This window comes from Lepidochelys kempii, chromosome 1 (assembly GCF_965140285.1).
Source record: "Lepidochelys kempii isolate rLepKem1 chromosome 1, rLepKem1.hap1, whole genome shotgun sequence".
NCBI lineage: Eukaryota > Metazoa > Chordata > Testudines > Cheloniidae > Lepidochelys > Lepidochelys kempii.
This window is the reverse complement of record NC_136380.1, coordinates 243,312,534-243,600,891: the sequence shown is the minus strand read 5'-3', so window position 1 is coordinate 243,600,891 and position 288,358 is coordinate 243,312,534. Positions and strand designations below refer to the sequence as shown.

The 288,358-nt window shown below is 45.3% G+C and overlaps 4 protein-coding genes across 20 annotated transcripts in view; 2 read left to right on the top strand and 2 right to left on the bottom strand.

Annotated features, from left to right (window-relative positions):
• Positions 1 to 72,201, bottom strand: part of KDM5A (lysine demethylase 5A) — a 95,288-nt gene extending 23,087 nt beyond the window's left edge. For 2 of the 8 annotated variants that reach the window (XR_012155918.2, XM_073320852.2), the window contains exons 1-25: positions 71,427 to 72,201; positions 69,134 to 69,211; positions 67,379 to 67,501; positions 64,782 to 64,952; positions 64,160 to 64,294; positions 57,443 to 57,548; positions 55,722 to 55,810; positions 52,069 to 52,227; positions 50,836 to 50,955; positions 46,838 to 46,996; positions 44,717 to 44,898; positions 41,782 to 41,944; positions 40,085 to 40,204; positions 39,069 to 39,263; positions 38,758 to 38,939; positions 38,371 to 38,495; positions 37,903 to 38,053; positions 28,909 to 29,026; positions 13,480 to 13,835; positions 12,788 to 12,926; positions 11,612 to 11,791; positions 11,082 to 11,237; positions 5,740 to 6,291; positions 4,864 to 5,007; positions 47 to 206 (exon numbers count right to left, since the gene is read on the bottom strand). Coding sequence is in view for 7 of the 8 variants with exons in the window: in XM_073320852.2 (XP_073176953.1) it covers positions 47 to 206; positions 4,864 to 5,007; positions 5,740 to 6,291; positions 11,082 to 11,237; positions 11,612 to 11,791; positions 12,788 to 12,926; positions 13,480 to 13,835; positions 28,909 to 29,026; positions 37,903 to 38,053; positions 38,371 to 38,495; positions 38,758 to 38,939; positions 39,069 to 39,263; positions 40,085 to 40,204; positions 41,782 to 41,944; positions 44,717 to 44,898; positions 46,838 to 46,996; positions 50,836 to 50,955; positions 52,069 to 52,227; positions 55,722 to 55,810; positions 57,443 to 57,548; positions 64,160 to 64,294; positions 64,782 to 64,952; positions 67,379 to 67,501; positions 69,134 to 69,211; positions 71,427 to 71,597 (4,234 nt within the window). In the remaining variant the exon portion in view is untranslated. Of the gene's footprint in view, positions 1 to 46; positions 207 to 4,863; positions 5,008 to 5,739; positions 6,292 to 11,081; positions 11,238 to 11,611; positions 11,792 to 12,787; positions 12,927 to 13,479; positions 13,836 to 28,908; positions 29,027 to 37,902; positions 38,054 to 38,370; positions 38,496 to 38,757; positions 38,940 to 39,068; positions 39,264 to 40,084; positions 40,205 to 41,781; positions 41,945 to 44,716; positions 44,899 to 46,837; positions 46,997 to 50,835; positions 50,956 to 52,068; positions 52,228 to 55,721; positions 55,811 to 57,442; positions 57,549 to 64,159; positions 64,295 to 64,781; positions 64,953 to 67,378; positions 67,502 to 69,133; positions 69,212 to 70,803; positions 71,059 to 71,426 lie in introns of those variants that run through there. The other 6 variants (XM_073320910.2, XM_073320861.2, XM_073320889.2 and 3 more) reach the window with 6 other exon arrangements.
• Positions 72,202 to 85,103: 12,902 nt separating this feature from the next.
• Positions 85,104 to 102,963, top strand: CCDC77 (coiled-coil domain containing 77). 8 transcript variants are annotated; one of them, XM_073320823.2, is made up of 12 exons: positions 85,104 to 85,221; positions 85,753 to 85,807; positions 88,141 to 88,330; positions 90,091 to 90,233; positions 91,754 to 91,850; positions 94,189 to 94,261; positions 94,560 to 94,657; positions 96,287 to 96,435; positions 97,032 to 97,281; positions 98,410 to 98,535; positions 98,667 to 98,819; positions 101,237 to 102,963. In XM_073320823.2, exons 2-12 carry the CDS (start codon positions 85,770 to 85,772, stop codon positions 101,381 to 101,383), a joined length of 1,464 nt encoding a protein of 487 aa, XP_073176924.1. In that variant the 5' UTR covers positions 85,104 to 85,221; positions 85,753 to 85,769; the 3' UTR covers positions 101,384 to 102,963. The 8 variants fall into 8 exon arrangements, with proteins under 8 accessions (XP_073176924.1, XP_073176916.1, XP_073176890.1 ...); XM_073320815.2 differs by having other exon boundaries at positions 88,114 to 88,330; positions 94,563 to 94,657; XM_073320789.2 differs by having other exon boundaries at positions 88,114 to 88,330.
• A 12,229-nt stretch (positions 102,964 to 115,192) lies between these two features.
• B4GALNT3 (beta-1,4-N-acetyl-galactosaminyltransferase 3) lies at positions 115,193 to 213,719 on the top strand. 3 transcript variants are annotated; one of them, XM_073320751.2, is made up of 20 exons: positions 115,193 to 115,464; positions 170,715 to 170,818; positions 177,649 to 177,726; positions 190,690 to 190,785; positions 191,207 to 191,297; positions 192,350 to 192,450; positions 192,824 to 192,891; positions 194,889 to 194,967; positions 195,417 to 195,483; positions 196,930 to 197,073; positions 197,493 to 197,602; positions 198,183 to 198,283; positions 199,899 to 199,978; positions 200,996 to 202,025; positions 202,871 to 203,169; positions 203,685 to 203,838; positions 206,728 to 206,800; positions 207,976 to 208,129; positions 209,195 to 209,321; positions 210,074 to 213,719. In XM_073320751.2, exons 1-20 carry the CDS (start codon positions 115,323 to 115,325, stop codon positions 210,180 to 210,182), a joined length of 3,207 nt encoding a protein of 1,068 aa, XP_073176852.2. In that variant the 5' UTR covers positions 115,193 to 115,322; the 3' UTR covers positions 210,183 to 213,719. The 3 variants fall into 3 exon arrangements, 2 of the variants coding, with proteins under 2 accessions (XP_073176852.2, XP_073176862.2); XR_012155903.2 differs by lacking the exons at positions 206,728 to 206,800; positions 207,976 to 208,129 and having other exon boundaries at positions 210,074 to 210,161; XM_073320761.2 differs by lacking the exons at positions 115,193 to 115,464; positions 170,715 to 170,818; positions 177,649 to 177,726 and adding an exon at positions 190,189 to 190,308.
• Positions 213,720 to 213,965: 246 nt separating this feature from the next.
• On the bottom strand, positions 213,966 to 288,052 carry NINJ2 (ninjurin 2). Its single transcript, XM_073329944.2, has 4 exons — positions 287,961 to 288,052; positions 221,881 to 222,112; positions 219,976 to 220,156; positions 213,966 to 216,475 (listed from the first exon to the last, which is right to left on the bottom strand). The coding sequence occupies exons 1-3, from the start codon at positions 287,991 to 287,993 to the stop codon at positions 219,999 to 220,001; spliced, it is 423 nt and encodes a 140-aa protein (XP_073186045.1). The 5' UTR covers positions 287,994 to 288,052; the 3' UTR covers positions 213,966 to 216,475; positions 219,976 to 219,998.
• Between the last annotated feature and the right edge of the window lie 306 nt (positions 288,053 to 288,358).

Below are 288,358 nucleotides of genomic sequence, written 5' to 3'. Positions count from 1 at the left end.
CCTGCTCAGACCCCTCTCAATGGCTAATGCATAGAAAAGGCAATACCTTGAGGACAGCTTTTGGAAGCAGATGAATATGCATGTTCAGCACAGAATGAGGGAGCTGTCCACATGTGTGTCACCACTTCCTCTGATTTGATGGGGATCTCCTCATCACAGAACAGGTTGGGTTCCAGGCTGCTTGAAGATTTCACACTGGCGTTATCCTGAAGTCACATAGTGAGAAAAACACACACACAGGCTGTTAAAGCTGGAATTTATCTACTTCGGAGCAGATCCTAACAGAATCCTCAAAAGCCCACTGCTTCTAGAACCTGCTCAGAACTACCCTGCCACAGAAATTGATAGTGCCAGCGTATTGTGCAATTAACGTACCTATTTAAGTAATGAGATGGCAGCAGCTCTAGAGAGAGATCAGTGTGTTCCATATACACTGGTTGAGTGCAGTGGAAGAATGAGTGATTTCCCAACTTTCCCCACAGATTAGTCCCCAGGTGTGAACTCCACTGTCAACAGAATGATATACCATGGAGGTCCCTGCTTTTGAGGTCTAGGAACAAGGGGTTTATAGGCATATGTACATGTACTCTTCACACTTCTGGAAGAATTTCAGGTCAGGATATGTCCCTGGCAAGGACTGTCAAATTTGGCATCTGACTATGGACAGAGAGAAATTCATTACAGAATAGGCTCCTAAGGCAAATTTTAAATTGGAAATGCCATGATTTCCTTGTCATGAGGCCCAAGATTTTGAAAAACATTCAGTGGCTAAATTAGGGCCATTACGCCTATTGGTGAGGAACCAAGGACTTCTATTTGCAGTTAACATCTTTTGTACAAAGTTAGACTCCAGATTAAATGACAAATTAGTGGACTGTTTTGTTCATGCTTTTAATTGGGGCTCATTAGGCATTCATGAACAGTATATTCATGACTCCACATAATGTGTGAAGAAACCAACATGCAACAGGTGACAGAGAATCAGCTACTATCTACCTACTTAGACACTAGTAGTTTGTGCAGTAGCAGCTAAGGGCTTCGGTCTACTAGGCTCTACATACACAAACAAAAATCCATGGTCTCAGCCCCAAAATGCTTACAGTTTAAAAAGAGGATGAGAAACAATTAATGGATACAAAGATGTGGGGAGCGCAAGGTAACTATGAGACAATTATGATCAGTGCAATAAGCAGGGGTCACAAAACACCAGCTGCCTGGCTAATATCAAGCATTTTATTAGAATCACGGCATAAGTGAATTTTAAGGAGCTATTCAGAGAATAATGTAGTGACTGCAGATTTTTAACAGGGAGTAAATCCCATGCCGTCCTTTATGCAAGGAGATGCTTGTGGGAAAATACAACTAGTGAACAACAAAAGCTGGCATCTTTGGCAGAGCAGAGGTGTACAGTTCTATATGAGAGAATGGATAAAAGGTACTGCACAGAGAAGCCATGAAGGAATTTAGAAATGAAGAAAAAATAGGTTTGTGCTTGCGGCGGTGAAAAAGGGGGAACACTGGCAGGAGGATGTAAACAGGAGGGGGTGACATGGTCTAAGAAATAATTTAAGATGATATTTACAATAGCTTTTTTAACAGATTTTAAGGTGGCAGGATGGCATTTATTAAGACCAAAGAGGAGAAAGCGGAGACATGATATACTGAGGGTTAGCAGCCTGGACACAGGAAAGACCAGATTTTAGAGAGACGTTATGCAGGAGTTAGTGGCAAGATTTAGGTATGCGTTGGTTGTGAGAGTCTAGAAGGGACAGAATTGAAGAGGACACAGATTATAGTGCTGCGTGACAAAGAACTGTGTTGCCCACAGTGGCTGGGGGAAAAAAGAGGGGATCAAGAGCTCAAATATTAGTCTTAAAACTGAGTTTCATTCCATGTAAGCATTTAAGAAGGAGTAAGCTACACAGTAATGCAACCTGCAGAAAACTCTAGAGTTGAAGCAGGAACATCGGAAGAAAAATACAAATAGCCCTAGAGAAGTGAGAAATATGGGAAGAAGTAGTGACCTTCAGCTTGGGGAAAACATTAATATATCTGGGCAAAAACTCTGAAACGTTCAATGGGAGAGAGAAAACTGGAAAACTAATGCTCAAAGAGGTGACAGTGGAGATTAAATCAAATATGAGTTTGCATTTCAGGACAAACAAGTCAAAGCAATTTTGGTTCCATCAAAGCTGAAGGCAAGAGTCCACCCTCATCTACAAATCTGGTGAAACGCATCAGGAATACTGTGTCCTGTCCTGGACACCACCTTATCAAGCTTGCAGGGAGTCCAGAAAAGAATAATTAAGAGCCTCTTATGATTACAGTAATCAAGTATTTATGGAGTTAACAACCAAAGATGCAGGGGAAAGTGTAAAACTAGATGTTATGGGATGAACCACAATTGGGTGGAAAACTGTAATCGAAGAGAAGTTATCAATATTTGCTATCAAACTGGGAGGAAGTATCTGGAGGGGTGCTGTAAAGGTCTGTGATGGGTCCAGTACCATTCAACATTTCACTAATGATTTAGGATTATGGAGTAAAGAGTATGCCTATAAAATTAATGATGACCCCAAGGTGACAGAGGTTTGAAGAACAGGATTAAAGTTCAAAATGACCTTAATAAAGTGGAGAATTGATCTGAAATCAACAAGATGAAATTCAAAAAAGACAATCACCTGGTAAGGAAAAAAATCAAATGTACAAATACAAAATGTGGAATAACTAGCTAAGCAGCAGTACTGCAGAAAAGGATCTGGTGGTTATAGTGGATCACAAAGTGAATATAAGTCAATAACGTGATGCATCTTTAAAAAAGCTAATATTATGGGTTTCGTTAACAGGAACATCATATGTAAGACACAAGAGGTAACTGTCCCACTTCTACTCAGCACTGCTGAGGCCTCAGCTAGAGCACTGTGTCCAGTTCTGGGTGCCACAACTTTCTAACTATTCAGATAGTTATGCACTGGAATAGGTTTCCAAGGGAGGCTGTGGAATCCAATCGCTGCAGATTTTTAAGAACAGGGATAGTATAGGTTTCCTTGGACCTGCTTCACTGCAGGGGGTTGCACTAGATGACCTCTGGTCTCCAGCCCTACTTTTCTATGAGTCTGTGAGCCTATGAAATTAAGGAGATTTACAGTTGAAAACTCAGCCAATTTCATTGTCAAAAAAAATTTATCTAGCTATGAAATAGTCTCAGTCCCATTGCCTGGGGCATGCAGAACAAAGACTGGTTACAGTACAAGTTAAGCATTTTCAAGGCAATAATCCTGCATTAACCAGGGGAAGTACCAGATTATTTAACAGGCCTTTCCATCTCTCATTTTATGACTCTACAAAGATTTCAGAATTATAGGATTAAATAATAGATTTTGAAACCCCATGACTGCAGATTGCATTCCCTAAAATCCAAGCAGCAGCCCTGCAAAAAACTCACAAGCATTTTCATCTTTCCCAGCATGTCCTTTCTTATTACAGCCCAGTGAACCTCCACATCTTTCAGAAAAACCTCATCACTGTGCAAGGAAAAGCTTTAAAATGTTTGGAATTTTTTTTTAAATGATAGTTTAATTAAATGCCAAACTAACTGCAACCCCTAATTTCTAAATTTCCCTCACTGACATCTCACACGGGATTACAGAAAAATTATGTTGCATTTTTTCTTGACTGCTGCGGGCAGTTATATAGAGAGTAAGTTGTTTAAAAAGTTGAAGAGTCTGACGAGTGCTAAAAGTAATAACTAAAAAAAGTGAGGCAGATCAGGACTGAAAAAAATGAGGTCCCTTCAACAATTATAGAATTTATCTTTAAAACAAAACCCTCAAAATCAAGATGTTTCATTGCCTTTTAAGGTAATCTCTACAGTATCTAATGGAACCTCAAATTTTCTCAGCATTATGCCTCATGAAGGAAATACAATGCTGCATCACTAAGGTGACCACCTGCACTAAGAGAACACTGTTTCACATTCTTCACTGAAAACAGTGAGCAGCATCTCAGAGAACAGTTTTACTTTTCATTTTAATATAGTCTCACTGAAAACACACTTAACTACCTAAGGCGGTATGACTAATCTCTGCAGTTTTCTCATGAAAATTCTTCTGCAGCAAAACCATTTCTGAAGCCTATGGATAAGTGCAGTTTTAGTTTCTGAATCAGTTCCAGGAGCTTAGTTTACATATAGATCCAAAGCTGTAGTCCGGACCTCCTCCACATGGTGGGAGTGAACAGCTCCACCTCCTCTGCATGCACAAGTGGGGAAGGGAACAGATGGATAGCGAAATGCCAAAGGAGATGGATCACCAGAAAACTTCTTATAGAACGTGGAGTTTTCAAATCCCACTTTCTGCTACACTGTAGCTTGGTGAAGAGCTCCTGTTTTGGGTACTAATTTAATCTGTGACAAGTATACAACATCTGTGAAAAGGTACAAAATCAAAACATGGCTCCCATCCTGATCTGCATAGCATAAAATACAATTCCTCCAGTCTACTTGTGGCTCCAAATCCCCAAGAAGTGCAAGTATCTAGAATTTAGTAGCACTAGAAAAGTGTTGTTTTAAATCTAGTCACACAATACGTTATGGAGTTTTGACTACGAATGTTACGACCAAAAATGTTCAGCACTCCAAATCTATAATGTACAGATGAAACCCATCAAAAACCTCTCCTAACAGGCACATGGCCACACTATGTATCTTATGTCTTACATCTTGTCTACAAATAGAAATACAAAGTGGATTAAACTAACTTGGAAAAGGTACCCTTATTCCAGAAAGGCAATGTTCACACATGAAGTTATTCCAGAATAACTCCATATACAGAAAAGCCCTTAGCACCCATGCAACGTTATTACCTTTATATCATAGCCATATGTCTCCCTGATGTCTTCATCAGAATCTGTTTCTTCATCATCATAGTCCATCGTCTGCCGTGGGGATGATGACACACTCCCTATCACACGGTTAAAAGCGGATTGCTGGAAACTAGTCAGATGACCCTAAGTGACAAAGGGAAAATATGAATGGAGCAACAAACAAATGGATACAGTATGAAGCTGCAGCAAAAATCACTGCTGGGGAGAATGATTATACGAAGGCTAGTTGCCCTCCTTTCAGAAATACAGTCTGTACATGCATAGCAGAACCCAAGCAAAACTGTCACCATATCTTAAGGTCTGGGCAAAAACCTGGGATGATGTCAAGGAATAAACCACAGAGGATTAATTTTTTTTATCTTCTCCAATCCTTTTGAGAAATACTGGCTGACAGTCCTACTGACTCCTCATTTTATCCAGAACTGTCAGAACACGGTCAGTGGTAGCACAAACTTCTTTCTCACCACTGCATCATCTCAGTATGCCCCAGTCTTGATATGGAGGAAACATTTTTAGCAGCTGTAGAAAATCTGCAGTCCTCCCTGAAACTGCCAAAAAGGTATCAACTGCTTTATGGACAGCTATCTACTGGGAACAGTACTGAGGCCAACAACATTTCTTACAGGCCACTCAGCTTGCCAGACAGTACTGGCATTTAGATGCCTCAAGTGTCTTATAAATACCTAAGCCTACTGATGACTTCTTGTCATTACCTGGGAGCTACATTCAAATCAATGACCTAAACGACTGACGCATCTAATGCTCAACACAACTGCTTCTTTCCCAAAGTGCCCCTAGAAAGACTGACAAATCACAGTGAAGAGGTAAAGAGTAGGATACCCCTGCACACCCTACCTGTAGGTCAGGGTTAGCTGCTGCTTTCTGTAGCTCTGCACTGATTATCTTCTCTGTTTTCTCCCTGGCTGCTTGCTCCACCATGCGCTGGCTGAGAACAGAAAGCTTGGCCAAAGCAGAGGACAGTTCATCAGTGGCCAGAGCCTGCCGTGCTCGATCCTGCCAGCTCATGGCACGTTCTGTCAGGCACTGCAATGCCTCCCCCTCAGGCAACCGTACAGGTAGCTTCTGCAGGGACACCAGCAGAGACAAGATGGTTTCAAGTCGAGGCCTTCGAGAACGCATGCAGAGTGGGCACAAGAATTTGACTTCTTTGGCCTGCCAGCTGGAGCCCTTCTTTTGGGAACTGGTTTTGGGGAGGGGCACACAACTGCTATGAAACCAGTCCTTGCAGAGCTCACACTGTAGCATGAACCCACTAGCCGTTTTGCGACAGATGCAGAACTTGACTTCCTCTATGTGGTCCACCATGGTCATCTTGGCCAGGTTAGCTGCCCTTAGGGCATGCATGGCTTCGATCTCCTTCTGCTCCCGGTCCTTGAATACAGCCACCTGCACAGCACAGAGAGTGATAGCCGATAACCCTTCACAGCAAATGGACACAAGGTTTTGCTACCAGAGTAAACAACACTGAAAGGCAAGGACATATCAAGAATCTCCTAAGCACAGTGACTCAAAAACCAGAAGAAAATGCAATTCTAATTACAATTTCCTCCCCAGAACCCTACTATTCCCCGACTTTCTGACATATCATCAGCACCTAACATTTATACAGTACCTGTCTTCCCAAAAGCTTCCAAAGCACTCTGCAAACATAAACAGAGACCCATGCTGTACCAGGCAACACTTTCCACTGAAATGCAGCCACCTCTCAAGTGAAGCACTGGCCTAAGAATTACTGCAATGCCGCATTTTCCAATTTAAATTGCAGGGGGAAATTAGAGGACAAAATGTACTTAAACTGGAATTTGGATTTTCCCCTCATAAAAAACATTTTGCCTCAGAAGTGCTGCAGTTCTGCCTTTTGCCCACCAGAGCCTGCTGTGGCTCCAGAACAGCCAGCTGCACTAATAGGACCGTTCTAGCACCACAGTGGCCTCTAGTGTTCAAAAGGCAGAACTGCAGCATCTCTTAGGCAAAAAGAAAAGGAGGACTTGTGGCACCTTAGAGACTAACCAATTTATTTGAGCCTAAGCTTTCGTGAGCTGTGAGCTGTAGCTCAAATAAATAAACTCTAAGGTGCCACAAGTCCTCCTTTTCTTTTTGCGAATACAGACTAACACGGCTGTTACTCTGAAACCTGTCTTAGGCAAAATGTATTTTATGCAGGGAAATACAAAATTCTATGCCCAGTGCTGCAGAATTCCCCCAGGAGTAGAATTCATCACAGCATCCTGCCTGTGGAGCCAGGTAAGGACAGAGTGGGGAACACAGGGCTGCTAGGGGGTCTCAGACTAGGGTTCAGAAAGGCATGGGGGGGACAGACTGGAGCTAGTGAGGTGACAGCGTTGAGCCTGGGACGGTGGCTGCAGAGACCCATGGGGATGAGGGGTGTGGGGACAGGGGCAGATGTGCCTGACTGAATGGGAGAGGCTTGGGGTCAGCCAGGGTCTGAATGCGGGAAGCTTCTCAATACCCATACAATCCCCCTCCCCCCGACACATCCCCGCAAAGAAAAACCTCCCACCTACACCCAACAGGTTCACTCCTAGGGTCCTTCCCTCTCCCTTCAGCTCCTCTGTTACTGCTGACTCCCTGAAGCCTTTGCACGGCTTCTGACAGGTGCAGGAAACAGTCTGTCTGGTAATTTAAATTAATTACACAAATTAATTTAAATTACACAAATTAATTTAAATTAATTACACAAAGTTCTATATTAATATGCCTCATAAGGAATCTATTTGTCAAAAAAAATTAGCAGAATCTTTTTTGGTATTTTTGGTCTGTACTGTTACAGACATACACAGATATTTTGAAATAAGTTACCAAAATAATTGTAACTGGCATGATTATATTGTGTTATTTTAACAAATAAAATATACAGAATTTTGAAATATTGTGTGCAGAACTTTAATTTTTTGGCGCAGAATTCCGCCAGGAGTATTCCACATGAAAGACAATGGGCTCTTTAATGACCACAAGGAGACAGGGGCTTGGATCTAAGACAAGTCACCAACAGCACAGTGCCCCACCTCACCCTCCCTATGCAATATAATTAGGCATAGGTTTAAAACCAATTCAGAGAGAAGATTTCAGAGTAGCAGCCGTGTTAGTCTGTATTCGCAAAAAGAAAAGGAGTACTTGTGGCACCTTAGAGACTAACCAATTTATTTGAGCATAAGCTTTCGTGAGCTACAGCTCACTTCATGGGATGCATTCAGTGGAAAATACAGTGAGGAGATTTATATACACAAAACATGAAAAAATGGATGTTTATCATGCACACTGTAAGGAGAGTGATCACTTAAGATGAGCTATTACTGGGGGGGGGGGGAGGGAGAGGAGAAAACCCTTTGTAGTGATCATCAAGGTGGGCCATTTCCAGCAGTTAACAAGAAGGTCTGAGGAACTGTGTGTGTGGGGGGGGTGGGAGAAATAAACAAAGAGAAATAGTTTTACTTTGTGTAATGACAGCCCCCCAACCTAAAGAAGAGTACCCAGAACTCACCTACTACAGGACAGGCCCAACAAAGAAAATAACAGAACGCCACTAGCTGTCACCTTCAGCCCCCAACTAAAACTTCTCCAATGCATCATCAAGGATCTACAACCTATCCTGAAGGACGACCCATCGCTCTCACAAATCTTGGGAGACAGGCCAGTCCTTGCCTACAGACAGCCCCCCAAACTGAAGCAAATACTCACCAGCAACCACACACCACACAACAGAACCACTAACCCAGGAACCTATCCTTGCAACAAAGCCTGTTGCCAACTGTGTCCACATATCTATTCAGGGGACACCATCATAGGGCCTAATCATATCAGCCACACAATCAGAGGCTCGTTCACCTGCACATCTACCAATGTGATATATGCCATCATGTGCCAGCAATGCCCCTCTGCCATGTACATTGGTCAAACTGGACAGTCTCTACGTAAAAGAATAAATGGACACAAATCAGATGTCAAGAATTATAACATTCATAAACCAGTCGGAGAACACTTCAATCTCTCTGGTCACTAGATTTCTGACCTAAAAGTGACAATTCTTCAACAAAAAGACTTCAGAAACAGACTCCAACGAGAGATTGCCGAATTGGAATTAATTTGCAGATTGGATACAATTAATTTAGGCTTGAAGAGAGACTGGGAGTGGTTGAGTCATTACACAAAGTAAAACTATTTCCCCTTGTTTATCCCCTCCCCCACCCCCAGTGTTCCTCAGACGTGCTTCAGAGTAACAGCCGTGTTAGTCTGTCTTCGCAAAAAGAAAAGGAGTACTTGTGGCACCTTAGAGACTAACCAATTTATTTGAGCATGAGCTTTCGTGAGCTATAGCTCACTAAGGTGCCACAAGTACTCCTTTTCTTCAGACGTGCTTGTTAACTGCTGGAAATGGCCCACCTTGATTATCACTACAAAGGGTCCCCCCCCACACACTCTCCTGCTGGTAATAGCTCATCTTAAGTGATCACTCTCCTTACAGTGTGCATAATAAACACCCATTTTTTCATGTTCTGTGTGTATATAAATCTCACTGTATTTTCCACTGAATGCATCCGATGAAGTGAGCTGTAGCTCACGAAAGCTTATGCTCAAATAAATTGGTTAGTCTAAGGTGCCACAAGTACTCCTTCTCTTTCAGAGACGAGAGCATCACCTACTGAAATCACCACCATCCTTCCCTATAGCACCAGGGTGTTCCTTAGCGTCTCTCATCCAAGTAAAGACATGGTCTAACCATGCTGAACTTGAGATTTGATGGATGATCACAAAGGCTGCGAGTATGTCACAGAGCCACAGATTCTGTGACCTCCATGACTTCTGCAGCCAGCAGGTGCGACTGACCCGAGGGCTGCCAGAGCAGCCCCGGGGCCAGCTACAACAGCCCTGCCCCCAGCAGCAGTGGCAACCCTGGGCCACTCCACCCCCCACAGCACCAGTGGGCACCCCAGAGCCCTCCCTCCAGAGCAGCAGCTGCACCCCCAGAACACTCAAGATTTAGTCTGGGGAATAGTACAAGTCATGGACAGGTCACATGGCTGTGAATTTGTTTCTTGCCCATGACCTGTCAATGACTTTCACTAAAATTACCCATGATTAAATCTTAGCCTTAATGATCACGCATACGAAGCGGCATAACTGCAGGCTCTCAGCCTGTGCCAATTTTCCTCACTCCTTTAGGAAGGAAATCTAGATGATGTTTATTGGGCCCTCACTTTAATTTCTGGTATCATCCACTCACTATGGATTTGTCTTGCATAACATTTTTCTCAATTGAAAAAAACCAAACCAAAAAAATACCCCACCAACTCTCCTCTCCCTTCCCCACTCCCTCCCAAAGAAGACTAGTACCAGGCAACAAGTGATTCAACCCTATTTTTGAAGTTTGTGTGGGAGGAGAACGGAATAGCTTCATACATACGTAAGAGGGTTTTTAGAACATAACGGCTGCCATCTGCATTAAAGATCTGAGAGAAACCATAACGGTCTCCTTATATCAATAATGTGACGACCTCATCTACTGGTAAGTGGCTATACAGCCCTTAGTGAGGAAAATTCTGCACATCCCTACCAAATGGGGGGAAAAAAACTTCTCAAATACTTCATCTACTTGCACCAACATTTTGCTTTAAACAGGTCTGCTTCTTTAACTGTAGTTTCTGAAGGCGACATTGTTTGGGTAGAACTTAGTTCAGTTTGGCGCATGGCAGGGTCAAATCGAATGACGTCTTTTTCACGTTGCTTTTTGTGGGTGGTGGGAGCTCATTCTTTTCAGGTTTCAAAAAGGTTTCAGTTTATGTACATGAAAGGTGAATGGAACCCCACCATTCAACATAAATGGTGAATTTATTAACCCTTGTTCAATTGAAGCTTTCCTTAGCAAACCCCCATTCTACCCCAACATATTTTCTCTGAATTGTACTTCCCTCTTCTCCCACTGTCCAAATGTGTTTAAAACATCCCTAACACACATGAACTGCTTTTATCAGGCCTAATACTAAGATATTCATTTTAGTGGGATTCATGTAATGGTCCTCAAAATTTCCACAAGGACAAGAACACTTAGCAGGCTGGACTTTAAATTCAAGTGAGCTAGTAGTGGTTAAAATACAGACAGGATCTCTCAAAAGCCCCCAAGCTGCAGAAGACACCAGCCCTTCTACACAGCTCCTTACCACAGATGCAGTGTCCCTGGCTTCCTCCAGACCATCCTCCAGTTCACTCAGGGATTCCAGATCAAGGTCTTTGTCCTTCTCCATTAACTCCTTCACCCTCTTCCGTCTATTCTTACTACTTCCATAAATCCCAATATCATTCCGGGGGCTCAGAACCTGTAAACACAAAGGAAGCAATGTAAAACCCAAGGACACTAGTCAGATGAACCGATAGAAGGCACTGGAGCACAGATGAGAACAATATACTATGGAATGATTATACATCATAGAATAAACTCTTTTTCCTTCTTGCCACAAAGCACGAGTTCTACTCCACCTCCTTAACAGTAATAGCAGAAACCCTCAGTACACAAACTCACCCAAAGGAGACTGTACGTGACCATGTCCCTCCTTCATGTGGAACTGAAATTTCTGTTTGACCCTACCTTCATACGGAAGGGTAACCTATAACTCATACGCCCACTTCCAAGGTTGCAGAGGGACGTCAAAGCCAATTTCCCGCCTCTGATATATAACTGACTGTTGCTCACCTGTAACAGGGTGTAGCTTGAGTTCTTCTTCAAGAAAGTCCTTGCCGTGCGTTCCCTCCAGGCACGGGCTGCTGCTACCTGTGACTCCACCTGTGGCAAGGCATCAAGACGTACGGGTATCGGACGGCCTTTTGCAGACAAGCTCTCCAGCTGCTCCAGATAGGCATAGTTGCTACAGTTCTGGGGTAGAACACAATACTCTGAACCACAGAACTCCAGCACTAAACTTAGTCATTGACCAAACTTTGCCCTGAAACCCACCCCACATCTGATTAATATTTTGATAGCTATTCCTGTGTAATATAAACTTCCCATTTAATGGATAATCTCTGATGGAACTGGCTGGCTCAGGGAACTAGTAATCAGACGCCATTTCATCTCAGTTGCTTGTTCAAAGCCAACCAGGTTAATAGTAACCCAAAGTTACTAGCTGATCGTTGCTCAGTAGCCCATGTGAAATGAGTTGATAGTTCTCAGTCTACCTCCCAGTAAACATGTGACTGCATCAAAAACACAGCACCACCACCAATGGCAGTCTCAGCCCAGAGGTCAAGAACTGCATGGACCATGGAGACAACTCCCTTCTCTTCCCTAAAGGTGACCCCTCTTAGCCAAGGCTGAGGCACATAGGTAGGGTAGTGCCAAAGGGACACTTAGACTTCTGTTGCTCATGTTGTACCTATTCTGTAGACAGAAGACTTCAGTCTCCAGGGCTGTCAAATCTGGCACCTTATGAAAACACTAAATACATGTGGAATAATCAAAATTTTAAAAAAATCCTTTGCACAGTCAGGCTCAATGACTTGGACACCAGGATATACTAAGTCTTGCATCACAGCTATACCATCTCCTGTGGCAATTTGTAGACCAAACAATATTAAAACCAAATAAGGGCCTTGTACAGAGATGCATTTGGGGCAATTGAGAAAACTAATGGCCTTTGTGGTTCATAGTGGGATGCCTATAGGAAAGCGGAAAAGAAAGGAACAGGTTTCCCATGCGGGAACAGATGGCAGCCCAGAACGAAGAGCAAAGAGTTAAAACATGGAAAGAACAAGGTAAGCAAGTTTAAAAGTTCAAATAAGCTTCCCTTCCTCTCTGACCTCCTTCAAGGACAGAGTCGTTAAGAGAAAGGAGCACAGTCCAACAGATTCCACTGCCTGCTATTAGCCCTACCTGAATGGCCTCCACTTTGGCTGTCCAGTCTCTAGCTCGTTGCAGGGCTTCTCTCAGTGCCAATACATTGGGCAGGTAAGCTGGGATGTTCTTTGCTTCATTCACAATGCTTTCCAGGGCCATCATACTTTGTCGTGGTCTAGCATAAGGAAAAACCTGATTCCAGCCTTATATCTCAACAAAGTGTCAGTGAAGCGAGGTCAGGTGGCAGGGCCGCTGTATCACTACACGAGTGCAAGATACCACAGCGCTGGTCTTGGAGGGGGCTGTTCACTACTAAATGCCAGCAGAGATGAGAAAGTTGATGGCCTATTCACCACTAAGGTCAGAGAACACTGCATCAGCAACTGACCTCAAATTCTATCTTATGACCTTGACAGGAAGCTGGTGGTGGTGACAATCTCACGACCGTAAAGAAACAGCAGCAAAGTCATTCTGGGAATGCTTAGGTCACCTCCCTGGGCCACTGCCAACCCCAAGAGGTCATCATCTCTACTACAACAGTTCACTACCTTCAGTTTAAAAACTTAGTGAGACAGACAGTATCAAACAGTGAAGAAACTGGCTAGATTTTCACAGCCCCGCTCATCACTACGTTCCTAAGACAGACAGGATATTCACTTAAGGGGACATTCTCCTTCGAACTAAAGAGGACTTTTATCACACAGTATAGCTACCAAGTGAATGCTCACCTTGCCTGCAGGCAGACCTTGGCCTTCTCTTCCCATCTCTCGGACACTGTAAGCAGCTCCTGCAGCTCAGCCATGGCCTTTTCTACAGCATGATGTGGTGCCAGCCCCACACCTGAGTCAATCAGCTTCTTCATCACATCCAGAGTGACCCTCTGAGGGTCCGAGAGAGTCAACCTCACCTCATCCAGCCAACGTGCCTGCTGCAGCTCTTGCTTTAGCCGGGGCAGTTCCGGAAGTTCCACATAGAGGCCAGAGCCCATGTCTATCAACATTTGCAGCTTGGAAGAGTCTGGGATCTCATCCATCATGGCTTCTTGAGCACGCTCGTGAAACTCCTCCACATCATCCAAAAGGTTCTGAAACAGATGTACAGCAAGCATAGGCAGCCATTCAGCTACAAATATGCACAGTAGAATCAAAGCAAGAGCTGTCTAGCTGGTCAACCAGCTGTGTCAACTTAAAATGACCAGTCATGTAAAGGTTCATAGCTATCTGGACTATTAAACCATCAACACTCATAGCTACAGGCAACAGATTATCTAAACTAAACACGTACCAGTGTTTGCTAACCAACTCAGGATGGTAGAAAAATGCATAATAAGAACCAATAGCTGGAAGCTGAAGTCAGACAAAAGCAAACTAGAAAGTTAGAAATCAGGCACATTTTTAACAATGAAGATGATTTACCATTGTAACAAAATAGCAAGGGAAGTGGTGGATTCTCGATCTCTTGGACTCTTTATATTAAGACTGGATGCCTTTAAGGAAGATATGCTTTAGCCAAACACTAGCACAAGTTATTGGCTTCAGCACAGGAGTGACTGGGTGAAATGTAAGGGCTGGTGATACGCAGGAGGTCTGACTTGATGATCTAATATAGTCTCCTCCAACCTTAAACTATGTATCTAGTGGAAAACAGCGGGGGGGGGGGGGCGAGGGAAAGAACAGGTTTGTTTATTTTGCAAATCCATTGATGGTGGAATTGCGTGGATGGGTGACCACTGTCCCTTTCATCCAATACATAAAAATGAGTAACATTAGTGCCCATGTCCACCACCTACTTAAGAGGAACACCTGCAGTTGCAAATAATCTCATTGTTTCAGAGCCCTCTAATCTTCAGAGAGCCAACAAGCTTCTGCTATGTGACACCCCAAATTTGCAAGTTAATGACTTTACATCATGTTCTTTATTGAATGGGACACTTAGGCCTGGCCTATACACAGTTTTTGTACGGTTACAATTATTTTGATGAAAAATTAACCCTCTAACTGAGATAGCTACTCCGGAACAACCCTGGAGGTGGACATAGTTATGCATGCTTATTTTGGTATAGCTTACTCCTCTACTCATTACAGGTGGAAGCTCTACCAGTCAAGCCCATTTATACTGGTATAACTATATCTATTCTAGGGAAGTTCATAGATTCATAAAGTCCATGGCCAGAAGGACCATTGTGATCTAGTCTGACTCCTGTATAACAGGCCATGGTATTTCCCCAAAACATTTCATAGAGCATCTATCTTTTAGAAAACATCCAATCTTGATTTAAAATTTGCCAGTAATGGTAGAATCCACAACAATTCCCAGTAAACTGTTCCAATGGTTAATTACCCTCATTGTTAAAAATTTATGGCAATCTCCTGGTTGTCATCTGGCAAGGCTTTTTCTCAATGAAACTGTCATAGATGCAATCAAATACCTAGATATGAAAGTACCAAGAAATATTAAGAACTAGTAAAGGTACATTTAAATCCTGTACTCTCTCAAGTATCTAATGATACAAATCGGTGGCATCCTCTTTCCCTGAGCCTGTGAAGAAGGGTACATACAATAAAAAAGATTCTGCCAAGGCTTCCCTGTATTCTAAGTGGCCCACTTGTATATACTCCCCTCCCCCACATCTTATTTTAGAGAAGTTAACAACAACATTATTAGAGCCTCTCTCTGGAGTCCTGGTCAATGCCCGCTACTAACACTTAAATTCCAACTCCCTATAGCTAAGTGGATAAGGGGGATTGAGTTCCCAGACACCCCAAATTATTACTATGCTTTTATCGTGTTACAGGTGAAAACTGGTTCCAAAATGCAGACACACTTATACCCACATGGGTGGGTACCGATGCATCCAATTCCCCTTGCAGGTCTGCTGGGTTCCTCTTTTCATCTGATGGAGAAAAATAAGGTGCCTACAGTAGCAACCATGAGAAGTCTGGGCTATCCTAACTAAGTAGTACCAATTTCATCCTCACCATCATACAACAGCATATATCTAGGGTAACCCAGACTTGCAAATTTGGGGAAAAAAAATATAATTTGGAAGAACTAGCTGAGCAAGAGAATTATATGCATTTCCCAATTCCTCAAGGATGAGGGCTCTCTCTTTTCTAACACTAAAACAACTATCTCATTTGCCACCTTCAGCAGAGTGACAGTACTTACAACACTTACTAATGTATCAATTTGGTCTGGATGTCCTAAGACTGCCAGAGGCCCCAGAGCTACTGGGTACAGCTTCATAAACTTCCAGGCCCACGTCCACAATGCATGCTTTACTAACAAAGAGGAACTCTATTGGTCTGGAGTTTTGTGAAAGCATTGCAAGGGAAGTTATCACAGCCTTTAAAAGAACCCCAATGGCAGAACATGTTACGGAGTGTTAAAAATGCTCCCGTGGATCTCAGGCTCTGATTGATATAGCAAAAGATTCTATTCCAAATCTACGGGGTGCCACAAAGGTTGTGCAAGATGGGGGCCTTGTCCTTGCATATTTGTTGGTGCTTTAATAAAGAAAAAGGAACTCTGATGCATGTGTTGTGAGACTGTCCAACAGTCAGCTGCAAAAAGAGGGGGACACAAGAGTGAAAATAGGGCTCTGCTTCAGCAACCTAGCCTCAGCTGAAAATTATATCCTAGGTAATTGTACCTAGTATGCTGGGTTTAACTCCACCACACTGACATTGACTCAAGGGCAACAATTATTATCATGTGCATGATTTTACAAAAATAGAGGAGTAGGCTTCTGCCCAGAACAGAGGAGTGGTATTTGAACCTGGTCTGAATTAGCAGCAAAAGAAATAGCTTATCAACATGGAAAATGATTATTTGAATTCAAAGAAATCTGGACCTCGTTTCTTGATGCATTTGGATAAAGAATGCTCTGAGCACTCAACTAATGCCAGACTTCCATTCCACAGGAACCCTTAACGTTCTCTTTGTTAAGCTAGAACAAATTGAGCTCCTTAAGTCTAATCACGATAAGGCAGGTTTTCTAATCCTTTAGTCATTTTTGTGTCTCTTCTTTGAGCCTGCTCCCATTTTTCAACCTTCTTCTTCCATTGTCAACACCAGAAGTGGACACAGTATTCCAGCAGTGCCATAGAGAGGTAAAACAGGTAAAATAAAAAGTAAAATAGAGAGGTAAAATAGCCCCTCTACTCCTACTCAAGATTCCCCAATTTTTGCACCCCAGGATCACATTAGCCCTTTTGCCCACCTCATCATACTGGAAGCTCCTGATCAAAATCAGAGTCACTGTTTCCCAGGATAGAGTCCCTCCTCCTGTACATATGGCCTACATTCTTTGCTGCTACATGTACACGTTTACATTTAACCATATTAAAAAACACAATTAGCTTGTGTCCTGTCTACCAAGCCATCCAGATTGCTCTATCAGTGACCTGTAATCTTCATTATTTACCACTCACCAAATTTTTGCAACATCTGTAAACTTTATCAGTAATGATGTTGTGGTTTCTTCCAGATAATTAATAAAAACGTTAGACTAGGCCCAAGAACAGATTCCTGCGACCTCACTAAAAACACCCATTCAATGATTCCCCTTTACAATTACTTTTTGAGATTTATCAGTTAGCTATCTTTTAATCTATTTCATGTGTGTTCATTTTATGTAGTTCTGGGGTTGCTTTTTTTTTTTTTTTTTTTTTAATCGAAACATGTGATACTAAGTCCAATGCCTTACAGAAATATAAACCTATTACATCAACACTTATTTTTATCTAACTTGTAATCTTATCAAAAAAAGTATCAAGTTAGTCTGAAAGAATCTATTTTCTGTAAGTCCATGTTGATTGGCACTAATTACATTACTCTGCTTTAATTCTTTATTAATAGAGTCCCATATTCGCTGCTTTATTATCTTTCCCTGGATAAATGTCAGACTGACAAGCCTATAATTATCCAGATCATCCCATTTACCCTTTTCAATATTTTAAACATTTAAAAATTACCCTTTTTAAAGTGGTACAATTTGTGTATGTAGACAAGGCCTTCGTATTTTCAGATGCACTTGCAAATGAGCAGGACACATATTAGCAGATTGTTCATTTGAGGTACAGTTTCTAGTATGTGTCAGGCAAAACTGCATTTAAAACAACGCAGATAATCTGGTAAGGTGAGGGAAAACAGTTACTACCTTTTTGTAACTCTTGTTCTTTGAGAGGTGTTGCTCATGTCCATTCCATTCTACGTGAGCACATGCCCATGTGCATGGTCATCAAATTTTTTTGCCTTAGCAGTATCTGTAGGGCCAGCTGGGGCGCCCGTGAGTGCCGCACTCACGTGTTGGTATATCAGGTGCCACTAGCCCTACGCCCTCTCAGATCCTTCTTGCTGTTCCAATTCCAACAGAGGGGCAGGAAGGCGAATAATGGAATGGACATGAGCAACACATTTTGAAGAACAGTTACGAAAAGGTACGTAACCGTTTTTTCTTCTTCGAGTGCTTGCTCATGTTGATTCCATTCTAGGTGACCACAAGCCAGTGTCCATGAAGGTAGGCTTGGAGTGCAGTCTTGCAGCTTGCAGCACTGATCTGCCAAAGCCAGCGTCATCTCGAGCTTGCTAGGTAAGTGCATCATGAGAGATGAACGTGTGGACAGACGACCAGGTGGCAGCTCTACAGATCTCTTGGATTGGTACCTGTGCCAGGAAGGCCACTGACTATGCTTGTGCCCTGAGTGTGCTATCACGACTGCCAGCAGAGGCACCTTTCACAGCTCATCACTCTGGTGAATGCAGGCCTTAATCCAGGACGAAATCCTCTGAGCAGACACTGGGCGACCTTTCCTTCTGCCTGCCACTGCAACTAACAGCCCCCATGAGTCTCAACAGCACAAGATTCAGGTCCCAGGGAGGGATGGGATCCCAGACATGTAATAGTGATGCTCCAGGCCTTTCAAAAAACAGGCCGTCATGTTGTGAGGCCTGGTCTACACTACAAGTTTATGTCGGATTTAGCAGCATTAAATCTGAATTAACCCTGCACACATCCACCCAATGAAGCCATTTTTTCGACATAAAGGGCTCTTAAAACAGATTTCTGTACTCCTCCCCAACAAGGGGATTAGCGCTGAAAGAGACATCGCCGTTTTGAATTAGGGTTAGTGTGGACACAATTCGAAGGTAATGGTCTCCGGGAGCTATCCCACAGTGCACAATTGTGACCACTCTGGACAGCACTCTGAACTCTGATGCACTGGCCAGGTGTACAGGAAAAGCCCCGGGAACTTTTGAATCTCATTTCCTGTTTGGCCAGGCGAGCTCATCAGCACAGGTGACCAGGCAGTCCCAGAATCGAAAACGAGCTCCAGCATGGACCAAACGGGAGGTACTGGATCTGATCGCTGTACGGGGAGAGGAATCCGTGCTATCAGAACTAGGTTCCAAAAGACGAAATGCCAAAACATTTCAAAAAAATCTCAGAGGCTATGAGGGACCGAGGCTACATCAGGGACGCAACACAGTGCCATGTGAAACTTAAGGAGCTCAGGCAAGCATACCAAAGAATCAAACAGACAATCCGGGACAGAGCCCCAGACATGCCGCTTCTACGCTGAGCTGCATGCAATTCTAGGGGGGGCCGCCACCACCACCCCACCTCTGTCTGTGGACTCCGAGGATGGGAAACTCTGCCATGGCTGAGGATTTTGCAGATGGGGAAGATGAGGACGACGATGAGCTTGGGGAGAGCACACAGCACATCGTTCTCCCCGACAGCCAGGATCTTTTTATCACCCTGATTGAAATACCCTCTCAACCCAACGACGCCGGAGAAGGAACCTCTGGTGAGTGTACCTTTTTAAATATAATACACGTTATAAAAGCAAGCGTTTAATGATTAAGTAGCCCTGAGGACTTGGGATGCATTTGTGGCCAGTACTGCTACTGGAAAAGTCTGTTAACGTGTCTGGGGATGGAGCGGAAATCTTCCAGGGACATCTCCATGAAGCTCTCCTGGAGGTACTCTAAAAGCCTTTGCAGAAGGTTTCTGGGGAAAGCAGCCTTATTCCGTCCTCCATGATAGGACACTTTACCACGCCATGCTAGTAGCAAGTAATCTGGTATCACTGCATGACAAAGCCTGGCAATCTGGTCCCAATGTTTGTCTGGCAATCTGGTCCCAATGTTTGCTGGCATTCAAGCAACATCCGTTTTTTAATCTCTGTGTTATCCTCAGGAGAGTGATATCGTTCATGGTAACCTGGTTGAAATAGGGGAATTTGATTAAGGGGACATTCAGAGGTGGACGTTCCTACTGGGCTGTTTGCCTGTAGCAGTTAGCCACGTGGGGGGGGGGCGCACTGGTGCTGAGCTGTTTGCGTTTGGCTAGCAGGGATCTTCCCTGATACCAGCCAGGCGGTGGGGGGAGGGGAAAAGCGATCATCCCAGAGAATTGGATGGAGGGAGTGGGTTAGTTTGGTTTCTGCTGCTGCACATTAACAGGAAAAGTGCAGCAGTAAATGGCCAACTCAACAGGCTTTGCTTGGTATGGGAAAGGAGGGGGCTGCTGTTATGAAGGTTGCAGAAGGCAAAAGACTATGGCTTACCATGGCCACCTGCAAGCCGAATTCTGTTGCCCAGCCCTGCATGTGTGATCTTTAACACCAAAGCCGCAGACACTCAACATAAGATGCAAAATGCGACCTTGTACCAAAATCTCATGTGCTCCGAAAGGTGAATAGTGTTGTTCACCGAGAAAGAGTACAGCCATTGTTCTGTAAAATGTATCTTTTTAAACACTTCATTCCCTTTTTTTCCTCCAGCAGCTGCAAATGTTTCAAGCCTCCCTCCTCCATCCCAGAGGCTCTCTCAGATAAGGCGATGAAAAAAAACGCACGCGCAATGACATGTTCTCTGAGCTCACGCAGTCATCCGGTACTGACAGAACTGTGTGGAGGGACACAATACCAGAGTACAGGACGGTGGCCGATGAATGTGAGGAGAGGTGGCGGCAGGAAGATCAGAGGAGGCAACGCTGGGGCTACTGTGGGATCAAACGGACATGCTCCAGCATCTGGTGGAGGTTCATGAACGGCAGCAGGATCACAGACCACTGCTGCAGCCCCTCCTTACCTGCCTTCCCTCCTCCCCAAGTTCCATAGCCTCCTCACCCAGACGCCCAAGAACGCAGGGTTGGGGAGGCTCCGGGCACCCAACCACTCCACCCCAGTGGACAGCCCAAGCAACATAAGGCTGGCATTCAACAAGTTTTAAAGTGGCCTTTTCCTTCCCTCCTACCCTCCTCCCACACCCTATCCAGGCTACCTTGTGAGTTATCTCCCTTTTTTTATAATCAATTAATAAAGAATACATGTTTTTTAAATGATAGTTACTATTTGCTTTGCAAGCAAGCTTGTGATAGAAGCCGGGGGGATGGGGGGGGTGGCTTACAGGGAATTAGAGTCAACCAAGGGGCGGGTTTTCAAGAAACAGAATGGCCCCCTCAAGGATAGAATTCAAAACCGGGTTTAGCAGGCCGTTGATTTCACGGAGGGAGGGAGGAGAAAATGAATACAAAACAAATCTGGTCTATTTCTTGTTTTGATCCACTTCATCTATCTTTATACACCTTGCTGGCGGCAGACTGGGCAGTACTACCGCTAGCCATCGTCATCACCTGGGTGCTCGGCAGAAGACGGTGCAGTATGACTGCTGGCCATAGTCTTCTGCTGGCTGCAGATTAAAAGACAGTGCACTGCCAGTAGGACTGAATCACCATGAGACGAAACTTAAAAGGGAAATGACCTGGCTGAGTCACTCCCATGTTTGCCCAGGCACCCCTGACCTCATCGAGGTCGGTTAAAAGAACACCCTGGACTACGTCAACGACGGCTACCAGTCATACTGCACTGTCTGCTGCCAAAAGGCAATAAACTGTTGCTGTGTAGCAATGCAGTACCGCGTCTGCCAGCACCCAGGAGACATACAGTGACGGTTAGCTGAGCGGGCTCCATGCTTGCCGTGGTATGGCGTCTGCACAGGTAACTCAAGAAAAAAGGCGCAAAACGATTGTTTGCCCTTGCTTTCACGGAGGGAGGGAAGGGGGGCCTGACAATATATACCAGAACCAACTGTGACAATGTTTTAGCCCCATCAGGCACTGGGATTTCTACCCAGAATTCAAATAGGCAGCAGAGACTGTGGTAAATTCATGGTAAATAGGCCTAATGGCCTGTGATGGGATGTTAGACAGGGTGGGATCTGAGTTACGCAGGAAAGAATTTTCTGCAGTATCTGGCTGGTGAATCTTGCCCATATGCTCAGGGTTTAGCTAATCGCCATATTTGGGGTCGGGAAGGAATTTTCCTCCAGAGCAGATTGGAAGAGGCCCTGGAGGTTTTTCGCCTTCCTCTGTAGCATGGGGCACGGGTCACTTGCTGGAGGATTCTCTGCTCCTTGAAGTCTTTAAACCACGATTTGAGGCCTTCAATAGCTCAAACATAGGTGAGGTTTTTCAGGAGTGGCTGGGTGAGATTCTGTGGCCTGCGCTGTGCACAAGGTCAGACTAGATGATCATAATGGTCCCTTCTGACCTTAGTATCTATGAATCTATAAACTGTGAGATAGCTACCCACAGTGCAACACGCTGGAAGCTGACGGTTGCCTCGGTACTGTGGACACACTCCACCAACTACATGCATTTAGAGCATTTTTGTGGGGACACACACAATCAACTGTATAAAAACGATTTCTACAAAACCAACTTCTATAAATTCGACCTAATTTCGTAGCGTAGACAAGGCCTGAGTGAAAAATCAACCTGCCTTGGAATGAGGAGTGGGAAAGCAGAGATAGCGGCCAGGTGGACCATAATTGACGACAGGGACAAACCTTGGGCATTTGAGGTGCAGCAGATAATACTGTATCTCCTGCAGTGGGGCCTGCTTGGCTTGTACACGCCACTCCAAAGCCCACCATGTAAACCTTTTCCATTTGGCCAGGTAAGTCGCTCTGGTGGAGGCTTTCCTGTTTTCCAGCAAGACCTGCTGAACTTGGGCCGAGCATCCGCACTTAAGACATGCAGCAGCCAAGCCATCAAGTGCAGCACTGCCAGGTTCAGGTGCAAAACGCTGCTGTGGTTCAAGGCCAGAGGGCTAGCTGCAGCGGGGCAGCTACCAAAAGGTTTGGCAACATGCTGAACCCGTGCTGGCAAGGCCACACAGGGGCTATTAGGATAATCTTTGCTCTGTCCTGCTTGATCTTCACAAGGACCTTGAGAATCAACTGCATTGGCGCGAAGGCATACATCAGTGCCCCCGACCACAGAATGAGAAAGGTGTCTGATAGGGAGCCCCTGTCCATCCGGCAGACTGAACAGAACATGTGGCATTTCCTGTTCTGCCTGGACACAAACAGGTCCACCTGGGGAGTTCCCCCACCTCTGGAAGATTATGCTGACCACCTCCAGATGGAGCAACCACTCATGGCAAGGCGAGAAGGTCCTGCTGAGGTTATCTGCTAAAACGCTCCTGGTTCCGGGCAGGTGCAAGGCAACCAGATGAATGGCATGTCACACACAACATCCCAAAGGCGCAGAGCTTCTTGGCAAAGGGCCGATGACCTCACTCCACCCAGCCTGTTGATGGAATACATTGTGGTGGTATTGTCCATCAGGATCTGCACCACCTTTCCCTTCAGGTGGGTCAAGAAAGTCTGGCAGGCCAGGCAAACCGCTCTGAGCTCCCTGATGTTAATATGGAGAGCCAGATCATCCCACAACCAGCAGCCCTGAGTGCTTATCTCACTCAGGTGGGCTCCCCTGCCCAGGTCCAAAGCATTGGAGACCAGGGTCAACAATGGGGACGCAAAGGGAACTCCCTCCAATACCGACCCAGGGTTCAAAAACCAATCCAGGGATAACCTAATGTGATCTGGCACTCTCACTACCTGTTCTAGGTCAGGGGTCTTAAACATGCAGCCCATGGAGTTATTTGCTGCGGCCCGCCAAGCTCCCCACACACCACTTGCGCCCTCGAGTTATTTCCTGCAGCCGCCAGGCTCCCCTCACTCGCCACCCCTTCTCCCGCCAGTGCGCCAGATCCCCGCTCCTCTGCCTACCTCCAGGTGCTTCCCGCCACCAAACAGCTGTTTGACAGCACTTAGCGCTTTGCAGGAGGGAGTGGGGAGGACCGGGGAGCCGCGTGCTCAGCGGAAGAGGCGGAGAAAAGGCGGGGCAGGGATTTGGGGAAGGGGTTGGAATGGGGTGGGAAGAGGCGGGGCCAGGGGCCGCAAAGTGGGAAGGGTCAGTGATGCAGCCCTCAGGCTGATGTACTAGTCCTCATGTGGCTCTCGTGGTGATTTGAGTTTGAGACCCCTGGTCTAGGTCATGCCTGTTGAGGATGTGGACTGATGCCAATCATGCTTGTAGGGGCTGGAGATGGAGCCAAGCATGACTGACCACCTAAGTTCATGCGGCCATGTGGCCCAACAACCGCAGATAGGTGTGAGCCGTGGTGAGTGGGTGATTCTTGACATGGGAGATCACATCCAACACAGCCTGAAAAGATGCTTTCAGAAGAAAGGCTTTGGCTCAGGTGGAGTCGAGAACTGCCCCAATGAACTCTATTTGCTGGACTGGCATTAAGGTGGATGTCCTGGTCCTTCACATATGATTCCCTCAGGCACCTGAGGCAGCTGCTGTGGGGGTCACTTACAAGCATAGGCCGGTTAGAATCCATGCAGGGATTAAACCCCAGAGACTTAAGGCATGCCCCACCTGGAGCGAAGTCCCCGCTGGAATTAACTTCTAACTACTTAACACTAACTACTATAAGAACAAACTATTTACAAGGCCCTAAGGCTCGAAGTTAGAAGAAATGAAACTGTTAGCCCTTGCTATGCAAGGAAAGGCACTCTGACTAATGACCACAGGCAGCAAGAAGGAACTGGGAGGGTGTAGGGGCACAGCACCCAATATACCGACACACGAGATGGCCCTACGGATAGTGCTAAGGCAAAAACTCCGATGACCGTGCATGTGCCACACCTGGAAGAACTTCTACTACAAATGCTGAAGTTGCTCTTGTGGAATGTGCTGTCAGGACAGGTGGAGCAGGATCCTTTGCCGGGTTGTAATATGCGGGGATGCAGGAGGTGATCCATGATAAAATTATCTGGGATGAGACGGGAAGACCTTTCATCCTGTCTGCAATGGCCATGAATTGTTGATTAGTTTTCTGAAATGGCTTAGCCCTTTCTGTGTAGCAGGCCAGTGCACCTCTAACGTTTAGCGAGTGGAGCCTTTGCTCTTCCCTGGTTGGCATGTGATTTTGGATAGAAGACCATTAGAGGAAGATGGCCTCATTGCTATAGAACTGTGAAACCACTTTTGGAAGGAAAGCTGGATGAAGACTCAATTGGACCTTGTCCTTGAAGTATACAGTGTATGTTGGTTCTAATCTGAGAAGACGGATCTCCAAGACTCTTCTGGAAGAAGAACTGGCCACTAAGGTAGTCACCGTCCAGGACAGGTAAAGCAAGGAGCAAGTCGCCAGTGGCTCAAATGGGGGTCCTGTCAGTTTTAATAATACCAGGTTGAGGTCCCAGGGAGAGATTAGTTGTTGGAGTACCTGGGGTACAACCTCTCAAGGCCCTTAAGAAATAGATTAGAGATGTTGTTTGAGAACGCAGATTGGCCATTTACCCAGGGATGAAAGGCTGAGATCACGTCAAGATAGACTAATAGACGCCATGGTTAGACCTTGTCGTTTCAAGGGCAGTAAGTATCCCAGAATGAAAGGTACCGATGATTGTGTAGATGAGACACCCTTCTGTGCATATCAGATAGGGAATGTCTTCCACTTTGCCAGATAAGTGGCTCTGGTAGATGGCTTCCTGCTCCCTATTAGGGCTTCGCGGACATGCTCAGAGCATGCTAGATCTGAAGAGCTCAGCCATGGAGCTTCCAGACTGAAGTTGGAGTGACCCAAGGTTCGGGTGATGCAGGTGGCTGAGGTCCTGAGAGATCCATCCTTCTATCGCTGTACCCAGACCTGGTGTCCCCACCAAGAGATCGAGGACAATGGTGAACCAATGCTAGGGGGCCACCAAGGTGACTTACGCTCTGTCTTGTTTGATCCTCAGCAGAACCTTGTGCATGAGAGGAATAGAAGGAAACGTGTAGAAGAGATAAGTTGTCCAAGGAAGGAGACTGCAAGAGATCCGGGGCTGTGCCTAGGAGAGAGAAGAACTGGAGATACTTCCTGTTGTGCTTTGTGGTGAACATCCAATGAAGTGAACTGTAGCTCACGAAAGCTTATGCTCAAATAAATTGGTTAGTCTCTAAGGTGCCACAAGTACTCCTTTTCTTTTTGCGAATACAGACTAACACAGCTGCTACTCTGAAACAGATCTATCTGGGGCGTTCTCTACCTCTGGAAAATGGCTTTCACGACATCTGGGAGAATGGACCACTCGTGGTGGTTGGAGAAGGATCTGCTGAGGTGATCCAATAGTTCATTCTGTGACCCCAGAAGATAGGAGGTCCTGAGGTGGATCAAGTGTGCTATGAAAAATTCCCACACGTGAAGCACTTCCTGGCACAGGGGAAAGGAGCGAGCACCTTCCTGCCTGTTGATATAAAACAACACCATTGTGTGGTCTGTGAGAACTGACACTTTCTTGCTGGAACATCTGGCAAGCCAAGAAAACTGCCTGAGCTCCCCAACGTGGATGTGTAGAGCGCGCTCTTCTGGAGACCAGAAGCCCTGAGTTCTGAGGGAACCCAAGTGAGCACTCCAGCCCATCAGTGAAGCATCCGTAACGACAGATATAGATGGTTGGGATCTTGAGAATGGGACTCCCAAGTGCACCGTCAATAGGTCTAGCCATATGATGAAAGCCAAGGAGACTAGTGTAACTTTAGCTTATTCATGTATCTATTGAGCTTTTGCAGGTCCAGAATTAGTCTGAGATCACTGTTGGCTCTTGGGATTAGGAAATAGCGGTTGTAGAACCCTTTGGCCCCTTAACTCCAGAGGAATGTCTTCCATGGCTCCCACCCGAAGGAGCCACTGCACCTCTTAGGCTAGAAGTTGCTCATGAGCATAGTGCCTGAAGAGGGACAGGGAAGAACTGAACTGAAGGGTATTTTCCATTTCTATCTTGCTTAGCACCCAGGAGGTCTGTCTTGAAATGGGCCCATGCCCAACAGAAATGGGATAAATGATCCGCAAATAAGGGGGAGCTTGGATCCAAGTTCTGCGCTGGTACGTCGTCCCTGAGCGGCCCATCAAAAGGCCTGCTTGGAACCCCCACAGAGTTGGGGAGGAGCAGCATGGACTCAGGCAAAGATTGGGGAGGCCTTCATCTAAAGTCCCTGCTCCTCTTCCTGTGAGAGTCCTGTCAGACAGGTGGCAGAAAGATTCGAGAGGCTGGGATGAGGCTTATAATGCTTCCTCATGGGTACCAGGGTATAAAGACCTAGGAACTTCAAGTTAGCCCTGGAGTCATTTAGGCCATGTTGCTTGGAAAAGACTCGAAACCAACAGACTGAAGTGCCCTCAAGGGGAAGGTCCTGCAGAGTCCATTGGACCTCATGAGGCAGGCCCAAAGATTGAAGCCATGAGCTCATTAATGTTGAGGTACTTGGTGCAGAGTCTCAATCTCCCAGTGCCAAGGGAGGTCTTAGCGCTGCTTCCATTAAGATGGACTTCAGCCTAACGTCTCAATCTTTTTTTGGCGGAGAGCTTAAAGCCCTACAGATCTTACAGTACTCCCACACATGAGCTTCCCCCAGGCACTAAAGGTGGCTGGAATGAAGGATTGCTCAAAGGCATAGCCTTGTTACAAGAGGCACAAGTCTTGAAGCCCAGTGACCGAGGCATGCCCTGGGGTAAAGAATAAAATGGAGAAATTCTAACTTTAACTACTAACAGAAACGTAACTATATACAAAAATAGACAGAAAAGCCCACTGAGAAAAGTACTTGTAATGCAAGGACAGTAGTTCCAGCAACCATCATGGGTGGTAAGAAGGAACCAACAGGGCGCAGGTCTGCAGGGGGCTTTATACCGGTGCTCTGAGCATGCAACATCGGAGCATATAAGAGCTGACCCGACAGATGCCACTGAGGGAAAAAGTTTCCAGAAGCTGTGCACCCTATACTGGAATGGACATGTGTAAGCACTCGAAGAAGAATCCCAAGTTTGAGTCAGCACTTTTGAGTCTACTCCTCAGGCCCAGAAGAGTCATGGCAAATATCTACTTGTCTTAAATAAGAAATTAAAAGATGAAAAATCCCGTTCAGTCCATCACTCCGCCATTGAAGAACTGTTAATGCACTTTACTGTTTTGTCTGATCTAGTTTTAAATCCCAGATGATGAGATTTCCATCATTTCTGTGGAGAGACTATTCCACAGCCTTCTCGGAGTAAGTTTTCACTGCAATTCAGTTTAAGTTTCCCTTTAATATCTTCTCTTTACTCTTAGCTAGGTCCCCTCAAAGTATTCTAAATAGTTCCCCACCTTTTCTTGCTGTTTACACCCTTCAAATATTTGTAGATTTTTGTTCAGCTCTACCTTTTAACCAAGCTCGGCACACTTGGCAGTTTCAACATTTCCTCAAATCAATGCTCTCTAGCCATTCACATTTTTCTCTCTCTCAACCTCTTCCACTTTGAGTTTTCCTGGTAATGTGGTGCCGACACATGTGAAAACACAGTACAGGCAAGCACTGTAACTTTATTTGTACTCTATACCAAGTGATGCATACAAAAGCTAAAGTGCCAGACAGCTTCCTATCTATCCCCTTGGGACTAAATAGGGTGAGATCACATTCCAAGTGATAAAAGAGGAGATAGCAAAAACTTTTCCTTTTGCATTTTTTTTCCATCTGAGTTAAGATCATTTTTCATGACCTTTGTCACCCAAAGCACCGTAACAATGCCCATACTCTGCTCAATTGCACCACAGCAGAATGATGGAAGTCAGAAAACCTTCTTATTAGCTAAGAAAGAAGAAGCCTGGAGAATAGTATACTGCTGGGGCAGAAGTGGGGTGGAAAAGGACAGCAAAGAAAAATCAGAAAGGGCAAAACTACAGGAGGAGCAAAATTACCTTGCACTTTATACTGGGAAACTTCATCAGGTGTCACAAAACCCAATACACCAAACAATGGATGCAAAACCTACCTTTACTTGTCGGGCCTGGCTAATGACACATGGAAGGCTGAATAGCTGTTGGACAAATGCTTTCAGCTCCTCCACCGTCAGCTTGGTCCGAGTCCTCCCGCTATCTGGGCTCAGCCTGCTGTATGAGCAAAGAGATGCAAAGTTACAAACAAGATTAGATGAAAACAGTGGACAACACTCACTTGAGTGAGCTCCCACCAGTAGAGAGTATCACGACTATCAAGTAGTTTAAAAGTCTCATCACTTCAGTGTTCATGGGACCATAAATTTAATCTCCAGTCAATTCTATTCACAGGCACCATAGAGCTCCCAAGTGTTATTAACAAAGAGCCAGTAAAATCTCCATCATCTCCTCAACATTCGCACCGTAAATCAATGGCAAACAGTTTCTACCGAAGTGAACACAATGTACCATTACACCAGGAACATACCCAGGAGGAGCCACAACTGGCAATAGGTTAGGAGTGGCGGATGTGGCAAACGGAAGTTACTTACCTTATAGAAATTGGAGCTCTTTGAGATGCTTTTGTTCACACAGATCCCACTGTCTGTGTGTGCAAGCCTAGCAACTTTTAGCTAGAAGTGTGTCCTTTGGGGCTGCATGTGTGTCCTGTGCCCCCACAGTGAGAGGTTAAGAGGGAGCTGCCCCAAACACCACTCAATTCCTTCACTAATACAGGAGGGAGGGTCCTAGGATGTGTTTGGACAAAAGCATCTTGAAGAACTTCAGTAACTGTAAGGTAAATAACCACTTTTCTCTACAAGGTAGGTGATTGGAGTCCTTTCTAAATAATGCAAAAAGGAGTACTTGTGACACCTTAGAGACTAACACATTTGAGCATAAGCTTTCGTGAGCTACAGCTCACTTCATCGGATGCACTTCATCGGAGCTGTAGCTCACGAAAGCTTATGGTCAAATGTGTTAGTCTCTAAGGTGCCACAAGTACTCCTTTTCTTTTTGCAAATACAGACTAATATGGCCGCTACGCTGAAACCTATCTAAATGATGACTCTAGAACTGCCCTGCCAAGCTGCACATCTGGTCTAGACCCTATCACAGTGGAGTAGTGATTGATAACTGTATTAACTGAACTCCAAGTAGCTCCTCTATACATTTCAGAAATAAGGACCCCCTCTGAAACAAGGCATAGATGTCAACTTGGTCTTCGAAGAGCAGATCCTAATTCATGAAGGAACAGGTAGTTTATTCAACTAGTGAATTTTCATGTAGTCTGCATCCTATTTAGAAAGTCAGAGGATATAGCCTGCCCTTTATACTTATGACCAAAAGGTACAAGAAGTCTAGCTGATTTACAAAAAAAGCTTTGTTCTGGAAAGTTAAAAGATCGTAGTCCTGAGACCGTCCAGTGTGTGGAGCTTAGTTTCTGCAGGAGACTCATGAAGCTTAGGTAAAAATACCAGTAAGCCATTACATTGGTTTAAAATAAAGTCAAACTAGTTCTGCCCTTATGAATTACAGTATACGGAGGGCCAGCCAAATCATGAATTTTGTTCAACCCTGTTGACTTGCTGCCACGTGTGGCAAGACAGAACAGAGTGGCGGTTGGGACTGCTCTGCCTTTCATACCCCCTCTATAGGGAGTATGAGGGTGCACAGGGAGCACATGCAGCCTCAATGGACACTGCCGGCTAAAAGATTCTGGGCTTGCATGCATGCACCTAAAGTGGGATCTGTGTAGATAAATGTTTGAAGAACTCTACTTTATGTTAGTTCCAGCCTCTCACTGCCCCATGGTCCCAGCGAAGATTGGGCTGCCTCTATGTCAGATGCTATACAAACACACGATAGTCCCTGCCCTAAGAACTTAGTCTTTTATTTAAAAAAAGGACACCTTACAAGAAAATGAACAGAGCATGGGCACACATCTGGTTAGTAGTTCATTTGTTTTTAAAGAACCTGATTCCTCTCCATCTGTTCAAACAGATGCCATTAAGTCAGACAAACTTTGGCACTGTGATTCCATGTGCTCTGGGAATGCTTCTAAACCTGTATGCTTTGAGCAGAACTTAATTGCAGAGTTACTTTTTCTTATCAAATAAAATTGTGCTACAAGCTAAACATGTAATCTTAAATCTAATGGATGTTAACAGGAAGCTGAATAAATCTGAAGACTTTGGCTAAGCAGAGCACTAATAATTACTAAAAGATTGGAACTACAAAAATGGAAATCCAAAAAGCAATCAATAATTGAAGACTGGAGCACTGACTCTGTAAGCCTGACCACCATGGGAAAGAGGAAGTTACTCTCCTTGTGCAATAAAGATGGTTCTTTGATGTTTGTCCCCCTATGGGTCCTCCACTATAGATGTATGTGTGTGCCTGCAACTCGGATTGGAGATTTTAGATAGCAGGGGCCGTTTGGCCCACACATGCGCTCTCCCTCCTTTGTGCTCTACCTCGAGGCTAACTAGCGCTGCATGGGCGAACCACCTTCAGTTCCTTCTTCACTGCAGAACCCCTACTGAGCATCCAAAGTAGAGGGGAGAAGGGTGGGTTGCAGACCACTCATTGGGACACACATCTCAAAGGCGAGGGAGGAAAATAGCGGGGCTATGTTTGGAATTACACCAGATCTGGAATCATCTCCATTTTTGCAGGTAAGTGCGATGGGTAGCCAATCTTCTACTGTGTAATAATACTTCTTTCACCTCCTCAGAGAAGCAGCTCTACATGTTGGAACCATGAAAAAGCCAGGCCTTGAGCCAGAAGATCCATAGGTTGGGACAGAGGGTTTGCCCATCGTTCTGGGAGAGGAAGAGGAGTGGGTTGGAGAGGGATTGGTAGATAAACTGCTAGCTGTGCCAGATACAGGTACTCACGATTGTCTCCGCCAGGTGGGAACAATCAGTATAACTTTTGCTTTTTCTCTCCATTTTTATCAGGACCTTTGTCAGCAGAAGGAATGGAGGAAAGGTGCATAGAAGGACTTAATCCCATGGGAGAAGGAGAACATCTCCTAAGGAGCATTTCCCTAAACTGGCTCTGGAGAAATAGAGTGGGCATTTCCTGTTCAGCTAAATGGCAAGCCAGTCGATTGCTGGGGCTCCCCAGTGAGAGAATATGCAGTGGAGCACAATTGGGTTCATTTCCCATTCATGGTCCTGTAAGAACTTGCAGCTGAGACTGATAGCTGTTATCCTCCTAGCAGGTAAGCAGCTGATATGACAACATGGCAAATGCACCAATTCCATAGTTACAGTGCTTCCATGCACAGGGAGAATGATCTGGCACCCCACTGTCAATTTATATAGAACACGCACGTTATGTTGTCTGTTGTGATTTTTGTATGGTGTCTTTGATTAGTGGAAAAAAGTGTTCGCAAGTATTTCTAACCGCTCTTAGTTGTAAGCAGCTGATATGGAGAGTCAATTTTGGGGGGGACCATTTGCCCTCAACCTTGCGGTTGTTCAGGTGGCTCCCCAACGTATTAAGAATGCATCCACTTTTAGAAGAAATGTTGGGGGTTGTGTGAATGGGATCTCTGCAAAGACATTCACTGGGTCTTTCCACTATTCCAGGGAGTGCTTGACCCTGGAGGGTATTGACATTGGTTTGTCTAGCCTATCTTTGATTGGTATGCAGACAGGCCTGAGCCATGCCTGTAGATAGGTCATGTGCAGTCTGGCATGAGAGATCAAAATGTGCATGCTGCCATGTTTCCGAGAAGCTGGAGGTAATGTCTGGCTGTCATTTGTGGGCTGGTTTTATCGGTCTCTATTAGAGTAGGCAGGGTGTGGAATCTGTGTCACAGGAGGAACACTCTCGCTGCATCAAGATTGACTCCTACAAACTTCAAGCACTGTACTGGACTCAAGGTCAATTTTTGAGTGTTGGTTTGTAAGCCCAGTTATGTGAATATGTTTATCGTCCTGTGGGAGGCCTTAGGGCATCGCTGAAGGAGCAGGCTCTCTATCCATATTCAAATATGGATAAATCATGCTCCCCAAGGTGCACAGATGGACCGCTACTATGGAGAGAACCTTGGAGAATACTTTGGGTGCGGATAAGAGGCCAAAGTGAAGCACGCTGTATTGGCAATGATCCAGACTGAAGATAAACCTGAGGAATCATCTGTGGGGTGGTTGGATTGCTATATGGAAGTAGACATCCTGTAGGTCGATGGCCAAGAACCAATCTCCCTGTTCCAGAGATGGTATAATCACTGCTGGTGCAACCATCTTGAATCTTTGTGCCTTTATGTATTTGTTTAGTGCTCTTAGATCGAGTATGGGTCACCAATCTCCATTTTTCTTGGGAATCAGGAAATATTGGGAATAAAAGCATTTGCCCCTGAGGTTCACAGGAACTGGTTCTATGGCTGCTAGTCAGAGCAAGTGATCTACAGTAGAACCTCAGAGTTATGAACACCTCAGGAATGGAGGTTGTTTTGTAACTCTAAAATATTCATAACTCTGAACAAAATGCTTTGGTTTAAACTGAACATTGACTTAATACACCTTTGAAACTTTACTATGCAGAAGAAAAATGCTGCTTTTGACCATCTTAATTTAAATGAAACAAGCACAGAAACAGTTTCCTTACCTTGTCAAATGTTTTATTTAAACTTTCCATTTGTATTTTTTAGTAGTTTACTTTTAACACAGTACCGTACTTGCTTCAGTGTCTGCCGCTGTTCGATTATGTACTTCTGATTCCAGATGAGGTATGCGGTTGACCGGTCAGTACGTAACTCTGAGGTTCTACTGGATTTCCTGTCTTAACAGTTTCTTAGTGAGAAGGGTCCCTGAAAGAGGACAGGGAGGGAGGCAAAGTGAACAGAGTACCCCTTGGAAATCTCCAAGACCCATCTTTCACAAGTTAAATCTTCCCAGTTTCAGAGGAAAAGAGAAAGGCAACATCCAAAAGAACATAGGTCGCAGCTGATATTGCGGGGAGTGGTCTCCCAAGGCCTTGACCAAGGCGTCAAAACTGGTGTTTTGAGATTGAGGGCTGGGCTCTTGAGGATTGAAGAGCGGATGGTTTACACTTCTGAATCCCAAGGCCTCTTTCTCTGTGGCTCATAGCCGCATTCTGGTGTTGGGCACTGAAGTGATCGGGATGGCTGGGAACTGAATTTCCTCTTCTGTCCCAGTGTGTAGATCCCTAATGAGCATAGGGTGGCTCTGGAATCTGTTAGAGTATGGAGTGATATATCAGGCTCGTCCACAAAAAGTTTAGAGTCCTCAAAAAGCAGGTCCTCAACTCTCGTCTGTACCTCCTTCAGCAGTCCTGAGAGGTGTAACCGTGACACCTGTAGCATCACTACCGTGGTCAACACTGAGCGGGCTGCTGTATCCGCAGCATCTAGCACAGTATGGAGGCCATTCTCAGTATCAACTGCCCCTCATTTTTGATGGCCTGAAACTGGTCCCACTGTGCTTCGGCAGCTGGTCAATAAATGCATTCAGTTTAGCAAAATTCATGTGGTCATACTTCACCATTAAGGTTTGGTAATTTGCAATTCTGAATTGCAAAGTCGCTGAGGAATATTCATTCCTACCAAATAAATCAAATATTTTCCAGTTTCGGTCATAAGAGGTGGATTTATTGTGGTATGGGCCACAGGAATTTACCGTGACCACAACCAAGTTGGATGAAGGGTGAGAAAAAAGGAACTCCGCATCCTTGGAGGGCACGTAGTACTTTTTATTGGCCCTTTTGCATGTTGGTGTAATAGAGGCTGGCATGTGCCAAATGACCTTAACAGGATCTAAAAGCACTTTGTTGACTGGGAGTGTGATTCTCAAGGAGGAAGAGGAGGTATGCAATATGCCTGGTAGCTTATGATGGGTTTCTTTCACCTCCTCAAGCAGAATTTGAAGTGTGTCTGCCAACCTTTTTGTTAGATCCAGAAATAGCTTTAAACCATCCACCATGGATGGCAGAGAACGCATCACTGCCTCATCTGGGGCAAGAGAAGGAGCTATTCGTCACTGGTGTAACCTCCTCTTCTAGTCTGGCCTTTTGCTCCTCAAAAGTCACCTCCTGAGGTTCTGGTGCTCTGGATACAGAGGCTGAGGGAGACCGTCTCGATTTCTGGTGGGAGACGTTAGACATCTTAGAAGTATGATGCCTGTAGGCTGCCCATGGATCCCAGTATGGGCCACCTGGGAAAAGGGCTTGGGTGTTGATACAAAAGGTGGTCACACCAAGGGTGCTGAAGCTCTGACCGAGGGTGCAATTGGGAGGGCCCTGGTGTGAGGCTAGTGAGTGGATATCCTCCTCATCACTGTCTGAGTCCTCGCTGGATAGCAGTGGAGCCAACAAAGAGGAGGTGAATGACCCGATACCAGTGGTGATTCCAGGGATCGAGATGTGCTTGTTACCGGAGCCCTGGTATCAAGGAGCAGGACTCTGTGGTACCAAGGAGGGGACTCTAGAGATCCAAGAGATCTCTGGAAAATCAAAACTCCTGCGGTACCATGGTGATTGGTACAGAGTTTGTCAGTGCTGACTCGGCGGTACCGAGGAAACTGGCAGAGATCTTGCATGAGATCGGTCTGACGAGGATTGTTAGGAGATGGTCATGTTGGTACCAATTTCATGGAGACGGTACAGTCTCTGCTCTTGCATTTGGCAGGCGGTACCAACACGTCAGTGCCTATGCCCTGCACGGTTGTTTCTTTTAAACAGGAAAGGCTAATAGAAACCCTATAAAGCTAAGGAAAAATGAGCAATAACTCTAACAAGAGCTAAACACTCTAAAACTGGGTAAAGAGAAAAGGACTGCTATTCGCTCAGTCTCAGGCCAGGGATGGTAGAAAAGGAACTGAGGGTGATTTGCCTGAGCAGCGCTGGTTAGCCTCATGGCAGAGCACAAGGGAGGGAGAGCGGATGTGCAGGCTGAATGGACACTAACTAAAATCTCTGATCAGAGGCGCAGGGATGCAGATATACCTACAGTGGATCACCCATAAGGAAATATTCAAAGAAAAACAATTATATAGTGTAACAGATATATCCAAGAAAAATTCTCAGAGCTAGGGGATCCTTTCCTGGAAGTATCTGAATGATCCATGCTCTGTCCCTCACTTCCCCCTTCTCTCTACACACTTTGTTCCCTTCCCCACTCTATCACCCTCCTCTAAAATTAAAATAAAGAGTAGAACCAAACTTAACAGTTTCTTTAACTAGTTGGATTTTTATAAACAAATTTTGATTCATTGTAAATTGGGTAATACAAATAATTGATTTATATTTTAACCATTATTTTTATATAATTAAATGTTTCAAGCTGAGGCTATGCAAGAAATGGTTAATATATTGAGACGTTTATCTATAGTTTGTTTTTTCTGTAGATACTTTTAAAAAAATTAATAAAAATTATTAAAACAGCAGATTTGCTCTGCTTTAGCTATTTTTAATCTCTTACTTTTTTAAAAGTATTTTGAAGTGTGTGCATGTGTATATTTGTATATATGTATTAAAAGAGAGAACTGGTAGTGATCACTATGTTTAGATTGCCATGAGAAAGGATTCTTGAGACTTTTCTCACATGGGGTAGAAGCTGTGAGAGTTGGAACAAGCTTCCTGGACTGCACCTCTGGACACAGCAGACCAACCCCACTGTTACATAATAGCCTGCTGCTGCTGCCAGATGCTATAGTTATTCCTGTAGCTCAAGTGATAGTCTGGCTACAATTCTGAAGGTTAAGGGTTCAAACCCCGATGATGATGATCATATAGTGTTCCAGATGCACATAGCTTTTGATTTTATCTTCTTTGAAAAAGAAAAGTTACACACAGACAACTACATTAAAAAAAACATTTAGGTTGTGAAAGTCAAGCCACTCAAGAGTTTGAAAGTGCCAGAATTCAGGTTGCCCAGGCAACCTTAATTCAGCCCCTTGTGTGCATGCATAATGATAGAGTCTTTAATTCCATGATCACATACTTTTTTTTCCCCACAAGCCTGGTGCACAATGGAGCAGGATTAAGGCTGCATTAGCAGCCATACATCTGGCATTTCTTAACTTCTGAGTGCTTGACTTTGCAACCTAAATAACATAGTACTTTTAAGCTATTTCCCATTTCTACTGGCGTACTTGACCCACACTAATTTGCACTTACACTTCTATTTTGTTTAATCCCAAATTTTCATTACTTTTACATTTTTGTTGATCTGTCTCTTTCCCTGCAACCCCTTCCTTGGTTAAGGCTGCAAATCATTCACGGAAGCCATGGTTTCCGTGACTTCCCATGACCTCCATGAATTTTGCAGTGCTGGTGCAGCTGACCTCAGGACGACCCCATCAGCTGGGGAAGCCCAGGGGACAGGCACACCATCCACTGCTCTGGCAGCCCCAGGTAGCTAATCCCTGGCACTGCCCTGGAGCAGCAGTCTAGGACCAGTGTTGGCCAGGCCATTCCCCGCCTGGACCAGCCACAGCGGTGGGATCACAGGCCACCCCCTCAGAGAGGCAGCGGGACCACAGGCCGCCCCCTGCCCAGCAGCAGCAGGGGGCCCTGGGCTGCTTCCCCCCTGCACGTGCCCATCCCCCCCTTGCAAAGGTCTTCAGGAGTGTCCCCTCCCAGCAGGTGAGATTTAGTCACAGGTATTTTTAGTAAATGTCATGGACAAGTCACGGGGCCATGACTTTTTGTTTATTGCTCGAGGCCTGTCCATGACATTTACTAAAAATACCCGTGACTAAAACATAGCCTTATCCATCATCATTGAATCCCTAATCAGCACCCAAAACCCCTCTACCTCCCATATGCTTTCATAATTCAGTTCAGAGTTCTGCTGAGAAACAAGATGCTGAACACATCTCAGATCTGTGAAAGTATGGTCCCCTACCGCAGCATTCCTGCCACTACCCTGCCACCCTACTACTGGAAAAAAAAGATGGTGAGCTTCTACCTAGCCATGCTGGAAGCCTCAGGGGCCTTCCACTTCAGCATCCAAGTGGGAGGAGGAAGAGGGTATAAGAAGACATACACAAAAAAGATTGAAAAGCTACTGGCCTTACCTGTGTTTTTGCTTTTTGCTCAGAAGCAGCTGTGCCACCGAAGCACAGGTCTCTGCCTCTTTCACAGCATCTCTGAGCCTGCGGAAGAGATCATTCTCTGGATACTTCCTGTCTTCAGCATCCTCCAACATCACTCTCAATTCAATCACATCTGCAATAATAGGATACAAGTAGTCCGGGCGCAAAAAATAATGCCATCTAAGTCTGTTTCACTAGTCCCCAAACAAGTTCTCAACATGCTAGCTAGATCTGAAATGCACAGCAGCAATGAAAAGCATTAATCTAGTATTAGTGTCACTTTCAATTAGATCCATCTCTCCACTTCCACAAAGAACATCCCTCCTTTCAAATAGCTGCAATACCCCAACTCAATCCAATACTTGGGTCGCTCACTGGAAAAAATGGGCTGAACAAAGGCGGGGATTCCCCCAAACAAACTGTTACAGTGCACAACAACTGAAGTCTGACCTTTCTTGTGGTTGAGGTTGGCAGCCAATGCCTCTGTAACTCTACTGACCCAAGTGTCATAGGATTGTGCTCTAACTTTCACTCCATACAGAAGAGAAGGGAGGTCCTCTAACGGATACCGGTACCTGTAGATAAACAGGGGAAAAGAGCAAGAGCATTAAACCTCCTGTAATACAAAGGACATCCGTTTCTGTTCACACAGACCAACAGATGAGGGTTAAAGAAGCTCTGTATTACACCCAGAGTCCTTGGCCACATTGGAAATGAGGAGGCTATCCCTGCTGGTTAGAAAGAGGTAGATGAAAACAACTGCTATATTTCGCCCTAAGTCTCTAGGTAACAGGACAGACTGCACATGGGAAAGGAGAGATGGGGAAGCTTGTGTACCTGAGACACTTTTTCTGCATGGGACAAGGACACAAGTCAGTCGGATGATACAGGCATACGAGCCGCTCAGGATTACAAGAGCAAGTAAGAGCAGACAAGAAGCATGTGGTTCTGCAGGCTGCACACTGACGCTCATCATCTGGAACCAGTTCAAACACCTCCTCTTCTGACATCAGCACTCCCTGACAAAAATTTGACACTTGATAAGGACATGAGTCAGAAAAACAGCACACTTCCTTTCAAAAAGTCTTGTATTAACCCTGTACCACACCAACAGGATGAAAAGCAGGAGCTGCGCTCACAGTACTCACCAGCTGCACAACTGATTCCCTTAAGCGCGTTTCCTCCTCTGTCATGAGAGTCATTTCCTTGCAGACCATGGCGGCAAGCCCCACATCCAAACACTCTGGATCTGCCGCCATCTTGAAAATCAGCTCCTCGTGGGAGAAGACGCAGTGACGCCTTAGCCGTCTGTAATGATTCACACACTGACGCCCAATGGGAAGCTATGAAATGCCAGACAACAAAGTCATTATTTGGGGGCATGTTCCAAGGGGCTGTCCCACATCTCCCCATTTTGCCTCCCTCAACAAGAGTTGGGAAAAGGCAGACTTAGAAATACATCAACTAAAGAACAGTGTTTTTATGGAGGTAACCAATTATAATGGATAAACTGTGCCAGTTATCAAAGGCAAAGTCTCCAGAGCCTACATGAAGAGAGCCATGTTTTGCATCTTTTTTTAGTATACAAAAAGCTAACGGAGTTAAGTATATGGATTTCTGGAGCCCAATGGGTTCATATTTTAGAGTAAGCAAAAGGAAACTTATAACTAGTTACCAAAGTGAGCTCTGCATCTGTTTCTAGCTATGCAGTGTCCTGGTACAATAGGGATCTTGAGCTAATGCTTATACCACTAAAAACTGCCGTAACTGGCAGCAGCAAAGGGAAATGGAGAACACAGCAGCAAGCATTTCTCTTTGGGGTTTAGACCAGTGGGTTATCTATTCTACACAAGTGCAGAAAGGACAACTGCATCGGGGAGCACCTCTGCAGCTCTAGCAATTAACTGAAGTGTTAATTGTCCGGATTAGCTCAGGCATGCTTAAAAGAAAGCCAGTATTCATAAATGTCAACTAGAAGCTATTTAGAATTGATTTATAAGCCCCTCAAAATGCATTTTTTGTGATGGAAACTCAAATGACATGTTACAGCAGTACCTGGCACTTCTATAGTTAAATGTGATTACTATCCAGAACAAGTTACTAACATTCTCTTAATAAAGGCCAGCTAGCAGAGACATGGACAAACATGTGCAACATAACGCACCCAGTCTGCAGTGCAGAAGTTCACAGCCTCAGCAAAGTTGTAGCCCTGGTTAAATCCGGAGTGATATGCACGAGGAAAAGTCACAACAAACTCACCAGCGCACTGATTGGTCCTGTACACCTAAATACAAATCAGGGTGGGGGAAAGGAAGGAGAAAACTGAGATTGGCAGCAGACAGAAAGTTAAAATAATTCATAAAAAAGGACACTGTGAAACCATCTTCCTTCACCTGTAGGACACAGTAAGGAATTTAGCTAGGGCAGGATAGAATAGGAGGGCATTTAACCTTTTGAAAATTAAATTCTCTTTGACAACATTACTGCAAAAGGTTGAATAAATGAATCAGCAGTTAAAGGCCTAACACAGGGTTTATCCCTTTTGGGATTCAGGCAGGAAGTTTCTCTACTATCAGTTAGTGGACCATCACTTAACCCTTCACACTACAAAGTTTAAAAGCCTCTGGGAGAGTATATTTTGCTTTTTTGGGACATCTGCCAGAGATGCAATTTAGCCTACTGAAAGTGAATGGTCGTGACTTCTGCTTAAAGGGACACAATTCATATTTTACAAAAATGTAGATTTTACTAAACCTGAGAAATAGAAATGTTTTCATGATTTTTTTTTTTTTTTTACAGTCCAAAGGAATTTAACTACCTTGCAGCCATTGCTACAATGTTGCATTGTAGAGAACCTGAAAATGAAAATATTTAAAACAAAAGTGACTCTGAATCCGACTTCACTGATTTTCACTGGCCAAGCTAACTAAAAAACAAACCAACAGCAAAAGCAGTGTACATGACTTTTTAAAGATTTTAGTTTTAATAAGCTACAATGTCAATAGTAACAAGGGAAACAATCTGTTTACACAAGATTTTAAATTGACAGCGTTCCATTAATTTGGTTCATATTATGATATTCTCTTAATTCCAGTTTCGAAAAAGGAACGGACATATATATTGCTAACAAGAATATCCACAGTTATAATTCATGCCAACAAAAATTTTCGAAGAGATACTAAACCTCATGCTTCAGGGCTTAAATCAACCTCAAACTGTTAAACATCATAAGATAAGACCTAATGTGGGGGCAGATTGCCTCACATCTGCCTAGAACAGGATTTTTTTTATTACACTTTCCTCCAAAGCATCTGTTGCTGGCCACCCTCAGATACTGGACTATGTTAATGGTGACATTTAACCAAAGCCCAGTGGTTAATTACTATTTAATTAACATATTGAATTCAGATATCTGGTTCTTTAACAGCTGATAAATACAGAAACAAAAATCAAATAATTATGATATGCAGTGAATATATTTGTTCTATATCATATTTTATTTTATTTACAGCTTTTTGGGGTCTTTTTGCAAGGTTTCTCTCTTGATCAGGTGAGCCACTTAAGATCATTTGATAGTGAGAACACACTAGTGGCAACCTAATTGAATTCTGCTACATCTACACAGACTTCAATTTCACACTGAAGTCCTTCATCAGAACATTACCTCCTTCTACTGAAGCATGCTAGAGAATTAGATGAAAGACCACCCCTTAACTGATTAACCGGATCCAAGAGATCACCATCGGAGTTCTTAAATGCTATTCCAACACATCATAAGGAAAATCTGTCAAAAAGCAAAAGGTATATAAAAATAAGCAGTGGGTTACAGAGGTATGGAAGAAATTCTCCTGTACTACTCACAGGCACACCATGCTCCATCAGCACATTGGGGTTCATGATGGTGACAAGCTGATGCAGGAGATCAGGCTGTGACTCAAACAGTTCAGGGGCCAACTCTCTCATCACCTCCTCCAGTTGTTCTGCTGCATGAGAGGGCACTCCATACCATGTCTTCGGCTCTCCCCTGGCAGAAAACATAGCCCACAATACACATTACCTAAAGGAAAATGAGGATGTCATCCTAACGCAAGGTGTGTCAGTTCAGGACAACTGCACTGGTATTTCCCCTCAGCAATGACACTCACTCTCAGGCTTCCAACTCCCCAGACGTTGCCTTTCTTGGGTGTTGACGTGTGTCTCACTCTGTTTTGATCAGGGTATTTCCAGGTAGTACAGTTCCCTGCCGCACTTCCCTGTGTTATTCCAAGCCAAGGCAGGCTATTCAAGCACACCTGCTCACTTTCTCTTCAGAGATTTATAACAGTGATTGTCAACACTTACAAGTTACTACAGTTCTTTCTATGCAAACCTATTTTATTCTTAAGGTAGAAGCACTACAGAGAACACATTAAAAACAACAAAAAAGAGCCTATACACATGTTAAGAAGCTTACCAGAGATCACCCCAACCCTAAAATGGGCTCTGGCTGGAGCAGTCCTTCCAAACTCCACTCAAGAGGTTTCTTTTGTGGTCACAAATTCATCACAGCTTCAGCTCAGAACAAGCACATTCATAATGTTTAGTCCACCCTCTATACATCTCAGGGGGTCTCAGATCTGGAGTTGCCAGGAGCAGGTAATTAGAAGACAATGGGTTTTCTTCCCCAGAGCATAGCTTCAAAAGGATGGATTCAAGTGGGTCACATTTGCATCCCCCTCCCCCCAGGTACTTCCTAGGCAATCCACTTCACAGGGATTGTTCCCAAAAGCCTTCTGAAGTTCCTAATACCTTCCAGAGATTTCATTAGTCAGTCTCCTAGAGAAGTTATATACATACAATTCCATAACACACACAATTGCATTTTTAATGCAATGGAACCCAAAAGGTATTAAACCAAATTTAATAAACTTCATTCATGATACTGTCAGTGTCACACAAGATATACTCCAGTGATTTCACAGAGCCTCCCACCACTCTTCCTGAGACACTCTGCACGTGGCAAGAAACAACATTCTCAAACTTACTTTCTTCTTGGGCTAAAATGAACATAGTGTTCTAACTTGACAATTAAGTGAATTACTCCAGAACACAATCCACAGCTGCATTTTCTACCATTATCTGACAAAGTACCACTTTGCCACAAGAGGCCTACGTGAGAAGACAGATGCCTAATATTTTCTCCAAGGAAAGGGTTCCTATTTTTCCTCCAGTCAACTGACCAGGTTTTATCAGACTAAGATCTTGACTGCAACAGCCACTTCCTAACACAATGCACTTACCCAGAACAGAGTTTAGGATGGGTGTGGAACAGTCGAAACTCTGACACCAGCAGAAGAGTGCACAACTGCATCAGAAATTATGACAACAGCACACAAACTCAGCATTCCAGCACGGAAATGCAGCCTACAGCCACCACTTTGCTACACGTAACCAATTACTGGAAACCACTGTTCTGAACCACAGGAGAAGGACAGCTGACTGGGATTCCTAAGGTGAGATTTATACACTTAGTGACAGGTCATGTGCCTAATATGTTAAATATGAAGGGGGATTGGGACAAACAAGAGTGAAATCAACCGATAAAAAATGAGTGACTGCCAAACAAATTACTGCAGTCTTTCCAGTTAAGTCTTAGCACCACAATGCTCTGTACTGGCCTATGAGCCCAAGAATTTGTCAATAATATTTTGAGTAGCAGAAAACTATCTACTAATTCAGAATTGCAAGCAACTCTGCCTAAATACCTCAATGTCTGTCTAGCGTTCACTGTCTAAATACACTGCAAAATTATTCAGAAGTCAGCCAGAAAGCTAAGAAGAATATTGCACTCAAGAGTCTAATTTTGTTCACACCAACACCCCATCTGATTCCTGAAGTCTTCAGTGACACCTGCTGGTAGGACACAACCAGTCAAATCCCACTAAGCAAACCTTCCCCTCACACCTGTCTGGACTCTTGAAAACCACCAGCTGGCACCAAAGCCCAGCAACAATGATCTGGCTCATGGCATGCTGAAGCCAGTAACTGAACTCTAAAACTATACTCTGGGCTCTTGGTTACTAGCAAACATATTTCTCCAGAAAATTACCATCACAGTTCAAAGGCAAGTTGACCGTTACAAGGTGTACACACAAGCATACACTTTTCATGTTGAATAGGGGTGCTTCCCACAGCTTATCTCCAAACACGGCTCCATTATTACTGAGCCTGGACTTGGGGAAATTGCAGCATGAGTGGTTTGTTTGCAATGAATTTGGTGGTGGTTGTTTTTTTAAATAAAAATACAACCACCAAAATATTTTGGGAGAGCCTAACATTAAGTTAACATCACTGTGAGATTCCTAACTGGCAGTAGTGTGAGCACCACTACATCAAGATAGAGCTGCTCAGCTATTTGCTCTGATGTAACATACTACTTCTAAACTGCATTATAAAGCAGCTTATCATCCAGCCAACAGGATTGCTTGATTAAATGAGTGCACCAAGACTTGCTCAGAAAGGATGTCTGTAGAACAGAATTTTCCATTGTCACTGGTGATGGTGTTTAAACATCTACATGTAACCAAAGGGCTAACACCGAGGTGCTTTATACAATGATATCTTCATCCATCTCTCCTATTAGTGTCAGTCTCATTCTAAGGAAATGAACCGCTTCTCTCTCTTACGGGCCTTTGGTCTCGAACAAACAATAATAAGAATGGATAGCACCAGGCACAGGTATTAAATGAAGAATTGCATCAGTTAAGAGCAATCAAGGCAATGTAAGGAAAGAGGGTGACAAGAAGAGAGACCATACCAGTGCAGGTAATTGATGGAATAGCTCCAGTGGTCCTCAATGTGCCAGCAGAAAGAGGAGAAGCACATCCCTACGTACAGCCAGGGCACCTTCATGCCAGAGATATCTGCATTGATATGAGCGAGGACTGACTGTTCCAACACTGGCATGTTATTCAGGTTCCAACCAGAAAGTGCATATTCCTGCCAAAGAAAGGGAGAAAGCTGTGAAGTCAGAAAACCATTCAAATACTCTAACAAGCCTAAGGAAAAGGTAGCCCTCAGGATAAATGGAGCAGCCTATTAATTTACATATTAGCCTTTGATTGGTATTCTGCCATGCTGATGCTTCAGAAGTGGGAAGTATTTCTTGATATCAAGCACTTAATCAAGTCTTCCAACTACTCCTTAGACCTTAATTAGCAGCCAATCCTGTTAGGCCTGCATTGAAGTAATTCTCTCACTAGATATTGGTTTAGATAGAAACCTAAACATGCTTAAGACTTTCACTCTTCCCTGTTCTTTCGCTGCAAGTAAAGCACTGGTCCCTACAAAGTGGGTAGCAAATGACATCAGCATGATATCCTGAAGGCAAAATTCAAGCCTTGAACACACTTCAAAGAAATCATGAAACTCAAGTCTTACTACATCTTTGTGAACCATATTCTGGGAAATCAGTTACTCAAAGGCCCATTTTACTGCAGAATGACTGATCTTAACCTTTTTTTATAAAAACTGCTTGAAGGGTACATACTTAAAAACAGGAGAACTCCTTTACTGTACTTGCTAAAAACATAAAAACTGCCATACCCAGTCAGATCAATGGTCCATCTAGCCCAGTATCCTGTCTCCGACATTGGCCAATGCCAGAGCTACAGAGGGACTGTACAGAATAGGGCAGTTGGAGTGATCCAACCGTCATTCCCTTCCAGCTTCTGGCAGCCAGAGGTTTAGTCACCCCGAGCTTGGGGTTGCATCCCTGACCATCTTGGCTAACAGTCATTGACGGTCCTATCCTCCATGAACTTATCTAGTTGGTTTTTGAACCCAGTTATACTTTTGGTCATCACAATATCCCATGGCAATGAGTTCCACAGGTTAACTGTACATTGTGTGGAAAAATTATTTCCTGTGGCTTGAATTAAACCTGCTGCCTATTAATTTTATCAGGCGACTCTAGTTTTTGTATTATGGTTAGAGTAAATAACACTTGTGATGGTAAAAAAGTATGGAGGCAAAAGAATAGCAGCAAGTCACTGCTCAGATGATCCCAAATTCACCTCTAACTTCAGATACCTCAACATGCTACCACCAGAAAGACAAAAAGTTAAGAACTGTATTCATATATAACATGTCTCAAATGCTCATCATAGTTCTTTCACACCAGCCCACATTCCAGGATGGCAGATGTATTGCAGGCTATCAGCAACTCATATTAGCTAAATTAAACAGAGCAGAAGCCATGAAAGGGTACTGAGATAACTTGAGTCCTAGTAATAGTTACTGTAGGCATGTCTGGAGAAGATGGACAAGATTATTTAGTGGTTCTTTTCCCTTTCTACTGCTTATGATAGTATGGCATATGCTGTATGTTGGGAATATGAGAAGATACAGGTAAGGAGAACAATTGAAAACCAATCCTTTTAACTTATCCTCAATAGATTCTAAATATAGAACATCTGGATAAGAAGGCTGATGTTCTGGTAGTTAATAGAAAGTTGAAGAGTTCAGGAAAAAATCCTGTCAGTCTCCTTATGCTGAGAACGGTTCAGAAATGCATGCTGAGTACTGCCTTAATACCTTGCATTTCTATCACAACCTTCACCTGAAGAGCACTTTACAAAGATTAACCCTTGGAACAGCCATGCAAAACAGGTGAGAACTGCAGCAAGAAAAATAATTGGTCAGTCATAGTAAATCAATGACTGCGCCAGGAATGAAACCTAGGTGTCTTGACTCTGATCCCCCTCCCTTAGCCTCCAGATCACATTTGCCCGAAAAATGTTGGCACATGTAAAAGCTATCACCATTTTTCTTCACAAAACTGCAAAAATCCACATCAATTTCAGTCCTAAATGCTTAAATGAAGTGCAACTTCCTGTTCTGCAAGATTTGGGGTCAGTTAACATTTCCCCATTCACACCTCCTCTTCTGGCATCATCTTTCGACGGCCATCCTTCACAGGGAAGCCACTTCCAAAGTCCTTGGATGAGATATCAGCCCCATACTCCACAATGACATCCTCCTCAATGCTGCTCACCAGTCGCCAGAACTCCTTCTCCACCAGCTCAGTAGGAACCATCTGTAAAGACAAAGGCATTCCAAGGCATGCAGCATTATCCCAGGGTAAAAAAAACCCACCCAAAACTGATAATACATCTTTCCCAACACCTCACAGATCAGACATTAAATCCAGTCTCCTCCCACACCACACACAAGAATCAAGTTCCACAGAAATCATAAATTTTTTTTTGCCATTCCTCACACCTTATCTACACTACACTTATCTACACTACAAAATTACACACTTATCTACACTACAAAATTAAGTCGACCTAAGTTAGGTTGACGTACAGCCACCGCAGTAATTATGGGCGTTTTACATATCCACACTACCCTCCTTCTGCAGGTGGTGTGTGCTTGCACTGACTTAAGTGGGGCAGTGTGGGGGCTGACAGTTGTCACCCCAGGGGGGCAAGGAGGGCTCCAGCTGTCAGCCCGGCGGGCTGACAGCCAACGTAAGTAATGCAGTGTCTACATAGACACTGCGTCACCCTAATTACATCGACTTAAGCACTATTCCTCTTGCTGAGGTGGAGTTGTTAGGTCGGTGTAGTGTGCAACTTATATTGACATTGTAGTGATGCTTACAGAGTTAGGACAAGGTAAGCAGCCTTATGATGACCTCTGTAGTGTAGACCAGGCTTTAGAAGCAGGATGTCACATTGTGTGGGAAGGAGTGGGTGGAAAAGAAAGCTAGGATGATTAGAGACAAACTGCCCAGAGATAGTTCTAGTAAGAAAAACTAATAAAAAACAAATAGCCCCATAATTCTAGAAGAATAAAAAAAAATGAGCAAATGTTCTGCACTCCAAATGTGTCCATTAAGGACTACTACATCATGGACTATGGGGTAGTTTTTCACACAACACAGTCAACCCGTGGAACTCCTTGCCAGAGGATGTTGTGAAGGCCAAGACTATAACAGGGTTCAAAAAAGAACTAGATAAGTTCATGGAGGATAGGTCCAACAACGGCTATTAGCCAGGATGGACGGGGATAGTGTCCTTAGTCTCTGTTTGCCAGAAGCTAGGAGTGGGTGACCGGGGATGGATCACTTGATGATTACCCGCTCTGTTCATTCCCTCTGGGACACCTGGCACTGGCCACTGTCGGAAGACAGGATCCTGGGCTAGATGGACCTTTGGTCTGACCCAATATGGCCATTCTTATGTAATTTCATCACCAGACCAGGTTATCCACATACCCATCAGAAAGGAAGACAGCAACCATGACATATGCAATAATTCAATCGGATCTTCAGAACAGACTGATACTCACTGAACAAAGAACCAGACTGTGCATCTATCACAACAAATTGGATAACAGCTGTCCATTTGGGTCAAGCAGACCAGTGTCCTCTTCCCCGAGCCCCTAAACTCTCAGCCACTCACAGATTTATAAGAAATACAAGAGGCAGAAAGATTCTTTTGTTTCTACTTGAGCAAGGTGCTCCTTTCCAAAAAGGAAACTATTCACTAATTCTGGAGTGTTAATTGGACAACAAACTTAACCACATTTGCCTGAAACTTTTTTTAATCTATCATTGCTACAAGTAACACTAAAGTTATTTTTTTATATTGGCTTTTCTATGGTGCTTATCACCACAGTATTTCACAAACATTAATGCAGCGGCACATACCCTATCAGCTAAGGAAGTATTATCTCCATTTTACAGATGGAAGAAACAAAGCAGAGAGATTATGTGTCTTGTTCAAGGTGCCACGCTATGGGAAATCTACAGCAGAAATAGTAACAGAACCTAGAGCTTCCATTTCAGTCCTGTGACTGAATCACAAATCCATCCCTAGATTATTACAGCAAAAAAGATTACTGGGGAAACTTCTCTCTCATTTGAGGGCTTATATATTGTATATTACACATCTGACAGCTCTTTCTGTATAACTAGACCATAGTCTGTTTCTCCAGTTTGTATGGTTCTCACACACATCATAGACATTTTTATAAATAAGAAAAAGTAGTTTTTAAAAATAAAACTTGGTATGGAGCGGAGAGCAGTGGTATCTGAAACTTGTTAAACCAGCTAGGGTAACAGAGTATACTAGGCCCTTTAAAAGAAAGTGCCACTAATCCAAATCTTATAGAACTCCGCCCTTTAAAGAAGAACATGCTGGGAGATAGTCCCCAGGAGGGACTGATGAGCAATATAGTCCCAGTGGTTCATGTGATCATGAGGGAGGGGAGTCAAATGACTGAACTATACAAAAAGCCTAAGGCTCAGTTAAGAAAAGGGAGGGTAGGACTTGGAGGAAGGCTATCCAGAGTCCAAATATATGCAAGGAGCAGAAGGTGACTGCAGAGACCAGGAAGTGAAAACTAAAGGGCTCTCCATGAAGAGAACACTAAGTCCGGAAAGTGGGTTGTAGACAAGAACAGAGTTCACAGAATGGTCTCAAGATGGGGTGAAATAAGGACAAAAGGCCTGAGGCAGCACATCACTAGTACGAACTCAAGACCTGGGGGGACTGGTTTTGCTTGCGGGCTTCCAGCGAGGGACAAAGTCCTCCTTTCAACCCTGCATTAGCTGGTTAATCCTAGTGAAGACCACTGACTGAACTCAAGAAAGGTGTGAATTCCATTTGATTTTATGAACTCTATTTATGACTAATCTGTTCCATTTTATGGCAGAAGACAGACCAGGTCTGAGAATCTGAAACAGGATCATCAGCAACTGAAGAGCCGTTCCCAGATGGTACCATGAGGGCAACAGTCTGAGTCACCGACTTTTACTGACCCTCTTTCAGCAACCCTACTTGAAAGCAGGGAGAAGGGAAAATCTCAGTATGAGAAAAGAAGCAGGAAGAAACATCAGACTTGCTTTTAAAATGGGACACACTCTCTGACAAGAGGAGGGAAGTCCTTCAACATAACCAGAAGACTGTGCAGAAAGAGTGGAAGGTCAGAGGGACCTGGGTGCCCTGAAGGAGGGAAACTAAACCTAAAAGCGTCTCAGGAATAGAGGACTGAAGGAGGGAAATACATTCAGCTGTTTGTTGTTTATGCATAGAGATGTATATTCCCTATACTGTCTAAGAGTAAAGTTGTGTGTATGCGATTAAAAAGTTCCTTTACAAAACTTGTGTACCTTACTTTATCAGCCACACATCACCAAAGAGCTGAACTGAATACCAGAATGTCCATCGCTAGGGAAAATGTGCATTAGCTGGTGGGGCGACTTAAGAGGGAGGACAGAGAAGGGGGTGGGTAAACACTTGACTTTGAGCCCAAGGCAGCTGGACTGCAGGATCCCACATCCCAAGGAGGGAGTGCCAGACAGGGAGTCTGCACCCCAGGAGTGTGCATGAGAGGTAAGAACTAGCATGAGTGTCTGGATGCTGCTCAAACCCAGTGGATATGGAAACATGTGCAATTCAAACATTGGTTCCAATACAGCAGTCTGGTGACCATCCATGGAGGAGGTGAGGAGGACACTCGTCCAGGTGTGTAACAGGGGTCAAAAGACTTGAAGCATGCCTGAGTCAAAAGGATTAAATACAAGGTGAAGCTTGGGGAAGGGCTAGAGGAAGAATACATACATTACTTGGACTGTCTGGTTTGCTGAACCCTGAAAAAGGAAGGAATTTAATAGTTTGGCCAGAGTACTGTGCAGGGGTATAGGCCTAAGTCACCCATCCATCAGAAGGAAATAGCAGACGACCAGCAGAAAGAGGGGAAACTGAAGGAGACGTGACCAGATGCCAGAAAGCGAAACCATTTGTTCACATATTTCAAACTGACATTGCCCCTTTAAGTCAATCATGAGATGCCCATCAAAAACTTTGTCAGCTGATACTTCAGTGCCTTCCCCAGTAACAAATCCTGACAAATAGGGATACTTACGTGGACTGGCATGTTGAAGTAATCAGATTTGAAGTTATCCGCCATCTCTCCAAAGCTCTGGAGGGTGTACTCCCTGACAGCCTGCTCAAATCCAAAGGCCTCACGCGGTTTGTTACATTCCTAGGAGAGGCAATACAAATATTACTCCTACAGCTGATGACGAGCAGCCAGGCTCCTACTGGAGATCAGGGTCTAGGTCAGTATTCTTGGCTAATACAAAAGCAAAATACTGGTTTCAATTGCTTTCTGCATATGGGGCAGCTCCTACCACACAACTAACAGTTGGGCAGCCAAACTAACATGTTCAAGCTGACTGCTTCACCTGCGCTCCAAAAGGCAGAACAACAAGGGACAGCAAAGATACTTAGGCAGTCTTAAGCGAAAAGGGGATTATGTGAGATTCGGGCACGAAGACAAGCAGCTGTAGCAGAACTGCACTAGAGCAAAACTTAAGTCTTAGTAACGCAGTGTAACTGTAGCCACACCAGTCCCAGGATATTAGAGAGACAAGGTGGGTGAGGTAACCAACAGAAGCTGGTCCAATAAAAGATGTTACCTCACCCACCGTGTTTTAGTAAGTCAGTAGCTGGTTTAGCGGTGGAGAAGATAAGCATATGTGGAGGGCGGGAGGAAGGGGTAAGAGGGTTTATTCGGATAACTGCTTTGGTATAATGGTCTTATGCTAATTGGTTAGTAACTTGAGTCATCTGACATGCACAGATTCAGAGGAGTTTCTTTCACTGTCTTATCCACAGAGAGGGGGCAAACAGCAGCCTTGGTCACATCCCAGGCTAGTCCACCTTGCCTATTTCCGCGATGCCCCTTTCAACACCAATAGAGCCCTCTGACAGCATTTATGTACACAGAGGTATATCTGAACATGCAAACATGTCACACAGCTGATGGCTAGTTACTTTTTATTAACACCCTCTGGTAACTCAAATTCAATCCCAGCTCTTACTATGCAGAGTTCAGCTGCCCAGAGAATTTTAAGCTTCCCCGGCAGACGCTCTTCCTTCTTATGCTACCCAGCAGCTGTGTCTGCGGAACAAGGGGCCTCTGGAGACACAGTCACAGGTCACATCCTGACAATATCCCAAACGAAATATAAACCTACACATTCTGCTCCAAGGACAAGAGGAAGAAGACAGCGCCCAAAGGGCTGAGCTACCATTGCAAATGGCTCTTCCTAACAACATGATTAGATGCAGAGAGCTTGAGTAGTTCTTGTACCTCAGCAACGCATTTCGGGCATCTCCAGTCACCCTTGGGCACATCAGGCAAAGGGGGAATCAAGCAAAAAGTGTGGTAGCTATCATCACATCCATCACACAATAGCAGTTTGTCCTCATTGTTTCCGCGGCCACAAAACAAGCAAACATACAGATCAACCTGTGGAGAAAAAAAAGTCAGTGTAATGTTATGATCAGTCTCCATTACCCAGATGCTGCCTTCCATAAGCTGCCTTGCTAGAGAGTCTTACTAGCTATGCAACAGTACACAGTGCTGAAATCTGATACTTCGACATCAGGGAATCCTCTCCCTCCCACCACCTTACCCCACAAGAGAAGCACTGATAAACCTCCACTGAGCTCCTGCCTTCCAAGGCAGCCATACATCTGAGAATCTGAAAAGACACAAGATGGTAGGGAGCTAGGGAATATCCATCTAGCTGAGCTACAGGGGGAGGAAGGGCATTATCAAGTATCTTCCAAATAGATAACTTGAAGAACTCATTTACTTTAACTAGAAGAACTATTTTACATTAATTTTGAGAAGATGAGGATCCATCCTTGCCACATCCTCAGTATGAATGCTTTCCCACTCTCTGAACCCCAATGACGGTTAATTCAAATTAGATCTCTGCACAGTGCACTCTGCAAGAGCCCCTGTGGCTAGATCAAAAATAGGCACCACATCAGTATCCACAATATGAGTGAAATTATATCTGAAGCTGTTCTCAAACGCAGAGACAAAAAATAGACCAGCCCAGGAACAGAGAAACATTGCAAATTACAAGCTGAGAATCCAAAGGCAAAAGCTACATGCACCAGTGCTAACAATCCTTCCCCTTCATCTTTATTCTTCTTTGATTACATGAAGGTAAGGACTCCAAGTAGCAAAGTAAAAGTGTAAGAACTCATGCTCCCGCAAACCACTTCCTCATTTACTGTCTGACCTGAAGAACTGTCTCAAAAACCAAGGAAATTACTGCACAATCAAGGTCACAAAGTCCCTCCTGCTAGAGCTTGTCACAGAAATATAGCTCCAGGATCCGTAAAGATGGGTATATTTTAGGGAGAAAAATAGCTGAAGTCCCTAAAATGTTTGTTTTATAAATCTGAGCTGTGATACAATCGAAATACATTAGTCCATTACTCACCTGCTGTATCTGAAGAATAATTTTACGTTTAATCAGTTACTAGAACACTCAAATGTAATACATTACTTGATCCAAATTCCCCCATTATTCCCAACAGATGAAAGACAACCCAGATTGTATCTTTTTATTATGTAGCCTAAAAAGCAAGACAGGATGACAGTAGTTTTAACTAAGTCAGGCTGTCACTACAACATCAAGTCTTTTAAGTGACTGAAACACAACAGGAATGTATCATGTAAGGCAAAGCCCTACTGATATTCCATCCTGTTTAGGAGAGGATGCACACCCTAGGTGTGCAAGCATGCAATGCTCCTTAAAATCTCATAGTTTTCAATTACATATGCTTGATGGGAAATTTTCAAATGGTCAGAATTCTGCAAAAGTCCACCATTTTCCAGATTTAGTGAAAACACTAGTCTTCATGGAAGATCACATCCAGGCCAAGTTTCAAACTTAAGCTATTTGTGTCCTAACAATGTCTAAAAGTGTGATGGGTTTTTTGTTGTGGTGTTTTATTTATTTTTTAAACACAGAGAAGGAGGGGAGGAAAAATACACCATCTCAAACAAACTCAAGAAAACTGATATGGCAGAGGCTCTTGATGGAAGGCATCAGCCAAACAGGTTACTTTCAGAAACAAAGTGTGTAGAAATAGGGGATTACAATTGAAACTGTTTTGCAACATTTAGTATAGCAACTCCCACCAAGCAATACTATGATCCTACAGCACTGCCCTTTTTCCATCATCTTCAATACACACGTGCAACATTTTGTATTACAGCACAGTTAACGTGTGATTAAATATCAAAGCCATACTGTAAAGCAAACACACAAAAGCATATTTATGGTTGCTGTGGGACTCTCAAATCTTGTGACTTTTGTGCAATTAAATCCTCAATGTTTTTGCATTTATGCATTTTTTGCACAGAATTACCATTTTACACAAAGGTAAAATAATAAATGGGTAGGGAAGGAGGACAACCAAAACTATAGTAGTATATTCTTCAGACGACAACTATAGACTGACGTACAGGACATGTACATTTCAGAGACTTACCTCCTTGAAGGTCTCTCATTCAACTACTATCCATACCCAAACAGCATTCATTTATATTGGTTTTACAAGACCACAGCCAAGGCAATATAGCTGCAAGCTTCTGCTTTTATTGCTACCTTATTTGAACCCCACCCACAAGTGTGAGATAACACAAACAGGAATCAAAAATCAGGTGTCCTTATAAGTGAAAACTGACTAGATAAGATTTTATTGTAAAAATTTTCTTATGTAAAAAATGAAAATCACTAATAGCAGCCATTCCTGTCATGGAGAAACAGCAAGCCTAGAAATATCATGTACTCTCAGCAAGTAACTCATCTAAGTACTAAATGGATCCAGTTCTTTTAGTTTTGAAAGTGAGACAAGCTCAGGCCTATTCACACTGGTAACACCATCTGCTTCCAAGCACCTAGCTGCTGCTGCTTTAAATTGCAATTTATGACCCCCATAAATTAACTCAGAAGCCATTTCTTCATCTAAAAGATTTCATTTGAGTTTTTGTTAAAGGTCCCACAGCCCTTCCTTGAACTGGGAATAACTAATGTTTCAAATAACCACAACAAGCTTTGGGAAGACTTTCTGAAGCTAAGGAAAAATAATGCATTCTGCATGCTCAGTATGCTGTTTTTGAAGTGTGCAGAACTTAATTTAGACATGTTAGAAGTACTAATCCTTATTCAGGATTGTGTACACATACCAAGTATGACAGTTTAAATAACGCCATTTGAGTTATCCAATAAAATAAAAGAAACTATACGCTGTTTTTCCATGCTCAAGTATCAAACAGCTACACAGATTTTATTTCTTCCCTTTATTTTTCTCCCTGTAGACTAACAAAAATGAGACGTTTCATCTCAAAAAAGCAGTTTTCAGTCCTGTTTTCAGTAATTTAAACCAGTGTTTCTCAACGACCAGCCTGTGGACTGGCGCTGGTTCCAGATATTTCCCTGACATAGCTTAGGACAGCAGCAAGCCAGTCCCTTGTATCAAAAAGGTTGAGAAGCACTGGTTTAGACTATCTTAGATACTCATATGGTATCCATTACTGTGGTATATTCACAATCTAATGTATTTTTTCTTATAATATCACTGAGGAAGGAGAGTACGGCTATTTCCATTTTACAGTTGGAGAACTGAAGCACAGAGACACAAACCAATTTGCCCAAGATCATACAGAACATCTGTGGCAGAGGAGAGAATTTAAGTTAGATCTCCTGAGTCTCGGGCCAGCCTCTTCAGGATAGAATACCCTTCTTTTCTGACAAACTAAGGTAGAATCGCAACCTAAAATGGAATGTTTTTCCTGTGATTAATTCAAATTCTCACCATACAGCAGATAATCTAATATCTGTTACAGTGCCCTATTTTCCCAACGGCACAAATAAATCAGAAAGTAACCCAAGCTTCATTTCCTCATGTGCTCCAGAGCAAAGAAATCACACTTACGAAGTTGACAGAAATTGTCCCTTTGCGCTGCCTCATCTGCATGCCAAACGCTTCTGACTTGGTACCTTTGCGTCTTCGAGAGACCTCGTCTTGAAGTAAAATAAAGTCACATACATTTCATTAATACAGCGTAAAGAAAGAGCCAACATACAAGGATCATGTCAAGTCCAGCCTGGTACCCTGCCTTTGGCAGCAATACTACTTAGTGCTGTAGAGAAAGCCAGAACTCTTTGGTGTACCTGACCAGTGTACTCCTGGGAGAATTCTGCACCCCTGCAAACTGCAGAATTTCACAGAATTGTTTCCCAAACAGAACTTCTGGCCGCCACTAGGGGTCGTTGGATCCTGCAGAGCCCAACTCGCAGTGAGCGGAGTGCCCAGCCTGGCAGGGCTTGAGGCTACACGCTCTTGGATCCTGGGACAGGAGAGGACCTGAGAGACTCAGCCAACTCTGGCAAAGGGCAAGGAAGGGCAGGGCTGCACCACACCATGTCCCCCGGCAGGACAGTAAAGAAGTTGGGAGGAGTAAAGAGGGTGCTGGTGTGTGAGCTGGGGGCTGCCCCACAGCTGAGCTCTGTGGGGTGTGGGGGGAAGAGGAGGAGAGGGGACCTGGTGTCCAGAGGCTGCCCCATGGCTGAGATCTGTGGGGAATGGCGGACTGGTGTCTGGGCCAGGGGCTGCCCCAGGGGGAGGGGTGTATGGGTGTCTGAGCCAGAGGGTGCCCTGTGGCTGGGCTCTGAGGGGGAGTGAGATGCCCTGTGACTCAGCTCTGGGTAGAAGAGGGTGTGGGTGTCTGGGCCAGAGGGTGCCCCGCAGCTGGGCTCTGGGACTCCAGGTGTCTGGGCTCTGGAGGCCCCAAACAGCCCGTCTCCAGCACCTACCAACTGGAACTGGGTTGTTGTAGGGGTTTTTTTAACTCTCTACTCCTGGGAGAGTCTTTTTTGCTGTTGTCTGTATTGACGACATACTTGTTGACAGGTATTTTGAAACAAGTTACCAAAATAATTGAAACTGGAGTGATTATATTGTGTTATTTTGACAAATAAAATATGCAGAATTTTAAAATGTTGTGTGCACAATTTTTAGGCACAGAATTCCCCCAGAAGTAAACTGCCAGTTGTATCAAGCTGTATATGACTGGGGAAGGGCAAACCCTCCCTTGCTGATCTTTACAGGAGATCCAGGTACATCATGAAACAAAGTGGATTACCCTTATAATTTGCAAAAAGAAAAGGAGTACTTGTGGCACCTTAGAGACTAACAAAATTATCTGAGCATAAGCTTTCGTGAGTTACAGCTCACTTCATCGGATGCAGCTCACGAAAGCTTATGCTCAAATAAATTGGTTAGTCTCTAAGGTGCCACAAGTACTCCTTTTCTTTTTGCGAATATGGACTAACACGACTGCTACTTTGAAACCTTACAATTTGTGCGCTTATCTAGCGTGACTGGTGTTTTTTCAAGTCCAGTAATTCTCAACTGGTACAGTATGGTTCCTAAATAAAGAAATATGACGATCAAATTAAGAGTCCAGCCAATGTGGTTAGCCACCATGAGTTCTGTCAACCTCCCCATGAATTAAATCCCAAAATGTTTAACTTTTTCCCGTCATAGTGGCTCATTTTGACCTCTTCCCACTTGTCTCCAGAGAGAGCAGCAAGGTTTGGTTCAAAAGACTGTTTCAGAGTCCTTCCCACAGGATAAACCAGAGGCTTATTTACCTTCTTTATCCTTTGCTCCCAATGCCAGTCCCACCATCTTGGGTCCAGCTCCAAAGATCTGCAGCTTCTTCAGCTCGGTATTTCTACTCATCTCTCCTGCCTCTGCCTGAAAACAAGACCAGATCAGCACAACACCATCAGCATTTACCTTCCAGGTCTCCACTACTCACTGTACACTTGTATCTCTACTCTCTTCCTCTCATTGCCCCATTCACGCTCACAATATCTGCTTTACCCATAGAAGATGGAAGGCCTGACTTTTCATCCCCAAACCCAGTATCCAAACGCAAGAATGGGAATGCAATGAAACACAGACTGGAACTTCCCTTCCAATTCTCCAAACAGATGTCTCCACGTTTAGCATTAAAAAGTTTTGTTACAAAGGTCAATCTATACAACAAGTTATCACGGAGGACTAGGTTTGACTTCTGGCAAAAACAATCAAACATCAATGCAACACTTTCCAAGTTACTATGGAACAGGAAAAGTTTGATATTAATAAATACATTATTTATGTGGCACCTTTCATCTGCTCCCTAGAGTGAGTGGATATATCCACAAACTATTGATGATGTTCACACTTCATAGGTCTTCTTGAATCCTTGTCTGGGCTTGGATTTTCAGATGCAGTGGCAGATTTACTGTTCCCCACAGCCCCTACCTACACATGGTGCGCTTCAAATCATATGAATTAAGCAATGGAAAATACTTATTAGGTCATCCAGGCCATCCCCCTGACAATGCAGGGATGTTCTCTTCTAATGTTTTGTCCCTTCCTGTCCATTCATTCACAGTCCTCCATAACTAACGGAGCCTCATTATTTTTGTATTACCATAGTCCCTAGGAGTCCAAGTCATGAGCCCAGATTCCATTGTAATAGGTAATATAGGTTTATCCAACCTTGTTTTATTCCATCATTACCTCCACTCCACCAGAGATGAGAACCTCAATACATCTTCTGTCCACTTACTTCTCAAAAACTCTCTCACTTTATCCACAAACTTTCTTTTATACTACTGCCTACCCTTGGAATGTCCTTCCTGAGCTGGTACACCAGGCAACTACCTTTTCTTCATTCAAGTCCTTCCTAAAGACCTGCTGCTCCTACAAAGCCTTCAAGCCAGTCAACTAAAACATTTTTAAACCATCATGCTGCCCACTAATGCTCACTGAGAAACTGCACCAACTGATGTTAGCCTGCCCTTCCTTCTCCTGCTCCCCTTTACAAACTTTTTACTCTTCTTGTATTACGTCTGAGATAAGTTTGTTAGCTCCTTGGGGGCATGAATCAGGTCTCTGCTGGTACTGCAAGGCACCTATCACAATCCTTGGTGACGTCAAAAAAAAAAAAAAAGCTTTCTGGTGAGCTGTGCTCAAAACTGAACGAGAAACCCCATGTGCAATGACAATAATGCTATAAACAGAGAATATAATTTCCAAGTATTCATGTCAAATTTTCATGTTTGTTCTTTTAGTTGGCTGCCAAAATGGACTGAAACACAAGTCTCATTTGCTAGTCACCATAGGGGTTTTTTTTTGGTTTTTGTTTAGCACTAGTGCTGTCCAGATTTTCCCTCCAACTGGATTCTGTGTTTGGTCTCGTTTTGTCAGCCAGTATATTAACTTGCAACTTTCCATTCTGAATATCAGTTATTTTCTATTCATGTTCAAATATCCGGTAGATCATCTGTGTTATGCCTCTGTTCCCACTGGTAATGGTAATGTTCCCACTCATAATTTAAAGGGACACTATCAACCTGTATTTTTAAAAACTGACTTTAAAATACAGTTTGATACAGCAGTCCAATATGTCCTGATTTTTTTAATTACTTACATTTTAAAGGGTATTTCTGTTCACCTCTTTATGTTCATAGAAATCTTTCTAGCAAGTGAAAAACTGACTGACATTGGACAATGGTGTAACTGATCTTGATGTCCATGAGAATGTACAAAGCATATAAACCAAAACATAGCAATAAAATATTTTAGTATATAGGTACACCATTCAGACAAATGTGATTTTTCAAGTCAGCGTCCCTTTAATTTTATGGGAACACTTTTTTCCCACTACTCCATATGATTAATGAAAACAGATAAAATGCGATTTATGAGAGATCCCAGTGGTATCAGATTACCTCCTTCCCCCAAACACAATGTTCTCATTAAATCTTCACTATTTACAGATTTTCACGCAATTTTTAGTCCATTTGCCTGTCGTAATCCCAATCCTTACTTTCCTTTGAAAAAGTAACTTGACTATCATTCTTTACTAAAATCCAGACATTACATCTATCAAGTTCTCTTCTCACATTGCTTTTTGATAGAATTATAAAAATTAAATCAAGCTTTCCTGCCTTTTTTTTTTTTAAATATAAAAACCATGTTTCTCAATTCTTAGTCCTTCTAATTCCATTATACTTCTAAGTAAACATATTTTAAAAGGTAATGATTGGTAATGATTTAAAAGGTAATGATTGCGTCACAATCTATAACCACTAATTCCTCTCATCAGGTAAATGGAACACCACATGTATCAAAAGCACAAGTTATGTAACCAGAAGGGAACCAACCAAAAAAATTCTATCTAATAAATGCCTATAAAACAAATAGCACTTGTTCACAAACAGACTAACCTATGAATATCAAAAACATTCAAGATTATTAAAACCCACACTTCATTTAGTGACACTTAAGGTTGCATCAAGACACCTCCCAACTCAAAATTGTGAAAGCATGGAATTAAAGGGATAGGATGGGAAAAGTCTCATGCCACTTTTACAGTGCAACGCGCTCCAACTTTCCATGAGGCTTTCACTTCCATCTCCAACAGATACCAAAAAGCCATATATATTGCAACTTCAAACTTGCACTCTAGCAAAAAAAAAAAAAAAAAATTAACAACCTCAGACACACTTGTATCAGTCACACAGTATACGTGCTTTTGAAGTTATTCTGCCTTAACAATGTGGTTTAATAAGCACACAATGTTATTATTCCTAACTAGGGTTTGTGACTGAGCATGCAACGAAGTAGACTTGTCATCACCATATTTTTCTCTAATATTTTAACAGATTTCTTTATTTACTCCATCGTCCCACAACTGCTAAACTGAAAAATCAAGAACACACTGTAACAGGATCCAATTATGGGTTTAAGTACCTCATCCTTTCAAGGGACACCATCAACTTGAAAAGTCACTTCTATGAGATATTTTTAACCTTCTATTATTATTATAACAAGTAGCACCTAAGATTATTATAACTGAGAACAAAACTTATTTTATTGCTTTGTGCATTCCCAACACTTTTTATATAGCAAGTTAAATTGTTTCTTTGAACAGTTTCCACCACAATTATCTCCCACACTAACACAAAAATGTTTTCAAAATAGTGAAGTGTGATTGTCAAACCACAAAAATTGGTAAGGGAACTCAGGGCAGATGTGTTGCCAGGAACTTTTAACTCTTCTAAAAACTTCTCTAGATTTGAAGTTGTTGGTATCACTTTAATATAACATCTTTTAAAAGATTAGAGCAACATTGGCTTCTCTTTCCTTCCAGTACAATGATTTTTTTAGAAATAAATTATCAGCAGTTCAGTAAGCTCATTAGTCTAATCCCTTAACAGCCAAGGATGCATCCTTATGTCTTATTTGTCTTTACTCCATATTTTCCAGTATTCCTAATCTGCTCTTTATTTTTAAACAATATTTCCCTTAAAATTATTAAATTAAGTAGTAAAAGAAAAATGTATCTAAGCCATTTTTCAGTTATTAATATCACTCCTGTTCTAAAAGAAAAGGAGTACTTGGGGCACCTTAGAGACTAACCAATTTATTTGAGCATAAGCTTTCGTGAGCTACAGCTCACTTCATCGGATGCATGTAGCTCACGAAAGCTTATGCTCAAATAAATTGGTTAGTCTCTAAGGTGCCACAAGTACTCCTTTTCTTTTTGCGAATACAGACTAACACGGTTACTACTCTGAAACTCATTTAATAAGTGACCTGCTGTCCAACATTTGTAAAGTCATCCTTATTTTCTAGTGTTCATCTTTTTTTTTTTTTTTTTTTTTTACTTTTCTTCCTTTCCTGGCAACCCTTTACTAAGTTATTGCTTGCCTTCCCCACCATTCCCATTTACAAGAGTTTTATTTTGCGGTAATGGGAAAAAGAATAGGACTGGTTAAAACAGATCTTTGGTTTTGGAAAGACTTCTCAATATTCCTCTTCTTGTTCTTTCAGTTATTTTTCAGAGGGTTTGTAGCCAGTTGTGGTTTAATTATAGAATCTAAAGATTCCCGACCTTCTTTTACAATGGAGAATTTTAATATATCCTTCTCTCGCATCTCTATTACATTTCTTAAAATCTGGCTTTCCTGAAATCTAGTACCTTTGTTTCACAAATGCAGCAGTACCATACTTAATTCAAGTAACTTGCAGTCACTAGTTCCAAACTGTTGCTATTCTCATTCTTAGCTAATTGATCTGTAAGTAATAGGTCCACAGTACTTTCTCTGCTTTTTAAAATGTAATATTGCCTCCCACTTAGAAACTCTTCTCAGATACAGAGATCACCACAGTTAGCCATAACTGTTACCTTCAGTTGGATTACTGGCAACATACTCTACATAGGTAATCTTCATCTGATGCAGAATACAGGAGCATGTTTATCTGATGGATATTCACATCTGAGGCATATTAAACATGTGGGTTCTAGGGGCTCCACAGCTGGTTTAGATACAAATCAAGGTGTTCACTTTAATCTAAAAAGGGCTAGGTGGTTTGGATTCCTGTCTCCATAAGCACCTGCCCTGCAACTGAACCTGGAACATTTTGCAAACCGTCCCTAGATTTGCAGTCATGCTATTTGCGGGTAGCAGCAGGGCATTCTCAACAGGAGAATAAGGGACACGTCTCTGCTTTGAATTCAGTTCCCCAGTAAGTCCAACAAGTTTATTAGACCTTCTGAATGTATCAAAAATATTTAGGCTTTTCCTGATTAAGTGAAGTGAGTGAGCTGAGTTTCTCAGGGGTTGGAGAATTCATTTCTTTTGTTAAGTGCTAAAATAATTGAAAGCATGCTTAGATTTTATAAGACATTTTTGTATATGTCAACAATAATGAGCTTTGCAGACTACATGTGTGAAGATAACTCACCCACCAATGAAATGCAGCAGCTGTTCTGTACCAGGAACACTATGAACAGTTTTTAGAAGGGAGAGTGAGGAATACCATTGTTTTACTGAAACTACTGAAAGCAGTCTTGTAAAAAGAACGATGAGATCTTAATGATGTAGGGTCTCCTATATCTCATCTGAAAAAGACACAATAGCACAGTGCCCCCTAGACAATGGCTCAATACCAGCTCAGAAGAGTTCCACACACATAGTGAGGAGCAGCAGTTTCTGTAGCATGCTGGATTTTTCTTGGGTGGGTATCTCCCATCCATGTACTGACCATACCCAAGACAACACAGTTTGAGAGATCTCACATGATCACAGCCTAGTACTACTGATATGATGTTTTTGTATATGGTTACATTATACAAATAAATGTAGTAAGTCTGCCAAAAAGTGATATCAGATAAAAGACAACCCTGTCTAAATGAACCATAATCTAAGAGAAACAAAACATACTATTTACTAAAGCTGAGGGATACTCAGCAAAAGTGAAGGGAAGCCCGAGTGGCATGAGATGTGCACTTTGGAAAAAGACACGTTTTTGATAGCATTAGATATGGAAAAGAAATTTCAGTGTGCTTAAAATACGTCCAGAATGGCATGGTGCAAATAGTAAAAAAAGATTAAATTAAAACCCAGCTTTCAGCCACGTCCCACTGACTGGCCAGCAAGAAGCCACTAGTTCGTGCCACATGGACCCAGTCCAAAAACTTTCAGAGATTCTCTTTTTATAATGAGCATGTTATTTTATCAGAAACAGAGATGGCCTGCTTAAACAAGACTGCAGGGAAAGAAACAAAGAGAGGGAAAATCAGGCCAAGACTTCAAGGTCTTTTTTGATGTACCGACATGTAAAATGATGCTGTTTCAGTTTGAAGGGAAAGTTACTGGTGGTCCTTGTGGAATTTCAATATTGCCTAGTAAAATATCAGATGTTGCTGTAGCAATAATAGCCTTAACCCACACAAAAGAGACTGCTTATTTTCAGGAGAAAAAGCTGTGGAACTGGAACAGATTTCCCAGGCATCACTCTGCATTTTCCCTCCCCACTGCAAGCTCTTCACAAAAAACTGTCAGTCAATCTTGTGATAATTGGTCCCATTTCCACAGTTTTCCACTGCCTGTAATGCCTTGTCTGCACACAAGCTTACATCTGCTTAAATAAAGGTGAATCTAAAAACAAAGTTTAGTTAAATGGATGCAAGCTCCACTTCGACACACTTTTACATCAGTTTACAACTAGCTTATATCCATTTAGTTTGCATTGGTGCATTCACTGATGCAAACAAACACAATATAAGCCAGTTGAAAATATGAAAATAGTTTAACTATATCTGTTTACAAAACCAAACTTTAGTTAAGTTGATATGATTTCTGCGAATAGACCAGGCCTAAGAGATACATATCTCTGGAGTTTAAAAAAAGGACTGCTTCCTTGTGGCACATTTGCGTGGGCTCCCACGGCCAGACAAAGGCTATTGCACTGGTGCAAAGAATAAATGCACTCTGTCTGTAGTGGCCAAGTAATGTGGGTACCTGGGATTTGATGCGTCTGGTTCTCTTCAGCACAACGTTCATTCTTGTGCCCTGCTTTGGGGAAGCCTGGGCATCAGAGCCGAGGTCCTCTGCCTCCACTTTTTCCTTAAGGTCCAAGTTTGGCTTTTGGATGCCCTAAAGGATCAGAGCACAGAAGGACACTGGGTTGATTGATCAGGGGATCAGACTCTCTACGGTCTGTGAATCATCCTGTTTGTTGAGGAATAGGGCTACTGGTGAAGTCATACTGCAGTGGACATGCCATTTGGACAAGAGATAAATCACTGCATGCACCCTGAAATAAGAAGATTGAATCTTGACAGCTTCCTAACAAAGAGTAATAAAGACACCTTCCCAAACAGGTACATCACTCTTTGCCCTGTATCCCATTCCTGACAAAACTGATCTCTCACCTATCGAAGAAACCTAAAAGTATAATCACTACTCCAGATCACAATGCAACTTTTCATTCTATTTTTCCAAATGTGAACAGGTGCTGGTTTGATGAAAGTACTTTCTGCTTTCAGGAGCACAGAGCCACATGTGACAGTTTAGTATACAGCAATAAACTGACGCAGTTTGGGTCCCATCTTTCTGCCATGGAAGGGAACAAGTCTCTCACCATAAGGGTAACCCCAGACTGGAAGAGTTCATAGGGGTACAGTATCCGTTCATAGTGAGACTTCAGCAGTGATCCAGTGCCTTTTCCTGGCAGGTAGCCTAGTCGACTAGCCACTTTGGACCATTTCTTCTCTTTAGTGACCACCTCAAAGCCTCCTTTGCTGGCAACAATCTGAAACAAAACATTTTTTTTTAGAAACTTTAAGGAACTTTGAGTTTTTCCAACCATTCTGTATGAATCATACATGACTATACAAACCAAACCTTCAAAGGTTCCGTGAAACTCAGAGATCCATAGTTATGATATGGAGATTTTTCCTGCAGGGGCAGTACTTTAACAAACACATATGTGTCTCAGTCACCTGATGCTTTTATTACAGCCCCATTGCTCAGAAATAAATAAAAAGTGTATACGAAAGAGACGAACAAGCAGTGCTTCTCCGACGTGTTGGAAAGAATACAAACCCACTGTCAAAACAAAATAAAAAAAAGTCAGCTCTCATCAGATGTGCAGTCTGATGAAAAACACAAGAGTCTGGCCAGAAGCGGAGTCAATTCTAACAGACCCAATATAGAAGGAAGCACTGAAGCTCAGGACTCCAGAATTACAAAATTCTCAAGAGAGAACCCTGGATGAAACAGAAACTACTGTCAGAAGTGGAGACACTGACTTCTCCTTCCAACTAGATCAGTACTGCTGCACCCATACTATTTCAATAGCCATTGAGTCTATCAGTTCACATACAAAGTCCTCTTTGGCTATATAGGACTAATTTATTTAACCTAAAAAACAGTCCATTTGTCTCCAAATGAAGGTCACAGGAGCTGCTTCCTCTGAACACTGACCACATTTCTATTCTCTCCCCACCCTTTTAAGGATCACTGAGAAACAGTTTAAAACCAAAATAGACATATCCTGGTTTCATTTACATTTTGTAAAGATGCTTAACATTTCTACACCTCTTCAGTTTGGTGGTAAACTTCTTTCCTCCTCAAAGAGCCCAAGTTATATGCCTAACTCTGCAGGGACTGATGGAAAGGCAAACACCAAAGCATAATTACTGCAGTGGAACTAAAAAGTGAAAACATTATCAATTTAGCTTCTAAACTGAGTGAAGTGCAAAAGCCTAAGTGAAAAGTCATTTAGATTTTAAGTTGTCAGTTTTTATAATCGTTAACACAAGTAACAATTAAAATCACACTTTCCTCTATTTCCTTTGTTTTTTCACATTACTTTTAAAACTGAACTGGAGAATACCTTGTAATTAGAGAATCCATTAGGTAAAGCTATGATTACACCTTAGCTTAGAATGACCAAGCTTTATGGAGTGCCCATAATGAGTGAATGAAGCTGTGACTCACTCTATAAGATGAGCAACATAGTGAAAGCAACCAAAGTTTATACCCACCCATTCTGAACAATGATGGCCAATTACCTAGATACTAACAAAATAAAAACAATCTTTGCAGTGAGTTTCCACTAAACAAAGCAAGTAATTTGTGCTATCAACTAGTTAGACAACTAAAGTATTAACTCATACAGAACTGAGGTCCCTGCTCTAATTCATGCCAGTATCCCAAATATCATTCCCATTGGCATTATGCAAAGACTATTGTATCATTTCCTAACAAACCACGGCAGACATGGAAATAAACCTTCAATGCTTTCCAAAGACAGTTAAGCAAAGTTAACATACACATTGCCCATAAGGCTGTCTATGAAAAACAAATTCTTCTAAAGCATAATCTTTTAAAGCAATGTACCCTACTCAAGGGTGCCAGAACTAGGAATGCAGCAGCACCCCCAGCTTTAAGTAGTTTTGTTTACAAGTATACAGGGTTTACAAGTTTTGTTCAATGGCTTTCAGCACCCTCACTCTACAAATTGTTCCAACACCACTTACTCTACTGCACACTCTACACATTTCCACTCACCTGAGACAAGTACATTTTGATGAGTAAGTGGAAACTGGCTTTGATCTAGTAGTGCCAGTACCACCACGCATTCGTAGGCCTAATCTACACTCAAAAAGGTTTGCTGCTACAGCTATGTAGGCAAAACCCTTCTTGTATAGATGCAGTTTATATCAGCAAAATACTACTTTTAGCAGCTAAACTGGAAAAAGGCACTCTTACTCCAAAGTATCTCACATGGGGGCTTATACCAACATAGCTGTTCTAGGCTCTCCTTCCCACACAGGGCTGGCACCTGATGTGCTGTCACACACTGCCCCCTACGAAATAATTATTCCAGAGTAGCTATTTTGGTGAATTTCCAAGTGTAGACATGCCCTTAGTCTTGCAAAGAGCTCTACACTCCTACAGTTCTGCCCTAAAATGTGTAGAGAACAGCAAAGAGAAGAACTGGCCAGTAAAGTTACTGGTTAATTTTCCAGGGCTTTCATATTGCATACTGAGCCACAAACACAAATGTAATTGCTATCTGTACTTGTAATTGTCTGCCATTTCCTTGTAATCATTCCGATTACAAATATTTTAAGTATCTCCTTGTTTTCATGGTATATCCAGTGGAAAATCTGCACAAAACCGCTACCATCACCCCAGGTAGTCCCTGCTTCCCCGAAGAAACTTACTCACCTTGCTCAGAGAATACAGATCCAAGATTTTTCTCTCCACCACAGGAATTTTTAAAGTGGAACCTTGAAGTTCCCAAAATTTTGCTAACTGATCCAAGAAGTCCAGTTTCACTCTGGTCATTGCCTATAATCACAACAAGAATACAGATGGGTCTGAACCTAGTCAGACATGAAAGAAATGCCTAGAATCAAGACAGAAATGAATCAAAGGAAACACTATTTACATGTTTATAATGTAACTACGAATGTGACAATTTACTATTCATTTTCCCTGTAAAACAACGGGAGGCAGAAATGTCAATAATGAAGAAAACCTTCATAAACTTTTGTTTTAAACTATGCACTCTTGTGGATAACTTATGAGCCAATTTCCTATCCAGAACAATTTTCTCTTTTTAAAGCCAAGATGTAAGCTCATGGAAAAAACCAAACATACATACATTCTAGGCAGGAATGTAAGATCATCTATTATTTGTTAATATTACAAAAATTTTAGGAACAGCAAAGCTACTACATGCCTTGGACTATGCAAGGTCTCCTGGAGCATTTTTGGAGCGCTCAGTGGTTCTTGTTCCACAAGGAGACGCACTCACAAACCGAGAGACAAATAATGCTAGATTCACAAAAGAATCTGAGCATGGTGATGCTCAGCATCACCTCGCCTAACTTTCAGGTGTCTAGAAAATCACTGGGATTCACAAAGCCTGGGTTAGATACTCAGACTTCCCATACAACAAGTATGTACATAAGAACGCCATTCTGGGTCAGTGGTCCACTTACCCCAGTACCATCTTCCAATAATGGGCAGTGCCAGATGCTTCAAAGGGAATGAACAGAACAGGGCAATTATCAAGTGATCCATCCCCTGTCAAGCAGTCCCAGCATCTGGCAGTGAGAGGCTTAAATATGGAGGAATATAGGCACTTCAGAACAGTATTCACAAAAGTGAACACTGAGTGGCTCCTTGCCCAAGCTAGCCAATGGTAGATGCCCAGATGAGGGGTGTGTCCTCAGCCCTGCCACTCTCCAGGAGTTCAACACCTAATTCCAGCTACAGAGAGGCACCTCAATTTGTTTGGGATTCTCAGCTGCAAACACTCTTTTGGCATTAGGCACCTACATTGTTTTTTGGTTGGTATTTTTTTGCAAGCAGCTTGGGGGGGGGAATATCCTATAGGCCAGTGGTTAGGGCACATAGCTGAGAGGTGGCCAATCCCTGTTCAAATCCCTTCTCCCACTCACATGGTGGGAGGACTTGAACTGGGGGTATCCCACATCCCTGGTGAGTACTCTAACCATCTGGATAGACCAATAAAATGAACTGTTAGTGGTGGGGTTTTTGCTGGTTTTTTGTTTTAAAGATTTAAGAGATATTATCAAAGTGGTTAAAAATTAGGCAATTTGGGGATTAAGAACAGCAACAAACACCTTATGAAAAAAACAGCGGGGAGTTCTGAGGGCTAAACACTAGCTACTCTTACTACACAAGATGGTCCTTGGCATTCATTTTAAATGTTTTCAGCCTAGTATAAAAAACTTCTTGTGATTATTTTGAATAATAAAATAAAAACCAGATCTCAAAGTCTGAGAGTTACTTTATCCAAACTCTGCTAGTGCCAATTGTAAGCACTCATGTGGTCTGTGGGATATTAAAGTCTACCAATCCAGAAACCAGTCAAGATGCAAAACTCAAGCAAGGAGACCTATATTGCTTTGTGTGTGAATACAAAATTATGTCAATGGTGCAAAAGCTCACCTCCAGTTCATTCAAGCGCTGGACTCGTGGGGTAAAACGAAAACTTTGTACTTCACATGCAAATGGAGGCTGCCAGTCCTAAACAGAGAGAGAGAGAGAGAGATTTTACTGTGTCTGATATAAGGATTGTATCATAACTTCTCCCACAAATGCAAAAAAATGTCTCCTGAGAATTTCAAAACTGTGCAAATCATCAGCTGATCACAGAAAGAGCAAATCAAGGATTTTTTAGTATTCTAATCTGTCTGAGAACTTTCCATTTTAGAAAAGCACAACAACTTCATAATTAATGAGCTTCTCCCAATATTTGAGTTAGGAGTAAGGAAAAGCTATTAAGTTGCCTCAATACAGAGCCCATGAAAGTAGAAATATAAACTATATCATAGCTTAAAATATTTAGATTGATATTACCTTAGACTGAGTTAGAACATAGTGGAGGCTTTCAAGGACAGAACCATATGGTAGGGCTACCACTTTGCAGGACTTTTTAAAAAAAGGTCTGTAAACCCTGGCTATTTCAAAGTCTAACTAATAAAAGCAACTAACTTCAAATAAACTACAGCGCTTGAGGCAGGGATGTTGGCACATATGGACATGAAGGGAGCTAGACATGTAATAAAGATGAGAATATGACAGTCAGAAATTTAACCCTCATAAATGGGATCTTAGAGCATCTCAGGCCAAAAAAGTCTAACGGGCAGAAAAAAAAAACATAGTGCAACCCAACTTTGTTTCTCAAATTTGGTGTTAACTCCAAGGAAGCACAATACATTTTCTAGTACTTTAAGAAACATTTAATAAATTATACAGCATATCTACAATAAAATGAGAAGATATTCACAATTTAAAATATGCACAACATAAAATAACACAGAGAAGTAATGAATACGTAAGCTGAACGTAAAGTGTTCCATCTAATCATTACTGCAGATTTTAAACTGAACCTGACTGTTCAATTTGAAGATCACTGCAATGCAACCTGCTAATCAACCATACAAGGCCAAAACCAAGAGTTCAACTGCAAAGAAATCACAAGCTGTTTTACTGGACAGAATCTTGACCGGTTTCTTCAGATCTCCTGGATTCCACAATCAAGCCAAAGGACTCTGCTTAGTTTAGAAAGGGTAACTCCCTGGAAGTCAAGCTTTCACCATGTCACAAAGCAAACTAAGCAGATTCCAGCAAATCACAGAGAACAGAAGGAAAAAGCCTGAGGAACACAAAATGTAAGCAATAGCTTCTGCCACTATTAAGTTCACTGCTACACCAGCTCTGTGGGTTCTCCTCTCCTTCCTCCCTCAACCATTTTAATCTTTTTATTTTTGCTACTCTATTTTAAAGTTGATTTATTCTTGTCTGCACTTAAGAATTGTGTTGTAATGTGAAATTGTTCCAAGTAAATTCTACTGAGAAGCTGCTGCTGCAGCTGCATTTACCAGAAGCCTCTGCAGGGCAAACTGTCATAAAATAATGCTGCAAGCATAATCTGGCCACTCTGACCTAGATTTTAGGCTTTAATTTTTTAAACTACAATACACAAATACCAAATTTCCTGTTTGCAAACAGATCACTGATAGTTCTAATGATAATTACAGAAATATGTTTATACACAGTAGTATCTTAGAATGGAAAATCCTTCTTCCCCCTAAAGAATAAACTACAGTTTTCACCTGAGCCACCTTTGCAAGTTTAAGATCCAAACAAATGATGTTTTGAAGAGTAACAGAGCTCAGTGAAGTTTCTGACATCAGCAATGAAAACAAGTATTCACCAGTATTAATGCATCCATGGACTTATCACAACTCTGTTTCTGAGGCTCAAAAAAAATACATAGAAACTGCGTGTCCCTGACACAGACACGATAGTTTACTGATCTGCTACCCGAAAGGCGACACAGGCGGAAGGGCTTTAAACCCCAGCCATGTTTTTTTTTCCGGGGGGAGGGGAGAACGTTACTTCATCTGCTTTTCACATCGCACACAGCGGCGAAAGTAGCTCCCAAGTATCATCTGTGGGGTGGTCAGGCACCCACAGGCCAGCTTCGCCCAGGCGGCAGTGCAAATGCCGGAGTGTCCGTGGCTGCTCCCGCCCTCAGGAAGCCGGAGAACCGGGAGCCGCCTCCGGAGGCTGAGCAAAGCCCCGGGGCTGCGGGGAGGTGCCCTCGGGGCCTGTCACACCCACTAGGGAGAGATCCTAGGAAACGGGACCCCTGAGGGCCCGTCTCCCCCCCCCCCAGGGTCACCTCAAGCCCCTTCTGCTCGTGGGCGTGACCAGTCCCCCCTCCGCCCGGTACCTTGGGGGGCCGGATCTTGCAGATGCCGGTTTTCTCAGCCAGGCCGCGGATCCGGCCGATGAAGCCGAGCGGGTCGCTGAACTCCTCCCAGCTGGGCTCGAATACTGGGCACTCGGGCGGGGGCACGAACTCCGCCGCGTAGCGCGACCCGCCGCCGCCGCCCCCCGACATGGCGGCCCTGGGGAGGGGGAGGGGGGGCGGTGGGCACCGGCTCCGCAGGAACAGGCGGGGGCTACGGGCTCCTTCTCCTCCGCTACCGAGGACGGGTCACAGCCGGGGCCAGCCGGGCCGGGGGCTGAGCCGCATCCTACGGGCCCCAGCTGCAGCCGGGCAGGAAGCTGGAGGAGGGGCCCAGTCTCGCTAGCCAGGCCGGGGTCTCAGGTACCCGCCGCGGCGGCGCCTCCCGTTTGTTTTTGTTTCCCCTTCGGGGGGGGGGGGATTTTTTCCCCCTCCTCCTCTGACTCTGGCTCAGCCGGAAGTTACGTGTACTGAGAAAATCCCTCCGCCGGAAGTGAAGGACACGGTATCCCTCCGCCTACAACCCGGTAAAAAGTCCCTGACCGCCGCAGGACGCTCGGAACCTGCCGCCTCGCACCCTTGCCCGGGCGTAGCGATCCGAACACACCCCCGCTCTAGAGTCCGCTCTCTGCCCTTGAGACCGGCCACGGCGGCAGCCGCATCCACTTCCGGCGCGGAGGAATGTGTGAAGAGACGGCAGGATTCCCTTCCGGTGGCGACATTCCATTTCCCCCATTGTCTGGGCGAATGCAAGGGAGCGACTTGACCCGTCCCCATCACCCCCACAGAGCCCCTCCTTTCTAGTACCGCCCAGAGCCCCGCCCCGAACTCGACTCCTACCGGCCCCCCCGCCCCCGCTCCCTCACCTCAGTCCCAGGGCCCCTTCTCCTCCAGCCAGAGTGTGGCCGGTCGGGCTGAGAGGGGGCCCGCGCCCCCCCGGCTGGTTGAAAACAGTTGCTTCCGTGGTTGCCAACCCTCCAGGATTGTCCTGGAGTCTGCAGGTATAAAAGACTATCGCATGTGATGGAACCTCCAGGGATACGTCCAACCAAAACGGGCAACTGTAGTTGCCTCCTGCCCCCAATAGTAATTTCTCTGCTCAGATTTTTACCTTCTCTTGCTCCTTGGGATTATCCCATGATGATTGTACTGATCCAAAATGGGGCCTGAAGTCTCAGTGGTGTTCTAGGCACCTTTCGGTTTTGCAAGGTGGGGGGTGAGGTCCACTTGGTGCTGCTTGACTCTTGACTGGCTTATACTGTGCCTCTTACCAAAGGTATCAAAGTAGTTCCCGCTCATACGTCATTCTTAGCTATAAGCTAAAGAGTATTGGCTAGAGGGAGAAGAGTCAAGACTGTGGATTCAAGTTCCAGCTTTGCCCAGGGTGACAGGGAGCTAGCAGCAGATTGCCCTCCCTGTGGCTCAGTTTACCCATCTATAAAATGGGTATAAACAAATGCAACTGCGGAAATGTTGGAAGAAGGAGACATGCATCAGGGCCCTAATTGTGCCCTGGGTGGTTGCTGCTTCCCACCACCCAACACAGATGTAATGAGGTTGAGTAGTGTCCATATAAGAGAAATTAAAACTAATACTTATTCCTTAAACATTATTCTTTAATGATTTTCAGCTATAAAGACAGCACAGACAAAATAAAGAAAGAGTAAAGACCAGCACTGAATAAGGATTAATATAAATTGCAAGTATGTGCTGAAGACAAGCACAAGCACATGTAAAGTTGTTATTCATCAAGTAGCTAATGAACAACTTCACATGCACTCGCTGAAGACAAGCATAAGTATGTGTAAAATTATTATTCACCAGTCACTTACCACTATTTTTAACACTACAGTATCGATACAACTAAGATTAATTTAGCTTGAGCAACCAGACTTCTTTACTCCATAATCTTACCCTACATTCGTCCAAAAATACGTTACCCTTCAGTCAGCCGTTTTTTGCATTGGCCAGGTACAGACAGTCGAGAAGTGCACGTCCCTTCGGTTCAGGGGGTATGGGTCAGATTTAAACACACACACTTAGTCCTGTGCCTTTGTACTTTTTATCTTATCTGGTGGCCATGTTTTTAAAACAGACCAACCAATCAGGGTGGGCCAAATTGTCAGTGTGGTTAGCATAGTCGCTTTAATTGTAGAAGTTATGCTTACTTATTTTCTTGTAGCCAATTGTCTTAAATGTGGTTAACGCGGGTTTGATAAGTTATGTCATGGGGGCATACCTTATCTTTACTACATAGGAGTCCGCACAACGTGTTATCTGGTTGCAGCGCATCCTGACCACACGTTTTAGTTTAATTTTGCAAGGCTTGCTTTTTGAAGCATCTGGAAGTTTGAGGCCTAACATTGGTAATACTTTCGTTCATTGCAAGCTTGACAATACTTTTGTTCAAATTAATCACACACCCCCGAGGCCTAAACTTCCAGTTTAGCAAAAACAACATTTATCTGAGTATATTCCTTTATAACGGGGCAAATAGCGAATGCAGGCAAACATTAAAGCCCCAGAAATAACTATGGTAAAACACACTAAGAATCCCAGAAGAATGTGTGGACCCCACTGCTCCACAATATGTAACAATTTTTTAGGGATTCCAATTACCTGGTGGGCCGTTGTTTTTTTTTTTAACATCTTGCTGGATTATGCAGACAAATCTTTCTATTTTTTTTAACCATGGGATTATTATCATATCCTTAGATTGAGTAGAGGGAGGAATTACCAGGGTAAGCTTCTGGTAACGTTTCTGTGAGACATTGAGAATTGCGGACATAACATTGCCTAGCCGAATTATTGCTAAGTCAATTTTAGAGAATTTTTGGACAATTTCCTCTGATTTGGACACCCGCAGGGGAGTAGGCAGGTGCACCTGGAGCTTAACAGAATTAAGTGTACTATATACCGAATCCATGTAGAATTGATGACAGTGCCCAATTGGAAATGATAACAGTAAGACCGAATGACGCAAGCTATACTTTCGGTTGGCCAAAATACGACCGACTGACTGCGCATTGAGCATGTGACTGATCATAAGAATGATGTTTTAGTGAATTTTTGAGGAATACCTACACAGCTATTTGCTATTATTGCTTCCTTAGAATATGTGTTATTGATTAAGGATTTTTTAAGGTAGAGCCATTCCTTACACATCAGACACTTTACCTGAGCATTACAATGTTTTTTAACACGCACGGGGCCACAAATGGCCCCAAATAAAGGCCCTTTCCTATAATCTTTTTCCCAAGCAGAAGCATTTTTACAAGGGTTTGACTTACTAACAGCACTTGACAAAACAAGATTAATACTTTGAAAAAGAAGAGTCTGTACATGAAGGCTATCCTGGAGTGCCTGGTTCTGAAGAGAATCTTTCTCCTTTTGCTGGTGATTTATTTTGTTTTGCTGCTGGACTACTGCTTGGACTACTGACTGACATTTACACTGATGTCCTTTCAAAGACAGGAGCTTGAGCTTCTGATGTCAGTTCTACTAATGGAAGAACCAGATTGTTAAATTTCCTATGAAGATATTTTCGGTTCCGGGAACAGAAATAGTGTTTAAGAAGACAACAGACTACTCCAACAAAAAACAAAGGCCAGAAAAAATCCAGGCAACAATGACTCCTGGATTGGACCCTAAACTTATTTAGCTAATCATCAAATACCACAGGGGGAAATAAAACCTTACAATTGTGGACCAGCCATGGAATTTTACAATTTTAAAACTTACTAATAGTGCAAGACAGAATTTATAACACTTGGGGAGAAAGTAAATTCACAGTGACAAGATTAACCCCAGCACAAGACAATTTCTGTAACTTGTGCTGACAGTGACGCTATCACTGTAGATCAAAGGGACGGCACAATGGCCTATGACACTGAGGGAATGGGATCCTTCTTAAGGGAATAGCAGCAAGAAGGTAAGATTATGGCAGCAAAAAGTTGCCATTAGGTAGAAATTGGAAGGTAGGAACACAAAAGGTTCACTAACTGTGACCTGAGAGTCTAAAACCAGTAATTCGACAACGAAAAGGGACACTGGCAGGTATAACCATACGTCTGGGAACATTGACTCCTGGGTTTTGCGTTCCTTTAATATATTATGCCATGATGTCTTTTGGGATCAAGTCCCAAGGCCAAATTTTAAAATCCAAACCGCGTCCCTTTATTAGCTAGTGTGTGTCACCCGAGTCTTTGACTGCTTTTACCACAGTTCGGCAGGCAATTGTCTGAAAGGCACCCGCATAGAAACTATACCGCAGGGTCTTTAGAGGCTTATGGGTCTCAGGGCAGACAGGTTACAGTGTCTGACCGTGTCCCCTTATCCCAGATTTTACAATCCCACTTCTGACACCGTACAGAGATGTTGGAAGAAGGAGACACGCATCAGGGCCCTAATTGTGCCCTGGGTGGTTGCTACTTCCCACCACCCAACAGAGATGTAATGAGGTTGAGTAGTGCCCATATAAGAGAAATTAAAACTACTAATTATTCCTCAAAAAAGGTTTTAAGAAAGAGTAAAGACCAGCACTGAATAAGGATTAATAAAAATGGCAAGTTATACTGAAGACAAGCACAAGTACATGTAAAGTTATTATTCGTCAAGTAACAACGCCACATGCACTCACTGAAGACAAGCACAAGTACGTGTAAAGTTATTATTCACCAGTCACTTACCACTATTTTTAACACTACAGTATTGATACAACTAAGATCAATTCAGCTCGAGCAACCAGACTTCTTTACTCCATAATCTTACCCTGCATTCGTCTGAAAATACGTTACCCTTCAGTCGGCCATTTTTTGCATTGGCCAGATACAGACAGTTGAGAAGTGCACGTCCCTTCGGTTCAGGGGGCGTGGGTCAGATTTAAACACACACACGTAGTCCTGTCCCTTTGTCCTTTTTATCTTATTGGTTGGCCGTGTTTTTAAAATAGACCAACCAATCAGGGTGGGCCAAATTGTCAGTGTGGTTAGTATAGTCGCTTTAATTGTAGAAGTTATGCTTACTTATTTTCTTGTAGCCAATTGTCTTAAATGTGGTTAATGCGGGTTTGATAAATTATGCCCGGGGGCATAATTTATCTTTACTACATAGGAGTGAGCACAACGTGTTATCTGGTTGCAGCGCATCCTGACCACAAGTTTTAGTTTAATTTTGCAAGGCTTGCTTTTTGAAGCATCTAGAAGTTTGAGGCCGAACATTGCTAATATCTCTGTTCATTGCAAGCTTGACAACACTTTTGTTCAAATTCATTACAGCATCAAAAAAAGTAAAGTTGCAAAGGTAGCTCGTAGTCAAAGAAAAACAAAAGTTAGGAACCTTTATAAACAGAAAGGGGTGATTAACAGACTTACTGGAAACAATCAACTGACCATTCAGCACCACCATCAGCAGCTGCATCTCCCACTGAAGACAACAGGAGCTACATTTGGCTGCACCAAACCTATCGCTGCAATTTGGCCCTATAGGTGTAATCTGAACAATCTTAAATTCCTAGAACTTTTTCATTTCATGATCTTTTAGTGACTTTAGTTATCTTATTTTGTAGATACTTAAGAAAAACAAAAGGCAACAATTACTCCTCTCTCTCTACTGATTACTCATACGCTTTCAAAAAGTGCATTAAGCACATACAGCTATTAAATTATGCAGTAAAACCTCAAAAAGTACATCTATGTCATTATCCAACAATCCTGTTGTACTGATTGTATATATAAATGGGTGTCACTCCCGGGTGCCCCTTCGTGGCCTGGGGTGGCACTGCAGAGGTGCTGCCTCAGTTTCCCTCTGTGGTCCTGTGGAAGGGTAGGGGTAAAACCCCTTGAATGCCCTGCCAAAATGCTGGCTAAGCCCTGCTTTCTGGTAGGGAAGCCAGGTGCAGGGGCCCAGGCAGCCAGCAGAAAGCCCAGCTGCAGGCCCTAATGAGGGCCAGCTCACAGCTAAGTAGCGGCAGCTGGGCTGAAGAAGGGAAGGGCTATAAAAGCCCTGGAGAAATGCTAAGTTAGGAGGCTAGCCTGGGAGGGGACAGGAGGTTTACAGCTCTGTCTCCTCAGCAAAGGCAAGGCGCTTCACGGGCCAGGAGACCCTGGGAAGGGTCTGAATTGGGATAGTTGTTGGGGGAATAAAAGGGACTACATGGTTGCATTGTAAATAAAGACACAAGGGTGAAGCACCAAAGAAGGTGTTGGGACTCTTTATTTGGCTGGCCGGCACAGGCATGAGGAGGTGAAAGCCTGTGCGGACCCTGTGACAGGTCCCCAGAAATAATTTACGCATAGCAAGAAGTATTTAGGGTAATATGCCCACTCTCCCAGGGTCTAATTTATTAAGAAGAACATGAGAATGGCCATACTGGGTCAGACCAAAGGTCCATCTAGCCCAGCATCCTGTCTTCTGACAGTAGCCAGTGCCAGGTGCCCCAGAGGAAATTAACAGAACAGATAATCGTAAAGTGATCCATGCCCTGTTGTTCATTCCCAGCTTCTGGCAAAAAGCACCATCCACCTCTCTAAAGAGCTGCTTTGGCCCTTCTTTAAGTCCAGGAGTTCACAGCCCTCCTGCAAGGGACTGTGTTCTTTATGTCCTGGCCTCCCTAGCTTCCAACTCTTGTCCCCTTAAGTTCAGGGGCTTTCACAGCGTCCCCCACTTCCTAGTGTTGGGTGTTTTGCTTTTAACCCTAGCCTTCCCTTCTGTAGTTCTCCTTCAAGCTGGGCAGGGCGCTAAGGCTGAACTTTTTCCTTAGCAACTAGCTTCAATGGCTCTTTCCCTGACTGGGCTTGGCCCCTCTTTTTTGAGTCACCTGCACCCCCAATCACCTGAGCACTCCTTGACCCTTCCCAGGTTATCTCAAACACCTGTCTGTGCCAGCTGGAAGAAAGAAGAGCCTTGTCTTGCCTACTCTACAAGGCTCCTGGTCTAAGGGCTGTTAAAGGAACAGTAATCTGGACTCTTTTCCTACACTTTCCCTCTCTCAGAAAGTGACTTCCCCAGAACCAACTTCCTCTTCCCAAATGATGACTTCAAGGCCTCCTGGGCACATGGAACAGGATAACTACGTCCTCTGGCCTTAAAAGGCCAGTATGCCATTATAGTGTATCAGTCATTTAAATAATAAAATATCCCTCAAATTAGAAGTTCTGTGCTGCACACAGCAGAAGGAATTTTTCAGTAGTTTATAATTTTTTAATTTAGTCCATTTTTCCATTAAAAATGTCAGGAAACTGGTCTTCAGCAGTGAGTAACCACAGAGAAAGTTTCAGTTTTTAAAGTTCAGGTATTTGAGTTTGCCATGCACAGATAAGCCTCAGGTTATTTTTAAAGCTGAAAAAGTAAATGTGTGCAACTCTGAAAATTCAAAAATTGGTGAAGAGATTATTATCAACTAAGACTAACTCTGCAGTCCTTGCAAGTGACAAAAGTTGATCTGAAACTCTGTGCCTCTCTTTAAAATATGTATAAACTCACCTGTTTCTAATTTTCACTCTATCCCCAAATACTATACCAGCAACAGTATGCATCGGCCTTCATAACAACTAGTGGTCCTTCTCTTCTCTACATATTCTTAGGTTTCAGAGTAACAGCCGTGTTAGTCTGTATTCGCAAAAAGAAAAGGAGTACTTGTGCCACCTTAGAGACTAACCAATTTATTTTAACATAAACTTTCATGAGCTACAGCTCACTTCATCGGATGCATACTGTGGAAAGTACAGAAGATCTTTTTATACAAACAAACCATGGAAAAAATGGGTGTTTACCACTACAAAAGGTTTTCTCTCCCCCCACCCCACTCTCCTGCTGGTAATAGCTTATCTAAAGTGATCACTCTCCTTACAATGTGCTTGATAATCAAGTTGGGCCATTTCCAGCACAAATCCAGGTTTTCTCCCTACCGCTCCCCCCTCCCCCCCAAACCCACTCTCCTGTTGGTAGTAGCTTATCTAAAGTGATCACTCTCCTTACAATGTGTATGATAATCAAGGTGGGCCATTTCCAGCACAAATCCAGGGTTTAACAAGAACGTGTGGGGGGGGGGGGGGGGAGTAGGAAAAAACAAGGGGAAATAGGTTACCTACTTACAACTACAATACCCACCTGCGGAAGTGAAGAAACAGATTTATAGAGCCAGAAGAGTTCCCAGAAGTCACCTACTACAGGACAGGCCTAACAAAGAAAATAACAGAACGCCACGAGCCGTCACCTTCAGCCCCCAACTAAAACCCCTCCAACGCATTATTAAGGATCTACAACCTATCCTGAAGGATGACCCAACACTCTCACGAATCTTGGGAGACAGGCCAGTCCTTGCCTACAGACAGCCCCCCAAACTAAAGCAAATACTCACCAGCAACCACATACCACACAACAGAACCACTCACCCAGGAACCTATCCTTGCAACAAAACCCGTTGCCAGCTGTGCCCACATATCTATTCAGGGGACACCATCACAGGGCCTAATCACATCAGCCACACTATCAGAGGCTCGTTCACCTGCACATCCACCAATGTGATATATGCCATCATGTGCCAGCAATGCCCCTCTCCCATGTACATTGGTCAAACTGGACAGTCTCTACATAAAAGAATAAATGGACACAAATTAGATGTCAAGAATTATAACATTCATAAAGCAGTCGGAGAACACTTCAATCTCTCTGGTCACGCAATCACAGACATGAAGGTCGCTATCTTAAAACAAAAAAACTTCAAATCCAGACTCTAGCGAGAAACTGCTGAATTGGAATTCATTTGCAAATTGGATACTATTAATTTAGGCTTAAATAGAGACTGGGAGTGGCTAAGTCATTATGCAAGGTAGCCTATTTCCCCTTGTTTTTTCCTATCCCCCCCCCCCCGACGTTCTGGTTAAACTTGGATTTAAACTTGGAGAGTGGTCAGTTTGGATGAGCTATTGCCAGCAGGAGAGTGAGTTTGTGTGTGTGTGTGTGTCCCCAGAATAAAAAGGGGGGGGGTGAGAAAGCCTGGATTTGTGCTGGACATGGCCCACCTTGATTACCATGCACATTGAAGGGAGAGTGGTCACTTTGGATGAGCTATTACCAGCAGGAGAGTGAGTTTGTGTGTGTATGGGGGTTGGGGGGTGAGAAAACCTGGATTTGTGCTGGAAATGGCCCAACTTGATGATCACTTTAGATAAGCTATTACCAGCAGGACAGTGGGGTGGGAGGAGGTATTGTTTCATGATCTCTGTGCATATATAATGTCTGCTGCAGTTTCCACGGTATGCATCCGATGAAGTGAGCTGTGGCTCACGAAAGCTCATGCTCAAATACATTGGTTAGTCTCTGAGGTGCCAGAAGTACTCCTTTTCTTTTCACCCCCAAGTCCTCTCCCAGAGTAAGATCAGCCTAGAGAGAGAGGTCCTGGTGGATAACGGGACACTCATGGGCTCCATCTCCTCTCTCCTTCCCTTCAGTGTAGATCAAAGGGTGTCAAGTGGGAAGCAAAGTAGGACTGCTAACAGCTCTCAATCAGACAAGCAAGTAGAGACCTCAAGAGTTCTAGTAGATGACTAACCATCTGAGCTCACCTGTGGCATGTCACACATAGTCCCTTGACCTCTATCCCATTACACACAAAAAGCTACATTAGAGAACGGTAAGGTTGCTAAATCAATCACTAGAGCTTCATGTTCTTTGCAAATGTGACATAAAATGAAAGAGAATTCATAAAAATGAAAAACTCATCCCATAACTGTGGCTCCTATCGCTCTTGTCCCTCAGGGCTACAGGGTGAGTCCCTCTGCAACTCCATCTCCTCTAAGGCCTCCCACTAGAGTGACCAGATGTCCCAATTTTATAGGGACAGTAAGAATATTTGGGGGCTTTGTCTTATATAGGCACCTATTACCCCCCCCTCCCCATGCCCTCTCCTGATTTTTCACACTTGCTATCTGGTCAACCTACCTCCCACACAACTCCTATGGGTAGGACCCTACCCCCGCCTCCAGTGCCATCTAGCCCCCTGTGAGCAGGGTAAAACAAAATAATATGAAATTCAAAAGTAAATGAAAAAATATTTTTAAAATAACAAAAATTTCATGGGATTCTATCAATTGCTCAAAAGCTAGGATATGGTTCAACATATGGCCCCAAACCCACTAACCTACCAACTTCTGCAACACAGGAGGCAGGGGCCTGTAGACAACAACTTTCTTCACTACACAGTCCTGATGCCTCCCCAAAGCGCCATCCATCCTGTGCACTGAATAAGGCAGGGGTCCTCACCTAGCCAGTCCCAGTCTCCCTCACAACACTACTCCAGCTCCTCATCCAGTCTCTGTCTCCCCACACTGGGTCCCAGTCACCTTGCAGCCAGGAACAGCAATTGAAGGCGTAGTCCTACTCAGCCCCCCACATCCTAGGCTGGAGCACGCTCAGGATAGATGGAATTCTCTGAGATGGAATCTTCGCAGAATGTAGCTGCCAAATTCTAACAGGTCTCTACTGACTATGTGCGTATGGAGACTTTTTTGAAAGGCTTATACCTTGGTCAAATATAGGTGTTTTTTCACAGGGACAGCAAAACACACATTTCTGACACAAAGGTCACCCCTGCCAATTTCAATTCCCTGCTCCAATGTATGGAGGCACTAGTACTTCTCAACAAAACAGTTGTAAGAAAAAAATTTAAAATGGGCAAAACAATATATTTTTCTCCTAGTCTGAACCATTTAACCATTTATTCTGAAACTTTCCCAAAACATTCAGCCTGAAGCAGACACCTGACAGAAAATTTAAGTCTAAACAGTTAAACTTGATAAAGTTATAAGCAACTGAAAACAAGATCTTATAATAGAAAATGTTAGGCAATCTTAACTACAAACATTGCTACCTGTTCTGCTTATACTATTTTTACAGAGCATTGTTTTTCCCCCTGTTGGCAAGGCTGCCCCAACTTCTGAGGCATTTGCCTGTGTATATAACACCCACCACCAGCTGTCTCTCTCTCTTGAGAGAGAAACAACCCCATCCCACCCCAGTAAACCATTCCATGGGGAGGGGGATGCAGGTGCTTCTGTTGAGCTTCTTAGCTGTCCCTTAGGAGCTACACCAGAGGCTTTTTGGGGAGGTGGATGTATAGATGAATCATTCTGTACTCCCACCTGGGTCTGTGGTGTCAACAGACCAACCAACATGGCTGACCCCACAGAGAGAGAATATAATAGATGAAAGGGCCTTGGAACACTTGGGAAAAGTCTAAAATCATTTAACTAAAAATCATGCTAGAAAGGACCCAATATGTTTGAGAACCGTGTTTTGAGAGCTGGTTTCTAGTTGATATGCTTTGAGACTGCTCAAGGTTGTTTTTGTTTTGATTTAAAATGTTTGGGTTAAAAGACTAGTGGAGCTCTCTGGAAAAGACAGCTGTGAGCAGCATAGTAGTTCTAAGTTGATGGACTGAGAAGTATAAAACCCAGAATAACTTGAAAAGGGCAGTTTGTCTTGTGTCTCTCTTTTTTTTTTTTTTTTTTAATTTTGCTTCCTCTAACTTTCTGCTCCAACTTAGGGTGTTTAACTTATTCAACCTTAGGTCGTAGTGTTTATCAAATATTATCAATGTACAAAAACCGGTCATACATTTGTGGGTTTGTTTGTTTGTTTTTTGCTCATGTGAGGCTATCTGCATTGTCTCCTTCCCCTGGGAGAGAGGAGGAAACTGTCAGGCTGTAGGATTTCATCTCTGATCTAGCCTTTACAACCTGACCTCAGATGTGCTAGAGAACTCTGCATATCCGAGGAGACAGCCACAACTCCAGCCTGCAGCTGGCAACAGTCACCAGCCAGCTAACAGTGGACCGTTAAAAAGAGCATCTGTTCTTTCTTCCTCTTCTACTTTCCTGTCTTCTTGTTGTTTATATTTGTCAAGTCTGGGTTTTGTTGGGGAAAGTGATCTGACAAAACTCAGTTTTGTAAGTGCATTCAGAAGATTTTGATTGTAATATTTAAGAAAGGGGTTAAGAAACAAAGCTGGTTTGGAAACTTGCAATTTTTCCTGCACACTTACTTACATTAGAAGGTTAAATATTTTACATGAGAAGTGAGCCTCAGACTGTGAAAATAACACTAAGCACTGGTTGTGGGGTGCAAGAGTAACACCTAAATAATCCATAAACCATGACATTTGAACTTGGGAGCTCTGGCAATGGAATCATGAATCTTTCCTCTTTGAGTTGAACTTAAACCATATCACTTGTTTGCTGGTGGTTAGGTGAGGATTTTCCATAATGGCGCTCGTATTAATTAATTCCCCTCAAGAAGGCTGAGTCTTGCTACCACGTAAAACCCACTGTGGTCCTGCCTCTACCCAGAAGGAGAGGTTAACTCTTTCCCTGTCAGTCTCTATCCTAAATTTATACTCCATCATAGAAGCATGTAGCACCTCAGATTCCGTCCTAGCAAAATGGACCAGGGCATCCAACTAACAACAAGATTGATTTTAGAAAACTACATGTAGACTATTTGGATGGCTTTCAAAAGAAGCTTCCAAAACCTCCAGGCTGGGGCCTCTAATACATAGAAAGGTTAAAATACACTGGGTTTTGCTAGTGCGTACAGAGATGCATCTTCAGACAAATGTTGCCAGGATATTACAATCTTTTTTTCTCTTTTACCAACTGACCACAGGTGCTGGAACTAGGGGTGCTGCTGCACTCCCTGGTTTGAAATGGTTTCCATCATATACAGGGTATACAGTTAGGTTCATTGGCTTCCAACACCCCCACTATGCAAATTGTTCCAGGGCACATGCAACTGACCAGTTTTTCTGTCAAGAGACAGCAAGGATCCAATTCTGCAGCCTTAATAATTAACATCTTGTCACTTTGAAAGAAATAGTAGGTGAGATACATTATGCTACAATAAGTATACATTGTGATTTATGCTACTAATGTACACATGTAATATTTCTTCTATTATAACAACTGATGGCTTTGTTAGGAACATAGGAATTGCCATACTGGATCAGACCCATGGAAGTATAAACGAGGAAAGTATAAAAAAAGCCTCAAATCGGTAGAGGTGGGATAATCTGCCTGTCATGAAGATCTTATCCCTAGTAGTTACAGAGACAACACTACGTTCACATATGGTATTAATAATAATGTACTTAATAGCATAATGTATATGGCACTGAATCAATATATATTAAAGCTAGGATGTATTTTGTGCAAGGCTGGCTGGTAACTAGTGCTAAAAATGGAACTACCCCAGGTCAGGAAATAAAGTGAGTGCGTGCAAAGAAGAGACAGAGAGAGAGAGATCATCTTCACAACCCGGCCTGCATAGACCAGTACACGGTAACATTTTAACATAAATTAGAGCTGGTCAGGAAATTGGGAAAAGTTCAAAATTTCTACACACGAATGGGAACAGGAAGTCCAGGGTTTTTTTCTTTTCGCCTACAGTGTTTTTTCATTTCCAACTTTTCCTGTCAGTTCCAACACGTTCAAATAGCAAATCGAGATACGGTCCGCACGCAGAGCCAACATCCGATTCCTAGGTACAAAACACAGCGCCCCGTTCCCCCTTGTGAGGACCGGCCTCCCGCAGGCACCCGCGGCGGGCGCTGAGGACTACGCTTCCCAGAGAGCCTTGCGCAGAGCTGGCCCCGCCGCGCGGCGAGCGGGCCGGGGCGGGCCTGGGCGCCGCAGCGGCTCGGGGTTGGCTGGCGCTGCCGCCCGGTTTGGCTGGGCTCTGTTCCGTTGAGCCGCCGCTGGCGCGTGGGCTCGCGCTTCGGCAGGTGAGGGCGGCGCCCTGGGATCGCTGCTGGGAGGCGGCAGAGGGTGCGGGAAGCGGGGGCCTGGAGGAGGCCAGGGGCTCGGCTCCTGTCGACCCTTCCAGGCTGGTGGGGCAGCAGGGGGCGCTGCTGGGGGCGCGGGGCAGGGACCGGCGGGCGGGGCAGCCCAGGGCAATATGAAATATAGGAAATTTCAGAACTCTAGAAAGTGGAAGGTGTTGGCTCTCAATAGCCATAGGGATGTTTTTTGAGTGAAAAATCTTAAATGTTTCGCAGGTGTTTGGGTCTCCCCTCTCCTCCCCCCCCCCCCAGGAATCTAGGGACCAGTTTCATACAATTGAGAAGGAACTGCAAAAATACTACCCAGACAGTGGTTTTTGAACATCACTGGGCATGTCTGGCACAGCCTTAGTCATTGTTCTAGCAGGGACCCTTATTCTATACAGCTCACTAGAGAGGTGTTCCTATGATTTTCTGTCCTACCTGGCCATATGCTCTCTGCTACTAAAATGTACACTGTTGTCACTTCTGTAGGTGGTGGAGTGAGCACCATGGATTCCTCTCCAGGAATGTCCCCCACCTCCAAAAGGTGAGTATGTCTGCAGCGATCCTCAGACAGTTCCACTGCCTCCCCATTCATTTAGCTTCTAAATTGCTGTCCTGGGACTTGCTCTAACCTCTATCCTATTGCATAGCGCCAATCTTCCTTTTCAACTCGTTACGCTGATATAACGCCAGTGTCCAATCTCTCCTATCCCATAGTGTTATTACTGTTGCTGTAAGAGTCTTCTCCTCTGCATCTCCTCAACTGTACTCTAATTCAAATAATTTAAAACCATTTTTTTACCCATAAATATATTTCTTATTTTCTCCCTTTGCTATTGTTTGTTTATAACTGTATTATTTAACTCTAAAGAAATGTCATTTACAGTTTGTGTGAAAGCTGCTATACAAAATGGTTGTATTAATGTATCTTCAGCACTCATCTAAGAGATCTGGAGATTAAAGATCCTGAATTCCTTGGGTTTCTTATATATCAAAAACCTGATGTGAACAGCAATATTGATAACAGATCCCTAGATGTTCCCATTAGTGTCACCATTACTTTGGTCTCATGCATTCATGAGGCATCTGGCTGGCTCTTGAGGTCTAAGTGTCCAGGCAGGTTCTGGCAATGGATTTGTTTAGAAAATAATTACGTAGTTAAGCTGCTTTCTTATTCTTAGTCCTTTTAGAGTTGACATCTGAAAACCAAGGCAGTCTACTCAACATGGCTACTAAGGGCCACGTTTTCAGAGCGAAGCCTGAGGTCTGTGTACAGATGCACATCCACATACCAAATTTACAAATTAATGATTCACAAAGCACAGTTTTTGTGCCAAAACTTAGAATCACAATCGCATGTGGATTTTGCATGCCGATATATATATGTGATGTTAGGGTATCCCTAAGTATCCTATTTAGGTGCCAAATACACACACATAAAAGTTTCTCTCTGTCCCTCACTGTCAGAGTGTGAGGGTTTTATTTCTGTGCAGCTTAAAAGAAAGGATGCAGTCTCCTGTTGAACCGGAACTTGTAAAATCATTTCTAGCTGCTGTTGGATCAAGGAGCAGTGATAATCCAGTAGGATGCTGAGAATGTACATTAGACTCAGTAGTCAGACATCTTTTCTGATTGAATGGAGTTTTCTTCTCTCCCTCTTCCTCTTTCACTTCAGTGCTCTGATACTGTCACCTCTGACATCTTTCCCTGCAGACTGACATGGCTTATTGGTACCTCACATCTTTTTCCTCTGAGTGTTTATCCTCTATCCAGTGTCTGTTTTTTGTGTGTTTCAGTCTAGCAGCAGACTTGTCTACTACCCCCAGTAACCCTTATTCTTTCTCTGCCCCTGCTTTTTCTCAGATTCCCCCTCCCCAGCAACCTTGTCCCATTCCCCTTGACCCTTCTCTCACAAAAACCACTACCCACCCTTTTCCTCCAACAGGCACCTCCTTTCCTACCACACTTGGGTGAGCAAACAGTTCCACACTAAAGAGACAAGGTGGGCGAGGTAATATGTTTTATTGGACCAACTTCTGTTGGTGGGAGAGACAAGCTTTTGAGCTACACAGAGCTCTTCTTCAGATCTGGGAAAGGTACTAAGACCTTCACAACTAAATACAAGATCAAACAGATAGTTTAGCATAAGTACAGGTTTCAGAGTAACAGCCGTGTTTGTCTGTATTGGCAAAAAGAAAAGGAGTACTTGTGGCACCTTAGAGACTAACCAATTTAGTTAATAAGTAGTTAGCACATATTCTAAGGGACCATTCAAGGTGAAGCAGCCTGTTAACACCCCTGTAGTCATAACACCGAAAGGGGGGTTAGTGGTTTACAGATGGTTGTAATAAGCCATAAATCCTGAGTACCTTTCCACACCTGAGGAAGAGTTCTGTGGAGCTCGAAAGCTTGTCTCTCTCACCAACAGAAGTTGGTCCAATTAAAAAATATTACCTCACCCACATTGTGTCTCTAATATCCAACACTGCTACAATAACACTGCATAGTTCCACATTAAAGCTCTTGTATCTCCAAAATGCCACACATCCTGTTTTAGTAATTTTGAGCTCAGACTGTTGGAGGCAGAGAAGATATGAACTAAATGTACTGTAGTACTACAGCTAAACACAATTTAAAAAAAAAAAAGGTGATATCCTTGAAATCAGATTTTTAACATTATCCTAGTGCAGTTATTGTGCGGAATTCAAACTTTGAGAAAGTAATTCTGCCACAAGAACAGTCACCATTGTAAGGTACAGTAAGCTTGTATGAATGAACGGCCATTGGTTCCTTCTTCTTCATTGTTTTAGCAGCATTTTGTGTGTGTGTGTTTTCCACTATTCTGTCCAGATTGGCAGCCCCCCATGTCTCCTCCAGATATACCAATTCTCCAACTCCAAGTCAGGGGGATTCTACTCCTCTCCCTTCCATCAGCGAGCGCCTGGCCTTCCTCCGTCCCTCCCGGGAGCTGCTGGAATACTATCGCAAGAAGATCGCTGAGTTTGATGAAGAACACGAGGACCTTTTGAAAAGGCTAGAGAGGTACAAAGGAACATATGATGAGCAGGTAAATAGCTTACTAGTGACGGACTACGTATATACACTGTTGGTTGGCAGAGAAAGGGTTAATACTCTCCTTTAGTTGAAGACTTAACATCGCTGACATAATTTATGACGGGAATTGCTGGGGAATGTGGCAGGACTGAGCTGAAGGGGAATCACTATGTCTTGAGTCACTAGAATTGAGTGAATTCTGGCCATCTGGTCTCCCAATTTAGGAGCCAGTGGGAAGAAATGCTGACTGTGATAAGACCTTTTGTTTTAGTTTATTGGGCTCTACTTGTGGGAAGCCTCTACTTATTGGGCTCTACTTGTGGGAAGACTTTACGCTGTTTGCGGTTTTCTTAATCTTTGAACACCGGGTTAGATGTTCACCTGGTCTGTTGCACTACCCTTTTCCTTTGCCCTACACTCCACGGTGGACCTGTGAAGAGTGAATGGTCATTTGGCCAAAATTAATGAGCGTTTTATTGGGACAGACTTTATTTTTATTGCAGTAGCACCTGGGAGCCCCAGTCATGGACCATGACCTCATTGTGCTAGGTGCCGTACAAACGTCATAAAAATGGTTCCTAGCCCAAAGAGCTTATAATCTAAGTAAAAACTATCCTATAAAATGGAGCCTCTTCTAACAAGCCGGATGATCTCCTAATGCCACACTACATCAAGCAGATGTATAGCTGTGTCCTGTAAAATTGGCACTTTTTCTACTGAGGAGGTGTCTGGGAGAGGAGTGATCACCTTTTAAAACATTATACACTGAGCTGCTCATGAATCAGCCATCTCTAAAACAGACTGAGAACCCTCGAGATGTAGGAAATATCTCAGTTGCACATCTGGGTCAAAAGTGGGGAAAGGCGCTAAACACTGCAGGTCTCCCAGGATCCTCTCCTACAGGAATGCTCTTCTGAGAGTTAGTTACTTCTCCCCCATGAAAACCATGATCACTGAGCCAGTTTTGTAATTGGTCAGAACACTTATTATTAAACCCTGCAGTACCCCAACCTTAACCCATGGGAGGTTTTTGAGAATAACATCTAGGATAGGTTGCTCCATCTTGTTTAATACTTCATGATCACTTGGATCGAGGCAGAGCATTGCATGGTGGAAGCTACAGTCTCCATGGGCAGGAGCTTGCTGTTGAAGTCTTCTCCAGACAAGCTGCCAATACTGCCCTCTGCTGGTTAAAGTTTGGTGATCCAATTTAAGAGTCATTTGTGAACTTGGAAGAATTAGTTTCAGTAAATGTTGATAAATTTATTTCAAGGTACACACACAAACAGATGAAAAAAAATATTTCCATCAATGATCAAACTTTACAGATAAGCAAATTAAGAAAAATGCCACTTGAGAACTTATTAGAATTTGATTTAAGGCTGTTTACTTTGTATGTTTTGACATATGATAATTGATGTTTTAATGGTTATAAAGCTTTAATGTTTTGAATCTCAATGTCTGCTGTCATCAGTGTTGTCTGACGTTCCCCATTCCCATAAGCTCCAGCAACTGTGGAAAATTTAAAAGTGATAAAAATTGAAAAAAATGCTTTACAACATAATTTTACTCATTCCTGAAAACTTAAATTGATAAAAAATAAAATTCTGTAGTATTCATCAATTATAAATAAAAACAAAAATCTACCAAGGCTAGTCATTTGACACACTAACAGCTGCTAGTTTTAGATGCAGACTCGGGTCATCTGAGGCAAAAGATGCTCTTTGTCTCTGTTGTCAGTACCATTTTACATGCCCTGTTTTCTCTCCATAGCACAAACTACAGTGGGAAATGCGTCAACGGGAACAGGAGATTGCCGAGTTACAGACGGCTTTGAGTGACATGCAAGTTTACCTCTTCCAGGAAAGGGAACATGTGCTGCGCCTCTACGCTGAGAATGATCGGCTGAAAATCAGGTGCAGGGCTGGAGATGGTGGGGGGAAGAGTTTTCTTCGCTGTTTCTCATGGGTAGGTAGTGTTTCTGGAAGCCACATGAATTAGTAGAGCCATCTTGAAAGCTTTTTGTTCTGTGTCTGTACAGCAGATTGCACAGTGTCCTGCTCTATAACTGCAGCACCTAGGCACTATAGTACAAGTTGTTATTAATCTCGCTATGGGTCTAAAGTCAGTGAAAATGGCAGGTGTGCCACACTTCTGAGGATCAGGCCCAATGCAATCCTCCCAAATGCTGAACTGGACAAAAGAAATGCTGCTGTTGCTCCTCCCTTCTATGCAGATCTACTGTACTGACTATTATACAATTATTACAAACTTCCTTTTTTAAAATGTGAAATGACTGTGCTGCAGGACTCCTAGTCTGCTGTACCAGAGAAACCAAGGATCTTGCTGCAGAACACAGGCCCACAAAACAGGGACTTGGTATAACAAAGAGCGAAAGTTTACCAACGGGTCCGGTTCAATCACAAAATCACCTACTTCAGCTTGGAGGTTCTGGTTTAACTCAACTTGACGTGAGCTTGGCATAATTCTTTAGCTGCATTTCTTCGATGCAGTTTTAGAAGCAGGAAACTCATAGAAAACACAGACCAAAGAGGGTAACTTCTCCGTTTTCCCAGTGCTACCTGTTTTGTCTTCTGGTCAACACCCCCTGTTTGTCTGTGTTAAGGTAATGAGCCTGAATAGGCTCAGCTGCACCAAATTAGCTCTCAGTAGCACATGCCTCTCTAAGATGCTTCTGAACTCCGGATGGGAATTAATCTCAGCAGTTTTTGGTTGGCTTGATGGGGTCTCCTTTTATGTGTGGTGGGTAGTGTTCTTGTGTACCCTCAAACCCTGTATATCCTAAAACCCTGTATATCCATCACATTCCGGATTATCATAGAATCATAGAATATCAGGGTTGGAAGGGACCTCAGGAGGTCATCTAGTCCAACCCCCTGCTCAAAGCAGGACCAATCCCCAACTAAATCATCCCAGCCAGGGCTTTGTCAAGCCTGACCTTAAAAATATCTAAGAAAGGAGATTCCACCACCTCCCTAGGTAAAATTGTGGTGGAATATATGAGCTTCTAAGGCAAAGGAGGTTTCTCAATCTTCTGAAAAGCAGAATAACTACAGGATTGAAGTCTTCCTAACTAGGTCATATTCCCCCTGGACTATGAGCTTTTATTAATAAATTCACAGTCCATGTCCTTTCAGTATCTGCCATCCCTATATAAGCCCATGTATGACTATCAGGCAGTTCTAAAAGGGGAATTCCTCAGTGCACCAGCAGAATGGAAACTCCTCCCATGCATCTTCAGTGTTAACTGGGTCTCTTGCAGTCTGGCTTAAGGACAACATTGTCTCATGGGCTGTGACCATCTGAAGAACAGGTTAGAGCTGCTCGTTTAACTACAGTAACAAACCTCTAGAGAGAGTACAGGCTTGATGTATTTTGGAATAGAAATGTGCTGATGCTTCTCCATGAATTCCAGGGAGCTAGAAGACAGAAAAAAGATTCAGCATCTCTTGGCTTTGGTGGGAACAGACACAGGAGAAATTACGTATTTTCATAAGGAGCCTCCACACAAGGTAAGACCATTCATTGGGAATGCCCGTTTGCCACCTTTCTGGCAGACTTTGCTTTGGGTTCAGCCCCTAGAAGCTCTACGCAGTGAGTTGCCAGAAAATGTGGATGTTTGAAATTCAGCTGGCTTTGTGTTGGTCTGATACACACTGTAATAAACTAGCGCTGGGACTCGAGACACAGAGTGAGGCCTTCCCACTGTCTTGGTAGTTAGTGTTGGGAAATCTGGGTTTCATTTCCTGCGCAGGAGAGCTGCAAAGGAAGTATGTTGTCCTCCAGGAGAGTAAGTGTGCCAAGTTTCAAGAGTGGTGACTCTCGGCAGCATTGTATAGGGGATCTGAAGTTGGGTGTATGTAGTCCCGTTTGACCAGAAAGGTCACAGCTGTGATGCACGGCATGAAGGGTGGGCAAAAAGCAGGGCCTCCCATGATGTGAGGGTGCAGAGTGAGACTTGAAATAGTGGGCCAGATTCTCTACTGTTGTCTAGTCCCTCCTGCAGGCTGCCAAGGTGGTGCCCAGCAAGCCTATATAGGCTTCTTCTGTGTATGTAATTGCCTATTCATTTCTTTAAGTAGTGTGTTGCTTGTTTTGGGGCTTGCCCATGCAGGCTGGGCTTCTGTCCCCCATCCTCTCTCCCCCACCCCTTTTATTTATTTATGTATTATTTTGTTTTTAATTTCCCGCCAGAGAGCGTGATTGGCTCCCGGTTGTGTAATCTGCTTTAAAAAAAAAAAAAAGCTTTAAAAGGCTGCTTGCTGCCATCTTCACTGCTCAGGTTGTGCAAAAGTCCCGGAAAGCAGCCCTGAATTTCCTTTGTGTGTGGGAGCTTTCAGTTGGTTCGGATAGTTTAACTGGCCCTGGCAGAGGCAGTGGGAAAGGGACATGTCCAAAGCTAATTCCTTACTGGCATATTTGTGTCTTGGGGGATTGTGGCCAGCTGGTGCAAATGCTGGAGCTGGAGCCATTGCAGAAGCACCATGAGAACGAGGGAACTGTATCAGCTCCCTGATGGCTGCTTTTTCTTCTTGCATTGAGTGGATCTCAGCACACAAGGTAGATCTGGATCAATAGCTGCACCAAGCAGTTAGTTCTTGCCTTTGATTTCTTCCTGGGTTTAAGTGTATGGGTATACGTAGATTTGTTATACATATGTTTCGCAGTGCACCAGTTGGCAAGAGGGTAAGTGGAGGAAAAAAAGCACACTGTTGCTCTTCCTTTCCCTCCCACATCTGAATGCTGGATCTTCTGCTAAAGGCCTTGTCAAGGTTCCTTCCCCACTCTGAACTCTAGGGTACAGATATGGGGACCTGCATGAAAACCTCCTAAGCTTACTTTTACCAGCTTAGGTTAAAACTTCCCCAAGGTACAAATTATTTTACCCTTTGCCCTTGGATTTCCACTGCCACCACCAAACTTTATCTGGGTTCCTGAAAAAACGTAGTTTGGACACGTCTTTCCCCCCAAAATCCTCCCAACCCTTGCACCCCACTTCCTGGGGAAGGTTTTGGTAAAAATCCTCACCAATTTGCATAGGTGACCACAGACCCAAACCCTTGGATCTTAGAACAATGAAAAAGCATTCAGTTTCCTTACAAGAAGACTTTTAATAGTAGTAAAAAAAAGAATCACCTCTGTAAAATCAGGATGGTGAATACCTTACAGGGTAATTAGATTCAAAACATAGACAATCCCTCTAGGCAAAACCTTAAGTTACAAAAAAGACACACAGACAAGAATATTCATTCTATTCAGCACAGCTATTTTCTCAGCCATTTAAAGAAATCATAATGTAACACATACCTAGCTAGATTACTTACTTAAGTTCTAAGACTCCATTCCTGTTCTGTCCCCGGCAAAAGCATCACACAGACCCTTTGTTTTTTTCCCTCCTCCCAGCATTTGAAAGTATCTTATCTCCTCATTGGTCATTTTGGTCAGGTGCCAGCGAGGTTACCTTTAGCTTCTTAACCCTTTACAGGTGAGAGGAGCTTTCCCCTGGCCAGGAAGGATTTTAAAGGGGTTTACCCTTCCCTTTATATTTATGACAGGCTTGATCCTGTTCCCATTGAAGTCAGTAAAGACAGGACCAATCCCCAATCATTGAGAACTATACAATGGCGGAAGAGGTGGAAAATGTGATGTTCAAGCAGCCCCATCGCAGTGGGCATCTGCTCTCAACACTGATATTCCTTTTGTAAATGTCCTTACCTTGCTCCTGCTGCACCGATGGGCATGCTGCTCTTTTAAGTCTCTTCCCACCCTTCTAGTATTCATTCTTGATGCGTGGGCTCAGAGAACAGAATGCAGAACGTTCAGGTAACAGATCTGTTTTTGCTCCTGTAGGTCACCGTTCCTCAAAAACCAATCAAATCGAGGGATCCACATGAACGGAGCAATACTTACACTTCCAGAACAGGTACCCCAAAAGTGACTTTCCATACCAGCCAAAAGACAAGTACTTGGAGGGTGGCTGAATATCACGATAGTGCTGGATGTGTGAAAAGCGTGCAGTCGCCATGAGCTCCCCAAAGCCAGTGCTAGAATGTTTCCTGCCGTGACTTCTGCTGGAAGATGCTGTGGTGCAGTAGCTGCAAGCTCTTCCTTTCCTTCAGGGCAGCCAGCACATCTACAATATTCCCTGCTGGGCAAAGTCTCACGCATAGGCTCGGAGAAAGGAGTGGAGTAGTTATCTCAATTAATCTTGTTCTCTGCAGCAGGCACTAAAAGAAGCACATCAAAACCAGCAGCAAAAGGAGAGAAACCAGAAAGTCCTGAGAGATATCACAGAGACAATCAAACACTCTTACTGCAGGTAAAAAAGCATTTACTGCTCAACAGATGCAACTTCTGCCCATGCATGGTGTGACACGGGTGCCTTCACTGGAAATGGCAAGGTCAGGGCATGCTGCAAAAGGGAGAACAGATTTTCCCAAAGACCGGTGGTTAACACTCACCAACCAGTCACAAACTGCTGCTGATCCCTACATTGGTTATCAAGAAAAAGGGGGGAGGGGGGGACATGGGAATCACACAGCCCCCTTACTGCATTCCAGTTCTCTGGCTCCCAATCAGCACCTTGGTCCAGTACGAGGAGTTATATCAAAACTCTGCTCACATATACAAAATGTTCTTCTGACCTGAAGAGACAGCCACCTTACCACGTCAGTGTAGGTTTGGATCTTACCCAAAATACCACCCTGCCAGCAAATCCTTTAGTGTCTAAAACTAAAGATTTATTATAAAAGAAAGAACAAGATGAGTTGTTAAATGGTAAAGCAATTTGGTACATACAACAGACTACAAAGTCCATATTGTATCAGGTTTTTAGCAGTGTTGGTGAGTGTGCTGGCTTGAAAGTCCCTCTAGAACATATCCACAGCTTGGATGGGTCGTTCAGTCCTTTCTTCAGAGCTTCAGTTATAGAAAATTTACTCCAGAGGTCGGAAGCGGAATTGAAGACAAAATGGAGAAGATTCATAATGCCTTTTATATTCTTTTGCCATGAAGCTTGCACTTCCTGTGTTCCAAACACAAGTTTCACAGCACATGGAAAAACTTTAGAGTTTTCTGTCTTAGGCATGCCCATACATGGCTTCCTGGCTCATCAGGTGTGGTCCCTGATCTTTTAATGGGTTTATTATACAGCTGATGTGAGCTGTAGCTCACGAAAGCTCATGCTCAAATAAATTGGTTAGTCTCTAAGGTGCCACAAGTACTCCTTTTCTTTTTTCATAATACAAAGGTGATACAGTTTGCCAAGTATGATAATCTGGTTTATGTTTATAACATTTTTGCAGTTACATCACATGGCGTATCTGATCAGATTCCTTGCAATTTTATAATATTGGTGTTCCACATATTCCATACAGCGTCACACATGGGTTTATACAACAGCCAAACATGCTGCTTTCCTATGCCCTCTATCCTTACACTGGGCATGCCCATCTCCACTTTATGCTTCCCTGGCAATGCCTCCCACTTACTCCCAATCTATTTAGCTCTCTCTGCAATGGATTTACAAGGGCAGTAAGATTGGCATGAAACAAGAAAAGCTTTTGGGTGATGAGAGCCCCAGGGCTGCTCTAAATTGCAACAGGGGCCAGAATTAGTGATGCACAAAAGTGACTTAAATTCACCTTTGCCCCATCACTTTCCTTCCTGTGCCCAATGCAGGAAATGAATGAAGAATCTGGCCCACCTTCTGTAAAGTGTGCCTCTCACATGGGATAGGGAAATCTGTTACAGGAAACTTCTAGATCTCCAAAGTAGATTGCTCCTAACTTCAAGGCCTGCAGAGAAATTAGACCTATATAATATAGCATTATAGGGCAGGGGGTGTTTTCTCACTGTGTCTGTGCCTAATCTGGAATTTAAACAGGGCTCTCAAGCAGCATGCCTGGTGTATGATCTCACTCTATGCCTTCCCTGTGTGCCAATCCAGGTGGAGGCCCTGCAGGCTCAGATGGAAGAGCAGACCCGGTTATCCAAAGAGCAGCTTGATGCACTGCTAGAGGACAGGCGGATTCACGTAGAGGAAGTGCAGGTCCAGCATCAGAGGGACCAGGACAAGATCAAAACCCTGACAGATAAGTGAGTGCAAGAGAATGGTTCTGGTTTAATCGTGGCAGGAAACCCAAAATATAAATATCACCTATAGGTTTGCAACCTAAGGGCTTGGCTACACTTACATTTTATAGCGCTCTAACTTGCTGGCTCAGGGTGTGAAAAATCACCCCCCTGAGCGCAGCAAGTCAGAGCGCTTTAAAGCGCTAGTGTAAATGGGCTCCGAGCGCTGGGAGCCGGGCTGGGAGCTAATCCCCTCGTGGAGGTGGGTTACCAGGAGCGCTGGGAGAGCTTTCTCCCAGCACTCGCGCACAACCGCACTTGCACTTCAAAGCGCTGCTGCAGAAGCACTCCCACGACAGCGCTTTGAAGTTTTCAGTGTAGCCATGCCCGAATAGGCAGAAAAGCAGAGTATTTGGTCAGTTGCTTTGTATGTAATTGATTGAATAAACTAAAAATCCTCTTTCATCCCTGGAGAACTTGGCCCTTGAAAGTATGCGAGGGAAGCTCCTGGCCTCTCTCATCCCATGCCCACTCCAACTCCCAGTGAGAGTACAGGTGAATGATGAAGGGAATTGGGGAAGTCAGTGATATTATTACTTTAGTTCAATCCCTGTCTTCAGGCTCCATCAGACTCAAAACCTGCTGTATGAGAGCACGCGTGACTTCCTTCAGCTGAAGTTCGATGCACGAGCCAATGAGAAATCATGGATGGCAGAGAAGGACTGTCTGTTGAGGAAGCTTGATGTAAACAGGGATCAGCTTATCATCAGCAGGGAGCCAGAGAGAGAGAAGAAGAAGAAGGAGAGAGACATCAAGCCGATTTCTCAAGCAGAGAGTGAAATGTGGAAAGCACAGAGTGGAGAACTCAAGGTAATTGCTGTTCCCTTGGAAAAGAAATCCACCTGTTTATGGATGGAGGTTTGAGAGAGTCTAGGATTGGATCTCACCATGGTACTTTACGGAGAAACTGGTGTTCCCTGTTTTAGAGCGGGAATTCTCCATCCCAGGATACATTTGTTATGCTGACTGAGGCATAGAAAGATGCACTTTACAGGGAATGTTGTTGCTTATTAACTTTAAAGAGAAAATGCTATGAAGCCAGAACTCTGTTAGTTTATAATGGCGCTTCACGGGGTTTTGTCTCACAAGACTAATATCCCCCCCTCCTTCCACACCCAAAACAAGCATGTAGCTCCTCAGCTTGTTCCACCTGCCAAGTGGCATATCGTTGCACAGCTCTCAAGCTCTTTATTAGGACTAGATATTTCCAAGCACGAAATGGGCAACCATCCTTTGGAATAAATTCTGCTGACTGTTTGTAGTAAGAACACTCTGTGTTTTGCCTGCTGTTGTGAGAACACTGCTTTTTTGGGAATAATGCCACTCACAATTCTGCTGCTCCCATCCAGCTGTCAGGTTTTTTTTCTTCAGCCACTAATGTACTTGAAGGGAGAACCATGGGAACTTGTACTGCCCTCATATTACATGTACCCATAATAGTTTACTAACCACAGTATATACCTGAAGTAATTCCTTTATCCACCATTGAAATGCAGCCACCTCTGAGATGGAGAGCAGCAATCAAACAGAGGTGAGATGGGGAATTTTTGACTGAGGACAGTGGGACCAACCCTTGCTTTTTTTTGTTTTTTTTTTTTTTTTTTAAAAGGGTTGTGGGTTCTAATGACTACATGGTGGCTAGAACCATGTTTGTTTTGTATTTTAATGTCTCATCTGAACAGAGTTGATCCTGTAATTTGAAGGAGTTTTGGCATTCTTAGATCTCTAATCTTTCTTGTCTGGCTACCTGCACCAACTCCAATTTCTAGGGTTACTCATTTGGTTATTTTCTGTCATGATATCTCCACCAAAGAGCACTCACAGAGTTGTGACAATTTTCTTGCGTCCCACCTTTGTTCTTTAGGGAGGGAAGTGCTGTGTGTACTGGCTACCTGCCTCCAGCATCTATTAATGCTAATTCTTTCTCCTGGGCTCCAGTCCTTACAGGAGCAGCTAACACAAGTGCATCGATTGGCAGATATGTACCGAGAGCAGTGTGTTGCTCTGGAGGGTGAGCTGGCTAGAATTCGTGAAGAAGGAGATGTTGGCCGAGAGCTTTTCAAGGTAACTCCTCTGTCTGCTGCTGCGGGATGGGTTTGCAGCCTCTTGGGGCTGTCTGATTTCCCCTTCTCCATATTCATGTTTGTTTGATGGTGCCCTTCCCTTCAAATTCTATTGTGCTTTCCTATCCCCAGGAGCGCTCAGAGAAGATGGGGAAGCGTTTGCGGCTAATGACCCAACGATATGAGGCCCTGGAGAAACGGCGTAGCATGGAGGTGGAGGGCTTCAAGAATGACATCAAGCAACTTAGACAGAGGTTGAAGGACATAGAGAAACAGCTCTTCAAGGTAATAATTGATCATCTTTGGGGCAAGGGCTGAGATGGTATTGGCCCAGCGGGTGGGGGGAGAAGTGTCAGGGTTGAATATTCAAATCTTTGGAGCCTAAGTTATTGGAAATTCCTGTTTTTTCTTACTTGGGCCTTTAGAGACTTGTAACATATGGTACCTTTCAGTGTTATGGAAAGTTACAGGTTATATGTATATTGTGAAGAGAAAAATATTCATAGTTGTTAATTGAATAGGCATCCAGATTACTAGAGATTGGTGTGATTATACAGTGGATGTAGTTAAGACACCTAGTTATGCTACTTCTTTAAGGCTTTTCATCTGCTATCTCCAAGCACTTTACAAAATCTGATTCTCCCAACACAATTGTGAGGCAAGTAAGTATTAACTGCAGAAGTATATTCTGTATGGAGTGTTGCAGACCTGTTTGGCTTTTCTCCTGACAGTTCTAGATATTGATTCTGCTCTTAGTGAAGTCAGTGAGAGCTTTGTCATCAAGCTCAGTGGGAGCAGACCTGAGTACTTGGTGCAAAGAATTAGGGCTCAAAGTGCAGAAGTAAGTTCAGCTGGTCATACATTGAATATAATGACTTCAGGAATATCCTGCTTAGCAAGGGTTATTCAAATGATACCACAAGAAATGGTTAACCTGCAGAAAAGAAAAGGAAATGGTTAATCAAATCCACGTCAATACCTAGTTAATTATTTCAGCCTAATTGTATTGTCCTATTCTTATTACATCCATGACCACAAGGGGGTGCATTAATAAAATACAACATACAGGCTAGACCAATGGTTCCCAAACTGGGGTTCCGTTGGGGGGTTCGCAGAACGTTACAGGGGGTTCACCAGAAAAATTTCACTAATGGCGGCCAGAGGACCCCGGACATTGGAGGCAGCAGGTGGGACCTGGTTGCGGGGCCGCCAGCCCGAGCCCCAGCAGTCTGCGGGGCTGGCAGCCCGAGCTCAGTGGAGCTCAGTTGACCGGGGTGATCGTGGGGCTCCTACTGCTGGACCCCACTAGAGTGCGGAGCTGGCAGCCCAGACCCCGGCGCAGGGCCAGTAGCCTGAGCCCTGTATGGGAAGGGCGGCAGCTGAGACCGCAGGTGGCAGCTCAGACCTCTGTCCTTGTCAGACAGGGGAAGTTGGCATCGAAGGTAGAGTGAGCAGGGGCCACGCTGTATGTGGGGGGTGGTCCAAGCTAACTTGTCCCTTGCAGGGCACCCTCCTAGGGACGGACCTTGTGGCGGAAGTAAAGCTGTTTGGAAAACAATCAAACTGAGTGTTTCAGTAATCTTCATGACTTCCTGGCAGAACATAAACTTCAGTTGGATCAGTGCAATAAAACCAATATAATTGCACACCTAAAAGGACTTTGCACAACTTTCAGGGAATACTTTCCAGCTATGTCAGGCGATAATGACTGGATCTGCAACCCTTTTGAGGATACCACTTTCTCAACACCGATATTGAACACTGAGGAAAAAGAGAAATTGATTGAGATGTCCTGTGATTACGAACTGAAAAGGAGTTTCAGAAATCTGTCATTGATCAACTTTTGGCTGAGTTTAAGAAATGAGTACCCCCTTCTGGCAGAAAAAGCTGCTGTAGTTTTGTTACCATTTTCAACAACATACTTATACGAGAAAGCGTTTTCTTCCTATGCACATCTGAAAACCAAATACAGAAACAGACTTGATACCGAACCAGACCTGAGACTTTCTTTCTCCAGTGGTTCCAGACTTCCAAGAGTTATGTAGAACAAAGCAAGCGCATCCATCACACTGAGAAAATATACACATAAATCCCTGGAAATATTCCTTTTTAGGAGGGGGTTCACAAGATTTTACAATTTAGTGAAATGGGTTCGCGGGCTGTTAAAGTTTGGGAACCACTGGGTTAGACATAACAACCATGATCCTAAATCATTCTGGTTATTCTACATCAAAAAGAACTATTCGATAACCAAATGCAGTCTTCTGCCAAGGCAAGAAGATATCCTCACTACCACCTGTAGAGGATGTCTCCTGAGACTACGATTGAGACTTAAGTACAAAAAAGCTGGGTAATAAATATATAATTTGTCACATTTTAATGAGTCCTTTTAAATTATACTGGAAATGATTTGTTAAACAGCTGACCATTTACTGATACGTTTCAGGTTACACTTTAGAGATCCCTCTTCCATTGCACTGGTAGGACACCCCCATGATACTAACAAGACACTTCCATTATCTACACTCCATCCTAGAGCTTCGTTCCATGTATGATGTCAGGGCAGCTCAGACACACTGGTTGTAGTTCCCCTTGCTAGGTACAATGAATCTCCTTGGACAGGATTGCTCTCTTCATAATTTTCTCCAGATCATACACCACATACCAAGTCTTTCTGGTTTGTTTTTTTTTCCTCTCTCTAGGTGACCATGAACATTGGCCCAGACCAGGACCTTGCAATTCTGCATGAGGTCCGCCAAGGGAACAGACGAACAAGGAAAATTCAAGGGGAGCTAAGAAACCTAAAGGCAAAAATCTATGGTTTGGAGAACGAGTTACGGATCTGCTGACACAGATGTATGACCCAGCACAACGGTGCACAGAACATGACCAGTGCTAGACTAGGAAGGTCACATTCTCAAGGAAAACTTCCATAAATCTGCTTTCCAGCATCCTGTGACAGAAGCTTAAGAACACGTAACCTGCTGTGAATCAACAGTATATCAGTGTGCTGTGGGGCTTGGATAGTTTGTGGAATTTAATGCTAGGTTGCAGGGGGGGGGCATTACTTTCATCTTAGCATGCCTTGCTCTACTACCTTTCCTAATAGATGAGATCATTTGTAGATTGTATCGAAGTCCTCTTGTAACTTATATAATGTTTCCATAGGACATGGTTACAGCCTGGAGGCACCTTCACCTACTATGAGCATAGGGCAAAATGTACTGTTGTCCAGAATGCAGCCAAACACAACAAAAGCTACATGTGTAACTAATAATCATGGAGAGGAACTAGTCCTCCAGGACTCAAGTGTTCTCTCCTGTTGCTGTTCTAGAAGTGAGGGACTGTATAAGGCCCTGTTCTACAGTAATGGGAACTGTATTAAGAAAAGCAGTTTTTAAACAAAGACAAACCCTAACCCTAAACATTATTATGATGTCTAATGCACCCAGGACATAATTTGCATTTTCTAAACAAGATACCTACTTAATCTAGAAAGTGTCTATTTAATTCTGCCTAAACACTCTGAAGTCCTATATATCCAGGGCAGCATAACCGTGTTTTCAAATTGCTTCTCTTCCCATGATTCTCTGCCAGCCTGGACAGGCCAGAAAGGGAAACATTCACATTATGAAGCTCTTTCTTTTGTGAGATCTCTTCTCAAACCTCCACCAACCTTCTCTTACCCCCCACTCCAAAGCTGTGTCGCCTCTAATGCCTTTTTTCCCTCAAAGGTCCCACTCTAGGCACCATCAGTTCATCTCCCCCAGTGGTGGAAATCCTGATATAGACCAGCCATTGCCCTTTTAACTGCCAGTGTTGTCTAACCCTACAGCTCTGAACAACACAGTGGCTAAACTACTAGCAGCCACTGGCACCTCTCACTGCTGAGGGATATAAATGGGCAATAACAATGGTGGAAAACTTCTGAAGGAGCATAAAGGCTAGAGCAGTTGAGGCCAGAGAGCTTGTTGTTTATACTATAAATACAACCCTGGTTGCATGACCCTTGTCCCCAAACCAACTAACAAGATGATTTCAGTTTGGAGTATCGGCTAGACCTTAGCAGTAGTTTGTAACTAGTCTAAAGCCTAGTTGTATTTGCAGGGTATACAGTCCTTTATTTGTAATCCAGCATATTGTAACTTAAACTCACCACCTTACTTCTTCCTACACACAAACTAAGGGAAGAAGACTTACCCTGTTTATAAAGATGTCTCAGTGCTTTGATAGAGTTTCTTGTTGTAACTCTATACCATTCTTGCCAAATGTGATGCCAGAAAGCTGATCCCTTTCTGGGATTTCTGGCATACCCCACCAGGGCCATGAATTTATTTTTTTTTACTGGACAAAGAATCAATTTTTGTGATTTTTATTTTTTTTAATTTTTGTAATCCAGACTTTTACAATTAAAAATGAAGTTGGAAGATTCCTTGTCAAGGGGTTCCCTTTCTTCTCTCTTTGAAGGGTGTGGCTAACACAGGTGCCTCCTCCCCGTTCCAGTCAGATCTACTGCTAGCACTCCTGGGATAACTATAGCCAACCTTAGTCAGGCTGGTGGGTGGTAGCCAAAGTGGGTCCTGGCTCATACTGTGTGTGAGAGGAAGGTGAGGCAAAGGGTCCTCTTGCACTGGTGCATTCTCTTTGTAACAGGCTTGCTGCGTCTGACAATACCTGCAAATTAACCAGGTGAGTGGGGGCATATTCCTGTGGGTAGAGGTCCTAATAGTCTCACCTTACTAAACAAGAGTTCCCTTAAGTCAATGGGAGTTCTCATATGCTCTCACTGTGAGTTAGGATATCAAAATCTGGCTCCTGGTGGTCTTACTGCAGCACACTGTGTAATGGAATATTAACTGCTTGTGCTGCAGCTTCCACCTACCTTAAGTTTTTGCTCATAAGAAGTCAGCACAGCAGTTTCCTGAGCTTTGTCAATTTGTCAAATTCCTCCGAGTTAAGGAATTGCTCATCGCGTTTGATATTTGCATTTCTTCACATGACAGCCAGTAGATGCACGTTGTTTAATCCCGGGTTATTTAAATACATGTTTCTCTCTTCACAGCTCCCTATTTCCAGTACTGAATGTCATGTGAAAGGCAAAACCCAGCAGCGAGGCAATGGCCCTGTGCGTACGGCAAAGCAAACCTCATGGTACTGCTGTGCTACCAAGGCATCTATCCAGCAAAACCCAAGTGCTGCCCAAGCTAAGTGAGCTGTAGCTCACGAAAGCTTATGCTCAAATAAATTTGTTAGTCTCTAAGGTGCCAAAAGTGCCACTCCTTTTCTTTCTATTTTCAGTGTGTCCCTGGGACGTGAACCCCTCCCCGCTGCAAAAGTTATACTAATGTTGACTCTGTAAATCCCTTTCTTTATTTTGGAAACTGTCATAGGTCACCTCCAAGGGCAGAAGGCACAAAGTGTTACTTTTGTTTTTCCTATATCTGATAAATTCATGTGATGTATATTTAAAAGCATTGCTTCCAATGTCCGTTTCCAAAACAAACCAAGCCAGGGGCCCAAAGCTCAAAAGTGACTCTAAATAACCGATCACTGTGCCACTGACAGATCTCAAAAAGTAGTAGCCAATGGGGAATCATCATCAAATGGGAGTGTTTCTGGTGGGGTTTCATGGGGAAAGGTACTAGGCCAAATGTATTTAACATCGTAATCAATGGTCTGGAAGTAAATATAAAATTACTGCTGATAAAATTTGCAGATGACACAAAGTCTGGCGGAGTGGTACATAATAAGGAGAAGGCCATCAGACAGACCCATCAGGACTGGTTGGTAAACCAGACCCATTCAAGCAAAATGTATGTTATTACAGCCAAATGCAAAGTTATCCAACTAGGAACAAGGAATACAGGCTATACCTATAGAATAGGGGAACTGTATCCTGGAGAGCAGGGACTTTGAAAAGGATTTAGGGGTCAGAGTAGAGCAGCACAAGCAACTCAACATGAGCTCTCAGTGAAATCCTGTGGCAAAAAGAGCTAATGATGTGATCTTTGAATGTATACGCAAGGGATTAGCGAAGAGGAGTAGAGAAGTATACAGCATTGGTGGGACTGATACCAGAATATTGCGTACGATTTTGGTATCCACATTTTAAAAGGGATGTTAAAACATTGGAGAATGACTATTTTTATGGCTATAGTCAAGAAAATGCCTTGCAGTGAGACCTAAAGATCTCCATCTGTTTAGCTTCTCAAAAGAAGATTGAGAAGTGACTTGATTACAGTGTGTAAGTACCTTAACAGGCAGACAATACCAAATACTAAAGGGCTCTTTAGCAGAGAAAGGCATAACAGAACCCAGTGGCTGAAAACTGAAACCAGACAAATTTAAATAAGATGCAAATCTTTAACAGTGAGGGTGATTAACCATTGAAACAAACTATCAAGGGAAATGGTGGATTCTCTCTCTCTTGATGTCTTCATATCAAGATTGGATGCCTTTCTGGAAGATATGCTTTAGGCAAACAAGTTATTGGGCTCCATACAGGGGTAACTAGGTGAAATGTAATGGCTTGTGATACACAGGAGGTCGGATTAGATGACCTAAGGGTCTCATCTGGCCTTAAACTCTGAATTTTCTATAAGTGGAATATTTGTAAGACTTTTTTTCAGCAATCATGCAGTTGCACCTCTATCAACAACATAATATAGAGCCATTACCTCAGCTAACCTGCTCAGAGCAAGTTTACATGACTCAGAGGTAAAAACACCGGTGTCCAGTCTATGCTACTGCTTACACCTTTAGTAGCACTGCTTTGGAAAAGCACTTACAAATTTTGTTAGTGTAGATGGACCTTGTGCATGCAGTCCAGCATTCAGGAGCTGGAATGTACCAATCCAGTAATCATAAACAACTCTATGATAACGCAAGCAGACACTTCAACAGGATATGAGACTGAGCTCAGTTTTAACTTTTAAAGCCTTTAATTGACTTTAAGATCCCCTCCTGAACGTCTTTCCTGTACAGTTAGATTTTTGCATATTATGAGATGGTGTAGGGGGTTCAGATAATTTCTTATAACACAGATGTATTTAATAGTGTCTGTTATAGCAAAATACATAGATAGGATCCTGGCCAGTATGCAGGTCAGGTTCTCCCACATTCAAAACTGCATAATCACTAGAGTTAGTTGAAAATTTTCAGTTGATTTTTTTTTTAATTGACAAAGGGCCTTTTTAAAAACAAAAAATTGTATGAAAGATGGCTTCAAAAAGTTTGACGCGATTTTGTGCTAATAGTCATGTCACTCTGACTTGTAATTCTACCCCTGTTTTCCCCTTGGAAAATGGCACAGCCTAAACAGCCATTCCCAAGCTTGTGGGCCAAGTTGCCACGGTACACAGCTTTAAGATGTCCTACTAGCTGGGATTCTGCACCACATATTCAGTTTACAGCAAGGGTGGAAGGGACATGGGGTTGGAGATTATGGTGACCTGCAAAATAAAAACAAGTGAGGCTTTCACTTGTGCCCCTTTTTAGTGCAAGGCCTGAGCCAAAAAGGGAAAGGTGATTTTTCCCTATTTGCATTTCCCCTTGGTGCAGGCCTTCTCTGCTCTGGAAGCCTCCTTGGTGAATGAAGAACTAGTAAAACTATGCCATCACAAGTGACTGAATGCTGAGCAACTGAGAGGACAAAGGATTTTTAGGCAGATTTAAAACTTTTTTATTGGTAGCTTTTTGTTAATCGTTCCAGTGACTAGTGAACTATCTGAAGAAAGGACCTCTTTGCTGAAGTGTCTGATAAGCTGCTCACTCAGTTAAGTTGTACAAATGCATGCTTTGAACCCCCCATACTAGCAGTCAGGCTGCATACTCAGGGCCTCTAGACAGGAATTGGATGGTCACTTAAACTGAGTAAAGGCCATGTCTTGTAAACTATTGCTTTGGGTGCAGGGAACACATTACAAGTTATTAATAATAAGAGTGTATTATTAAGGAAATCCAAGTAGGTGCTTTGTTATACAACAGCTTCAATACCAATGCAAGTGAGTATCTCACTACACAGACAACAAGGGCTGCATTGATTGAAATGAGTGTGATTTAAAGAACAAGCTTGGATTTCACCAACCATACTTATCCAGGACTCTCTGAACTCTGCTATATTGATTTAGAGATCTGATGCCATTGCTTTTACTGTAAACATCTGTCTTAGGCTGTGGTTATAACACACAATACCAAGGTTCTGACACACTGTCCAGTACATCATAATTTTTCAGGTGTAGATTTGAAAGTTGCAAGCTGCTCAGCATTTTCAGAGTTTTATTTTGTATATCATCTTTCACAAAAACTACTGCAACCATGTGCGGCTGGTGATCCAGCCGACTGGGAAGGCTAACCCCTGGCCCCTCCCCTTGTGTCTGAGGCCCTGCCCCTCCCCTTCTGCCTCCCCCTCCCCTGCAGGAGCCCAAAGCACCCCCACCTTGGCCCCAGCGCCGGACAGCCGGGGTGGGCGAGGCCCCAGCCCTGGTGTGCCGCAGCCTCAGCGCCCACAGTCCTTGGGCGGTGCGGTCACAGTACTCCCAGCCCCAGGGCTCCGGATGGCCGGGCACTGCGGTCGCCGCACCCTTTCTTGTGGTGCTTGTGCAGCCAGCACCCGGCAGGCAGTGCGGCCCAGCACCAGCCGCCCCAAGTTGCTGCAGGAGGCACGCTGGCCTGGGGGCAGGGCCACGGTAGGCTGTTTGGGGAGGCAAAGCCTCCCCTTGCCTACAATACCCACTGCACGTGACTGCAACATGCTTTACAGCATTAAACAACTGGATAGTATATAAATTACAGAAAATAGTGCACGTGCAACACATTTTGTAATTTAAAACATTTAGTCATAAGGCATATAAGAAAGAGAGAAAGGAGGAAATGTAGGAAAGGAAGAAAATATATTTTAATATGAAATTTAAAAAAAAAAAAAAAGAGGGAAGTTGAGATTTTCAAGGGATTCAGACATGTACCTTCCATTACAATTAATGAAAAGTGCGTACAAATCCCATAGACTTCTTTGAAAAATCTCAACTGGAGAATCCATGAGCTGGAGAGATGCAGAAAATCTGCTCCTGATTGCAGGCACTGAAAATGCAAACTGGAAAGAGATGAAGAGAAGACAGGCTATAGATATGCAAAGAGAGGCAATTTTGGGGTCCTGAATGGAGAAAGAGCATGAAGTGCCTTGCAGTCAAGGATGGTAGTTTTCATCTGGATCTTGAAATCAATGAGCCCGTGGAGATGTTTGGAGAAGGAGCTGATATTAAAATTGTCAGTACATCTAAAAAGGGTCGGGAGCTTCATGCCACACATTCTGGATAGGGTTGCCAACTTTCTAATCCAGCGGTTCTCAAACTGTGGGAGGGGACCCCAAAGTGGGTCACGACCCTGTTTTCATGGGGTTGCTACGGCTGGCATTAGGCTTGCTGGGGCCTGGGGTCGAAGCCAAAGTCCAAGCCCCACCACCTAGGACCAAATCCTGAGCCCCACCACCCGGGGCCAAAGGTGAAACTCCTGGGGCTCAGGCTTTGGCTTCACCCCTGTGTGGCAGGGCTCACATTACAGGCCACCGCCCCAGGTTTGAAGCGCTTTGGCCCCCCACTGCCTCAGTTGCAGGCTTCGGTGGGCTAAGGCTTCATTCCCCCTCCTGGGGTCATGCAGTAATTTTCGTTGTCAGAAGGGGGTTGCGGTTCAACGAAATTTGAGAATCCCTGTTCTAAATGCATAAAACTGAACACCCTAGCCCTGCCCTTTCTCCGCGGTCCCACCCCCCCGCTCACTACATTCCCCCTCACTTTCACTGGCTGGGGCAGGGGGTGGGATGGGGCAGGGGGTGAGGGCTCCAGAGTGGGACCAGAAATGAGGGGTTCAGGCTACAGGAGAGGGCTCCAGTCTGGGACAGGGAGTTGGGGTGTGACACAGGGTGAGGCCTCCAGTTGGGGGTGCAGGCTCTGGGGTGGGGCTGGGGATGAGGGGCTTGGGATGCAGGAGGGACCTTCAGGCTGGGGGGTGGGGCCGAGGGATTTGGAATATGGGAGGGGGCTGCAGGTTGAGGCAGGGGGTTAGGGTGTGGGAGGGGGATACCGGCTGGGGATGCGGGCTCTGGAATGGGGCTGGGGATGAGGGGTTTGGGGTGCAGGCAGGGGCTCCAGGCTTGTGGGTGGGGCTGAGGGATTTGGAGTGCAGGAGCAGTCTGCGGGTTGAGGCAGGGGGTTGGGTGCAGGAGGGGGTGCAGGCTCTGGGGTGGGGCCAGAGATGAGGGGTTCAGGGTGTAGGAGGGGGCTCTTGACTGGGGTAGGGAGTTGGGGTGCAGGGGGTTGAGGGCTCTGGCTAGGGGTGTGTGCTCTGGGGTGGGCCCAAGGATGAGGGGTTTCAAGTGCAGGAAGGGGCTCCGGGTTTGGTGGAGAGCTCAGGACTTTTAACAGCCCGGTCAGCGTTGCTGATCAGAGTCATCAGGGTCCCTTTTCGACTGGGTGTTCCAGTTGAAAGCTGGACACCTGGCAACACTAATTCTGGAGTCTGGACAGCTGCGACTTGGGGAGTTCCATAGGCAAAGCCTGAGGAGATAAAAGCATGAATCAAGCTTTCAGCAAACGGGGCAGGGAGTGGGGGAGTGCTGACACAAGGGTGTGAAGGAGTACGTATGCACTATGGAGACTATACCGTTATAGCTATACCAGCGTAGCCCCGTAGCATAGACATAGTCTACACCGACAAAAAGGGGTTTTCTGCCAGTAAAGGAACACCACCTCCCCAGACAACATCAGCTACATTGACAGAAGCATTCTTCTGTCAACACAGCTGTACCTACACTGGGAGTAATGTCAGCACAGCAATGTCAGTCAGCGGTGTGTTTTTTCACACCCCTGACAGATGTAGTTATGCTGATGTAACTTTCAAGTATACACAAGCCTAGGAGGTAATGGGTGGTAATGAGCAGATGTTACAGATACAGGAGTTGTACAAGGAGCAGGTGAATTGTTGGTATAGATGGTGGAAACCAATAGGAAGTCTGAGTCAAGAAGGGCGGTAAGGAGTTGCTTTTGCCTAAGAGAAACACTTCTGCCTTTGAGACATTTTGATTAACGAAGCTGAGATGAAGCCCCAAGTTTATGTGGTTGAGACATAATGTGATTGAGACCATCATACAGAATGTGGATGGGGGTCGAGGGGCTAAAAGGAGTCAGTAGAGCTGCTGAAAGTTATGTATAGCTGGGTATCATCAGTATGGAGCTCGTAATTAGTGAAAATGTGACAGAAATGGGAGTGGTAAAAAAAAAGGCAGAGAACTGAAACTTTTGCAACTCCACAGAGGAGGAGTCTTGGCACAGAGCTAAAAGCCATTTGTAGAAAGTGATTTGTTAACAAGAAACCATAATGGAAGGGAAGCAAAGATGCCCGTATAGTATAGCTACAGAGTAGGCCCTAAATTCAAAGGCTGCATTTATGATCAAGAAATAAATCAAAAAATTCCAGCTGGTTCAACTGACAGATTATTGACACTTCCTTTAAAGAGGGAACTATGCCTCCCACCCCTAAAACATACAGTATTTTTGACTAGTATTGAAGAAACCGTTGCTCAAGGAAATCAACCATGCCAACACCAGCCCCAGTGTCTAACCTCCCCTTTCTGAACAAGCTAATAGAGAATCTATTTCAACTTCACCTATCCACTGCTCATACAATGCTTCTTTCCCAAATGGGATTCACACCACCACACAGAATTATTATTGTTGGTGCTGATGGACAAGGGCCTCTGCCGAGACAGATCAGTGCCTGAATGAGGAGCACCTGGCTGAAGATAACTCCATCTTACTTGGGTTTAATGCTAATGGAGAGAAGGAAAGACTATGAAGAACTCACCATCACCACAATATCATCCCCAGTGTCCACCTTTCAGATCATCAAGATGGCTCACAGGCTCAAGTTTCCTTAGGGCTACTCATGGCTACTGGATATCCAGACAGCAAGGTCTGCTAAAATTCCACCTTCTACCAACAGCTGGCTAGGAGGCTGCACCCCACAGTGGCAGATTCAGACTTTGATCATTGTGACTTACACATTTGTGACCTCTAATGTAGCTATTGTACCTAGGAATGAAGGTTTCCAGGGTGAAGCATTTTCAGGTAGTTGAAAATGCAGCAGCCTGCTGGCTTAGTAACACAGGCCACCGAGAGTACATCACCCTGTGCTTCACTCACTACATTAGCTCCCCAGTAAATCCTGGGTGATATTGTTTAAAGTTTCAGTCCTTTTGTTCAAAGACCTCCACTGAATTGGCCCCACATGCATGAGCAGCGGTGTCTTCTTATGACAGCCACGTTCTATACGAAGATTGGAAGAGCCAATCACAAGGGTGAGATTTGGAAGCACAGGAGACCAAGCTTTTATTGTCAGCCCACAGAATTCCTTTCCAAATGAGATCAGAACCACTTCAATTCTCTCCACCTCCAGAACAAAATATAAAACTCTTTGCTTGATGTAAATCTCCCACAGTAAAAGCCCTCTGGATAAGGAGAGAGAGGAAGAGAAACTCCTTTTATAACGTCACAAGGCACTCACAGACCTGTTGTTCATAAGAAATGGGTTTATAATTAAATATAATTAATCTTCCTCCCTGCCCCCCGCAGCCCCTTCTAGATTTTCCAGTGCGTCCTGTCTTCTATGTCTGCCTTTTAAATTCCAAGCTCTTTGGGGGCAGCAGCTGTCTTTATTTTTGTGTACTGTCCTGCACCAAGTACATCATCTGTGCTAAATAACTAATAATAGACAGAGGGCCTCTGACATCATTTTATTGCTTAAATGCAATCATAACTCAGGGCAAATCAATCCCAAAATAATCTGAGCAGATAACCCCTTCCCCCCCTCATTCTTTCTGCTGTAGTAGCCAAGCAACACTAGGGTGTGAAGCCATCTCTTGTTTCCCTAAATTGCTGTAAAGGAACGGCTTTGGGGCTCTACAATGATTTTAAAAAGAAAGGGCATTTCTTTTTTCAGTGTGATCTTAGCCATTTAATTTGCATGCTCCATCGTGCTCCCTGCAGGGCCCCGGCACTTTGCCTGAAGCTAAACAAAAAGCAAGTTTCATCTCTCCTGTCCTCCCACTCAGGCAGAACACCACACAAAGAAGTTAGAGGCCTCCTGTGCCCCCCAATGTCAACGTTAGTTGAACCCATTTTTAAAATGATTTTCAATCTAACACAGGTTAATTATGTGTGTACTGTGCCAAGAACAAACAGGGCTCCAATCCCTGGCTGGGGTCTGTAGGTGTGAATGCAATACAAAGGACACTTTTCTGATTGGCATGGACCAGGTAAAATGAGGTGCAGTCCATTTTAGAAAACAACTTTTGAAACATGGTTACATGCCACTAGCCTCGTCCCTCCTGAGGAGCATCTTAAACCCATGTTAGACTGAAACTACTATAAAAATGGATTCAGCTAATATGACTGTTGTGTGGCCAGCTTGACTCTTCACACTCAACCCATGTCTACACCAGGGAAATTTACAAACATTTTTCTACTGGTTCTAAAAATAATTACAAAGGGTTTGTGATTATCTGACAATTTTGGTATAGTTCTGTGACGTTCCCCTGGTATTATTTGGACCGGTGATCTGCTAGGTCACTCCAAGAGCCAGCCTTACCCTGCTCTGCTGTGAGAATCCCCACTCCCGGGCTGTTCATGAACAGCCTCTAGCATGTAAGTTGCTTCTAGCTATGTGAGTGAGCACTTTTGGCCAGCCGCTGCTTGGATTGCGCAACCAAATGACACTAGCCAATATCTCCAGTCCCAGACACAACCCTAGGAACCTCCATCTTGCAGTGTCTAGTTATGCCCGCTGGACGCTGCAAGCTTATATGAGTTCGTCAATTTAACAAAGAAATTTATATGTACCAGGCTTGCTATCCAAGGGGAATCTCTGTCATGCTTCAAACCAAATGCACTGCTTCAGGTAGAATAAACAAACAGATTTATTAACTATAAAAGATAGATTTTAAGTGATTATAAGTCAAAGCACAACAAGTCAGATTTGGTCAAATGAAATAAAAGCAAAATGCATTCTAAGCTGATCTTAATACTTTCAGTGCCCTTACAAACTTACAAAGCTTCTCACCACAAGCTGGCTGGTTGCCCTTCAGCCAGGCTCTCCCCTTTGATCATTGCTTCAGTCACTTGGTGGTAGTGTCTGTAGATGGAGATGGAAAAGAGAGGAAGAGCATGGCACACATCTCTCCTTTTTATCAGGTTCTTTCTTCCCTCTTGGCTTTGCCTACCTCCCCACTTCAGAGTCAGGTGAGCATTACCTCATCGTAGTCCCAACCTGACCGAGGAAAGCGAGGTGACTCCCTCAAGAGCCCAACAGATCCTTTGGGCTTGGCTACACTCGCAAGTTAGAGCGCATTAAAGCAGCCCCGAGCGCCCTAACTCCCAATGTGTCCACACTGGCAAGGTACGTCGAGCGCCTGGACTCTGCAGCTGGAGTGCTCCTGATAATCCACCTCCACGAGAAGTATAAAACTTGCTGCGCCCTGGCTGAAATGCCCTGGCATCAGTGTGGACAAGCTGTTGCCTTACTGCTCTGTGATTGGCCTCAGGAAACATCCCATAATCCCCTGAAGTCAAGAGGCCACTCTTCTCATTGTTTTGAAAGCTCCATTTCTGACAGCCAGCATGCTTATCTGCTCCCGGACAAAGCAAGCCATTAGTGTGGAATGCTGCTGTTGTGAGTGTGTGTGAGAGGGGGAGGGAGGGAGGTCTGCTGCTGTCTGAACTTACAAGACAGCATGCTGACACACTCTCAGTCCCACAAAACACACTGTCTCTCCTCCCACACACACACAACACACTCCCTGTCACTCCACCGCCTCCCCCATTTGAAAAGCACATTGCAGCGCTTGCACACTGTGATAGCTGCCACAATCCACTGCTCTTTGTGGTGTTGCAAGAGCTGCTAATGTGGCCATGCCAGTGCGCTTGCAGCTGACAGTGTAAACACACAGCAGCGTTTTCCCTGCTGCGGTCTCCGAAGGCTGGTTTAACTCCCAGCGCTCTACATCTGCAAGTGTAGCCAAGCCCTTTGTTGCTGCCGAGGCCGGTGTCCTTTGTTTCTGTGAGGCTGGGCTGGGTTTGTCCCATACCTGCCCTGATGAGGTATGAACTGCCCCTCTGCTCCTGGAGAGTTTTTGCCTGAGCTTGTTTTAAGCCATGAGGACACATTTTCAGCCTCACAACTATATACATGAAATTACAACCTATAACATTACTATAACAACAATGCTCAGTGCATCATGAGCCTTTCAAAGACACCCAGCATGACAAACTTTGCACTGGATACCACACAATCACATAAGGATGAACATGGGGGTGCAGGGTGTTCCCCTGAGGTACAGCGTGTCACAAGTTCTCCATAGTCGACAAAAGCTGCTCTCTCAGAGATCCTCACACCTGAATGAGCTTCACTGACCAGATGAGACTGTCCACAGCACTTTATGGGTAAGTGGCTGGTGCTGGGGATTCCAGCCATCAAATAAACTGCCAGGACCCTAGGATCTTAGCTAGCCATGTCCGTTTGAACAGAGTGGGCAAAAGTAACATTTGAAATTGGGTAGCAAAACTGAGGCTTAAATGTGCTACTGCAGCCACCCAACAGCACTGGGTAAAGATCATTCTGCAGTGGCCTGATTTGCAAAATTTCATAGGTGCTGGGCACCTGTAGCTCCCTGAATTCAATAATAGGAGCTTTGTGGGTGGTTAGGACCCCTAAAAAATCAGGCCACATAGGACTCCAAAGAGTGGGAGATGCCCCCCGGCATACTCTAAGGAACCTCCATTGCTGATCTGAGGGGGCAAATGAGGGGGAGGGACGAGCAGAGGATGCCTTCTGGGAGCACATTCCCCTCTGGTAGCCCCTGGCCTGGTTGTCCCCAAGAACATCCTTCTCCCTCCCGCCTCTCAGAGAAAGGACCACATTGCACCAAAGGGCAATGATTAGCCAAAACCTTCTCGGGGAGAGGATTCCCCAAGGCTTTTATAGCCTTCTCCGGTGTCTGGGACAGGCCCCCCGTCCTTCCCCCCCGCAGGGCAGGACACATAGCGGGATCCCCTCCCCCCAGGTTGCCAGGCCCCAGGGAAAGCCCGTCGGGGGCTGCGGGCAGGACGGCGAACGTCGCTCGCGCGGGCCAGCTGGCGCCCAGGGCTCCCCCGCCTGAGCCACCGGCAGGGCCAGGCGCGGCGCGAGAGAGGCAGGCGAGAAGAGCCGTGGTAACTGGAGAAGGAGGCTGGAGTTCGGCCCTTTGAGATCCCGCCCCTGGAGAGAGGGGGGTGCCTGGGGCTGCAGAGCGCGAGCAGACAGGGAAGCCGGGCTCAGCGGCCGCGCTTGCAGAGAGGGCCAGGGAGTCGGGCACCAGCGCCTGAGAGGGCAAGGGGCAGGAAAGAGCCAGGGAGCGAGCAGAGCCAGGAGGGGGAAGCGGGGAGCCCGAGGGGAGCCGATCCGGGAGGGGGAGCCCGAAGGGAGCAGAGCCGGGAGGGGGCAGCGGGGAGCCCGAGGGGAGCCGAGCCGGGAGGGGGCAGCGGGGAGCCCGAGGGGGGAGCCCGAAGGGAGCAGAGCCGGGAGGGGGAGCCCGAAGGGAGCAGAGCGGGAGGGGGAGCCGGGGATAGCAGGGAGTCTGTGGGGCAGAGCCTAGAGATTGTGGGGCGAGCAGGTGAAGGCTGGGGCGGGGGTTCCCCCCCCCCGGGGGCACAGCATGTCCCGGAGCCCCGCGCGGGGCTGGCACGGAGCGACCTGAGCAGCGGGATGAGGAGCCGCCCGCTGGGGAAGGTGCTACGGAGGCGGTTCCGGCTGCTGCTGGCCCTCGGGGTGCTGATCGTGGGGCTCTGGGCCGCCTACCTGGAGCTGGTGGCGTCGGCGGAGGCCAGCGGGCACCCCCTGAACCACAGTGAGTCTCCCCGGGGGCGAGGCGGGCAAGGCTGGGACCGCGGGACCTGCCGGGGTGCGGAGCCTTCCCGGCCCAGGAGAGGAGCCCTGATCCTGCCCCTCCGCCATGTGGCCCCACCGCAGCTCGCGGCACGGCTTCGTCCAGCGGAACGGGGCGAGGGCAGAGCTGCGGGGCAGAGCCCTGCGCTCATCAGGACGGGGGGCACGGGCGGGCTGCTACCTCCCAGCGCCGGCGGGTGGTATCGCTGCTCACGGAAAGGGGGAATCGCTCGGTCGGCTCTTCCCTGCCTAGCTCGGACTCTGCCCGCCAGAGGCTGGGGCGGGGTGGGGAGGAAAAGGGAAGGGTGCTGGGGCGCAGCATTTTCGTTTGCTTTTTGACGTGGATGGGGAATCTCATGTCTTTCCTGCTTTTTGGCCCTTCCTTCCCTCTGCCCGGTACTGCTGCCCTATGGAGAACACCTGTAAACAGATCAAGGACCCTCCTACTTATCATAAATGTGGGACACTATCAGACTAATCATGTATTCTAAACAAACACATCCCCTTCACTGTATTAATAACACAGATTAGGAAACTGGAGGATGGTAAAGATTCCATTTACAATCACTGTTTTCTGATCTTTCTTTCTTCCCTATTTGCATTTCTTCCCCATTTGGCCATGAAAATCAAAGAAGTCAGTTTCCCATTTGTTTATAGTCAATTTTATTTTCAGGTTCTCCAGTCTGCAAAAGCATTGGTTCCTAATACAATATGGTGTTTCCCAGAGTGTGGCATAGGCATAAAGGATTAGACAGTTGGTTGCAGACAGGCTTTGCAATGCTCTCCAGAGTCTTAGCTTTCATTTTTAAAAAGTGTAAGCCTCTAGCTGTTCTGATGCAAACAACACTTTCAAAATGTGACCGAAGTGTAACCCATTCAGCGATGTTCACCTGAGTTTGCAAAGAACTTGGAACAATAACTCTGTGGTGTGAGTTGTCCTGTTCCTTCATTTTGGTGGGTGCTAACTCAGGTGCCCTGGTACTTTAAATGTCAGTCATGTTAACTATGTCACTGTTCATCAAAGCCTGTTAAAATGGAGATTTTGTAAAAAATATATTTTGAAGATTTACATAGGCTGTTCTGAGTCATTGATTGTTTTGGGGAGGCCTTTAACAACCAGTCTGGGTTGTAAGCAGGTGCAGTTTGTTTCATTTGTCTGAAGAGGACTGAGCTTTCAAAAGTTTGGGAAATGCTGCTATCGCAGGTGTTTATCTGAAAACAACTATTTCCATGATTGGATTTTTTTAAATTACAGGAACATTAATGCTTTTAAGCATCCCACCTCTCACACACATCTTAAATCGTTTGATTGTTAGTTTTAAGAGACAAGGATGTTGGGGCCTAAATTCTGAAAACCAAAACCTGAGCCAACAATAAGCTCCATGATGGCACAGATGTCCACCTTCACAGAGTTCATTGCGGGATCTGGGCTTTACACTAGGCCCACCTGTTATAGAGCAATTCTGTTCTCTTGAGCAAAATAATAATTTTTTTGTTGAACTGCTGCTTTTAAGAATGACAGAGGTTTAATCCTCCTAGCTATGATAGCTCCGTAGTCAATCCTGTTGATTTAAACTGACCTGCAGCTATGGACTGCTATGGATAGCTTTTACAACTAGGGGCATTCATTGTGGTTTGTTTGTTTACTGCAGAAAATGGAAATAGAGTGTAATACAATTTTACTTTGTATAATATCTTCCATACAATCTATCCATCAAGTGCCTAAAACTGTATCCCTTGAATGCAAACTCCTAAATGATGGAGGAATGGTGGAATTATGAGACATGGACAAAGAGTTCAAAATGGGATATTTTGAGATATTTCGAAATAGAGTCATAAGGCAAAGGTTGTTTCAGATGTCAGGAGCCGCCAAAGAAAAAGCTTTCATACTAGCAGTGATGAGATGGTGGTTTGAAGGCACAAGCGGCAAGAGCAAGAAAGTAAAGAGAGACAAGGACAGTGAGCAAGTAAACCTCATTGTGATTTGTGTTGTTTCCTCCTCTGCTCCTGCAGGTATGAATTGCACTAGCACATGGGAAAAGTCCTTGTGCCAGGTGAAAACCTTTCCATCTTAAGAAAGGCACTCACAACACTGTCACCCCTACAAGCCTCTCCCCCTCCACCCTCCCAAAAAATAAGGAAATCTAATAACATCTCTACAAAACACAAAACAGGTTACTTAAGCAACAAACAGCATTTGGTCCCTAAAAAGGGAGACCTGCTGGAGACTCCAGGAAGCCTGCTAGGGACCTTGCTCTTGGTTTTATGTGGAAGGTGATCAGATACTACTTTTAAAACCCTAGAATGAATAAACAGATAGATAGATGGCACGAGGCTGCAGTGCAGCAGGGGAAGAGCAAATGTGCATATACAAGGAGTGCTCAGAGAGCTCAGTCTCCCTCAACACCTTAGTAATCTAGAGTCCTATTTTCCTGGCATGGTGGGGAGGACCATATTAACTGCCAACAGTAACAAAGTTAATCTGTGACTCTCCCTCCTACCTCATTACCTACAAAGACCTGTTTTGTTTGAAAAGAAATCAAAGGTAGGAATGAAAAACAAATAGTGTTTGTTTCCCTTGGGCTGTTACAGCTCTGTAGAAGTTCCACCTGTTGGGGCAAAGGCAGCTTTGGTTTTGACTCCATTGTGGTGGTCTTTTCTGAGACCTCAACAGCTGGAGGAGAAGGGAGGTTTTCAGATCAATTCATTCTTCTCTTTTGTTTTTGGATCTCCTTCCTTTCCAGTCTCCCAGGTGGAAAGACCTGCTGCAAGGCACAACAGAGTACCAGTCAGCATTTATCTTAGCAACTTTTCTGATGCAACAGCCTCCGTGTTTGTTGTTTTAAAACCCACAGGTTTCAGTAACTTTCCAGGCAAGAGAGCTTAGACTCTCTCCTTCAGTAGCAGAGACTCCTAGAATTGTTAGGGTTGGAAGGGGGCCTACAGTAGATCAGCATTTCCATTCCTAGGTTTGTGACTGAGTTCTCTCAACTGTCTCTAGATGGTGCTTATGGAATAGCCTATGTGTTGAGGCCCAGCTGATATTTCCTTTATGACCATGGAATATTTTCCAAAGAAGTGAGCTCACCCCCCAGGCCAATCTGGAGTCACCAGAAACACTCCATTCCCCCCATTTCCACTACTCACAGAACAGAGTTCAATTTATGAGCATGCCACAGTGCTGCACTGCTGTTCCAGCCATCAGAATTCATTTCGCAGAGCAAGGCTGAAGTCATCCCATTTCCTTCCAAGTATGTTCCCCCACAACATTTTTGTAGGGTGAGGGGAGACGTTGTCAAATGGCCTCACAATGGTATGGACCTTACAAGTAGAAATATAGAAACTAAGGCCCTGATCCTCCTCTCACATGAGTATCTCCACCAAACTCAGATTTAAACAAGTGTAAATGAGTCTTAGTGAGATGAGAATTAGGTCCTAAAAATATACACTGCAAAGGTCAATCCTCAGCTGGTGTAAATCAGTGTCCATTGACTTCAATGGATCTACATTGGTTTACACCTGAGGATCTGGTTCCATATGTCCATTTGAGTATAAACTGAGCCCTGGTCTATACTACGGGGTTAGGTCGAATTTAGCCGCATTAGGTCGATTTAAAAATGACTGCATCCACACAACCAACCCCGTTCCGTTGACCTAAAGGGCTCTTAAAATCGACTTCTGTACTCCTCCCCAACGAGGGGAGTAGCACTAAGATCAACCTTGCTGGGTCGAATTTGGGGTAGTGTGGACGCAAATCGATGGTATTGGCCTCCGGGAGCTATCCCAGAGTGCTCCATTGTGACTGCTCTGGACAGCACTTTGAACTCTGATGCACTAGCCAGGTGCACAGGAAAAGCCCCGGGAACTTTTGAATTTCATTTCCTGTTTGATCAGCGTGGCGAACTCAGCAGCACAGATGACCGTGCAGTCTCCCCAGAATTGTAGAGCGTAGAATGTTTCTACGCTCCCCCGATCATCTCTGTTCCTGAGGTTATCGCAGATTAGAAGGTGAAAAAAACGCACTCGCAATGACATGTTTTCTGAGCTCATGCAGTCCTCCTGCACTGATAGGGCACAGCTTAATGCATGGACGCATTCAGCGGCAGAGGCCAGGAAAAAATTAAGTGAGTGCGAAGAGCGGAGTCAGGATGCGATGCTGAGGCTAATGGGGGAGCAAACGGACATCATGAAGTGTCTGTTGGAGCTGCAGGAAAGCCAACAAGAGCACAGACTCCCACTGCATCCACTGTATAACTGCCTACCCTCCTCCCCATGTTCCATAGCTTCCTCCCCAGACGCCCAAGAATGCGGGGGTGGGGGGAGGGGAAAGAGGCTCCGGGCACCCAACCACTCCACTCCAGAGGATGGCCCAAGCAACAGAAGGCTGTCATTCAAACAGTTTGATTTTTAGTGTGGCACAATAAGCAATGTGGCCTTGTCCTTCCCTCCTCCCACACCCCACCCAGGCTACCTTGTCCATTATCTCTCTCTTTATTAATTAAAAAAAAAGAAAGAATGCATGGTTTCAAAACAATAGTTGCTTTATTTCGAAGGCGGGAGGGTGGTTGGCTTACAGGGAATTAAAATCGACACAGGGGGTGGGTTTGCATCAAGGAGAAACACACACAACTGTCACACCGAAGCCTGGACAGTCATGAAACTGGTTTTCAAAGCCTCTCTGATGTGCAGGGCCCCTACCTGCACTCTTCTAATCGCCCTGGTGTCTGGCTGCTCAAAATCAGACTCCATGTGATTTGCCTCAACCTCCCACCCAGCCATAAACATCTCCCCCTTACCCTCACCGATATTATGGAGCACACAGCAAGCAGCAATAACAACGGGAATGTTGGTTGCGCTGAGGGCTGACCTAGTCAGCAAACAGCACCAGTGTGCTTTTAAACGTCCAAGGCACATTCTACCATCATTCTGCACTTGCTCAGCCTATAGTTGAACTGCTTCTTACTACTGTCCAGACTTCATGAGCCATGGGAGCAAGGGGTAGGCTGGGGTAGGTGTGACTGTGCTATGCTACCGGCCGGGAGAGCAGCCTGTGGCAGAAGCCTCCAGCTCTCAAAAGAGCAGGAGAGCAGAGTTGCAGCGGAAGCGGTGGAGCCGTACACCATGCCCTGGAGGTTGCTAGGAGCTGGGCAGGGAAGACGTTGCTAGAACCCCTGTCCAAGCTACATGTCCAGTGAGGTCAGCTACCAGTCCTACTGCACTGTCTGCTGCAACAGCAGCGGTGACGGTGAGCTGAGTGGGCTCCATGCTTGCTGTGGTATGACACCTGCACAGATAACCCAGGGAAAAAAAGGCGCAAAACGATTGTCTTCCGTTACTTTCATGGAGGGTGGGACGACTGACGACATGTACCCAAAACCACCCGCGACAATGTTTTTGCCCCATCAGGCATTGGGAACTTAACCCAGAATTCTAATGGGCAGTGGAGACTGCAGGAACTGTGGGATAGCTACCCACAGTGCACCGCTCCATAAGTCAATGCTAGCCACGGTAGTGAGGACGCACTCTGCCGACTTAATGCGCTTAGTGTGGACATATGCAATCGACTATATAAAATCGAATTCTAAAAAATGACTTCTCTAAAATTGACCTAATTTTGTAGTGTAGACATACCCTTAGAGAGAACGGTTGGAAACAGAGATGAACCTAAGCCACAGAGTTCAGATTCAGAACACACAGTCTGGATCAGATGTTTGGACTGAGGTGATTGGTTTGGGCTATTTTCTAGTGGAGGGGGGAGACTTTCTGTGAATGAAGGGAATGCATCAGAGTAGCAAATTAGAGCATGGACCATCATCCTTGAAGGACTGAGTCCACTGCTTTGAGAGAGATGCTCCAATCAGCAATCAACTCACACACCCTCCCCCCAGATTTCAGTTCAATTAAATTGTTAATTTCTGATCACATTTCATTTTCCAAGCTATCGCTTATTGCCTGGAAGTCTGACTGATAGGAATGTGACCTCTCATTGGCAGTAGTAAAATAACTTGTTTGTCTGATTGGGATTTTTAGGATCCTTAAATGAACATGTTGACAATCAAGTGAGGAAAAACAAGGAAACTGGCATGAGCTGCAAACAACATAGGGAAAGCAAAGCAGTGGTCAGTGATGGGCAGTTCTTCTCACGCAGGGTTTGGTTGTCATCATTTGAAACAAGCTGCCGCAGGCAGTAAAGTGACCCTCTGAGGAGTCATAGACAGTTTGTTTACCCCCTGCCATTGACAGGAGTTAAACTCTTCGGTGAGGGACTGTTAGTGGAAAAGCTTTGCAGTCAGGTGCCTCCTCCAGCTTGAGTGCTAGAGATAGAGTAGCTTTGTTTTTTCTAAATGGACTGTATTGTTCGGGAAAGGTGCTGAACTGTCCGTTTTGGAAATTGAAGCCCTCTCTCAATAGAACACTGGAAGCCAAATTATCTGCTCTGAATTATACTCGCACACAATACCATTGACTTCATGGCAGGGAGGTGGATAGAGGGCTTGTGGCTGGGTCACCACAGCTTGTCCCATCAGATGCTGTTTCTGTATCATCCCCTGGTAGAAAGCCTGGAAACTGTAGGAACTGCCCTGTCAGGCACCAGCTCCTGCTGCTTTCATTTCACATTCCCTTGCCTGACAAATCCTCATGTCACCAGCTAAGGTGGAGGGAAAATGTCAAGGGAGCAGATTCCAAGCCAGGAGCAGCAGGGGAGCTTTCCCTCTGCTTTTAGTAGAGGAATGAGAGCTGCACTCCTTACGTTAACACCTAAGAGGTAGTGAACAAAGTGAAAAGCAATCCTTGGACCCCATGAAATTCAGAGGTTAGGGATTTTGAAAAGATCAGCTGTTCTTGCATAGACTGTGATACATTCTGCAGCAGAGGCAGAGGTGTCTCATGAGGCTCTAAAAAGTACAAACAGTCCCAACAAGCACTGAATTTCCTTGTTGCAGAGGTGAATGACACAGTAAGTAATCAAGACTCTGTGTGGAGGAGGATTGGATTAGATTAGATTGCTGGGAGGGTGTCACTGGTTGGAACACGGTAACCAGAGGCCCTTCCTAAACCTGTCCCTCCCACTCTTCTCTGTTCCTCCTCATTTCTTTATGTATAAAACGATGCTGGGAGTGCATTGTCTTTCTGTCTTGTTTGTGGCGGGCTGAGCAACAAATGATTCTGTCTGGTTTCCAGAGTCTAGCACAGCAGCTCTCCTAACACAATAGTGCATAGTCCCAGTGTCTGAGGTGGAGAATGAGGAGGGCTCAGAAGAAACCAGACAAATTAGCTAATAATACCCCTTTTAAAGGGCCATGGGCCTTTTTTGGCAGGACCGTCTTTCCTTCTCCCAGCATTCAACTCCTAGCTCCCCTCCATACCTCCCCAGAGCAGGCCCTTTTCTCTTTCCTGGGGGTGGGCTCTGAATTGCTCAGAATCTGGACGTAGTACTGGCAGGTGTGTGTGCATTTGTGTACAAGGGAAGCAGCAAGCTGGGTGCAGCCTGAGGCTGTTTCCTTGAAACCAACCCTGATTTGTTCAGGTGTGTCATCCTTTCTCTCTAGCTGCTGTGTGTTAGGATATAGATATTCAGGCCTGTCTGTAAAGGCCTATACTCTAAGAATTTAGGTGTATTCTTATCACTTGGCTAATTATAGAGGTATAAAAGAAAGAATCAAAATCACTGTCTGCTGGTGTAAGGGCCTTCTCTTACTGTGACAGTCTGAGGCCCTGTTCTTAGCTAAGGCCTTTGGCTAAGCAGCAGAGGCAGCCATAAACTGGGAAGTGAATGGTCACATCCTCACATTCCAAACTAGTCACATTGAAATAAGGTGCTATTGGGCTGTTAGGAATACAATCCTGTCCTGATAGTTCCTATCACTTCCAGAGAAAGGGAAGTGCCTAGAAAATGTAAAAGGAAACTTAGTTTGATAGCATCCTGTCTGGCAAAAACTCACTTATCAATAGCTGGGATGTGAAATCCTCACTTCTGTATTGTCTTGTCATTATAGTTCCCACTTTGCTATTGTTTGTCTGTATAATCTCTCTGGTTCTGTGATTGTTCCTGTCTGCTGTATAATTAATTTTGCTGGGTGTAAACTAATTAAGGTGGTGGGATATAATTGGTTATGTTGCCGGCATCCAGTGCCGAGAGGCTGAACAACAGCTTGAGTTGGTTTGTTACCCGATGTGCTGTACTCAATAATTACAACGGGGTGGAGAAGCAGAAAAGTTTATTTGCAGCTGCAAAAAGGTACAGGGAGAATAAAATTTTAAATCCTGCACAACAGAGCAGGAAGTTACACAGGCTTTTATACATTTTTTTTTTTAGCATACTTATTTAATAGCAAGCTGCCCCAAGTATTCATATAGCCAGCCATCCCCTCGAGTTACCTAGTGGCCATGCCCCAGTGTTCCCAACAGTTACATAATCATGTTACAATATGTTAGGATTGGTTAGTTAAATTTCAGGAAAATGATTGGTTAAGGTATAGCTAAGCAGAACTCAAGTTTTACTATATAATCTGTAGTCAATGAGGAAGTGAGTGGGTGTGGGTGGGTGGGTGTGGGGGGGGAGGGAGATGGGAACAGGGAATGGGGGTAAGGAAATTACAATCATGTTTTGCTAAAGAGGGAGATGGGAACAGGGAATGGGGGTAAGAAAATTGGAATCATGTTTTGCTAAAGGGGGAAATGGGAACAGGGAATGGGAGTAAGGAAGTTGGAATCATGTTTGGCTAAGGGTAGGAATGGGAACAGGGACACAGGTGTAAGGCTCTGTGGTGTCAGAGCTGGGAAGGAGGATACTAAGGAAGGAAACTGGAATCATGCTTGCTGGAAGTTCACCCCAATAAACATCGAATTGTTTGCACCTTTGGACTTCGGGTATTGTTGCTCTCTGTTCATGCGAGAAGGACCAGGGAAGTAAGTGGGTGAAGGAATAAGCCCCCTAACACTGTGCCCAAGCACACTGAGAAACAAGTGTGTCCAGAAACACAGAGGGATCTTTCTGAGTAGATTTACATACAGAGGTTCATGGGCACACACATTACACATACAGTTGTACTGTTGTGCATGATTATTTGCATGCAGGGTGATGCAATGCTCATAGGCAGAGACTCGCTGACTTGTGGCTGCACGTACTTTTCTTGTACGCATTGAATATAAACTATAACCCAAAGGGAAAAGCAAACTAAAAGGTAAAACCTTCAAAATGATTGCCTCATGGAAGGTGCTAGCAGCAGAAAAATGTCCTCACTTCCAGGTTTGCCTGTGATGTTCCTATGCTTTTGAAGGCCCTAGGAGATATTCTTCCATATAGCCACAAACACAAACTTTTCCAGGAATCCAGTTCCCTAGAACACTAGATGGCTCTGGATATTGCTAATGGGTTATGGAGACTTTCTCTTCTACATCATCCATTTAACTCCAGGTGAGGGTGGGAATGAGCAAAAGTCATTATCATCTGTTGGTGGCTTAATGGCCTGGGTGAAGTTGACCCTAATGAATGTGTGTCCACATCACAAGAACCACCATTATAATTGGTTTCTTTATTGGCATACTCAGCAGAGAAGCTAAGTCCACCAAGACTGATCTTCTCTCTTGTTCCTTGCTGATGGTTCCTTCAGGTCAGTCATAAGGCATGTTGTCAGGGCCTTGTGGGGGATGTTGGACTAACACTGCCTATGATTATCTGTCGTGGGCCAAAATACCTCCTCACCACTGCTCTGTGGGGTGCTGCAAGTTATATGTTTGCCTAGCTGTTTCCCTTCCACTTCATTTCAGTTGTGATGGGATTCCTGTGTATATGCAGGGTCTGATCCTGAGAGTCTGTGCCTCCCACTGCAGTCAATGTGAGGTGCAAGTGCTTAGCATTCTTGGGATGAGGCCCATAGTTTGTAAAGGGTTTGGGGATCCCTCTGGGGTGAAGGTGCCATACAAATGTTATATAGGATTATTACAAAGTGACTGTTGTAAAGCCCCATTTGTTTACCCATGACGTGTATGACTGGCATGTGCAGAGATGCCAAGACTTTTGCACAGTACATTTTCCCAGGCCACTCTCTCCTGCCTTGGTGAGTCAGGTTGGGCTGTGATTACTCAGAGGCACATTGCACCTGGGCCGTAGTGCTGCAACAGCCTGATTCCTTCTTTCTGTGTCAGGTGAATGCTAATGTCTCATTGAGAGTTTATCTGGGCATGGAGTTTGCATTGAGCCACATGTTACAGTAGCATTGGTATCATACCACGTTGCACGTACAAGCTCAGGCAGTTGTGAAGCAGGAGTGGTGCAAGAAAAGCTGCATCCTGGTAGTATGCTTTTTGCTTCAGCTTTTTATCAGCTGTGCTTTTCCCGCCAGATGTAACACTGTGGAAAGGGATGGGGAGTGGAGGTAGTGAGGCCCGTTCTCACTCATGCCTTATGAACTATGTGATGTTCCAGCGACTATATTTGCTTTGAATTGTGTGCTGGATTCCAAGGTATTGGGCCTTGATCTTTCGATAAAGATTTAGACCACATATGCTCGTGAAAGAGGCCTGACAGTCCAAGAGGCAAAGGCAGGCCTGTGCTCTGATGGGGACTGAGTATCACTAGTGATGTCTCCCTGTGTCCAGAACCCTGGTTCCCTGGAAGCTGAAATTGGTCTTTCTCCCTCCTTGTGAGACGTTCAATGGGAGCTGCTTCATCCAGAACCAGCACAAGTTGTTCCGTTCACCAGGTTTATATTTAGCTGGCAGTGTATGGCCATGTGGGCTGCCTAAAGAAAGAATCTCCCGGTCATTACCTCACCATTGCCCAGCCTTCCAAAGCATTTGAGCTGCCTGGGTGGAGAGCTGCAGGCTAAATTTAGATCCGACGTTTCTTGCCAAGAGCTGTGTCTGTCTTTCCAGGCTTGGCTGGGTCAGAGAGGAGAATGGTATTAAATCTCCCTGAAGAGAGCCCAGAGTCCCTTGCTTTTCAAAAATCAAAGAGATTAGAAACGGAAGTGTCACACTCAGGGAGATGAGATGCCTCAGAGGAAAACCTAGGGAGTCCCAGCTGGGTTGGGGCAGTGCAGGTGCAGTCCTAGGGCATCGTAGGAAACCCTCCTTCTCAGACCTATTCTTCCTTCAGTCTCTGTTTCTCTCTTTGATGCAGGCATCTCTGCATATTTAAGGAGAGGTTCACTGATGGGCAGAGCTGGGGTTTTGTTGCCTTAGGAAAATGGGCATGTATCCACACCCCCTCCCAGCCCCACACTAACCAGCTACCAAAGATTTTACTGCCCCTAATATTTAGCTGCCTAAATGGTCACTTGTTCTGACTGTGCCTCAGTTAACCTAGTTTGTAAAATTGATGCTGCTGCTTTACTCATCTTTGTGAAGTGCTTTAATATGTATAGATGTGAAGCCTTATATGGGCTCCAGTTGACTTCAGTAGGAGTTTTGGAACAGGCTGTATTGTTGCTGTCTTTTATGCTAGACCCAGCCTGTCCTGCCTTTGTGCCACTGCTAGCCTTGCTGCCCTAGCACTCACCTGTTCTGCTTTTATTACGCAACCTGCTCTGCTGATATGTGCATTACTACAACAAAACCCAGTGAGGCAGCCAGGGGTCACACTCGAATGTCTCATGGCTTCCCACTCACGGAACTTGCCTGCATTGTAACCTCCAGAGGAGAAGAGAGGGTGGAGGAGAAGAATTCAACCTTTAAAGAGCTGATCAGTGTCTCATCTTTGTCCTCTCTCTGGACAGTTTTGGAATGGACTGTGAACTTCAGAGGGACCCAGTCAAGCCAGGTGAATGGGCAGCCTGATGGCAAATTAAGTTTGGTGTCGATAAATGCACAGTAGTGCACATTGCAGTAAAAAATTAAACTACTCCTACACCTTAGAACAGGTGGCAAACTTTTTGGCCCAAGGACCACATCTGGGTATGGAAATTGTATGGCGGACCATGAATGATCACAAAATTGGGGGCTTGGGTGCGGGAGGGGGTGAGGGCTCCAGCTGGGGGTGCAGGCTCTGGGTTGGGGCCAGAAATGAGGAGTTCAGGGTGTGAGAGGGGTCTCCGTGCTGGGGCAGGGGGTGAGGGCTCTAGGGTGGGGCTGGGTATGAGGGGTTGGGGATGCAGGAGGGTGCTCTGCGCTGGGACTGAGGGGTTTGGAGGGGGATCAGAGCTCAGGCAGGAGGTTGGGGTGCAGAAAGGGGTCAGAGGTGCAGGCTCCGGGCAGCTCCCAGAAGCAGCGGCGTGTCCCCCCTCCAGCTCCTACATGGAGGCGCAGCCAGGCAGGGGCAGCATGCAGAGCCCCTGCCTGCCCCTACGCGTAGGAGCCAGACGGGGGACATGCTGTTGCTTCCAGGAGCCACGTGGAGCCACAGCATGCATGGAGTGGGACAAGTCCCTACTCCCTGGCTGGAGCTCGAGTCCCAGATCCCGCTCCCCAGCGGGAGCTCAAGGGCTGGAATAAAATGTCTGACAGGCTGGATGCGGCCCCAAGGCCATAGTTTGCCCACCCCTGCCTTAGAATGTTCTAAATTAACTATATGAGCTCAGGAAAGGGATGTGGGTCTCACTCAGGACAGCTCAATGAAGACCTTGGTTCAACATTCAGCTGTGATCAAAAAAGCAAACCAGATGTTAGGATGCCTACAGATGGGATGGAGATCAATACAGAGAATAATATAATGTCTTTGTATAAATCAGTGGTGCAGTCTCCTGGTATGCCATGTACAGCACTGGTCACCCCATCTCAAAGAGGATATTGCAGAATTAGAGGCGGCTCAGAGAGGGGCAACAGTAATGATGAGGGGCCTGGAAACCCTCATATGAAGAGAGATTGAAAAGACTGGGATAGTTTACCTCGGAAAGGAGTCAAATAAGAGGGTATGTGATAAAAGTGTATCAAACAATGAATGGTACAGAGAAGGTAGAAGGAAAACTTCTGCTCTCCCTGTCACATAACACCACAACAAGAGCTGAGTCCAACGGGTGTCAGGTTGTGAGAGCTGGGGCTGCATAAAATGGAGAGGGTAGGAAGGTGGAGCCATGTTATGGGGAGAAGGTAATGAGGCCGTTCAGCAGCAGACAGCTGAGGCCATAGGCTGGGGTAGCTAAAAGATATAGAATGTCCATATTCCATTGGGTACAGATAGTTTAACAGGGATGCCAACAGGCAGTACACAAAGGCCCAGCACGAAGGAATCTGAGCCTCAGAGAGGGAAGGACTACAATCAGAAAGGCAGTAAAAACAAAGAAAGGCCTGATCGCAGGCCCAGGAGTGGTTGCCAGACAACAACTTGCACTGAAATGGAGGCAAAATCCCACTTTCCCTATTATCAACTGAGAAGCCAGGGCAGATGGGATGGATGAAGTTGGAGTGTCTGGGCATCTGGCCACCTAGCTGTGATGCAGCCACCTTAATCCCCCTGGTAGGACATACACAGATGTGTGGGAGCCCCTTGTTTGGTCTCCTTTTCATTAGCTGTTACAATAAAATTAGCTGGGGACTAAAGCTGACCGTTTTCTGTGGGGAGAGAGGGCTCCAAGAGAAGAAGGAACTAAGGGAGCAACAGCTTCCCCCCTTGATGTCATGTCAACCATGTGCACAGCTGCTCTGAACAAGGACACCTCCCTCCCAGCTGCACCGCTCTGTAATTTTCATTCCAGTTAAATAAGAAAATCAAACTTTCAAGTGGGTCTCTGGCTTCCCTTTCCTTTTCTTTGCCAGAGGCCAAAGAAGAAGTGGCTGGTTTGGGGCCATCAGGCTATTTTTAACATGAAAAAAGAAAGACACAATTTGTGCTTTCTGGGGGAGGGGACCCTGATCAAAGCAACACCACTCCAGTATAGATCCATTAGCCTTGCTTTTTTATTAGGAATGGGTCCAAACCACAGTGCATGGGAACATCCAGTAAGATCAGCCACAGTGGAGGAGAGCATAGTTCCATGAAGTCGGTGTTCTGCCACCTGCAAGTGACCAGTGCCTGATGTTTCAGAGGAAGGCAAAAAAAAATAAAAAATCCCCCCAAATCCTGATAATGAATTTGGCCAAGTGAAGAAGGCTGTATGTAGATGGTTGAGGGCTGGTGGGAATCGCTTTCTCACTCTGCAGTCCATTAGCTGACACTTGAGATTTCATTTGCATTGCTGTTGTCAGAATTGATGGGAAGTTTAAAGAGCTGGATGGCAAAGTTTAATAGGTAACTTATCATGAACTGGAAACTCAGGTTACCTGCCCCTGCTGCACTCAGATATGCTGGTACCCTCAGGCTGGTACTGAACTGCCCCCTACAAGACTTCACTTGGAAGAAAATCAAGACTACCTGTGTCTGCTGGACAAATACATTTAGCTGGACCCTATCAACTAAGGCAGGGGTGCCCAACCTACAGCCCAGCCCACCAGAGAATTGTATAAGGCCCGCAGCCTGCTTCAAGACAATATATTAATGGCTGAATCATTAGCGTTTTGTCATCAAGCTTATATCATTTTAGTTTACATAAGTGTGTAAATACACAATACTGTACAGAGAAACAACCTATCAAAATACATATGAAACAATCTGAACTTAAAATATAAATCAGCATAGGTGACTTTATATCTTATTAAAATATGTAGAATCTGTCTGGCCCACAGAAGATAGTGCTTAGGTTTATATGGCCTTCCTGTGTAATAAGGTTGGGCACCACTGAACTAAGGCATTAAACCAGTCTGTTTAATCCCACTGTAACATTATCCTGCTTCACCCTCTCTCCAGCCAGGTATTTGAATTCTCGAAGGTGATCCTGCCCTTTGGGCCAATCTCCTGAATTCCCCACTGAGATCTCTTCCTTTGGATCTGTAGATGTTAAGATTGCTCATTATCCTCAGATCAACCCGACAGGAGAGAAGTGGTTTAAACCTGCTAATGTGCTGCAGCTTTCTCAGAGCATTTCATGATCAGGTTGACCCAGAGCTGCTACTTCCTGGAACCTGTAGCTATTGCTAGGTTTGAGTCCATGTGTGTCTGTTTACTGCTGAGTGACATAAGTCAGTGCAAAAATAGCTTACAGTCTTTGGTACTGGTTAAGTGGTAACAGGGGACTCTCTTGTGCAAAGGGTGCATGGGGCTGCTTGCATCACTCTAGCTATGAAGCCTGCTGGTGAGGATAGTCAAGGTGAGTATTACCACAGCTGTTAAACTTGGCAGTGCTTCATGGAGAGCGTCAGGCTGGATGTGTTTGAACAAAAAAAGAGGAGGGGGAATGAAATCAGGAAGAGGTTAGCAAGGAAGTTAGATATGTTTTTTTCCATATGTGTGCATGTCTGTGTGTGTGTTGGTACGATTGTGAATAAACGTGTGTGCACGTTTTTCTGTAGCTGTTTCCCTGTGCATGACTTTGTGTTGGTGTCTCTGCACTTGTGTGTCACGTCTGTGTGAGCATTCGGGTGTGTGTGTATGGCTGTTCAGACCAGAAATGACACCAAGAAGCAGCTGGTGAATATCGCAAAAATAAAATAAAGAAACCTTAAAAGGAAAATGCTGCACCACAACTTTGCATTGTGTTGAGGGGACGGACGAAGAGTGTCCCACCTACATGATCTTTGTACCTGTCTTCTGTTCCAATATGCCCAAGTTCGTAACACTTCCAAAGCAATTATAACCAATGCCTGTCTGAAAGTGAGCCCAAGCACCCAAGAACCTGTCATTCCTAGTGGAGGAGCTGTGGAACACATATCTTACAGGCCACTGTTACCATTCCCAGTGGCTGTGACGACACAGTTTTGGTCTGCATTTCCTCGTGTAGCACATCACTGAGGGAGGAGGAAAGGTGTTACACAGGCTGGGCCTGTGCACAGAAGGGCTTTGGAGATGGCTGGCAATGAACATCTTGCTTAGATTCAGCATGATCTTCCGTCACTCCACTGAGTACAGAATCCCCTGGGTGTGGAGTGGGGGTGAGGGATCTGGCAGTTTGTTAAGAGGCACTGTTATGTGTAAGCCACCTGCTAGCACTGTCTGGTGCATTGTGCCAGAATCAAGGGCCACGTGTTTCCTGTCTGCTTGGCTGGATGTCACTCCTCCCTAATGTGCCTGATAGTCGGTGATAGTTTCTCTGTGGACCGGATGTGCACCGTGCCCTAATTACACCCTGTGAGACTTCCCAAGGTTAATATTAAATCACAGCCTATGATTTTTTGAAAGCAGACTTAGAAACTGTATTACATCACCAGGAGCGAGGGAAGGAGGCTGCATCCTCCTGTTGGGACGGGTTGGGGGGGGGCGACTGGTTTTCATCTGGTTCTGTCATTGAGATAAGAGAGGAAAAACCAACACTAAAGAATGTTTATAATAGGACCTCACTTGCTGCCTTTTCCCCTTCCTACCATAATTGTGGTGCCAAGAGATCCTGTTGTGGGAGCTACTGATCAGTGAGGACAACAGAGGTGAAAGAGTTAATTCAAAACAAAAAGTGGCTTGTAGGGGTCCCTGCTGGTGCTGCTGTGGCCCAGCCATGGGGTCCTAGGGAATCGTGTGCGCACACACTATAGGTGTGTATGCTACTATTTCCCTACACATTCCTGTACCCACATCCATGCACCACACACATGCTATCCCAACACACTGCAGTATACACACACTGCCCACACAGTGCACCCCTTCCCATATACAACCACATCCACCCACCCCCATTCCCTTATAAACATTCACATTAACACATAGAAACACACCCAATGCCAATACACAGAGCAATTCCACCTCTCCCACATACAGACTGCCCCTCCTCCCTTCTGCACACTACGTTCCTGGGTTTACTATTGAATACATACCATATTTCTACCTACATACTGCCAAGTGTTCCTCCACATTCTTTCCCAGAACACAGACACACTCCCTACTACACTGTCTATCTCCCTACACATTTCTTGCCATTCACTCAGACAGACACCACATGCATACCCCTCCTCACACATGCACGTACCTACACATTACTGGATCCACAGAATTCCCACACATGCATGCTGTTCCCCTGTACATGCCGTTGCCCCTGAAAGACTTGCACACTACAGACACTGCTCAGTTCTGCCAGGCAATGCACATTGTACAACTCATTTTCTGTTCCAATATTTTTCATTTCCTGGTTTCTTTGGAGGGCAAGTATTAATGCTAATGGAAATGAAGGACATTAACAAAATTAAGATGTGAGCATGGAATTTGCAAATTTCCCTTACATCTTTCTGACTGTGCACCTCAGTGCTTACCTCCAGCACCCAGCCTCCCTGCTTCTCACACAGCTTTCCCTGTGCACTTCAATCCTGAATTGCTGTCACCTCCAGAGATTCCAGCCCAGGGACTCTTCCGAGCTCTGCCAAAGCACCTCACTCCTGACCTGCAGCACCCCACGTTATTTCAGTCCTGCCCCGCCCCTTTCCCTATCCCTCATACACAAGATTCCCCCCCCCCCCCCCGCTACAACTCAGCCTGCTAACATGACTTCTGATATGTTAGGCTGCATCTATGTGGGGCTTTTCAATCATGTTTAGGCTAACTTGATTGAGCTCATGGGACTGAAAAACGCATCCTGGTTGTGCATCGAGATAGGACCCCAGTTTACAGCATTTCTAGTTGTTGTAGTCTTGGCCCTTCCACTGCTCTGCCAGCAAGTCTCACTTCTGTTCTTCAGCACCCTCTGATAAGTCAGATCTGAGCTCCCACGGAGCCCTCCCAATGCACGTCAGCCCTGACTGCCCTTTGCTATCCCAACCCTGGGCCTCTCCTTATCAAAGATTGTAAGTGGTGCTCCAGATAATGGTGTAACTGAATGAAATGTTCATACCTCCCCAGGCACAGGGCTGTAACCATAATGATGATGTTTTGTTAATGCCTATTGCCATCCATTCCCAGAATCCCAATTTAGGGGAGACCATCCCCACTATTTTTAGCATAATGTTCCTCATTTCCCCAGTCTACCCTCTCAAAGAGTCTCTTAGGGTAGGTCAGCACTGCAGTTGTAGTTGTGATGGCAGCACACGTAGATATACCCGAGCTAGCATGAATCTAGCAAGCTCCGATACCAATAGTAGTTAAGCCGCAGCCTCATGGGCTGTACAAGCCCACCCAGAAGCATGGGTACTTACTTAGTTGATGAGCCCATGTTGCCACAGCTTCACAGCTATTGGCACCCGAACTAGCTCGATTAAAGCTGCCTGGGGTATGTATACACATGCTGCAATTTACCTCTAACTGCAGTGTAAACATACCTTCTGTCTAATCTTTTTAGCTAAAGTTACAAGGTGTCTGCCTGTCTGTCATCCCAAATGTCTCAGTCTGTACCTTTTAGATGCTGGCAGGTGTGCCAGTGCCCAAAGGCTTTTGGGTACTTTCACAGTTCTAGGTGAAGTCTTTGCTAACAGAGATACGGTTGTTGCTATAAGTCACTTAAGCATCAGAAGAATGTTGTAGTTAAAAAAACAAGTGTCTAAACGTCTGAGAAGCCATAATTAAGTTTTGACATTTTGAAAACCAGCCTCATCCCTATCCTCACGTCCTGCATGTAGCCAACATAACACACATTATTACTGGTTACTAGTTCTGTCGCAGGAGCACTGTACTGCTCCATGGTGCAAGACACTGTACAAATAAATAGCACAAAGGCAGTACATGTCCCAGAGTTCTCATAATCTAGGCTATCAGAAAGCCCACTGCTACCCATAGGCACTGACTCCGTGGGTGCTCCAGGCCTGGAGCATCCATGGAAAAAAATGGTTGGTTCTCAGCACCCACTGGCAGCCCCCCGTCAGTGTCTCCCCATCCCTCCCAATGCCTCCCAGCTCCTGCAATCAGCTGTTCCGCGGTGTGCAGGAGGCGCTGGATGGGAGGGGCAAGGAGTGAGGGCCGGTACACTGGGGAGAGGGGGCAGGGAAGAGGCGGGGCAGGAAGAGGCAGGTGGGGCTGGGTCCTTGGGAGAAGGGGTGGAATAGGGCGGGGCCTGGGGTGGAGCCGGGGGGAGCACCCCCACTTCCCCCAGCACATTAGAACTCTGCGGCTATACTGCCACCCACAAAGTTAGCAGGGGTACAGCCCTCCTTACGTATGGATATCGCAGATCCATAGGGAGATCATGCAGAGAGTCAGAGTGTCTACATGGCATCTCAGACCTCTGTGATACTCATCGGATGCCCTGTTACCTGCTGTCATGACCTATCCAACAGTGCCTGGCTCAAAAGCTTTCTGTCGGGGGGGTTAGATTTGAAGGCATAGAGTAGTGGGAGTTAATGTAAATTACTGCTGGCAGGTCAGCATGAATTTGGGAAAGTCCATATAGGTTTCCAAGGAGATGATGCCATGGAGAGTGTCTCTTCCTGGTAGTAACTCCCTTCCTATCCAAGCATGTCCACTCTTGACCTCAGCCAAAAAGCCTAATTGTGAGGAATTCACTATAGACATAAGGTAGGGGTGTGTGTGCACGCATGTGTGTTCATTCTTCTGGCGGGGAACCTGGAATACCTGAGAGCCCCATTTGGAGCTGGGCTTCTAGGCTCCCTGCTGTGAATATAGGAGCCAAGCCCTGGGTAGAGCAAGGGGTTCCAAGTTCCCACCTCCATATCAGCGAGCCTTATAGCCCTGAGAAACCTAGCACAAGCTGGGGCTCTCAGGGCTTCCAGGATCCCTGCTGCAGGGCCCTGAGTCTGGACTCCAAAGGTACGTCTAAACAGCAGTAAAAGACCCATGGCTGGGTCATCTCAAGGTTTCAGGGCTTGGGCTGCAGGGATATATTACCGACCACCTGACCAGGGGTGACTGTGAAATGCTGAGGGAGATTAGAGAGGCTATAAAAATAAAACACTCTCAATAATAATGGGGGAATTCAACTATCCTCATATTGAGTGGCTACATGTCACCTCAGGTTTGGATGCAGAACACCTTAAATGACTGCTTCTTGGAGCAGCTAGTCCTGGAACCCACAAGAGGAGAGGCAATTCTTGATTTCGTCCTAAGCGGAGCACAAGATCTGGTCCAAGAGGTGAATATAGCTGGACCGCTTGGTAATAATGACTATAATATAATTAAATTTAATATCCCTGTGGTGGGGAAAACACCACAGCAGCCCAACATGGTAGCATTTAATTTCAGAAAGGGGGTCTACACAAAAATGAGGAAGTTAGTTACACAGAAATTAAAAGGTACAGCACCAAAAGTGATATCCTTGCAAGCTTCCTGGAAACCTTTTAAAGACACCATAATAGAGGCTTAACTTAAATGTATACCCAAATTAAAAAACAGTAAGAGAATCAAAAAAGTACCACTGTGACTAAACAACAAAGTAAAAGAAGCAGTGAGAAACAAAAAGGAATTCTTTAAAAGGTGAAAGTTAAATCCTAGTGAGGAGAATAGAAAGGAGCATAAACTCTGGCAAATGAAGTGTAAAAATATAATTAGGAAGGCCAAAAAAGAATTTGAAGTACAGTTAGTCAAAGACTCAAAAAATAATAGCAGTTTTTTTTTTTTAAGTACATCAGAAGTAGGAAGCCAGCTAAACAACCAGTGGGAGCCACTGGACTATCGAGATGCTAAAGGAGCACTCAAGGATGATAAAGCCATTGCGGAGAAACTAAATGAATTCTTTGCATTGGTCATCTCGACTGAGAATGTGAGGGAAATTCCCAAACCTGAGCCCTTCTATTTAGGTGACAAATCTGAGGAATTGTTTCAGATTGAGGTGTCTAGATTTTGGAACAAATTGATAACCTAAACAGTAATAAGTCACCGGATTAGATGGTATTCACCCACGAGTTCTGAAGGAACTCAAATGTGAAATTGCAGAACTACTAAGTGTAGTTTGTAACCTATCATTTAAATCAGCTTCTGTACCAAATGACTGGACTATACCTAATGTGACGCCAATTTTTAAAAAGGGCTCCAGAGGTGATCCTGGCAATTACAGGATGGTAAGCCTGACTTCAGTACCGGGAAAACTGGTTGAAACTATAGAAAAGAACAAAATTGTCAGACTCATAGATGAACATAATTTGTTGAGGAAGAGTCAATATGGTTTTTGTAAAGGGAAATCATGCCTCACCAATCTACTAGAATTCTTTGAGGGGGTCAGCAAGCATGTGGACAAGGGGAATCCAGTGGATATAGTATACTTAGATTTTCAGAAAGCCTTTGACAAGGTCCCTCACCAAAGGCTCTTAAGCAAAGTAAGCTGTCATGGGATAAGAGGGAAGGTCCTCTCATGGATTGGTAACTGGTGAAAACAGTGGTTCCCAAACTTGTTCCGCCTGTGCAGAGAAAGCCCCTGGCAGGCCGGGCCAGTTTGTTTACCTGCTGCGTCCACAGGTTCGGCCGATTGCGGCTCCCAGTGGCCGCAGTTCACTGCTCCAGGCCAATGGGAGCTGCTGGAAGCAGCGCGTGCCGAGGGAATTACTGGCAGCCTGGAGCTACTGGGAGCCGCAATCAGCTGAACCTGCGGATGCGGTAGGTAAACAAACCGGCCCGGCCCTGCAGGGGCTTTCTCTGAACAAGCAGCGGAACAAGTTTGGGAATCACTGGGTTAAAACATAGGAAACAAAGGGTAGGAATAAATTATCAGTTTTCAGAATTGAAAGTGATAAATAGTGGTGCCTCCCAGGGATCTGTACTGAGACCAGTCCTATTCAATATATTCATAAATGATCTGGAAAAAGGGGTAAACAGCGAGGGGGCAAAATTTGCAGATGATACAAATCTACTCAAGATAATTAAGTCCCAAGCAGACTGCGAAGAGCTACAAAAGGATCTCACAAAACTTGGTGACTGGGGAACAAAATGGCAGATGAAATTCAATGTTGATAATTGCAAAGTAATGCACATTGGAAAACATAATCCCAACTATCCAAATAAAATTATGGGGTCTAAATTAGCTGTTACCATTCAAGAGAGAGATCTTGGAGTCACTGTGGATAATTCTCTGAAAACATCCCCTTAATGTGCAGCGGCAGTCAAAAAAGTGCACAGAATGTTGGGAATCATTAAGAAAGTGACAGATAATAAGACAGAAAATATCATATTGCCTCTATATAAATCCATGGTTTGTCCATATCTTGAATATTGCGTGCAGGTGTGGTCGCCCCATCTCAAAAAAGATATATTGGAATTGGAAAGGGTCCAGAAAAGGGTAACAGAAATTATAAGGGCTATGGAACGGCTTCCATATGAGGAGCCATTAATAAGAGTGGGACTTTTCAACTTGGAAAAGAGACAACTAAGGGGGGATATGATAGAGGTCTCTCAAATCATGACTCCCATAGAGATAGTAAACAAGGAAGTGTTATTTACTTCTTCTCATAACGTAAGAACTAGGGGTCACCAAATGGAGTTAATAGGCAGCAGGTTTAAAACAAACAAAAGGAAGTATTTTTTTACACAACACACAGTCAACTTGTGGAACTTCTTGCCAGAAGATGTTGTGAAGGTGAAGACTATAACGGTTCGAAAAAGAACTAGATAAATTCATGGAGGATAGGTCCATCAGTGGCTATTAGCCAGGATTGGCAGGGATGGTGTCCCTAGCCTCTGTTTGTCAAAAACTGGGAATGGGCGACCTGGGATGGATCACTTTATGATTACTTGTTCTGTTCATTCCCTCTGGGGAACCTGGCACTGGCCACTGTCGGAAGACAGGATACTGGGCTAGATGGACCTGTAGTCTGACCCAGTATGACCTTTCTTATGTTCAATATGTTATGTATTAAAAGTTGACTAAGTGATGAAGTTGTCTGTCTAGTTTACAACAGCAGATTAAAAAAACAAGTAGGATCGAGGCTTAGGACCCAATCCAAAGCCCACTGAAGTGAGTGGAAGGATCCCCGTTGATTTCATTGCACTCTGACATTCTGTTGGGCAAGGATACATCCCCGTAGGGAGCACTGTGACTAATTCTGGACACTTCAGCATTCAGAAGGATAGAATGGAGTTTGAAAAGGACCAGAGAAGGCCGACGAAGATAGTTAAGGGTTGAAGATATTCACAAGAATATTTAACCAAGAAATGAGAAGAGTTAAGAGCAGGCCTGCAAGTGGTATTTAATTACGCAGGCTACACTGAAAATTGATCTGTCTCCTCCATTTTACCCTGACCCATCACACAAGAACATGGAGTCTCTCCATTTAAAGAGCAGTAAATTTACAATAAAATCAATCCTGCAATGGGTAGACTATTTTGAACATCATTAATTCAGTGCCACAGGAGATCAGTGAGGCAAATACTGTGGCTGAATTTTTTAGAAGGCTGAATAATTTTATGACTAATAACACTTACAGCTATGCATACTAAGATAAGAGCTAATTAGCTCTTGTGCTTAAGGGTATAAGCTGATTGCCTGTGTGAGGTCAGGAGGACATTTTTCCTTCAGGTAAAGCAATACTCCTGTAGGTGCTTGAGGGTTGTTTTGTCCTGCCTCCAAAGCATCTGGAACTGGGCACTGCCAAAGCCAGGATATCTGATGGGCTGGACCAATGATCTGATTCAGGATAATAAACACTAAATTCCTGCAAGGGGCTTGCATTGCATGCTCAGGGAGAGCACTATATATGGCAGTGGTTCCCAAACTAGGGGCGCCGCTTGTTCAGGGAAAGCCCCTGGGGGGCCAGGCCAGTTTGTTTACCTGCTGCATCCGCACGTTCGGCAGATCGCAGCTCCCACCGGCCACGGTTCGCCGTTCTCGGCCAGTGGGGGCTGCGGGAAGCGGCATGGGCAGAGGGATGTGCTGGCCGCCCTTCCCGCAGCCCCCATTGGCCTGGAGCGGCGAACCACGGCCAGTTGGAGCCGCGATTGGCCGAACCTGTGGACACGGCAGGTAAACAAACCGGCCCGCCCCGCCAGGGGCTTTTCGGGAACAAGCAGCGCCCCTAGTTTGGGAACCACTGATCTATGGACATAGGGTGTAGAGCGGGCAATGCCTGTTCAGGGAGAACTCTTTGTTACATGGAGTTAAAGCACCAATATTGATCTCTAATTGAAATGACAAACTTGGGTGAGCTTGAATAGCATCTGCAAACTGATAGCCCCAGACAGGTCTCTGTGAGTTGTGTTTAGTTCAACTATTACTGCTGAGTATATAATTTTTAAAAAATAATTTATTTAATACATTTCACCTGTCTTTTGCTTAGGGAACGTTTGTGACCAGAGCACAATCTTCTCAAATGTCTTTAATATTTGACAAAATAGGATCTGTGTTGTTAGTTGTGATTGGTAGATGCTATTGTTTCTGTCTCCTGATTGAATAAGAACCACTTAGAATCAGGTTCCTGATATAAATGCTTGTAGAAAGTGAATTGAAATTTTGTTTTCTCTGAGAAATCAAAAGTCTGGCCTTAAATAGCAGTTCTCAAACTGTGGGTTGGGACCCCAAAGTGGGTCCCGACCCCATTTTAATAGGGTTACCAGGGCTGACTTAGGCTTGCTGGGGCCCAGGGCCAAAGCCCAAGCCCCACTGCCCAGGGCAGAAGCAGAAGCCTGAGGGTTCAGCCCTGAGGGGTGGGGCTCAGGTTACAGGCCCCCTGCCTGGGGCTGAAGCACTTGGGCTTTGGCCCCCCCACCTGGGGTGGAGGGGCTCAGGTGAGCTTAGGCTTCAGTCCCTGCTTCTGGGGTTATGTTGTAATTTTTGTCGCCAGAAGGGGGTCGTGGTGCTATGAAGTTTGAGAACCCCTGCCTTAAACTATGCTCTTGCAATTGTTTGTGCTGGTATAAGTCAATCACAAACACTTCTGGCAAGCGAACACAACAGGCGCATCAACAGGACCCAGGCAAATTCATTTTCAAATTTGAATTAATATTTGTGATTATTTTTGAAGTATTCACTCAGCACTAATAGCTGTACGACTGGTTAAATATAAGTAGGCAGCTGTGCAGTTTGTAAGGTAATTGACCACAGGGTGCCTGGGGCATGAACATTGTTACTATTGAGGAGCAGAAAGCACCTAGCTTGATTTTCACATTCCAGGTTGCAGTTTGTGCCATTGGCAGTTAAAAAAAACAACTTCTTTTGACTTTGAAACTGAGAAAAATGGATGAAGAAGCAGTTGAGAGAGACTAACTGTGGAACCCCTTGATGTTTTTGTTGTGTCAATTTTATGTGTGCATTTTAATGTCTCTCAGGGCATGATTAAAGTGAACATATTGGGCTCCTGGGCAGGTGTTCTCAACTTCAACTTCTTGCCTGTTCATTGGTGTTGATGCTGCACGGATGTCTTCAGGGAGTCAAGCTGAGGTCTGCAGAGCCCATATCTTACTGAGCACTGCTCTGACTGGTTGATCAGACCTTAATGCCACCTCTTGTCTGATGGGGGGAAGAGGACTTCTTTGTCCCTAGTAAGTACAAATCCCTGATCATAAATAACCCACGTCATATTAGCATTGACTCTGAGCGGGTTTTTCCAAGGTATCAGTAGGGAATCAGTGCAGCCTTTTAATTGCCATCACATTCAGTCATAGTAACAGCTTTCAGAATCTTACAGAGAGGTTTAATTGTTGCTTTTTATTTTTGGATGGGAAAGGCCTGGGAGACCAGGGAAAGGAGGGAGGTTATACATTGCACTTAGATGAAACTCATTCACCCTTCGTTCTGTCCTTTCATTAGCTGTTTTCTCAGCTTCTTGCCCAAGGATGCAATATGAGTCATTTAGTCTAATTGGTTTAATAAGCAAGATAGCTGGGCACAGAGGGGCGGAGGGACAAGGGAGCATCTGGTGAGCTCTCTGAGGAGCATTGGAAAGTAGACCAGTTGGTTTATCGTTTCCATGGAACTTTCCTGGTTAAATTGAGCTGGCAGTGAGTTGGGGGGCTTTGTTGCATGAGAGTGCTATGTAGGCACTCCTTTTAGTGAGGACACTGGCCAGGTGCTCTTTTGAGTGAGACCCTTCTCTTGGGTTAGGGCAGGGGTGGCCAACCTGTGGCTCCGGAGCCACATGCGGCTCCTCAGAAGTTAACATGCGGCTCCTTGTATAGGCAGCGACTCCGGGGCTGGAGCTACAGGCGCCAACTTTCCAATGTGCCAGGGGGTGCTCACTGCTCAACCCCTGGCTCTGCCACAGGCCCTGCCTCCACTCCACCCCTTCCTTCTTCCTCCCCTGAGCCTGCCATGCCCTCGCTCCTCCCCCAGAGCCTCCTGCAGGCCAAGAAACAGCTGACTGGGAGGTGTGAGGAGGCACTGATTGGCGGAGCTGCCAGTGGGTGGGAGGTGCTGGGAACGGGGTGGGGGAGCTGATGGGGGGCTGCTAACATATTACTATGGCTCTTTGGCAATGTACATTGGTAAATTCTGGCACCTTCTCAGGCTCAGGTTGGCCACCCATGGGTTAGGGGTTGGGTGCTCAGTTGGATGAGGATGCTCTGAGTAAGGGCACCGACTAGACCCTTATGGGCTGTGGCATTGAGCAGGCACTCGGTCAGATGCGGGTGAGCAGGCTGGGTGCTCCGCTATGGGAAGAGGAGTCCTGGGGTTTGCACAATATTGGCTGAGGGGGGAGCTGTCCATTGGGGAGGGTAACTACGACTAACCTCCAAGTTCACCAGAGCCCCTGTCACAAGTTTATCTATCTATCTATCATCGTAGCACCCCTTAGTCATGGGCCGGGCCCCCTTGCATTAGGCGCTGTACAAGCACAGAACACAAAGATGGTCTCTGTTCCAAGGGGATTACAATCTAACTACAAGACAAGAGACAACAGATGGATGCAGAAAGACAGGGGGAATGCAAGTACCTGTAGGATCCTGAGGGCTCCATTTAACCCTAGCTGCACAGTGACCTCTAGTCCCACCTCCTTCCGCACATGTTGGGGCTGCACTTTACAACAAGTAGTCCGGGGTGTCCTGTGTTCTTGCCAGGGCTGGGGCAAGTGGCAAAAGAGACTGACTGTGTTTTCCCGGCAAGTCATAGTCATTAAGAGGGGATATGTAGTACCTAGGCCCCAAAGCAGACCCCTGTTGTCAGTTTTTGGTCAGGTGAGATGTTGGTGGCTGCTTCACAGCTCACGATGAGTCCTAGTTCACTTATCCACCTGTTCAGGTGCTAACTTGGCTGGAAGATGGTTTTGCAGCCTGCAGTATGCCCCAGGTTTCTGTGTGGCCATGCATAGCAGGATGGACAGCTGGTGGTGAGTGAAAGTGAAATGGCTGGGTTTGGAGGCCTGGCTTTCTGTTGTTATCCCTGCCAGAGGCAGATCACTTGCCTGCCTGAGAAGAGGAGAGGAAAGGGAAATGAGGGGACCTGGCTATCACTTATTAATACTGTAGTGTTGAGTTTCCTTTTGTCTCTGGAAGGCTCATGCAGAACTTATTGAGAGATGGTTAAAAAGGAGACTGAGCTCATAGAGATGCTTAAGGAGAGAGGCAGAGAGGGAGGGGGCTTTACAGAGACCTTGCAGTCCCGGTGGGAGTCACAGAGCTGGGAATAGAGAGGAGAGGTCACAGTGAGCTGGGCAGACAAACAGTGCTACTGAGAACTGGGAAGAATGGGAGAGTCAGAGAATGCTGGGAGGTTAAAGAGAACTGTAGAGAGCAGCTAGCAGAGAGAGGGTGCTGGAGGCAATGGGAGAGGCTAGTCAGCCAGCATACTGTGCTGAAGACAGGAGAAAAACCACATTTTTTTTCTTTTTTTTTGCACTTCTGTGATCTCCTTCTAGTTTACAAATAATTTTATGATTATGTGGTACCTAGAGTCTCTCCTTTCATTCTGTGCCATTGGTTAGTGAGCACTTATCTGTACTTAGAAACTTCCCCTTCTGCATCATTATCACAGTACCCTGCCCTTAAAAAAAGTCCTATAGAATTTAATAAAGAATCAGTTGAGCTCCACAGAAATGTCATAGGGTTCTATTGAGATTACTCTGAAAACTTACAGAATGTAATAGAGAATTAGATCCTTGCTACAGCCTTTTAAACTATCCTTTAACATTTCTATAATGGGGATATAATTCTCTAGGAAATTCTATAGGATGGTCCAAAAAGACAATAATAAAGTTATTATTATGTATTAAATTGTATAGGATCTTTCTATAAGGTCATTGTACAGTAGCTATATGATCAGACCCTGTACATTAACTTCACACCAAAACTCTGTGACCATCATTTCCTTGATCCTGTGCTGAGATTCATAGAACTGGAAAGCTGCAATCTCTGACCATGCTGCATTGTTAAAGACTGAAATGACATGCAATGCGGATTCATTTTCAAGTTTTAGTGCTTGCAATGGATAGGAAATGCAAACATCCCAGGATGAGAAAACTCTTCTTTGTCCAGTCTCTGTTCACATTTTTGTTGCAGTTCATTATTTATTTCATTGAAAACCTCTGATTCGTTTTATTAATGAGAATCGCAAAATCTGGGGCCTGATTTTTCAAAAATGATGACTACTTACAATTGCAAATCAAGTCAGTGGAAACCTTGAATGCTCAGCACCTACTGTAAATCAGGCTCTTAGTGCTTTTCATCTTTAGTGTTTTACAAATATGAGTTACTTAAGCCTCAACACTCCTGGGAGGGAGGGAGGTAATTAAGTATTACTCTCACCATTGTATAGATGAGGACAGAGAGGCAAGGAGGTTAAGGCCCTAACTGGGAATGCTGCAAATGCTGTTATGTTGGCAGGTGTGAACAAGACAAAGCTTTTTGGTTTTTTTTTTGTAAAGGCAAAACCTTTTTAAAGCATTCAGGACTAGGTAGTGATCAGTTTTGAATATTATGCACCCCTTCAGCATAATCACATTGCAGAAAATGTTTCTAAAACCTTCATTCAAAACTAGATTCCTAACACAAGGGAAATTCTGGGAGTGGCTAGGTCATTACACATACTGAATCTATTTCCTTAAGTTAAGTATCCTCACACCTTCTTGTCAACTGTCTAAATGGGCCATCTTGATTATCACTACAAAAGTTTTTTTCTTCTGCTGAAAATAGCTCATCTTAACTAATTAGCCTCTCACAGTTTGTATGGTTTCAGAGTAGCAGCCGTGTTAGTCTGTGTCTGCAAAAAGAAAAGGAGTACTTGTGGCACCTTAGAGACTAACAAATTTATTTGAACATAAGCTTTTGTGAGCTACAGCTCACTTCATCGGATGCATTCCGTGGAAAATACAGTGAGGAGATTTATATACACAGAGAACATGAAACAATGGGTGTTACCATACACACTGTAAGGAGAGTGATCAGGTAAGGTGAGCTATTATCAGCCGTAGAGCTGGGGGAGGGGACCTTTGTAGTGATAATCAAGGTGGGCCATTTCCAGCAGTTGACAAGAACGTCTGAGGAAGGGGGTGGGAGAATAAACATGTGCCAGCAATGCCCCTCTGCCATGTACATTGGTCAAACTGGACAGTCTCTACGTAAAAGAATAAATGGACACAAATCAGATGTCAAGAATTATAACATTCATAAACCAGTCGGAGAACACTTCAATCTCTCTGGTCACACAATCACAGACATGAAGGTCGCTATCTTAAAACAAAAAAACTTCAAATCCAGACTCCAGCGAGAAACTGCTGAATTGGAATTCATTTGCAAATTGGATACTATTACTTTAGGCTTAAATAGAGACTGGGAGTGGCTAAGTCATTATGCAAGGTAGCCTGTTTCCTCTTGTTTTTTCCTACCCCCCGCCCCCCCCCCAGATGTTCTGGTTTAACTTGGATTTAAACTTGGAGAGTGGTCAGTTTGGATGAGCTATTACCAGCAGGAGAGTGAGTTTGTGTGTGTATGGGGGTGGGAGGGATGTGAGAAAACCTGGATTTGTGCAGGAAATAGCCCAACTTGATTATCATGCACATTGTGTAAAGAGTTGTCACTTTGGATGGGCTATCACCAGCAGGAGAGTGAATTTGTGTGGGGGGGTGGAGGGTGAGAAAACCTGGATTTGTGCTGGAAATCCCACCTGATGATCACTTTAGATAAGCTATTACCAGCAGGACAGTGGGGTGGGAGGAGGTATTGTTTCATATTCTCTGTGTATATATAAAGTCTGCTGCAGTTTCCACGGTATGCATCCGATGAAGTGAGCTGTAGCTCACGAAAGCTCATGCTCAAATAAATTGGTTAGTCTCTAAGGTGCCACAAGTACTCCTTTTCTTCATGGGGAAATAGTTGTACTTTGTGTAATGACCCATTCACTCCCAGTCTTTATTCAAGCCTAAGTTAATTGTATCCAGTTTGCAAATCAAGAAGAGAGTGCTGAATTGGAATTAGAATCTGTTTTTGAAGTTTTTTTGTTGAAGAATTGCCACTTTTAGGTCTATAATCGAGTGACCAAAGAGATTGAAGTGTTCTCTGACTGGTTTATGAATGTTATAATTCTTGACATCTGATTTGTGTGCATTTATTCTTTTACGTAGAGACTGTCCAGTTTGGCCAATGGACATGGCAGAGGGGCATTGCTGGCACATGATGGCATATATCACATTGGTAGATGTGCAGGTGAACGAGCCTCTGATGGTGTGGCTGATGTGATTAGGCCCTATGATGGTGTCCCCTGAATAGATATGTGGACACAGTTGGCAACGGGCTTTGTTGCAAGGATAGGTTCCTGGGTTAGTGTTGGAGAACACTTCAATCTCTTTGGTCACTTGATTACAGACCTAAAAGTGGCAATTCTTCAACAAAGAAACTTCAAAAACAGACTCCAACGAGAGACTGCTGAATTGGAATTAATTTGCAAACTGGATACAATTAATGTAGGCTTGAATAAAGACTGGGAGTGGATGGATCATTACACAAAGTACAACTATTTCCCCATGTTTATTCCACCCCCCCCCCCCCACTCTTCCTCAGATGTTCTTGTCAACTGCTGGAAATGGCCCACCTTGATTATCACTACAAAATCCTGCCCCCTCCTGCCCCGCCCTCCTGCTGATAATAGCTCACCTTACCTAATCACTCTTCTTACAGTGTGTATGGTAACACACATTGTTTCATGTTCTCTGTGTATATAAATCTCCTCACTGTATTTTCCACTGAATGCATCTGATGAAGTGGGCTGTAGCCCACAAAAGCTTATGCTCTAATAAATTTGTTAGTCTCTAAGGTGCCACAAGTACTCCTGTTCTTTCTCTGTAGAAGGGGGCAAAGCAGGAGTATCAGAGCTGGGATTAGAATTTGAGAATATCTGGCTCCCACACCTGTGCTCAGACCTCTATAGTACACCTCTGTCTAGCAACTTGATGCTGTTGTGTGCACTTCATCACTTCAGGTTTGACCAGTGCAGGAGATCTGGTATATGAATGTATATTAGATGGCTGAATACAGAGCACCTTTTAAATTCCACAGTGAGTTTCTGTTTCTTTTCTGTTCTATGTGGGTTCTTATACCAGGCCCATCACTTTGGCTTTGAAGTGACTGACTCTGCATTCACTGCTGTGAAAGCAATATCATCAAACCAGTATCCTTTTGTATCAAACTTAGGCTATAGCTATGCTAAAACCAGAGGTCATTTGCAGCTTGTGCAGACCTACCCATGCTAGTTTTAATCTAGCTCACTCACTAAAAATAGCAATGAGGTGTAGATTTCAGCGCAGGCTAACAATGCAAATGCATGCCTGGGAGACCAGGTGTGCAGCCCACACTGACTCCTGCACAACTGCATCCTCACGGTTATATGTAGCTGTGCTAGCTAGATGAATGCTAGCATGGGTGTGCCGATACAAGCTGCAAATTACATCTATGCTGCAGCTAAGGGAGTAGCCTTAGAACATTCGGGGCTGTGAGCATCAGTTGTAGCAAGTTTTGCTTCACGACATCCTTGCAAGTGTCCAAATACTCTGTAATGTTTCACTGCTTTGAACCACATATTCCAGCATTTGACTAGAGGCACTGGATCAAGAAGAAATGGCTGATCTATCTTTCCATGTTTAAATACTGCCTTAATTGAAGCAACACTTTGTGTGCTATTGGAAAATCAATATGCTAAATGTCGCCAACTAAACTAGTGGAGTGGTGAACCAGTGCATCTCCACGGCAGTCTACAGAGTAGCACCAGTTCACACGAATTTCACACGAATTCACACAAATTCAGCTCTGAATTTAGCCCATGATGTATGTACTGCACGTGACCTGGGCTGCATTTAGGCTGTCTGAATATTAGGTTGTCTTATACAGACCTTTTTTCACATAGTGCAGAGCTGGGAGCACCATTCATCACCAAAATGGAGATACTGTTGACATCAGTAATGGCTTGTGTCACAGTTGTGAAGTAAACTGATTCTTAGAAAATATCTGACACAACTCTATCAACCAGCACAGCTGATCTGGGAAATTAGGAAATAAGACGCGTAGTGTACACCTCTGATTACCATCTATTTCTAAGGGAGACTCATTGAATAATCCTTGAAGCAGTGCGGAATGCATTTCGTAATATGGGCCAGATCTTGCCCTGGTTTAAATTGGCATAGTTCCATTGAAGTCAAGGAGCTTACACCAGTTTACACCAGCAAGGCATCTGGCCTGACATAAGCAGATGATTTTGTCTTACCTTTCTAGCACACAGTAGTGGATTGCACCCACATTTTGAACTTTTTTATGTGGGTAAGTTCACAGGTAATGGGATAGTCTAATTTCACCACTTCGGCTGTTGTATATAGGCTGTAGTAATGTAGTCTGTATATATTGCACAATATAATAGGCTAGACCCTGTGTACTCCACAGCAAGCTGGGCCCAAATTCCTCAACAAGATTCCTCAGTCCCTTGGCATTCTGAAAATTCTGTGGCAGCATCATTTAAGTGAAATATAAAAGGTTTTCATGAATAAATTAAGAACAAGAATAATACACTTAGTCCAGTAACCCTTGTGGAATTTATTTTGATAGTAAATGAAATTTATTAGACACTATCCCCACATTTTCAGTGTTTAATGTGCTGCAGATTCTTGTATTGTTAACTGTGTCTGAAAGTTGTCAGGGGTGAAGCTGGATATTTTGACAGCTGGGGAGAGAGCAGTTGCGATACTTGGAACCTGAAAAGATCTGGCAGGTAGTTTAGCATTTTGGGAGAGCTACTGTAGCTTGATGCTTCTGGAAAAACCAATCAGCACAATGTTGCCATTTTAGGGTGGGATTTTCAAAAGCTCCTATGGGACTTCAGCACACAAGTCCCAGTGCCTTCCAATGGGATTTGTGCTCCTAAGTCACTTAGGCAGTTTTCCACTCTTTAATTGTAAATGTTGGGTTTCAGAGTTACCAACCCATTGACATGAGTGGGACAGTTTACTCGCACAAATGCTGTTTGTCCTTCAGGATCTGCAGAGTACCTTAGGAGTGTCAGTGCGCTGAACATGAATGGATTTAGCAAGTAATCATTGTGTAAACTGCAATGGACTATTTGTGGATGTTAGAAAGTTATGGCGTCACCTTCATCCCAGAAAGAGTTGTAGTGTAAGAATTCATTGCTGTATAACAATACGTAACACGTCAGTTACATCATGCATTTATGGGCAGTCAGCACTGAGGTCTGAAGCTCTGTTGTTTCCAGTTAAATGTACCTGGAGCTTCATGAGTGCATACCTGATTGGCACTTGGGGAAAGATGGTTAATGGCTTGTCCCATGGGGTTCACATGAAAAAGGTAATAAACAGGCTACTGCCTTCTTCCTCATTCAGCCTGTGCAGAAGTAATTAGAAATTGATCTATTAACAGGGTGGTTAATTTGTATAAGGGTTTATAAATTTCCCCTTATGGAAAAGTCAAGTGGAATTGAACAGGGATAGAATCAAAAGGGTTCATTAGAAATTACTCTAAGAACCCATAGAATTTAAAAGAGAATGACTGCCTTCCTATAGACTTTCTAGAACCGACCTGTAGAGTGTCTTAGGGAATTATATCCCTGCTCTAGAATTGTATGGACAGTTGATCATGGTCTTGTTAAATTCTATTGGACTTTTCCATAAAGGTCAGAAGCAGCTTTTGGATGAAATCTCAGGTGAGGCTGTAAATGTCCTCTGTCAGAGCCAGTACGTGAGGCTGACAGTGCCACTGCAAGGTTTTAATCCTAATACTCTTGTACTGGGGTTGACGTAGGAGGCAGTGTGTGACATTCTCTGGCAGTGATATACAGTCAATAGGAAGATGATCATAATGGTCTCTTCTGGCCCTAAAAGCTGTGAATCTGTTAGGCACCTACTGGCCTGGAATCACACAATAAGAGACCCTCTTCCTCTTCAGATGGAAAATTCCTATAGAATTTAATTGAAAGTGGTAACTTTCTTTGAACCACCCTATGGAGTTTAATAGAGAATTATATCACTTCTATGGAATGGATAAAACACCTATCAAAAGGAGACAATTATCTAGTGAATGCTACAGGTTTTAGGGTAATTTCTGTAGAATCTGATTAGTTTCATTCCTTGGAAGAACTTTGCCATAAGTGTCTTATAGGCAGGCTTGAGCCCTTGAGCAGGATGCTAGGTGGAAGTTAGCACAGCAGGAGGAGGCATAACAATATGAAAAAAGTTCATGTTTTGGCATTCTGTTGCCATTGAATAAGAGCTTTATAAAGAGAGTTTCCTTTACATAATAATGTTCTTCTCCATGGCAACTCTGGGCTATATAAATAAACCTGGTAAAGGGATCCAAGAACTCAGTGTCTATGGTGTGGTCCTTTCCACTATGGAATGTATGTTCCCTCTGAGGCAGGGTGTCAGAATGGGGAGGGCGAGCGGCCTGATTTGTGTGTGAGAATTCTGATTCTGTGCCATCTGTCTATGAGTTTGGAAGAGCTCTTGACTCCTATGCTGTGTGAGAGGTCTATTATGTTTTTAAGAGGGTGAGTGCAAAGGAACCTACGATTTCCTATAGCAGATCAAACCACCAAACCAGCTTGCATGGTTACCTGCCTCTGCCAGTGGCCAATACCTGATGCTTCACAGGGAGATGAAAGTGCACAAATAGCAATGTGCAATTTGAGGCAATGTTTTACATGCTGATGACTGGGACAATAATTCCTTCCAAAGAGGTGGAGTTTATAGGTGGATCCAGATTAGATTTAGGTTTGGCACTTTGGGTTCAGATTTGGTGGGGTCAAAATCTCAGGAGGTATTTCCATAAAATTTCAGGCAGTCTCAACTGATGAAATGAGATTCCCTGTTGTTATATGCTAAAATATTCTTGGGAGAGTTTGGCCACATTCAAACCCAAACCAGAAAACAGTATCCTTCTGATTTGAAATTGGAACCTAAACCATAGAGGTGAGTTTGAATTCAAGGGAGGTATCCATTTTAGAGCCTGATCCAAAGCCATCTAAAATTAATGGAAAGACTCTCATTGGCTTCAGTGGACTTTGAATCCAACCTGTTAATCAATCTCTAATTAATACACACGTAAAATAATACTGCCACTGAAACAGTGCACCAGGATACCCCGTAGGGTTGCCAGGCATACCGTTTTCGACTGGAACACCCGTTTGAAAAGGGACCCTGGTGGCTCCGGTCAGCACAGCTGACTGGGCCACTAAATGTCTGGTTGGCTGCAGTGGGGCCAGCAGGCTCCGTACGGCTTCTGGGAATTGGCCGGCATGTCTCTCCAGCTCTTAGGCGGAGGGGTGGCCAGGGGGTCTCCACATACTGCCCCCGCCCGCAGGCACCACCCCGAACACCGGCTCCGCAGCTCTCATTAGCTTGGAACCGCGGCCAGTTGGAGCTGCAGGGCCAGCGTCTGTGGGCGGGGGCAGCGTGCAGATTCCCCTGGCCAGCCCTCCACCTAGGAGCCGGAGAGACATGCCGCCGCTTCCCGGGAGCTGCGCAGACTTCCTCCGTCCCTGGGAAATACTGGGGCTGCCTGAGGTCAACACCACCCAGAGCCCGCAACCTGAACTCCATCCTGCACCCCAGCCCTGAGCCCCATCCCACACTCCAAATCCCTTGGCCCCAACCCGGAGCTCCCTCCTGAACCCCAAACCCCCCATCCCTGGCCCCAACCCAGAGCCCACACCCCCAGCCGGAGCCCTCACCCCCCTGCATCCCAAGCCCCTACCCAGCCCGGTGAAAATGAACAAGTGAGCGAGGGTGAGAGAGAGCGAGCAATGAAGGGAGGGGGGAATGGAGTGATCAGGGGGCGGGTTCTCAGAGAAGGGGCGGGAAGGGCGGGGCCTTGAGGAAGTGGTGGGGGCAGGGCAAGGGTGTTTGGTTTTCTTCAATTAGAAAGTTGGCAACCCTATACCCCACTATTAACTTCTCCCCACTGTGAGAAGCTACTGTTGTTTGAAATCATCTGATTTCTGTTATGGGGTGGCATCATGCAGTGTAGTGTGTGAATAGTCACCTTAATCAAGAGGTGGGCAAACTACGGCCCACGGGCCACATCCAGCGCACAGGCCCCGCCCCTGAGCTCCCGGCTGGGGAGGCTAACCCCAGGCTCCTCCCCCGCTGTCCCCCCTCCCCAGCAGTCACGCCGCCATGTGGACAGCACAGCTTGCACCCGCCCACCTCCGAGGCTTTCCAATAAGTGGCATGGTAAGAGGGTGGGGGGGTTGGATAAAGGGCAGGAGGTCCCAGGGGGCAGTCAGGGGACAGGGGGTGGTTGGATGGGGCGGAGGTTCGGGGGGGTGGTCAGGAGACAGGGAGCAGGGGGGCTTGAATAGGGGGCAGGGCTCCAGGGGGTCCCAGGAGGGGGGGGCAGGGAGCAGAGGGCATTGGATAGGTGGTAAGGTCCTGGGGGGCAGTTCAGTATGGGGGTCCTGGGAGGGGGCGGTCGGGGACAAGGAATGGGGGGGTTTGGATGGGTCGGGAGTCCCGGGGGGCCTGTCAGGGGGCGGGCGTGTGGATAGGGGTCGGGGCAGTCAGGGGACAGGGAGTGGGGGAGTTGGATGGGGGTGGGGTTCTGGGGGGGCGATTACGGATGGGGGATCCCGGGAGGGGGTGGTCAGGGGACAAGGAACGGGGGGGTTGGATGGGTCGGGAGTTCTGAGAGGGGCAGTCAGGGGGCGGGAAGTGGGAGGGGGCGGTCAAGGGACAAGGAGCAGGGGGGTTGGATGGGTCAGGGGTTCTGAGGGGGGCAGTCAGGGGGCGGGAAGTGGGAGGGGGCAGATAGGGGGCGGGGGCCAGGCTGTTTGCAGAGGCACAGCCTTCCCTACCCGGCCCTCCATACCGGGTAGGGGGTGGGGTCCCAGGGGGGGCAGTTAGGGAGGGGGTCTCAGGAGGGGGCGGTCAGGGGACAAGGAGCGGGGGGGTTGGATGGGTCAGGAGTTCTGAGGGGGGCAGTCAGGGGGCGGGAAGTGGGAGAGGGCGGATAGGGGGCAGGGGCCAGGCTGTTTACAGAGGCACAGCCTTCCCTACCCAGCCCTCCATACAGTGTTGCAACCCCGATGTGGCTCTCGGGCCAAAAAGTTTGCCCACCCTGCTTTAACCCCATACTTCCTGGTATTTTGATGTTTTGTTTTTTCTTGTACCAGTAATTGTCTTGCAAGGGTATCTTAACATTTCCTGACAGTGTTTGTCAGTGTTTGAGTTTTGGGAATTAAACACTGTAATTCTGGAAGGGCATGAGGAGCTCAGGGCACACTGCTGAATGCCAGCAACCTTAACTCCATGTTAACAAAGGGTTTTTTGCATGTGATTTAGCCAGTTTTTAACCTCTGACAATATTTCCCCTTTTATCCTTGGATATTTATTTTCTTTAATAACAGGCTTATATGAGGGTCTTTATTAAAAGCTTTGTGCAAATCCAAGTAAACTGTGTCCACTGGGTCAGCATTCTCTACTAACTTTTCCAAAGCACTGCCACAGCTTAGACTAAGGACACAGTTTCTCCCCACATAAACTGTTCTGGTTTTACCCTATCAGGTTCTATTTCTCTGAGTGTTATACTCATTTGTCTTTCCTGCCTTTGGGAACAGTTGCTGCTTCATATTGCATGTCCTCCTTGGTATCTCTGCTATTTCACATTTGATCTCCCTGAGAACTCTCAGATAACAATAATCTGGTCCTACATTTTGAGAATCTCGAGTTTCTTCTTAACTTCCTTCATCAAGACTTCAGTCTATGTCAGGGTAGCATTCTTGGTTTCCCAAACAAAGTGTCCTCAGAAGAGGAGTTTCTCCATCATCTCAAATAATATTGAATGAGGAAAATAATTTAGGCTTGAAAGGAACAGATTTTAATCTGTAAAGGTCCGTAAACATCCATTATACCATATGCATACAAATCAACGAAACAATATTTCCATTGATGATAATCAAAGCTTACAGATAGGCAAAGCAAGAAAAATTCTGTTTGAGAACTTATTAGAGTTGGATTTAAGGATATTTACTTCATATATTTTGACATATGATGTTACAATTTGTGTTTTAACAAAGCTTTACATTTATAAAGCTTTACATTTTTGAATCTCAGTGTCTACTGTCATTAAATAATCACTCTCTGGCCCCCTCATAATTTCCCTCAATTGTGAAATTTTAAATTGATAAAAATTGAAAAAATGCTTAAAAATAAACATTGATATTATCTATCAAAATTATAAAAAAATAAAAATCTAATTGTGCCAAGCCTAAAAATAATGTATTTAACCCCTAACAAACTCCTTACCCTCATTAATTTCCCTCTTTGCCCCTCAGCATCATAAAGCATGCCACATACAGCTTTCTCACCGATTCAGAGTGATCATGTGTTCCAGGCATGTGTTCTCCCAGTTCTCAGAGCTTGACCTTGCCAGTGTCACACGAAAACCCACAATAGTGACTACTCCCTCCTTTCTCTTTACTGATACACAGATCATCCTAGATGTGTTTCTCTTGAGCTGGAGAGTTACAATGTCCAGTTCTGGGCACCACGACTTACGAAAGATGTGGACAAACTGAAGAACAACAAAAATGAAAAAGGTTGAAAAAAATCTGACCTACAAAGGAAGGTTAAAAAAACAACGGGGCATGTTTAGTCTTGAGGAAAAAAAGGCTGAGGGGGGATCTGACGACAGTCTTCAAATCTGCTAAGGGCTGTTATAAATAGGGTGGTTTGAGCACTGGCCTGCTAAACCCAGGGTTGTGAGTTCAATCTTTGAGAGGGCCATTTAGGGATCTGGGGCAAAAATTGGGGATTTGTCCTGCTTTGAGCAAGGGGGTTGGACTAGATGACCTTCTGAGGTCCCTTCGAACCCTGATATTCTATGAGTTAGCTGCAGAAGCCAATGTCCCTATTTTATGGACTGTGATAAATTGTTTTATGACCAGTGAAAGTAGGACAAGAAGTAATTGGCTTAATCTCCAAGGGAGATGTACGTTACATGTCAGGAAAAGCTTTCTAACTATAAGGATAGTTAAAGCTCTGGAATAAGCTTCCAAGGTAGGTGGTGGAATCCCCAATCACTAGAGGTTTTTGATAACAGGTTGGACAAACCTTGTCAGGGATGGTCTAAGTTTATTTGGTCCTGTCTCAGCACAAGGGACTGGACTTGGTGACGTCTCAAGATCCCTTTCAGCGCTACATCTCTATGATTCTATAATTCTATAATTCTTTTAGGCTGGGTGACTGACTCCTTCAAGATGGAGCAGGGCCAGCACACCTGTGATGGGTCAGCTGACCTCAGGTTTAAAAACGGACACCGGGGGTTATGGAGGACAAATCCAATGAGATGGAGATGTGGTGAGTTCGAGAGCTACAAGAACTAGCAGTAGGTGGAAATCCCCTGGGAGAGGCTGCCAGAGTCCCCAGGGATGGGAGGGAGTGGGAACCTGCTAAGGAAAAAAGGCTTCCATGGAGAAAGCCCTAGTGGTAGTGCTCAGTGAATAGAGCACGGAAGATTCCTGCAGGAAACCCTGAAGCAAGAAGGGTGAGAAGTATAGGGGAAAATCCCCTAGCAGCTGTAGCCCAGGATGAGCTGAGGAACTGGTTTTGTTAATTGTGCCTATGTTGTGAAATTTAAACTGCCTGGAAAAAGACTCTGGGTGTGGCAGTGAGTCCTTTGTGAACTGGGAAAAAGGTCAGTTTATTGCAGTCTTAAAAGATTATTCTATTCTTTAGAAGTTCTTATACCATGAATTAGCTGCCTAACACCTTTTTAAAATGCCATCCTAAATATCTTGGGTTATTTTTTAATTTGTTACCTTTTCTCTTTTTACATTTCATTTCCATCCTGACTTTACACAATCTGGGTTTCACTTATGTTCATGGTGTTTGACAGGATTTCCACTTTTTGTATGAGTTTCTATACAAAAACAAACAAATTCCTATATTTCTCCAGGCAGATTTTACTTCCTCTTTTTGGTGTGGTATGTTTTTTTGTTTGTTTGTTTGTGCTCGGAGCTACACAAACCATTTGCACTTCCAATTCAAACTGAATGCTGATAATAATGAAAATAGTGTGATGTTCTTAAATGATCAGTGAGTTTTACATTTATAGACTCTACTTCGCCCTTCAGTCTCCCATTAAGTATTTCTTCCTAGTTTTGGATTCTACTCTTTTAATGTGAAATTCACCCGGGTGCAGAGGCGCTGCTGGTTTGGAGACTTAAGTGGTTGAGAGACCCTTTTGCATAGGGATGAATTTCACCCCTAACTTTACACAAGAACGGCCATACTAGATCAGACCAAAGTTCCATCTAGCCCAGTATCCTGTCTTCCGACAGTGGCTGATGCCAGATGCCCCAAAGAGAATGAACAGACAGGTAATCATCAAGTGATTCATCCCCTGTCACCCATTCCCAGCTTCTGGCAAACAGAGGCAAAGGACACCATCCCTGCCCATCCTGGCTAATAGCCGTTGCTGGACCTATCCTCCATGAATGTATCTAGTTCCCTCTTGCAGGAGAGGCCCCTATTAGGAATGCTATTGTTCTTTCTTTGCAATGATCACTGTAACCCAATGGAGTTGTGATTGACAGCAGTGCTCAGCTTGGACACTCTATCTCTATCTTGTAGGGCTAGGGCCCCCATCACCGTAGTACCTGAGTGCCCCATGTGGCACCACATTAAGAAACTTGACCAGTTCCATATGTGCTGACTTTGGTCTGTTTGCAGGGTTAAATTGTGGGGACAAGAGTTACAATATCGTAATCCTTAATCATTGACAGATGTCTGGCATTCAAACATGCTCATAAAAGCTCAGCTACATTGGTCTGGGCATCTCGTTCATATGGCTGATTTGAGGATATCCAAGGCCATGTTTTATGATCAGCTAAAGCAAGGCACCCGGTCTCCTGTACAAAGTACAGTACAAAGGATATAAAGGCACACTGAAATCAAACTTGAAAGCATATCAGGTTGACCCGAGCAATTAGGAAGCAACAGCCCATGACAGAGTAGCTTTGTCATATGGCCATAACTGTTTTGAAGCAAGGCACATTAACACCTTTATGTGAAAAACGTGAACAGCACAAAGTAAGAATGCAACAGCCTGCAATCTTTTCTGTCCCAGGTGTAACTGTGTGTGCAGTTCTTGCATTGGTCTGACCTTGCAAATACAAGTTCACTATAACATGTTCTGAAGCCTCATACATTGAGGTCAGACTCCATCATCCTTACATCTCAGAATCTTTAACCTCATAATACCCACCTCTCTATCCCCATTTTATAGATTGAGAACTGTGACACACACAGACACTAAGGAATTTTTTGATAGAGCTGGAATTGAACCCAGGTCTTCTGCAGCCTAAGCTAGTTCTCTAGACACTGGGCTATCTTTGGGCTTCTTGCCACAGTAATGTGTTCTCTATTGCTACATAATAATAACAAAAAGAAAAGGAGTACTTGTGGCACCTTAGAGACTAACCAATTTATTTGAGCATAAGCTTTCGTGAGCTACAGCTCACTTCATCGGATGCATACAGTCTGTGATCTTGGTCCTGACCCAAAAGCAGCACTCCACCTAGGTCAGGACCAAGATCACAGACTGTATGCATCCGATGAAGTGAGCTGTAGCTCATGAAAGCTTATGCTCAATAAATTGGTTAGTTTCTAAGGTGCCACAAGTACTCCTTTTCTTTTTGCGAATACAGACTAACACGGCTGTTACTCTGAAACCTATAATAACAGCAGTGAGCTCCCACCTGGGGAGTAGATTGGAGTGTAACTCTGGAACTGATGCTGTCTGTGTATATTGTTTGTTTAAAGCTTTTTTTTTATCACCTTTATTCCTACGTGCAGTACCCTAGTCTGATTTTAGTAATAGTTTGGTTATACATTAACAATGGAAGGATCCTACAGACTCTCACAAATTCACAGGCACTGGGGACCTACAAACTTGCAAGCAATGAACCAGACCCATGAATGCAGGTGTTTGAGCTTAGTCGAATGGAGGGATTTGTGTTTGCACAAATGCAAACTGTTTACAGCTTGTGATCTTTGCATGAGCAAGACCAACAAGGGGGTTTGCAGAATCCTGTGCACAGCAGAAATGGGAGGGTTTCTGCTGATTTCCTTGTAGTCTAAGCAGATTTTGCAGCTTCTTGAATCTCTGTAAACATATGAGTGTCACTCTGATTCTGATCTGGGGGCATGGGCTCACTCCTTTGTGCCTGTACATTTTATTAACTGGAATTTGTAATCACATAGAATCCATATCACAGCCATCTCCACTCTGGAGTGATTTTTTGATCGTATCTATCAAGGCTAATTCCTCACTCTGGCACTTTGAGTGCAGAAGGTGGGGGTCTGCAAGTACTCTAAAAATTAATACTTGCCACTCCAGGCTTGTATTATTTCCAAGGTTACAACTTTTCTCTGACCTTGGATTGGTATATGCTGCCACCACCCAAGTGCAGAACCCCTTTGAGAGCCCAGAAAGGCACACTTGGGAATTCCTTCCTGTGGGGTACCCTCAAGCCCTTTCACGCCTCCTCCAGGGAAGAGCTGAGAAAGGGGAAAAAGAAAAAAAAGAAGGAAATCAGCTGTTACCACTAGCTAATTAAACATGTGCACAAACTTCTTAAAACACAAAAATCCAATCCTGTTCTTAAAAAAGGTAAATTTTATTAAACAAAAAAAGGAAAGAAAATACATCTGGGAACTCAGGTTATTGCTAGATTTTAAAAGAGCAACTACAAGGATTAAGCACCAAGAATACCTTTCTTGAGGTCCAGCTTAAAGGTTACAAGCAAAACAAAGGGCTTGGCTACACTTGCGAGTTACAGCGCAGTAAAGGAGCCCCGGGTGCCCTAGCTCACTACCCGTCCACACTGGCAAGGCACGTAGAGCGCTTTGAGTCCACAGCTACAACGCTGCTGGTACTCCACCTTGGCAAGTGGAATAACGTTTGCTGAGAGCCATGGTGCCAGTGTGAATGAGGTATTGCATTGTTGCGCTCTGATCAACCTCCGGAAACGTCCCATAATCCCCTTAAGTCAAATGGCCACTCTTGTCATTGTTTTTGAATCGCTGCAGGAATGCGGATATGCCCTTTGAAGCTCTGTTTCTGACAGCCGACTGCTTATCTGCTCCGAGACAAAGCAAGCTATTAGTGTGGAATGCTGTGTGTGTGAGAGAGAGGCGGGGAGGGGGAGGGAGGTCTTCTGCATCTGAACTTACAAGACAGCACACTGACATGCTCTCAGCCCCCCAAAAACCCACTCTCTCTCCCCCCACATACACACAACACACGCCCTGTCACACTCCACCGCCGCCACCCCCCCATTTGAAAAGCATGTTGCAGTCACTTGCATGCTGGGATAACTGCCCATAATGCACCGCTCCCAATGCCACTGCAAGTGCCGCAAATGTGGCCACGCCCATGCGCTTGCAGCTATCAGTGTGGACAGACTGCAACGCTTTCCCTACTGCGCTCTCCAAAGGCGGGTTTAACTCAAAGCGCTCTACATCTGCAAGTGTAGCCATGCCCTAAGTTAGTGCATGTTCTCCTGCCCACTGCATGCGTGGTGTGATGTGAGGTTGGGTCAGTACATTTGCTAGGGATGTTTGCTAGGGATGGAATGTTTTTCAGTTAATGTCTGTAACAAGTCAAGGCGTGGTGTGTGTATGTGAAACACTGAAAACAGTTCCTTCCTCCACTGAACTGAGCAGTTCTGTCACATTCTGCCCAGCACTGTTCCAAAAAACCATGCAGGCTTCTCAGGCCTATTTCTCTCTTACACCCTTTAATGATACTTGGAAAGTGTATGGTACTGGCTTGGATGCTCAGACAGGAGTGTTCTTAGAAGAGGAATGCAATTAAATCACAACATTTCAGCATTGGTGTAGATGTTTTTTTCAATGGCAGGAGGGTATTCAATATGGGAGCCCTTCATTTAGAGTTTACGTACTTGATGCAAAGCTAAATGGGACTTGTGCTTCAGGGAGTGTGATAGACACTGCAACTTGTGAGGACCACAAGGATCCATCATAGATTCCTGCAAGGGATAAGCACCTGGCAAGAGTGACAAACTGGAACAGTCTCCAATTTCACTAGCATTCTCTCTGTAATCCTTCTCTATCCATATCTCATGCCCCTTTGTATTCTTCCCCTCTCTGGCTTTGTCTGTGCTACAATTACAACCAGGTTCGGGAACCTAGTTCCACCAGTTATGCTTTGATTTTTGTCTGTGTAGGTCAGATCGCATCATGTTATAGCTGTGTGAAGGGCACTGTGCTATAACCTTCAGGGTTAACTTGGCTATAATGCAGTTTGTTCACATCTACACATAGAAACCCAACCTTGTTGTAACATGGTTAGGACAGAACCTAATATGTTTGTAACTGCAATGTACACAAGTCCCCTGTGTATCCTCTTTTTGAAACCTTTCCTCCTTCTGTATGACACTCACTGGGAGGGGCGTTTAGTGTCTTATTGCTGGAGCAGCGTGGAGAAGGTCAGAATGGTTATGGGGTAAGTTCATCAAAGACCGAGTTAAAGTCCTTGGTGCAACAATGTTGGGAAGCCCATGTTCAGTGGACGGTTCTGAAGACAGAAGCCCCTTTTACCCTAGAACTAAGCAGTCCTTCCAGCAAAAGCATTCAGTGTGTGTTAAGTGTCTGCAAGCAAGGGCCAATGCTTGCAGACTGTCTGAGGATAAAACTGCTGGTGCAGTAGTCTTCTCCTTTCATCAGTCTTGTCTGCCTGTCTTTTTTTTTTCTAACTTGGTCCCTATAACATGAGAACAGTTTGGGACACTAAAATCAAAAGGAAATGCTTCCATACAGTCGAAGGATGGCCTAAGTATGCTTAATCCTGCCTCAGAGTAGGGGGATGAACTAGATGATCTCTCGAGGTCCCGTCTAGCCCTTCTCTTCTATGATTGTATACCTCGTGTGAAACCAGCCCATGGACTTCACTGCCGCAGGAAGCTGTTAAATCAAATAATTTTTCATGATTAAGGCTACGTTTTAGTCATGGGTATTTTTAGTAAAGTCATGGACAGGTCGTGGGCAGTAAACAAAAATTCATGGTCCATGACCTGTCCATGACTTGTACTATATACCCCTGACTAAATCTTGGCAGGGGGGTGGTGGCTAGAGGGCATCATGGGTGCTGGGGGGGGGTAGCCTGGGACTCCCACTGGTGCTTGGAGGGTTGTGGGGACAGTGTGCAGCCTGTGACCCTCACTGGTGCTGGGGGAGCAGTTGGCAGGGCTGGCAGGCTCCCTACCTGGCTCTGTGCCTGCCCAGAAGTGGCAACATCCCCCTCCCTCAGCTCCTAGGCGGAAGCATGGCCAGGCAGCTCTGCGCGATGCCTTTGCTCCGAGCACCAGCTCTGCAGCTCCCATTGCCTGGCCACACTTTCGCGTAGGAGATGAGGGATATTACTGCTTCTGGAGAGCTCTCTCCCCTGCCGCCCCCGCGAGGGCGGCCAAAAGCCCCCACCCCCTCCCACACCCAAAGTCTTGCTGCTGTGGGGAGAGGAGAGAGAGTGTGGTGGCTTCTCAGGCGGCCCCCACGCCAGCTGCACTGGCCGCTGCAGAAGTCATGGAAGTCCCAGAACGTCACGGAATCTGTCACTTCTGTGACCTCTGTGACAAACTCGCAGCCTTAATCATGATTACAAAAGGACAGGATAATTTATGGGCATTAATAGCATTTGTGGCTAAGCAAGCGACAGTAATGACACAAGGGGAGTCAATTCTCATCCTTTTGAGTGTAAGCTGGTCATCTGAGGGAATGGGGAACAGGCTCTAGGATTTTCCCCTGCACAATTGGCCAGGTGCATTATGTGGCTAATTGAAACATCAGTGCTAGCTGGGGCCACAGGCAGGACAATGGACTAGATGTACCTAATGTTTGAATAGATATGGCAGCTCCTATCATATTCCTAAGCTGAAGCCTGATAGCTCCTAGTATGTCATTCTTTCTGGCTCTTGGACTGTTTGCTCTGTAGGAGGGCTTAAGCTGAATCGGTCAGCTGGAGCACCTGCTGTTGAATGAGACATGAGAGACCTTTTCTTTCTTTCTCTTTGTCTGTCTTGTGTTTGCTGACCTTGCCACTTCCGAGAGACTGGCTTATCGTGACTGCAATAACAGCCATCATTCTGAGGGAGAGAGCTGGGCCCTAATCAGGCCTTATATAAGGAGAGGGGCACCCTTCTTTCTCTTACTGTAACTAACAGCAGGGTGTTCTTTATATTCTTTACCTCTCTTTCTGGCCCCTTGGCTTTTAGGCTACATCCATTTTCTGATGGCCTCACATCCAAAGTGTAAACCTACTATTTGCACCCCCTGCTCTATTTGGCCCCTCTGTCTACGGGTGCAGGGTAGAGATGTAGATCAGTTTGTGAACAGTGGCTACTGGCTTGGAAGTAGGGTCTCACTAGGTGCGATTAGTTGTTACTAGTCCAGAGCTGGTCTTAAGCTCACGGACTCAAGTAACATCAGCAATTCATGTTTCAGCTCCCCCACTACACCAGTGAGTCCAGTGAGGGAGGTAGTTACTCACCACACAGTGTCATCCTCCAGCAGCCGGACTGGAGAAGTGGTGATGCACAAGGCCCAGTTCCACCCCTGGGTTCTTGCTGGGGTCTTCACTAATCATAAAGCTGGCCCTGCAATACTGGTTTGCCCACATGTGCATCTACACTGGCAAGTCCAACAGAAGTACCTGCCCTACTGCTAAATACTCCAGAACACAAGTGACCACCTTCTCCTCACTTGCGTTCTCCCATGTGTGTCTGTTTCGCTCTTCCTCACTTCCCTTTGCCTTCTCTTTGCTGCATCCTGCATGTTGCATCGCTGGTCCTGCAACATTTCACACCTCAGTGTGGAGGATGAAGAGACTCAAATATTGGAAGCCACAGGTATCACTGCTACTTAGATGGCTGGTCTGACATTGGAATAATTGTTTCCAGCTGAGGCCTACACTAACAATAGTGCCAATGGTTCAGTTACTTCCCCTAAGTGTCCACTCAGTGCATCTTCCTGCATGAGCCAGAAGCAATTTGAAACACTGAGGGCTAGGTCCTTCAAGCACAGTGGGCATGGAGCTCCAACCCATCAGTGGGTGATACTCAAATGATCCAGTGGGAGAGCAGAGCCCTGAATTGCTTCCTCTTTGGCTTGGGACTCGTGCTGGTGGCTGGGGTTTGGGGCGGCTCCAGCCACAGTGTGGGGTTCAGGGCTTCTCTGGCCCCAGCAGGTGGAAGGGGTGGGGCAGGGGGCTAGTCTCCCTGAATGGGGGGTTCATTCACCGCCCATGAGAATAGGGTAAATATTCTATGCCATTAGCCAGTAGCTGGAATTTGCAAATCTGGTTGGGAGTTACAATCAATGTCTGTGACTCCCTGTCTGTACCACTCTGTCTGCATCTGCCCTATCTTTCCCCTTTGCCCATCTGTTTTACACCTTTCTCACCCAGTGGCGATGAGTTATATGGGACCATGGTGCCCGGCTCCAGGAATATTCAGGGCCGGGGGACAGCTCCACCAATGTTTGGAGCCAGGTCTCTGCCCTGGCCCTGCCTGGAGTGTCCCCCAGCTCCTGCCTGGCCCCCCCCCCACGCCTCCCCTGGGACCCAGAGCGTCCCTGCCTGATTGAAAGCAGGCAGCTGCCCTGCCGCTCCACACTGTTCTCCCTTGCTTGCACTGCCTAAGGGCTTGTCCACGCTGGCACTTTACAGCCCTGCAACTTTCTCGCTCAGGGGTGTGAAAAAACACCCCCCTGAGCACAGCAAGTTTCAGCGTTGTAAAGCGCCAGTGTAGACATGCACCAGCGCGGGGAGCTGTGCTCCCAGCACTGTTAGCTATTCCCCTTGTGGAGGTGCTTTTTGTGGAGCTATTCCCCTTGTGGAGGAGCTGTGCCGCAACTACGCAAGCCATGTTAAAGCACGGCCAGTGAAGACAGGCCCTAAGCAACAGCAGCGCTGGCGGCAGGCTGAGGCAGCTGGCTGCTGCTGCACCTGAGGAGGGGGAGGAGGCGCACACATGACTGGCAGTCCTCCTCTCCCCTGGGACCCACCGGGAGGTGACACTGAGGGGACTTCAGGCCAGGAGATATCTGGAGTGGACCTCACTCCCCTGAGCATCTGCTGGGGCTTCGGTGAGTGTCTGACCCTGTGAGCCACACCCCGCCCCCAAGCCCGCAGTCACCGCTCCTGCCCCACGCTGAGGCTAGGGTGAGGGGCAGCAGGCTGTGGCAGGGGAGGAGGCCACATGTGATGGCACCCCCCCCCCTCCCTGGCACCCACCCACCACAGGGGAGGTGCGGGGGCTTCCTGGACCTGAGCAGCTGAGGCTTGGGTGAGTGTTGTGACGCCCTGTGCCCCCCACCCCCAGTCACCAGTCCTGCCCCACCCTGGGCAAGGGGCAGCCCCATCCCCCACCCCCAGTGAGGCTATGGTGAGGGGCAGCAGCAGGGGAGGAGGCCACACATGATGGCAAACCCCCCCCCCCAGCATCCACCATAGGAGAGGCGAGGGAGCTTTCTGGACCTGAGAGGGGCCCTAGGAGCATGTGCAGTGACGGTGCAGGGTGAGTGTGCTGCCGGGGGGGATGAAGCGGGGTCCCTCTGCTGGAGCTCGCTGCTGCCAGCGGGGAGAGGGCTGTGGGGAGTCCTCCTCTCTGGCCCCAGCCCCGGGGCAGCCTGTCTGCACCCCAAGCTCCTCATCCCCGGCCCCACCCCAGTGCCCACGTCCCCAGCCAGAGCCCTCACATCCTGCACCCCAGCCCTGAGCCCCATCCTACACCCCAGCTGCCTGCCCCAGCCCAGACCCCAACTGTGGAAGGCTCTGACTTCTTTGGGAGCGTGCACAAAATGGGCTGGTTCTCAGGACCCTCACATGGCTCAGACCCTTCCCAGTTGATGAGGTATCATGTCTTCCCTCTTCATATCTGGGAATCTAGGATCTAATGGACAAGGTACTCTTCTTGGCCTTGGACTGGGGGAGTGGGAGGTTGTTTTCTTTCAGGAAAGGGGTTGTCAGTGAAGGGTTTAAGGAGGGAGTCATGGAATATAGGGTGCACCTTGAAGTAGCAGGGAGGTTGAAGTTCAAAGGTTACTGGGTTTATTTGCCTGCAGATCTGGTAGGGTCCTATGTACTTGGTGGTCTAATTTACATACAGATCCGCCTGTCTTGAGATGCTTTGCCGATAGCCATACCTTTAGTCCTACTGCAAATATAGAACCCTCCTGCTAATGACCGTCAGCATGAGGTTTGTATGCTTTCTTGGCTGCATCTAGGTTTTGTTTCAACTTTTCTTATGTCTGATGGATTTGACAAACCAGGCCTGAGTTTGTGGGAACTGTGGGTAGTACTTAGTGAAAATGGAGATGGAAGCCATAATTTGTAAAAAAGGAGGGGGTGGGACTCATATTGGTTGAAGTGTGGTCTGCGTTGCTATGGGCAAAGTCCACATATGAAAGCAGTAAGGCCCAGTCATTTTTGTGGTAGTTGGTGAAGCATACCTAGTTCACGCTTCGACTGGCTATTGGTTTGTGGATGGTAGGCAGTCAGTGCATGGAGACACGCCTCTGGGAGACAGAACACCTCCTGCTAAAACTCAGACATGAACTGTGAACCCCAGGCTAAAGCAATGTGGTCTTGGAGGCCATGGAGGTGGACAACATGTGTGATGAGGAGATGAGCAGTATCCTTGGCAGTGGGAAGATGTGAACGGGGAATGAAGTTTGCCATCTTTTTCAGTTGATCCATTACTGTCAGTATGGTTTGGCATTCTTCAGATTCTGGTAATTCAACAATGAAGTGCACTGTAAAGTTAGCCCAAGGCCTTGAAGGGGTCTCAGAAGGTATTGACATCCCAAAGGGTTTAGTTTGGGGAACTTTGGTATGGCCGCAGGTGTCACAAGACTTGATGAAGGCCTGAGCATTGGACCACACTTTTGGCCACCACAATGACAAACATGCCATGCAAGTGGTCTTTGCTTGGCTGAATTGGCCAGCCCAAGGGATATCAGGGCAAATGCATAAGGCCTTCAAACGGGGTTGTCCCTCAGGGACGTAGGTTCCCCTGTGAACTAGGAAAAGTCCATCTTTCTATGTGAATTTACCCTGTGATTCAGTTTGGAAGTTTGAGAGTGTCTGGGCAAAGAGCTCATTTGATAGGGAGGAACATATCGTCATGAACAAATTGGATAATGATGCTTTGCCAAGGAAGAGATGTGATTTCAGGAGGCTCTTCAGGTTCTTCTTTTCAGGACAGAGCATCTGATTTACGATTGCAGAAGCCAGGACGGTAGGTGATAGTAAAATCAGACCCAGAAAAAAGAGAGCCCAGCGTAGCTGTCACTGAGTTAGGGCTTTATCCGTGCACAGGTATTCTAGATTTATGTGATCAGTGAACACCTGAATTGGGTGTCTGGTGCCTTCTAGGTAATGCCTCTGGATCTCAAAAGCCACTTTGATGGCAAGTAGTTCTGTCAGGGTTCCTTCCCCACTCTGAAATCTAGGGTACAGATGTGGGGACACACATGAAAGACCCCCTAAGCTTATTCTTACCAGCTTAGGTTAAAAACTTCCCCAAGGTACAAACTTTGCCTTGTCCTTGAACAGTATGCTGCCACCACCAAGCGTTTTAAACAAAGAACAGGGAAAGAGATCACCTGGAGACATCTTACCCCCAAAATATCCCCCCAAGCCCTACACACCCCCTTTCCTGGGGAGGCTTGAGAATAATATCCTAACCAATTGATTACAAAATCAAAGACCCAAACCCCTGGATCTTGGAACAATGGAAAAATCAGTCAGGTGCTTAAAAGAAGGATTTTATTTAAAAAAAAAAGAAAGGTAAAAATCATCTCTGTAAAATCAGGATGGAATATACTTTACAGGGTATTCAGATTCTGGGCAAAACCTTAAAGTTACAGAAAATGGGAATAAACCTCCCTCTTAACACAGGGAAAATTCACATAAAACAAAAGATAAACTAATCTGCCTTGCCTGGCTTACCTATACTGGTTGCAATATTGGAGACTTGGATTAGGATGGGTTGGAGAAGATGGATTTCTGTCTGGCCTCTCTCAGTCCCAAGAGAGAACAACCACATAAACAAAGAGCACAAACGAAAGCCTTCCCCCCCCCAGATTTGAAAGTATCTTGTCCCCTTATTGGTCCTTTGGGTCAGGTGCCAGCCAGGTTAGCTGAGCTCCTTAACAGGTAACAGGATGTTGCCCCGGCCAGGAGGGATTTTATAGCACTGTATACAGAAAGGTGGTTACCCTTCCCTTTATATTTATGACAAGCTCCTTGTCTAAAATGTCATAATTGTGCTCGGCAGGAGTGAGCTTGCAGGAATAATACGTACAGGGATGACCTTCTTTGTCAATGCCCTGTTTCTGAGACAGCACCGCCCCAATGGCAGCATCAGGTTCCTGTGTGAATGGCTGATTTGGGTCCAGATGTGTGAGGATGGGCATGAAGGTGAACTCCAGCTTCAGATGATCACAGCCTTCTTGGGCTTCTGGCCTCCAAGCAAACTTGGTGGGTTTTTGCAGCAGAGATGTTATAGGGGCCAGGATTCGGGAGCAGTCCCATCTATAGAAATTCACAGACCCAATAAAGTGCTGAATTTCTTGACTGCTTCGTGATGTTTCCCAGTCGCTAACCATTTTCCACTTTCTGGGGATCCATGCTACCTCTCTCAGCAGACAGAACGTAGCTTTAGAATTCCATGGTAGGCTGATTGAAGACACATTTCTCCAGCTTAGCATAGAGCCCATGTAGGCAGAATCTTTCCAGGACCTTGCACTCATGCTGGTTGTGCATAGGCTGGTCATCAGAGTAAATTAGGATGTCATCTAAGTAGGTGACCACATAGCGGTTCAGCATATCTCATAAGACATCATTAATTAGATCAGGGGTTCTCAAACTGGGGGTCGGGACCCCTCAGGGTGTCACGAGGCTATTACATGGAGGGTCACAAGCTGTAAGTCTCCACCCCAAGCCCCGCTTTGCCTCCAGAATTTATAATGCTGTTAAATATATAAAAAACATGTTTTTAATTTATAAGGGGGGTCGCATTCAGAGGCTTGCTATGTGAAAGGGGTCACCAGTAAAAAAGTTTGAGAACCACTGAATTAGATGCTGAAAGGTTAGTAAGTCCAAAAGGCACCACCAGATGTTCAAAGTGGCCATACCAAGTGTGAAAAATGGTTTTCAATTCATCACCTGACTGGATTCTGACTAGGTTGTATGTCCCTCTGAGGTCTAACTTGGTGAATACCCGGGCTGCTCTTACCCAGTCCGGGAGCTCTGGGTAGTGGGTATCAATTCTGCGCTGCAATTTGATTTAGAGTATAGTAGTCAACACGGAATCTTAAGGAGCTGTCATTCTTTTTCATAAAGAGGAGAGGGGCCCCAGCCAGGGATGTAGAATGCTCAAGGAAACTTTTCTCCAGATTCTCAGATTCTGTAATCCTTAAGAGCGGCTAATTCGTGTTCCAACATGGAATGCATTCAGCTGAACAGAATCTTGGCTCCCGGCTGTAAGTCAATCAGACAGTCATATTCCCTGTGAGGAAGTAGTATCTCCGTTTTGTTTTTCGAATATGTCTGAAAACTTGGTATTTTGTGGAGAGTGATGGTTGACCCTAGTAGTAAGCAGGCCTGCTGTGTTGCCCGAACATCTCTCTGTGTTGCTGAAGCCCAGGCAAGGCATCCAACCTGAGGTTCTGGAGTCTCGAGCCTGGAAGTCAGGAGGCAGATGTCCTGGCAAATCTTAGAATTAAATGTAATGGTTTGTTGACACCATCAAATGGAACCGTGAGGACCAGATCAGGTTAAATTGGAGAAGTTCATAGTGCTCCCCAACCATCACTTCCAAAACTATAGTTTTCTGATGGATGAGGTGAGCAGTGATCCATCAACTGTCTCAACTAAATCACGGGCTATCTTAGGTTGTTTGGGTAGGCTGAGTACTTGAGCCATGGTAGTGCCCATTAAGTTATCACCCCTCACAGAGGGCCCTGACTGACACTGGGGCCAAAATATCTGTCCGAAATCCCAGAGCCAGAGTCGTAACTGGAGTTGTAGGAGACATTTTCAATATGTTGGGCCAGGCAGCCAGAATGGATTGCTGGAGGGGGCTTTGAGGAGTTTTCTCGATGTTGCTCAGGCTTGACCCCCTTACCAACGCTCGGCATGGTTGTTTCCTGGAAGCACATGGCTCGGGGACATAGCAAGACAGACAGACACCATGTGGCCATTGCCACGACAGTAGAAACACAAGTACTCTCACCACTGGTCCAGTCAGGTCCATGCCACGTCCACCTATGTGGGCTTGCGTGGGTCAGCCTTTGCAGGGGTTGTGGGCAGTGCCTGGATGCAGGGTGGAATCCCTTTCCTTTCAAGATGCCATTCCCTGAGTCTGGTGTTGATTTGGAGACCCAACTTAATAAATGAATCTAGATCAGTGGGAGGCTCCACACAGGCAAGCTCATCTTTTATTTCTTCGCTGAGAGCAAGACAGAACTGGTGTAGCTGGGCCACCTCATTCCAAGCCCTATCCACCGCCAGGCATCCAAAGCAGGCTGCATATGTTGCAGTTGACCCCAAGGCCTGGTGGAGTCTCTGTAGGGCTGCCTCTGCAGTGCGAGCTTGGTGTGGGTCATCGAAGATTGTCATAGTGGCCCTCAGGAAGGTGTAGGCCTCTAGCAGTGGGGTAGGGGTAGGCATAGGTGCTCTAGCAGAGCAGTCACTGTGTCCAGGCCCTCACCTGTTGGAAAATCATGACTAATCCCACCTTTGCCTGGTCCATCTGGTAGGCATTGGGCCATGGCTGGAAATGGAGCCCCTAAATTTGCTACAAGTCCCATTGTAGAACTCTGGTAATGGTACTGTGCATTTGGGTCTTGATGGCATCATGGGTCCTATGATCTGTTCTTGCAGGGTGCATTTTTCTGCCTGAAGCTGGTCCACTGCAACATGTAAGGCTTGGTTTTCCACCTTTAGTGAGCAGTCTGCTCCTGGAGGCTCAGTGGCCCCTATGGCAAAATACCCATAGCTGCTGGAACTAGGGATGCTGGGGTGCTGCTGCACCCCGTAGCTTGAAGTAGTTTCCACTATACAGAGGGTTTACAGTTTGGTTCAATGGCTAGCAACACCCCCACTATACAAATTGTTCCAGCGCCCCTGACCGTACGTGTGGGTTCCATACCCTTTTCAGGTAAGATGAGTCTAGGAGGAAACTGAAGTGGTCTGAGCAAACTGTACTGCCTGGTGGCTGAGGCAGGATTGGGAGCAGTCTGGAGCAGTATTCAAGTGTGCGCCAATGGTCAGGTAGCCAGCAGGTCAATTCATATCAGAGGCAATCTGGAGCAATGGTCAGAGTTCTCTCAGGCATCAGTAGCCGGAAGATCCAATCCAAGGGGCCAGTTCAGTGGACTGGGGAGGCGAGGTCAGGCAAAGCAGCAAGGTAGGGTCAGGTGAGGCAGCAGGGCAAGGGGGTCTAGGGAACAACTAGCAGGCAATGGTCTGTAGCTCAGACAGCTTCCTCTTGCTGTTGGGGCCTTTCTATAGACCAGGTATCCAACGAGAGTGCAGCCTTCTCCATCCAGTCAGGGGCCTGTGGTATGGCTGCTGTGGGCCTGTAAGCCTTGAGCACTAAGGCTGTTGGTTAGGGGACTGGTTCAATGTATCACCATGGTTCAGTGGCTAAGGAAGCCAGCTAAGGAGCTGGCAGGCGTGGCTTCAATAGTGGAGTCCCAATATACTTGATTTGTTAACTTTTTGTGCAGCACTTTGAGCACCTTGAATGAAAGGTGCTGGACAATAACAAAACAGGAGTTGTGTCACTGACTGGCCAAGCTAAATATTTCCAGGGGAAGAGGGAGGTTTAGGCTCCCATTACTATAAAACTCCAGAAGGAAAGGATGTAACCTGAAGTTATCACTGTTGTTTCTTCTTTTTCTTTGAGGTGGGTTTTCACATCTCTTTCCCCCTCCTCTTTGCAGGATATGGGAGCTGGAGGGAACTGGCTAAAGCTCTGGCAAACAGGAACATCCCTGCTGTGGACCCAAACCTTCAGTTTTACTATCCTGAGAAGCCACTACATCAGGTAAGGAGGCTCAGGGGTGGTCTTAAACATTCAGGGGAAAATTCTCCTTCTAGATCTGCATGGCAGATCCCAGCTCCTGTATTCATCTCTCCCTACATGCACAGAATGAGAACAGGCCATGGACCAAATTCTGATCTCAATTATAATGATCTCAATTACACCAATGTAAATACAGAACAACTCCACTGCAGTTTAATGGAGTTAGGTTGGATTTACATCAGTACAATGGAGGGATAACTAAGAATGATGAGATGAAATTAAGAAAAGGAGAACTTAGGCTAAAAGCTAGTGTTGTGTGGGATCCTGCGTGTCAAGCGGGCCGCCCCAGTTGGCCCAGTGTAGGGTTGGTACACCCCGTTGCACAAGCATTAGGTCTCCCTATGGGATCAGGCAATTGCTGTAAAGAGGGCCCAGGACCCCTGGTGGGGCCGAGCAAACGGTCTGCAGCCCCTGGGTTGGGCAGAGCAAAGTAAAAAGTCTATGGCCCCATAGCCTCGTGGCTGAGGCAGGCAATAGTTGTGGTTCTGACCCTGGGCAGGGCAGAACAAACAATCAGTCTGCAGCCCCTGGGCAATCAGTCTGCAGCCCCAGAGCAAGCAAACAGTAACCATGCCTAGTGGCAGGTGTGTGGTGGGGAGGTAGGGGAACCTTGGCCCACCCTACTCCACCAGGTTCCGACCCAGGGCCCTATGAAGCTGGGAAATTCCCTGTTAAGGGTTTAAGCTCAGCTTCTATTACATTCCCTGGGTCATTTCCTCCACAAGGTGCATTTCAGGCATCTCCTCAGCTGGCAGTGGCTCGGCATCCCAGTCAGTCTCTGCGGTCAGCTAGTCGTCCTCAGCATAGTCCAGGTACACGATTCCTACCATTTGGAGAGTCGCAGGTGCTTCTGCAGGAGCCTGCAGCACACATCCTTCCTCCTCCTCAGCCAGCCCAGGCTGAGCTGGCCTGCCTCCGTTTAGCTGTCCCTTCCCCCTGGAGCATGCGCAGCAGGGGCGATGGGGTGTGGTCTCCTGTGCCCACAGTGATTGGTCAGGCACTGCAGGGTTGGTACACCCCATCACAGCAAGGGAAAAGCTCGTAATGAATGGTGAGACGTATCACACTAAGGAATAGTCTTCCAAAGGAAGTGTTAGAGATTGGTCAAAGCACTGGAGAATAAACAGATGTTAACAACTAATTTACAGCTCAAAGTTTGTGAAGGGGACAAAGATAGTTATTAGGGTGACTTGGGTCCTCCAGCTGACATGAATGAGAATAGAGACTAGATTAGTGCAGGCTAGTTATGTAGAAATATATTAGAGAGAAGCAGACCATGATGTTGGAAATCCACAGACTGAAACTTACATACTTTGGTCACATTAGGCATAGAGATGGAAATAACCTTGAGAAAGTTATTATGGAAGGAACGGAGGAGGGTCATCATAGTACGTAGATCAGCAAGGAGATGGATGGATGGATGGATGGTCACTAGAAGGTCAGCTGCTGAGTGCTCGAAGTTAATGATGGATCTTGAAGGCTTTTCAAAATTCTGTTATGATGTCACTGATATTGAGGCATGAATAAATGGATTTAATTAGCTTATGCCTTGACTACACAACACAGTTTTGTTGGCAAAAGGCAGCTTTTGGCGGCAAAACAGTGAAGGTATTGTGACAAAGTTCCTGCTCTACCTTGGTGGGTCTTGCACTTATTGGCGTATTTGCTCACCTTGGAGCTTCACGGCAGCCCTCAGCTTGGCCATTTTTCTGAACCCACAGTCCAGGTCGACTCCTCCTGTGTCTGACCAGGAGTTGGGAGGATTTGGGGGGAACCCGGGCCCGCCCTCTACTCCGGGTTCCGGCCCAGGGCCCTGTGAAATGCCACTGTCTAGAGTGCCTCCTGGAACAGCTGTGCGACAGCTACAACTCCCTGGGCTACTTCCCCATGGCCTCCTCCCAACACCTTCTTTATCCTCACCATAGGACCTTCCTCCTGGTGTCTGATAATGCTTGTACACCTCAATCCTCCAACAGTCCGCGTTCTCACTCTCAGCTCCTAGTGCCTCTTGCTCCCAGCTCCTCACATGCACACCACAAACTGAAGTGAGCTCCTTTTTAAAACCCAGGTGCCCTGATTAGCCTTCCTTAATTGATTCTAACAGCTTCTTGATTGGCTGCAGGTGTTCTCATCAGCCTGTCTTAATTGTCTCCAGAAGGTTTCTGATTGTTCTGGAACCTTCCCCGTTACCATACCCAGGGAAAAGGGACCTACTTAGCCTGGGGCTAATATATCTGCCTTCTATTACTCTCCTATAGCCATCTGGCCTGACCCTGTCACAGTATACACACTGCAATGCCACTTTTGGCAACAACACTCTTCAGTTTTGGCAACAAAATAAAACCACCTCAACAAGGGACATAAGGCTTTTTGTGCAAAAGTTTTGTCGACAAAGTGCCAGTGTAGACACCATGCTTGATTTTATTGCTTTAATTGGCCTCCAGAAGGTGTCCCACAATGCCCATCCTGACCGCTCTGGTCAGCAGTTTCAACTCCACTGCCCTGCAACCAGGTAAACAACCATCTGCCACTTGCCCTTTAAAACCCCCAGAATTTTGCTTTGTTTGCTCGGCGTGGAGATATCACATCGCATCTTCCCAGCTGACCATTACGGCTCCACACAGCAGACGCTCTCTCACTTGGACCACTGCGGAGCTGCTGATTCTGATCAGTATATGGGGAGAGAAGGCTGTGCAGTCCTAGCTGCGCTCCAGCTGTAGGACTTTCAATACCTACAGGCAGATTTCTCGAGGCTTGTGTAAAAAGGACTATGATCAGGGCATGGTGCAGTGCAGAGCAAAGATCAAGGAGCTGAGGCAGGTGTACCAGAAGGCGATGGAGGCAAAGTGTCACTCCTGTGCTGCACCAAAGACCTGCCATTTCTATAAGAGCTGGATGCTATCCTCGGTGGCAACCCCACCTCCACTGCCAAGAGTCCCGGGGATACTTCAGCAAGCCTGGAGCTGGCAGAAAGTGGACCTAGCCCAAAGGACAAAATCATTGACGAAGAGGTGGAGTTAGACGATGATGTGGAGCCCACTGCAGGGTTTCCTGGTGGTGTGTCCAGTCAGGAGCTTTTCTCCACTCTGGAGGTGTCTAGCCAGTCTTGGCAGTCACACTCTGGTGAGCAAGAAGCAGGAGAGGAGATTCCTGGTAAGTGGCTTTGCTTTGTGAAGTGCAGAGGTGGGTTGAGGGCATAGAAATGTACAAGGCTGGCTGTGTTTCTGTGTGCTGGACATTTCCCTGAGCAGCTAAGAAGTACAGCGGAACAGGGTGTTGATGCACACTGAGATTTCATGGGAATCCTCCAGAGAGATCTCTAGGAAAGTTTCCTGGAGGTACCTGGCAATCCTCTGCCAAAGGTTCCTTGGCAGAGCTGCTTTGTTCCTTTCCCCATTGAAGGAAACTTTCCTGGGCCATTCTGCAATCATGTGCACAGGGACCAAAGCAGCACACAGATGAGCAGAATAGGAACTGGGTCAGAAACCGCAAGTGTGCACTAGAAGCACCCTTGCTTCCTTGCATACCCTCAGGACTGAGATATCTGGTACAATGACCCCCGCCTGTGGAAAAGTGTGGGAAAATTTAGACTATTGTCCCTAGTCAAGTGCCCATCGACCCTTTCATATTGCTGTTCTTCCCATGTAGAATGCCCTCTGTCCCAGGGTAAACTGACCAAACTTGTGGTGTTCACCGACATGTGTACTTGTCAAGGGACAGTGAGAAAGTGATTGGTATGTTATTAGAGGTGTATTTTACTGTACTGTTTAAATGCTGTGTGTGTACTTAATAATCATGCTTTTATGTATTGTTCCTTGTGCTTCTGCAGATGTGGCTTTTAGAGGCATCACCTACTCACCAGCAGAGCACCTCCACCAGATAAGTAAATGCCTGAGACAGAGCAAGGAGGACATGTTCTGGGAGCTGCTGCAATACTCAGATGCAGAAAAGAGGGAATGCGTGGAGTGGAGGGAAATCAAAAGGCAGGACAGGAAAAAAAAAGAGGCCTGTTAAGGACGCTACTAAGAGGATGATTAAAGTTATGGAGGAGAAAACTAAGATGCTGAAGTCCCTCATAACACTATAGACTGAGCAGATGCATGCTTGCCCTCTCCATAAGCATATTCAGAACTCTTTCCCATGCCCTCCCTAAACTCCACCTGAGCATTCTTTTCTGCTTTCCGGGACTTCTTGCTTTCCTGTTCACTCCACCTCACGGACATTTTTTCAAATGATAGCTGGACTTATGCACAGCTCTGAAAGTCAGCCCTTCCTTGGTACCTCCTTTCCCAGCAAGTGTGTGTGTGGTGGTGGTGGTGTTTTCTCTGCAATAAAAGAAAAGTTTTTTAATGAATGATAAGTAATCTTTATTTGTTTCCTGAAAATTGTGATATCAGGCAGCAGCAAGACATACACAAGCAGTTTAATCATTTGCTTACTGGAATCCTAGGCCACAAAAATCACAAGTACTTCCTAGGAAAACTCAATTTCATTAAGCATTGCGGTCCCGAGAATAGTAATATACATTACTGGTTCTCATTTTCAGAGTGTTGCCTCAAAGACTCCCTGATTCGAATTGCCCCCACCTTGTGCCCCTCTAATAGCCCTGGTATATGGCTGCTCAAATTCAGCAGCCAGGCGGTCTGCCTCAGCAGTCCACCCTGAGCAAACTTTTCACCCTTACCTTCACAAATATTGTGCAACGTACAGCACATGGCTATGACCATGGAAATATTATCCTCACTGAGGTCTAACCTGCCATAAAGTCATCACCCTTTAATCTGCCAAATGCACATTCTATGGTCGTCCTGCACCTATTCAGCCTATGAACTGCTCCTTACTGCTATCCAGGTTTCCTGTGTAAGGTTTCATGAGCCATGTCATTAACAGGTATGCTGGGTCTTCCAGGATCACTATGGGCATTTCAACATTCCCCACTTTAATCTTCTGGTCTGGAAAGAAAGTCCCTGCTTGCAGCTTTCTGTACAGGCCGGTGTTCCCGAAGATACATGCATCATGCACCTTTCCAGACCCCCACCACCCTTGATGTCAGTGAAACGCCAGTGGTGATTCACAAGTGCCTGCAACACTATGGAGAAGTACCCCTTCCTACTGATGTACTCCGTCGCAAAGTGGTCCGGTGCCAAAACTGGAATATGTGTGCCATCTGTGGCTCCTCCGCAGTTCGGGAAACCCATTTCTGGAAAGCCATCCACTATTTCACATACATTGCCAAGACTCACGGTCCTTTGTAGCAGGATGCGATTAACAGACCCGCACACTTGCTTTAAGACACCCCCAACGGTCGACTTTCCAACTCCAAACTGATTTGTGACCAATTGGTCGCAGTCTGGAGTCACCAAGCTTCCACACTGCAATTGCCATATGCTTCTTCACTGAGAGGGCAGCTCTCATTTTGGTGTCCTTGCGCCATAGAGCTGGGGTGAGCTCTGCACACTGTTCCAGAAAGGTAGCCACTGCTTGTCATCCCAGACCTGAATGACGATGTGATCTCACCACTCAGTCCAAAAGCAACAGTCCACCATGTGCAACTGTTCCGTGAATGCCAAAAGTAATCTAATGTTGCTCCTATCCATGTCAGACAGCACATCAGGCAACTGTGAATCCTGTTGAGTTAGGAACTTCACAATAAACTGCACTTCCATCCATGATGTGTTAATGGCAGAAGAGCATTGGAGAGCAGTGCGGGATCCATCCTTTCACACAGAGATGGTGGGATGAACAGCAAACAAGAAAAATGCCACCAACCAAAGACAGAAGCACATGGAATGCTTGGACGGAAAGCAATGCATCATGGGACATTGAGCCCAGACCCATAATGTGCTGCAATCCACTTCACCTTTCCACAAGACCTAGCGGCAGAAGGTGTCCGGCGGAACTTGTGGGATAGCTATCGACAGTGCACAGCTCTCAATGTCGATATTAGTGCCCCAAGTGTGGGCACGCTGTGCAGACAGAGGGAGTGTAGTGTGAACAGGAAATACTGGTTTTCTTATGCACTTTTTGATCCGACAAAACTCTGTAGTGTAGACAAGGCCTTAGTCATCAGTCCCAAAGGCAGAGTGTGCTTATGTTTCACTACACCTGTGACTGATCAGGAATTTTTTAACAAAATGTTTTTTTCATTGGGGAAAAGATCAGTTTTAATGAATTTCTCACTTTGACAAATTTTGGGAGGAAAAAATGCAATATTGTAAAAAAAAACCAAAAACCCTCATTTCAACATTGTCTAAATGAGAAATTCCCTTTTACTGGGGTAGGGGTGGGGGGTTTAAAAGGACTGTTTAGAAATTTAAGCTAATTATAGTAAAAACAAACTGAAACAAAGTGTAAAAGGTCAAAATCAAAATGAAATGTTCAACTGACCCACACCTATATACCCCTCCCCTCCCCCAAGGTGTTGTTTTGTGCACATTTGCAATTTCGACTTTTCATCCTGAATCAGGATTGAAAAAATTATCAGTCTCAAAAAATTTCCTGGGCTGGGAGGACATTTTCCAACCCAGTACTACTTGTAGGCTTTTAGAAGCCACTGGGCACTTGCTGTTTGCTCACATGCAGGGGCGCTGAAACAATTTGTATGGTGGGAGTCCTGAGAGTCATTGAACCAAACTGTAAAGCCTGAATATGATGGAAACCACTCCTGCACCCCCCACCCCCTAGTTCCAGCACCCATGCTCACATGGACTTGTGAAAGCTTTTCAACCTTGTGTGTATGTGATCAGTCACTTATAAGATGATTTTTTTTCTTTTATCTACATGTCTCTTAGAACCAAGAGCAGCAAAGAGGTGCAAGGAATAGGTCTGTTTATCCAGCCGGGGAAAACTCCGTCCCTTGGATCCCAGAGGTTGGTGTTTTCTGGAACCATTTTCTATCAGAGGATTGTAACTAGAGGCTTCTGTTTCTTTGGGAGTCCAGTGTCTCCCACCCCCATCCCTGTTTAATGAAAGCTTTGGTTCTGCAAACCAAAGAAAAAATCTGGAAAGACAGGAATCCCCAGATTCCTGGAGATTTGGCTTCTGACCCAGCCACTCAGGCACCAGAAATCCACCCTCAGCCTCTGGAAAGCAGCCAAATTGCTACCCCCTTAAAGGTGATGTTTGTTCAGAGCTGAGAATGTGTAGTACGAAGAATTCAACAGGCAAATACATGACTGTGACATGTAAGTGTCTCACACTGTGCTATTGCTCTGGTATTTGCCTGTTGTACAACCCCTGTATCTTGTGCATAGAGGTCTTGTCACTTCACTGACACTTCTGGTGAGCAGAGACCTTCTCAGGTGACCCTTGAGAACCTGAGTAAACATTTCCTTTATGCCTCATTTATTCTTCCCTCCACTGTCCCCTTATTGTACTACTTCTCTTCAGATAATGGAGCAATGCAGCATGTTGATAATGAGAGAAGCACCAACCACTGGGTGTTTTGCTAACTTAGTAAATTCCAAAAGCTGACTGGACACACACACAAATTAGAATGGCCTCTGCAGTTGCTCTAGCTAGGAAACAAACTACAGTCCTAATGCTTCAAGACAGAAGCTGATCACCAGCTGGAGGCAAGAAGAAATTTCCCCACTGGCTATAACATTGGACAGCTTGGGGCATGATGAGGGAGTTAAAGCTTTCCTTGAAGCATCCAGCAGTGGCCACTGTCTGACACAGAAAACCAGTCTAGAAGATGGACCATTACTGTGTTCTGCTGTGGCAACTGCTATGGTGACTGGTCACAGCTTGAGTCTGATGTAGTCCTTCCCTTGCATGGCATTGTCCCAGTGGCAGGCTGTTTGCCTGGCACTTCATTCGGCCTCAGGGCTGCCTCTCAGATGAGCAGCTACTGTCAGAAGGGCATCAGGATGCCACAGTTGGTATTGCTTCTATGCACATGATATGTCTAACTTCTCTCCTCTCCCACAGTGTCAGTGATGGGCATTTGTGCCTCCCTGGCCAGCATAGGGCTTTGCTCATTGACTCTAATTCCCAGCGGTCGCTCAGAACAATGTGAAGCATGCTTGTCTCTGGTGCCCACGTGATTTGGTGCCCACGTGATTTGTCTTAGGAAGACCCATTGCTGGCAAGTTCGCATCCTATGAAGTGAGCTGTAGCTCATTAAAGCTTATGCTCAAATAAATTTGTTAGTCTCTAAGGTGCCAGAAATACTTCTTTTCTTTTTGAGAAGTGTGACTGTGGCATGTGCTTTGTACCCTGGAGAGGCAGGACACCACAAGCAGGACAAGTGCCAACCCTCACCATGCCAGACACAAGACAGTTTCACTCCCCTGTGCAGTGCTGTGCTAGGCAAAGCACAGACCAAGGGCATAAACCTTCTCCTTCTGCGGCGCTGCCAAATAGGAAACAAGTAGAGAGCTCCAAGCGATGCTGCACTATGCAAAGCAAAGGGAGAGGGCCTCAGCCTGGATTGGGGCAGCACCTCACCAATGGCTGGTGAGTGCCTGGAACCAGGACATCCTGTGTCATTCTCTGTATTGCTCTCTGTAAAAACAATGCTCTGCTGTGTAGCAAGGCTGATGGGACAGAGCTGTAGAGGAAGAACAAGGATTGGTTAGGGAGGGACAGGATTATTGTTAATATTAATATTATTTTAGTAATTCCTAGAGGGCCCCAATCATAGATGGGGCCCCCATAGTGTAGGCACTGATAATGCACCTAACAAAGACAGTCCCTGCCCCAAACGGCGCCCTTCCCCCCCCCCCCCCCCCGCTCTCCTGCTGGTAATTGCTCACCTTAAGTGATCACTCTCGTTACAGTGTGTATGGTAACACTCATTGTTTCATGTTCTCTATGTATATAAATCTCCCCACTGTATTTTCCACTGAATGCATCCAATGAAGTGAGCTGTAGCCACGAAAGCTTATGCTCAAATAAATTTGTTAATCTCTAAGGTGCCACAAGTACTCCTTTTCTTCCAGTGTTACTGTTTACACTGTGCCTGGTATAACACAGCCACTGAGGGAACAGATAGGACTAGAGAGCTGCTTGCTTTCCTGTTAATCACCTGTTGACAGTTTTAGAGGCTTAACTCTGCACAAATTAATTACTTGGGATCTATGATCCTATTGTGTCCCCTCTACGACATCTATAAGAACATAATTGCAGCCTGATTCCTGTGCTGGGGAGAGGAAGGGGCAGTTCCTACAGGTCATGAAGCCAGGCTTTGTTTGAACAGATGATGTATATTGCTGACAAACTTGAATAATTAAAGGGGTTTGAGTGACTTTGCAGCAGTGCAGTGCAGAGGGGGAGGGTTTTTTTCCCCTCTTGTGGCTCAGAAGACACTGCAGCAACATCCAGCTGCTTGCTCCTGAATGTCACCCAGTCAAGGGAGCTCGTGGAGGCAAGAGGAGGGGCCAGGGCTGCTCTGAGGAGACAGAAGAGTCTTGTAAACTTGTCTTACAGAATTTCTAATCGGTAGCACAATGTCTCCATTCTTCCCTGGCTCAGACCCTCTTTTTGTCCAGTTTATCTTCCCCAGGGCTGTGCATTCTTTGGATTGTAAGCAGCTGATTTGCCCCTGAAACGCCAAGTCATTGAAGATTAAATTAGGCAAGGCCTCTCCTCCCCTCCTGCTCCAGTTACAATCTAGGGAGTCACCTCTCCAGAGTTGTAACCTGGCCCCTGTGTCCCTTCACATTGCTGGTGGTTGTGTGTGTGTAGCGGTGCTTTATGTGGGTCTCTCATCTCTGCTCCCTTTTAGCCTTTCTTCCCCAGGTATCTTCACTCTAGAACAGGGCAACCTTTCAGAAGTGGTGTGCCGAGTCTTCATTTATTCACTCTAATTTAAAGTTTTGCGTGCCAGTAATACATTGTAACATTTTTAGAAAGTCTCTCTCTATAAGTCTATAATATACAACTAAACTATTGTTGTATGTAAAGTAAATAAGGTTTTTAAAATGTTTAAGACACTTCATTTAAAATTAAATTCAAATGCAGAGGCCCTCGGACCGGTGGCCAAGACCCAGGCAGTGAGAGTGCCACTGAAAATCAGCTCACGTGCTGCCTTTGGCACAAAGAAAAGGAGTACTTGTGGCACCTTAGAGACTAAAGGTTGCCTACCGCTGCTCTAGAAGGAAGTGTTATTTCGTGGTGAGCCCCTAGTGTGGTGGGTTCAGAACAGAGGAAGACAGGCAGCGAAGAGGAACTTTTACTGTGTCTGAACCCGCCTCTTCCTTGAGGTAGTTTTTCCAGGTGGGGCTGGGTGCTGATAACCTAAAACTCCTTGCTGGAATAAGTGGAAATACTTAAGCCTATTAATATAAAACCAGGGATTCAAACATGCCAGCGCTAATTCAACACGTGAAACTGAGAGTGTCTGCTCCCCATCTTCCCTGCAAATGCTACTTTATAGTGATCACATACTGTCTGGATCCTCTCTCCTCCATACTCAGAGCACCTTGCTTTCAGCCTGACATCGAGTTTAGGGTGATGCTGGCCTGCAATAAACCATCCTCGCTGAACAATTCCCTTTGATCCCTGGTGCCAATTCTACCAGTACTATTATTGCAGGCAACTGCTGCGCCTGCCCTCCCGGGCACTGTGAAAATTATCTGGCCATACCTCCTACAGCCATTTTGATTCTGAGGGGGGCGCGTTTAGAGTAAGCACCTCCATAGGGTGTGGTAAAAAGAAGGAGGGGTAGAGGCAGAGAGAGAGGAAGGTGGTGGGGAGAGATCTGTGAGACAAATGGAACTCTCGTAACTGGGAATCAAAGAAGATCTTGTTATGACAACCTCTCCCGCATTGTGGCCCAGAGAGGATGCAGCTTCAGGGAGTGTTCCACCCTTCACAGCAGGAAGGAAGTCTCTGGTAGGAGACTCAGGGGTATGTGGGAAATAATCCCTCAGCAGCATGGGGAGTCTCTAAAGGTGAGAACAGGCTGGCAGTACAGCTAAGCAGGGGCATGGTCCAGTGGCTAGGGCACGGGGCTAGAAGTCAGGACTCCTGGGTCCCATGCCTAGCTCTGTCAATGACTTGCTGCGTGGCCTTTAGGAAATCACCTAGGCCAAAATTTTCCAAAGTTGTCACTTTGGAGTGGTGGGAGCCTCCACTTTTTGGCTTCTCAACCTGTTACACCTAAGGCCTGATTCTCAGAAGCACTGAGTACCCACAGCCTCCCTGGAGTCAATGGAAGTGGAGGCTGCTCAGCATCGCTGACAACCAGGCCTGAGGTGCCTCAACTCAGAACCCAAAATCAGAAGCCACATCTTAAAATATGACTGTCAGCCTCTCTCTGCCTCAGTGTCCCCATATGTAAAACGGGAATGACTGTGATACTTGCCTGCCATTGTGATATGCAGTGACAAGCGCCAATGATTATTCTTTTATTCTATTGTCCCAAATGGCAGCCAAAGTAATTTTTCACCCACTTCCTAGAGGGAGTGGTGACCTGAGCTGCAGAGGCAGGGAGAAAACAAGGGTTATAGGGTTTCAGTCTGCAGCTGCTGTGCTGATGACTCTTAAGGACCTAAAATTAAAGCCCAATTCCAGATTTCACTCCTTCAGCAGCCAGCACTTGTCCATTTGATAGCATTTCTCTGCTCCCCTCCAGGAGGGACATGGTCTCTGCAGCTCTTATTGTTCCCCTGTTGTTGTAGGTAAAGCCAGACTGCTCCAGTTCTGTTACCACCGAACTCTGCTGCTTTGGAAATGCCACTCTGAACCTGTGCACTGCTGTGCTAGGAATTACTGTTATTTGCTGTTATGTTTTCTCATGACCATAAGCTCAGCAAAAGGGAGGCCAGCCCATCAGCTCCTGACAGCTGGGCCTGCCAGAGGCTGCCCTCAGGTCACCTTGTAGAGCCCTGCTCTGCAGCCTTTGATCATAGTGATTTAGGGCCAGATTCTCATTTACATTAAGGGCCCGTTACACTGTCAGAGTGGTATGAAGAGGTCCCAGTGTTACTAAGAATATGTCCTGTAGTATTTGCTGTGCCATATCAGGCCACTGGTCTTAGTCTGACAGGCTGCTTCCTGCAGTCCTGATCAAACAACTGCTCTGTCTAATCAGATATCCTGATTAACTCACTTACTTTATTGTGACCTCTTCTCCTCCATCCCCATCTGTTTGTCTCCTCCACCTGTTGCTTCTTAAAATAACCTAGATTTAGGGCAGAGACTGTCTTACTGTGTGTACAGGGGACCTGATCCTTGACTGGTGTCTCTAGGCATTGCTACAGTCCTAATAATGACAATGCTGCAACGGATCAGACCGTTGATTCAGCTCTGGTGTCTCTCTCTGGAAGTGGCTGACATCTGATGCTTTGAAGGAAGGTAAAGGCCAACCTCAGCCTGAAGGATGTACTTAATTGTTCAGTGGTGTAGCTGAGGGTGAGGCAATTCCAGCAGTGATCAGTTTATGCCCTGGAGCATGAAATCTGAGTGCCCTTTACTTAATTTATAATGTAGTTAAAATGGGGCTCCACCAGCCTCTTTAAATCCAGTTTCTGACTTCCTTCAGAAGTGAATTGTACCATGACTGGCCTGCTTTGTGTCATCTACAATAACCTGAGCAAGTCTAGTCACTGACTTGTGAGCTCTCCATACTTAAGTCCTGCTCTGATGTCTCAGCTGCCACAGTTATGGCCCCTTTGAGGTCTTGGAGCCAGAGGAGAGCCTGCAGAGCTGCGATATTACCCATGAAGTAAGGGGCTGTGGAGCAGTAAAGGAACAGCCAAGTCTCTCCACAGCCTCTGGGTGTTCTTCTGCAAGAGGCATTTTATACTGCAGTATTCTTGCTGCACACGGTCCAGAGATGATGTGTGTAATTCCCTCCCCAGCAAGTGAAGGAGAAGACAGTATTACTTAGTAGTTAAAGTGTCACCCATTGTCAGAAGATGGGAGTTCTATTCCAGACGCTGCCACTGACTTGCTGTGGGACCATGGGCAAGTCACTTAAACTCTCTGGGCCTCAGCTTCTTTGTCTGTGAAATTGCTGTGACGGGTTGGATCACAGAAACCCCCTTGGAACTGCCACCTGATGTGCCAAGACTACTTCTGCTCCTGCTTTCCTGCCCTGTCAGCTTAGGACTTCAGTGCCCTGCCTGGTTTGAGCCAGACCCTCTAGCCTGCTGCAAACCCAGATCCAGGTCTGAACCACGTCCCCTAACAGTTGTAGGCTTAAGTGAAAGCAACTTAGGAAGTGTTCCTGCCTTTAACACTCAGATGCCCAACTCCCAATGGAGTCCAAACCCTAAATAAATCCATTTTACCCTGTATAAAGGGTAAACTCATAAATTGTTTGCTCTCTATAACACGGATAGAGAGATATGCACAGCTGTTTCCCCCCCCCAACTATTAATACATTAATATGGGTTAATTAATAAGTAAAAAGTGATTTTATTAAATACAGAAAGTAGGATTTAAGTTGTTCCAAGTAGTAACAGAGAGAACAAAGTGAATTACCAAGCAAAATAAAATAAAGCACGCAAATCTAAGTCTAATACAGTAATAAAACTGAATACAGATAAAATCTCACCCTCAGAGATGTTTCAATACATTTCTTTCACAGACTGGAAGCCTTCCTAGTCTGGACATAGTCATTTCCCCGGTACAGCCCTTGTTCCAGCTCAGGTGGTAGCTAGGGGATTTCTCATGATGGCTCTCCTTCTTTGTTCTGTTCCACCCACTTATATATCTTTTGCATAAGGCAGGAATCGTTTGTTCCTCTCTGGGTTCCCACCCCCTCCTTCTCAGTGGAAAGAACCAGGCTAAAGATGGATTCCAGTAAGGTTTCATTACCCACTTGCCAACACACACATATACAAGAAGACTTACAAGTGAAACAGAGCCATCTACAGACAATTGTCCTGGTTAATAAAAAGAAAAGGAGTACTTGTGGCACCTGAGAGACTAACCAATTTATTTGAGCATAAGCTTTCGTGAGCTACAGCTCACTTCATCGGATGAAGTTCCGATGTTCCGATGAAGTGAGCTGTAGCTCACGAAAGCTTATGCTCAAATAAATTGGTTAGTCTCTCAGGTGCCACAAGTACTCCTTTTCTTTTTGCGAATACAGACTATCACGGCTGTTACTCTGAAACCTGTCCTGGTTAATGGGAGCCATCAAGATTCCAAACCGCCATTAGTGGCCCACACATTGCATAATTACAATAGGCCTTCAGAGTTATATTTTATATTTCTAGTTTCAGATACAAGAGTGATACATTTATACAAATAGGATGACCACACTCAGTAGATTATAAGCTTTGTAATACCTTATGAGACCTTTTGCATGAAGCATATTCCAGTTACATTATATTCACACTCACTAGCATATTTTTATAAAATCATATAGAGTGCGTCACAATGGCATAATAATACTTACCTGCCTTGAGAAAGAGCTTTGAGATCCTTGGGCCCAAATCTGTATATAGCTGCGTGGTATCATTGTCTGTTCACCTCACCTCAGAGATCTGTTCCATCATTGCTACCTTTATAGTAGATGCTTTCTATCATAGTGCCCTGCTTATTCCCAAGTACCCAACAGTGAGATCCTTCCAAGGATTTTGAATCCTTCACCAGAGGGACCTCATTGCCCTGGACCCTCTTTATTGTTCCTCTCTGTAATTCTGTACAGTTCAGTTAGCATCACCTTAGAGAATTAAACTTCTTTCTGTAGCCTTGCCTCTCCGCCTCTGATAGGCAGTACTGGAGTTCATTGTGGAAAGGCAGCTGCGGAGGAAAGGAGGAGACAGTGGGCTCCTGGCTGAAGTACAGCTGGCTCTAATGCAAAGCCTGAACCCAGGCAGAGCTAGTGAAGTGCTCATCATAGGAGCATTTCTTGCTCAGCTAGTGAGGGTGGAGCGCTGATGAGAAGCCAGGTAGGAGGAGGAGTGGATGTGAATAAAGTGTGTGTATTCTTGGGTGTAGAGAGGATTTTTGTGTGCAGGACCACAGTGCCCAGTTCACAAGGAGAGGTAGCGGGAGCACTGACCGTACGCAGCTCAGGAAGGTTTGATGCCAAGCCAGTCTGTTTCAGCCCATTGCCACAGGGTACGATTTTACTGGTTAAACAGAAACCTGGGCAAAACATCAAAATGAAGTAGTGTCTCTGCCCAATATGGGCTACAGCTCCCAGGGGCTTTTCCCACACTTCTCCCAGCTCCCTTGACCTGACCCAAGGACCAGCCTACCAGCTCTCTCCAATTCACGTACTCAGCTGAGCTTTTGCTGGCCTTCATAAGGACCAGATGCTTTTCAGGCTATCCCCTGGCTCCAAGCCTCTCAGCCTCAGCTGGGAGGCAGCTGGTTAGTCTCCCCTTAAAAGGGCCAGTCCCCCCTGTGACATATCTTGTCCCAAGAGCCTTGCCGGGTCCGAGGATAAGTTTTACTGTTGATACTCTCACCCAGAGTTCAGTCTCTACCTTTTAAAGCTGCCAACTCAGCTTCCAGGGTCTCTAATGTCTCGTCTCATCCTTTTCTGCCAGGCTCTGGCTCTGCAGGAGAATTTCAGTGCCCAACTTCATCAGGTCCTCCTCCTGAAACAGGCACTGGTGCTGCTCATTGTTCTCTTCTTTTACTCCAAGGCAAACCAGCTCCTGCTCTCTTTATGGCTTGCATTCAAACCTTATCCCTTGAGGAGCATGTTTCTTCCAGCTCCTGCAAGCACTCTGCCATCTGAGTTGTGCAAAGACTTCAGTCCTGTTCTTGTCAGCCACAGAAATCCTCTTCCCCGGTTTCTCATCTACTCCTAGATTGGTGTGCTCAATAGCTGTCTGGACTGCTGCCATCACTGTCATGTCTGCCCCACACACCACCTCCAACTTTGTGCTGGCCTATAGATCCAGTCCTCTACATCCCCAGTCTGGGATAGGACCCCTGTCTCCTCCTGCTTCGCTTCAGGTGCCCGGGGCTGACATGGTTCAGTTAATAGTGTGTGGTGTTCTCCCCTTTTTACTCTTAGGCCTGAGGACAGTTTCTCTTGGTTCACAGACCCTGTTTTTCTCAGGGCCATCACCCACTTCTGAGGTCCCAGCCCTCAAAAGGCAATGCCTTTACTACATGTCCTATCTTCACACATCCAAAGTAGACCTTGGGATGACCCTTCCGCTACTGTGACCTGATATACCTTGCTCACAGCCTAGGGGACAAGCTGTTGGTAGGGGATCCCAGCCTACCCACTTGGGTGAAATAGCACCCCATTAGTGAGCACTCTTTAGATGTGCCCTGCTTTCCCTCATGAAAAATATACTACTGGTTTCCCTGCTACTCCAGGTTGTGGGAATGATTGGAGGCTGGTCGCTCATCCAGAATCCTATGGCTAGAGTTAACAAGAACATTCTCCCCTTCAGAGGTCTCCCCAGGTCAAGGCATCACCTCTTCTTGCCTTCCCAAGTGGGACACTCTTGGTCTGGCATGCTGCTCAGCTCCCTTCTGTTACCAGATGTGCCCGTTACTTTGGGGTATGCTCATTTATAAGGGTTACTCTTAGTTGGGGGGGGGGTGTTCTGTGATTCTATTAATGTACTGCTTATGTCACTTGTGTGTTCATATGGAGCTCTACTCCTTCCTTCTGCAAGTTCCCTCCCAATGGAGCTATCCTGCAGGACCTAGGTTCCCCAGGACCGGGTTTCTCCAGCCCTAGAACCAGGTGAACACGCACACGCGCACACACACTAACAGAGCAAGTCTAAGCGAACCAGGTCAATCAGCACTCTCAAGCTGATCCCCTTATATGCCCCTGTATTCAACGGGCTGGGTCAAGCAGCACGTTCAAGCTGTCACCCTTATGTGCCCCTGGTCTCAATAGGCTGGGTCAAGCAGCACTTTCAGCTGCCCCCCTCTTATATGCCATAGGTTTAACACGTCCCTATCCCCACTTTCACGTCACAATTGTACTGGTAGTAACCCACTTGATGAGCAAACCCCACAGTATTTTTGGGCGCTACAGGGATCTTTAGCTTAGGTAAAAGAAGCATTGCTACAGAGTAAATGAGGAAGCTAAAAACGCTTAGGTAAAAGAAGCATTGCTACAGAGTAAATGAGGAAGCTAAAAACGCTTAGGTAAAAGAAGCATTGCTACAGAGTAAATGAGGAAGCTAAAAACACAAAAGAGTAAAGTTCAGAGAGCGAGAGAGAAGCAACCAGCTTAACCATAAAAGTTATTTATTGAATAATAGTGATAACTACACAAGGAGGGCTAAGCAAACATAACCGTTACATTTTTTAAGGTTAGTACCTGAGGTAGAAAAGAAAACAGAGAGCGAGAGAGAGAGGGATCTCACCCACTCCATGAGGCTTGAACTGTTCGGGGTTCCCAGGTGATGGTGGTAGCTCAAGGTCCTGAGTGCTGGAGACAGACAGAACCCCTAGTACGATCAGTCAGGACATGGAGTCCCAGTGCAACTAATGCAGAGTTTGGATCCACGCATTAGAACACTGACTGGAGGGTGAGTAGGGATTTTTGTAGAGAAAATACAATGGTTCAAGGGAGAACACTAGGTTTGTTTATGGGTAAACAGATGACTCAAGAGTTTTCTTTAGGCTATACAATAGGAGCTGATCACTCTTGGCTATGGGTGGTGTTTTCTTCCAGGGAGCTCACAATGCAGCTAGGCTGCTTCAGCATTTTGGATATCAATCAAGGATTTATTACGAGAATTGGTCTGATAATTGCTGAGCTGGGTGTGTGCAGGCATAGGTTCATTAACATCTGGAGCAGAGATCCCCCATGATGCTGAGCTTCCCTGCTTTTCTGGTCCCAGAGTTCAGTGCGATTCTCTGTTCTCCATTCTGTATGTAAATTGAGATGTCTCCCTGTCCCATCTTTCATGCAGATGAGGCTAGGAGAGTTGTCTCTGTTTTCCATTCTGTATGCTAATGGAGATGTCTTAATCTTGTCACCCTTGTCAGGAGGGGTCTAGGTGTATCTCCCATTCGCCCTTCATTGCTCTGTGCAAGTTTTTCTATGATGGGTTTTGATTTAAGCAGAGGCTGGTGGGGTTGTGTCTTTCATGAGTCAGACAGGCTGGATACTGTGCCCTGGTTCCCCAAGAACACAGAGCTGACTGTGTTCTTGATGTATCACTTCATGATACATGATGTATCTTGATGTCATAGAGTCATAGAATATCAGGATTAGAAGGGACCTCAGGAGGTCATCTAGTCCAACCCCCTGCTCAAAGCAGGACCAATCCCCAATTTTTGCCCCAGATCCCTAAATGGCCCCCTCAAGGATTGAACTCACAACCCTGGGTTTAGCAGGCCAATGCTCAAACCACTGATCACTTCACCTCCACCCTCTGTTCACTGCCTCACCCGTGGATGATGGTCAGAAACACCTTGCCCAGCTTTGAGTTCCCACAGGCAGGATGTTACAGGGGTCCCCTGGGAATCTCTCTTGCCATAGATACAAACCATGCTCAGGCCACCTTCACCACCACACGGTTTATTATAGTGTTCTGTCAGGCCACTGCCTGGAGTACTATTTAAATACATACAAGTCCCAGTCAGCTCCTCTCTTCTAGGGGAATAGGGAGCAGCACTAGCAGCAACCAGCTCTGCCTTCCTTCAGGCTCTGCACCTCCCCTTCCCGGGGCTTCTTTCCTCTCTGTTGATCAGCTCCCGGCTGCAGAGATTGCTTCTCCCTTTCATTAGCTCTTTAGCTGTGGCCCTGCTTGTTAATTGGTCTTCCACTTAGATCCCAATTCATGGTGGGGATTTGAGTGACAGGCTGTTGAGTCAGCTCCTGACTCAGAAGCCCGGTCGCACAGGACTTGCCAAAATTGTGGCAAGCACACCAGGTTCATGATTCTGTCAATGGAACTCATCTCTGGACACAACCAACGGGTAAGGAGGTCCTGCAATTGTTGTGCTGCTACATTCAGGTGTGCTCCCAGTGGAAACAGTTCAACGCAGAACTGGTGACATTATGCCTCTGGAGTTGGTCCCAATTTGTCTAAAATGGCAGCTTTTACCTCTGGATATGAGCCAGACTTCTTATTGCTCAAGGCTCGGGACACTGCCTGGTCTCTCCCTTCAGAATTGGTACCACCCTGGCCAGCCAAGTTGACTCCTCTCAGCTGACAGCTTTGGCTTCCCATTCACATTTATCTTCTGACCCCAGCATTACTAACCCATGGCCAGGCTGCCTATGCTACCTTTGCCGGGACCAGCAAGACTTCCAGGAACCTATTTCTCTAGTTGTTTCAGAAGTCGCTCCTGTTGCTGGTATTTGGGCCTCCTGCTGCTTTCAAAGAAAGGTGAAGGAAGCAGGGTCCACCAGAGAAACCTCACCAACTGTATCATTTTTTTTGCCCCTGTATTTTCTGTAACTGCCTCAATGATTTTGTCTCAGCTTTAGGGGCCAATCCACATGCCTTCTTTCTTCAGTGACTGTAAGCTGATGCGCTTTCACACCAGCCCAGGAAAGATTGATGCCACACTGGACTCTGATTCAGGCCCTTGCCTCAGGATGCAATGTACTGGTTAAATAAAAACTTGGGCAAAATATCTAATGTGGTTTCTCAGTCCAACATGGATAGCTGTTCCCAGGTCACCTATTCACTTGAGCAATTGCTGGCCTCCAGAAGGACCAAGTGCTCTTCAGGTTCCCTGTCTGCTGGCCCCACAGACTCAGCTGTGAGACAGCTGGTTGATCACAAGGGAGGAGCTGGACGCATCACCCCTTAAATGGCCAGCTGCCTTAAGACAGACTCCCACAGTAATGGCAAGTGTCAACCTCCCTCTCCCATGATAGGCACAGGGTACTCAAATGACATGCTCTGCTGCAGAGTTATGGGGAGCCAGGAAGGATGCAACCATTAATGGGAATCTCTCCTTGTGCTTCTATGTTCCTGCAGTTCCAGGGTCAAGTCAATCTCCATGTGTTTGAGGACTGGTGTGGCAGCTCCATTGAGCAGCTCAGAAGGAACCTCCACTTCCCACTGTACCCCCATGTGAGTGTACGCCAACTCCCTGTCCCCATCCCTGCACAACTCAGCATCTTTACTCCAGACTGCCCCTCCTTTCCTCTTCTTTCCTTTAACTGTACCCTCGCTGCCCCTCCTGCTCCTCCTCCTCTTCTCTTTCCTCTCCCCGCCCCAGGCCTACCTTTCACTCTTTCTCCCATCTTGCTGGCATTGCTCCTGCGCCCTTCATTTCCTTTTTCTCCTCCCTTGCCCTATACCGCACCCTTTCCTGCTGTTCCCACCCCCCCAGTTCCACCTGCCCTTCCCTCCATCCTATTCCCTTCATTGGCCCCTCCTCTCACCTTCTCTCCCACTCCTTTTGTCAGTCCCCTCCCCTCCCCTCCGATACCGATACCTCCCAATCCCATCCCATTTCATTACTTTTGTTCTTTCTTTCTTCCACCTTTAGACACGAACCACACTGAAGAAACTGGCAGTGTCACCAAAATGGACAAACTATGGGCTCCGTCTCTTCGGTTATCTGCATCCTTTCACTGGCGGTGAGGAGGTGCAATGGCAGACCAGGGTTGTCATGCTGCCCCAGCCCTCCCTTCCTCTGCTTGAGACCAAACAGAAATGCTCCCATGTAGGCAATCCTAGCTTGACGGCTCTCCAGCCAGGAGCCAGGGATACTGTCCAGCTCTGACTCCAACAGAGTCTGGTTGGCCTGGATAATATGTGCCCACTCTTCACTGTGGGGTTAGCAGGGAGAACACAGAAGAAAACAGATATGGAATTTCTGAGCAAGCGAACGACACACTCCTGCACACACAACATCTATTCACATACTCACACGCTCGCTTCCCATGACTACATAGCTGTCCACACATGCATACGCACACCACCTACCAGCATTTACACACACATGTACGCATGCCCACATTCTCCTGCTTGTGCAGCCCCATCTACCCTCACGGGCAAATGCACGCGCACACGCACGCCCCCCGTGTCCCTATCTGCATCCACACAACCCATGCCCCTTCTACCCACCCCATCCCTATCCACCTACCCACATGCTTCTAAGTACAGCCTCCTCGTAAGCACCCACCCGCACCCATGTGCACCTGCGCACACCACCCTTGAGCCCCTATGAACTCCCCCACTCATATATCCTGGTCAGCACTCCAAAGCCTCACATACCCTTAAGCCCACACATATGTGCCTGCCTCCATGCTTCTTTGGGCACATTCCCAGATACAAGCACACACTCCTTCCCCCTTAGTAAGGAGCTGAGGAGAATCTGTGTGGACTTCTCAGCTTCCCTCTCGGTTAGATTTCAGCCAAACTGCGCAGCAGGGGGAATTAACCAGTTGCACTATCGACAGCGCAAGAAGACAATCTGCATTTTGTTGCAACAGGAAGATGAGATTTGAAAGCATCAGCCGTGTTTTACAATTCTGAACGAGAGAGGGGAAGGGGTAGTTGGGCAGAGGGAAAGTGCTGTGTCAGAGGGGATCAGGCTACCCCTCTCTAGGAGAGGAAGCTTTTTTTCTGTCTGTGTATAGATCCTGTTCATAGAGAGCACCACTTAATCCCAGAAATCTCTCGGCAGGGGACTTTGAGTTTGCTATTGCTGCAGATGACAATGCTGAGTTCTGGTTGAGTCCAGATGAAAAGACCTCTGGTCTCCAGCTGCTGGCCAGTGTAGGCAAGGTACAGTGCATGCCGCATGGATGTTTTAGTCAAGTTTCTAATACTTTTGGGGGGATGAAAATCCTCGTGGCTTACATTGTATTTCAGGAGGAAGAAAGCGTGGCTGGATTAGTCAAGCTGTCCTCCTGATCAAACTGTGGGAGGCCCCTGCAAATGGAGGATTTTCACCACATGGCAAAGCTGGGACAGCTTGGCTTATTCCCGAGCTGCTGGAGTCCTGGGCTGTAATCAACAGACCTGGCTCTGTTTCCAGCTACTGGAGCTCATGGTCAGATTTCCCAAGAGAATGGGCTCAATCCCCACAGCTGGACAGTAACCAGGGAGCCTGGGTGAAGAAGTGCGTTGTAACCTGAGCATTTTCTGTCTTTCACAGACTGGTAAGGAGTGGACAGCACCAGGGGAATTTGGGAAATTCCGGAGCCAGCAATCAAGGCCTGTGAGGTAAAGTGATGAGGAATGGTTGCTGCAACTCCCCGGTGCTCAGAGCACTATCTACACTTTTGATTTAGTCCCAAACTTCCCCACTTCCTGCGGTTTGGCTTTGTTGGTGTCTCTAATTACAAAGGTTTTCATTTACCATCTTCAGTTTTTCATTTACCGGTTTTGGTTTTCATTTACTGTTTTCTGTTTGTTTCTCCACCACCACCAGTTCTGATTGGTCAGCTTAGTCACATGGGGGGGTTTCAAAACTAATTTTTTTTTTTTTGTCAAAATGAGCCTTTTTTCTTTCTTTAATTTCCTACTAGCAGAGTGTGGATGCAGAGCTGGGATCCAGTGATTTGATTCATTCTTATCTGTAAGGGCTTGCCTTCACGAGCAATTGAACTGAAGTTATTGCTTGACTGCTCCCATTAACTTGCTTCCTGTCCAGACACAACCCCCAGTCATGTGTTGCTGGTGGCATTACTCAAGGTAGCTGGCATGGTTGGGGTATATGGCAGACTTTGAATGAGCCTCCCTCCCTCCCTTTCTCTAGTGTGAATTCAGGTTAGTGCCATGGCACAGTAGCGGATGGCTGCTGGTCCTCCTGGGCCTTCCGACAATCCCCCAGGTTCCACATCCAGTGGCCTATCTTGCCATCCATTTATTCTCTGTTCTCTGGCTAGAAGTCATTGACCATTATATATAAGACCGCTCAGAGTCCTGGTTCCTCGTCACATGTGACTTCCAACGCGAGCAACTTCAATCATCTCCGGTATAGAGCGTCTACAGTGCCCGCTGAGTGCATTGTCTGAGTGTGCCACTAGCTGGCCAGAGGCTAACTCTAAGGCATTTGTGGAATTTTGATGCAAGGCTCCCTGCTTTGGAAGCAAGAACTGAAATGCAAAGCTCTACACCGGCTGAGACGGGAATCTACCACACTGGGCCAAAGTGCTGGGAGATCAAGGGGCTTATGATGGCCTACCAAAAGGCCAAGGCCGATAATTCCAGGCCTGGTAAACCCACGATGTGCCCAAGGATCTCTTTGCTATGGGTATCCATGGCACCGGCAGATGACAAATGGCATAGAATCACCATGGGAGAAAACAGTGTTGTCAGTTCTTGCAATGTTATTGCAAGTTCTGCGGTATTTGATATTTTACTGATAACCTCAGTTTCTTGAGTTAAATGACCACATGAGATACCTAACTTTCCTTAAGAAAAAAGTAAGTTTCTAGCCTTGATGATTGTGGAGAAAAGCTTGAAAATGTGATTTGAGTGAATCCATGTATCCTAAGGGCTCAGAAAACAGTAGGGAAATAAAAATTATATATATTTTTAATGTCATGATTTTTGAATGTTTTACGGTGGCAATATTGGGAAAGAGACCTAAAAGTGGGGAAATTGCTAGATTATATATCCCTATCAGATGCATCCAGAGTACATTAGAATGGTGACAGTGTTCCCCCTGGTGGTTGCCTACCAGAATTCCTTGGGGAACTGTGATGTTGAGGAGAGAAGAAGGCGGTTTCTCCTAAAGAAACAAACACAAAAATAGAAGAATCCAACTATCTCCTCTAGAAAAAAAAAAAAAAAGAGAGATTGTATACAACATTGCCCAGAGTGTTCCACCTAGCAACTGGCCAGGTTTCCTAAAGGCCAAGAAACCCAACAGGGGGACTAAAATTCCAGTATCCAGAATTTTTAGCTGGAGGTGGAGGCTCACCTTGCAGCCTTTGAGGGGGTGGCGAGTACTGGCTGGGAGCACTGGTTGAGTATGTTCTCCCAGGGAAGAGTGCCACACACAGAATCATTAGCGCCCCCTGCCTGCAGCATCTGGGGTTCATCTGGAGGTCTCAGATCCCACAAATGACCAAGCCCAACCTTGCTTAGTTTGAGAGCAGGGTAGGTTGCAACCCAAGGTGTGGTATGGTTGCTCCACAGTCCCTCTAGCAAATGTAGCAAGCAAATGCCACTGAACGTTCCCAATGGTAGACATGAGTTTCTCTCTTTCACAGATTATCAGCTTCAGGCAGGTACTACTTTGAGGTGCTTCACAAACAGGATGACAGAGGAACAGACCATGTGGAAGTAGCAGTAAGTGCGCCTGTACAGCCAGGTTCCACGTGTGCACTGGTGGAGTTTGAGAGTGAGATTAGGTGACAACTTCACTCCCCTCCCAATTCCCCACTTTGCCTGGGACATCCCTGTTCCCATCCTGAGACTTGACACTGTTCAGTGAGGGACAGCCCTATTTCCATCCTGGCCCTTATCTCATTCTGCCTGGGACAGCCCCACTCAGTCCCTGACCTCTTCCATCTTTCCCCCACTCTCCATTCTTTCCCTTTCCTGCCATTAGACTGAGTCCTGGTGAATTTTAGACTTGCTCCCATTCCCGTCCCTTCCCTGTTAGATGTTCTGTACTGATTTGGGGAAGGTGGCTTCTCAGAGGTCCCATAGGGTTATGGACAGATGTGCTCTCTTCCTTTCCTGCTGGATGGAATAATTCAATAAATACTTCATACTAATCTCTTTTTCTATTCCAGTGGAGACTGAGTGACCCAGAAGCTAAGTTCACAGTCATAGACTCCCAGTTCCTCTCCCTTTTCGCAAGTAAGTGTCTCCTCCACAGGCCTGATGCCTCACAGATGTGTCTATGTATCTCATTGTTCATTCCAAAGCATCACAGATGCTTCACAGCTGATTCCAGCCTATCCAGGCACATGGAAATAATGTGCCGTGTACACAGCATGTTACACGGAGCAGCTGGAGGTTTAACAGAGTACAGGTCAGAAGATGTGCTCTGGTCAAGTTTGGGGGCACATTATCAAGCCTGGGGAAATTGGAGGGTTCATGGAATGGGATCTTGATGTTGTTTAGAGAGATTTGGAGTCCACTGCAAGGGAGAAGAGATGGACTCTGAAGAGCCTGAGGGAGTCTGCAAAGAAGAGAGAAACTGTTCCAGATGGCGTTGGTAGGTACAGGCGGAAGATCTACTGCCTGCCGTGCAGGGACCGAGGGGAGCAGAAGGGAGCCTGGAGTATGAGAGCCAAGAGAATGTGCTGGCAGATGGACAGGAATGAGGACAGCGAGATGAGGGGGCTGGATCTGTGAAGGATTTTTTTAAGGCTAGATGGAAGTTCTTGGGCCGGATGCTGAATGAAAGGGAAGCCACCGAAGATATCTGAGGATGCAACTACAGCCTTGACCCCTCAAGTCCGTTCAAAATGCTGCTGCTGAAATCTTCCTGGCTTGTTCCACTGACCCTGTCACCCTCCCCTTTTAAGTTCCTCCACTGGCTCTCCTTTCTCCATAACATCAGATACAAGTTTTTTGTCTTTACATTTATGGCCCTTCACAGTTTAGCCTGACCCTACCTAGTGTCTCTAATATCAACCCCACCTTCATTCTGCCAGTGTTCCCAACCTTTACCAATCATCAGTGTCCACTTCACTCTCAAACACCCCTGGGCTTTCTCCCAGGCCATACTTTATGCATAGGGGAAACTCCCTGATATAATCCATACAGCCACTACCTTCTCTTTCTTCAAATCCCTCTTTGAAAACCACCTCTGCTCTGATGTCTTCAGAATCTGCCAGGTGACAATGACTAGGCAGATGATGAGTTGTGACAGTCCCCTTCCTTTCCTTGCTCCCTGCTTCTTACTAATTCCCCTTTTCCCTGCCACTACCCCCTTTTCAAATAACAAATCAGGAAATTATCAGGGTGGTGTGAATTGTTGCTACATTCATTGCTTGAGTGGGATTTCCCCATCCCCACCCTTCATCTGCTCTGGTGTTTTCTAGATTTTGAGCTTTCCAGGGAAGTCCATACAGTCCTTGTCACAATGAGGACCTGACCCTGACTGGGGGTTTTTGGACACTACCGTAATATAAATAATAATTTAATCATTTCTGGGGATGAGATGCCAAATTTTAGAAGGACTAAAGTTTGGAGAGTGAATGCTGGAGGAGCCCCCAAAGAGTGGAACGATACTAGCAGTGGATGAAATGAAGGATTGTTCCTTCCTCCCTCTCTCATTCTGTCTCTGGTTTCTAGATGAGACTCTCTTCAAGATGGATGAGGTTGGTCATATCCCACAGACATTGGCGAGCCATGCAAGCCCATCTACAGCCAATCTGGGCAACATGGTACACCCAGCTGACATGCTGAAGCCCGACCCTCGAGACACTATTTATAAAGGTAAAACACCATCAAACAGACAGTTGCAGCTCATCATATCACATGAACTGGGGCAACTGAGTAAAGTTGTTTTTCATAAGCTGTTCCCCCAAACTGAGATAAGGAAATAGCTGCTCTACACTCTGCCCTGTCATTTCAGGACACCCAAGAGAGATATAGCTTATGAAGGATAAATTATAAATGTAAGAGGTTAGTGTAGTGGGATGACCCCAGTGGGATGGCATGTTGAATGCAGCTGATATCACTGTGGTGGCAAATTCGTACATGTCAATAGGGAATGGCCACAGTGATGGCTGTCCTGTTGCGTCAGTTTAGGGTGGATTTGGTTTCATAGCATATCAGGGTTGGAGGGGACCTCAGGAGGTTTGATGCATTGCCCATGTAACTATTCTCTTTGTGTGTGTGTATGTGTCTCTCAGTGCCTTTGATTAGTAAGTCACGCCTGCGCAGGACTCTACCAGACTGCCCTTACAAACCCAGTTACCTAGTGAATGGATTCCCACTGCAGCGCTATCAGGGACTCCAGTTCGTAAGTCTCATTCCTTAACCAGAAATGTTTGCCCAGCTCACCCCTGCCGTGGGAAAAAGTGTATATTCCAGGACTAATGCCTGCTTGTGGGGAGGGTGTTCTTTTCATGATGTGTGGAGCAGCCCAGGAGCCGATACCTGCTGATTGTTTGGGTGTTGCTTCCATTGTCTATAGAACAATCCAGCGTCTGCTTCCCTATTTCCTTATTCAACCGGAGCTGTTACTCAGCTGGATACACACAGCAAGATGCAAATGGGGGGTTTGAAAAACATATCCCCTAGAATCAGTTCTGAAGCCATACAATAAACAGAACTAGGCTCAAACCCAAACCTTAGCGCCAGACAGTGCCAAATGCTGCAAAAGTTTGGATGAATTTCTGAACTGTGCAACTCACCCCTGTTTTTATACAGGGCCCAAATCAAAACTCTAGATTCAAAAATCCCTAGGACAGATTGGGTTTCTGTAATGGGCCAACCCCAGATCTGTGTGCTCTGACAGCTCACGTCGGGATTTGAACACTGAGGCTCATGCCCATCTATACAATACTTTTTTGCGCATGGGTTTTTTGTCTCTTTCCCAGGTTCATTTGTCCTTTGTTTACCCAAATGATTACAGCCGCTTGAGCCACATGGAGACAGACAACAAATGCTTCTACCAGGAGAGCCACTATTACTTGGAGAGGTAAAACAATTCTCGCGAGTCACAGTCCAGGACTGGTTGGTGAGGCAACTGCCTTGGCATGTAGCGGAGACACTAGGATTTAACCACTGGAGGGGGAGCAGAGAAGTACTAGGGTTTGGACTGAGATAGAACTTTATGTGCAAATTTGTAGAGTTCTCTTATTAAACGCCCAGAGTCTCCACTGAAGTTAATGGGAATTGAGGGTGCCAGCTTGGAGCCTAAATCCTGCAGATAGCTGATGTACTTTTTTAAAATGAAAATGTTTTTAACTCCTAAAAGAAAACTGCCCCCAGAGGGGAATGTAATGAATGGAAATCAACATGGGTTTATGGAAAATACATCCTGTCAAACTAACCGATCCCACATTTTGATGAGATTGAAAATTTGATTCATAAAGGTAATAGTATTGATATACAGACTTTCTGTAAGGCATTTAACTTAGTATTGCATGACATTTTGATTAAAAAACTAGAATGATATAAAATTAACATGGCACACATTAAACAGATTGAAAGGTTTCCTTTCAATTTATCAACAACCTTTCAAAAAGGTTATTGATAAAGTGGAGAAGGTTCAGAGAAGAGTCATGAGAATGATTAAAGGATTAGAAAACATGCCTTTCATACTGATAGACTCAAAGAGCTCAATCTATTTAACCTTCTCTTTGTTAAGCTAAGGGATGACTTGATTACAGTATATTAAGTATGTACACAGGGAATAAATATTTAATAATGGGCTCTTCAATCTAGCAGAGAACGGTATAACACAATCACAATGGCTGGAAGTTGAAGCTAGGAAATAAGGCTTACATTTTTAACAGTGAGAGTAATTAACCATTGGAACAATTTAGCAAGTGTCATGGTGGATTCTCCATCACTCACGATTTTTAAATCAAGAGTGGATGTTTTTCTAAAAGATCAGCTCTAGGAATCCTTTTGGGGAAGTTCTATGGCCTGTGCTATACAGGAGGTCAATCTTCAGTGGTTCTCAACCCGCAAGGCCACTTGCAGCCCAATCAGCACACAGCTGTGGCCCATGTGACATCCTCAGGGCCATACAGGTAATATATATATTGTGTTGATGCGAGCCACATAAAACACAGACAGCTGCATATGTGGCCCACAATGGTAAATATGTTGAGAAGCACTGGACTAGATGATCACAATGTTCCCTTTGGACCTTGCAAATGGAATCTATGAAGGCTTCTCTTTCCCCTGCAGGGTTTATCTTTGAGAGGCAATAAGGTAACCACCCAGCACCTGCTTCTCCATATGAATGAGAGCTCTTACCATTCATATGAGGCAGCATGGGAGAAAGAAGGAAGGTGTTTGAGGGGACATTGAAATGACGGACAATGAAGGAGGGGTTGATGACTCAGAACTGTATTAGAGATTAGTATAAGCATGAAGACAAGTAGTTTGTGTTTGATGCAGAGGAAAAGGGGGGACCAGGGGATGCCAAGAATGGGGTTGGGAAAGTCAGAGTGATGAGACATGGTCTTCGCAGCAGTATTTTGAATGGATTTAAGGGACGGTAAGGTGGCACTTATCATGGTGTGATACTTCCAGCAGAGAAACACTCCAGCTGTGCTTACATTGCCTCCTTACTCCTGAAGGTTTGGATTCTATAAGTATATGAAAATCGACCATCCAGAGAGGAGAAATCTGGAGTCTGGGAAGAAAACCGAGCAGCCAGGTAGAGACCCTAATGCGAGAGACAGGAGGACTCCCCTGTCTATCGAATTTTTTTTTTCTGTCTCCCTTTCCCTGGAATGGATGGAAGATGCAGCTGACTTCATGTGCAGTGAAAAGCATGGCCCTTGTGTGCCAGAGAGCTGTGGCCAGGAGGAGAGGGCAGGGCCACCAGACCTGCTAAGTTTTGTGAAGCTGCACATGTGACAAATCATGCAAATTATTTTATTATATGACTTGCCTATTTACTAATAATTTTGCGTAAAGCCTTAAACTTCATCTTTAAAAAAATGTGGATTTATTGCTGGTTAAAGGTATCACTGGGAGCTCAAGCTGGGGCAGCCTCCCAATGCCCTTTTCAGACCCTGCCCTATTCTCTGCCCTCTCTGCTCCCTAAACCTCAGTCCCCTCCCCCACCTTATAACCTATCCAGTTTCAACATTCAGTCCCCTCCACAATCTCAGTGCTCTTCATTCAGTGTTCCTCTTGATCCCTGCTGTCACTCTGCCTCTTCCTCAGGGCAGGCTCCATGCTGGATGGGCACCTGATGTCAGGCACCACAGCAGGCTCTAATGGCTTCAGTAGGAACTGCGTTTCCTGCCCACAACTCCATACATAAGATTCCAGCTGAGCTGCAGCTTGGCCTGAGAGAAGTGCCAAAAGTGCATACTTGGCCACCCTTGTCCACATGTGAAAGAGGGCCATAGCTGGGTGAAAGGGGCAAGTCTACACATGCCAGAGACACATGGCCATTGGTGAGACTGTCCCACACATGCCAAGGAGACTAGTACAAGAATTAGCGCCACTTCCCCTCCCCAGAGCACCCCCAGGGCATTGGAAGAGGGAATACCATCCAGACCACGACAGTGAATGAGAACAAGCAAAGGCAGCTTCCTCAGGGGTGGATACATAAAGGGGGGGGTGAGCGGATGAGTTAACTCCCTTCTCCTTTTGGGTGTGGGTCAGGGCAGCGGGGGCAGTGCAGCGGGTATGAGAGATGTAACTAGGATCGATGTTGCAGGCTCTGAGGAAGGGAATCCTGATGAGTTTCAGTACACAGATGACTATGCAGAGAGCACCAATCCCCCAAGGAATCCCAGCAAGTGGGGAGCAGAGCTGGTGGGAGTCAAGGCAAACCCCACCATGAAAGCAGGCTATGATGACATTTACAATGACTATTCCCTCCCGGGGCATCGGAAGCTCCTCTTGGTCATGGATGGTAAGGTGGAACAGGTGCTACAGAAGAGAGGAGCACAAAGGCCCCTCATCAAGCCAGCTCACAGGACTTCAGCCAACCAGAGCATCAATCAAACTGGCCTAGAAAGAAACCTATCAATGAGGAGGCCCCATCTAAAAATCAAGGTCAAGGACAGTTCCAGAAACCCTCCTCATCATGTTAAGGGAATCCATGGGAAGTCACTGCCCAAGAGGAGAGTGGGAGGCCAGGACCTTCCTTCTAGCACAAGACCTCACGAGCCCTGGGAACATATACCCAGCAATTCCAGGGTCTCCACAGACAGGATTCCAAGGGAGATGGGGCCTCTTCAGACAGACCTCAATGCAACTAGCACCAAGGACCAGCCAGCAGGCAACATGGAAGCAAGGAGACAAAGTCCAGTCTCTGGCAAAATAAGTAGTAGGGCCATGAGTGCTGCCAGCCTCAGCAAGCAGACCCTTTACCAGGCACAGTGGCTAAACCAGGTGGAGTCATACATTGCCGAGCAGAAGGCAGCTGATGGCATTGAGGTGGATGTGGAAAGGGGGCAAGTGGAGTCTCAGCCTGAGCCTGCTGAGCTGGCAGTGGAGGAGAAGGAGGAAGAGGTGGAAGGGGAAGCAGAGGGGGAGGAGGAGGAATTTGAGTACATGCCACAATTTGACCAGGTAGTGAACTGGGAGCAGACCTTCAGCGCGAGCAACTTGGACTTCCACATGCTGCGGACAGACTGGATCGACCTGAAGTGCAACACATCGGGGAACCTGCTGTTGAAAGAGAGGGAGGCCCTGGAGGTCACACGTGTCTTCCTGAAAAAACTCAACCAGAGAAGCAAAGGGTAAGGCAAAATGTCTCTCGCATCCTGTGGTCCTCTCCTACGGGTCTCCATACCACGCTGCATAGGAACCACAGGACAGTGTAAGGAACCAGTAGAAGTTAGAGAGCAAACTCCAGAGGTGGAAAATACAGCCCTAGGAAATGAACTGTGAAGGTGGAAGGGGTACTAAACACCTGAGTGGAATAAGAATGGGAGAAAACACCTTCAATGTAGCTCACTAATACCTGTCTAACCCAGGTCAGTAGTGGCTGAAAGTTCTCTGACAGCTGGGTGGTGGCTAGTGTGAAATGAATGAAGGTTTCAGTCCAGCTCCCAGTAAGCACGTTCCCAGAATGTGTAAACCAGCATCATCATTAGCCCTTCCATTGGCTGTCTCCTCAGAACAGCCAAGCATTGAATGGAACTGAGATAACTTCTCCCTGCCAGTTGAGGGTTTAGATACACTGAAAGGGTGTAGGAAGGCTACCATCGCCCATGCTGTGCCTAAGAAGCCTGTAGTCTCCAGGGCTGTGCATGCAGCACCTCTCACCGGCACCACAGCATAACTTAAATTCACTTTTAAACAGTTATTTTTTTGGCATGATCTTTGTTCCCCTTCCTTTGTCAGCTATTTTATCTTTGTTGGGATTCCAGATCTAATCCCAAGTGAATAGTCCTGAGGCCAGGTGATAATCAAAACCCTAAACTTTCTGACATGGGTTCTGGGGTGGTGCAGTAAAGCTGTGGACTGGGAGTGAAAGGGTTCGTAACATTCCTGGAAGAGGGACTGGCTGAGATGACCTGGGGAGGAGTGGCTGCCAGGCACTGGTGTGGGGAACGTCTAGAACCCTGTTGCATCCCTGCAGGAGATTCCTCCTGCAGCGCGTAGTGAATGTGGAGAAGCGCCAAGACCGCCTGCGGGGGAGCCGCTACCTGCTGGAGCTGGAGCTGCTGGAGAGAGGAGGGCAGCTTGTGCGCTTCTCAGAGTATGTCTTTGCACGGGGCTGGCAGGGCATCAGCAGCAACAAGCAGGAGGAGATGAACATGAAGAACCTGGCGTGGGGCCGCCGACGCCAACTGATGGGAGTTGCAAATGAGCCAGACCTGTGCTGGCCACTGGGCTTCTCCTGGAACCATCGTGCTGTTGTCCACTTCATAGTGCCAGGTAAGGGCCTTGTAATGGGGCAGGAGATCCAGGCTCTTCCAAAATAAAACGTGAGTGGGGAGGTTGTGGGGCATGGTCCTGAGCCAGCCTCTGAGTGGGAAGCTGCTAGGGACCGGTTCTGAGACAGCTCTGAACACTGTGTCTGTGCCAGTCTCCACCACCTTCCTCACATCACTGTCAACTTCCTTTTCCCTCCAAATGAAACTGCATCAGAAATATAACTGGCCCAACCCCCCGAGTGGTTTGAACTCTCTGAAATCTGGCTCCCAAAATACACTCGGAATGGGTTCACCCTGCAGTGCCAAGATCTGGATCCAAATGGCCCCAAAGCCAGGGCATTCAGATCCGGGTTTTCAGTTTGGGCCTGTCTCTAGATTGCTCCCTGATACCCCTGTCTGTCTCAACTGGATCTGACAGGAGACTGAAAATCTTGGCTGTCTGCAATCATTTCAAGGCATGAAATCAATTTTGCTTTGATTCTGTTCCTTCCCTAACCCTGTCCCCACCATGATTAGTGAAAAACCAGGCACGCTGGGTGCTGCAGTTCATTTCTGACATGGAGGAACTGTCTAGAGTCACCAAGGACCCATACTTCAATGTCATCATCGCAGACTACAGCAGTGATGACATGGATGTAGAGAAGGCTCTGAAAAGGTCCAGTTTACGCAGGTGAGAATACCACCTATTCACATGAATTACACACAGGCACACCCCTACAAACACAGCACACACATTAATCTCTGCATACAGGTCATCCACATCCATCTGCATATAAAAAGCCAAACACATGCACCCCTGCAGACACAAGCCACACACACACACATTCTTGCACCTGTATGCCACGTACAGTGACACAGTCTGCCTCCATGCATATGCCTATTGCACAGTCCATCCATCCAGATGCAGCTCCCTTTTTGTAGCTCCTGTTCAGGTTTGTAGTAAAAAAGGTCAAAGGCAAGTCTCCAAGAAATGGAGAAAGGGGAAAGACCAAGAAGGTGACAAATCAGTGACGAATGGGACTGAGAGAAGGGAGAATTTAGAAAGCTGCATGTTCAGCCAATTATCTAGCAATTATCTAAAGTGGTCATCTGCAACACCTGCAACATCAAGACCTTCTGTGAAGTTCCCCTGGTGTTATCTGGACCGGTGATCTGCTAGGTCACTCCAATCCTTGACTCTGGGAGCCAGCCTTACCCTGCTCCGCTGTGAGAACCCCCACTCACGCACAGCCTCTAGCATGTAAGCTGCTCCTTGGATTGTGCAACTGAATGACACTAGCCAATATCTCCGGTCCCAGACACAACACTAGGAACCTCCATCTTGCAGTATCCAGTTATGCTCGCTGGAAGCTGCAAGCTTATATGAGTTTGTCAGTTTAACAAAGAAATTGATATGCAGGCAGGCTTGTTATCCCAAGGCGAGTCTCTGACACACTTCAAACCAAAGGCACTGCTTCAGGTAGAATAAATAAACAAATTTATTAACTACAAAGATAGATTGTAAGTGATTATAAGTCCAAGTGTAACAAGTTAGATTTGGTCAAATGAAATAAAAGCTAAACGCATTCTAGGCTGATCTTAACACTTTCAATGCCCTTACAAACTTAGATGCTTCTCACCACAGGCTGGCTAGTTGCCCTTTAGCCAGGCTCTCCCCTTTGATCAGCGCTTCAGTCGCTTGGTGGTGATGTCTGTAAATGGAGGTGGAAGAGAGAGGAAGAGCATGACAAATGTTTCTCCCTTTTATCATGTCCTTTCTTCCCTCTTGGCTTTGCCCCACGCCCCTTCAAAGTCAGATGAACATTACCTCATTGTAGTCCCTACTGACCAAAAGAAGTGGGGGTGACTCACTTGAGAGTCCAACAGATCCTTTTCAGAGTAGCAGCCGTGTTAGTCTGTATTCACAAAAAGAAAAGGAGTACTTGTGGCACCTTAGAGACTAACAAATTTATCTGAGCATAAGCTTTCATGAGCTACAGCTCACTTCATTGGATGCATCAGGTATTTTCCACTGAATGATCCGATGAAGTGAGCTGTAGCTCACGAAAGCTTATGCTCAGATAAATTTGTTAGTCTCTAAGGTGCCACAAGTACTCCTTTTCTTTTTGCAACAGATCCTTTGTTGCTGCCTAGGCCAGTGTCCTTTGTTCCTGTGAGGCTGGGCTGGGTTTGTCCCATATATGGCTTGATGAGGTGTGAACTGCCCCTCTGCTCTTGGAAAGTTTTGCCTGGGGCTGTTTTAAGCCATGAGGACACATTTTCAGCCTCATAACTATATACATGAAATTACAACCTATAACATTACTGTAAAAACTATTACTATAACATCACTATACCAACAATGCTCAGTGCAACATGAGCCTTCCAGAGACAGCCAACATGACAAACTTTGCACTGGATACCACATAATCATTTTATAAGGATGAACATGGGGTTGTAGGGTGTTCCCATGAGGTACAGAGCATCACACCTTCCCTCTGTGTTCTAGAGCAGCATTTCTCAAACTGCGGGTTCTGATGCAAAAGAGGATAAAAAGCTATTGTAGGGGGGTTGCGAGAAAAGTGGCTGCTGACCTGGCACCCAGTTCTGAAGGCAGTGTCGCTGCCAGCAGCAGCGCAGAAGTAAGGATGGCAATGCCATACCATGCCACCATTCTGCACTGCTGCTGGTGACAGCTCTGCCTTCAGAGCTGGGCAGCCAGAGGGCTGTACCCCTGTTCCCCCTCCAACTTCCCCTGGCAGTGTCCTCTATTTGGGAACTTGAAATATGGTAACCCTGGAGGGCGCGGGGATGGGGGAAGTCATCACAGCCTGAAATATTTTCAAAGATGGGCCCAACAAAAAAAATTTGAGAACCCCTGTTCTAGAACACATCCCATTAGTTGGTCTAGTCCAGGCCTCTGGAACGCCAAATGATGCTGAACAGGCTACAGAGGACTGCCCTCACAAGAGACCCTCTCCTGTAAATAAAAAGAAACAAGGCACCATACAGCCTCATTACACAAGACTGGGATGTGAACTAACAAAGCGTTGGATTAAAGTTACCAATGTGTTTTCCCCTTCTTCGTAACCGTGTCATGGAGCTGCCATTTGGTTGCTTTGGAACCAGCTAGGAGCAGTTCCATAGAATGAGCTCTCAGATATGTGCCAAATCATACAACTAATAGTGCTTTGTGCTGATGAAACACTTATCTGTGGGTCTCAAAGCACTTCTGAGATATCTGTTCTGGAATGCAGGTCTCAGTTAAGCACACATCTCGGTTGTCCAGGCCCCGATTATATCAGGCACCTGTTGGGCCCTGGAAGGTGTTTACTGTGCTGCACAGGGATTGAAAGTAAGGGTGAATGTGTAATACAATAACATCCACACGTAAAACTAAACATTCCCAAGAGTTGTAAGTGAGCAGTGAACCAAGGTCCTTTCTCCTCCTCTCCCACTATCCCCCTGTTTTCCTTGAGAGAATTCCAGGAACCGCTGCGAGAGAGCGAAAGAGCCTCGCTAGAAGGAGTTGTTGTGTGGCTAAGGAACTTAACCCAATTCCTGTCTGTCTTGCCAACAGTTACCAGTACTTGAAGCTGACGGGGAATTTTGAGCGCTCTGCAGGGCTGCAGGCTGGGATAGACCTAGTGAAGGTGAGCGCCTGGCAGCTGTGGAGCCCAAGCTGCAGAAAGATCCGTAGTCCCTGTACAGCTCAAGCACTACCTGTCATACTGAAACCTTTGTCGTTCAGCGTGGCCAGGGTCAGTGCAAGTGTCCTGTTCATGCTGCCTTGACAATGTGCCTCAATCATGACCTGGAGGGGCCACGCTGAGGAGATCAGTTTCTGTGGCCCATTCAGTTTCTTAGCCTCCCTGTTGGGACTACCAATCGAGGAGAGAAATTAGTGCCAGTGGCTTTTGTGATGTGAACACTGCCTGCAAGGAACTAGACTGTGGCAACAACATATTTCACACAAGTCACTGAACAGCCATTGCACGGCAACCACTTTACCAACCTGAAGCTGGATTTGGATTTGTGACCTAGAGGAGAAAGGCTGTTTTAATTCATTCCCAACCCCCCATCACTTGGTCACCCTAGACAGGCCTGTTTTAATCCAGTCTGTATTTTCCAAATAAGAAAGCACCGTCCCCCATGCAGACTCCCCAGCAAGGCTCTGAGTGAGGTGCGGGAACAGATCACATCGAAGCATGTTTGATCGTCCAGCTGCCACAGCACAGCCTTAAGGTCTGAGAGGAGGCTTTTGGGCCCTGAGTGAGCTGAGGGTGTTCTGTTTGTGGCACAGGAGCCATGGCCCCAAGTTAGGCAGGATCTTTGGGCCCAAGGTGGTGATGGTGGGGCAGAGACTAGGGGCTTGATTCTTATTTACACAAGGGCCCATTTACATTGCTCTGCCAGTATAGAGGGGCCTTAAAGTGGGTGTAAACTATATGTCAGAGCAGTGTGAAGGAACCCTACTGTGAAAGAGTATGAGACCCCATGGATCTTGGACAGCTATGGGGCAACAACTGCTGGCTGGTGGTTGGCTTTTGCCTACCTGGGCTGTGAGAGAGAAGTGGGTATTGTAGTCTTTGGGTATAACTAGGATCATTCAGCAGGACTGGGTTGGAAAATTGCCTCAGTTCAACAGTGTTAACAATAGGTAACAACTGCATAGCCCAGGTAGTCGAAAGTGAGTGCAGGATGCTGTGGCTGATAGCAGTGCCAGCAAGGATGGTGCCCGCACGCCCTCCCTGGATAAGCTGTGGTGCCAGGTCAATGGCAATGGATGAAATCTCCCTATGACTGATAGCTGTGTGATTGGTTCCAGGATCCACACAGTATCATCTTCCTGTGTGATCTCCACATCCACTTCCCGGCTGGGATCATCGACTTGATTCGGAAGCACTGCATAGAGGGCAAGATGGCCTTTGCACCCATAGTTATGAGGTTGCAGTGCGGCGCATCTCCACAATGGCCTGAGGGTAAGAGGCCAGGGCTCTATGGCTCAGACCTGGGAGGAAGGTGCTTGTAGTCTGAAAAACCCTCAGGATATGTTCCTTCACTATTATCGGGGTCCTCCAAAATCTTGACATTGTGGGTGTTATCAGGGCCACTAAGAGAGTGACTAGATATAGGATTGGGTTTAACTGAGCTAAAATCTCAATGCCAGGTCCCAAGAAGATTGTTAGCATGCATTGTATCAGAGTGTTAAGCAAGCAGAGCTGTATAATGCATGTGAGTGGTGTATTGATGCAGGATGCGCGAAGATCATGCTGGACACCATTTACAGTCTTTTTATACACTTGGCTTCTTCAAGAAAATTCCTCCTCTCTCTCAGTTTCTCTCCCCTCACTCCAGCTCCTTCGTCTGCTCTCTTCATTTCTTTCTGCTGTGGACATAACTGTTCCCAGGCTCATCTCCACTGGGTCCACGACTAACCCAAAAGGACTGATGCAAGGGCCACCAGAGCCACTTCCTTAGAGTGTCTTGCTTTGGTCTGAGCTCATTCATCTCTTTTCAGTGGGCATAGATCATCCCTGCTGAGAAGAGCTGAGAGACAGCAGGCCTTGGGTCAGGGAGCAGCACTGCTGTTAGGTACAGGTGACCATCCAAGAAAGGAGTGTGGGACTTCCTGTGATTCTCTCAAAATCAGAGCAAAATTCCAGTTTCAGTATTAACACCCAGGACAGACTCTCCATGTTGGGATAATACAGGTGAATTAGAAAGTATGTTGCTTTTACATGAGAGGTGAGGGCATCTGTCAGAGCTAAAAGGAACATGTGCTCTCTAGCCACTTTCAGAACTGGTTCCTGGGGTGCCCTAAACATTAACACCTTGTACCTTGGTGTTAGATTTGTTGCGACTGGAGGTGCTGGGATTAGTTTGTATGTCCCTCCCATTTCTTTGGATCAGTTATTGTCCCAGGGAAGTGTGATTGTTTGTCTCTGAGGAGGCAGGCATCACCAGGGCTGGGAATCTCCTGCGTCATTCACTAGTGCTTTCGCTAGGATGCAAACATGGTTGATGACTTTTGGTTTTGTCCGCAGGCTATTGGGAGGTGAATGGATTTGGTCTCCTAGGCATATACAAGTCTGACCTGGATCAGATTGGAGGGATGAACACCAAAGAGTTCCGGGATCGCTGGGGCGGAGAGGACTGGGAACTCTTGGACAGGTGAGTTCCGCCAGCTCTGCCCAGGCTGCGGGTCAGTAGAGCAGTCTCCCTTGATCCTCGGGTGACGGGGACGGAGTGAAAAGTGAGCTGGGGTTCCTGCTGGCGTAGAGCAGTAAGAAATTAAGGTGACAAAGGTCACAGTGTGCATTCCCCGTGAGTGGGCCACCCCCTGAGCACGTCTTCTTGAGCAACACATTGGTTGTCAGAGCTAAGGGGGCTGTTATAACCAGAATGCCTTATCATTGCCACTGACCTAGGAAAGGCGAGAGTTATCTCCAGAATCCTGGTACCTTCCTGCCACACCCTTGGCAGGCATTGGTAGATCAGACACATACAGTTGCTTCCAGTGCATATTTTCAACCCCTTCTGATCTTTGAACAGTGCTTGGTACAACAGGGCTCTGATCTCAGCTGGGGCCTGTAGGCTCTATAATAACACACATAATAAATGCCCAACAGGGAATGGGGTGCAGTTACATTTTCTGAAAAGTTTGTGATATGAGGTACCCCTTTCCCTCACCTCTTCATGCCAGACAACTCTTTTGCATGCTGTACAAGTCCTAGACCTCAGCCGCCCTGGGTTGTAGGCCTTAGCGGTCTTTTGGGCCATTATATTAGTACAATGGTTTGGTGTACGACACTGGACAGAGGAGACTTTCACATCACCCTAGCAACCCTTATTGCCAACCCTTCCTTGGAGTGTCTCACTGAACTAATCTTCTCTTGGATTTCCTCCTCTTCCTTCCCCCGCAGGGTCATGCAGGCTGGCCTGGAAGTGGAACGACTGTCCCTGAGGAACTTCTTTCACCGATTTCACTCCAAGCGGGGCATGTGGAACCGACAACAGCTGAGGACACCGTAATGTTCGACCACAAAGCTGCCCGGCAGAGCCAGCTACCCTTAAAGCAGCGCCGGCACCTCGCCTAGGCAAGCTGCCAACAGTACACGCTCCTCCTCTCTCCAGAGTCATCATAGGAGATCAGACTTGCAGGTGCTTGTGAAAAGGGATGATCAATATATAGGAGTGGGAACTTATCTTTGGCACTTGTGAGCCAGTGGGTCCTAGACATGGGATCAGTGACTCGCTCTGTGTTTGGGGGAGCCTTAGACAAGCGAAGGACTGGTTACCCCTGACACTGATGCACCTGGAGCCCCTGACTGATGGTATAATAAAAGTGGTGGCGAGCAGTCTGGAGTGTCTTGCATGGTGCAAATTTAAGAAAAGGAACAAATCCCAGTTACAACCTGAATGGATTATTTACAATAAAGCTGCTGTTTCTTTTGATACTTGAAAAACTCTGACACCCATGTCTTTGGACAGAGGACCAAAGGAACTTCTCTGAACTGTGTTGTGTCCTCATTCCCATGTACCAGCCCAGCCCAGAAAAGACTGAGGAGCGGTTAGGGAAGTTGGGCTGCCAGTGCTTAGCCCTATTTGCCACCCTTTCATCGAAATCACTGGGAAAAGCTACACTCCTGTTCAACAAACCGTGGGTCGTATCTGTAGACGCAAACCCTTTTCCTTCACGACAGACCTCATTTGCCTGCAGCTGGCTGGGGCTAGGGTTAAGACCTCCATCTTGGTTAGTTGTTCCCTGCCTGAGGCTCATGCTGGGTACTTGGACAGGTGAGGCCATCTCAGTAGGAACTGGGAAGCCATATTGACAGCTGTAGCCCAGTCAGACAAGTGTGTGTCCCAGCAGTAGCTGGGAACTCATAATAGAGGGAAATGGAATATTTGATTGGCTGAAATATTGTATCTTTGTCAGTGAGAAGGATAACTTTTCTGCTCCTCAGACCTGGTCTATAACACAGCATCTGGGGGTTAATTTAATAAGTTATGATTTCACAGTTGTTTTCCATAGTAGATTCTACATGTGTGAAGAACTATTTGTTGCATAGTGGAAGAACAGGAGCAGTTAACCATGCTGCACTTATGGAAAGACCAGATGAGCCTTGCACTGGCACTGGTGAGATGAAGGTGGGATCTGAGTTACTACAGAGAATTCTTTCCTGGGTATCTGGCTGGTGAATCTTGCCCATATGCTCAGGGTTCAGCTGATCGCCATATTTGGGGTCGGGAAGGAATTTTCCTCCAGGGTAGATTGGAAGAGGCCCTGGGGGTTTTTCGCCTTCCTCTGTAGCATGGGGCATAGGTCACTTGCTGGAGGATTCTCTGCACCTTGAAGTCTTTAAACCATGATTTGAGGACTTCAATAGCTCAGACGTAGGTGAGAGGTTTATTGAAGGAGTGGGTGGGTGAGATTCTGTGGCCTGCATTGTGCAGGAGGTCAGACTAGATGATCATGATGGTCCCTTCTGACCTTCATATCTATCTATGAATCTGTGAACTTAGGACCTCAGGCTTGTACTGCTGACAGGACCATGAAAGTTTGGTGACTGCACTGATGAAAGGAGCTTGCTTTGATGAAAAGAATATGGAGGGGACCTTGTTCAAACTCTGCCCAAACCTAGGGTGGAATCTTGCCCCCACCAAAGTCAATGGTAAAACTCCTGTTGACTTTAGCGGGTTAAGTTTTCACCCCTAATGCCTGGGGTATGGTCCTTTCTCATAATTCAAGGAGTGCAGAGATCCACAACTTGGTTGGTACGGGCTAAATCAGTGCTCCACCAACCATCAACCTCCATGGTTGGGGAGGGCATGCTATACAGAGTGGAGCAATGGTGAAAAATGTACAAGGGGCTACGGAGTCTTTTAATCCATTAAATATTTGTAGGACTGTAGCCATCTGGGATCTAAGAAGATTCAGTATCAAACCCACTGCAAATCACAGCAGTCTTTTTAACTAGGGAAGTTTCATATTTAGAGACTGAGAAATAACATGAAAATGATTTTTGGAGGGGAAAGGAGGTGACAGATGAAAACTCTCTGTTTTTAGAAATTTAATAATTTGGCAGTTGATTGTTTCTGACTGGAATAGTTGATCTGCATCTTCAGTGCATGTCCTATCATGCTGCTTTATTCAGGTGCACATACTTGCAGGGCACAACCAGTCTCTAGTACTTGCAAACCCTCTCTCCAAACTCTGGATTCCTTGGGATTGCAAGTCTCGTAGCCTGTCTGAACTGGCTCTGTAAAGAAATTCATGTGGAATGGGGACTGGCTGGCCTAGAAGATAAGCAGTGGGATCCAATGAATTAGAAATAGTACTTAGCACTTTGAAGAAGAGTATCATTTTACCAGTGGGGAAAGTGAAGCACAAAGGGTCAGAGATTGCCCCTAGGGCTTACAGAGATAGAGCTGGGCATATGAAAAGAGATACAATCCTTGCTCCATTCATATCAATGGCAAAACTCTCACTGACTTCAGTGGGATTAGGGTTTCACCCGGGGTCTTCTGGTGCTCACTCAGGATGCTCCTTCCTTTGTGCCTTTCAACCAGATTGGTAATGAGCAAAACTGCTTATTTCCTTAAGGGCTCTTTGGCTGTCTATGTGAAATAGGTGGTAGGGTCTCAGTCCTATTCCCAGAGGACAATTATGCACACCACAAGAGCCACAATCACAGTTGGCACTAGTTGGCAGCCTCACAAGAAAATCCTCAGAGGGAATTCTCCATGGAGACTTAACCTGTGTGTCAGTCCTTGAAGTAGACAGTAGAAGTCCAGGTTGAAACTGCCACTGGTTGTGGGGAAAGAGAGGAGTACCTGCTCCAGGGCTGTCAGACCAGCGTGAAATGCGTACGAAAAAGTCGAGGGTTTAACCCCAAGGACGCTTCTTCTCCATCACCTGCCTCAATCAAAATCAAGAACAGAGTGGAAGCTGAGGCTTATAGATTCTGGCTTATGTCATTCTGACTACACACTGATGGGATTGGGGTGGGTCACGGGGTTCTCCTCTATCAGAAAGGAGGCATATCTCAGGAATGGCAGCTGCCCAAAGATCACAAAAGGATTCCGGGGAGCCTGGCTTTACCAAAGTGGGGACAGGGGCTTCTCCATAAACTCAATCTCATTTCCATTGGCATTATTTGAAGGCATCTGACCCTTTCCATTGCCTCGTGTACTTGACGATGGAGATTGTTTTGCAATCCAACAAAGGGGTTGGGAGGGAATGGGTTTTATCATGAAAGAATCTGTTGTGTGAACATGATGTGATTGTTTTGTCATTGTCTTTAATGTTTCTCTCATATGAATATCTTGCCTTCTCTCATTGCTTGTAAATGTCTGAAATGTTATCCAGACACCAATGCCTGGTGTTTTAATTCTGTACTGTACCTCTGAATTCCACACCTTAAAGTGGCTTTGTGCCTTTAAAATTATTCCCAGGCCTCCCCTCTGTTAGGAGGAGGGGCAGACTGGCACCCCAAGGGGTTTATAAAGACAGTTTCTTCCTACAAAAGCTCACTTCTGTCTGTGTGTTCCTCTGACATCTGCCAACAATACTCTTCAGTGATTAAAGGTCAAATGTTCCTTTCTTTGTCTCATGCAGCAAAAGACAAAGTTAATACATGGGATATAGAGCACTCTGTATCCCAGCAGGGGTGCTGCAGAGACCAACACAAAGGGGGGAGGGATTCAGGGGTCACAGGAAGTGGAACAGAACATTGATACAGGCTAGATTTCTACCCAAGCAGCAAGGAGCACTATAGGGAATATGACAGTCATAATGATAGGCCAATCTCCGCCTCAGCCAGCAGGGGCCATCTCATGAAGTAAGGTGCAGGAGGGAACACAGAGCTTAGCCCAATCTCTGAGCCAGACAATGGACAAACACTAGATCAGTTCTTCCATAGATATTGTTTATTTAAAAGGTTGTGGGTTTTTTTTTTTAAAAAAAAAACAACCTCCCTGCTGCCCATGGGAGTGCAAGCAGCTCATAACAGAGCTGAGGTCTGATACATAGAGGTGAGAAGGCAGCCAGGAGTGCCAATGCTTCTGGCTCCATGATCAGGAGGTGACAAAGGGCAGACCACCCTACTCACTGTGTGCAGGTCTCCTGCTCTGTCATGTTGGGTAATGGGAAGCAGGCCCCACACAAATATGCCTCACATGCAGCACTACATGGCTTGGCATCTCTGTGAGAGAGAGGAGGACATCCAAGTAAACTTTTGGTGATGGAGAGTCCCTCACCTCTTCCTCCTCTGCTGAGCAGGCTGCAGCCATGAGGGAATGGGTGGACTGGCACCTGAGAAAAGGAAATGAAGCTTGTCCCCTTTGCCTAAACCCGGTCAGGTCTGTAGTAGTTGAAAGCCATGACTTGATAGTTCCTTTGTGGACTGTGTGAAATAGCCTCACTCTAGCTGCTAGTGGGGAAATATCCACCTCATAAATCCTCACTGCTGCTAGCAGCTTCTTGGCTGGCTCTGTAGAGAGGTCAAGGAGTGAAATAAGCACAGAGAGCAAACAACCCTCTCACTTTTAGAGATGGTGCCTTCAGGATGTAGACGAGGCAGCTTTAGTTACCCCTGGGCAAAATAAACAAAGGTGGATGACAACAAAGTAATCACTAATATTATTGTGTGTATAATCTGAAGCAGGAAAATCGAAACAGTCGATCATGGCTACTAAGAAATACCCACCATAGGGCTTTCACCTATAGAAGAGCACTCAGAAGGATCAGTAGGCAATATCCTATAAGGCAAATTACTGGAGCATTGGGAATGTAATGATGCCCCTGCATTTCTATGGTCAGCTAAAGTCTCATTGAGATTCATGGGTGGAATATGCTATAGAAATGTCATTTGGCCCTGTCTCCAGGATGAAGCCAGTACCTTTGATTTAAATTGAAATTCGACAGAGTAGATTTCTGGAAGGGGATCTGAAAAGTCAAACACACAGAAAGTTGGCTCAGCTTGTGGGAGGTAAACAGTGACACCAGCCAAAGTCATGGCAGCAACAGACATATTAGCGGTATCCAGTATCTCTCAGAAGCTCTTCTGAGGAGAATATGTGAAAATCGTCATGCAATTGCCATTGCAACCGTGTCAACCTTAGGAATTTTCTATCAGTTTATTGGATACACAGTATTTCACCCGTATTGAAATCTGGCTCTGCCTTTGAGTGAAAAATCATTTAATAAACAGGAAAACATAGTACTCAAGTATGCAAATAACTGACAAGTCAAAAATATCCAATTTTTGAGCGTGACACCAATAATCCAAAAATCAGGCTGCCAGAAAGAACCTGCTAATTCAGAGTGATTTGCAGATACACAACCTCAAAGCAGTAATTTTTAAAAAAAAGTAAAACCACTTTCCAATACAGTAGAATTCTCATCAGGACTAGTACGATAAAAATCATGTATTTAATAACATACCTGTTACTGATAACACCTTAAATTACAGTGTAACACCGAAAAAGGTTTTAAACCCAGTTTACTCTTGAACGTGTGTATGCTGTTTGTTTACTTTTTGCACCTCAGTTAATATGGACAAGTGAAGCTAGACTGGTCTGTTTCACTTTCTGTGTTTAGTTAGATTCAGTTCCTATTTCTCCTGCAGTACCCCTATGTTATCCATAGAGGATTTCTAACAAGGTCCTTGTGGTGGTATCTAAGCATAGTATCTATTTGCTGTGGGGTTTAGGTTTCCTGCACTGCAGAGGAATGTTTAATGGTTTTCAAAAAAGCATCTCATTTGATTTTTTTAAACAACCTTGAAAACATTTGTTTTCCTATTAGTCATTGTAACACTCACCCCACTCCTTCCCTCCCACAAAAACAATCAACCAACCTATATTTGCAACATAAGCTGTTTGATAGTGTTACTTTAAATATTGCCAGTTAGAAAATATCTGGACACGGTATGGTTACTTTTGCTTACCAAATAAATATAACTGAGCGTAGAACTCAGGCCCCTGTAGAAAATTAGTTAATATTGAATATGAGAAGCAGACAATTAAAATCAGAGAGAAGGTGCTGTTACCTATGCACAGGAGCATGTTTGGAAAATGCTTTTTTTGCAACTTTTTTGTGAAGCTCTCTAGAAATCACTGCACAACTTGCACCAGCTTTGAAAAATCAATGGCAATTTCACTCCTGCAAAGCTACCCAAACAACCTGCCTAAAATACTTGGCACACAATTGTTAAAGATTAATTCAGGAATTCTCTGTCTCCACTCAGCTGGTAGGTGTCTGCTGTCGTCAGTAAAAAAATTGAAGGAAGGGACCCTAAAGCTCGTGCCACACACACAACCTGCAAGAAAAACAAAAGATGTAAGATAAGAATCCACTAGGTTCCTCACGTCAGCAAGTATTTCATAGAAGATTCATAAGCAGGATCCCAGCGCAGCTTTCCCTCTACCTGTGTTACTGCTCGCAATCCATTCCCTCCACACGTACACACACACACCATCTACAGGGCCATTCCTTGAAGAAAGCATGCCAGCATTGTAACATTTTTTCATTCTATTTGCTGTAAGTAGTTTCCTTAATTCGTACTGGAGCCCCCGTTAGGGCAACCACCTGCCCCTTATTTTAAGGGATGTCTCTTGACCCTTTTAAACATTGAAGGTTATGATAATTGCATTGTAAACCTGAAGACATTCGAAATGTACACTTGAGAGAAAATACATCTTATGCTAAGGGAAATGGTGGTTTCCCTAAAACATCCTTTAAAATAAAGCACTGTTCTCTTAGTTTTCATGTAGTTTTCCCTTATGTCCATCCAACAAAGGGAACCACCCTATCCCCATCACTTCTTGCACTGAATCATTCTAGTCCAGTGGGATGACTTCTGTGCTTGTAGTTAACATGCACATAAGCATTTGCAGGATCAGGGCTTATGGCAGCATTCAGAGGCCTTACAATGCTATTTTGTGCTTTTCAAGCCGAAGACTCTCAATGCATTCTATGAACCAGTCCTGACTGATTCCTATGGGAGGAAAACCCAGAGAGGGGAGTTAAAAATGTTGCATGGTTCCCTGTGTATTAATCTGTAGGGGTTGCTCTCTATCACACTCAAAGGTAATTGTCACCGCAACAAATATGACGTTCAGCCCCTAAACCCCACGTATCTCGCAAGATCCAAAGCCAGTGCCATCTTCATGGAAGCCATGTGCCTCTGCACTGAATCCAGGATCTCACCTCCCTCTCCAATCCAAATTTCCATGGGACTCTCCTGCTGGCCATTGCCCCAGCATCCTTGGTGAGTAGGGTGACCAGATGTCCCGTTTTTAAAGGGACAGTCCCATATTTAAGCCCTCCTGCAGGTGTCCAGATTTTTTATTAAAAACAGACAAATACTCCTGTATTTTCTGTCTCTCCCACTCCCCCCCCTCCCCCGCAACCCACAATCAGTACTGGCAGGTCCTGCTGGTGGCTGGATCCCTGCTCGCCAGCCGCTCGCCCACCAGTGGTGAGTATGGGGGTCCAGTGGCTGACGATCGGGGTGGGTGTGCGAGGCTTGTGGCGGGGTGAAGATGCAGTGTGCAGGTCTGACCACTCCCCCTGCTGGTCCATCAGCGCAGCCCCCGTTCTCGGCCAGCAGGACCCCACCCCCCATCCCGTTTCCGGCCAGCACTGGCTGCGTGCTGCGAGCTGCGAGGGTTGGTGAGTGTGGGCAAGTGCCAGAGGGGCATGGTGGCTGGTGAGTGTGGGCAGGTGCCAGAGGGCCACAGTGACAGCTTACATGTTGCCACTGCTGCTCATCCATCTGCCCTTTACATGCTCCCCCTCTTGCTGTCCTCTCCCTGCTTTGCCCCTTGGCTCCCCTCCCAGCCCCACTGCTCCTCCATAACCCCCCTGGTGGGACATGTCCCACTCCCAGCACTGTGCAGAGAACCAGCCCCTGGTCAGAGCACTCAGCACACCAACAGCCTGCCTGTCAGGCTCCTTCCTTCCCCCACTGCCTCTGGCTCGGCCGGTGCCCGGGGAAAGCCCAAGACCTTTTGGCCTGGGGCAGTGGCCAGGGGGAGCCGAGCCCTGCATGTTGCAAAGCCCTGCACAGCGCTGGCATGGGGAAGCCTCTCTGCCCCTCAACTAAGCTCTGGAGTGGGAGGGGGGAAGTGATTTCCAGCCTGTTCACGCCCCAAACCTGCAGGCTCCGCAGCAGCCCCCAGGGCAGGGGCTTACAACCCTCTTCACCCGCCTCTCCCCCATCCCGCCCTGGGTCCTGCTCCCAGGGAGCGTGGCACTGCACCATCCTTTAGGCACCCTCCTCTGCTGAGCCACCTCTCTGACCAGGTTCACTGAAGCATTCAGGTTCCCCGGGCCCTGGTGCATAGTACATCCTTATGGCTTAACCGCTTCCTGCCCGCACTGTAGCTGGGGGACAGGAGGTGGCTGGGTTATAGGGGTGGCCAGCCTGGCGGTGTTAGCTGCCTTTCAACACTATGTGGGCAGGAAGGGACAAGCTGCTTCCAGCCACATGGGAGGGGGGCGGGGGAAGAAGAGAAGAGCTCTGCAAAGACACAGACCAGGTCTTGCCTTCCCCTCCTCCTCCTCCTCCTCTTTCTCCCCTGCAGCTGGAAGCAGCTCGTGTCCCTTCCCTCCTGCACAGTGCTGAAAGGCTGCTGCTGGCCACATTCTGATTTGAACCCTATCAGAAATCTGGGAAGGAGGGGCAAGTGACCCTCCGTGCCCCGCACCCACGTGTTGCCTTGGGAAGACATGGTGCCAGGTACCAGGAGACGTGGGTCCATCCCAGCCAGGCATGGAGGGTGGAGAGCGCTGGACAGGGAGAGGAGAGTCAGTCGGTCACCTCACCCTGTATGAGAGAGGTGTACGGGAGTGTGTGGGTCACTTCTCCCCGTGCATGTGTGTGTGTGGTAGGTATAGGGTTGGGTGTGTGTGTCACCCCTCTCCATGTGAACCATAAAGCCTTACAGATAAGAAGGTAAATAAAAATTATTCAGCTACACAGTATTGCTTCTTAACAGGGGCTCAGTCAACTTGATGTTAATTTGAACATTTGTATGACTGATTGCCACTGAAGTCCCTTGAATACAAGTAATTTTACCAGGTGTCCCATATTCAATACAGGCAAATATGGTCACCCTATTGGTGGGAACCATTCGGGCAAGAGCTACAAGCCATTAGCTGCCTCTCAGGCTTGAGATCCCACTCTAATTTAAAGCTGTGATCCCTGGTTCGGATTTGATTTGCAAACCCAGTCATTTGTCTGGACTCCTAGTCACATGACTCTCATCCAGGAATAAAAGTTAGAAATCAATTTCTTAAAATGGCCACCACCACATAGCAGTGGCCATTTTGAGGATCTCCCTCCCTACTGCCTCTCTTTCCTTCCACCACTCTTGCCAGCACTGGTCCCTCTTCTGATCTCTCCCACTGCCTGAATAGCTCTTGGCAGCCAGGTCCTTTCCCACATACACGCTACACCCTCCTTTCCACTGTCTGACTCCTCTCCCATAGTACTTATCACAATCCAGGTTGGGATTTGCTATCTGCTGGAAACCGACTGCTGCTACCAGCTATCTGATGAATCCCATAAATGTGGTCTCACGACATTCTAACTTTAGAGATGGAGCAAGGACATTCCTTTTCCTGAGGGATCCTGTCACACAGCCCACGCGTCCCATGGGACAACATTATGCACAAAGGGGCCATGTGTGTATGTGTAGGGCTGTCCGCCACCTTTCTTTCCACAACAGCGCTGATGATTTCTAAGACCCTTTGACGGCAGAAGCCGTTGACCCTTCCAAAGGTGGGTGGTAGTGGACCCTCATCCTTCATTACCTGATTCCCTTGCTCTCCAGGCCTCAGTAACGTCTCCTGGTAGGGTAGAGACCAGTCTTCTGCACACCAAAGCCAGTGATGAAGATGTTGAGAATGACGGTGATGAAGATCAGAGCCGTGGCAGCATTATTGAGCACATTCAGGCGCTGCTGCTTTGACACGTCGTTCAGGTTCAGCCGAGCTGAGACACAGCACAAAACCCAGGGAGAATTGAAAACTGGCTCAAAGCCTTATGGTGTAAAATAACCATGTCCTGGTCAGACTGCTGAACACATGTGAGGTAGTGACAGCAAGTTGGCCCAGGGATTGGAGCTGGGAGGATGATTTTATTAACTCTACAGGGTTTGTGAGTGGCGGGGAAGAGGGCAGAACAGTGCAGGTTAACCAAGAGGGGCCTAGTTTTCTGAAGTGCACCCTCAGCTCCCGATGAAGTCAATCTGACAATCAGGCCCTACGTAAATAACAAGCTGTCTATAGTCCAGGCTCGTGCTCCATTTTCATTCCTCACCGCGCTCAGCAGGAGCCCACACCAGGGCTGAGAATGACAGGCCTTTGTTTATAAGCTGAAGGGAGGCTCCAGGCCGGATGGGGTCTGTGGAGACTTTTGCCAAGTAAGACTATGTCTACGCTAGAAACACTACAGCAGCATAGCTTTCGCTGTGCTGCTGCAGCACTGTAGAGTAGACTCTTATTACCGTGACGGAAGGGCGGGGTCTCCTGTTGCTGTGGTAAGTCTGCAATTTTTTCACACCCCTGAATGACCTAGCTGGGTCAACCTAACTTTCAAGCATAGCCCAGCCCAGAGGTGCAAAGGAAGGGCCTCAGGCAGACTTCTGCCAACAGCCTATTACATTTAGGGAGGGTGGGGAGGACAAGGCTCTTGGCATCATGGGAGGAGGCAATGGGAGGCTTTTAGACACATGATAGAGGCACTGGTGTGCTAGTCAAGGAGGGTCAGGAAAGGTTTCGGCAAGTGGTGGGGGCACTGGATGAGGTGGCAGTGGGAGGGGAAAGGTGCTTAGGGAGAGCTGGCTCCTGGAGCTCCTCCTTCAAAGTGTGTGGGTGGAGAAGGGGGCCAGAGCAGGTGTGGGAGGCCCTGGGGATGTGTGTGCTGACAGAGCAGGCACCCTGTCGTGAGGCAGAGTGCCCTCCCTCTGAGCCTGAGGGGGAGGAACTGCCCCATGCTCCTGGTGGGCAAAGCCAAGACAGCCCTGCCCCCTGTGCTGGAAGCAGGGCGGGACAAGCCGAGCCCTTCAGCTCAGTTGCTGTACCTTGCTGCTGAACTCTGGACCAGGGACCGAGCTGTGCAGTACCCTGCCCCCGGAGGAGAGGAGAGGAGATGCTGGGATTGCCATCCACCAATTACCCGGAGGATCCTGAGGACCCGTGGGCTACGGAGCCATGCCAAGGATGGGTGGTAGGAAGTAGCCCAGGGGAACCAGACATTAGTCCGCTTGTGTTGCTGGGAAATGAGTCAGTGTGTTCTGGTGACTTCCCCGCTGGCGGGATCACCTGACACTGTTAGGGCCCTGGGCTGGGACCTGGTGGAGCAGTGTGGGCCTGGGTATTCCTACCCCCTGCTGCCAAACCCACCCCTGGGGAGGTGGCCTACTTACCTTAGGCTGGCAGGCCTGTGCCCTGTTTGTGGCCTGTGCCCTGTTTGTGGGGAGATGCAGAAACAATTGCCCATTCCTAATACAGGGGTGCAGTGATGGGAAAGCAGAGGAGTGAAGGAGTGGTAAAGCTCGGGGCTAAGCTGGAGGAGGAAGAAATGCATTTGCTGGTAGATTCTCTAATTTGAAGGAAAAATAATGCTGGTCTTTGCACCAGCCACCCCATTCCTCTTTCCATGACCCTGATTGCTGCTGGCAGTGGAGGCAAACAGAAGCTCAGAAGATATCTTACCAATGATGATAAGAAGAATTCCAATCACCACCTGGAAGAAGAGAGAGATACTGATGAGCGATATCAGGGTGGCATAATACTGGAATGAAACCCCCTGCTCCAGCACCGCTTTGAGTTGTGTGACATTGGCCATGAACAGCGCCACATCCAGCATGCTTTCTGCCACACTCTTCTTAGTCGCATAGTGGTTGATGTTGATTGGATTGTCCCTCCTTGAGCCAGGATTCCCCACCTGGGTAGAAGGGAAAGTAACATCAGTAAGATTCCTAAGCAGACTGGCCAATCCATTCTGGCTTGAGTATTAGTGTTATACCAACAAAATAAAAACCAGCAGGATCTTATTAAAGGGGAAAAGGCAAAATACCACATTTATTGTGAATACAGAAAGAATCATAGTAAGCAGGTTAGTTATAGCTATAACGTTCCAGTCAATCTCATATTTATTCACACATTCATTCATACACACACACACAGAGGTTCTGCAAGGTTGTTATCATAGTTACCAGCCTTAGAGTTGCTCATGCCAAGCCACTGGCCAGGTGGCCTGGACATGAGGAGGGAGCAGGGCCTCATCAGATGCACATCTGATGCTCCTGGAAGTTGGTTTGCAGAATCAGACCCCAAAGTTCACACTTTCTAGAGTCCATTTTTATAGGAATTTCTTCCTATGCCAGTCTATGGGAATTGCTTCATCATGCTGTTGCTGAATCAATCAGCAGATGGTAGATTCCTGACGGCTCCGTGCTGCCAGATGTTATCTTGTTCTTTGGTTCTCCCATTCTTGAGGCTGTTGGGTGTATTCCAGTCTGCCCTCCGGGGGTCCTCTGGTTATTTCCACTTGACGCCTTCTTCAGCCGATGGACACTGCATTCTTAGGCTGGCACCTCCCTGATCATTCAGTTATTATTCACACCAAGCATCCATCCGCATACATCCTCTATTTCTATTTTAATCACAATTGTTAACAAAGCGAGATGAATACAACAAAAGGGCGGGGAGTCTCTGGGTGCTGTTTCTGTTGTTACAGAGTATTGCTTTGAGTCTCTCTCTGTGCCAATAGTTGTTGTTACAAAGAATTGCTCTGAGAACAGACTCTGTCTTAGAATGTACTAATGCAATTAGCAGCTTGCAAGTTTCACACATAGAGGGAGAGAAACAGTACCAAAGACCAAGAGACCTCTTAACCAGTAATACCCTGGAATTCAAACCATGGGGAATCAAACTCATTTGTGACTTTAATACAGAACTTCTTTAATGTGATCCAACATTAGCCCCACCATGGGGGTAAATCTAGAAAGCTTTCAGAAGGCACATTCCATGAACGTGAAAGGCAGAAAATTTAAAACTGTTAAAATTTAAAACTTCATACACACACACACACAACTGGCCTGTGGATCTCATTGCCACAAGATAATTGTGGAGACCATGAATTTAGCAAGATTAGAAAAAAAAAATTGGACATTTGTATGATTAATAAGAATAGCCAGTGTTAATCATATGGATTAACAAAACCCAGGAGTTATGAAAGAAGGGATAGTTAACCCTTATTCTCCAAGGCACAAAGCAACCTTACGTTCATGGGGGATTAGGGAGCAATATTCTCCATTGACAAGATACTCCAGGTCTGCCTACAGCAGGGTTCTTACACATCTCTGAAGCATTTGGTGCTGGCTGCAGTCAGAGACAGGATACCAGACTCAATGGACTATGGGTCTGATCCAGTCTGGCAATTCCTATGTTCCTACTCTTGAAACAATTACACTCCACTCATCTGAACTGTCAGCTGTTTTAAAACACAGACAGGCAAGGTCTGTAGATGTATGTCAGCCTCTGCAGGGAGCAGCAGAGGCATGGAGTGATGCGTACACTTGTACATATACCAGATACTAGCCAAGCTCAGTCAGAGAAGTTGGGACTTGCAGTCTGTGAGCTGCAGCTTTGTAGTGGACATGAAGGCAGCTGTGGGATGGTGCATTTTAGGGCTTTCTGGGCCACGTTCAGCCTGCAGATTGCACCTTTGGCTACCCCTGACTTAACAAAGTACAGAGGAGAAGAGCCAGCTACTGTTACACCCAGTCAGCTCCTTCCTCTCCCTTGCCTTTGTCAGCCATCCTGACTGAATTCTGAGTTCTGCAGCTTGTTTAGACTCATTGCCCTGACCCACCTGGGCACTGGCCCAGGAGAGTGTGAGAGAAAAGCAGCAGGGAGAAAGAGATGATGATCTTTAATTAAATATTCACTGGCAGCATGGTGACATGGTAGCAAATCTCAAGTGAAGGAGAGAGCCAAGATCTTGAAGGATCGGATTATATCAGCAGAACACCATAGCAAAGTAAAGGAAAGATATAACTAGTTTAAATCTGTAGCATGCTGGGCTGCAGTTCTGGAAAACACAGGCTGTTTCTCACCCATATCCACCAGAGCCTTTAGAAAGCAGGAAAATCAGCCCCTTCATGATTTTCTGACTATGTGGCCTTACTGAACTCCCACCCTATCTGAGCTTTTCCTCATAGACTCTCCCATTAGCTGGCCCTTTAAGTCTATGGGAGAGAACCAGCTGCAGCCTGAAGGTGATAATTTTAGCTCCATGTGCTGTAGACTGTTGATCCCTCTCTCCTGGCAGGAGAGTACTCTTGTGACACAATAAGATATGTCTGTATCAGATTATGATCTCTTTTTGTGGAGATGTTGACTACTAAGCTAACCTTGTCTGGGGGCAACCTGTCGTACTGTGTTTCAGCCAGCAGCCCAGCTCAGGAGAGTTGTTTTAACACCTCATTGAAGAACTGCACTAAGAGCCATCACACAGCAAGCTAGGGCCACTGATTTTGTTTGTCTCTCAATTATTGACCCACTCCCATGAAGCAATGTTTTTTCTACATGAGCCCACATGGGGTGGGGACACAAACCTGACTGCTGGATCTGTAACTACACCATCTGTCCACATGGCTCAGAGACAGAAGCTTTATTTAAGAGCAGGGTTCTTCTGCTCTGTGCAGGACAGAGGGGGGCCGACCATTGCCACGTTTAAGTACTGGCAGGAGACAGAGGGCAGGAGGGCCCCGTGCATGCTGAAAAACTGCTGACCCTTGGACTCAAAAGAAGGGGTGAGCTCCGACTAGTGGAGGGTGCATCTGAGGACTTTTGTTACGTCTAATGTTCTGTAACTCTCAAGTGCTTTAGGATTAAAGACTGTGGTTAAGAAATTCCTTTGCTAAGCCTGTGTTCCTTGCTTTCCTGCCACTTTGTTTCAGGAGGGGTTATTCTAGAAGCCCAGAGTGCCCACAGCCAGGTGGAGCTCAGAAGATACACTGCTTTCAAGGTCTAAAGCAGCTCGACAGTGGCGTCCCATGTCCCAAGGAAAGGCGTCTGACAAGCAGTCGGAGCCTGGGAGGATGCCCTGGAGTCCCAGAGCTAAAAACAGTGACTAGACTCTACCTGCATGTAGTTGAGCTGGAATTATGTGGGACCCAGCGAGTGGTGGCCATGCAGTGGGGTACTGAGGCAGAGTAAAGCAAGTCTATTTTGTTCCATTTATATGGTTTTCTCCTGTGGTTTTTCTCCCATTCTCAGGGAGGCAGCACATCATCCCAGTGGGATAACACTAGGCAGTGATAGCTTCTTTGTGGAATGAGTTAAGGATGTGAGAACAATGAAACTAAGCAAACAAGACAGTGCTTCTATCAAACAAGTGACTGGCACAAGTAGTCTTAACCATCTGTTCCCAGTCACTTACCCAGACACAAATAAAGCAAACTGGTGAGAGTTAAAGTTGGTTAAAGGAATCAAATACATACAGCAATTGCAAAGTCCATGACACTGCTATCCTTAGTGTAAAACTCTCTGTGATCTTGGACAAATTCCCTTTATTTTCCCTTACTTGTAAGTATGACCCAATGATATTATTTATTAAAGGGACAGACTTCAGTTGCTTGCGTCCAATGTTTAGGTTTCGTGTTTAAGAAAAGGAAAAAAAAAGGTTTTACAAAACCTCAGTCCTTCATTTAAAACAAATGCATTTTAAATGTAGGTTTGATTGACTTTTTTTTTTATTGATGGTGTTAGAAATGAGAGCAGGGAAATGAGGGTGGGTGAGTTTAAATTATGATTTTTTTGAGTTGAGAGTGTACTGTAGCAAACTATGAAGTCACAGTGAGAGCATATTCTCAATATGGCCACGAGAGTGCACCAAACCGCCTCTGCCTACCACTGTACTGTGCTGTACTGACATAGGCCAATTCCACTGCAAGAAAGGCTAGTAGAAAAATGTCTGTTTACACTGTTTTCAAAAGAAATTGGGGTTTTGATTGAACAAAATTTTTTTGTAAAAATTATCTGCTTTTCATGAAGACTATTTTTTTTGTCAAAATATTTTGGCCAAAGACTTCCTGGTTTTCAACCAAAATCTTGAAAATGTACATAGAAAATTTCAGCAGAAGCAAAAGTTTTCTTTGTTGGAAATTTCCAGGAGAAGGAACACTTTTTTCAGACCAGCTCTTATTGCAAGTCTTCTTTTTATTACACTTGTGAGGAGAGACTAAAAGATACACTGGGACAGCATGAGACAGAAAAAGAAGGATGTGAATGATAATCCTCTTCACGAGAGTTTGCCGGCAGAGAGAGTGTCTAGGGAGACACTGTATTATTGACCATCAGTTCCAAAGGAGTTGCTGTGGAATGCCAAATAAACCACACAGGGAGAGAGAGAGAGAGAGAGAGAGAGAGAGAGAGAGAGAGGTACTGCACACACAGGGAAAGAAGCAGAAATGTACATTTCACTCATAGATCCTGGCAGATAAACGTCTGAATGCAGATGAACACACATCAGCAAACATATGAAAACATGCATAGAGAACACCACACACACAAATATTTGGTACTTCCGTAGCATTTTCCTGCTGACAAAAGTATTTTGTAAACACTTATTGACCAAGCTAAAAAAAATATAATAACCTTGAAACCTGTGAAAGTATCCTTATCTCCATTTTGCAAAGATGAAGAAATTGATGCAGAGATTAAAGGCCACATTTTCAAATACCCCCTCTATTTTTAGGTGCCCTATTTTAGACACTTATGGCCTGATTTTCAGAGATGCTTAGCACCTACAGCTCCAGACCACTTCATCTGGAGTTGGGGGTGTACGGTTCAGTAATTCTGAATATTGCCTCCAAAGTGAGTCATGTTTGGGCACTGAAAATAAGAAGCCACTTTAAAAAATGTTGGCCTGAATAACATGCCTAAATACACACAGGATCAGTGATAGTGTTGGGAACAAAATCTGGATACACCTGATTTCCCCTCCTCTACTCTAGCCAGTAAACTATGCTTCCCACCATCCCTTTTCTAACCACTAAACCATGTTCCTCTCTGAGACGGGATAGTCTGGTCTCCTTAAGGGTAGTGTGGCATACTGGTCAGACCACCCTGTCCCTTGGTGTGGCCCTTTAAGATTTTGAGGGGTCTGATATATAAAAGGACCTAGGAGATATCAAATAGACAAGATAGAGGTAATATCTTTATTGGATCAACTTCTGCTGGTGGATGAGACAAACTTTCGAGCTACACAGAGCTCTTGTTCAGGTACAGAAAAATGGTAAAAGACAAAAATTGTTATTTGTAGAGAGGAAGCTGTCCTGGGAACAAATAGTGTTTGGAAGGAAATCCCCCATTACTGTTTCTTTAAGAGCTGGGGACCAGAAGCCTTGCAGAAGTGAGCTGGGTAAGGTTCCCTTCTCTCTCAGCCAGTTGGGATGAGCTTTGGGAAGGGGCACTGCATATATGCTGTCTCTTCCCTTGTAACAGGATGAAGTCTGCCTGGTAAACCTTCTGAGACTGAGGACTAATTGGAAAAGAGAGGCCAGCTGAAGGAGAAGCTAGCCCCTCAGTATGCCAACATTTTTATGGATGACTTAGAACAATGCTTCCTTAGCTCTCGTCCCTTACACCCCTACTCTACTTGTGCTACATTGATGACATCTTCATCATCTGGACCCATGGGAAGGAAGCCTTTGAGGAATTCCACCAAGATTTCAACGATTTCCACCCTACCATCAACCTCAGCCTGGACCAGTCCACACAAGAGGTTCACTTCCTAGACACTATAGTGCTAATAAGTGATGGTCACATAAACACCACCCCATACTGGAAACCTACTGACCACTGTACTTACCTACATGCCTCCAGCTTTCATCCAGATCGCATCACACGACCCATTGTCTACAGCCAAGCTCTAAGATACAACCGCATTTGCTCCGATCCCTCAGACAGAGGCAAACACCTACAGAATCTCTATCAAGCATTCTTACAACTACAATACCCACCTGCTGAAGTGAAGAAACAGATTGACAGAGCCAGAAGGGTACCGAGAAGTCACCTACTACAAGACAGGCCCAACAAATAAAGTAAAAGAACGCCACTAGCCATCATCTATAGCCCCCAACAAAAACCTCTCCAACGCATCATCGAGGATCTACAGTCTATCCTGAAGGCCGATCCCTTGCTCTCACAGACTTTGGGAGACAGGCCAAGCAACCTGTCGCTTACAGACAGCCCCCCAACCTGAAGCGCCAGCAACTACACACCACACAACAAAAACACCAACCCAGGAACCAAACCCTGCTACAAATCCCGGTGCCAATTCTGTCCACATATCTATTCAAGGGACACAATCATAGGACCTAACCACATCAGCCACACCATCAAGGGCTTGTTCACCAGTACATCTATCTATGTGATATAAGCCATCATGTGTCAGCAATGTCCCTCTGCCATGTACATTGGCAAAACCCGACAGTCTCTACACAAAAGAATAAATGGACACAAATCTGACATCAGGAATCGTAACATTCAAAAACCAGTAGGAGAACACTTCAGTCTCTCTGGTCACTCAATAACAGACCTAAAAGTGGCAATTCTTCAACAAAAAAACTTCAAAAACAGACTCCAGTGTGAAGCTGCAGACCTGGAATTAATTAGCAAACTGGATACCATCCGATTAGGCCTGCATAGAGACTGGAAGTGGTTGGGTCATTACAAAACCGAACCTTTATTTCCCCAATACTAATTTCTCCATGCTGTTGTTACTCACACCTTCTTGTCAACTGTCTGTAAAGGGCCAATCTCTTACCACTTCAAAAGTTATTTTTCCTCCTTTGGTATCCTGCTGTTAATTGATTTATCTTGTTAGACTGACCTCACACTTGGTAAAGCAACCCCCATCCTTTCATGTATTTATGTCTGCTCATGTTTTTTCACTCTACGCATCTGATGAAGTGGGTTCTAGCCCACGAAAGGTTATGCCCAAATAAATTTGTTAGTCTCTAAGGTGCCACAAGGACTCCTCGTTGTTTTTGCTGATAGAGATTAACACGGCTACCGCTCTGAAACCAGTGATTAAAATGTAGATTATAAATCCCTTTAGGTAGGGATTGTGCCTATTTCTGGGTTTTGAACAGCACAAACATATTGGCAGTGTTTAGCAGGTCTTCAGGGCCCATTCCCTCCTTTTTCCTCTCTGCTGAGGCTTCTAGCAAGGAAGGTTTCCATTTTAATCTTCTGTTCCTGGATATCTTCAATATAGTAAGAGGTAATCAGATGAGCTATTGGGCAGACTCTCAGCTGGTATAAATCATGGAGGCTCCATCGATTTCAACCGGCTGGCACACTGGCTGAGAATCTGACCCATTTTTTATATTACAGCAGTGCTTAGGAACCCCAATCAAGGAGGAGGGCCTATTGTGCTAGGTGCAATACAGAGAGGAAGAGGACATTCCCTGCCCCAGAGAATGTAGTGGTTGGTTTTTGTAATATGACCACCTGTTCTTCTCACTAGGGGTCTGATCCAAAGTCCATTAAGTCAATGGAAACACTCCCATTGACTTCAGCAGGCATTGGATTAGGCCCAGGAACCAGGACAGAGATACCTTTCTGGTATGTAAAACCCCTGGGGGGCCTTAATCATGAACCCCTCTCAGAGAGTTCATATATCCCGGTGATGACGAGGTGCAGCCCTCCTGGAGTTAGGGCAGCCTAAATGTGAAGGAGCGGTCTTCGTAACCAGATGCTGAAAAAAGAACTCTGAAGCCAGAAAGGAACTTTCCAGCAAGCTGACAGCAGCCTGAGGGGCTAGAGCCAGCTCCTCTTCTGGAATGGGCGGTCAGGCAAGCGGCCTGCTGAGATGCCTATTTTTCTACTAAACCCTGTTCAGTTTCTCACACTCAGACCCCTTTATCTTCTTCACCTGTTACATCCTGTCTGACCCTTAGACTGTAAACTCTCTGGGGCAGGGAATGTCCTCTTCCTCTCTGTATTGCACCTAGCACAATAGGCCCTCCTCCTTGATTGGGGTTCCTAAGCACTGCTGTAATATAAAAAATGGGTCAGATTCTCAGCCAGTGTGCCAGCCGGTTGAAATCGATGGAGCCTCCATGATTTATACCAGCTGAGAGTCTGCCCAATAGCTCATCTGATTACTTCTTACTATATTGAAGATATCCAGGAACAGAAGATTAAAATGGAAACCTAACACCACACAAAGACAAGGAATTTAGCCTTTAAAATCTCCAGGGTAATGTCTGGAAAGGAATATTTAAGCACAGGCTGTCTCCTGGCTGTGGCTTGCAGAAGGGACCTCTGACTAGTTGGAACTCAGAAGAGCAGCCTGGGTGAGTAATGAAGTAACATAGCTGCACGTAGACTCTCACTCCTCCTCTTGCCCTTGCCCTCCGGCTGACACTGCAATAAGATTCCACTTCCCAGCTGTCTGGCTGGGTGCTCACAGCTTGCAGAGACCTGCTTGTTGGCTCAAATGTGTGCTCTGCCTCTCTCCAACTCCTCTTATCTTTTTGTCTCAGTATCTGGCTTGCCCCATTGGCTTCCCTTTCTCTCCTCTCTCCCTTGATCTTGCATCGCCTTCCCTTGCTTGCTTCCTCACTTAGTACTTCCCCCTTTTCTCTTTCACCTCTCCTTCCACTGAGTTCTGCCTTTCTCTTGTGCAGATCCATCCCCCTTTTTTCCCCTGCCTCCTGTCCATAGGTGCTCCTCCTTTCTTCCTCACACATAATGGCACTCTGCACTGCTGTGCTAGGATGTTCTCAGGTCCATTCAAATCTCAACTGCCATTATGTCTTTCTGTGCTATAGAGCAACATAAATAATGTATCACTCAAATAACTGTCCTATCAAATAAATAAATAAATATCTCTATATCCATCTTCCTAGTTAAGTGTATTTACGATACTGAATTGAAGATGTCCAGGAATCAACTGGCAGGAAGCAGGATTGAGCTGCAATTAGAAGAAAGATAACTTTCCTTCCTAGGCTGTCAAGATGCCTTGAGGGGGGGTGCTGGTGGGGAGCCTATTTCCATAATTCAGAGAAATTAATGAACTTGAAATCCAAGAATAGCATGGCTCCAGCAATCACTACTTGCTGATGGGGGGCGGGGTGGGGGGCGGTTGTTGAACAGAAGTAGTTGGGTGGAGGAGGAACCCCTTTTAATATGCGGAACACTGGAGTGCACTGAAAAGGATTAGCTGGAACAACTATTAACAAAGCCAGGATGTACAGGCTAGATACTCCAGTAACTCCTATTTAACACCCGAGGTAGATTTATCCTAGCGCTTGAAAGAGCAAGTAGAAACTAAAACCAGCCATCCAGCTTTGCGTGAGAAATTTAAAAGTAGGTTAGCAGAGAAAATGAGCCTATACAACAATGAAAAGCAGCCGGGAGGCACAACAATAACGATTGCATCGTGCTTACGAAGCTAAAAATGTAAAGATGAATAAATCCCCTGGCCTGAATAGCTTATGCTCTGAAATATTCAGAAAAGGTGGGCCTGGGCTGCATAGATTGAAGACAAATCCAAAAGCAAAGTGTGTTCAAGCCCATCGTTTTAGTTACACCCACTAACTAGTGTCTATCTATCTGAAGCTTGGTTCCCCAAATCTGAAAGAAGTTCAGATTTGGGTGACTGCTGCTCGGGGTCAGGTCTATTTCTGATATTGAGAGAACACGGAGCTTCTCGTGGCTACTTCATTAGTTTGCTAAGGTATATTGAGAAAACATGGACAACATGGTGGACAGGGTACTGGGCTTCAAGTCAGGAGGTCTGGGTTTATTCTTGTCTCTGTCACTTACTTGCTGTGTGGCAATTGTACTGCTCTGTGCCTTGGTTTCCCAACTTGTAAAATGAAATTAATGAGAATGACTCACCTTTATGAAGCCCTGTGAAATATATGGCTAAGAAGTGCTATATAAGTGCCAAGTATTATTTCTATGTGCTCATAAATGGACCAAATAATCTCTGACTTAAGCCCATTGAAGTCAGGAAAGTTACACAGGTGATTGATTTAGTCTTATGACTAAAGAGATCTTTGGATCTAAAAGGCCAGATCTACTCAATTCAATGGAGCTAGATCAACTTACACCAGCTGAGGAGCTGGCCCCGTGCCATTTAAAAGCAAAAAACAGGTGCTGTTGCCCATCTAGACTTTAATAAACCCTTGAACAATATGCAAATGGTTGGTGTGGGGGTGGGGTTGTTTTGGGCTTTTTGTTAGATATTGAATAAAGATAACAAGCTGGTTAAATGGGCAGGTAATTATAATTATCAATGAGTGGTAGTGTAGGGAAGCCCACGGTGGGCTACTTCTTTTCAGTGTGGTATTTAATAACACTTGTGCCTGCAGAGTGGCATTAAAAAATGGAAATGTCGTTAGCTTGAGCAGCAGACTGGATTGTTTTTGGAAAGAGATTTAAACATATTAGGGGAGTGGTCTAGCAAATGGCTACCACATTTTTATGTGAGAAAATACACAGTGCTGCACAGCAATGGCTTTTCAACTAAGTTAGTATTAAAGACTTCCATTAAACCAGCCTGCTTGAGAGGCTGTCTCTGTTTCTAGATGTTTTGCTGTGGCAATAGTTATTGAAACTGTCTTGTCAAGACTGGAACTGCTGATCTCTCCATAATGTAGTCTGGAAAGGACAAGAAACACCATGCTTAGCAGGAGGCACATTTCTCCACTGTGTCCATGTGAGCACCTCCAGGTGCCCCAGAGTATACCTGAAACATCCTTCCGAGCAAGGCTTAAGACTTTGCTTGGTTTTGTCCTTATGTTGCTGAGTTTGTGTTGCCTTTTGTGGGGTCAACTTATTGCATGTATGGGTACGTTCTGTTTATTATCTGAGCTAGGGTATTCCACCTAGTCTGGGATTTATTTTGGCAAGCTGCCAATTTATTAATTATATTTTTAGTGGTGTGTGGCATTTTTTGTTTTTGTTTGTTTTCTGAGTGGAAGGTTGGCCTTGTGGGTTAAGGCATTGGACTGAGACTTGAAAAATCAGGGATAAATTGTGGACTATCATAGCATTCCTGCAAGTCATTGGGCAAGTCACTTAAACTCTTCACCTCAGCCCTTCATCTGTAAAAGGGGATAATACTACTTTTGTTTATCTTGTCCATCTATATCAAGAGATTTTCAGGGCAGGGAATGTCTCCTACTTTATGTATGTACAGCAGCTTGCAGAGTAGGGGTCTGGTCTCAGTGGTAGCCTTAGATAATAAGGTGCAGATGAGATTGGAGGAATAGGGTTCTAAAAGTTTAACTTTCCTGTTAATAAGGATTACTACTTTACTCACACACAGCACTCATCATCCAAGGAGCTCAAAGCCTTTCCCATGTGACCATTATCCCCTCTTCTGTAGATGAGGAAACAAAGGAGCAGAGAGGTACAGTGATAGATTGTGGCAATTGGAAGTAGAACTGAGGCCTCCTGCCTCCCAGTCCTTGGCTATCAGCGCTGTTACTTCCCTGGGAGAAAGCAACTTGCCCAGCAATAAGAGGTGACATGGCCCCCATCAATGAAAAGTAAGTACGATTTTTATTTTCTCATTAATATAGCTGAGTGTAGCTAATGCACAAAGTAGGAGATCAAACCTTTATTAGCTACACTTGGGGCATTGATACTTCAAGGTCTGTCCCTAAGCTTTTTCACTGAGCAGAGATTTAAATTCCATTTCTTTTTTTGTGTGCCAGTGGACCAAGCAATTGTTTGGAAGCACATTGTTTAGGTGCTGCAAAGCAGGTCAGTCGATGACAAGGTTGTATCAAATACAGTATTTGAAACCAAATATGGGAAGGTATTATTCCATTGTGCAAGGCTTTGGTGAGATTTACTTTCAGTTACGGGAATCTTGGGTGTAATCAATGGGAGATTTGCAATTGAGGTCAGTGGGTGCAGGATTAGCCCTCAGGTTGGTCACATTCTGGACAAACTGTGAGGGGGTGACTGAGGTTGGAACTCAGGTGGCACAGGTAGGTGGCGAGGAGGGCCAGGGCTGGGCAGGGTTGAAGTGGTCATTGTTATCTTTACTCATATAATGCCTAGAGAAAACCACTAAGATTGGGACCCCATTGTGCTAGACCAGTGGTTTTCAACCTTTTTTTTCCCCTCTCATTTGCAGACCCCTAACAAAAGTAAAATGGAGTGCAGACCCCTTTTAAAATCTTACACATAGTCTGTGGACCCCCAGGGTCTGCAGACCACAGGTTGAATACCACTGTGCTAGACCTGTACAATCACCCTGTCAGAGAGAGTCCCTGGCTTGAAGAGCTCTGAGTCTAAATACACAAGACCAACAAAGGCAGGGAGAGAGGATTATATTCCCAATCCTTAGATGGGGATCTGAGGCACAGACTTGCCTGAGGTCACATGGGAAGTGTCAATGGTAGAGCTCAGAGCTGAAGCCAGAATCTGAACAAGCTTTCTCTGAAACATACAGCTTTGCCTCACTTCCTTTAATCATCATCCTGAGTTCTAGTCCAGTTCCTTCAGCCCTTTCTCTCCAGCTTTGCCTTCTTTTCTCTGCATGCTTAATCCTCCATGACACAGGCTTTTCTGGGCAGAGATATTGTGCTAGGGATGAGATATCACCATTGAAATGCAGAGGTTTGCCCTGGAATTCAGCTGTTCAGAGAACTTACATTTCTGAACCAACTGGAAAATCCAGGTAGGGCCATCCCCCTTCTCTGAACTCTCACCCTGAATTGCAAAGCAAGATTGCTGATGCAGGGTTACCATGATACACTCATGCTGTTTCCTAGATTAGACTGCTCAAGCAGCAGGCATCTGTCATAACCAGGATGTGGACGGTCAGCCCTAGTGGTCAGAGCAGGAGTTAGGTACTGGGAGGTCAGAGTCCAGGGTAGGCCAAACAGGTGTCAGGCAGGGTCAGAAGTCAGATTCTAGGGTCTCCCATGACCAGGGTCTGGAACAGAGACAGGCAGGAAGTCTGTGTTGCCTCTCTGACAGCTCCCCTTCATGGCTTCCCTGTATAGATAGTGGTATCAGCCAATCAGGGAGGTGTCTGAGGCCACCACTCTGATCCTACTGGGTGGTATTTCCTGTAGAGCCCAGCTACACAGGATGCTCCCTTGGGAGCCCAGCCTAACCTTCTTTTGGCAAGGCGGAGGCATCGGTGGCCCTGAACCCCCATGGTTCCAGCCCTATAGGTTCTAACAATCTAACAGGAGGTCAGCCCTGGAGAACAGGGTGGCGAGAGAAAGGATTTTTCATGTTGAAATATTTTCCTTCCCATCCAGACAGAGAACTTACATAAGAGCAGCCGGGGCCTTGGATCAAAGTTCTGCAGCTGGTCTAGCTTAGCTCTCCTTCCCGGGGAGTGAACACTTCCATCCACATAGAGCGATTACATCCAAGCAGGTCCTTACTATTCCACAAGAGGGCAGCAGGGCACAGAAACCTAGCAACACAATCCACCCGTTCACATCATGAGCCCTTCACTAGTCACCAATGACAGGATATTTCACTGCAGTTTCTTAACTTCTATCCATCCGCTTGTACATGGGGAAAACTTGAGCTCAGCACAACTGAATATCAGGCTTCTTCTATGTGGGTGTTAAACTTCAGGCATCTACGTCGGAAATATTTGATTCCAGTGTTCAGTGGTCACCTGTGAATACTTATATTGTAAGTTGGGATTGTACACTTCTTTATGATGAATAGTGAAGGCCAGGAAAGTGGTTTTTAAGGTGGGGGAGAGGGTATGGGGAAGGGTGTTCTGCTTGTTTTTCCTTAGCATTAGAAATGTCAAGTTTGGTCTTCTCTGGTTTTGCTGGTGGATTTCTTGTGTGGGTTGCAGAGTAGCTTGTGTTTAGAATATGGCACACACAGAAAGCACATCTCCTTCCAGTCTCCACCCCACCCCAATGACAATAGGAAAGCCAACTGTAGAAAACAGAGGGAACTAATATGAGACTCTAGAAAGGAACATTGATGATAAAGTATAGTTTACATTATGAATTGAAGTGGTGTATGCATCAGAATGGAAATGGCTACTGGACAAGAATGTCTTATTTCTGAAAAATTATACAAGATTAAGACTTATACAGGCAAAGCACACCAGGTGATTTAGCCATACAACTCCTATTGAAATAATGGAAGTTGCATGGCTAAATCACTTAGCCAGCTTTGAATATCTTAACCTAAATTCAGACATCTTAAATTGTAACCCATCATTGTAGTTCTGACCATTATTGACTGTGCAATAGCTAGAATAGTGGGCAAAATGCCAGTACAAGTAAGTTGTAGGCTCAGATGATCTAATATTGCATTGATAAACAACATTTGTGTTCTTTTAGTCAAAATTAGATGAAGAAATTAAATTTAGACTGGCCAAGAGTTAACCAAATCACTGAAACATAGAGGAAGTGGGTACTTATGTTCAAATCAATGATGGTTAAGGGACATGGGACTAAATTGTTTTTCAAGGAAAGCCAGTTAAGATTTCTGCAAACCAGGCCAGTGCCTTACTCACTGAGTGGTGCTGGGAATCAGCAACTAAAGGTACTAGCTAGAAAAGGAAGGAATAGCTTCTGCTTTTTGTTCCTGGTTAGTGGGCTTCATCTTTTGTGTATGTACCTACAACAGGGTGGAATGAAAATTTTGTGAGGAACATTTGGTGACAATCATAACACATTCTAGAAGAGGGCATTTATCCCTGTCTTGAGGTTGGTCCATGTGAGGTTTGTGTATTGTTTCCAGCTTAGTCTTTTTCTCAAGTGGTAGAAGCTCCCAGATACAAACTTCACTATCAGATCAAGCAGGTTCAGTTAAAACATTTGATCCTTTATGGATCTAGGCTTGGCAAGCTGGTCAAATAATGTCTACACACTAGTGAGCCAGCCACATATTTGACCACAGTCAAATATTCCAGCAAGAATGCCTTGATGTAGGGAGTGGCCTACCTTTTTGATTACATCATGGAATGGTTGTTAAATAAGATAATATCATTCTGAGGTGTATTAACAGACATGTCATATGTAAGACCTGGGAGGTAATTGTCCCACGATTTGGCACTGGTGAGGCCTCTGCTGGAGTACTGTGTCCAGTTTTGGGTACCACACTTTAAGCAAAATGTGGACAAACTGGAGAGAGTCCAGAGGAGAGCAACAAAAATGATAAAAGGTGTAGGAAACCTGATCTATGAGGAAAGGCTTTTTAAAAACAAAACACACACTAGGTATGTTTAGTCTTGAGAGAAGACTGAAGGGGAACCTTAAACCAGCCCTTCACATATTTGATAACCATCCTCTTTATAACAATCTTCAATTATTTTCCACGTTGACTGAAGATAACCTGCAGTAAGGGAGATTTAGGTTAGATATGTGACAGGGTCGGGCTAGATGGTTATAGGAGAGTAATAGAAGGCAGATATATTAGCCCCAGGCTAAGTAGGTCCCTTTTCCCTGGGTAAGGTAACGGGGAAGGTTCCAGAACAATCAGAAACCTTCTGGAGACAATTAAGACAGGCTGATGAGAACACCTGCAGCCAATCAAGAAGCTGCTAGAATCAATTAAGGACGGCTAATCAGGGCACCTGGGTTTTAAAAAGGAGCTCACTTCAGTTTGTGGTGTGCATGTGAGGAGCTGGGAGCAAGAGGCACTAGGAGCTGAGAGTGAGAACGCGGACTGTTGGAGGATTGAGGTGTACAAGCATTATCAGACACCAGGAGGAAGGTCCTATGGTGAGGATAAAGAAGGTATTGGGAGGAGGCCATGGGGAAGTAGCCCAGGGAGTTGTAGCTGTCGCACAGCTGTTCCAGGAGGCACTCTAGACAGCTGCATTCCACAGGGCCCTGGGCTGGAACCCAGAGTAGAGGGCAGGCCCGGGTTCCCCCCAAATCCTCCCAACTCCTGGTCAGACACAGGAGGACTCAACCTGGACTGTGAATTCAGAAAAGCGGCCAAGCTGAGGGCTGCCGTGATGTTCCAAGGCAAGCAAATCCGCCAATAAGTGCAAAACCTACCAAGGTAGAGCAGGAACTTTGTCACAGGTATTAGGAAAAACTTTCTAACTACAAGGATAGTTAAGCACTGGAATAGTTTTTCAGGGGAGGATGGAGGTTTCCATCGTTGGAGTTTTTTAAGAACAAGTTACACAAACACCTGTCAGGGATGGTCTAGGTTTACTTGGTCCTGCCTCACCATGGGGGGGGGATGGATTAGATGACCTCTTGAGGTCCCTTCCAGATCTACATTTCTATAATTCTTTTTATTTTACTTTTTTTAGAACTTAACTTCATTGTTTTGTATTTGAGTGTATTTGAGTTAAAATAACTCAGTTAAGTAACCTGTCTCTTATAATTAGGCATAAATATCTATCTAAGGTTAAACCTGTTAGAGTCCATAGTCTTATGTTGGTTTTTCATTTTTTGTTGATGTTCTTATAAATTAGTCCTTTAAAATATTTGACTTGTTAATTGACTTGTTAATTGACCAATTATTTTGAACTGGTCAATGCCCAATCCTACATAGATAAATATTCCTAAAAATCAAAATTTGTTTCAATGTTTATGGGGAGAGGGGGGTCACCAAATTAGATTTGACACCAGCTAACCAGCAGGTGGTGCTAGGTAGTAAATCTAAACAATACACTTATGAATGCATTTGAAAGGATTATATTGAAACATAATCAGTTACCCTGTGCTGTGGCTAATGTACCAGCAGTTTCTCAGTGCATTATGGATTTAGATAGAATGACTAAAAGGGGTCGTATGTTATCTGGATAATATCCTAGTTCTGGGAGAAACCACAAGTGCACTTGTATAATTTGGAAGCTGCATTGAGCAGTCTACGTGATTATGGGGTGAATCTATGGTTGAAGAGTTCAGAAGGAAAATGTTAGTTTTTATTTCAACATATGTTATGTCCCTTATTTAGGATTCAGAATTGATGCTGTTGGGTTTTAAACAGTTGAAAATATAACATCTCTGAGCTAACACCGTGTGAACTTTCCTGATATCAGTGATCTATGAAAACAATTATGATGAGAATAAAATGAAACCTAGAATCCTGGAGTAAATTGTAACTAGAATATTAAACCTTGGTGGTAATTCCAGGAAGGCCAAAGCATTCTAATGATGTAATAATTCCAGTTTTGTTTCATTGGATGAAGGTACCACTCAGTAATTGTCCTGCTGTGAGAGTTCTCCATTTTGATCATGTAGGTTAAATTGGAGCTTCATAAATTTGTGGTGATTTTTCTAAGTGCTTTGTGGCTTTTTATACTATCCTTCCAAACACCACATTGTCCCTGATTTCTCCCTTCTTCCCCTGACTCCTTCCAAACACCATCCTGGTAAAGACTTCCCCTTTTGTCTTCAAGCTAAGACCTCTGACCCTCATAGGCTTGTCTGATCTCTACCTGACAAACCTCATGGGCTACACTTCTTGCTTCCAAACCTAGTCCCTGTCAGTTTAGGGCTATATTGTCCCTAGTCACAGCTTGGGTGTACAGGAGCCTTTTCCCTTCTCACAACCACATCTGAAAGGTCCATAATAGTAGCTTCCTGCTGGAGCCCCCAGGAGTGCAAATCACTCCAAAATGGGGGAAATGTGGGGGTCATGGCTGTGCCATCCCCTCTGCAGTGGTGCATCAGATAAGAAGGCAGCACTAGGAGCTGGGGGAGGGATTGTGCCTCAGGCATAGTCTCTCCCACCAGTGCAGTTCTATTTAGAGTAATATTAATTATCAGATTTTTGTAGTGTCTTAGGACCCAACTCAGCCTTGACCTAAACATCACTCAACTTGATGATGATAAGGGTAGGAGCAATGGCAGCATTTCATCCCGCTGTCTCAGTTTTGGAAGCTATTCATCCTGCCCTGAATGTTCCAATCAAATTATTCAAAGGCAAATCTACTCCTGACCGGAGTCTGATGGAAGAAGGAACACACAGCATTTGCCAGTAACCCAGAACATACTTTATGGAGCTTGTGGATGGGAGAGCAAGGGAAGGGAATAGGCTGTCAAAGAGGCTCATTAGAGTCTCAGAAAAATGGGACTGTCTAGGTTTTGGTATTTTTAGTATGGCAGGTGCTCTGTGGAAACCTGAAGAGAAAGGAGTTAATTAATCCAGCATCCTGACTGACATTAGCAGGCTATTGAACACACTCACATGGCTAAAATCCAGTCCATTACAGCACTGTACAAACATCAGGCATGTGTTGAGAGGAAGGTACATATTGACTTCCTAGCTGGACTTTGCAGAGGCCTCTCTCTGATCGTTCCAGCAGGGTGTGTAAGAGAGCCATGCCTGTCATGCCACCCATCCTGAAATTCGTGGGACAGTGGTAAACGAGACCCATGAGAAATGGAGCTAACAGTGTAGAGTCCTTGGTGCAAGGAACAGTAGTTGATTTATCCATAGTACTTATTTTTAATTTTGTAATAGACAAATTGTTAATCTCCTCTCAACCACAAACTGTTCTCTTTAGCAATACAGCAGAGGGTTAAACTGGAGCTTGTGTACAACTGTCAATTACCTAGTCCTTTGGAAAGAGGCTGAGATTGGAAATGTGCAGTGAGATTCACACTGCTGGTGTATCTGAAGTTCAAAGGGAGACACTTTGCATCAGGCTAGCCCAGGCAGTATTTAAGCAAATTTGTTTTGAACGATGAGTCAGTTCCCGCAACACTAAATCAAAGACCCTGTTGGACACTGACCAGACTCAGTGCCTGACCATACTCCCACTGAAAGCTGGGGAAAAGTTCCATTGACTTCAGAGGGAGAACAGGATCAGGCATTTAATGGACAGTAGTGGTGAGCCCCTGCACACCCTGCTGACTTCAGTGGGATTTGTGAATACTGGTGCTTGTGTGATTCATAACATATTTGTGTAAATGGAAACATCTTCTAACAAAACATACACATTTTAATTATTTACTAGATGCTCTTGTGCCTTGTGACATATGAGGCAACCCAGTCTTTCCACCTTTACCTATCTGAGGCCATATTTCTTGCTCTGTTATAACCTGTTCCCATGACAGCTGCATCTTTCTTAATGGTTTTCTTATGTCATCAATTGTCCTTCTTTCTGTCTTCCCACCAGAGCTTTTCACCTTCCCAGTCCAGAGCTAGGAATATAATTTTTTGACATCCATGCAACATGTCCAAACCACTTCAGCCTTCTTTCTCCAATCATTGTCTTTACGGTTTGCTGTCCAGTCCTTTTGTAACACATCAGCATCGGGTACTTTATCCCACCAGCAAATACAAAGTGTTCTTAACTTAATGCATCCCATCAGAGATGCTTGTAAACTGTTGTGGGTTACTAGCATTTGCCAAGTTTCAAAAGAATATAACAATGTGGGGTATCACAATAGCATTGTATAAATTTCTTGGTTCTTGTGTGAATCTCCTTATTTTGCCAGATATTTGCCAGTCTTAAAATGCCAGGCATTCTAATTAGGTCAGAGGAATAAATTAAGAAAATGAGGACAAATTCAACATTTGTGGAAGAGAACACAACTTCATGGAAGGCAGGAAAGTTGTACATGCTTAGACTAAGCTGGGATTTGGCATAATTATTTTAAAATTTTTCTAACACTTACATTTCATTAAGGATATTTCCGATAACTGGTCCTCTGACAGCAGAAATATATTCTCTGTGGAAATTGCTGTGTCAGTGCATTGAGCAGCTCTTGAGGGAAACAGGCTGAGATCAGACAAATATGGACTCTAATATGGTCACATTATAATTTATGGTTGCTAGCCAAACTGTTCATTACAATGTGTAGGCTTTTCATAGCAACTGTGGATTGGAAAGCACTGACGCTAAAAGAATCTAGCTGGATGTTGAGATTCCTGGTGGTGTGCAGCACTGGAAGTTAAAAAAATAATCTTTAGAGTTGGGAAATGGGGGGTGGGAAGGAAGTAGAAGGAAATAAATATAGAATGGCCTGCCAACTTCACAGATTTGTTCTTCTGCATTTTAACTATAGTCTCCACTCTAACTAGAGATACTGCAATTCAGTTGTACTTCAACCTCTCTAGTCTTCTCACTCACACACTCCAGGGTCTGGCAAGTGATGCAGATACACTGGATCTGAAAGGCTGAATGTCCTTCAGGAAATATCCTACAGGAGGCTCCAGGAAAAGGGGTGTTTTCAGAGCCTTACCTTAAGTAAAGCAGTCAGAAAAAGAGTTACTAGGTCTGATTCTTCTCACGTGGCTTTTATGCCACTGCAACTCTCTTGATTTCAATGGAGTTACTCCTGATTTGCATTGTTGTAAATGAGATCTGAAATTAGCCTTGTCTTTAGGCATAATGGCATTTTAAATAGTAACAAACAGATGATTTGTTACATTTCGCTAGTGGGAATCTCTTCTGCATCCAACAAGTCCCACCAGATTCACTGGTCTGTGAAGAAACAATGTAACTGAAAAATTCAGGAATAATTCTTCAGCCTCCAGTAAGAATATAGACTGCATTGCACAGCATCACTTCTCTGTTTATTTATACCAACCCTGAACCCTCATCTGTGCTTAGAATGTCAGCCCACACTACAGCTATGGGACCACAGGACAAGCTCTTGTGGAGATGAAACAATGCCCATTTGGCATTCCTAGCATTATCTTGATGAGGCAGACGGGTCTATAAATTATTGCATGCAGTCGGATCCATGCTCCACTAGTTCAGTGGGAGGGACACATAATGCCTCTACTTCCATAATTGAAAATCTCAGTGCACACTCCAGACAACTAGGACCAGCATTCATACACTCAGACCCTGGGCCTAATCTAACATTCTAGGAGTCAGTGGAAAGGATGGTTGGGTTCACAGATCAGGGACCAGGTAAGAAGACACATCCCTCAGCCTCTTGAGTACAATAAACTCGACTAGCCAGTGTGCTATCACCACAATTCAGACACACACAGTTCACTATTGTTTCACATTGATCTGCCTCTTTCCCAAGCCAGACCTGCATTGCCATTTTCAATGTTTATTCTGTAAAGGTAAACATTTAAAATGACAGACGTTTATTTACAGGTGTAAACAGAGAGACAGCTGTCTAAAAAAACCAGTCTGGTTAGTCAGCCTGTGTGGTCACAGGATGGAAGGAAATTGTTAAAGAAAATTGCATCTCAGGTGCAGTAATTAGCTGGGCAGTTGGCACCAAACAATGGAGGATTATGTAGAGCCTGGGGAATGTGGAGATAACTTTACCTTTCCAAACAGGAGGGCACTGAGTTCTGCTTTATTGCATAAGAAGTAGGTCAGGAGGAAGTAATCCTTCACTTCACATTCACCTCATAATTATTTCACATGTAGAAAGCAGCACACTCCCCGTCTAGGGGAAAGATGAAAATTGCTTCTGGTTTCACCAGACAGCCTTTTGGAAAAAAGATCCTCCACTCGCTGAGAAACAACATGCATATTTTAATACCACAGTGAGCATCAGTGCCAACCATAACTGCCTCCAACATGACCTTTTAACTAGCATTTTCACTATTCTCACCATCCCCAGCAGAACTCAGCATCTGTATGAACATTACCACTGGCAAAGCCACAGCACTGCTCTCAACAAAAGCACCACACAAACATTCTGCATCACCTTCCCAGTTAGGAGGCAGACCAAAACAAGAAATACATAAACATTCCCCTTATGGAAACCAATAACCTTCTGTTAGTGGCACTACTGGAGAAACTATTTGTACCTAGCAGAAACCTACATAAAAGAAAAATGCGTTATTTTCCTCGCCTGCCCGGCAAGAAATCCAAAAAGAGAATTGTTTCAGAGTGGTAGCCGTTTTAGTCTGTATCAGCAAAAAGAACAAGGAGTACTTGTGTCACCTTAGAGACCAACAAATTTATTTGGGCATAAGCTTTCATGGGCTAGAACCCACTTCATCAGATGCATGGAGTGGAAAATACAGTAGGAAGATACAGATACAGAGAACATGAAAAGATCAGGGTTGCCTTACCAACTCTAATGAGACAAATCAAGAGAACTGTGTCTTAAAAGAAGTTACTTTCAACATGCATGTATGTCTGAGTTAAGGCTGCATGGTAGATTATGAAGCCTTGAGTGTGTTAAGTGTGCTGTAGAAGGAGGACAGTAATAGGTAAGAACTGATAAGTTTTATATTGGTGTAGGTAGACAAAAGTGTAGCTCTTGATCATAACTCTGTATTTCCTAGCTTGTCAGTATTTGAGGGAAATGTTATGAAAGTAGCCAAGAGCACCCATAACTTACCTTAAACAAAACTTTTCTTTGAGACTTTCCCTAATTTTTAAAGAAATTGTAAATTGATGATGGGTGCGTGGGAGTCAATATAAAAAAGCAAACTGTCATCATTCTTTGTAAGCGATTATGTAGTGAATGAACATGGCAGCTGCAGTGCAAGTTCGACTATGGAGAAATGTAAACATTAGATTAAATGTGGCTATGTAAACTGAATCTGTTGTCATGTGTAAAAGAGATGGACTCTAAAGAAAGTCACCATTAGTTAAAGCTTTCTTTAGTTTTCAAACTGGTAACACTAAAGTCAATGTTGACACTAAAGTAAATGGGACCATTGGAATTTGATGAATCTGCCGCTATGTATCTGCACAGGTGGCAGCCCATGAAGCACCATTATTATTAATATGGCAATTTCAAATTGGTGCAAATCTGTTATTAAATAAAAATCATTGTTCTTAAATTCTAAAATAGAAAAAATGTGGGTGTAAATGTAAATACAGTATTTACTGTAAAGGTCACACAAACTAGACCAGAAGTTTAGTGTGGAGTCTTCATGTGTATAATTTGCAAAAGGTTTCCAAAAATAGTGAGATACTAAAGACCCAATATTAAAAGCCATCTTTTCTTATTTCCAAAATACTTTACTCCTCTACAAATTCCAACTGCACAGAAAAATAAAAGCCCTCTTACCGTCTATTTCAGCTTTTTTCCTGTAGTAAAATATTTATCAGGTATCAATTTCCCTCCATGTTAGACACAATTCTGGCACAATCTTACAGGCTTTGTCTTCACTGCGCCAAAAAAAGGGGTCCCATTAAGATAGCTATTTCATCTTAGCTAGCAATGTAAAATCCGAGTGGAGATAAGGCACTGTAGCTTTTACCCTGACATAGCCAGTTGAGGTCAACCCCCAGTGAAGGGTATAGGGTTGACTTCAACTAGATATGTCAGGGTAAAAACTTTAGAGTCTTGTCTCCAAAGGGATTTTACATTGAGTTAGCTAAGATGAAATAGCTATTTTGATGAGAAACTTTTTGTTGTTGTTGTTCAGTGAAGACAAATCTAACTATAGGTTTCAGAGTAGCAGCCGTGTTAGTCTGTATTCGCAAAAAGAAAAGGAGTACCTGTGGCACCTTAGAGACTAACCAATTTAAATTTAAATTGGTTAGTCTCTAAGGTGCCACAGGTACTCCTTTTCTTTTTGCACATCTAACTATGGTTTTGCTATTACTACACTATAATACTATTGGTAAGTACACACCCCAGCCCCAACAGTCATTATACTGCCTGCAGTAGTAATATAAAATATTTCTGGGATGAGTCAGTCAGTTGTTGAAACTCAGGATTGTTCTTTGCTTTCTGACCAAGTGTCTCACATGTGCATGTCACTATTAGCCAGACCATTCCACACACAGTGTCTCTCTCATATCGTTAACTTTCCCACCTACTCTCTTCTCCATGGGGAAGAACAGCAGCCATTTCCCAGTGTAGCTATTTTCTCATGAGCAACAGTGCTCCGATAGAACAAAACAGCTATTTAGGCCCAGATCCTGGAAGTTAGGAGCCTAAATACCTAAATACCTTAGTCTCTTTGTCATTGGCCACTCTGTGGGCCCTGCTGGAATTCAGTAGCCTTCTACTACAGTGCCAAAGACACCCAGTTGCTGCTTCACTACATTCATCCAAGGCCACAGCTGGATGGTGAAACAGTGGAATCCCTTCTCTGCTGGCATGACAGAGGGGTGGCTGAGCCAAATTTGAGTGGCATTGTGACCCTGTGCACAACAATGCAACACCACTCAAATTTGGGGTGCCCGTGCAGGTAATTTGGTTCCTCTCTTTAGAAAAATTCTGGGTTTTGCCCCTGCTCACTGCATTCAGCCAGGGCCAGGATTCAGTAGCAAAGCAACAACAAGACAGTGATATCATCCATTTTTTAAATGTTCCGTGCTGCTTGCTTCAATGAACAAGATGTTCCAAATTTCTTTATAGATGATCTCGCTTTAGCAACCCATAGCCAGAACTTTTTCTGATAAAACTCTAATGCACCCATAGCTCATTAGGAACAACACCTGGTCAGTCATTGCCATTAATGACAGGAAGACCTCCAGAAGGTGTGATGGGTAAGCACTAAAATTTGGATGCTTTTCTGAGCCTTTCAGGTCTCTTTTCTCTAGCCTCACCTTTGTTCCAGCAACTGTATCACTAGAAATAAGAAATTTTTGAATGATCTTATAACTAAGCAGAGTTGCTCTTGATTAATATGTGGATGGAAGGCAACCAGGGAATGCCGAGGGACATTGGTATTAATGATTCAGTTTGTGATGCCTTTGAGCCAGTACTGAACCTATGTCCCAGCCTAGTGTGAAAGAACGCTAGAAGCGCTGTATTTTTCTCTGAATGGTTAAAGCAAGGCCCTAATTTCCTGTGCTCATTATTCCAGTGCAGTTTTTTAAAGAGTTGGTGTGTTAACCACAGGGCCTTGGCCAAATTTCACTCAGGTACATTATTTACTTTATGCCTCAGTTATATCTGAAATTTCAGTAGAATGCTCTTAGTGCTTCAAAATGGTTGGTTCCCCAAAAACTAAAGAAATTCAGTGAAATTGACTGAGGAAAATAAATCTAGATAGAAAAATGTGAATGAACACTGGGAGTTATTTAAGATGGCCAAAATGCTACACTTCCACAGTTGTGAAAGTAGCCAGCCCACCTGGTTAAGCAGGGAACTGAAAATAGCCCTTCGAAACAAATATATACAACAAATGGGAAAAAGGGGGAAAAGGTGGTAATCAATAGAAAACTGAAAAGAAAAAAGAGAGAAACTTGGCAGCCATGGATTTTTCCCTAAGGACAGTAAGAAGGAGTTTTTAAGTACAGCAGGAACAAAAGAAATCCTAACAAATGTGTAGGCCCGTTTCAAGAGGAAGATGGTAAGATTGTGAAGTGTTAAATAAATATTTCTGTTCTGTATTTGGAAAGAAGCAGATTAATAGACTCATATGCCATGAGGATGATGAAGTACATTCCAGTTCATTAGTAACTGAAAAGCATGTTAGAAAGGTTCTACTTTAATCTATTTAAATCAGCAGACCCAGATAACCTGCATCCAAGAGTCCTAAAAGACTTGGTTTAGGAGATTGTTGGCTCTCTGATGTTAATTTTTAATAAGTCTTGAATATGAAGGAAACTCTAGATGTGTAGGAGACAAGTGGAATAACCTGTGTCATTTATAAGAGGGTTAGCCTGACCTCAGTCCTGGGCAAAATACGGGAAAATATGTTGTGAGATTCAATCAATAAAGAATTAAAGGATGGGAATATAATTAATGCTAATCAACATGGTTTTATGGAAAAGAGGGCTTGTCAAACAAACCTGATCTTATAATCTCATCAAAAAATAAATTTGGTTTATACATCTATGCAGTGACCTAACATACTTAGACTTTTGTAAGGTTTTTGACTTAGTACATGATACATAAAGTAAAAAATTCAATATAAATAAAGTATGTTAAATGAATAAAGAACTGCTTAACTGACAGATCTCAGATAGTAACCATCAAAGGGGATAGTAATCAAATAGGAGTGTTTTTAGTAGGATGCTACAGGGATCAGTTCTAGGCCCAATGCTATTCAATATTTTCATCAATAAGCTGGAAATAGATATAAAATCACTGCTCATAAAATTTGTGGGTAGCACAAAGATTGGCAGTGGTAAATAGTGACGAGACTGGGCAATCAGACAGTGCAATCTGGATCACTTCATAAACTGGGTTCATTGAAATAAAATGCGAGGTCATATACCTAGGAACAAAGAATGTAGGCCAGAGCTATAAAATAAGGGACTGTATCCAGGAAAATAGTGACTATCTGAAAAGAATTTAGGGGTCAAAATGGATAATACAGTTCAACATGAGCTCCCAGTGCAGTGCTATAGCACAGTGGCTCTCACCCATTCCCGACTACTGTACCCCTTTCAGGAGTCTGGCTGGTCTTGCCTACCCCCAAGTTTCACCTCACTTAAAAACTACTTGCTTACAAAATCAGACATAAAAATACAAAGGTGTCACAGATTACGATTACTGAAAAATGGCTTACGTTCTCATTTTTACCATATAATTATAAAATAAATCAATTGGGACATAAATATTGTACTTACATTTCAGTGTATAATATGTAGAGCAGTATAAACAAGTCATCATATGAAATTTTGGTTTGTACTGACTTTGCTAGTGCTTTTTATGTAGACTGTGGTAAAACTAGGCAAATATCTAAGTGAGTTGATGTACACCCTGGAAGACCTCTGTGTACCTCGAGGGGTACCTGTACCTCTGGTTGAGAACCACTGCTATAGCATAAAGAGCTAATACGATCCTTAGATGTATAAACAGGGGAGTGGTGCATAGTAGTATGGAGGTGATTTTTACCTCTATGCGGCATTGGTGAGATGGATACTGGATATAATTCTAGCGTCAACATTTTAAGAAGGATGTTGAACAACTGGAGAGCTTAAACAAGAAGAGCTTAAAAATTATTCAAGAACTGGAAAAAATTGACCCTCGCATTGAGAGACTTAAGGAGATCAATCTCTTTAGCTTATAAAAAAGATAATCAAGAGCTGATTTTGTTATGGTGTAGAAGTACCATCATGAGAAGAAAACATCAGGTACTAAAGGGCTCTTTAATCTAGTGGAGAAAGTCCTAACAGGACCCAAGGACTAGAACTTAAAACCAGACAAATTCAAATTAGTACTAAGAAATGTTAACAATAAGGATGATTAACCACTGGAACAAACTACCAAGGGAAGTGGTGGATTCTCTATCTCTTGATATCTTCATATCAAGACTGGATGCTTTTCTGGAAGATATGCTTTAGCCAAACCCAAGTTATTGGGCTCAATATAGGAGTAACTTTATGAAATTCTATTGCCCACTAGATATTGTCAGACTAGAGGATATAATGATCCCTTCTGGCCTTTTAACAAAAAAAATCTATGAATCTTCACTTTCTCTTCTAAACCCTTGAAAGGTGTTGGTGGGCACTGTTAAAACAGTGTTGCCTTCCACCCTAAAGATGCCACATTTCAGTGGCGGATGAAGCCATCCATCTAATATTAGAGGTGTGGTGTAGACTTAATTAGTTAGTTTTTTTCATTTTACCAACTAAACCAGTAGGTATATCAGGTTTTGTTTTTAACTATCTGGGGGCTGGACATTAATGGCCGAGATGTAGGAGTAAGAGATTCCAGCATCAAGTGTGTTCATAGGTGGAACTGTCCTGTGACAAGGTTGAAGAAACAAAGTCACTTTTCTTCCTATGCTGAACAAGGAGTTTTATTAGTATAAGGGAAACAGTATTCTTCCTAAAGCTTCTCTCTCTCTCTGCTTTGTGGTGATAGAGCTTCTGCCACAAACCTTCCCCATCCCCACTCCTGCAACTGAGTTAAAGAAACAGCACGTATATCCTCAGATTTCTGCCAAACCCTCCCTCGCATGCATACCCCTTTTATTTTTCCTGTGTAAGCAATCTAACAAGACTTAATATTCAATAACATAAATCTAGATGAGTCACTGTCTTGACCACTCATCCAGATCTGTTTATCTTCTGGCACTGAGGATTGCTTTATTGATTCACCTAGATTATCAAATTCCAAAAGATGGAACTCCTGTTCAATAGGATTTAGCAAAACTCTTCTCAGATTGATTTTTCATCTCTTCACAACAGCTGGGTTGTGCAGTACCGTTGCCACTAGCATCACACAGCAGTCCAGCTGGGTTTGGAAACAGCAGAAAACTTCCCTTTTTTTCTGTACTGATTACCTTGATCAGTCCAACTACTGCTGAGACATTTGTAGACTTGGAAACACCACAACATGCCAGCACTGGGGTTATGGTCAATAGATTGGTTAAATACTTAGCAGTACACTCCTGGGCTTTTATGAGGTCCACAGAGAGTCTGTTCTAAGCAATTCATAAAGAGCTTGGCCTTTTGAAAACAGGTTAAGAATTGATTTGGTTTGTGTCGTACCAAATAAATATGCATCAGTTCCAAGCATTTTTTTAGGTGGATTTCCAATTATCACTTCGACTGTTATCATGGATCTGTTTGTACCCACTTTTTATCAATCACATCCTCCAACCATAATATTTGATTGTGTAGTGTAAACTTTTCTTTAATTTTAGTCCAGCAACTTCAGTTACCTTCAGACCTTGTTGTAGCCTTATATTACGCTCTTCCTCCGACTTGCCATATGTTTAAAGTGTCATGCATGTAAACTCCCCATGCAAAGTTTCAGTCATGTTACTTTGGAAGAGTTCTGATGTGTTTGATGCTCAGTGAAAGGTGTCAAAAGCTGTACCTTCAAAATAGCATTAGAAAAGTTGTCAGCTTGGCACTGTCAAGGGGGACCAGAATTTGCCAGAATCCACTAGCTGCATCTAGTGATAAGAATTACTGTTGTACCCATTATGTAGGAGTTTATTTTCCATGGCAGGAAGAACATACCTTTCCCTCCTTCCTGCTTCGCTGAACCTCTTTAGTTCTAGGCAGATATGGATGTGTCTGTTTTCTTTCATAACAGTCATTGTAGGGGGACAGAATGCTGTCAGCCCAGTGATGATCTCTATTCTTTGGAAGCTGCAGAGTTAGCATCTTCTGGGATGAGCTGAGCACATAGGACACAGACCCCACTCTCAGTTGAACCTGTACTAGTTTTTCTTTAAGAAGACTATTTTTACTAAATACTGTCCCAACTTCTTCTGTGCATTTTGAGAGGCCTATCTCAGTGGCTGAGGTTCAGTCTTGCCTGTTACTTGTGATGCAATGACAAAAGTGTCAAATACACACTCCTTGTCTTTTCACTTTATGAACTGTCCCAGGCAACTTATCTGTTCCACTGGGCTATTGAGCACTACAAGTTAGGGGTTGGGCTTGTCTTTCTATAAATCAGTTACTTTGCCCCCGGATCAATTTTAAATATGATAGTATTGCAAACCTTGAGATGAAGAGTCCAAGCCTATGTCATGAATGCCACTTTTGGACACAGGTTGCAGGAAATAGATCAGAGCAAGGTTCCATGTTGCCTGTTCCTTTGTGTAAGAGACATGCCCTTTCTGGTAATTTCTCTTACATTTCCTTCATGTGAGTCCACCTGCCTGGGCAGACTGCATCTATCCTATCTATTCTAACATTATGTAAGTTCTTATACCATGCCTATCCCTATAGTATCTGAGCACCTTCTAGTAGGGCACTGAACAATGTGACTAACGTTTATCATGTGTATCTTCTCTGTATGCTTCCCTGCCACAATTGCTGCATTTTTGCCCATGGAATTTAGTCCTTTTAAGAGCCATAGGTTTTTTTAATGGTACTTCTCTTTTCCCCGAGGAAATTATTTCTTTGCTACTTCTTGGACCATAGTGCCACCCACTACTCTCTCTCGCTGGGTGACTTGCATTTTCACTAGCTCAGATGTCCATGCCACTGACAGCACCTGTTCCAGGGGGCACGCCAAAATTAACTATAATTTCCCTTAAAGTTCCTGGTTTAAAACTTCTACTATTGGACAACTGCTCACATGTTCTTTCTCACTGACGTCAAAGTTACAATGCACTACTTGCAGATATAGGACCCTCAGAAAGGTCCCACGCTTTCTCTGGGCCTCTGCATGCAATGGTAAAAGCATGCCAATTCGTGTATTATGTTCCTTTTTGGAATGAAATGTTCCTCAACCTTCTTAAGAACAATGTCTTAGCTATTCTTATCAGGTACCTTAGTCAGGATGTCACAGGATACTCACCGCAGGTGGTACCTCCACCTGGCTGTTCTGGGGATTATCTCTCTTCCAGGTCCAGTGCCTCTCCTTGCGATCTCTCTCTCTGCAGCTCCTCCCTCTTCATGACTTGGTCTTCCAGCCAGGTCACTAAGTGGCATCCCCTTCCAGGGTATAGAGTCTTAGTGGATCGGCTGTCTAGTAACATAGCCAAATCAGTGGCTAGTCGGGGAACCTGGGCCCACCCATTATTAGGGATTCCAGCCAGGGACCATACAACACAAAGCCACGGGTCTGCTCAGTCTCCAACCTTGCTGCTCGTTCCCTGGGCTGTCTCCTACCCACCTCCCACAGGCTTTTTTCTCACCCTTCTCTCTCTGCGTATGCCCATCCCTCAGGGCCAGGGTCCTGTTCTTTCCCTGGGTTCCCTCCTTCCCCCTCCAATGCACAGACTCTCTCACTACAGCCACTTCTGTTTCCAGCTTCCTGGCATCATACTTGCCTAGCCCACATCTGCTCAACTGAGCTTCATCTTTCAGTTAGGGGTTTGTTGTCCAGCCTAAGCCCCTTGTGTGGTCTATCTCACTAAGTGGCCTTTTCTCAGCTTCCTTAACCCTTTCAGGGAAGGTATGAGGCAAACACCCCATCACAGAAGGCAAATGACTTAAAATTATTTCCAGATTCACAGCCCGTTGCGTAAATTAATGAGCTGACCTACACGTCACTTCTCTGTGTGTTGAAGCTTCATCCACATTCAGTATGTGGTGACCTACTCCTTCTGCTCAGGCTGTATTACGGGTTTCTCACACTGAAAGGCTTGGGAAGGGCTGAACTCTGTCATGTACTTTTCTTGATATTCATGCTTGTTCAACATGAGCCCACTATGGACACAGTCATTTTGCAATTATCAAGAAGTGCTCTAGTTAAGTTTGTTTATGATAGCATCCATAATGTGGTTTCTAGACATTCAAGAAAACATAGTCTCTGCCCCAAGGAACTCAGAGTCAGAGGACAGACAGGTAGGCAGAGAGAAGTTAAGGGAAGGAGAACAACAAAAAGAGTGTGGGTGGTTTTTTTTTTTTGTTTTTTTTTAAAGTCTGCTATATCTCCTATAGGGAGCACGGTATAGTGGATCATTAAGAGGTACTTAACTGTGGATAGGATAGAGGTTTTTCAGATGAGCTCAGGTAGGTTGTATCATGCATAGGGACCACATGGAAAAAGGCATGGAAGGGACTGTGTGAGAAGTTGACAAAACAGATAGATAAGGCAGGGAGTACTGGAAGAGCACAAGGGAACTGGTGGGGGAATCTGAAGCTTGACAAGCTGTGATAAGTTGGGAGGGGCAAAGTTATATAGAGCTTTGAAGGTGGTGACAAGAAGCTTACATCTGATGTGATAGTGGATGAAAAGCCAGTAAAGGAATTTGAAGAGGGAAGCAATGTGATTAACTCAATGGGCAGTGAGTAGAGCTCCGTGTCTGTCATTGAGGTTGTGGAAGTCACGGATTCCATGACTTTCCACAACATCCGTGACTTCTGTAGCAGTCAGTGTGGCTGATCCCAGGACCACCCAAGCAGCTGGCTCCAGGGCCAGCTGCTCAGGTGTTCCCCAGGGACAACCACACTGGCTGCTTCTGGAGTGGCTCTGCAACCAGCCACTAAAGTGCCCTGCAGCAAGCTGCACTGGCTGCTCCCCTGTGGTGGGGTGGGCCAGCTGCTCCCCCGGGCACCGCCAGAGCAGTGGTCCTGGGATGGGCCGGGCCAGCCGCTCCCCTGGGGACCGTCGGCAGTTGGTGCTGCTGGCCCTGGCCCCACTTTGCCCCCAGCAGCACCCCTCTCCAGGTGCCCCTCCAATAGGCCCTCCCGCCTCAAGATTTAGTCAGGGGAATTTGTAGTATAAGTCATGGACACATCACGGGCTGTGAATTTTTGTTTATTGCCCGGGACCTGTCCATGACTTTTACTAAAAATACCCGTGACTAAATGGTAGCCTTAGCAATGAGTTTAGTAGTAGCATTATATGTTTAGAAGGTTAGAGAGGAGGATGTTGTAGCAATGGAGGCTGGATAAAATGAGGGCCTGAAGGAGAGATTTGGCCGTGAAGAACGAAAAGGAAGAATCTTGGAAATATTGAAAAGAAAGAAGTGGCAGGATTTGGAAACTGAGTGGATGTGTGGCGGGAGTCAAAAATAGCCCTGATGTTGTAGACCTGAATGGTGGGGAGGATAGTGGTGGAGTAGAAGTTCAGTTTTGTCCACATTAATTTTAAGCTCATGACAAGACAACCAAGAGGAGGTTTCAGAAATGGATTGAGGCACAAATATTGAATGGAAGGAGAGAGAGTTGAGTCATCAGCATAGAAATGGTAGCTGAAGTAAGCCATGTATCAAGGCTGAATCCCCACTCTGGCACTTTGAATGCAAAAGGTGAGGGCTCACAAGGATTTTAAAAATTAATACCGGCCACTCCAGGCTTGTATTACACTCCCAAGGTTGCAGCTTTTCTCTGACCTTGGCTTGGTAAACGCTGCCACCACCCAAATGCAAAAACCCCCTTGAGCCCAGGAAGGAGCACTTGCGAATTCCTCCCTGTGGGGTACCCTCAAGCCCTTTCACTCCCCACCCAGTTTTCTACCCAATGCCCTTTCGGAAAACCTGAAATTTCCCGTTGTCATTCAATCAATCAAAACATTTTAATTTTATTTTAACTGCAAAATATTAGCTCAAGACATATTGATACACAGAGTAGAATTTGCTCTGTGATTACTAGGAACAACCAGCCCAGTGGAACAAGTTCTCAGTGTGATTAACAGTTCTGGAACTGAAAATCCCATGAGGATAGATTAGAGCTGGTGGAAAAAATTGACAATATTTTTCCATAAGAAAATGTTTTGGTTTTGACAAAAACTTCTTCCTGTGCGTACATGTAGATCTCAACAAAATGTTGTTTCGGGGGGAAAAAATGAAAACAAATATTTACCGTATATACTCGTTCATAAGCCGAATTTTTTTAGTAAAAAAAGGAAGCATCAGAGAAGGGGGTCGGCTTATGAAAAGGTATAGAGATGGGGAGAGGTGGGACACAGCTCCCACACCCCAACAGCGGGGCAGCACAGAAGGGAAGAGGCGGGGCCAGAGTCTCTTCTCTTCTGGCCACGCTGCTCTCCTCCCCCAGCCTCCGAAGCAGCTGCAGCTCTGGGACTGGCAGGCTGCAGCCACGCCGCCCGGCCTGCCGGAGCAACTCTGGCCAGGCTAGAGACATCTTCCCCTGGCCCACTCCAGGTAAGGTGGGAAGGGATGGGATGGGGAGAGTGAGGGGGTCCCGGGCTAGGAGTGGGGTGGGGAGGGGTTACACAGTGAGGGGTCATGTGGGGAGGTCCCGGTTAGGGGTGGGGTCATATGGGGTTGGTCACAGGGATCACTTCCCTGATCCCCAGCTTCTCTCACCCCCCGCCAACTTTTCCCACCAGTTGCTGTCCCAGCCCATCAGGGTAAGCCACTAGTGGGCCGGGACATTTTGTTTACTTAGGTTTGTTTACTTTGGCTCCATGCCTGCGGACACTCGAGGTAAACAAATCATCTCGGCCCGCCGGCTGCTTATCCTGATAGGCCAGGAGCCAAAGTTTACCGAATCCTGAATTATAGGGTCAGCTTGTGAATGGGTCATAAAAATTTTCCATTTTCACTTATTTATCTTGGGGTGGTCGGATTATAAACAAACCAGCTTATGATTGAGTATATATGGTAAATAAGGTCAAGATTTTCCATTTTGACACTTTTGAAATGTAACCTCTTGATTTTTCATTTCAAAACTACTTTTCATTTCTAAAATTTCTTCTTATAATATAAAAATAAAGTTAAAGCATTGAAACTGAAACAAAGTTTTGATTTTATTGAAATGAAATGTTTTGATTGACACACACCACCTTTTCCTGAAATTTCATTTCATGGAAAATTTCAAAATTATTTGTCTTCTTTCCAAGTGAGAGCAAAACAAACGTTGAACTTCCCCAAAACAGAAATTCCAATTCCTGCACAGCTCTAATATAGGATACTATTGTGTGACAGCTGCCATTTGAGCCGACTCTGGGGATTCAACTGGGTATCTCCAGAGGTGAAAGCATAAGTCTCTACAGTTTGAGTTTAAGAACCAGGCTCTCAAGCTGAAAAAAGCAGTAACAGACTTGCATCTTCTGTGGATCAAGCACAGAGGAAGATCTATAATACACACTGACCAGTTGTTTTTTTTCTCTAAGTGACAGGTAACAACACTTGTTCAATTTTTCATGAAAAACTCGTTCAAAACACTCTAAACTCCTGGAAAAAAATCCTCCTCCCCAAGAAATACACATCTGTCACTGCTGAGGCAGAAACTGGCAGTAGTGACAACAGCATACATTTAAGAATGTGAACAATTGTCTTTTGTAGAGTATTTTGCCACCCTAAAACATGTTGCTATAACATCTGTTTTTTTTTTGAAAACATGGTCAGCTAATGAAACAACTTGGCCTTTATGTAATGAACACAGAGTGTGAATATGTAAAACCACATCTGATAATGCTGACTTTTAGTGATGTAGAGAGCTGAATGGAAAAAGATAGGGGAGATCATTATTTGTTGTCTATAAATAACTTTACAGGCTTATCTTAAAGCTGAGGCTGCTATCCAGTGTTGTGGTACAGAAAACGTGTAGTTCAGCAGTGTGAAACACTAGGGGAAATTGTTTTAGTTTTTTCTGGCCTCTTAACTTGTTAACATGTACCCATCCATAGAGCCCTGCAAATCTGTGGATATCTGTATTCACGGATGCAAATGTGGAGCTCTGCAGACCAGTTCTGTGGATTGGATGTGGATACAAAATTTGTATCTGTGCAGGGCTCTATCCATTCATACAATACCTGGACATATATACAAAAAACTGCAAATACACAGAACTGGTTAATATCACACAAAATGGACTCCCATCTATTAAAATAAAAAACACACACAACTTGATAACTGCCCAGCAATCAGCTCCCACTCAGGTAAGAGCTCAAGTGATTAGTATCTCGCACCGTGAAGATAAAACAATTTGGGCCCCGATGGACTAGTTGCACATTACAGAACCAGGGGCTCTCTGTCAAAACAGCTCTGCTGCTATCCCCGAGACATTCAAACCTATAGAATGTTAGCAGAATCACCCAGCTGATCTAAATTATTGTGGCTATATACACAGGGTGAGAGGTGGCCTCTCTTACAGACAGAACGTAAACTATGCAGAACTTTAAAGATCACAGTCAACCATTTGAAATTATATCTAGAAGTGAATTGGAAACCAGGGACGCTATTAGAAAGCAGGCCTTGTATGCTTGCTCTGGCTGACATGGGTAAGTAAGCCAGAATTCTGTACTCTCTGAAGCATCTAAGAAATTTGCAAGGGCATACCCTTTTGTAGAGCATATTGCAGGAATCTGTTGGAGAAATCATTGCACTGTAGAACTGGGGTCTGCATCAGAGAGAAATGGGATGCAACTACCTCGCCCAGTGCAGATGGAAAAGAGGCATTTCTGGCCACCAGTTCTGTCTGGAAATTCAGGATCACTTGGATATAAAGGAATGGAACCATAAACAAAGCTAATATTACAGTCTAACACAAACAACTTCATATTCTCCATTATACATGCTTCATACTGCTGACACAACACAAAAGGCTTCAGTACCATTCCCATTCTCATAATACAATGTAATACAGTACCCCTGGCTTGCAGATTTCTTTGTAAAAGGATGGACATGCCCCTTTATAACAGGAGTAGATACCACACCCACTATCCTCTCCTAATCCTTCTCCCTGCCTACCAGCAGCAGGTTTCTTTTTTCCTTGACAAAAAGTTTTGCTGCTTCAGCACCGAGTGGCGATAGGAGCTTCGATAAGAGAAAGCTAACAAAGAGACTGCACCATCCAGCTCTGATTTCAAAAATAAGGGGGGTGTCAGTCTGTGTATCCACCACATGCTGAAGGCATTTCAGCCCAAACCATCTTACCTCCAGTGTCCTGACATGGAAGTTCAAGAGGAGAGGTGATAGGTGGGGCCTTTCAGGCAGCTGTTTAATTTGTCTAATTTCCACTTACACACCTGCCCTCTCTCATACTACACCCCTGCTCATGCACTACATTCTGCCAATGCCTTTGGCCACACCAAGCCATTCCTTTCCTTTTACTCACATGCCTGTGTCATGTTCAGTAGAACTGAAGTCAGACAACCCATGGAATGTTATTGAGGAGACACCCAGGAAACAAGGAATGTGGGGAGTTAGACTGGAAACAACTCAGCCATGTGGACAGAGCAGTCTACGAGCTTAATAAAGTTCCATTTGTTCAAATTAACCTCCACGCAGCTTCACTCTTTGCAAATGCAACCATCTCCACAATTGTTTCCTGCATTCCTGGAATCGCCTCCCTGTTTCACAACAAGCTACCTTGCGTGCCTCCCTCAAATCCCTCCTAAAAGCTCACATTTTTGTAACACCCAGTATTTTCAGAAAGAAAATTGTGGAGCTACACGGTAACTGCCAAACTTCAAAAATGCATATTAAAATAGCCTGTTACATCAATTCCCTTTGTCTAATTTAGGGATCAATGAGCATCCTTCGTTCCCATTGAAGCTATTAAGAATGCAGGGTGTTCATCACCTTGCATGACTGTGCCCTGAATTCGTAAACTCTTGGGGGCTGGAGACTTGTCTTCTTTCACCTAGGGTGCTTTGGAGATAAATACAGCTGTGGTGCTGTAGTAAATAACACATCAGTATAATTAATAACTACCTTCTGGATGCTCTGTGTAGGAGGAAAGACCAGAACCATTATTAAAGAGTATTACTGTCTGCTACTGTGAGCTACAAGGGAGTCAACAAAAAGTCAGCGTAAATAGTATCCAAGCCTGCTCATGCAGCCAAAAGGACTGATATCAACACCTGACCTTGTTGATCCCTCAGAGATGCTGGGCAGCTATCAATCCTATCTCAGACTGAAAGGGGCCAAGAAAATCAGAGGACTCCAAATGATACTGAAGTTGTTTCATCACAACTTTCTTGATAGCCTTCCACAAAAAAGGAAAGTCAGAACAATGTTTGCCAACTCTTCCCACATCAGGAGATGGGCTGTTGAGCTGGTCATCAAACAACTGTTTACCTGAGGCAAATCCCCTATCTATCCCATGGGAGTGGGAATTGGCAAACTCCACCACTAAGGGATCAGGAAAAAACCAGCAGTTCAGGATCACTCCAAGGTTCTGCAAGGTGGTCTGTACACTCCTAAGATGTCCAATTTAACCCAGCCCTAGGACTCACAAATAAGTTGGACAGACACTAATCCATTTATGGAATACAAAACCTTTTACCTCTAAAGTCTCATGGAAATAACACTTTATTTTCACTCCTGTCTCAGCTCATGCTGAACTGAGTGTCTGTCTGGAGAAGCCTGAACTGAGAGAGCCCCAGTCATGCAGCCAAGTGTCTGAATTACAAGCAGTGCCAGAGACTCAGGTATGGTGGTAGTCTGATTACCCACCTACCTTGAAGTAAACTGCATGAACTGAAAAGCAGGGTCCCTGTCAGCTGTTTCCCTGAACCTTGGAAATGAAATTTCAGATGAGTTTAGCAGGATTGTTTACAAATGTCAGCCTCCTAGCCTACATCTGGAATGTTTATTACTGCCTAGTCTTCTCCTGCCTTTCACAACAGGGACTGAAGAACCCAAGCCTATGTACGTCAGAGCCAATAAAAGCAAGGTGTTTAGGGTGACCAGACAGCAAATGTGAAAAATTGGGACGGGGGTGGAGGGTAATAGGAGCCTATATAAGAAAAAGACCCAAAAATCAGGACTGTCCCTATAAAAGCAGGACATCTGGTCACCCTAAAGGTGTCAGAATCAGGAGGTAAATCCAGTCTTGTTTGTATCAAGTGTCAATGAAGCCTGCTCTGCTGAGCAGAACTTGGTTTTGAGAAGGCTCAAGAATGAAGCAAAAAATCGATCCAGTTGAGGCCCTGAGTACTATATTCAAACCATGGATGCATTTGGCTGAAGACACTGAGGCACATAGGTACATTTTCTGAAATAGTCCAGACCACCGACTTTTACACTGAGAGACGCTTTAAAGCAGCAATTCAGTTTAAGAACCTGGAAGATGAAGGAATAATCTCCCTTTTTCTTTTAGTTAGCCTCTACATTACTAAATGAGAGACTGGAATATGATTTTGCTGGGATTATAAAGTGATCATTAATCCTCAAATGCAGATCACTAACCTGTTGCTCAAGCTCAGTTTGTTCTCTTTGTTAGTAGGGGATAGGCGTTCACTAAATTAGATTTGCCAAAGGTTACCATCAGATGGAGCTGGCTAGTAAAGTTCTCAGTCCCTTGTCACAAAGGTATTAAAAAGAATATGCCTGTGTAACAGGTTATCCGTTGGTACAAGCAGAAAGTTTGAGGAACTAGGCTTGGTACAGGCCCATCTTTTATATAAATAACTAATTATGGAAGAAATAAAGACCTGCACTTGTGTCACTTGGAAGTGGTATTAAGTGGACTACAAGTTTACAGGTTCAGAGTAAAGGGAATAAGTTGTTTCTTTTTTGAGACACTATAATTTAGGACACAATTGATGCTGAAGGAATTCACCCTCTTAAATTTGTAAATTGTTTGGGACAGATACTGTCTTTGTTCTGTGTTCGTTCAGCGCCTACCACAACAAGGACCTGGCTCACGACTTGGGGCTCCTAAGAGCTGTGGTAATACAAATAATTATAATAAAGTTAGCATCAATATTGTGCTGACCAATGTGACTGAGCTGAGCGTTTTTTGCAAACCACCACGGGAAAATTTATTTTGTGTGTATCTAACTGGTAAGGATTTGGGCAGATGTTTTATACAGCATGAAGAAAATAATCATGGGACAGTGTTCCCTCTCTCAGAAATGCTGTGGATCATTCACTGAATATGCTGTTGATCAGGACCCAATCCTGCAGGTGAGATGCTGAGTGCTTTCTGTGGCATCACAAACGACAAAAGCCATTTGTGCAGATAAGCAGGCTTAGCCACTTGCACAGCTGTCAATACCTTTGGGCATATACTGTACCTGAAATCTTTGCTTGGGAGGTTTCCCCCATTGAAGTAGAAGCTGTGATTGCTCACAGTGCCTGATGACAGAGAGAAGCCCAGTGAATATGAATCACACAGATGGATAAGATCTGAAAGGATTTATACCCAAATAAAGAGGCATTAGGTATAATGTATGGAGTAATGAGATTCCATGAACACGTGTATGGTAGAAAATATATCTTGATAACTGAGCATAAAATCTTTCTTATGATTCTAAGACAGGAAGCTGCAGAAACTTCTCTAGCGAATGACACAGACAGTGGTGACGGTCTGTTCTTTCTCCTGCTCTAATAGTTGAATTTAGCTTCTCACTAAAGCAGTTATTTGCTAATTCACTTCCAGACTGGCTATGTCTACATGACCATGTATATCGGTATAACTTATGTCGCTCAGGGTTGTGAATAAGCCACATGACTGCCCCATGAGTCACCTCTGGGCTGAGGAGCAGCAGCAGAGCCAGGAGCACCAGGGCAGCAGCGACCGAGCACCTCAGGGAGCATCTCATGGCAGCTGGGTTCAGCAGGCAGGGGCCAGCTCCAGTGGGCATTGCTGACCAGCGCTGGGCTTCTTTGTGGGAGAGGCAAGAGCACATTGGAGTGCAGCTTGGAGCTGTGCCATCCACCCTACCTGGGGCGTGCCTGGCCGTGCAGAGGCAGCCAGGCTCAGGAAGCAGGGCAGGGAGGACTGCTGGGCAGCCAGCCAGCACCCCAGCTCCCACAGCATGTAGAGCCAGGAGCCCGAGTGGGCTGGGCAGCTTCCAGTCCACCAGCTCCTGGCAGGAGGTGATGGTTTTCAAACTGTGAGGCCTGTGCTACAAGAAAGGCAGAAATCTGGGGGGGAGAGGAAACATATTTGCGCCTTGGGCAGCTGCCCCACTCGCCCTGCCTCTGGTAACAGCCCTGACTGTTACTCCAAATGCCAAGAGAAAAAAAAGTTCAGTCATCCACATAAAAGCAATTAAACCATAAACAAAGTGAATAGTTTGACATCTGCCCAGCTCTGATTTTCATTCTCTCTGTTATTCATGTCTCAGACTGATTACCATGCCGTAGGCTTCAGCGTTATTACCATAATGCAATACAGAGAAATATCTCACATTGTGCAACTTCTTTTATGCAGACTCTGGATGGGGATTTCAAAAGTGGCTAAGTGATTTAGGGGCACAAGTCACAAGGCTCTGGCACTTTCTCATCAGCTCTTACCATGTGAAATATGGTGAAACTGTGTTAAGAGACAGAAATAAGGACAGTGGTGAATGAGTAGAGAAAGCAAGAGGTAAGGGGCCAAATTCAGAGGGTAGTCTAAAGGCTTAAGCCACACTTCAGGATATTCAGTGTGCTATTGCAGTGTCCACATGGGATATTACTGTGTGGCAAGCTGGTTCACTGTAGCTTCACATTCTGGCTTGTAGTAAAGTGCTATGTAGACAAGCCGTGTGGTGTAATTTGTGCCCAGTGGCCTGAAAGAAGGTGTAACTGTACACTATCTTAGCCCTGGTCTACACTAGGACTTTAGGTCGAATTTAGCAGCGTTAAATCGATGTAAACCTGCACCCGTCCACATGATGAAGCCCTTTATTTCGACTTAAAGGGCTCTTAAAATCGATTTCCGTACTCCACCCCTGACAAGTGGATTAGTGCTTCAATCGGCCTTGCCGGGTCAAAGGTACTGTGGCGTACTGTGGACACAATTCGACAGTATTGGCCTCCGGGAGCTATCCCAGAGTGCTCCATTGTGACCGCTCTGGACAGCACTCTCAACTCAGATGCGCTGGCCAGGTAGACAGGAAAAGAACTGTGAACTTTTGAATCTTATTTCCTGTTTGGCCAGCGTGGCAAGCTGCAGGTGACCATGCAGAACTCATCAGCAGAGGTGACCACGATGGAGTCCCAGAATCGCAAAAGAACTCCAGCATGGACTGAACGGGAGGTACGGGATCTGATCGCTGTATGGGGAGAGGAATCCGTGCTATCAGAACTCCGTTCCAGTTTTCGAAATGCCAAAACCTTTGTCAAAATCTCCCAGGGCATGAAGGACAGAGACCATAACAGGGATCCGAAGCAGAGCCGCGTGAAACTTAAGGAGCTGAGGCAAGCCTACCAGAAAACCAGAGGGGCGAACGGCCGCTCCGGGTCAGAGCCCCAAACATGCCGCTTCGAGGCTAGTGAAGATTAGAAAGAAAAAAAACACACTCGTGATGAAATGTTCTCTGAGCTCATGCTGTCCTCCCACACTGACAGAGCACAGACGAATGCATGGAGGCAAATAATGTCAGAGTGCAGGAAAGCACAAAATGACTGGGAGGAGAGGTGGCGGGCTGAAAAGAGTAAGTGGCGGGCTGAAGAGAGTAAGTGGCGGGCTGATGACAGGGCTGAAGCTCAAATGTTGCTGCAGCGTGATGAGAGGAGGCAGGATTCAATGCTGAGGCTGCTGGAGGACCAAACCAGTATGCTCCAGTGTATGGTTGAGATGCAGCAAAGGCAGCTGGAGCACAGACTGCCACTACAGCCCCTGTGTAACCAACCGCCCTCCTCCCCAAGTTCCATAGCCTCCACACCCAGACGTCCAAGAACGCGGTGGGGGGGCCACCGGCCAACCAGCCACTCCGCCACAGAGGATTGCCCAAAAAAAAAGAAGGCTGGCATTCAATAAATTTTAAAGTTGTAAACTTTTAAAGTGCTGTGTGGCATTTTCCTTCCCTCCTCCACCACCCCTCCTGGGCTACCTTGGTAGTCGTCCCCCTATTTGTGTGATGAATGAATAAAGAATGCATGAATGTGAAGCAGCAATGACTTTATTGCCTCTGCAAGCAATGATTAAAGGGAGGAGGAGAGGGTGGTTAGCTTACAGGGAAGTAGAGTGAACCAAGGGGCGGGGGGGTTCATCAAGGAGAAACAAACAGAACTTTCACACCGTAGCCTGGCCAGTCATGAAACTGGTTTTCAAAGCTTCTCTGATGCGTACCGCGCCCTCCTGTGCTCTTCTAACCGCCCTGGTGTCTGGCTGCACGTAACCAAAAGCCAGGCGATTTGCCTCAACCTCCCACCCCGCCATAAACGTCTCCCCCTTACTCTCACAGATATTGTGGAGCACACAGCAAGCAGTAATAACAGTGGGAATATTGGTTTCGCTGAGGTCTAAGCGAGTCAGTAAACTGCGCCAGCGCGCCTTTAAACGTCCAAATGCACATTCTACCACCATTCTGCACTTGCTCAGCCTGTAGCTGAACAGCTCCTGACTACTGACCAGGCTGCCTGTGTACGGCTTCATGAGCCATGGCATTAAGGGGTAGGCTGGGTCCCCAAGGATACATATAGGCATTTCAACATCCCCAACAGTTACTTTCTGGTCTGGGAATAAAGTCCCTTCCTGCAGCTTTTGAAACAGACCAGAGTTCCTGAAGATGCGAGCATCATGTACCTTTCCCGGCCATCCCACGTTCATGTTGGTGAAACGTCCCTTGTGATCCACCAGAGCTTGCAGCACTATTGAAAAGTACCCCTTGCGGTTTATGTACTCGGCGGCTTGGTGCTCCGGTGCCAAGATAGGGATATGGGTTCTGTCTATGGCCCCACCACAGTTAGGGATTCCCATTGCAGCAAAGACATCCACTATGACCTGCACATTTCCCAGGGTCACTACCCTTGATATCAGCAGATCTTTGATTGCGTTTGGCTACTTGCATCACAGCAGCCCCAACAGTAGATTTGCCCACTCCAAATTGATTCCCTACTGACCGGTAGCTGTCTGGCGTTGCAAGCTTCCACAGGGCTAGCGCCACTCGCTTCTCAACTGTGAGGGCTGCTCTCATCTTGGTATTCATGCGCCTCAGGGCAGGGGAAAGCAAGTCACAAAGTTCCATGAAAGTGCCCCTACGCATGCGAACGTTTTGCAGCCACTGGGAATCGTCCCAGACCTGCAACACTATGCAGTCCCACCAGTCTGTGCTTGTTTCCCAAGCCCAGAATCGGCGTTCCACAGCATGAACCTGCCCCATTAGCACCATGATGCATGCATTGGCAGGGCCCATGCTTTCAGAGAAATCTGTGTCCATGTCCTGATCACTCACGTGACCACGCTGACGTCGCCTCCTCGCCCAGTATCACTCTGCCAGGTTCTGGTGCTGCATATACTGCTGGATAATGCATGTGGTGTTTAATGTGCTCCTAATTGCCAAAGTGAGCTGAGCGGCCTCCATGCTTGCCTTGGTATGGCGTCCGCACAGAAAAAAGGCGCGGAACGATTGTCTGCTGTTGCTCTGACGGAGGGAGGGGCGACTGACGACATGGCTTACAGGGTTGGCTTCAGGGAGCTAAAATCAACAAAGGGGGTGGCTTTACATCAAGGAGTATTTCAGGCAGGACTTCATGGAGGGTTCCAATAAGAAATGGTGCACCTAAGTTATTGTTCTTACTGGAACAAGGAGGTTAGTCTGGCCTCTGATTGATACATGGCTAGATTTACCTCGCTGCACCTTCTCTGTGAGTGACTGCAGTGTGACCTAGAGGAATGAGTCCCCTAGACAGGGTAGGGGGGGAAGCAAATGAGTACAAAACAAATCTGGTCTATTTCTTGTTTTGATCCACTCCATCTATCTTTTACATCTTTGGCTGGCAGCAGACGGTGCAGAAGGACTGCATGCCATCCTCATCTCTTGCCTGCCCAGAAGAAGATGGTGCAATATGACTGCTATCCATCCTCATCTCATGCCTGCCCGGCAGAAGATGGTACAGTACAACTGCTAGCAATCCGTATCGCCTGCCTGCTCACCGTAAGACGGTTCAATAGGACTGACTGCAGGACTAAAGAGAATGACCTGGTCAAGTCACTCCAAATTTAGTCCCTGCACCCATGTCTACCCAGGCGCTCCCGGCCGACATGGCCAGGAGCACCTCGGACATGACGATGACGGCTACCAGTCATATTGCACTGTCCGCTGCCAGAAGGCAATGGGTTGCTGCTACTGTGTAGCAATGCAGTACCACGTCTGCCAGCACCCAGGAGACATACGGTGACGGTTATCTGAGCGGGCTCCATGCTTGCCGTGGTATGGCGTCTGCACAGGTAACTCAGGAAAAAAGGCACGAAACGATTGTCTGCCCTTGCTTTCATGGAGGGAACGGGGGCCTGACAATATTTACCCAGAACCACCCGCGACAATGTTTTAGCCCCATCAGGCATTGGGATCTCAACCCAGAATTCCAATGGGCAGCAGAGACTGTGGGAACTGTGGGATAGCTACCCACAGTGCAACACTCCGGAAGTTGACGCTTGCCTCGGTACTGTGGAAGCACTCTGCCGAGTTAATGCACTTAATGCACTTAGAGCATTTTCTGTGGGGACACACACACTCGAATATATAAAACCAATTTCTAAAAAACCGACTTCTATAAATTCGACCTAATTCCGTAGTGTAGACAAACTGTTAGACTACCTTAGACTCCCATGTGTATTTGGCCCAAGGTGACTAAGGTAGGATGGAGCAAATCCTTGGAAGGTTTTTAAAAACAGAGGGACATTTTGAATTGTATCTTGAAAGGGACAGGAAGCCAGTGGAGTTATGTGAAGGATGGCCCTGTTTCTTTGTTCTTGTGAAAAGGCAAGTAGCATAGGCTAGAGCTGCTTTCTAGTAGATATAGTCCTAAACTGAAAAGTTTGGGTCTGGATTCAAAGTCTGGGAGTACTTAGAGATAGGGTTTCAGTCTGGGCCTCTCTCTCTCCTTTCATATGGATATCTTTCAAAAACAGGTTACTGAATTCATCCCAGAAAACATATGTAAATCAGTGCATGCAGGCAACTGCAAGTGCAGTATACAAAAATGCACATTCAAAACCAGGTAGTTGTACATGCAAGCACCGAATGCCTCTCTAGTACATGCAATTTAATCTTTTGCTTGCGTGGTTACCTGATTACACACACGCACACACATTTTTGCATGTAACCACTTAGGCATCTGGGTTATTAAAAATATAAAATACTGGCCTATTAAGTTTACCCAAGTCTGCTGCAAAGAATGCTTACACGGCCTCCACACAAATACTACCATGAGGACCCTATCTCCTCTGACATCAGGTGTACATAAAAGCCTACTCGACTCTACTCTGCCTTTCAACATCAGTGAATCTGTGGCATCTACCAAATTATCAACAGTCTCTATTCCCCTTTCTTCCAGAGCTTGTCATTAATTATTGTTTGTAAAAGCCGTTTTGGTCCTTAAATGAAAGGCACTACCTATGTGTAGAAAGTATTATTCTTATTGTTAGTTCAGTGCTTGTTGTTTGAACCTGATGTCCTGCCAAAAGGAACACCCTCTGAATCTTTCAACAACTGTTCCTGGGTATCCTCTATAAATTTACTGTTTTCTCATGTGTCCTCCAATTGAGCTTTCAAATTAGATCAATGTCAGCCCCCTTCCTTTTGTAGTTCAGGTGTCACATTTAGAGTTTAGCCTGTTTTTTCCACTATCTTGCTTATAGGGTTTTTTAAAAAATAAATACTCGTGCCAAATGGACTTAAAATGCTAACACTGATGTAAGTGAGTGGAAAATTCTGATTTGGTAGCATTTTACATCCAATTTTGCACAAGTGTATAAGGGCAAACTGGTAGAGAAACAGGCCTATGATTTTACAGTGCACTCTAAATGCTGTGAAGAGGTTGAACACTAACGAACTGACCTGGGGAGGCTGATAAGTGTGCGATGGAAGCTGTGGCACAATACACCCGGATATCAGTGAGATCCCCCTGTCGTCTCAGTGAGGACTTTGTTTTGCAGAGGTCACTTTTGTGGATATCACTTTCAGGGAACTTTTGGGCCATGCTGCCTGAGCGAGTATAGCCAATGAAAACTTAGTGCAAGGTGGGGGAAAGTCTGAGTTAAGGGAGCAAGTGCCTCTGAGCTGGGATGTCAAAGGGAATGCCTATCATCTAGAACATTATCATTACGTAATATGCAATTCCTTGAAGTCTGGAAAGCACTTAAATTTCAGTCACCAAGACAAGACAAGGAAGCAAACAGGAACACCCAGAAACTGGTATGCATTTGTTAATATATCTGATATCCATCCTCTATTGAGTCTGTACAGGGGGGACAGTTGGAGGGGAGCATGTCAATGCTGATGCAAAACAAATGCCTCTGATCTCTGATGAATTTCAGAATCGGAACTCAAATTTTGCAGCAAAAGCTACTTATTAGAATGGGTTGAACAAAACTTTGGATCCAAACAACTTCTCCCATTTTTTGGGAGTAGGTGGGTGGGAAGGGAAGTGATAGGAAGTCTGAATCTGGAGCAGACATTTTGCCTCAGGGCTATCTCGAGATCCTCAAAGAAGTCAGGACTCCTGTGCTCCCATTGCTCAGTAGTACATCTAGTTAGATACACAAGTCCAGGCACAAAGGCAGGGTAGGCAAAGGTGGCAGTAATTCCACCACAGTGTGCTGTTTTGCAGTAATTCTCTTTGTCTCAGGGTCTTTACTTCTCACAGTGTTGTATGTCCTATAAGCTTTACTTCCCATAAATTGCACAGTGTCTCATGAAGCTGCTTTGTGCTGCCCTTCTCTTCCCCGCTCCCTGTCCCGCCCCCGCCAGTCAGTCTCCCAAGCTAAAAATGCATGCAGTTAGGCATCCTTCCATCATGTTGTCTATGGGCATTCCTAAACATAGGAAACTTCTGCAGATATAATACTCCATCAGAGAAGGGGGTACGGGAAGAAGTTCCCTTCCCTCATTAAATTAGAATATTATTTCCAATAATCCATCTTCCTAAATCTACATTCCTCCATACATGCTGGACACCCCTGCTCGGGAAGATATTTGTTTAGTAGAATTTTCACCCTTGTTGTCCTCTGTCCTTGAATTGGGCACCAAATGGTAATGTATTTGTTGATCCTTCTGAAGAAGTCAAGCATATTCTGAAAAAAATTATTCTAAATAATTCCTTCCAAAACCTATTTGAGGCTCTTAACTCTGCCAACCCTCTGTATTTAGCTGTTGTTAAAAGGTTTGCCCCATTCTTCTTCCTATACATCTCCCTATTTACAGTTTTTCAAACTTAGCATGTACCAACCTTCCTAATATCTTCACCCCTGAGAAACAGCAGCCCACATTCACCTAACATAGCCCTCTCTCTGTTCCCAGGCTACGGTATATTAGTGCTGACTAAAAGTGTAAGAGGTACCTCAGGTGAAAATCAGAACAGAGGCTGCTCAGTAACTAATCTAATAGTCCCAGAGCTTTTGGTCCAGAGAGACTATCGACAGAAGTCAGAAAGGTATATTCTCCCTCCTTAATGTATTCAGAGGAGAATAGGCCCCGTGGTATATACATTATACGCCTGAGGGAATTCTGCACCAAAAAATACAAATGATGTGCACAATATTTCAAAATTCTGCAAATTTTATTTGTCATTAAATAAATGTGGCTCCAGCATGGCAGTGGGGAGCACAGGCCACTGGCTGCACTGAGGTGGGAGATCACCCTGAAGCCCCCACCTACCCCGGTACAGAGACTCGGCAGTGAGGCTGCACAGTGCAAGGGTTGGGCCTGCCCCAGAAACACCCTGGGGCCCTACCCCTTTGCGCCAGGTGTGGGTGGGCAGGCTCAGCCCAGCAGGATCCAAGTGGGCTTAGTGTGGTGGGATCTAGGTGTAGGGTCAGAGGTTTCTGTGTGGGGCAATTTGAGTGCGGGCGGCTCAGTGGGAGATCTGGATGTACAGAGCACATTGCGGGGTTCTGGGTGCAGGGCCAATGGGACTCTGCAGAGGATCCAGATGAAGGTGATTGGGGCTCATGAGAGGGGGCTGGGTGTGGGAATATGGGGCTCGGTGGGGAGTCTGTGGGGGTCCAGGTGCTGGGGGAGTAGGGCTTGATGGAGTGGGTATCCAGGTGCAGCTGGTTGGGGATCAGTGGGGTGCCGGAGTCAGGGTGTAGGGGGCTCATTGTAGGGATCCCGGTGTAGGGGGGTAGGGCTTGTCAGGGTGAGCGTTCGATGGGCCTGCTTAACAGGGGAGCCCCAGCTGCTGCCGAGGGGACACCACATGCCGGGCTCCCACTTCCCCCTGCTATTCCCCTATCCCCTTCCCTATTCCACCCCCTTCCTTCCCCACTGCCTCTTCCCCTCACGACCCCTTACCTAGCCCCACCATGGGCACTCACTGTTGCACAGAATAGAAACCGGGAAGGCTCCCAGCACACAGAAGGGGAGCTCGACTGGCCCTAGGACCCAGGAGGCGGCGGAGCTGAGACACAGACAACCTCCTTCAGCTGGGCAGCTCTGTGCTTGCGGGATGGGGCGGGGGCAGTGGCATGTAACCCTCTGTGCCTCGCCTCTGTTTGGAGTGGAGAAATCAACCCCCAAAACTGTGCCCATAGTCGCCCTCCGTGGCTTCCCTGCCATTTTCTGTAGGGAAACACAGGAAATCGCAGGTGGGGGTGTTGTGTTTCTTGAGTGCACGCAGTCCTGCAAAATCCCTCCAGGAGTAACACAGATCTTCCCAGAAGAAAGCTGTGATCAGTAAATCCCAGATTCCTTTGTCTTTGTATTTTCCCTGTCCTAAGAAGGGCTTCCCTCCCGCAGGTGTCCTTCCTCAAGTAGTATCAGTGAATCTGCTTTAGAAGGTGGACAGGTAATAAGAAACTTTGTCTGGTTATCCCAGCAGAGTGTGTGCAGGGAACAGAGTCTGAAAACAGCTGAAGTGGTACATGGTGTACTGTGCTTCTCTAGCAGACTTACACTTTGGACATGTATAGTACCTTTCATTTGAAGATCACAAAGCTCTTTATAAGTACATACACACACACGTAGGGTATGTCTACCCTGGAATCAGAGGTGTGGTTTGCAGTTCATGTAGACATACCTGAGCTAGCTTTAATCTAATTATCACTTCTGAAAATAGCCGCAAAGATGCGGCAGCACAGGCTGCCCAGAATCCTGGGTACCTACTGGTGCCGTTAGCCCATGCCAATGTCTGTGTGCCACTCCATCTTCCCTGTTACTGGTATGTGTGCTAGCTATTAAAGCTATCTTTAGGCATGTCTACCCAATCTGTCCTCTGATTGTAATGCAGACGTACCCAAACATGCACACAGTAAACTGAGGCACAAAAAAATTAAGTGACATCATCAATGGCAGAGTATGGAGCAGAACCTAGGGCTCATTGCTCCCACCTTATGTTTTAACTCCAAGATAATAGTCCAAAACCATTTTTACCAGTCTGAGTTTAGCATGTGCATTTTCCTTTTTAGTATGGCATTTAATATATTAAACAAAAGCAGAAGCTACTTTAGGGGGCAGGTACAATGATGTTGGACACATTATGAATAGATAGACTGGATACTGCTTACTCTTAGCCCAGTGAGAAACAAATTCTCGTCAGACAGGGAGAAAATAGAGGGGGTGAACAAGACAAGAAGGTGAATTACGCTCAGATAACAGTAAAGAGGGGTAGATTTCTCTCATATATGCCCAAGTGGTGATGCATCTCTTCTCTGCTTTTTGCCATTGGTTGTCATGGGAGTATTAGTCTGCTAGACAAACACAGCCAAGTGGCTGAGTCAGCTTCTCCCACAGGAGATATAATGTTGCAGTGTATACATTGTGGGAATGAGCCAACAGGAAATGATTTAAAATGACCTGTTAAAATCAGCATTGCCCCACCCAAGCTGTCAACACCTGAACTCACCAACACATTGGTCTCACTCCCAGAGTTCTGAGACTGTTCCCCCACTCCTAGTCCCCAGCGAATCACTGTTTTGCCACTCAATTGGCCCGGAGAGTGAATCCAATAATATAGACTGAGCTCAGTAGCTCTGAATTGCTTTTGGAGGTTCATTGCCAGAGATAGCTCAGAGGGCTGGTAATGGGTTGCAGAGCCATTGAACTCTACATCACCAGCTGAAAACTGATTCAAGTGAAAAGAAGAGGAGTACTTGTGGCACCTTAGTCTCTAAGGTGCCACGAGTACTCCTTTTCTTTTTGCGGATACAGACTAACACGGCTGCGACTCTGAAAGCTGTCATGATTCAAGTTGGTTGTCACCAAGAGCTGTTGCTATCTGTTCTTCAGTGGCCTTTGTGAAATGAGCCCAGTGCCTAGTAGTTATTAGGAGCTCCGTGTAAAGATACAGACATAGAACACTTCTGTAACAGTGTCCACAGCTCAGTTGGTGCTAACTGTCCCCTTTGTTGCAGCAGACTCAGACTAAATTAACCTCCCACTTTTGATAGAGTCGCTCCAGCTCAGGCTAGTGGCAGATTGGCAGGGTATCATGGGGAAGTCTGTGCTGTCCCTATTCTGTGGATAGAGAATTTCAGTCTCCAGGTCTGCCCAGTCCTCATCCCATGTCCCTGTTTTGTCATTCGTTGCCCCCTATATTTAGTAGTTTCCTCATCCTGTGGCCCCTGCCTCCTCCGAGGGAGGTGGGCCTTTGGTTCTTGTAGGCTCACACCCGCCTTTCCCAGAAGAGAGACTGATTGCACCCTAGCCCTGTTTTTTCATTCTTTGTCCCTGTATTCAGATAAGTTCTTAGGCCCTGCCCTCATTTGTGCAAGGGTTTTCCGTTGTTCTGGTGGGCTTTGCCCACCATTCCCAGGATTTAAATAGGCTGGCAGTTTTCACAAGTACTCAATCTACTTCAGAGGCACCAATTTCCCCAATTCCCAGGGGGGTGCTCATCCCCCACTCCATTCCAGGCCCCACTCCACCACAAGCCCCCACCATGCCTCTTGCCACCCTGCCCCGTTCTGCCCCCTCCCCTGCCTATTCTTGCTCCCGCTCCTCTCCTCCCCCCAGCGCCTCCTGAACACTGCTGAACAGCTGATTGGTTCTCGGTGGATGGGAGGCGCTGGGAGGGAGGGGGAAGTGCTGATTGGTAGGGCCTGCCAGTGGGCGGGAAGCACTTGGGGGGAAGGGGAGGAGCTAATCAGTGGGGCTACCAGTGAGTGCTGAGCACCCACTCTGTTTTTCCTGTGGGTGCTCCAGCCCCGGAGAACCCATGGAGTTGGCGCTCATGATCCCCTTCACAATGTTTTTTAAAAGTTACGCTGCTCAGCCAGCTGAACAGCAAACACCAGAGGGAGAATGACAGTTTGTGAGAGCTCCAAATTCCTTAGAAATATATGTGGAGCCACCATGTCAAAGCAAGAGCCTTTTGATAAAGCTCACCAGTAAGACTGAAACTGTGTATGTTCCTCAAGCAACTTTTTCACGATTACATGCCAAAAATGGGGACTGCTTAAGGAATCAGCCCAGCACCAGCTCCCAAGAATCTAGCACATGAAGATAAAGACAGAGGTCAAAGCTAGTCTGATCCACAGGAAAAAAAAAAGTGGTGGTGTATTCTGTTTACTTGCAATACATTAGTCAGTCACTAGCTGTTTCCCTGTGCTGTACAGAGTTCCAGAAAGGGTGTGGTTCCTGATCAACAAACCAGAAAGATCTGGAGTTCATGTGTGGAAATCCCTTTCTTTGTGCCTGTATTTCTAGCTTTTTCTTTATTAAATGCCTCCTGTTTAAGAAGGGCCATAGATTCCATGTAGAGTGACCAGAGAGCAAATGTGAAAAATCAGGACAGGGGGTGGGGGGTAATAGGATGCTCAGGGTTTAGCTGATTGCCATATTTGGAGTCGGGAAGGAATTTTCCCCCAGGGCAGATTGGCAGAGGCCTTGGGGTTTTTTTGCCTTCCTCTGCAGCGTGGAGCACGGGTCACTTGCTGGAGGATTCTCTGCATGAAGTCTTTAAACCATGATTTGAGGACTTCAGTAGCTCAGACATAAGTTAGGGGTTTGTTACAGGAGTTGGGGGTGAGATTCCGTGGCCTGCGTTGTGAAGGAGGTCAGACTAGACGATCATAACGGTCCCATCTGACCTTAAAGTCTATGAGTCTATGAGGAGCCTATATTAGAAAAAGACCCAAAAATTGGGACTGTCCCTGTAAAATCGGGACATCTGGTCATCCTAATTCCATGTATCACAAGTGGCACTTTATTGTGATCTGTTTTATCATAACACCTACAAGCCCCGGTCACAGACCAGGACCCCATTGTGCTAAGTTCTGTACAACAGAACAGACAGTTCCTGCCCCAGAGGGCTTACAGTCTAATGTATATGGCAAGAGACCACAGATGGGAGAGTACAAGGAAACAATCAGGCAATATCATCTAACCAAGTGTAACCAGGCTGCCTAAGCAGTACCCTCCTGTGGCCCATCACGGGGCAGCTCACCCAGCTGCAGGTCCCCAATAGTTAAGTATCACTCCTTGCAGGCCAATTGCTATGGTGCTTTAGCCCTCTGTCTATGGCACACCTGAGTCTTATCTCTTAACTAAACTTAGGGCTGTCCCTAGCTATTTTGGTGCCCTACGCACCCCCCTCCCCGGGGGGGAGGGAGGGCTGTGTAGGGCCCCAGGCTTCCACGGAGGGGAGCGCGGGAGGGGTGGGGAGGCTTCCCCTAGGCCTCCGCTGGGGGGCTGTGTGGGGCCCAGCCCCATGCCTCAGGGTGGGGGCTGGCCCCAAGCCTCCGTTGGGAACGGGGGCTGGCCACTTCCTGTGGGAAGCGGAGTGACCCGGCCCTAGCCTGCTCTGCTCCCTTGGCTCCCAGGCTTGGGGGAGAGGGGAAGCACCCCGCAGCACTCGCCGGTGGCACGGCTGGGAGCTAGGGGAACGGAGCAGGCTGGGGCCGGGTCACCCTACTTATCGATGCGTGCAGGGAGCCTGACTGCTTCTGGAGTCCTCAGGGGAATGGGGGTGGGGCTGGGGTGGAGCGGGGCAGAGCGGGGGCCCTGGGGAAGAGCCAGAGCAGGGGCTGGAGCAGGGCTTCCTGGTACCCTATGCAGCTGCGTGCTTTGCGTATGGGTAAGGACGGCCCTGCCTAAACTCATCAATTTTAAGGCCAGAAGGGACCAGCCTGATCATCTAGTCTGACCTCCTGTACATGGCAGGCCACAGAACCTCACCCACCCATGCTTGCAATGGGCTCATAATCTCCGGCTGAGTGACTGAAGTCCTCAGATCTTGATTTAAAGACCTCTTCTTGGATATTAGAGTCCAACATGAAAGGAAAACCAGTGAACTCAAAATCAGGCTAGTCTCGGGATTAGTGGGCAGGACCTCATCCTTCTACACAGAGCTTGTCTCAGTTAGTCCTTTTCTTATCAGTCTTCCTGAGCCTAGTTGTCCCATCCAGTGGGAGGCTTGTCCAGGTAGCAAAGCGTCTCAGGATCTTGGCTGGAACCAGGCTTCTTTCATCAAGGACGAAGCAGAGCTGTGCACTCCTCCCTGTTCAGCCCTGAGCTGAGCTAGGTCTCCTCCTTTTAACTCCCCTCTTCATGCCTGATGTGTATTGCAGATGTAGCAGAGTTGGGCCAACAGATTCTCCTTAATCCTCTGGTGGCCAGAGTGAGCCTAGCTGCCTCATTAACCCCCTTGTTGCCCGTGTGGGGCCTCTCTGCCCCATCACAGCAAGAGAGACACGGGATGGGGGAAGGGGTAAAACACACAAGCAGAGTGAACAATGGGATGGTGGCAAATGTCATGTTAGTGCCACAATTATTAATTTTTTTTTGGCTGTGTCAGCTACATAGAAAGGGAAGGGAAGGAGGGTGAGAGAGACAGGGAAGGGGAGGAACAGGCAAGAGGGGCCGGTCACGTGGAGTGAAGCTGAGGTGAAGAGACTGTGAGGGAGAGGGAGGGGGGGAGAAGGAGGAGGGTTGAAGCAAACAGCCAGATCAGCACAGGGCCTCGACCCACCGCCCGAAGGGAGCCAGATGGTAAAATGATCAACAGTGAAATAAACGTAGTCAATTAAATAATCATCATTATGTTGTATCATCATTATGCCTTTTTAAATAGCTATCATTTCATCTGTCCGCAGACTTGGGAAGACAGGAGGGCACTGGTTATTCTTTGGAAGGTTTCCTTCCTTCCCAACTTGAGGCCTGATTCTCAGTTACACGAAGGCTTTGGAACTGCTCCCTGCAGAAACATGGTTAAGCATGAATCTGGCCACAGAAAAGGTGCAAGACACACCTCTGTGCCTTCCCAATTTACCTAGGCTATGTCTACACTACAGCTTGTGTCAGCATAACTTATGTCGTTCAGGGGTGTGAATAAACCGTCCCGCTGAGTGACATAAGTTACACTGACATAAGCACCAGTGTGGACAGCACTATGTCAGCAAGAGATCTTCTCCCGCCAACATGGCTACTGCCTCTCATGGAGGGGGTTTTATTAGGCCGACCAGACGTGTTGCAGTGGTGCAGCTGCCGTGCTTTATCTGTAGACAAAGCCCTAAGTTTGCTTCCTAGCTGACTGGTAAAGCTACAGGTAGCAGAAGAGTGATATGTTCAGCCTCTCATTGACATCTTCAATTAATATTTCACTTTAAGATTTGTGAGGTGCCCAGATACCATGGTGATGGATAAAAAAAAAACAATAATTTTTTTCAAAAACTGGTGGTGTCACCAGGACCACCAAGTACTAATCAATCCGAGCCACATGCCAAAGCTCCAACCAGATTGCCTAGTTGGTACTACTGCTTTATTTAAGAAAATCTATCACACTATAAGTTGTTTAAAACTCATGCCGAGGTGAGAGGAGACCTGTCTTCCATTTCTGGTTCTGCCACTGACTTTCTATGTGACCTTGGGCAAGTCATTTATCCATCTGGGCCTCAGTTTATCCATCAATAAAATAGGTCTAAAAAGACTTCCTACTTCATAAGGGAATTGTGAGGCTGAATTCATTGATGTTTGCAAAGAGCTTTGAGATCTTGGAATAGGAAGTGCTGTGGAAGAGTAAAGCATCACTGTGCTATTGCCTGTGAATAGGCATCCTTTCAATACAAAGACACAGTATACTGAGGGCACTTTCACTTTCATTTCTGTTGAAGAAAAACTAGTCCTTCCAGAGGAATAAAGTTTGTGGTGAGTTTGGGCTCTTTAAAAAAAATGCTGTATTTGCAGTATCTGTGTGCAAAGTAAAAAACCTAAAAATATCTTTAAATGGCGAAACCAAAACCCAACAACTCTTTTTCATGCTGTGATCACTCAAAAACAGCTGATGGGAGTTCACAAAACTTTCCAGAATCAATTTACCTTTGAGCTGAGAATATGCATGAGAAATTTCAGCCCAAAGGGTTATTTTGGGGGAAACTTTATAAGTGCATGAATATAAGAGCTTAGGATAGAAATGCTTTTACAACCATAATTATAACATCACACAACTTCATTGTGTAATATGACAGGGAATTATGACTTGCCCAGTGTACAAGCTGCAATGAATTATAACTGTAGCCATTAACACGCAAATCTCTTGCAGCATCCATGAGTGTATCCTTCTCCCAGGCAAAAAGAAACTAGTGTCAGATTTCTGTAGCTGTAGTTCAGACACTCCTTATTACATAGACCCAGCCTGGGGAGTATCCAAAATGATAGAGCTGGTGAGTGCTATGAGGTATAGATGATTCAGGAACATCCCATCCTTCCAGAGATGTTTTTATACACATTTGACTCACAAGCCATATTTTCAGATGTGGACCCAATGGAATGCCACTAAAAACACCGCTGTACCCTTTGTACCAGCACAAATCCTGCACTTGTGGACATATCTCCATCTGTGCATGATGGTATACACACAGGCAGATTTTTGCAGGCACTTTGTATAATAATAGCTAGCTCTTTGGTAGTGCTTTTTAGCTAAGGATCTCAACATGCTTTACAAATATGAACTCTCAGGCTCCTCATAGGATATCAGGAGGTCATCTAGACCAACCCCCTGCTCAAAGCAGGACCAATCCACAATTTTTGTCCTAAATGACCCCCTCAAGGATTGAACTCACAACCCTGGGTTTAGCAGGCCAATGCTCAAACCACTGAGCTATCCCTCCGCCCACTTACTCGCCTTACCTGTGAGGCAGGTAAGTGGTGTTATCACCATACAGACAGGAAAGCAAACCCTGACCAGTTTAAGCAGACAAGTTTGAAAATGTTGGCTTCAAGCTATGTCCCTACATCCATAATCAAGCACCCAAACAAGTGGCCTGATTTTTTACAGTTTCTGAGCACCCTTGGCTTTCGCTGAAGACCATGAGAGCTGCAGGTTTGGTGTTCAGCTCCCTCTACTTCCTGAAAATCAGGTCCTTTATTTAGGTCCCTAAATCTTGGGGCCTTGCTGTGTGGCTAAATTTGAAAATTCTAGTCCAGATTGTTTGCTGAAATTAACACAATGGGTCTGATTTTTTCTTCTTTTTTTCTTCTTCTTTTTTCTGCCTTTCTGCCATCATTAACACCTGCGCAAAGTGGGGATAAAATGCTACAGGATCAGAACAATAGCTCATGTCATCCACTTTGAACAGGTATGCATTTAGGTCACGGAGAATGAGAGCCAACACCTCGCTTGAAGTGGCAGGTGTAGAAACCACAACTTCTGAGAGACCTCACCAATCTTCTGAGAGATTGTCTTACATCCCCTAGATCTAGTGGCTACTGCAGCAGATTTAGCCACTCTTTCAGAAGCCATGAAAATTGGATGGGCCCAGCTCCAGCAGGGAAGGAATCAAGATGCACAAAAGCTGGTACTGAGGGAAGAGACTTAGAGACTTGCTGTCCATCTAAATACGTATTTCTGGAGCACCCATCAGCATACTGTCTAGGCACCTGAGATCCGACTAAGGGTAGAGGACAAGAGCTAACACAGAGACTCGCACCAAAAATGAGACTGATTCTCAGTTGCACTAAGGTGACTTTACACCATTCTAACAGTGTAAAGAGGTATTAAAGTGGATGTAAATGACACCTACTAGAAAAGGGGTCTTGGTGTAATTGAGAATCAGGCCTAGTAAAAGGCTTATGCACTCTCGGGGGCAGTTCGGGCATAAGAGTTTGGCTCACAGAAGAAGGACATGAAGAAAGATGAAGATAGTTAAATTCTTGTTTAAATTGTTGGGATGACAGGGTAGGTGATGATAATTATATATTATTTGTATTGTCATAGCACATAGATCCCTACTTGGGAAGATGAATGGGTACAGCCTCTCAATTCTTAGGAGCTGGGAGAATGTTCTCATTGGGGAAGGACATGGAAACCAATGTGAACTGTGATTCATAATCTGCTTTGATTTTTAAGTTACAAAGGACACATTTACTTGCAAAAACCACCAACTCTGGGGAAGATTTGTTTTATTTTATTCTGAGATCACAATTCATCATCTTAGCTGGACGATCAGGAAATCAGCATAGCCTTGCTTAGGCTTATGATTATATGCTGAACAAAACCCATTCTTCACTCAGACCAACTGGCACTGAATAATGAGGAGTCCAGTGAGGTTGCACCATAGGTCTCTGTATACGGCGCATGTGGCAGGGGCTGCATTGCGGGCTAGCAGGAGCATGGAGGAACTCTTAAGGGAGGATGGAGGAGAGCTGCTTTTCCATCTGGAAAAAAACAGAGAAGACTACACACCATGCTGGTGCTGAGGGTGAGAGCCCCTAAAGGGGTCTTTACCACAGGATGGCCCTTAGTTCAGAGGCATGCAACTGTCCCTCTGATGTTAAGCAGAAATCAAGGGCTCATTCGCTGTTTGGCATTTGGACTGTCAGCCTTGTAGTGTTACTTCCTGTGAGCAGGTGGAGGAGTTCACAGGCCATGTGTTCTCCTCTGCCCCTTTTGAGGGAAGGGAGCTCCCAGGTGGCTTTGGACTGCCTCCCACTTACCGTGTGCTGAGGCGGAGTCTCTAAAACTAAACAATAAAATACCAGAGGTCACTGACCTACAAAAGCTGCCAAACAAACCAGGATGGGCTGGAGGGAAGAGCACGGGGAAAAGGGATGTTTTTGTCCCCAGGCATATTTACTCCTCCTGTCAGCTGACCTTGTTTTTCTAAGCTGCCCCTCGTTCATGGTCTTGGTGCAGCTGTGCAGATGTGCTGCCTCTTTCTGCATGAAAATGGTGCCACTCAATTCAAAGGCCCTCGGCATCCCCATTCCTCTCCGCAAGAACCACATGAGTTTGTCTTGCCTCTTCAGCCACAGAGTGTCTCATCTCTCTTTCCATGAGTCTGCTGTTTTTGTGGTTCCCCCAACCTTTTCATCCCCTTCCACTACCTCCTCCCCCACTCTTGTGAGTTTTAACGACAAAGAAAAACGCTTATACTTTATTCTTAAAACGCTTTCTTTCCCCAAACTCTCTGTGTCTCACCCTGCATGCCTCCAAACATTTCAGGGCCCCCCTCTCCACAGGAAGCACTGCTGACAAAGAATCATGTGCTTCCATCTCATTCAACCTATTGGCTGATTTTAGTATCAACACCCTATGCCACTACATCCACAAGCACTGCTTTTGGTCACCCGGGGGAATGTTGCAGCATTGGATTTGAGTTGTTGCTGGAATCCCCCTAACACAAGGCATTGTGATGACTCAGCTGCACCATTGTCCTCTTTAGGGGTGGGCAAATTACTCCAGATTATTGTACAATAAACTCCCAGAACCTTTGCCTGTTTCTAGTTCCAGACTTGAACTAACTGTTTTTTGGTGGTTCTGAAATGTTCAGAAAAGGTTTTGTTCACTTCAGGATTCTGGCTGGGAAAAGAGGACTTGTGAGGCAGTGAAAAAGCCTGTTCTCAGAGTATTTCTATGGAAGCAGTTGATAGTATTTTTATATAATGAGCTCTGGCTGAGTGCTCAGAGCTGTACAAACATAGTAAGAGCAGGATTGGGCTCATGGTCTGATACTGCAGAATAGGGACAGACTAAACTTCTGCTCTAGTTTGTCATCTTGTGTCCCATATTGGTTAGAGCTGACAAGGGATCTCGCACCAGTTGTTGTGCAAAGGGTTCACAAAAACTCTTTGGTGCATTTCGTATATGTTTGTACAGTGCCTTGTATGATGAGGCCCTGACCTGGCTGAAGTCTCTAGGCAGTACTGCAATATAAATATTTAATAACCATAAAGAAGGGTGTTCTAAGAAGGCATCCACAATCTGCTGAGAGAGCCTGTTGTCGCATGAATTTCAGATTTAAGGGATTAAATTTATCCCTGAGGTAACGCCATTGATATCAGTAGAGTTACCCTAAGGATGGATTTGGCACCTGAAGGCACTCTGAGAGACAGGTTACCTTTTAGAAACCCGCATAGATACAATGTTTGGATCTACATTCAAACCCTGTGAGGCTTGCTCATCACTACCCCTTTCCATTGCGTAGAGAGGGACACTGCTTATGCAACAGCTACACCTGCTCAGTCCTCCACTCAGGCAGGCCAAGGGTCAGAATTCATTACCAGAATGGCTTAAGTTTAAGAATCTTCAGGATCTGTTTCCTCTCACTTGAGTAATTTTCAGCATGGCAAGTGACTTTTACAGGCACTGGAGGGAAAGTTCACTGTACCATTTGTGTTGAGTCATTGACTTTTTCCTCCTCTAATACTGGTGTCGGTAGTAGCAGGAATTATGCTAATCTTACCCATGAGTGAGGCCATGGATTATTCAAGATGTTGCTTGGCAGCACAGAGTAAACATAACATCTTATATTCATGTACAGTAGCACTCTCATCACAAAGTACTTTATAAACTAATCTTCAGACTTGACACAGGATTCACTCCATCCACCTCTAGGGTTAAGTGGAGTGGCTGTTTAACAGCACACAGTAGCCTTACACAACAGTTAAGAACTGGAAGTCAAGAGTCTGCAGTTTCTGCTGGAAACAGAGGCAGTTTAGGTAGGAGAACACAACTACCCCCGTTGCACTTTGACCAGAACAGCAGGGCCAGATCCTCAAGTCATGTAAATTAGCAAAACTCCATTGCTTTGAGTAGGGGCTATGCTGATTTACACCAGCTGAGGATCTGGCCCAATATATCTTTCAAAGAATGCTATGGATTCTATGATGCCCACAAATGATCAAAAGTCCCACCTACTGTATCATTAAACACCACTTCCTCCTGCAGTTAGGTATCCTTGAGGATCTCCCATCAAATTACAATGCCAGAACATCTCTGCTTAGCATGTGGGAGGAGACAAAACAAGAAGAGAATGTTGCTGCATTGATACCTATCAAAAGATTAATTGGGGTAATGCAGCACTGTCAATTTCCATATAATGTCAGGACACAGAGGGCCAGATTCTCTGCTGCACAGCAATCCACTCAGTGAGGGAGCCCATGTGCACAGTGTATAAGAGGTGAAATACATCTAACAGGAGAGCATCTGGTTAGAAGGAGGGAGAACATGGTTTGATGGGGTCTCTGAATGTGGCATTTGGGGGAAGATCAGGTATCCAGTGATCCCTCTTCATGCACATTGTTTCAGGGAGAATTACAGACAGTCAGCAGGATTAATTCACTATTTAGTGTGTTCTGCATATAACTGGAGAATACCCATTAATATCCTCCACTCCCATATATATTTTCACATTTGTAACCCTATTGTGGTCCTGTGCTTCTGAATGAGTAGCATGGATAAGACTCCTCAATATCATTCGTTAAATGTTGATACCTTTCTTTCACTAAACCTCCCTGAGGTGGAGCACCTGGGACCAAATTAATGCCAGTTGAAGGCCTCTGATTTTAAGTGGAGTTACACCATGGATGAATCTGGCCCCTAATCTCTGTGTGTGTATGCATACCTCATACTGCACAATGCTCTCAGCTTCTACATCTCCTTTACCACTGATCCAATTTCTTCAAGACACCTCCCCCCCAAAAAATACTGTGCTTGAAAAATTGCCATTGTGCCCCTCCCATTCTAAGTAAAGTTGTCCACACCCAGGGAGAGAAATAGAGGGGGAGCAGGAGGAATTTGTAGGAGTGAGGAGAAATATCACAACATGATCTGAGAACAAAGAACAAATTAGTACTGCTGTAAAAAAATCCCATTCTGCACAGTGATGTGCTCGCACCACGTCTCCAAGCCATCTAGTGTTAGTGTGACAGGCAGCCTGGAGAATAGCCTCTATAGTGCTGTGCAGAATCACAGTCCCCATGACTTGGGGAACAGACATAAGACCTTTCCCTTTCTCCAGTCTGATATCAGATTTCACATCTCTTGTTTTGCTGACTACATTAGAAGAGCTTTGTTTTCACAGTGAATTTTCTCCCTAACTCTCTACACTCCTCCCATCCCACCCTAGACTTTTTGTTATATACAGTCTGTTCTTATTCCTAAATTTCACAGTTTGAGTTAATGATATTTAATAGTTAAGATGCTGGGGGCACGGGAGATCTCTTGGACTCTATTCCTATCTCTGTCATTGAATCGCTACCTCACAGTTTGATAAGTCACTTATGTGACTGAGTTTCTCCATCTGAAAAATAGGGATAATCGTTCCCTACCTTCCAAGGATATTATGAGGCTTACTTACTGTTTGTAAAGTACTTGGAATCTTCACATGAAAGGATCTGTATGAATGCAGAGTATCATTATGAAAATGCAGTATTATAAATTCTTCCCAGTGCCCAAATGACATAATTGAAGCCCTCTGGGACAGGAACAGTGCTTGGACTATAAAATCACATTATCATATTTTTTGGAAATTGCTGAATGAGGGTAAAAGTTTCTGCAGCACTAGAAAGCACAAATTGGCTATTCCTGCAGAAGCAGCAGACAACTATGTACCCAGACAGAGAACTTGTAACCACAATGCTGCCTGAGGGCAAAACTTAAAGCCACAAAAACAAGAATAAACAGAAGTCTCATCCAGTTGTGAACAAACCCACTACATTCCGTCATCAGGCAGTATGAAAGTGAGATGTGGGAGAGAGAATTTATGATTTATGTGGGACTTTCCATTCATTTTGTGAATGTTTTAGAAAAGTCCCAGCTGTCAGGTTGATAGCCACTCATTAAAGTCATGCAAATTCTATTCATTTGCCTGTCTAAAATCTGTTTAATCTAGATTTAGTCAAACTATCATTTGGGAGTAAATTATGTAATGTATTTAACTCTTTTTTTTCTGGTTACAAATTGTTTATAAATCCATCCTGATTTCTGGAAATGTAGTTGATATTCACAAGTATTCACTGAACAGTTTATGCAAGCAAATTTTATCCTATGGGGTGGTGTCAGACTGCTCACTTCATCTGTTCATTCTTTGTTATTTATACTGTCTGATCAATCACTTAGTTTGCAAGGTATCATTTCTGCCCCATGCACTGGATGACTGGAACTTTTTAAGAAGAACAGCAATCTAAAAAACCAACAGAAGTGAACAGAGGACACTCATCTTCAAATATCATTGTTCCCATAGGAATATGAACAACATTCATTCTGTGAGCATCCCTTTGAACCCAAACCCATTCACACAGATATATATGAACAGCAAATAATAAGGTGGCAACTATGATCTCATTGAATGGCCAATCGGAATTGGAGCATACGTTCACTGATATTATCTTGTGGTATTCAACTAACTCTAATCTAATTCATTTTACCAATCTCTTAATTTCTAATGCACCCATCACTATGGTATCAAACACCAACTCTGAGGCAGGATGGGCTGTCTGGTGGCGGGTTTTGTTTTGTTTATGTCAATATCCCAAATGCTGTTTCAGCTCCCGGTTATCTCAGCTTGGAATTTGCCGTAACAGATCAGAAAACTGGTCCACCTAGTCTGACTTCCTGTCAACAGCCAATACCAGATACTTTATAGAGAAAAATGAAGCTGCCATTGCGGGCAAAATCTGAAAGCCATAAATAGAGATGTTTGGGGTGAAAAATACGGACACACCTTCAAATTCGGGTTATAGTTTTATCTGTTTACTCAGGTTTTTCTGAATGGGAGTGTATCAAGCTTGATATAGAGCATTTTTCATGTTGACAATGTCTCGTTTTAGGATCTGTGTGCAGTTTGAAATTTTGTATGTGTGCCTAGAAGTGGGAGTTGAAAAATAAACACCATAGAAGTGCTCTGGACTTGGAGAGTTTTGGGGCAGGAGAGAGTAAGGAAATGGTAGCTACTTTGCTTGTTAGGAAAGCAGCTGTGGCTCCTATACTGGGACAGTCGGCAGGTATCCTTTTTAATGCACCTGATCAATTATACAGTGTTGTTTGGAGGCAGAAGGGTTAATCTTCCTGATGCTCATACATCATTAGCTGAAATAGGGGATTTGAAAGTGCTTCATGTAGCTTGCATAACTCCAAATGTTGTTATTGGTCATAAAATTATCCTGTCCCCTATTTAGTGCCAGCTACAATATTTAACTCTCTGACCTGCTCCAGGACACACTGAATTCCACAGGCTGACTACATGCTGAGAGAAGAAGTATTTATTTTTATTCTGTTAACTTCATCTAGTGAGCTCTTGTTCTTGTGTTATGGGACAGGCTAAAAAAGAGGAGACTGATCAGTTCTCACTAGAGCCTTCATAATCTTAAATACCTCCTCTATTGCAGGCTAAAGCATCGTAAGTTTTGCATTCTTTTCTCAAATGGAAAGCCTCTAAATGTGATGCAATATAAAAATTCTAGTTGGCAGTGAGCAGCCATTTGGGCACAGAATGCCTACAAAATAAAACCAAATGAAAGCAATAGAAATATACGTTAGAATTCTTGTCTGTTACTGTAATAGCATACAGTAGTTCTTTCAGATAAAGATTTATGCAGCAGCTGTGGGATTGCCCCAGAATGTGCAGTGCTTATACCTGCAGGGGCCTCCAGGGCTGTAGCTGTTGGACTTCAGAGTGGGCACCTGCACTCCATTAGCCAGAACAAAGAACCAAGGGGTACTGTCAAAAGTGCCTTTAATTAAAGAGTGTATTCACTATCTTTCCCTCACTCCTCTTTTTTCTCTCTTTCATCTCCTGCTTCCTTTCCTCTGCCTTAAGGACCCCTCTACTTCCTCACTTACATGATCCATAATGCTCTCTTTCCTTTGCCAGTATCATCCAGGAGGTTTCCTGGTGACGAGTATGCAGGAACCTATGAATATTTGTGTAAGTTTTGTAAAGTCTGGTTTAGCAAAATCCCCATGAGGTGCCATTAGGAGAATCTCAAGAAAACATTCTGTCTTGTGGGATTTTGCAGAGAAGCAGATGATATCCTGCACTTGCCTGGTTCAGAAACAACCGTTCATTTTAGTTTTGAAATTCAAACCACCTCTCCCTTCTCAGTTACTCACATACTATCTCCCTTGACTGAAGCTACCCTTAACAGCCCTTCAGGCACACTAGAGATGGGCCCAAGCCACGAGGTCCAAATCTGAATGCAGAGCCAAACTTTTCTGAATCTCAGGAGTATTTGGATCCAGGGGGTTGTTTTGTCCTGTTATGGAGGCTGGGTTCATGCACAAAACTGAGATACAAATCTGAATTTTTCCCAAGTGTGGTATATTCATATGCAGGGGTTTTGGTTTGTCTTTAGTTTATATATCTTGACCTGTTTCCCATTACAACTGTTCCTGGTTTGCATACCTCTGCCTTCACCCTTTCTACCTTGTTTTAGGAAAGATCAGCCCTCTCTCTTTTGTGGTCAAACAGAGGCATCCGTAGCAGTATCCAGCTTCACCAGTTGTCAAAGCTACCTTTGAATACTTCTCAGTTTTTTCCTGTTGTGTCTGAGGACACCCATTCCAGCCCTTTAAGATCTTGCACTGCATCTCATTCCCCTGCTGAAGTGACCTTGTGAAGCTGCCTGCATCAGGCCCCTTCCCCAGTCAGTCACTCTCTTTGTTCTGCCATTCCATGTTAACAAATTCTGGGATTGTGGGAATGAGTCCTCTTTATTACTGCTTTGATGATTTCCATAACAACAGGCCCAATTCTTTGCATTATAGTCTCTAGCGATTTTGACTTAGATCTGAACTTCCCTAAGGTTTTGCTGTGTTCAGTTCTAAGATTTGGCTTAGGCCACTATAAAGATGGAGGCCAACTGCAAAGTTTGGATACTGGTTCAGACTTCCCAAATCTGGGAGTTGAGTCTAGGGCTATGCTTGGAGTAGTTCTAGAGAAGGGGCCAGCTGCCAGGTGCAGATCTGAATCTGAACTTTCCCAAGTTTGGCAAATGTTTCTGATCAGGGGGTTTGATTTCAATCTCTAATAACTTCTTTCTAAACCCTTGGAGAGTTGCCCTTTCCTAAAAGACACACTGAGTCCAAAGAAACACCCTCCTTAAAAAACAAACACCTGCAAAGGAAACACATAGGACTGAAGGAGTTTTACCAATGGGTTTTGTTTCTCTATCAACTCCGCATAGGAAACCCTGGCTCATGGTTTCTCTCAGCATTTGCTGTATGTATTCTTTTCTTCCTCTCTAGACGGGGAGCACTTTCTGACAAACACAGAAGGGCTTTGTGAGGAGGGGAACAGCTCAAACTCTTACAGCTAGTAAAGTTTGCACTGCCTCCCTCTCAGACCTGGACGCTACCGCCTCTGGTGTTTCACTCTTTCCACAAAAATAGTTCATTCTAGTAAGATCCTGCAGCTCTTCTTTCATCCTGTCTCCTTCACAATAAGGAGCTAATGAGCCCTTTCATTAGCAGAGTGTTGAGAAGAACCTGCAATCAGCTTCTCTCCAAAGGGAGCTGAAAATGTCAGCAAAGAGGTTTCAAAACAGTACCAAAACAGAGGAGTAAATGACAGGATTTGATATTGTCTCCCTCTACCCTCCCACTTCCCTCTTGGTAATTCCCCAAGATGGACTCACTTGAAGGTTGATGATTTCCCCTTCTGATGCCATCCTTTTGCCCTTAGGTCTCTTCGCAGCCCTCTGCAGACTGCACAGTAGCTTGGGACTCTGCAGTCCCAGGGATTCTATAATGATTCCTCTGGGTAGGAGAGCACAGCTGCTGAAACAGACCTGCTATTCATTGGCCTGATGTGAGACGCCCGTCTTGGCACAAACGTGCGGGGGAAGAAGGGGATGGCATACAAATTCTTTGTCTTCAAAATGCTGAATGGTCCATGGAATAAACATCCCTCTTAGATTCGCTATGACAGTTGTGTTCACTATGTATCTCTACTAACTCCCTTGGTCCAGCTGAGCCCTGTGAGATCACTCAGGCTGGAATTCTCTGATGCAGCTAGCGTACCATGAGGGTCATG

Coding starts and splice junctions, on each gene's coding strand:
- CCDC77 (XM_073320779.2), top strand. CDS start 85,710: ATGCTCTCTGCTACTAAAATGTACACTGTTGTCACTTCTGTAGGTGGT. Junction 88,331..90,090: donor AAGGAACATATGATGAGCAG/GTAAATAGCTTA, acceptor TTCTCTCCATAG/CACAAACTACAGTGGGAAAT. Junction 90,234..91,753: donor AATGATCGGCTGAAAATCAG/GTGCAGGGCTGG, acceptor CATGAATTCCAG/GGAGCTAGAAGACAGAAAAA.
- B4GALNT3 (XM_073320751.2), top strand. CDS start 115,323: ATGAGGAGCCGCCCGCTGGGGAAGGTGCTACGGAGGCGGTTCCGGCTG. Junction 190,786..191,206: donor ACTTCCCACTGTACCCCCAT/GTGAGTGTACGC, acceptor TTCCACCTTTAG/ACACGAACCACACTGAAGAA. Junction 199,979..200,995: donor GAAGAAAACCGAGCAGCCAG/GTAGAGACCCTA, acceptor TCGATGTTGCAG/GCTCTGAGGAAGGGAATCCT.
- NINJ2 (XM_073329944.2), bottom strand. CDS start 287,993: ATGGCATCAGAAGGGGAAATCATCAACCTTCAA. Junction 222,113..287,960: donor GGGAAATCATCAACCTTCAA/GTGAGTCCATCT, acceptor CCTTCTACCCAG/GTGGGGAATCCTGGCTCAAG. Junction 220,157..221,880: donor AATTCTTCTTATCATCATTG/GTAAGATATCTT, acceptor GCTGTGTCTCAG/CTCGGCTGAACCTGAACGAC.